At 43.8% G+C, this 288,358-nt stretch overlaps 2 protein-coding genes across 2 annotated transcripts; one reads left to right on the top strand and one right to left on the bottom strand.

Annotated features, from left to right (window-relative positions):
* Positions 1 to 95,716: 95,716 nt before the first annotated feature.
* Positions 95,717 to 265,384, top strand: CIT (citron rho-interacting serine/threonine kinase). Its single transcript, XM_065889532.1, has 49 exons — positions 95,717 to 95,812; positions 100,919 to 101,060; positions 109,682 to 109,857; positions 115,051 to 115,152; positions 128,007 to 128,149; positions 129,049 to 129,142; positions 135,046 to 135,249; positions 136,688 to 136,841; positions 164,228 to 164,411; positions 184,723 to 184,828; positions 185,737 to 185,880; positions 187,110 to 187,229; positions 192,221 to 192,391; positions 192,666 to 192,716; positions 193,253 to 193,306; positions 196,194 to 196,334; positions 198,382 to 198,507; positions 201,839 to 201,934; positions 206,389 to 206,505; positions 207,489 to 207,598; positions 208,593 to 208,767; positions 214,190 to 214,387; positions 224,276 to 224,329; positions 230,667 to 230,864; positions 231,867 to 232,060; positions 234,935 to 235,070; positions 237,165 to 237,269; positions 242,635 to 242,775; positions 243,202 to 243,309; positions 244,960 to 245,122; positions 245,387 to 245,551; positions 248,671 to 248,808; positions 249,356 to 249,536; positions 250,161 to 250,257; positions 250,339 to 250,411; positions 250,751 to 250,855; positions 251,071 to 251,240; positions 252,503 to 252,583; positions 252,680 to 252,815; positions 254,675 to 254,814; positions 255,185 to 255,277; positions 256,795 to 256,903; positions 256,998 to 257,126; positions 257,646 to 257,726; positions 259,326 to 259,404; positions 259,533 to 259,712; positions 260,829 to 260,831; positions 264,199 to 264,499; positions 265,361 to 265,384. Exons 1-49 carry the CDS (start codon positions 95,717 to 95,719, stop codon positions 265,382 to 265,384), a joined length of 6,288 nt encoding a protein of 2,095 aa, XP_065745604.1.
* Positions 265,385 to 274,971: 9,587 nt separating this feature from the next.
* PRKAB1 (protein kinase AMP-activated non-catalytic subunit beta 1) lies at positions 274,972 to 283,581 on the bottom strand. The gene is made up of 7 exons (XM_065889846.1): positions 283,423 to 283,581; positions 280,734 to 280,897; positions 279,467 to 279,560; positions 279,090 to 279,204; positions 276,877 to 277,010; positions 275,298 to 275,366; positions 274,972 to 275,049 (listed from the first exon to the last, which is right to left on the bottom strand). Exons 1-7 carry the CDS (start codon positions 283,579 to 283,581, stop codon positions 274,972 to 274,974), a joined length of 813 nt encoding a protein of 270 aa, XP_065745918.1.
* Between the last annotated feature and the right edge of the window lie 4,777 nt (positions 283,582 to 288,358).

Genomic DNA, 288,358 nt, shown 5'->3' with positions numbered 1-288,358 from the left:
CCTTTTTCAGGAGATGGCAAGTCCATTCTTAGGAATTTTAGGCCCACACAAAGGAATTATCCCAGACTCCTTCTTTTCCCTCTTCTACCCACATCCAATCCATCTACAAATCCCGTGGGCTGTACCTCTGAAGTTTACCTCAGAGGGTTGTTATGAGCAGGAATGAGTTGATGTTTATAAAGTTGTTAGAACAGTGTCTGGCATATATAATGAGCACTATGAGTATTTATTGAGCAAAAGGAACATCCAGCACACTACTGCTACTCTGTGTCCCCACTCTCCCACCCTAGGTCCGGCCAGCATCATCACTCACCTAGACTACTGACTGCAGTAAGTCATCACCTAAGTGGTCTCCCTGCTTCCAGCCTTGTCCTCCTAGAGCCTACTCTCCAAGCAGCAGAGCAATCCTTTAAAAACCCAAGACATATCGTGTCACTGCTCTAAACCATCCAGAAGTTTTCCATCTTACTCAGAATAAAATATAACAAAGTCCTTATCACGGCTTATAGCCTTGATAGCTAATCTACAAGATTCCTGCCCCCACCTGCCCTCACCTCTGATCTGCTCTTTTATCCACTGTGTTCTCTCTGTTCCACTCATCCTGGCCTCCCTGCTGTCCTCACCTCTGATCTGCTCTTTTATCCACTGTGTTCTCTCTGTTCCACTCATCCTGGCCTCCCTGCTGTCCTCAGCCCTGTCGAGCATACTCTTCATCACCATCTGTGCATTTGCTATCCCGCTGTCTGGAACACGCTTCCCTTAGGTATTCACAAGGCCTGTTCCCTCACTCACTCAGGTCTCTTCCCAAATGTCATCTCATCAGAGAGGCCTCCTTTGTTCACCCGACCCCTACACGTGTCAATCTCTAGTACCGCCCTGTTTAATTTTAATCTAGAGCACTTATCACACTTGACACTTAACTCTTTGTTAATTGAGTTATTGCTTCTCTCTCTGCCCCTGATGTCAGTTCTAAAAGGGCAGGGCCTTTGTTTCATTTGTCACTATAACCCCAGTACTCAGAACTATGCCAGGCACACAGGAGACAAATTTGTTGAATACAGGGGAAACATGTATATGTTCACTCATTTTCAACTTACGGTTGTCTGTAACATATTCCTAAAATGTCACAGAGAATGAAACAAATTCTATAAAATCCCCTGTATTACAGAATGAGTTCAGTTTTCAGCAGGAAAATTTTATTTTTAAATATTAAGAATTTTATTTTTAAATCTTTCCTTTCATTTGAGTAAAACTGACGAAAGATGAGTCAAGCCAGTTTTACCTTTGTACCTAATTACTTATCAGTAGTCACAAAACTATCTATAAATGAGGTATAAAGACTTTTCCCCCTCTCAAATTTACCTTACTGGTTACGTCCAAGACTTTTTTTTCTCAAAAAATATCTCCCACTAAATGTTCAAACACAGAAATGTGGAAGAGCAGGGTTTAGATTTTGGTGGCAGCAGCTAAGTGATCGGGTAATCTCCCATGGGACATTCTACCAGTAAATTTGGGCATTTGTTTAAAAAAACAAGAATTGGGGCATTTGTTGATGAAAATACTTCTCACATCTTGCCTCACTAAGATTTTATATCATCTGATGGTTGCCATGGAAATAGCAGTAATGCTAACAAGGGTTAGCCCCATAGGGTTTTACCACTGGGTACAGAATTATTTTCTGTGAAGTCACTGGGGAAGCAATACAGATCCTATGTGGGGATAAAAAGCTGGTGAGACTTAGGTAGTGGACCCCAAACTCTTCCTCCAAATCAGAGGCGATCCATTCTTTACCCTGATAATACCTACAGCTTCATCATCTAAGTTCTGAGCCTCTTTAAACCCTACATCCTCCACAGAGCCTTTCCTAATAAACCCTAGCTCTCAGTTCCTGCTTCTGTCTCTCAATTCATATTTTTTAAATGGCCTTCATATCATACTTTAATTATCTAATGATAGTGTCTTGCATGGCTCTCCAGATGCAAACTGAATGAACAGTCCTTGAGTGCCTACCCTGCACCAGGCACCGGTGCTAAGTGCTGTCACGTGAATTATTCCCTGAAGTCCTCATAATGATACCTGTTAGGCAGGTATTATGAAACCACTATTTAGATGAGGAAATTGAACGTTGGAAAAGTTAAGTTACTTTCCCAGTACAATAAGTTAAATGTTTCCTCAAAGCAATCACAGATGTTTGACTGTAGGCTCCTGGAGGAAAGGGTGGCTCGCCTTCTGCCACTTCTCCAGGATTCAGAAAGGGCTGGCTCACAACAGGCAATCAACTGACAAAAACATGACTTAAAGAAAACCAACAGTGAAAAAAATAAAAAGAACTATACTTGATATAATCAGACAGGGAGGCAGAGCCTGCTGGGTTTTTTGTTTGTTTGTTTTGTTTTTGTTTAAGAAATCAAATGTACTGAAAGACGTAACAATGGCCATTTACTATTTTGGAAAAAATTAATTAAATCTTATGTAAAGCTTTAACTATGAACATACTGTTTGGTCATGATCAGTTGTGAGATATGCTGGCAAGTCATTTGTTATTACTAATAAAGTAATGAAGTATTAATAAATATGTCATTTCTTCAAAAAATTTCAATGTAACAAACTCAGAATGTTCACTCACTATATTTTCTTGACGAGAAGAGAAAAGGTATTGTATTATAGTTAGAGCTAGCCCTCTGGGCAAACTAAACATGTATCTCGATGAAAAAAAATGATTAACTACCAAAAAATATTGGGACAGGGATAACCTGTCACCGGACTCCATTCCTAACTGGGTGAACATAAGCAATTCATGTAAGCAATCTGGCCTCTGTCTCCTCAAGCTTCAAACACATGGGACAAACTAACCCTACCCACGGTGAGACCACCCTTCAGGGGCAATTAGATGTTACTTTGTGTTCTGAGTTGGCAACTGTTCTATTTTCTTGTTTCTCCAAGGATGGCGAGGGAGCAAGAGGCACTTACTGCTTCTGGAAACTGTCTAGTGTGTTGGCTTCATGAAAATAAAACCCGTAAATTTTGAAGCTGACTCAGTTTCCGCCTTCTGAGAAAAATGAAAGGTCAAGGGATAAGTCTCTTAAAAAATTCAGATTAAAAAAATAGAAATTTATTATGTAAGCCTGGCAACAAAAAATGTCTTCATGATTTTAAACAAAGTAAGTTGTTTCCAAGTGAATGTCCACTTCTCAGGAAGAGTTAAGATATTAAAAACATATCTCGCCTTCTCAGCCATTAAATACGTAATAAAAACCCATTTCCTACTTCTCCAGTGTGTTGGAAAATCGATTAATGTCTGCCAAGGATTTCAGGTATACAGTGTTATCTCACTGTTAAGCGCTATTCTATTTAAACTTGTTTCTGCTTCCTTTCTGTCAACCCCCATGTCTATCTGGGATGCAATGATGGAGATTATTAATTAACTGCAGTTTTATAAGCCTGAAAATTCTCGGGAGCAGGGAAGCTTAACAAGATAGAAATGAAAGTTTGGGCACATCCAGACAGAGCCTAATTTAAATCTTAGAATAATTATTCCAAATCAAAAAGAATCCAAATAACCTGTCACCTCAGAGCTCCTAGGTGGAAAAGAAGGTGCTGTGTAAGTCAAAATGATCATTCATTAATACACCTAACATACTAAGGAAGAGCAAAAATGCAAAAAGGCAACAATTCCAAATAATGTGGTAATCCAATACTGTTTCAACACACAGTTACTGAACATCCATCACAGGCAAGGCAAGATTTTAGGCATTGATTAGGATGCAGCCCTGCATTCAAGGAAGGACATGAAACAGGTAAATGAACAAACAGATTTCACATTTGCTAAAGTGAAAACAACAACATAGAAGCACATATTTTAAAACATTCAGTTGACAGAATTTAAGTTCTGGAAAGTGAATCTTCAAATAAAGCATACTGAAACAATGTCTTTATTTATTAATTTGATCATGTTTAATTGATATTTCTATACAAGGAGATTCAACATTTCTAAGCTTTCCAGCCAATTGGCCATAATCACTATATAAACCCACATGAATAGGTATTAGGCAGCATGAAAGAAATACATTTCCAGATGAACTTCAGAAAAAAACAAGGAAATTGCTTACTGATTCTATAGTTTGTTCCCACACTGAACAACGTGTAGCTAGTTTACACTGTAGAAAAGTTAAACTAGAATAAAGGCTATGATGCTGATTATGGAGTAAATTCATAGAAGTCCTGAATCATCTTCCATGCTTAGACCTTCTGATCCATTAATTTTACTGCTAGGAATCTATCTTTAGGAATAATCATCAGAGAAGCTGTCAAAGCTTTATGTACCTAGCAATTCCCTATGTGTATATCCTACAGAAATGTGTGTTCAGGTCTATCAGAATAGATGTCCAAGATTGTTTATAACAGCATGATTTGTTAATAGCTAAAACCTATAAACAACCATTACCAGAAAAATAGGTAAGTTATATATTCACACAATGGAATACAATACACCAAAGCAAATGAATTACCTAAGCTACAAATATCAACATGGATGAACTATAAAAACAAAATGTTAAGCAAAAGAAATGAGACAAAATAATTCACACTGTATGATTCCATTGATGCAAAATTCCAAAACAGGCCAAAAAACAGTATTATTTACAGATACATACTTAGCAAGTAAAACTCACTAGAAAGCAAAAGAAAGGAATGATTACCATAAAAGTCTGGATAGTGGTTCCTCTGGAAGAAGGCGGTGGTACTGTCACTATTTGCAGATGACATGATATTATATATAGAAAAACCCTAAAGACTCCACCAAAAAACCATTAGAATAAACTAGTTCTGTAAAATTGAAGGATATAAAATCAATATATAAAAATGTGTTGCATTTCTATACACTAATAATGAATTATCAGAAAGAGAAATTTAACAAACAATCCCATTTATGATTACATAAAAAAGACTAAAATAGCTAGGAATAAATTTAACCAAGGAGGTGAAAAACCTGTACATTGAAAACTATAAGATATTAATGAAAGAAACTGAAGAAGACACAAATAAACAGAAAGATATTTCATAATTGTGGATTGGAAGAATTATACTGTTTAAATGTCCATACTACTCAAAGCAATCTACAGATTCAATGCAATCCCTATCAAATTACCAATGGCATTTTTTACAGAACTAGAACAAAAAAATCTTAAAATTTGTATGGAAACACAAAAGACCCCGAATAGTAAAGCAGTCTTGAGGAAAAAAAATGGTGCTGGAGGAATCAGACTCCCTGACTTCAGACTATACCACAAAGCTACAGTAATCAAGACAATATGATACTGGCACAAAAACAGAAACATAGATCAATGGAACAAGATAGAAAGCCCAGAGGTAAACCCACGCACCTATGGTCAACTAATCTATGACAAAGGAGGCAAGGATATACAATGGAGAAAAGACAGTCTCTTCAATAAATAGTGCTGGGAAAACTGGACAGCTGCATGTAAAAGAATGAAATTAGAACACTCCCTAACACCATAGACAAAAATAAACTCAAAATGGATTCGAGACCTAAAGGTAAGACTGGACACTATAAAACTCTTAGAGGAAAACATAGGAAGAACACTCTGACATAAATCACAGCAAGATCCTTTTTGATCCACCTCTTAGAGTAATGGAAATAAAAACAAAAATAAACAAATGGGACCTAATGAAACTTAAAAGCTTTTGCACAGCAAAGGAAACCATAAACAAGACAAAAAGACAACCCTCAGAATGGGAGAAAATATTTGCAAACGACTCAACAGACAAAGGATTAATCTCCAAAATATATAAACAGCTCATGCAGCTCGATATTAAAAAAACAAACAACCCAATCCAAAAATGGGCAGAAGACCTAAATAGACATTTCTCCAAAGAAGACGTACAATGGCCAAGAAGCACACGAAAAGCTGCTCAACGTGGCTAGTTATTAGAGAAATGCAAATCAAAACTACAGTGAGGTATCACCTCACACCAGTTAGAATGGGCTTCATCAGAAAATCTACAAACAACAAATGCTGGAGAGGGTCTGGAGAAAAAGGAACCCTCCTGCACTGTTGGTGGCAATGTAAACTGATACAGCCACTATGGAGAACAGTATGGAGGTTCCTTAAAAAACTAAAAATAGAATTACCATATGACCCGGCAATCCCACTACTGGGCATATACCCAGAGAAAACCACAATTCAAAAATACACATGCCCCCCAATATTCATTGCAGCACTATTTACAATAGCCAGGTCATGGAAGCAACCTAAATGCCCATCGACAGATGAATGGATAAAGAAGTTGTGGTACATATATACAATGGAATATTACTCAACCATAAAAAGGAACGAAATTGGGTCATTTGTTGAGACATGGATGGATCTAGAGACTGTCATACAGAGTGAAGCAAGTCAGAAAGAGAAAAACAAATACCGTGTATTAAAGCATATATGTGGAACCTAGAAAAATGGTACAGATGAACCGGTTTGCAGGGCAGAAATTGAGACACAGATGTAGAGAAAAAACGTATGGACACCAAGGGGGGAAAGCCATGGGGGGGCTGGGGGTGGTGGTGTGATGAATTGGGCGATTGGGATTGACATGTATAAACTGATGTGTATAAAATTGATGACTAATAAGAACCTGCTGTATAAAAAAAGAAGAAGAAAGACTTAAGTTTCTCAGATCTGTGGGTTTATACTTTCCAGCAAGTTTGGATAATTTTCAGCCATTACTTATTCAAATATTTTTTTCCATACTCCCCTCTCTTTTGGGAATCCAATTACACATGTATTAGGCCACTTGAAGTTGTCCTACAGCTAACTGATGCTCTTTTCGTGTTTCAATGTAGATAATTTCTACTACTGTTTTCAAATTCCCTAATCTTTTCCCCTGCGATGTCTAATCAGCAATTAATCCTGCCAGTGTATTTTTCATCTCGGACATTGTAGTTTGCATTTCTAGAAGCTCTATTTGGATCTATTTTATATATTCCAAGTCTCTATGTAACTTCTGAACATACAGAATACAAGTTATAATCACTCCCTTAATGTTCTTCTCTGCTAATTCTAGTGTGTGTCAACTTTGGGTCAGTTTCAATGGATTGATTTTTCTGCTTGTGGATCATGTTTTCTTGTCTCTTTGTATCCTGATAATCTTTGATTGGATGTCAGACATTGTAAATTTTACCTTATAAGGTGTTGGATATATTTGAATTCCTAAAACTGCTTTTTCCCCCCTGTAACTCTTTGAGTTTTGTTCTGGGAAACAGTTAAGTTACTTGGACATGGTTTGATCCTTTTGAATCTTGCTTTTAAGACTTGTCAGGCAGGTCCAGAGCAGTGCTCAGTCTAAAGCTAATTATTTCCTACTATGAAACCAAGACCTTCCTGAGCAATCCACCCAGTGCCTAATGAAGTACGAAATTTTCGTGTCTGACTGGTAGTAACAGTGCCTGTTCCTATCACTGTGTGAGCACTGGACATCATTGCTTCTAATTTCTTCAAATATCCAGTCTTGACTAGTTTGTTCACATGCTTGTGCTGGTCAGTCTGCTGAGTATTCAAGGGAGAACTTCTGTAGATCTCTGCAGTTCTCTCCATGTATCTCTTCTTTCTGATGCTCTGTCCCATGAACTGCAGTTGCACTGTTCTCTCTAGACTCACAGCTCCATGTCAACTCAGGGAGTCTACTGGGCTCTGCTTCACTTCCTACTCCTGATGCCAGAGCCTGGAAACTCAAGGCAAAATGGGTCAACTGCAGGGCTCACCTCGTGTTTGCCATCCCTCAGGGATCACTGTCCTTCATTGCTTGATGCCTAGTGTCTTGAAAACTATTGTTTCATAGAGTCTCTCTGTTTTTTTAAGTAGGGAGGTAATCTGGCCTCTGTTACTCTAGCTTGGCTGGAAGCAGAAGTTCCCAATATCGTTTGCAAATATTTTCTCCTGTTCAGTAGACTGTCTTTTCATTTTGTCAATGGTTTCCTTTGCTGTGCAGAAGCTTTTAGGTTTAATTAGGTCCCTTTGTCTATTTTTGCTTTTGTTTCTTTTGCCTTATGAGACAGATCCTAAAATATACTGTCACAATTTATGTCAAAGAATGTTTTGCCTACGTTCTCTTCTAGGAATTTTATGGCTCTAGGTCTTACATTTAGGTCTTTATCTATTTGGGGTTTATTTTTGTATATGGCGTGAGAAAATGTTCTAATCTCTCTGTTTTACACGTAGCTGTCCAGTCTTCCCAGCACCACTTATTTATTTTTAAATTTATTTATTTTATTAATTTATTTTTGGCTGCATTGGGTCTTTGTTGCTGCACATGGGCCTTCTCTAGTTGCGGCGAGTGGGGGCTACTCTTCGTTGTGGTGGGCATGCTTCTCATTGTGTTGGCTTCTCTTGTTGCAGAGCACAGGCTCTAAGCACTCGGGCTTCAGTAGTTGTGGCACGAGGGCTCAGTAGTTGTGGCTTGCAGGTTCTAGAGCACAGGCTCAGTACTTGTGGTGCACGGGCTTAGTTCCTCCGCGGCATGTGGGATCTTCCCAGACCAGGGATTGAACCCGTGTCCCCTGCATTGGCAGACAGATTCTTAACCACTGTGCCACTAGGGAAGTCCCCAGCACCATTTATTGAAGAAACTTTCTCCCATTGTATATTCTTGCCTCCTTTGTTGTAGATTAATTGACATTGGTGCCTGGGTTTATTCCTAGGCTCTCTATTCCGTTCCATTGATCTATGCATCTGTTTTTGTGCCAGTATCATGCTGTTTTGATTACTGTAGCTTTGTAGTATAGTCTGAAGTCTTGGAGGGTGATACCTCCAGCTTTGTTCTTTTTTCTCAAGATTGCTTTGGCAACTCAGGTTTTTTTGTGGTTTTATTTGAATTTCTGGCTTCTAGCACAAGATGATGTTTCGGCTCAGCCTGTTAAGTTTCTACTCTAGACTTAGAATTAGTCATTTCTCCTAGGAGTCCTGGTTCCTTTTAGTTGGGAGTGATATTTAGGAAGTAAAATCTGTGCATTAGGGGTACTTATTACTATTAGTATTTCATTGCTTCTAGGACCTCTGCAGACAAAGCAAGGAAAAAAAATACATGATGAACTGCACTTGTCTTATATGTTCTGATCCTGGCTTGTCTATCTATCCTAACATTTCTGACTCTTGATTTTTCTGATGTTGACTTCTTGCCTGACTATTCTTTACAGCTGTCCCCTCGTGTCCATTCTTTTGTTTTTTATCACACTTGGTATAGCTACTAAAGCATGTCTTGCTAAATACTGAGGTGCTACTATTTTTGTCCCTGGGGTGTATGACACTGCATGACTTTGACCATGAATCTCATTAAACAAAAAGGAAGGGATATTGCCATTAAAATAATATGTAGCAACACTTACTTGCTGAGCACTAATTTTATAATGCCACAGCTCTGTTAATTATTTACCTATGAATAACTGATTTAAAAAAAGAAATCAAATTTTCTGTTTTCTATATCATCAAATTTTATAACCTTCTGAGCATTAGGGCACCGTGACTGGCACTGGAGATACAAACGAGTCAATGACAATCTTTAGCATGAGTAGGAGTAGTATATACAATACACCTGCTACTTACTAAGCCAGGAAGTATGCTAAGAACTATACAGTCCACAATGCTAACAACCCTGTAAGGTGTATAGTATGATTCTGGTTGTGTTTTTTGTTTGTTTTTTTTTTGCAGTACGCAGGCCTCTCACTGTTGTGGCCTCTCCCATTGCGAAGCACAGGCTCCGGACGTGCAGGCTCAGCGGCCATGGCTCACGGGCCCAGCCGCTCCGTGGCATGTGGGATCTTCCCGGACCAGGGCACAAACCCACGTCCCCTGCATTGGCAGGTGGACCCCCAACCACTGCGCCACCAGGGAAGCCCTCTGGTTGTGTTTTTAATAATCTCTATTTTTGTCCACATGAGAAAAACGTGCAGTTGCAAACTCTGAATCTCAAGCAACACAGCTAGTAATCAACAGAACCAAAATAAACCCAGATTCATCTAGGGCCAAAACCTGAATCCATCTCACTATGCCACATTGCCTCCTACAAGGAGTGATGATGGATGAAACATGCCCTGACTTCAACATGGCTTAGTGTTTTCGCTTATCATTCCACAGAACCTCCTTTCAGATACTGACTGTGCCATTCTGGTAGAAGACAGGCTTACCTGAGAGGTTCCTCCAGTGGCTTGGTGTCATTCTGACAGGCTATCCCAGAGACTCTATTTTGCTTAACGCCTTTACTGATGAAGGAATTAAGATATTTGTAACACTGGCTGCTGACACTCAAGTAGGCAAGAACAGCTGTCACAAATCCTGGTTTCATATTAGAATAGTAATTCTCATCCTTGGCCACATATTATAATCACCTGCTTTTTTAAAGAACTATCCTGATGTGCAGATCACATCCCAGAGCAATTAAATGAGAATCTCTGGGGATGGGACCCAGTATTCAGTGCAAAAGCTACCCAGGTGATTCTTATGTGCAATCAGGGATGAGAACTGCAGCTTTAGAATACAGGAACAACTTTTGCTAAGCAGCTTTGGTAATTTGAGGGTGGGGAGGAGAAGCTTCCAAACCCAAGGAAGATGAAACCAAATGAAATGGATAGATACAAACAGCATTTTGAAGTCAGCAAGGAATAAGTGTAGAAAGAGGTGTTTCCAAGAATCCATACAGTCTCTGTTCCAAGGCAGTTTGAGTAAAGAAGAGACTGTTATTATTTAGCCTGGTTCAGGAAAGTTAGAATTTTCACCTGTATGGCTCCAAAGCCTATACTCTATTAAGTCACACTAATCCCTAGTAGTAATAACTGTCACTAATTGAGTACCTAGTATGGGCCAAATGCTTTAGCTTCTAAACAACATTATGAGGTAGGTCTCTATTTTACAGAAGATGGATAAAAAGATAGCTTAAATTTATTTCTAAACAACTCATCTGGACCAGTAGCTCCCAACCATGATCCTTGGGGGACACTGAATTGCTGTAAAAGTGCACAGAAAGAGCTGCGTGTAGACTAAATACATCAAGTCATTAAATGCTGTTGTGATTACAGAATATAAAACCTTCTAGGAGTATTACTAATTCCCTGTCATTTTTATTCTTTTTATTAACCTGCAGATACTAAAATGACACCTATTATATGTGAGAGTATACAGTATTTTTTTAATATTAAAAAAGGGTCCTCTTTTTGTTGAAATTGGAACTCTCAGACATTGCTGGAGGAAATGTAAAATGATACAATGTTCTTTGAAAAGCAGTTTGGCAGTTTCTTAAAAAGTTACACAGAGACATACCAGACAGCAATTCCACTCAAGAGAAATGAAACAAATGTCCACACAAAGACTTGTACGTGAATCAAGTTCATGTGCGCAGCAGCACTATTCATAATAGTGGAAAACTGGAAATAATCCAAATGTCCATCAACCAGTGAACGGATAAACACAATACACTATATCCACACAAGGGAATACTATTCAGCAATAAAAAGGAACTATTCATATGTGCTACGATGTAAGTGAACCTCACAAACATTATGCTAAAGAAGCCAGACACACAAAAAACCACCAGTTGTCTGATTCTATTTATACAAAATATCCAGGAAAGGTAAATCAATACAGATCAAAAGCAGATCAGTGTTGCCCTGGGGCTGAGGGTGGGGGTAGGGGTGGGAGTAAAAACTGACTGCAAAGGTCATCAGGGAACTGTTGGCGGGGGCGGGGTGGGGGGACGGGCTAGGGAAATATTCTAAAGCTGGTTCACAGTGATGGTGGCACAATTCTATAAATCTGCTGAAAATAACTGAATTGTACTACCTTGTAACTATTCAGAGGCACCTCTTGGAGACCTGCGCCTCCTCAGACCATAGTTTGAGAACCACTGATCTAAACTATGGCTTTCCAAGTTATGTCAGGTGGGGTTTTTCCCACCCCATACACTTTTCCATATATAACCTTATAAGAAGCCTCAGTAAACAGATACAGGTTATCTTTTATTAATATTGAATACTTTAAAAGTTTAACTGTATTAAGATTGATAAACTCATTAAAAATAATTAGGCCTTCTAAAAACAATTTGAAATTGGAAGACAACGATAATAGCAGTAGCTTTAATCAGTATTGATGGATTTGTGGATTTAGCTTTGATTTTAAAGTATTGAACACAATTTTTTTAATTCACCCAGTGAAGTAGTTACAAATGCTACCCGTTTATACGCAGCGCATGTTACAACAGCATCATATTATTTAGTTAAGCAGAAAGCAACGTAAGCTGGCAGCACAACCTGAGGCACCAATGGTCTTTCACCTGTTTAATATGGCGTTCATCTCAAGAGAGCACGTGATATGTTTTTTGGTAATGGTTCTTCAAAGTGTGACAAATGTTTTTAAAACACAATCAAATTTGCACAATCTGTGAAAAGCAAACATTTTACCAACATTTTCTAGTCTAGTCCAGCTAGACTAGAAGTTCTTTTTCAGTTCTAAAAACTGTGTGATAGCATTGGATCACTGTCCTGGACGCCAATGAAGAGCAGTGAAGAAGACGCTATCTGAGTCAAACATTACAGGCTTTTCTGCTGACTACGTTTACTCACTGAATACAGATACTTTATTTTTCAAGGCAACAATATTCAGGGGCCAGAACTATAGGTCAGCAAGCTTAGGTAACAAAAGAGTATAGAATTTGCAGCTAATTTTTTTTTTTCTGTGCCGGGAAACTCCAACCTTATTACCACCTGCAATCCATCTGGCAGGTACAAAACTTAGAGGCCTCACCTCACACCATGCAGGGGCAGCTCATTTAACTCTGTTTTCATCACTCCAATGCAATATGTTAAGCTGCCTACAGGGACCAAGGGAATCCAGATGTCAATTAAGAAAAAAAAAGAAAGGCCCACTGCCATTGTATTAGGTCAAATCTAGCAGCATTAAGAAGATCTACTCCCATAGTGATTCATCTGAATCTTGGGCCTTGCAAACCGCCTGCCCCCAACAAATTCAGACCTAATATGCTAGAACCTCAGGCTCTCCTCTTTTGCAAAAGATAATCAGAACATGATACAGTTGTAACTAACAGAACCAACCTGATGAATCAGGCATGGCTCTCTATGCATAAATAATTAAGAACAGGCTCAAATAATCAAGACATGAATCTACCAATAAAAACACCCATATGCTGAACGAACAAGCAATTACCACCCTAATGTGTTTAACCTACTAATTAGCAAGAGTACCCAACTGGAAAAAGCTGGAAATGCTGTCTTCACAGAGGAGAGCTCCTATGTGCCAAAGCCCCTTTTTTCTCCTAGCTGAAGTGAGCCTCTCAACAAATCCTTCTCAATCTTTGCAGCACACCCTTGATATAACAAGCTGCTAAAAATAGACCCCAAACCTTTGGATTCATTTTACTCAGTGACTCTGAAGTTAAGGGGCAACCAAAACAATAACTTCCAGCCAATATCAACTAAAAAACAAGCCAGTGAGATGGAAATACATGTGAGGTTTTTGTTTCTGACTACCTGTCCTTGAAAATATACAAAAACCACTCCTGAAACCAGTGGTTAACCTGTAACCAGTGCAAAGCCTTGGGCAATGTCACTAAACTTCTCATAGATGGACCTAGAGATTATGATACTAAGTCAGACAGAGAAAGACAAATATCACTTATATGTGGAATCTGATTAGAAAAATGATACAAATGAACTTATTTACAGAACAGAATCAGACTCACAGATCTTGAAATCAAACTTATGATTACCAAAGAGGAAACGTGGGGGGAAGTGATAAATTAGGAGATTGGGTTGGGAGTAACATATATACATTACTATATATAAAATAGATAACTAATAAGGACCTACTGTATAGCACAGGGAACTCTACTCAATTTTCTGTAATAACCTATATGGGAGAAGAATCTTGAAAAGAATGGGTAAGTGTATGTGTGTATATATATATGTATAACTGATTCACTTTTCTGTAAACCTGAAACTAATACAACATAGTAAGTCAACTATACTGCAATAAAAATATTTTTACAAAACTATAAAAAACCCCTCTGATGCTCAGTTTCCTCATCTGTCAAATAAAGGATAAATACCACTACTTCCATCACAGAGTGGTAAAGAGATCAGTGCTCTCTCTACGTCACGCTAATATTTGCTTTCTCCTTTTATCTCTCTCGGCCACCTACGTTTCACCAGATCAGAAAGCAGAGTTGAGTTGGCTTCTGCTCACATTCTTTTGTAACATGAACTTAGCTCCCAGGAATAATTTCCTCTTAAATTGTTCTGGTTTGTGGTATTCCTTTCATGTCTCCATAAGAAACACTTGTTCAGAGTAAGTATTAAATAAGTGTTTTTGAACAAATAAATCAATCTGGCCAGGCCTATTTGGTTAATCTTTCATGAATAATGAATGAAGACTCAAAAACCTATAAAATCTTATGAGAATAGAGATTCCCTTCCCAGTTGCTGAAAAAGGTCTTATTCTTTACTTTTTTGGCCAAGCCACACGGCATGCAGGACCTTAGTTCCCCGACCAGGGAGCGAACCCGTGCCCCCTGCAGTGGAAGTGCAGAGTCTTAACCACTGGACCACCAGGGAAGTCCATGAAAGAGGTTTTAGAACTGAGTCGGAAAGGCTATTGAGTTGGCCCTGTAATGACTTCTTGAAGAACTGTCCAGCTCCTCCTTTCCAGCCAATCAAATTGTGATTTGATTCCCTAGCTGAGAAACCTGCAGGCAAGATCTTTAGCTCCACCTACCACCTGAATTCTCACCTTCACATACATTCTGATAGTTCCTGCAACTAGCTGTTTTCCAAATTATTAGGTTCCCCCCTCCCCTACCCCATCTCCTCCAGGACCCCTTGTTCATCCTCTCCTCTGTACCTCTCCTTCTTCCTCTCCCTTTCTCTAGTGGTAGCATTTACTTTGCACTTCCTTGTGAGGCATGAAGGTTTTGACCAGTCTCAGGGTGCCCACGGGAAGAAACTATGACACAAACTAGTGAAATAACTTCATATGCTGCTCTAGCTAAGCCTTTCCCAGAGACCTAAGCACCAAACACTAACCATGCAGACAAGGGCAGTGCTCTCATGAGAACGTTAGTGCTTAGGGATGAGATCAGAGTAGAAGTTCTTTTTTTCCTCTGGTAACTGAACTCATTTTCAACACATGAGAAAGACTGAGGTACAACAATAAATCCAGCTCTTAATTTTCAAAAGTAGGTGGGTTTAGAGACCAGGGCATTATTAACAACCTGCATGCATTTGTTAAAAGGTATGTTCTGTATTTAAATTAGATTTCCACCTACCCACCCCTCAAACACCTTCTTTGCAATGATTTTACAGTCTTGACTTTGGTTAATTAATTATTACTTCCATGACACCACCTTATAAAAGTACCAAAAGGAACTTTTACTTAATGTGGAAATAAAGAGAACAAATTTTAAACACAGATACACATGCCGCCTTTCATATTTAAATAATATGAAATGTACATTCACAAATGTAACGTCAATGAAAATAATTTGCTCTAGAAATTTTCCCCAAGCTTTTCAGTTTAAAGATGGCACTGTTTAACATTTGAACTAAATGCATTAACATAGCTTTACCAGAAACAGATTTTCTCTAGGTAAAAAAATCATAGACTTTTAGCGCTATAAGGAACATCAAATCATTAAGCAAACTCTTACATTTTAAAAATGAGGAAACTCCCAAGTTAAGTGATTGCCAAAGTCTCACAGCTGGCTAATGACAGGCAAGGGTCTTTTCTCCTGATGCCTATTTCACCACAGCTGAAATTCTTATAGGTGAAAAATACTTCATTTGTTGATATCAATACCCAAGGCAAAAAAAATCAGAACTACTCTTACCATATAAATGGTTGACATTACACAAAAGCTGTTTCAACTTTTATTATTTTATTCCATAAACTCTTGTAACTCACCCTGAATTGAGCCAATAACCTTTGGTTCTGTTCTGATAATTCCTGGACAGCCTGTGTTTGTTCTCCATCTACTTCCCATAGATGAACTTGCCTCTCCAACTCATCCTGAAGCTCTTTCACATCATTCTCCATCTCAGCCTCGCATCCTTCCCACTCCCCTTCTTGGTTCTCAAATCGTCTTAGTTCACGTTTCTCTTGTTCCAATTGCTGAGTGATAAGTGAAGAGGATTTAAAAACTGTTAAAAATTCCAGAGCCTTTCATTTTTTTCTTTTCACACTCTCCTAACTTTTCTTTTTCCTAGTCCGTCAGCACAACAAAACACTGTCACGTAGGAAAAGTTGCACACTTCACAGCTGCAAAAATATTCCCTTCTTCCAGAGAAGGGAAGGCTGGTTTCACAGAGAATGCCTTTCCTACAGAAAACACTTAATGTTATTATGTTTATTCTTGTCCTTGGGCATAGGGGTTCTAGACTTAGGAACTCACTTGAAATTTAGTAAGTCATCTCTTAGTTGGTGAAATATACATTTAAACAACTTACAATGAGTCCTTAAGAAAGCTTCTTTTGCTGTCAGCTATTATGCCTGGCATAATACCAGGCACTTAGAATCACAGAATTTTCAGAGATAGAAAGAATTACAGAGATCCTTCAGATTAACCACCTTTTCTTATTCAATACAAATGAAGCAACAGAAGAGTTTTAGTAACAATCTCAAGGTCTATACTACCAAATGGGAGAACTGGGATTGGTGTCTCAGTCACTTGACTCTGTTTAGTGCTCTAACGCACAACTTAATAAATATTTGTTGCTATATATAGCATTGTATTTCAAAATCATTAAGGCAAGTTCAGGTTCAGGCCTACTTTTGTTAAATCATGGCCTATTAGGCTTGCATATTTATTTCTGATCCTTTCTTTTCTTCTTGAGTGCCTGTTATGAGCTAGCCACTGTGCTGGGTCATAGTGATAGCAAAACAGACATGGTCCTTGACTTTATGGAGTTTCCATTCTAGTGGGACTGATAAAAGTAGTAAGTTGTACAGTGTGACAAATGGTATGTAGGAAAAGTACAGATGGTTTGAAGCAGCAGCTCAATAGAAAAGAACTCTTTTGGATTGAAGGAAATGAGAACATCTTTTTGCTTCTGTGAGAGAATACAAATGCCTCTTTACAGAGGCAAGTACGTTCCCCTACTTACAAAGGATAGTATGTACAAAAAAGTCAACTCTGTACCTCAGGGAGTATATGAAATATATATGAAATGTAAAGCAATGGTCCTCAATTTTTGGTGCTGTGAGAAAATCTCTGGTATTTTTAAAAATATATCTACCTGAACACCAGTTCCAAAGATTGTGATACAGTTAAGAATGGTATGAGGTCTAGGGATGCATCTATCTACCTATCTCTCTATCTATCTATCTATCTACTTACCTATCTAGGTTCTACAGGAAATTCGGATGCACTGAAGGTTGATATCAAGTACTGAGATTGTTTCAACAACCTAAGACGAGCATTTTAATCTTCTCCTTCAGAGTATTCAGACATCTTTTCACCCTGGAAAACCATGCTCTTATTCTACCCAAGTTCTCACCTTTCAAATGTCTTTTTGGAATGCCTCTTTTGGAAAGCCTTAGGGGGCAGTATATAGTTATACAAGAAAAACAGTCCCATTACTTCACATCTGAGATGTGTTTAAAAAGAGATTATTCTATTTCATCCTGCCATTTTATTCCCCTAATTTGATCTGAGTGACTTGTGAATGTTTCTTAAAGTGTAATTTACCCCCCAAAGATGAAAATTTACTGTGACAGAGCAGTCAGAATAATGTGCCAAAAGAAAAACAGTGATCCAAAATTAAAATTCTGAGCACATTAGCAAAGGCAGTTTTCACTGAAATAAATGTATGCCCTCCAAAGTTGACCACTTCAAGGGAAAAACTAATTTGGATATAGCCACTCTGTTGAAAAAGTCACATTACAGTTATACTTTTTACGGCCTCAGTTTGGAACACATGGGAAAAGGAATGACAAGAGAGGGACTTGTACTCCTCAGCATGAGAATTTTCTGATCTATGCTTCCCTCATTTTGCTGAACTTCCAAAAATGAGAATGTTTTAGTCACTGTACAAACTTCAGAAAGATGAAATGCAGAAGCAAACGCTAATTGCAATCCTAAAACTGTGACACTTGCTTTTATCGAGTTTTTCCAAAATGGAAAAGATCAAGCAGAAGGCTACAGCAAGAACTCAGTAATCAGTGCTACTGAGAGGCCAGATAAATCAGGCTTCTCTTCTAAAAGAACAGAGACTTAAAAATATTCAGCAAACAGCTGCTGGTGAATAGCCCAACAAAGTAACTAAACCAGTCTAATCTACTTGGGGGGGAGGGTTGAGGACAGGTGGTGCTGATCAGTCTATTCTGTCCTTACATTTCTTTGGACACGTGACAAACTTCCCAATTCAGGTTTCCCCATACTTTGAAAAAAAAAAAATCAAAACTTAATGAACATACAGAATTTAGCCTTTTGTCTATTTTGAGAAAAGAAAGTTTCCTCCTAGAGTTATATTTTCAATTAAGTGCTAAATTAACCAGTAAACTCTAGGCAGAAAATCAACAAGTGTGGAGGTTAGGCTCTGCCCATGCTATTCTTTGTTTCTCAGGGTTATATGGTATTTTAAAGTTAATATCTACACCTGAAACTAATAAAATAATGTATGTCAGTTATACCTCAATAAAAAAAGAAAAAAATACCAAAACTGTCAAGGTCATCAAAAACAATGAAAATCTAAGAACTGTTACAGCAAATAAGAGACTACGAAGATCCAGAAACTAAATGTAAGGTGGTATCCTGGAACAGAAAAAGCCATTAGGCAAAGTTTAAGAAATCTGAATGAACTAAGGACATTAGTTAATAATAACATATAAGTATTGGTTCACTAATTATGGCAAGTATACCATGCTAATGTAAGATGTTAATAATCGAGAAACTGGGGGCAGGGCATATGGAAACTCTACCATTTTTCCAATTTTTCTGTAAATCTAAAACCATTCTAAAAAAAAAGTTTATTTCAAACTCTGAAAAAAACAAGTTAGTATTATTAGCCTACCTAAAATTGGTTGTTACAGAAACAGATTTCTACAAAGAACCAAAAAAGCAATACTACTCTCATAAGTCTAGTATATGGTTCTTGAAAAATACAAAGAAAAAATACTACTTTTTAAGTGGACCAAGCACCAATGCAAATAAGGACCCCTGTGTTTGCTTACCTAAATCTACTACCTCATTATGTAATCATTTTCACCTTACTTGTTTTGCCTCTTTAAAAAAAATAGTGCTAGAATCATGAGAATTGGCCTAGGGAAGGGAGAAGAAAATGTAATTAAGGGAAAAGACTACCTTTGTAGTAAGAGATAATTCACTATCAGCTGGAATGGGAAAAAGGGGGATCCTGGATATTAAACACATATTTTTAAAAACTAAATATATAATCTCTGAAGAAAAAAGTGTATAAATGCAAGTTACTGTTTTAGTTCATATTCTGGGGGGAAAAAACTAAGGACCTGGCTGGATATGTTTTAAAAGCAAAAGGGCTAATTGTGTATGCAGAAGAAATAAATTTTTTTTTTTTTTTTTTTGCTGTACGCGGGCCTCTCACTGTTGTGGCTTCTCCCGTTGCGGAGCACAGGCTCTGGACACGCAGGCTCAGCGGCCATGGCTCACGGGCCTAGCCACTCCGCGGCATGTGGGATCTTCCCAGACCGGGGTATGAACCCATGTACCCTGCATCGGCAGGCGGACTCTCAACCACTGTGCCACCAGGGAAGCCCAGAAGAAATAAATTTTTTAAAATGCCTTTAGCTCTTTAAGCATGTGAAAATTTGATTCAGCGAGTGAATAAAATACAGTATAGTCAGTTTAAGGGTGGAAAAAATGACCAAAACCTTACGGCCCCTCAAATTAATTGAATCTTCATTTTAACCCTAAGAGACACATAACTAAAAAACTTCTATGTTAATCTTTAAGCCAATAAAGACTTTAAAGAGGATGCCTTTAATGAGAGAGCAGTATAAGATCAAGTACCTTATGTTTTAAATGACAAAACAAAAGCTTAGGTTTGGCGTACAGAACTGGAGAGGTATTCAATATTAGCCAATGAATAAGTAGAAAGGATCCTGAAAATGACTTGTTGGTCCTGAACTTAGAAAGGTGCCAATTTTGAAGTCATAACGAAGCAGATGGGACTAAAACCAATCTCATTATGTAACAGTCAAACCAACATTCTCTCAAAGTCCACTCATGTATTTATCTTTCAAACTAACCTATGAGAAAATGTGTTTGACTCCACTAATAGTTTGTAGAAAATTACAAATGCTTTCTAAAGTAAGGGCTGGTTCTCTACTCCTAAATGTTGAATTTAACTGAAAATCTAGCAGAATGGCTGTAATAAATTTTAGAAAGAATTTGTCCAAGCAGACATTCTAAAATCAAGGCTGCTTAAAAAACATACTTGCAGGCATAATTTGCAAGGGAAAATTCACTTGCAGGAATCAAGTGAAATAGTCCCCTGTTAATCAGATCTGTCACTCTCATTAATACTAAAAGAATTAACAAGGAGCTCATGACAATACCTTTAAGATATTTTTAAGTTTACTTTTTAAAAAACTAAAATTTAATAACTTTCAGACATACCTAGCAGAAATAGTATAACTGAACCATCTCATCAATCATTAATATTGATTAATGATCAGTATTTCACTTTTTAAAAATAAACTTTTTAAAACATTACTTTTTAAATTGTGGTAAAGTATACATAACCTAAAATTTACCATTTTAACCATTTTTAAGTGTACTAGTGGTTCAGTACATTCACAGTGTTGTGCAACCAACCTCCAGAAATTAAAATAAACTTTTAACACGAGAGCTCATATACTGACCTGAGAGGAGTGAAGATTTTTTTAATAGTTTTTTTAAAATTAATTAATTTATTTTTGGCTGCATTGGGTCTTTGTTGCTGCATGTGGGCTTTCTCTAGTTGCGGCAAGCGGGGGCTACCCTTCTTTGCGGTGCGGTGCGCGGGCTCCTCATTGCAGTGGCTTCTCTTTGTTGCGGAGCATGGGCTCTAGGCACGCGGGCTTCAGCAGTTGTGGCTCACGGGCTTAGTTGCTCCGTGGCATGTGGGATCTTCCCGGACCAGGGCTTGAACCCCTGTCCCCTGCATTGGCAGGCAGATTCTTAACCACTGTGCCACCAGGCAAGCCCTAAAATAGTTGAATAAGAGTTTTAAACTATTTTATTATTGTCTATCAAGTCAACAGCAAAAAGTCAAATGTAACTTATTCTTTTACAACAGAACCTTTCTTGTTATAGAATTTGAAGATCATTTTCCTTTGTTGAGGACATGTATAAAGTTTCCAAATGGAACCCAGGATGTGTGTTACTGCACGCTCGGGATTACCCTGAAATCTATCACCAATCAAACTGACTGATACGATGTTCCTTTCAAGTTAGCTGCCTCTTTAATCAAGTCCCTCACTGAAGGAATTTGAAATCACAAGCATACATCTATGCAGTAGTACTTCTATATAGAGACTGTAATTGATTCTTTTTTTTTTAAGAAGACACCTTTTATTTCTAGGCCTCTACCTCAAGTGAAAATTCAACAATTCAGTTCACTGAGTTGTTTTTTGGCAGTCTACCTATAGGTTTCACAAACCACTTTTCAGAGAGGTATCTCAGGAGTTCATCAACTGGCAAACCTAGTTAACTACAACTAGGCATTCAAGTGAACTACAGGGTACTCATTGGTTTCCTTTTTTCTCCCTGATTTGATATGTCATTGGACTACAGACACATTTCTTATTACAGAAAAGTTTCTGAACCTACATTCTGACCGTTCGACAAGTAGCAGTGATATGGGAACAGACTAGGGTCAATTTCAGACCTTATTCAGGACTGTACTATTCTCTTGTAACTAATAAGAACTGGTTGCAACCAAACTGAGTAACAACAGTAAATGTACAGGCAGAAAAGGACAGCAGTTGAAGTTATACGGTTCTCATAGGTTGCATTTGGCCATCCAGTTGCATGTGTGAGACCCAGAACAGAAACAGAAAAGTACTGTTTAAATACATATAAAAACTGCGGTCCAAATTAAATCCATAACCATCGGTCACGTGATGAGCCCAGGGTGGCCTGATTTCTGTAATGGAACCAAACCTCCTAATCCGTGACTATTTGAAGGCTATCTAAAGCTCCTTTGGGGGCACTTGTTTCCTTCCTAGCTGCTGCGAAGTTAAAACAAGGGGCTTTAACTCCAAAGCTGGAAAGCTTTAGGCTAACACCCTGATTAGCGATTAACTACTTCTCTGAAAACCTGGAGCATGTTTTAAGCCTGGAGCATATTCCCGGCTTTCTAATTACTCTGTGTGCAGGCATCACCTCAGTGCTGTATAAATTAGCCATACTGTAAGCTCTACTTTAGATGCTGTGTATAGTACCTATATAGAACGGCCCATGGCGGTTGGAGCCCCGCATGGACCCATTTGCTGAGCAGGGTGGGAAAGTTAGGTGGGTTCCATGAATGACCTCTTCTGATAATCCATAACCCCCATTCCACCTCCCTTCCAGGCGGTTTTCTGCGAGGTAGGATGATCAACGAAGGGATGAGGTGGGGTGAGGTAGGTGAGTGGCTTCCGAAGCTACCATGGGCTGGCAGGCGGGTACCTGTCCCTTCCGCCCTCCACCCATCCCCGGAGGGACGTCCTCATCTCCAGCTTATCTGTCAGCGCCTTGTGCATCTGCTCGTACTGCCGGCTCATGTCCTGGTTCCTCTCGAGCAGTGCCTTGCCCACTAGGGCCGCCAACACCAGATCCTTCTGCCGGATCACCGACAGCAGCTCGGGATCCTGGTCGGGCGGCGGCGGCGGCGGCTGCAGTCCGGCCACCTCGGCTAGAGGCCCGGGCCTGTCCTGAGGATGCTCCCCCCGGTCAGACGGCCGTTCCCCGGCCGCCAGCAACGCCAGCTCCTCTAACGCCAGTTCCAGCTCCGCGGGGCCCCGGGGAAGGAGATGAGGGCGGCGGCGGCAGGACTGACGACTGCGACCGCGGCGGTCAGCTAGGTGCAGCAGGCGCTGTTCGGCTCTGAGGGTGCTGAAGCGCGGCCGGCTAGGCCCAGGCACAAGGCAGACGAGGCCCGCGCGCGCCAGGCCACAGTGGAGAGGGGCCCCGCCGCCTCGCCCCGCCCCTCCCGCGCGCCGGCCGCGTGGGTCCCCTCCCCCGCCCACGGGCTCAGCTGCTCACAACGCGCTGGGAAGGAAGAATGGGTGGCAAAGGAAAGGCTGAGGAAGGTAAGACTGACGGGACACGAAGCGGGAGGGATGTTGCAAGAAGGGACCAACGGGTTTTCATCCGCCCTGTTGAGCTCCACGTCTCTCGACTCGGCGGCAGCCCCAGCAGCAGCGGCGGCGGCGGCAACGGCGGCTCCACATCGCGCGCCGCACGGCCCGGCCAGCTCCTTCCCGCCAGCCTCTGCTCCTTCAGTTCACCTGTCCGGCCGCACCCCGCCCCAAGCTTCCTGCCGCGCCCCCTCTCCCCGCCCCTTGCCGGCTCCTGACGCGCGGGGGCACCTGTTCGCTGTGCCCGCGAGGGATTCAGCGGTTCGTGGGTCTCCTCAGCGACGCCCAGGAGGCGCCGACGGCCTCAAGGCCTGCCCTGCGCGCGCCACTTGTGGAGACGCTGGGCTCATCCCTAACGGTCCGGGCAGCTCCCCGGCGCAGCCACGCCCCGGGCCTCGGGTCCACCTCGGGGTGTGGCCCCGCCCCCAGCACGCTCACCTCGGGGTGTGGCCTCACGTGCACCTTGGACAAGGCCCCGCCCCCAGCCTCGTTCTCACCTCAGGCACCGCCTGGACCCTGGCCTCGCTCCCGCTTCTGGGCTGGGGCGTTCCTCTGTGTTCGATGGGTCTCAGTCTTAGGTGGTCTCCAAGGGGACTGAGGACATTCCTCCAGCCACGGATTTTGGGTCTGAGCCCCCTCGAGAGCTAAGCAGTCAGGAGATGGAGCCCTAGAGAGCCATAGGAGAAGAGATGACTTCAGAAACCCAGCATCTTAATGCTGACGACTTAGGGGTATAAGGGACCAGCTGCCTTGGAGATCAGCAGCCCCGAAAGAAAGGGTTTATGTTGACAAATAAAGGAAAAAAACTGCTCACAGGGACTTCCCTCGTGGCGCAGTGGTTAAGAATCCGCCTGCCAATGCAGGGGACACAGATTCAAGCCCTGGTCCTGGAAGATCCCACATGCTGTGGAGCAACTAAGCCCATGCGCCACAAGTACTGTACCGGCGCTCTAGAGTCCGTGAGCCACAACTACTGAGCCCACGTGCCACAATTACTGAAGCCCACGTGCCTAGAGCCTGTGCTCCGCAAAGAGAAGCCACCGCAATGAGAAGCCCGAGCAACGAAGAGTAGCCCCCGCTCACCGCAACCAGAGGAAGCCCACGCGCAGCAAGGAAGACCCAACACAGCCAAAAATAAATAATTAAATTTTAAAAAATCACACTGGAAGATCATGATTTATGTGATCTTCTTGTGGTAAAAGACACAGGTCTGCCATGTTTACACTGCCTGCCCCACCCTGGGGGCTCTAAAAAAAAAAAAGTTTGTTTCAGCTATTTATTCTTCCCTGACACAAACTTGCAGCCTATCTTTCCCCAAAGGTCTTTGTCTTGCCTTCCTTAAACTCAATGGTCCTACTCCATTAGACTTGCCTGTTATTGTAAGAATGAACTATTACAATGCTAACTCTACTTTCTGAAGATCTTTCCTCACAATGTTCCCCTGCCTAACCTGACTAGGAAGTGATCATTTTCTACTACAGGTGTGGCCCTAAGTACTATCTTCCTGTGAATAATCAAAGAAGACCAGCCCAAGTTTGGAGAACTATTAATAATAGTGATTCTTACACGTTTTGGTCCCAGAATCTCTCACTCTTAAAAATCAGAGATCTCAAAAACCTTTAGTTTATAGGGATTTAGATATATACTGTATTAAAAATTAAAACTGAAAAAAATTATTTAAAATACTTATAATAAACCCATTACATGCATAATGTATTTAATGAAAAATAACTATATATTCCCAAATCAAAAAAAAAATGAGCAAGAGGAGTGACATTATTTTTTATTTTTGCAAATCTCTTTAATGTTGGCTTAATTGCAGAAAATGGATTTTTATATCTGCCTCTCCATTCAATGTAGTCATGTTTCATTTTGGTTGAAATATATGAAGAAAATTTGGTCTCCCAAAGATTTGGTTGGGAAGAGGAGGAATATTTTAATAGCGTTTTCTGATTGTTGAGGGTATTTTTCCTTGATAACATACCAAAGCTCAACAAGTGATAGCAATGTGGAATAAAAAACCATATCAAGGAAATCCGTTGATCTTTCTTCCACTTGAAGGGCTCTTTTACCCACGTGTCATTGATTCTTTTTTATTGTATTTTTGTGATTGAGTCTTTCACAGTATGTATCAGTCATTTGGAAAATGCTAGTTCCCTAAGTTATGCAGATCTTCCAAATATTGTTACATGTCATTATACTATATATTTTAAAATCCCATTCATTAAAATCACCACTGATCTCATCAGAAAAGTCTTCACGTGTTGGTGAGCTATCAAGCTCACTGAAGTGGATTTGAGTTTTCCAAAATTCTTATTTCCACTGCAAAGCTCCAACTTTATCATTGGTAACCACAGTGTCTATTGTTTTCCTTGAAGTGACAGTCTTTTGTTTTTTTTAATGAGTTTGGTCCTTTTTTTTTAGATTAATGAATTAAATTATTTATTTATTTATTTTTAGCTGCGTTGGGTCTTCGTTGCTGCACGCAGGCTTTCTCTAGTTGCAGCGAGTGGGGGCTACTCTTGGTTGTGGCTTGCAGGATTCTCATTGCAGTGGCTTCTCTTGTTGCGGAGCATGGGCTCTAGGGGCACAGGCTTCAGCAGTTGTAGCTCACAGGCTCTAGAGCGCAGGCTCAGTAGTTGTGGCACGCGGGCTTAGTTGTTCCGCGGCATGTGGGATCTTCCCGGACCAGGGCTCGAACCCGTGTCCCCTGCATTGGCAGGTGGATTCTTGACCACTGCGCCACCAGGGAAGCCCCAAAGTGACAGTCCTGCTACATACATTTTTGAGAAAATATCTGCCAAATACCCAAACCTGAATACCATAGTCTGTCTGTCATTCATTCAAGCAAAAATGGTGTTCCATGAAAAATGTGGCTAGTTCAGCTCCTAACTCAAACGGTGGTGCAAGGGTTTTCTCTCAATACAGCAACATACTTAGGTATGCAGCAGAAGTGCTTTATGGATACTTCCTGTTTCATCACATGGAGTATTAAAAAGATACGTACTCAAGGATCAGGATTTAATAAGAGTACTGCTTTGTCAGGCACATTCTCAAATCAAACTAGCTTTTTTTCTTCTTGTGAGCACATAGTAGTGAAGAATAACACATCAACCAGTACACTTTGGTACCACTGCCATGATCATGCTAAGGTATCAGTCTGTTATCTACACTGTTCTTTTTGCACCACCAATGCCACTGTCAACACAGTGAAAAACAAAAATAGTATTAGACAATTAGTATTATGTTTACTAATATGAAATAAGATATGAGATTACAAAATTAGTTTTACTGTTATTAATATAGTTAGAATTACTGTCATTGAAATTATAGTGCTTACTTTGCTGACTCTCTGGAAGGGTCTTTGGGACCTCAGGAGTTGATGAACCACACTTTGAGAATTGCTGACTTAGAGCCATTCAAAACAGGTCAACCTTAAGCTAAGAAGAATGAACAAGTACCTCCCCACATGGAAATTAGTTCCAGGATTCAAAACTCATCAAAGCAAAGATGTGAAAACCCTCAGACTTCTAAGAAACTTATTATTTATTTTATTCTGCTTCATACTAGAATAATAGTGGCTAAAATATATTTAGCATTTCATTCCTTAACTCCTTTATATGACATCTCATTTAATCCCCACAATAACCCTATAATACTGGTATGTAACACCAGTATATACTAGGACATGGTACTATGATGCTGTCTAACCCTAAAGTGCTTGCTCTTAGTTAATAAGCTTCATATTTTTATCATTTTTGTATTCTTTTAAAATACATTTGCATCAGTATTCTTTTGGCTACCTGGATACTTTGGTGATCTTAGGTATGACCCGTCTTAACAGACCATGGATGGATTTCCACATAAATGCTGTCACATCACTAAGGACAAAGCATGAAATTTTCTTTCTTAGAAATCCTAGTATTTCCAAACATGACAACACTCATTAAATTTCCTCAAGTTATTTATTTTTATTAGCATCTTGATCTGTGAAAACTGGAAAGTGTAAAAGACAAAATATTTTCCAGAAAACTTGTTTTTGAAAAGTCAAGCGTTGAAGAAACATGAGGAGCTGGCAAAACACGTGATAAAGCAGTTTTACACTTGGTATTTTCATTCAGCAATTACAAGTGTGTGTGCGTTTTTTAAAGTTTTATATTTATTTATGAACTAGTCATGGGAACATAAAAAGTCTCAAAAATTCCTAAAATATTACCCAATAGCTTTTTATGTTTTTTTGGAGATGAACTGACTTAACGTTTGCAGAATGTGGTGTGTGTACCTCCAGTGATTCTCAACTTGGTTTTTAAGGGAAAAACACTAACTTCAGTGGCTGAAGCTCAGTAGCATCAGTCTTTAGCAGAGGCCCTGCCCTGCCTGGTGTCGGAGTGTGATTTCTCTGCTACTCATCGCAGGGCCCCAGCTCGTCCTGCTGGGACTCCTTCCCAGCCCCTCCCATCTCTAGGTTCTCACCTTGGCAGCTCCTCACACCTTTCCCTTCACCCTCCAGGGTCCTCTCCTGGGCCTCACCCCCACCCCACACTCCCTTTTCCCTTTTTCCCTTAGGTTGTTATTAAGATAAAAAGATTTCATGTATGGGGACTTCCCTGGTGGTCCAGTGGTTAAGACTCCATGGTTCCAATGCCGGGGGCACGGGTTTGATCCCTGGTCGGGTAACTAAGATCCCACATGCCCATGGCACGGCCAGAAAAGAAAAAAAAAGAAAAGAAAAGAAAAATGATTTCATGTATGTACAGCACTTAAAATGGTGCCTGGCACATGGTAGGCACAGTGTGGGTGCTTGATAAATAAGTAAAAAATACATAAAATAACTGAGCACAAATTTCTCCCTCTGACACCATGAATCTTCATACCTTTTATGTCTGACTTTTTTCCCTCTATATGCCTGTTTCCCCCAGGGATTGAACCCGTGCCCTCTGCAGTGGAAGCACGGGGTCTTAAGCACTGGACTGCCAGGGAAGTCCCTGCCTGTTTCCTTTTTTTTTTTTTTTTTGCGGTACGCGGGCCTCTCGCTGTTGTGGCCTCTCCCGTTGCGGAGCACAGGCTCCGGACGCGCAGGCTCAATGGCCATGGCTCACGGGCCCAGCCGCTCCGCGGCATGTGGGATCTTCCCGGACCGGGGTACGAACCCGTGTCCCCTGCATCGGCAGGCGGACTCTCAACCAATGCACCACCAGGGAAGCCCTGTTTCCTTTTTAAATAGATTTATTAAGTTAAAAAATCAACTCATATAAAAATAATAAATAATAATATAAATGGCATTGGATATAGCAAAATCATGATGGTGGTATGCAAATGACTAAAGTTGGTCTATAGTGGAGTTACTGACAGTGATGACCTGGGGTTCCTGGATTAGATCCACCATTTACCAGCTGTGTATATTTGAGCAAGGCGTTCAGCGTGTTTGGGCTTTGGTTTCCTCATCTGTATGGTGCAAGGTTGGGCTGGATGATCATCTCTTCATCCCTTAAACCATTGGTTCTCAACTTGGGGTGATTTTGCACCCTGGGGACATTGGGCAATATCTAGGGACATTTTTGATTTTCACAACTGGGAATGGGGGTTGCTACTGGCATCTAATGGGTAGAAGCCAGAGATGCTGCTAAACACTCTACAATGCATAGCACAGCCTCCCACAACAAGAATTATCTGTCCCTAAATGCCAGTATTGCCGAGGTCGGGAAACCCTGATCTAAAACAATAGGCTTGGACTTCCCTGGTGGTGCAGTGGTTAAGAATCCCTCTGCCAATGCAGGGGACACAGGTTCGATCCCTGGTCGGGGAAGATCCTACATGACAAGGAACAACTAAGCCTGTGCGCCACAACTACTGAGCCCGTGTGCCACAACTACTGAAGTCTGTGGGCCTAGAGCCCGTGCTCTGCAACAAGAGAAGCCACCATAATAAGCCCCTGCACTGCAATGAAGTGTAGACCCTGCCTGCCACAACTAGAGAAAGCCTGCACGCAGCAACGAAGACCCAATGCAGCCAAAGATAAATTTTTTGAAAAAAGGCCAAATAACAATATATAGACCGGTCTGCCCTGTAGCAATCAGAAAAAAAGTCTTTGATCAGTGTTGGCTGCAAGCTCTACAAACACTGGTCTATGGTCACAATCAAAAGGCAATTCCCACTCATATATAATGTTTAAAAGATGAGGGCTTCACTGGTGGCGCAGTGGTTGAGAGTCCGCCTGCCAATGCAGGGGACATGGGCTCGTGCCCCGGTCCGGGAAGATCCCACATGCCGCGGAGGAACTAAGCCCGTGGGCCACAACTACTGAGCCTGCGCTCTAGAGCCTGCTGGCCGCAACTACTAAAGCCCGTGCGCCTAACAGCCTGTGCTCCGCAACAAGAGAAGCCACCACAGTGAGAAGCCTTCACACCACAAGGAAGAGTAGCACCCGCTCGCTGCAACTTGAGAAAGCCCGCACCTAGCAATGAAGACCCAACACCGCCAAAAATAAATAAATTTTAAAAATAAATTTATAAAAAAAATAAAACAATAGGCTTCTGGAACTTCCCTGGCAGTCCAGTGGTTAAGACTCTGTGCTTTCCACTGCTGGGGGCAGGGGTTTGATCCCTGGTTTGGGAACTAAGATCTCACATGCTGCAAGGCATGGCCAAGAAAATCAATCAATCAAACAATAGGCTTCTACAATTTGACCATGGGACTTGTTGCCCGAGAAATACATAAGTGGGTTATACACAAGAGAGGCTGCGATGTGAGCCCAAGTGTGCCTTTGGTTGCTCTTAGGAATTCCCATCTGGAAACCAGCCCATAATAGATCTAGACCACTCAGGCAAACAAATAAACAACAAAACCCTTCTGTTTTGGGCTGAATGGCTCCCAACATTGATTAAATTTCTCCCTACTTCCCCCTCCCTCTTCTAGTGATTTGGTGGTCTCCACTGCTCAAACTCATCAGAAAACAACTGCTTTATCCTCAAGAGTTGGCTATTTTTGGTTCTTCCAATGCCCAAATCTAGAAAGATTTGTGATTTAATTTTGTGTTCACACTTTCCTGCTTTTCAATGATCTTGGCCCTAAACACACTACTGATGTGTTTTGTACATATATCAGTCATCTGACGCTATTTTTAGACATTGTCTAGTTTTATTTCATTTCAAGAACATTTGTTATGTCTTGTTCTTCCTGCCTCACACTCTGATTTAATCTGTTGGCAGGCAAGTTATTTATACCTATTGATACTGCTCATAGTATCACTGTTTTTTAAGTGCATTCCCCCCACCCCCATTTTTCTCCTTTATATTTCTCTGTCAATTTCAGAGTAAACTGATTGTAGAAGTAGTGTACCATCCAGTGCCAGAACACCTGAAAACATTTGCTGGTGGATAGGTAAAATGCTTTTAATCTATTTATCATAGTTTGTGTTATCATTGCTATAACTACCCTTCTTGCTCTTGATAAAAGCCTATGTGGGCTTCTTGGTGCCTTTCTGTGATAAGAGGACTAGGGTTAATTGCATGCTCTGCAGACTGTAGTTACGTGTGTGTCTGGGGTGTATGTGTGGGCATGTTAAGTGTTCTGGGAAGACAGGTGGAATAATGCACCAGTTAATATTGGTAATTTAATTTATACTTGACAGTGGCTGGGAGAAATAAGATCTTATTGATGGTTAAATTTTTACAGGTGAATTAATTTTTTTTAATTCCCAAGTTATAAAGAAGTCCAATGGATTGTACAGTTACCAAGGCAGTTGTCCAGTAAGCATTTATTAAGTAACCATCAGAAGTTGGTATGGGTTTAGAATTAACATTATGTGAGCCATTTAGGATTTATGAAAACACAAATCCCTAACCTCAAAAAGAATTCCACCATTGCTTGTGTAAGAGAGTGTGGTCAAACTGGGCAATCACCAGTCTCCTATGGCTTGTTTATAGCTCACAACAGAGGAAATATAATATAGTGGATAAGACCATAGTTTCTAGGGCAATACAGCTCCCCCAGTTACTAGCTGAATAACCCTGGGTAAATTAGTTAATCTCTCTGACTGCCATGCATTATGTAAGTAAATAATCTTTTTCACTAATGTGTTCTTAAGGCCTAGCACAGTGCCTAAGATAGAGTAGGACCTTGATACATTTTAATAACGAATGATGTATGTAAAGCACTTAGTACACTGCCTAGCACATAGTCAATGTTCACTCAAGAGGTTTAAAAAAAAATACCTTGACCTCAGAATGCCAGATGGGTTACATATTAACTTGGTCTGTATGGTTGGTATTAACCTCTTCATTTATCTAGAACATTAATTCTATAGAAACTGTGGTGTTGGATATTATGTAGGGGAAACAAAAATGTATATGTTATGATACTTGCCCTCAAAAAGTTTACAATTTAATAAATAATAATAAACATGGACAGAAAAAACTATAATTATAACCAGTATTGAATTATATTAAACAGTATATCAAATACCTTATAAATTATGCTATGTGATTTTTTGAATTCTGAGAAGGGAGGTATTATTAGATAGAGTGGCACAAAATTAAAAGTCTGTGTGCTTTTTATTATCACTATAAGCTGGCAGTTCTAAACAATGTCAGTGGCAACATGCTCTCACCTCCCCCCTTGGCATGCCTCTGACAATATTTGACAAAATCGATCAAGGAATACTTCATGACTGTAGCCCTTAAAGGACATAGGGGATTTTGTGGGTAAAGATGGAAGGCAAAGCAAGTAGAGAGAACAGCTTCTCCAAAGACACAGGGGCAGGACATTGTGTTTGGAGAACAGCCAAGGAGGGAGAATAAAGTTGTAAAGATAAAGATAGGTTGGCACTGGCTTGCAGAAGAAGGAAAAATGCCATTTATTGAGTGCCTACGATGGATGGCCAAAAGATTGACTTACATTATCTTGCTTAAACCTTACAATAATCTTTCCGGATGAGTATTATTACCCCCATTTTATAGATGTGGAAACCGGTTCTGAGAGGGTCAGGGTCTTGCCCCAAGTCCTGCAACTAGTACAGGGCAGAGTTGGTATTTGAACAGAGATCTGTTTGCTTATAAAACCTGTGGTCTTCCCACCTATGTAGCCTTGAATGCTAAGCCAAAGACAATGGGGAGCCACTGGAGATTTTAAAATCGTGAAGTCATCTGAATAAAGCTGTAGTTCAGGAAGATTCATCTGGCACTGGTGTTGAGGATGAGCTCACCGTGAGAGCTGGGAATCAGGGAGGCCAGTTATGAGGCTGCTGGAAGAGTCTAGATGAAAGGGATGATGGAAATGGAGAAAAGATGTCAGAGAGACTGAAAAGAAAGAATTGCTAGGGGACATTCCTGGTTGCGCAGTGGTTAAGAATCCTCCTACCAATGCAGGGGGACACGGGTTCAAGCCCTGGTCCGGGAAGATCCCACACGCCGCGTAGCAACTAAGCCCATGCTCCACAACTACTGAGCCTGTGCTCTAGAGCCTTTGAGCCACAACTGCTGAAGCCCACATACCCTAGAGCCCGTGCTCTGCAACAAGAGAAGCCACTGCAATGAGAAGCCCGTGCACCGCAACGAAGAGTAGCCCCTGCTCGCCACAACTAAAGAAAGCCTGTGTGCAGCAACGAAGACCCAACGTAGCCAAAAAGAAAAGAAAAGAAAGAAAGAATTGCTAGGACTCGGAGACTGATTAGAGATTAGTGAGTGGGAGTGAGGAAAACGAAGAGGATGCAGACATGCCTCTGAGGTTCTAACCTGGACGACAGAATGATGGTGCTATTGCCAGAAACAAGAAAGCCAGAAAAAGAGAGAGAATCACATAAATAGGCCCTTTGATTTGTCTATGGTTGAGGACATGTGGCCTATACAGAGAAATAAGACAAGCATGTAATCAGTATAAAAATAACAATTCTAAGAGTGAGTTGTTGATGAGATATTGGTCAGGAATCGTATCATTGGGCTTGAAAATGAAAAGAGTTTCCTCATCTGGAAGAAACCTTCTTAAAGGAAGCTACTGAATGGAAAAGAAGGGCTAGGATACTTGACAGGAGGAGAGAGGTTGTTCTTTGTGATTGGAAAAACGTAAGTCAAGGCCTGGGGATAGGAAACGGCTAACCATGGCTCCATGCCTGCGGGAATGGAAGCATTTCCTTTTACTGGGCCAGGGTGACTACAGGTGGAGTGACCATTTCCCCCATCTTCCCCAATTCCCATCTGCAAGCAAAGAGCACTGGACTTCTCTTCCCGACAGCCCACTCCACTCACCCACCCCCCATCTAATAAAGGAAAGGCTTAGGGAGAGAAGCAGTCCCCCCGATGGGTTTAGAAAATAATTGCACAGAAGAAAGCTGTATGCATGTTTTATTATACATTTGCATTTACAAAAATCAAGAGTTTGCAAAGGCTTATATTCAAGAAGGCATATGGAATCGCCCAATTAAAAGAAAAGAAGATGGTAAGGACTCAAAAACTTGTTACAGAATTTAAGAAAAACCAAGCAATACATCAAACGTATAAATCTGCATTTCCCTGGGGTCTCAATTGAGTGATTCAGCTTTTTCAGTAAGTGGGTCAGAAAACTGTTACTCCTACAATGATTTTGTTCAACTGCACTCAGCTGGTACATTTCTTTCTTGCAGATCTTAAAAAACAAGTATGTTAAGATTGTTGAAGTTGATGTTAACCCAATATCAAATTGCTTTGTTTATCAACCACGAATAATATATTTATTTTCTTGATTGAAGTCTGTCCTTTTAATTGGCAAGTAGTGACAATATTGCTTGTTGTTTTACTTTGAAATGTTGTGTTTTGTGTTGCGCAGCTCTATGGTATAACTGATATACTGATACCGTATAATAGGGAGTCTCAACCAGAATGAAATTTAACAGGATAAAACATTCCACTGCAAGGGAACAAATATAGGAGCTGAGATATATTGTTTTTTTTGTTTAAGATGTTAGGGGTAGTAGTCTATTAGTTTATTTATTTATTTTTGCTGTGTTGGGTCTTCGTTTCTGTGCGAGGGCTTTCTCTAGTTGTGGCAAGGGGGGGCCACTCTTCATCAGGGTGCGCGGGCCTCTCACTGTCGCGGCCTCTCCTGTTGCGGAGCACAGGCTCCAGACGCGGAGGCTCAGTAGTGGCTCACGGGCCTAGTTGCTCCGCGGCATGTGGGATCCTCCCAGACCAGGGCTCGAACCTGTGTCCCCTGCATTAGCAGGCAGATTCTCAACCACTGCGCCACCAGGGAAGCCCCAATATATTGGTTTTGTGGAGACAGAATTCAGGTTTAAAAACATAAGCCATGAGTCAGCATGGAAGAGCTACTTTTTTCAGTTGTGGTAAAACTCGTATAACATAAAATTTACCATTTTAACCTTTTGTTTGTTTGTTTGTTTTGTGGTACGCGGGCCTCTCACTGTTGTGGCCTCTCCCGTTGCGGAGCGCAGGCTCCGGACGCGCAGGCTCAGCGGCCACGGCTCACGGGCCCAGCTGCTCCGCGGCATGTGGGATCTTCCCGGACCGAGGCACGAACCCATGTCCCCTGCATCGGCAGGCGGACTCTCAATCACTGCGCCACCAGGGAAGCCCCATTTTAACGCTTTTAATTGTACAGTTCAGAGGCATTAAGTATATCATATTGTTGTGCAACCGTCACCACCATCCAACCATCAACTCTTTTCATCTTGCAAAACTGAAACTCTGTACCAATTAAAAACAAACTCCCCATTCCCTTTTCTCCTCAGCCCCTGACAACCACTGTTGTCCCTTCTGTCTCTATGAATTTGACTATTCTACGTAACTCATATAAGTGGAATCATACAGTATATGTCCTTTTGTGACTGGCTCCTTTCACTTAGCATAATGTCCTCAAGGTTCATCCATGTTGTAGCATGTGTCAGAATTTCCTTCCTTTTTAAGACCAAATAATATTCCACTGCATGTATACACCACATTTTGTTTATCCATTCATCATTTTATAGACGCTTGTGTGGCTTCCACCTTTTGACTATTGTGAATAATGCTGCTATGAACACGAGTGTACAAATATCTCTTTGAGTCCCTGCTTTCAATTCTTTTGAGTATATACCCAGAAGTGGAATTGCCAGATCATATGGTAATCCTATTTTTAATTTTTTGAGGAACTGCCATACTGTTTTCCACAGTGATGGGAGAGCTATTTTAAAGTCATCTGCCATTGAGATGTACTTTCACTGAGATGTACATCCATTCCTTCACTCTCCTTCTTTCAACAAACATTACTGAGGAATTGCCTTGTATAATGACTATGCTAGGCTTTATAATATTTATAGATAAGACTTATTTGGTGGCACAAAAGAGATCTGTAGATACAATGGGGCTTCCCTGGTGGCGCAGTGGTTGAGAGCCCGCCTGCCGATGCAGGGGACAAGGGTTCGTGCCCCGGTCCGGGAAGATCCCACATGCCGTGGAGCGGCTGGGCCTGTGAGCCATGGCCGCTGAGCCTGCGTGTCCGGAGCCTGTGCGTACCACAAAAAAAAAAAAAAAAAAAAAAAATATATATATATATATATATATATATATATATAGTGTATCAGAATAGAGAAATACAGTCACTCCTAAGACAAAGCAAGGCTTGAATTCAGGGGTTCAACACAATTTCAAAAAATTTTGTCTATCAGAAGAGAAGTTGGTCTGTTTGAAAGCATAGGAAAAGGAGCATCACAGAGGTAAATATCAAGAATTCTATTCATATGGCTCAGCCATGGACTTCTAGTATTACAGAATCATTGGCAAGAAGGGCAGAGGGTGTCTAAAAAAGCTAAACTTTTAGCTCATTTATCTAATTCTCTTTATTCTAGTTATATGCTCCTTAAGCTGTGTTCTGATTGCAATTTGGTTTCTCTGCCTACAAAGGGAAAATGCTGTTATGCAAACCGCAGCAACGTGGTCTTTGAGAGTTTACCTTTCTCATCATGAATTAACAAGTTGGCATCCTGGCTTTGAACACTGGACGTAGTGATCTTAATTAATGTGAGTCCTATTCTGAAATACGGACCTGCTGCTGTTGAGCTGCTAAATCAGATTTCTAAGTGTGTTAGACCATAGACCAGGGCCAGGCCATGACCTCTCTGAACCTCAGTTTTCTTATCTGAAAATGGAGTTGAAAAACAGTGCTTACCACAAATAAGATTTAAAAAACAACAGTGCTTACCTTATGGAGTTGTTGTAACGACTAAATAAATAAATTCATGTAAAGTGATGAGAATAGTGCCTCGCACAAAATAAACACTATGTAAGCGTTGAATCTTGTTATCGATGGGAAGTTCTCCAAGGCGTTATTACCTTATGAACATTCTATACAAAGTCTGACCGCACAGAACACATTTGCTTCTTTTCTGTTGGAATCTGCATAACTCATATTCTCAAAGCACAAGCAAAGTTGTGAGGGATTCATCTGAATTGTCTATTCTTACCTCTTCCTTCGGTGCCCCTCCCTCTGCTTCCAGGCACCCCACACCCACAGGATTTTGTACTCTGGCAAGACAAAGTGAGCATCCCACAGGCAATACACCAAGCTCTGGCCTTCTCATAACCCAGCTCGCAAGTTCCTCAGGACTGGCTGGGTCATCAGTGTAGCCAATATGAGAAATGATTGATGCCACTGAAATCATGACTGATGATGACAATGGATTACACATGTGTATGTTTTAACCTTCCTGAAAATTTATTGCCAACATCCAAAGGAACGCTCTCAAATTGTAGAATTTAATTGACTGAGATTGACCAATAGGGAAAAAACCTTTGGGTCATATGAGGCCAATTTGGTGGCACCTCTGAGGTCTGTTGTTTTCTCTACTGTCCCTTTAAAGAATTCTGGGCCATTACAGAAAGATAACTTTTGCTCTTGTGTGAATTCAAGGGGTTTTATGAGATTTGCAGGACTTTGGGTGAGACTAGGGAAATTCTTGGGCTAAATTAGGGGTTTCCAGGTGTGGCTGAGCTGCTGAATAGTAAGTATAAGGTAGTTCTGGGGCAGGTGCGGAAGAGTAAATTGAAAGGGAGCTGGTCTGAGCCTAGGACAGACATTGTTTCTTTTGGAGCAAACTAGGCTTTGTCCAGGGGACCTGAAGCAAAGAGATGGACTAGGCACCTTTCACTCTGCTGCTTTCTACTTATAAGTCAGTACACGATGCCAAAACTAGCGGATGGTTCAGAAAAATCACAGAATACGGTCAAACAATTGGTAAATAGATCTTGGAAAAATGTGAATGAATAGAATTATTTAATCAGAGATATGAAGATTTATTATAGGAATTGGCTCACATGAGTATGGAGACTTGAGAAGTCCCACGATCTGCTGTCTGCAAGCTGGCAAACCAGGAAAGCTGGTGGTGTAATTCAGTCCAAGTCCAAAGGCCCGAGATTTGGGAGGGCTGCCGGTGTTAAGTCTCAGGTCTAAAAGCCTGAGAATGAGGACTTCCGTGGCAGTCCAGTGGTTAAGACTCCACACTTCCACTGCAGGGGGCATGGGTTTGATCCCTGGTCGGGGCGCCGCGTGGTGTGACCAAGAAAAAAAAAAAAGGAGAAGGTCAATGGCCTAGCTGCTCTGCTCAAGTGGAAAAAAGCAAACAGAGACTTGCTCTGCCTTTTTATTCTGTTCAGGCCCTCAGTGGATTGGGTGATGCCTACTTGCATTGGTGAGGACAAACTTCTTTATCAGTCTACTGATTCCAATGCTAATCTCTTCCAGAAACACCCTCAAAGACGCACCCAGAAATAATGTTTCACCAGCTATCTGGGCATCTCTTAGCCCAGTCAAGTTGACTCATAAAATTAACCATCACAGTGGTGATCAATTGTTCGCTAATTGCACTGAGGGTTTTAATTAAACATCAAAGAAAACTTTCAGAAAATGTTGGTTGCCTGACTCTGGGATCATTTACTGAGTTTACAGGGTCTCTGGACACTTTTAAAAAACTGGGGAGGTGGGCTAGGATGGCTTGGATGTGGCCATGGTGAGCATCCAAATATGAATAAATGATACACAAAAGAGCTTTTCATTAGTCTCTTCTGCCTTATCTCTATTATAATTAACCATAGAAAGAGAAGTTAGTGTGTGTTGACCTAAGCTCACCCACTATAATGGTCATATATGTCCACATGTAGTGAAACACTTCCAGAAAGTTCTTGCCCTTAATTTAACACTTAGGTTATTAGGGTAACTGGCCTTCTTTGAGATGTCTGCAGATAGATCAGGATAGTTTGTTTCAGCTGTGGAAAGTTTTTTTTTTTTTTTTTTTTTGCAGTACGCGGGCCTCTCACTGTCGTGGCCTCTCCCGTTGCGGAGCACAGGCTCCGGACGCGCAGGCTCAGCGGCCACGGCTCACGGGCCCAGCTGCTCCGCGGCATGTGGGATCTTCCCAGACCGGAGCACGAACCCGTGTCCCCTGCATCGGCAGGCGGACTCTCAACCACTGCGCCACCAGAGCAGCCCTGTGGAAAGTTTTGACAGTGAAAAGTGAAGGATACAATTTTATATCAAAGACAGCTGTGACTTCCATGATAAAAATTACTTTTTTTTCCCACACAAATGGAATTTGACTTTAAAGCTAAGATTAAGTCTCCAGGATTTAAGTTGGGTTAAGGATACTCATTAGATTCTTGTGTAATAGATATTCCAAATGAAGAATTACCGCAAACTGTTACTCTAGGAAATGAATTCATGACTATTTCTTAGGGGTAGGAAGCCTTTCTATGTCAAAGCCACCTAGAGGAGAGTGGAAAGGTTCACACAGGTTTGGGCCACTAACCTCATTTACCCTCCATTCACTTTTTCTTTGAAGTTTTAAGTGGGACCTTCTTTTGGGTGGGTGCAAATATAGGAGAGAGAGGAAGAGGCCAGAGGAGAAACAGTGGAAAAATTAAGCAAGGAAATTGTTTGATCAGGGGGTCAGATCAGAGCCAGCTGTCTCAGTAAGTTTTTATAGGATCAGAAAATCAGAAACCTATATTGTTCAACTCGGCTTTTTTCTTTTCTTGCTTTTGGTACTTCCTGTGTTTACTAGTGAAGCTTCTTTTGAAAACTATAGATAATCTCATCTTGCTAAAGGGAATAAGAGAAAGGGGGTTTTAGATTTGTCTGTGTTTCAACCAATTAAAGGAAGAACTATGGAGAAAATCAGAGATGTGTTGGATTTTTTGTTGTGTTTTGTCAATTTCTTTTTCTCCTTGAAATGACCGGGGAAGTCATTTAAGGTATAGAATCTTTGTACAAAACCGAGAATATGTACAGTATCACATACAACTGCTCTCATAAAGATGGGGATGTCCCAAGAGGATACAGTTAACAACTTTAAGTTATCCTAAAGCTCACTAAATATTGCACCGTAACAACATAACTTTTAGGGTTGATCGGTCTTTTCAGAGCACATTCTTGGGAGTATCTAGTATAGTCAACTGGCATTGTTTCAAATGATGATTAAAAATTAATCTTTTGCGCTTCCCTGGTGGCACAGTAGTTAAGAATCCGCCTACCAATACAGGGGACATGGGTTCGAGCCCTGGTCGGGGAAGATCCCACATGCCGTGGAGCAACTAAGCCCATGTGCCACAACTACTGAACCTGCGCTCTAGAGCCCGCGAGCCACAACTACTGAGTCTGTGCCATAACTACCGAAGCCCGGGCTCTAGAGCCCGTGCTCCGCAACAAGGGAAGCCACCGCAATGAGAAGCCCACGCACCACAACGAAGAGTAGCCCCTGCTCGCCACAACTAGAGAAAGCCCGCACGCAACAACAAAGACCCAATGCAGCCAAAAATAAATAAATAAATTTAAAAAATGAATCTTTTGCGGTAGGGAGTTCTTACTGTTGTTTATTTTTTAAGCCTCCTCCCCAACCACCATGGTACAGTTCTGTTTATTTTAGGAAACGTGCATACGATTTGCCATTAATGTATTCAGTATCAATTATCCACTTGCACACAGCTCTGTGTGGGTGAGTTGCAGTGTTGAGAATTTCCTTAAGAAAATGAGTTCTGAATTTTAAGTTTACTTTTATCACTTTCTTATTTCAGCTGGCTACCTGGGGTAAAGAAAGCTCAAAAGACATCCGATGCTGCTTTTAACTTTTGGCTTGAGTCATGCAGATAGGATTTAACTTTAATGAAAACAGAGGAAATAGACTTTGAGTGTATGTGTTCGTCCAAATTTATAGGTCTTAGACAAGAAGCCCAAGTTGTTTTTAAAATTCATAGAAAATGTACTTTTCATTCTTGCTGTTTGAAATCTCAGGTATTGCTTAGCCTAAAACAACCAGGCCAACAAAATGATGTACTATTAATTTCTTGGCAAAATTTTTAAAAACTCTACCCAACCTCCCCTCCTAGGGTCTACCTCTCCCTTGTCAGCCTCTGCTTTCCCCTCATCATCACAAAGACACCCTCATCAGCTTCAGCATGGTGATGAGCTGGCCCCCTGCCTACCTCTTAACCTTATTTTCTGTCATTATAGAGACTGTTTCTCAAAGTCCTGTTTGTGATTAAAAAACCTGAGTGGTGTTCTGATTTATAAAATTTGTCTCCCTAAGAAGACAGTGGGTGGTTCTTCCTCACCTCTGTCTGGATCTGGAAGGAGTTAAGCCAATGAAAGATTAAAAACATCTTGGATAAAAACATCTTAGATCTGGCTTTGTGTCCAAAAGAATTTAAAGCAGGATCTTGAAGAAATATCTGTATATCCATATCCATAGCAGTATTATTCACAATAGCCAAAGGTGGAAGCAACACAAGTATGTACTGACGGATGAATGGATAAACCAAATGTGGTATATACACACTGGAGTATTATTCAGCCTTACCAAGGAAGGAAATTTTGATATGTGCTTCAACATGGTTGAATCTTGAGGACATTATGCTAAGTGAAATAGGACAGTCTCAAAAAGACACATATAAGGTACCTAGAATGGTCACATTTCTAAAGACAGAAAGCCAGATGGTGGTTGCCAGGCTCTGGGGAGAAGGAGGAATGAGGAATTATTTAATGGCTGGCTATTGAGTTTGTCTTGCAAGATGAAAAATTCTGGGGATTGGTTGCACAATGCTGTGAATATAATTAATGATACTGAACTGTACGCTTAAAAATGGTTAAGATGGTAAGTTTTCTGTTATGTGTATTTTACTACAGTAACAAATCCTGGAAAGAGGGGTCAGTGAGAAACACTGACTGATGCCAAGTTTGAGACCGCAACAGGGAGAGACAAGTGTTGGGTCCTGGACACAGATGGGGCTGTTGTGGTTGGCACCAGCCATCCCCCTTCGGGACTGAAGGGCACTTGTCACAGCTGACACACCCCCGTTACCAGCCCTCAGCTGTCAGCCTTGTGTGGGAATCACCCTCGCCAGAAGAAAGCCATCCTACCCAGTGTCACAGCCACTTCCCCAGGGCAGCTCGCATCCAATAAGAGGTCAAGGTAAGGGCAGAAAAGGCCCAGTCCTCTTGGCCCCAGGTGGGGACAGCTCTGAAGGGTAAGCCCAGCTTCAGAGCTCCCTGAGGGGTCAGCTGGAATCTCGCTGTGACTATGTCACAACTTCTCTCTCTGTCCCATCTTGCTTCCTTCACTTGCCCTGCAGGTGTCGTGCTGAGAGCCTTCTCTAATAAACTTCCTGCCTGCTAAGCTCAGAGATAAGCTGAGCTTATCTGAGTCTGAGTCACATCACCAGCTAAGACACCAAAGCCAGCAGTGGTGGTAGCTGAGATGGAGGTGAATCCAGACCCGGTAGTGGAGGAGGAAGAGAATGGGGACCAACTGCAGCAGCAGGGACCGCGGCTCAGCCCACTAATTCCCGCTTCCAAGTTCTCCCTCAAGAAGAGAGACTGGGCTTCCCTGGTGGCGCAGAGGATAAGAATCTGCCTGCCAATGCAGGGGACACGTGTTCGTTCCCTTGTCCAGGAAGATCCCACATGCCGCAGAGCAACTAAGCCCGTGCGCCACAACTACTGAGCCTGCGCTCTAGAGCTCGTGTGCCACAACTATTGAAGCCTGCGCACCTAGAGCCCGTGCTCCGCAACAAGAGAAGCCACCACAATGAGAAGCCCGTGCACCTCAACAAAGAGTAGCCCCCGCTCACCGCAACTAGAGAAAGCCTGCGTGCAGCAACGAAGACCCAACACAGCCAAAAATAAAGAAAGAGAAAGAAAGGAAGGAAAGAAAGAAAGAAAGAAAGGAAGGAAGGAAGGAAGGAAGGAAGAAAGAAAGAAAGAAAGAAAGAAAGAAAGAAAGAAAGGACGGAAGGAAGGAAGGAAGGAAGGAAGGAAGGAAGAAGAGAGACCCACGGGGCCATAGAGGAGCCAGTCCATGGAGGAGAGTACATGGAGACGGGCTGCAAGCAGAGCGAGAAGTGGACTCTGGTAGACAAAGAGATGTCCCATTCAGATCCCTCTTCAAGGAGGGACTTGCTGCCCAGCTATGAGGAGTGCGGTCAGCAGATGGCCTCCAGCTGTCAGCTCCTTCAGCGTCAGCCTCTCCTGAGATCATGCCCTTCCCAGGGCAGCCTGCATCGGGACCAAAATGATGAGGGCATATAAAGGGATAGTTGTTTTGTCCTAAGAGCTTCAACACAGGACAGGTACTTCAAACTGACCGTCTTAACCTATCTCATTGTCTACCACGTTGTAGGTCCTCACTAAATGTTTGTTGAATAAATAATTCAAATTCAACAATATTGATTAACTACTATGTGTAAGGCATTGTTATGCTGGTTATACAAAAAGAGAATAAGAAATTCTGTCTTCAGTGGGGCTTACTGGCCAATGCTCATAGCTTGCACGTGGGCCCATGCACAAAGTGACCATGGTGACAGGGATGGAGACTGTGCCTTTCTCAAATTACATCCAATGATCCACTCGCTGATTCTGTGCTTCTCATCCCTGTAACCTTGGGCTCTCTAGGGCAAGCGTTTCTCATTTTTGGAGGAGCACTTAAGCCGGGGACACAGGGAGCGTTCCACTGAATTACACGTTGTGACAGCACTTAGTCACTTTGGGCTCCTATGTCATTGAACCAACAGACAGAGAAGGGAGTTACTACATGGCCTGGGTTAATCAGTTCTGATTGCCAGGGGGAATTACTAGGGCTGCTGCTACACTTGGCCCTTGAACAACATGAGTTTGAACTGCAAGGATCCACTCATACTCGGATATTTTTCAATAGTAAATCCTATAGTACTACTTGATCCAGTCCACAGGAACCACGGATACAGACAACCAACTATAAATTGTATGTGGATTAACCCCCTTGTGGTTCAGGGTTCAACTGTGCTTGACAGGGGCAGGATAGGGAATGTCTGGAACCCAGAGGATTCACTACTGTTATCACTAGATACTTCTATGCTTTGGATGACTGTTAGTGGACAGTTACAGTACTGTGACTTGGCAAGGACACAATCACTCACACCCTTTGGGGATGAATGTCTGGACACCCCACCAGGCAAATCACCCTGACCAACAAAAATACTAGCTGAAGATGAGGGAAATCCAGATGGGTAGTGGAAGAGGGAGATGATAAATGAATTATGGCCCTAAGACTAGCTACAGCAGTAGAGACTATGTATTAGTTTCCTATTGCTGCTGTAATAAATTACCACAAACTTTGTGGCTTGTGGAACAACACAAATTTATTTTCTTACAGTTGTTTAGGTCAGAAGTCTAACATGAGTCTCACTGAGCTAAAATCAAGTGTCATCAGAGCTGTATTTCTTTCTGAGGTTCTAGGAGAAAATCTGTTCCCTTGCCTTTTCCAGCTCTGAGAGGCTGCCCACATTCCTTGGCTAGTGGCCCCCTTTCTCCACTGCAAAGCCAGCAGTAAAAGCCAGCAGTATAGCAGCACTCTGACCCTTCTTCTGTTGTCGTGTTTCTCTTTAACCACGGCAGGAAAAGGTTCTCTGATTTTAGGGATTCATGTGATTAGTTTGGGCCCACCTGGATAATCCAGGCTATGCTTTCCTTCTCCAAGTCCTCAACTTTATCACATGCAAAACCCCTTTTACCGTGTAAGATAACATATTGATAGGTTCCAGGGATTAGGACATGGATATCTTTTGGGGCGTGGGGCATTATTCTTTCTACCATAGACTGTAACTTGTGTCACTGATCCTCTTGTCTCAGCCTTCCTGGAGTTGGTGACTGTCACCTCCCTGAGACAGGCTCTATATCTGACTGACCTTGTTTCGCTCCTCTATGGGAAAGAGTAAGGGTGATGTGTCTCTTACAGATACAGTGGTGGCCTAATGTTATCCTATGGAAGGGCATGAGTGGACCTGAGTCATGCAGGGGAACTGCACCTTATAAACCTTTCCTGATTCCCTCAACTACCAACTTCTTTCTTCTCTCCTGATCAGCTTCCTACCCACATTGAGTTGTCTTTCTACCTCTGGCTTTGATGCAGTGCCATATCATGGAAAATTTCCAGCCTGGGTGGCTTCAAGGTGCCAGATTACACAACCAGGAAGTGTAGGGAAGTAGTTTCCCAAGTGATGAGTCTTGACCCCTGGGAAGTAGGAGACGGGAGAGAGCAGAGCAGATAAAACCCGTCCCCTTCCTACCCTTTGCAGACCCGCTCTTAGCTGTGGTTTTTCCTCTGACCCCTCTGGAAAAGACTGTCTGCCAAGCAAAGAAGCCTCAGCATCCTGCCGTGGATGACTGGGATAAGTGGCCACCATGGAAGTGCATCACATTGCTTTGCATCTTTCCTCACCTCCTTTCTCTCTCTCTCTTTTTTTTTTCACATCCTCACCTCTGTAGGTTTTACCTCCTAAATAAGGTGTTAGCACTTTAATCCTGTCTCAGTCTCTGTTTTCTAGAGGAACCGAGGAAAGGAATCTTTGATTATGTTAAAGAGAAGGTTCCTAATATCAGGCCTCTGGGTGCTTAGGAAGAAAGTTGTAAGATCATAGAAAACACTAAAAAGAAAGGTCCTAAAGGCATATTTCCCTGACTTAACACTTTTGTTGAAGCAAGCCTCTACAACTAGAGATAAAAAAGGGAATGTGGCCTACTTAAATGTCACAGTGACACAGAGAATGTCAAGACAGAGGGAATTCAGAGCTTGAGAGAGAAATTCCATAAAGCCGTCCTTCCTATAAGCTACAATCTAGTTTTTCATCCATCCATCCATCTCTCCATGCAACCACCCATCTTCTTTTGAGCACCCCCTATGTGTCAGGTACCACATTAGGTGCTGATGAAACAGCAGTGGAGAGAGAGATAATAATCCTGGTCCTTATGGAGCCCACATTTAGCAGGGAAGACAGAAAGCACACATATAAATGAGAATTGCAGAATCAAAGGGGAGACTTTTTTTATATTACTATAAGCATATGAATGGAAATAAGGAAGGCAGAGATCACAAAAGGCTGCCAGGTCTCATGGGAATCCAGATAAAAGCTTCCAAGTCAGGCTGTCTGAATGTATGGAAACTTGATCTTGTTGGGTTTCCAAATGACTAGATTGTAGGCAGGAGCTGTAAGGCCTTTCAGACCCAGTACTGTGATCCCAACTCTATTATTTCATGAATAAGCTACTGTATCAAACAGACCCCAAAATACAGGGGCTTAATCAAGTTAGAAATTTCCTTCTTTCTCACATTCTTGTCCATAGGTAGGAGATGGTCCAAGGAAATTAGGTAGCTCTGCTCCAGGAAGCTGAATGGGGACCCAGGTTCCTTCTGTGTTGTTGCTCTGCCATACCAGGGTGGGTACTGTCTGTATCTACACAGTCTAAGCTGGCTCTCCAGCACTGCATCAGCATTTGATCCTGTGGGAATGGGGGAAAGGGAGAAATTGAGCGGGCAAGTCATTGAAGTGGCACACTTCACTTCCACTCATTGACAAGAACTAGTCCCATGATCACTGCTAGTGCAAGGGAGACATGGAAAGAGTCTCGATCTGGACTAAAACTCCTGGGGTGGGGGGTGGGTACTATTACTAAAAGGAAGAAAGGGAGAATAGATACTGGATAAGATTGCCAGAATTAGAACATAATAATCCCAATTAACTTTGAATTTCAGATAAACAACAATTTTTGGTATAACTATGTCCCATTTGGACATATTCATTGTTTATCTGAAAATTAGTTGTCATCTATCTGCAATTCAAAGCTAACCATGTGTCCTGTATTTTGTCTGTCAACCCTCATAATGGGAAACAAAGAGCGTTGCCACTTTTGTCACTGGTATTGTCTTTTTGCGTTGATTACAAGCGAGCCATTAAGGCAACCCAGATTCAAGGAGAGGGATTAGAACAACTCTTGATGAGGGAGTGACAAGGTCACATTGCAGAAGAGTGTGTGTGATGGGAGATATGGTTGTGGCCATCTTCGGAAAACACAATTCGCCTTACATATTTTATCTCATTTGAGCAAATCAAATGTCACCCCTCTTAAACATTAGTTTCATCTTTCTCTTGCATCAAGTCTATTAAAGTTCTCCTGACCCACCCTGGACTCTCTCCCAGGAATCTGAAATTGGAAATAAAAAGGAATGAGGTAAGAGGAGACCTGGAACAAAGTCATGTTGATGGCAGTACTCTGGAGAAAAAGTTCATGAGCTGCTACTGAATTCTCAGAAATCACCCTTGGTTTCTTCCTTTTCTAAATTGTAGTTGTTCAGCTCTTCTTTTGACGCCACAAAATACCCCCAGCATCCTTTCATTAGCTTCCCCTTCTCTCTCGCCCTGTTTTTCTTTTTTGGTTTATGCTAACCATAGGACACTGCCATTAATTGCAGTCAAAATTTTGTGAACAAGACATTGCATACAGCCAAGCTTAACCTTGAAAGAGGTACAAAGGACAGCAGCTCATTGGGGAATATTTGTCATTTCTTCTGAGGGATCCATGAAAGATGTTACTTTTGTCAGCAACTACCCATGGTCTGTGTTATGAATAAATAAGAGGTATAGGGCTTCCCTGGTGGCGCAGTGGTTGAGAGTCCGCCTGCTGATGCAGGGGACACGGGTTCGTGCCCCGGTCTGGGAAGATCCCACACGCCGCAGAGTGGCTGGGCCCGTGAGCCGTGGCCGCTGAGCCTGCGCGTCCGGAGCCTGTGCTCCACAACAGGAGAGGCCACGACAGTAAGAGGCCCACATACAGCAAAAAGAAAAAGAAAAAAAAGGTATAGATATATGGTGATAGCTTTCACTTCAGTATTAGAAAGGTAGAATCTGAATGTATTTCCACTAGTGGACTGGCCAAGAAAATACTGACCAGTGAAAATTTGATTTACTTTTCTCTCCAATCTGATAAAAGAGGGAGGGGAAAAAAAAACAATGGGCAGCAAGAAAGACAGAGAAGAAAAAGTCCAGGCAGTCTACAAACTGAATAATCGTATTAAGGTGTAGAAGCATCAGAAATGAGAAAACGCTAAGGAGATATTTCCAGGTAAAGTGTCCTGATATTCAGGGAACAGCCAACACTGAATGATAATCAGGCTTAGCTGGGCGGTTTAAAAGATAAACTAAGAGGAAAGGTTTTGATAAGAAAGACTTAGAGAAACACTTCTTGATACCGGAGAGGTATGATTCAGTGCAATGAGAAAACAGGAATCATTGTGGATCTTTCTGGGGAGCTGAAAGAAAAGAGCAAGTTGCTCGGATTCATTTGGGATGGGCCAGGTGAGCTCACCAGATCATCCAGATGAATCATCCTCGGGGTTTCTTAAGGTTTTACGCCCGCAATCATTTAAACTGCTCTTTTCATGTGTGTCACGACCAGCACAGTGCCTGCTCTCTGTGACGCAACTCCTCCTCTGCTGCCCTCTGGCTACGTGGAGGCGAAGGCTGCTGGAAACCGTTATCACAGGCCACAAGCTTCTGGATGCCTGGCGCCCTTCAGAAAAACTATTAAAGAATCACAACATGCCCCAAAATGCGACGAACCTAACGATCTGTCACCCCAAACGTGCTAATCACATGGAACAGTAACAATCAGATTCATGGCTAGCTCTTGTGAAATAGAAACGTGACACTTCAGTGGCTGCCAGCTGGTGCTTAAACTGCGACACTTCACCTTGAAAGCTTTCGGTAAGTGCTGGGAAGCTGTGTCCTGTAAACACAGAAATAAATGATTTTAAAAGCCCTGGCCTCGGCATAAGAGTAGTTTGGTCCCGTGCTGTACAATGTCATAGTCTAGTGCTGTTGAGCACCTGGATTGAGGCTAGTGTGATGGAGGAACTGAAGCTGTAACTTTAATTAAATTTTATTAATTTCAATTTTTAAAATCAAGGTGAAATTCACATAATATAAAATTAAACATTTAAAAATGAACAATTCCATGGCATTTGGTACATTCACATTTGGTGCAACCACCACCTCTATCCAGTTCCAGAACATTTTTATCACTCCAAAAGAAGACCCTGTACCCCATTAAGCAATTATTCCTCCCTCTCCCCTCCCCCCAGCCCCTGGCAACCACCAAGCTATGTTCCATCTCTATGGATTTACCTATTCTGGACATTTCATATAAATAGAATCATACAATATGTGACCTTTTGTGCCTTTTTTTTTTTTTTTACTTAGCATAAAGTCATTAATATCCATGTTAAGTTTTTAAAAAAATAAATTTATTTATCTGGCTGCTTTGGGTCTTCGTTGCTGCACGCGGGCTTTCTCTAGTTGCGGTGAGCGGGCACTACTCTTCGTTGTGATGCGTGGGCTTCTCACCGCGGTGGCTTCTCTTGTTGCGGAGCATGGGCTCTAGGTGCGCGGGCTTCAGTAGTTGTGGTGCACGGGCTATAGAGCGCAGGCTCAGTAGTTGTGATGCATGGGCTTAGTTGCTCCGCAGCATGTGGGATCTTCCCGGACTTGTGTCCCGGGCATTGGCAGGAGGAGGATTCTTAACCATGGTGCCACCAGGGAAATCCCCATGTTAAATTTTAAAACTGATACTTGACTCCATTATTGTAAAAACTTTTAAGTATGTTTGTAATTCCTTGGGTATATGAATCTGCTTTTTCAAACCTAAATTTTTGAAATCTAAATACAGAGCAGTAATTTACAATTCAAATTTATCATCCCAACTGAGATATGCTGTAAGTATAAAATTATACTTATACCAGATTTCAAAGACGTAGTATGAAAAAAAAGAATGTAAAGGATCTCCTTTATCTTTTTTAAAAATATTGATTACCTACTGAAATGATACTATTTTGGAAATATTAAGTTTAATAAAATGTATTACTAAAATTAATTTCAACTGTTTCTTTTTATGTTTTTCATTGTGGCTGCAAGAAAATTTAAAATTATACATGTGACTCACATTACGTTTCTATTGGACAGTGGTGGGTTAGTCAAAAGATCTAACTCAAACTAAATACTAATTCCAAAAAATTTCCGAGCACCTACCATGAACTTTTATATATTTATTTTTGCTATCATGTGAAAAAGTTGGTTAGAAATAATGTTTGCCAATTTTGTTCACCTTTCCTTAGACTTTAGCCTGGACCAGGAATTGGTTATGGGTTAAATTATGGGAGTTTGATGAAGCTTTCCTCCTCTCCTGCCACTTACTGATGCTCATACAGAGTCAGAATCACTAGGAAACGTCTTATGATACAATCATTAAAATATTTTAAATGAGGGAAAATAAAGGATGTTGGCTGGCCTCCCTGCTTTTCAAGTCATACTTTCATGATATACCATCAGTTTTGGATGAATCAAACGTATGTGCCTTTCTGCTGTTGAGAAATGAAAAATAAGCCCTTGTTTATGTACATTCACTCATCAACATTTTGGGTGGATATTGTGTACACTGTGGTTGCTGCTGAGCGTTTAGGAGTGAAAAACCAAACAAGGTGCCTGTCCTCATGGAGCCTACATTCCAGTGAAAGGAGACAGAAAAATCGATGAATAAGATAATCATAGATTCTGACAAGTTCTATGAAAAAAATTAATATAATGATTTGGTAAAGAGTAACTTTATCAAATGGTGGGGAGTGTGTGTGTGTGTGTCTCTAATTTAGGTCAGGTAACTGGGCAGTCTCTCTGAGAAGATGACATTTGAGTTGACATTTGAAGAAAAAGGGGTCAGACATAGGAAGAGCCATAGGAAGAGCAGTCCAGGCAGAAGACACAACAGACGCAAAGGCCTTGGGTTGGGGGAGAGTTTGATGTGTTTGTAGAACAGAAAGGAAGTCATAAGACTAGGATGTGGTGAGCAAAAGGGAAAGGGATAGGAGATGGGATTGGCAAGCAGGAGCCAACAGCAGCCAGTAGGTCATGTTAAGAAGTCTAAATTTTATTTTAAGGGTAATGGGGAGCCATTGATGGTTTTGGAGCACAAGAGTAACCAGATGCATTTTTCTCATACAAATGATCTTGTAGTATTTTCAATGGACAGCTATCCTGTTCTACAATTGCCAGAAAGAAGACCTAAGAACTGATTGTTCTGGGTAGATGTCCTCCAATATTCAATAGTATTTTAGTTAATAATCCCATATGCCAAGACACCTTGTACATGTTGCATGTATCATCTTGGCACCAGGGGCCCAAGGACCTCCCAGGAGATAACTCATCAAAAGGAAAGAAACGATCAAACAAGTTAGTCTCAAAACAAGGCTTATGTTTGGCTAGAGTTTGGTTGGGTGATTTTTGAGAAGAGTGGTGTACCTGTCACTCAGATTAGTTCTCATGACCAGTCCTTATGGACTTACCATGTTTGAGTTTTATGTGGCTATGGCTATAAGTAAAAACTAAGGAGGTTTTTTTGTTGTTGTTGTTGTTTTTGTTTTGGGGTACACGGGCCTCTCAGTGTTGTGGCCTCTCCCGTTGCAGAGCACAGGCTCCAGACACGTAGGCTCAGCGGCCATGACTCACGGGCCCAGCCGCTCCGCAGCATGTGAGATCCTCCTGGACCGGGGCACGAACCCATGTCCCCTGCATCGGCAGGCGGACTCTCAACCACTGCACCACCAGGGAAGCCCAAGGAGGTTGTTTAATGAAAACCTTTTTGGCCCCCAAACAGTGTTGTTCTGGCATCTCATCCACATACATGATGGACACAGTGTGGTTGGGAGGCATCCCCTCCTACTGAACATCACGTTGAACATCAAACTGCTTTGGCACCTGGCACCTATTTGGTACCTGATAGGAGGCAGCAGTGCCTGGCAGGAAAGTTGGTACCCAGTAATACAAGGTGGACATGACTCTTGGATAAAATGGAAGTCAACTGAGATAGTTATAATCAGCAGAAATAGCAGCATGCTTGGTGGATGGGAGGGTGTCCAGAACAGGAGAAAAGGAGGAAAAATCCATAAACACTGTAGATGACTAGACTTGTTTTTGAGCATGTGTGACTCCCTCCTGAGCATCCCCAGAGATTCTGACAGGGAGTGAATTTTGCAGGAGCCTGGAGCTCTACAATAAATAGCAGAGGAGGGTATGGTGAACTATTTTTATTGGGTTCCCCAAGAAGCCCATCCTGAGATAAGGACTCAAGGGCAGGTAGTTTATTTGGGAGATGATCCCAGGAAACAGCAGCATGGGGAGAGGGAAAGTGCGACACAGAAAGGAAGACAACCAATAAAGGTCATGTGGCAAGCAAGTGACTGCTACGGGCAAGTGGAGCTCAGCATCCCCGGGGGCACTGGGAGACTGCAGAGAACAGGCCTCACATTATTTCAGTGGAAGGACAGGAAGCTAGGAGATTCCTCCACCAACACCCATCCATCACTGGGTGGGGCTGTTTCTAGGGACACAAACTCTTTGGGACTTCCAGACCATCCTGCTTGCTGGCCAGGTGTGCTTCCACAGCCAGAACAAAGCCCTCATTCAGAGAGTCACAGGTGTAGCAATGAGCATCCTTTGGTGTATAGAGAGGAGTGTTGAGGGACTCTGGGCAGGGCCCCAGCAGCATCTACTACACCAGTGACTACACCAGGCTATAAGCATAGAGGAAGTTATATTTATCTCTGTGCTAGTCTCATTTCTGGCCCCATTTCAGTCCTCACTCTTGTTTTGTTTTTCTTTTTCTCCCTTCTCTCCTACTTATAATTTATGCATCTGGCTGTGTTTCATGTATCCTTGTAAGCAGCCTTAAATCTTTTTCTGGAACACAGCCACACGTAAATAAATAAACACCAGCAAGGTTTAACACTTTCCCTTTATTTATTGACCATTTTTTTCCCCTCTGTGAACTTCTTGGACCAGAGCCTCGTTCACCTGCGTCTAGCACTGTGCTGGGCACGTTGAAGGCATTTGATTATTGTTCTGTAGAATAATGGCACGAAGATATGCATCTGGTTTGTAAACCGAGTCTGTGACTAGAAGCAGGTACTTTCTGGCCCCTTCTTTCTTGAACCCAGTGCTTAGAACAGTGCCTGCACATAGCAGGTACTCAGTAAATATTTGGAAGAATGAAGATTGAAAGAATGAGACTTAGAGGACCTATATCCCTAAGGGTTCCCATAGATCACCAGTTAGAAATCTACCAACATACTGGGATTGTGTGTTTTGTAAGGTCAAAGTTGCCCTTGAAACCTCTGTCATGTGGATGTACTCATTTTCATGAGCATAAGCTGGGAGGCAGAGACTAAAGCTAGATCTAGAGATGGTGTTTTAAAATGTATACCCAGCAGGCTCTGTGCATCTCAGAACACCCAGTGGCAATTCAAATGCAGTCTGTTTATGAACCTAATCTTTGCTTGTAGGTGTCCTGGGAAACTGTTCTCAATACCACCCCTATTGAGAAAAGAATTACAAGCAATGTTGGAAACTGGGGTTCCCCAGGAATCTCAGACGCTAGAAATTGAGTGACTGCTTTACATCCCATAAATCCGAAAGAAATTATTTAATGATGGGTCACAAGCATGTAGGTATCTGGAGTTTTTTTTGTTGTAATATTTTCTCCTTTAGCGGAGAATAAGCACAATAGTTTTATTTAATAAACCACTAACTAGAAATGACAAAGTCTAGCCTTCGAAAGACAAATTCTTGACATTGAATAGATCAGCATTACCCGTAAGTAGGTTACTTCTAGGAAGCTCCATTTTCACGTAGATCTTAGCAAAGGAGGAGCGCGTTTGGCACTTGTGTTATTTATGTACGTTTAAATTAAGATACTATTTGCATAATATAAAATTCATCCTTTTAAAGTGAACAATCCAGTGGTTTTTAGTATATTCACTATGTTAAGCAACCGTCACCGCTATCTAATTCCAGAACTGTTTTCCATCACCCCAAAAGAACCCTGAATCTGTTAGCAGTTACTCCCTATTCCCCCCCTTCCTAGTTCCTGGCAAGCACTAAACTACTTTCTGTCTCTATGGATTTACCTATTCTATACATTTCATATAAATGGAACCATACCATATATGTGACCTATCCTATCTAGCTTCTTTCATTTACCAGGATAATTTTAAGTTTCATCCATGTTGTAGCATGTACTTCCTTTTTTATGGCTGAAGAATATTCCATGGGTGTATGGATACACCACATTTTGGTTATCCATTCATCCATGGACAGACACCTTGGTTGTTTCTACGTTTTGGCTGTTGTGAATAATGTTGCAGTGAACTTTGGAATACAAGTATCTGTTCAAGTCCTCATTTTCAGTCCCCTTGGGTGTATACCGAGGAGCAGGATTGCTAGGTCATATGGGAATCACCTGTTTTCCAAAGTGGTTACACCATTTTACATTCCCACTGGCAATGTAAGAGAGTTCCAGTTTCTCCACTTCCTCACTAACACTTGTTATTCTGTGTGTGTTTAAATTATAACAATCCTAATGGGTGTGAAGTGGTTTCTAGTGGATTACGTCTGTTTTTTTTAGATGTTGGGGGTAGGAGTTTATTAATTAATTAATTTATTTTTGCTGTGTTAGGTCTTCGTTTCTGTGCGAGGGCTTTCTCTAGTTGTGGCAAGCGGGGGCCACTCTTCATCGTGGTACGTGGGCCTCTCACTATCGCGGCCTCTCTTGTTGCGGAGCACAGGCTCCAGACGCGCAGGTTCAGTAGTTGTGGCTCACGGGTCTAGTTGCTCCACGGCATGTGGGATCCTCCCAGACCGGGGCTCGAACCCGTGTCCCCTGCTTTAGCAGGCAGATTCTCAACCACTGCGCCACCAGGGAAGCCCTTTCTTTTTTTTTGAAAGTTTCCATTTCCTGCTTCTTGTCTGAGCCCAGATACAACTGTTCTGGAACATCCATCCATTTTTCCCCCTATCTTTCTTCTTTCACATACTTTTTTGTTTTGTTTTGTTTTGGTTTTAGAACAGTTTTAGGTTTACAAAAAATTCAGCAGATAGTACAGAGTTGCCATATACCCCCTTCTTCTGGTCACAGTTTCTCCTCTTAGAAACACCATATATTAGTATGATATATTTGTTACAATTGGTGAACCAATATTGATACATTACTATTAACTAAAGTCCCTAGTTTACATTAGGGTCTGTTCTTTATGCTGTACAGTTGTATGGGTTTTGACGAATATGTAATGTCCTATATCCATCATTATAGTATCGTACAAAGTAGTTTCATTGCCCTGGAGATCCTCTGTTCTTCACTTATTCATCCCTCCCTCCCTCCTCCAAAGTGCTGCCAACCACTGATCTATTCCTGTCTTTTTTTACTAGAATCCCTTTTACTTTTGACTATCGTTTTGTATTTTCTAGAATGTCGTGCCTTTAGCCTTTTCAGATTGGCTTCTTTTACTTGTTTGTTCACCTTTTGAAGGACATCTTGGTTGCTTTCAGTAATTACACATAAAGGTATCATAGGCATTCAGTGATTGAGTGGTGACAGGGAGAAGCCAATGACATTGAATAACTGTTTATTACTTACATTACACACCATACCATGCAGGGCCACAGGGGAAGCATCAGGTTTTGATCAGTAGGCAGAAGCAGGAATAAGAGGAAAGCCTAAGCGAGAGCCTTTACTGAGCTTCTGCAGGAAGGAAGAGGCAGGACGAACAATTTAGGATCGGCTCCTTTGAATAATTCCAGTGGGCTCTGGAGCATAGGAGCTGTCCTCAGCTGTCCGGGACCTGATTCTGGGGTGATTAGGGCAGAGGAAATATTGGCTTGGTGTGTGTTAGCTAAGCAGGTGGGTGAGGTCATGGCACTGGATCAGGTGGTCTGTGCGTGCCTAGACATGTTCCAGGCAAGCAGTCCACCACCCCTAGGAATTAGCTAGCCCTGTAGGGGCAGTCTCTCCTCAGGTCTGAAAGGTCCCCCAAGATGTCAAAATATCGTACAATACAGAAAATAAAAAAACATGATTAATACACTGAGTTTCCCTATAGGGATGATTTTGGGATAAGTTCTCTGGAAGCAGATGCTTATATGGGGTTTGGGATCCAGCTCCTCTGAAAAGAAAAGTCTGGTTGCAATAGTAGCTTGACAAAGGCTTGGCCAACCCAGAGGGAAGCTCTGGAGCGAGGACTGCCCATCAGACTGTCCCGCATCTGGAGGAAATGGGCAGCTGTTATAGCCTGGCCTTGCTTGGTCAGTAGTGCAGGCTGCTCTGGGAAGGACATGACCTTGAGCTAGGCGTCTCTCTGCCCCTAAAGTAGACCCTGAAGGAGCTGACAGCTGGGGGCCATCTGCTGACCCCACTCCCTGCAGGTGGACAGCAAGTCCTTCCTCGAGGGGGAATGTGGGTGGCACATCTGTGACCGCCTCAGGGATCCCGTTCCAGTTGGCCTCAGCGGTTGCTGGCTTGAGGACACAATCTTACTGGCTGCCTTTCTGTCCCTGCCTCACTTTCCCACTCTCCTTCACTTCCTCAATAAACTGCTTGCACCGAAATCTTTGTCTTAAAGTCTGCTTTTGGGGGAACTGAAACCAAGACACATCCAACTTACCTTTAGAGTGACGTTCCTTGGGGCAGGTCTGGTGGTTTCCAGTTACATAAATGTACTTTTCTTGACTTACATATACTTAGGGTGATTCAAGTCCTGGTTTGTTCAACACAATTCCTGTTTAACCTATTGCCCTGATGTTCCATTCCATTGCCCCTTTTTCTCTTAACACTGTCTTGGTTTGGATGATACATTTTATGATCAATGTACCACTCTTTGAAGTGAGTGATCCTTAATAAGATCCATGGACAAGGGAAAGTGGTTTGTTTTGATCTTGAATGCCATTAACTCATTTATTTTGGGTGAATCATCCAATTTTAGAGCTGGAAGCAACTTCCAGGCCTGGCTAATCCATTGACTCTCAACTTTTTTTTTTTTTTTTCTCTTTTGGGACACACATGGTTGGATATTCACATGCATAACACTCCCATGAGATTCCCAATATGCCAGCTGTAACTCCACTCCTTTTCTCCAACTTAGGAAAGCATATTGAATGCGCGCGAGAATTAGGTTGTTATAGGGATAAGGTATTATTTAAAAAAAGATGAGTCATTCTCCAGCTCCGGTGCTTTAACCACTAGCATCAAATCAGTCATGACACAGTTCATGACCGATTGAATTTGAGAACTGCTTATCTTGTTCCAAACCCCTGCATTACATAAAAAAGTCATTTAGCCACATGGTGGCTCCATTTTCTCACCTGGAAACAGGGATGCTAAAATCCTCCTTCCCTGTCTGATGGAGTTATGGGTGGAAATGAGATAACGAATGTGAAATCTTTGGGAAGTATAAATCCTTTGAACCAATGGAAGCTCTTGTGGTGGCTATCTGTAGATGGGAAGAAGCAGCCATATATGCTGAGAATTTTCTAGAGCCACACCAGAATTTACAAAATAGGTGACTGTGCACCCATCTGGTTTGCCCACGGATTCTTTCCTTAGGACATTTGTGAGTCAACATTTTATCGGTGCTCCTGGTCATTACGTGGATTCTCTTTACATCTTTGCTAAGGTGTCTTAGTCAAAACCCAATGGTTGCAAGAGACAAAAATCCAACATGAATTAGCTTGAATAAATTGGCTCACATAATGAAACCACGGGAATATCCTGGTTGGAGTTGGCCACAGGGATGACCAGATTCCACGATGTTCCAATCGCAGAGATTCTTTGTGCCTCTCACGCATACTGCTCTCTACTTACTGGCTTCGTTTTCTCAGAACAGCATCTTCACTAGGTTGCAGGGATGGCTATCGGATGCTGGGCTCCCATCTTTACCGCTTTGGCTCACCCTTGGACCAATCACTGTAGTGGGGGAAATAATAGGTAGACTAAGCCCGTTAAGCCAGATGCCCACACCTCAGATCAATTACCCAAGGGCTTCTCATGCACACGGTTGTTTCAGGGATTGTTGGGAGCCGGCAGCTACCAGATCTGTGCCTATCATTCAGGGAAAATAAAGTCTTATAGATTGTCAAACCTTTATTCCTAATGACTCTTTTACATTTCCTGGGCTATAAATAATAAATCCTTTCCCTTTCCTTCCCAATGCCAATATTTTGAATATTTTAATAATTGCTTTCCAAAGCCTACTTTCAAAATCACTCTTCAAAAGGTTTATGCCAATATATACCCCCACAAACAGATGGTGGTGGGCATTCTTGAATTGAAAACTCTCATTGATCTGTCCTGTGGTTTTCAGTTGAGGGTGATTGTGACTTCCCAGTGGATAACAGCAACGTCTGGAGACATTTTTGATTGTCACATACTGGCGTGATGCTACTGGCTTCTAGTGAATAGTAGGACAGGATGCTGCTAGACATCCTTCAATGCACAGATAGCAGCTCCCCACAACAAAGAATTATCTGGTCCAAAATCTCAATAATGCTGAGGTTGGGAATCTCTGATCTATACAAACAGATATGGTCTGGGTTTTATTTTTACATATAAAGAAGTCTCAACAAGAAGACTTGCCTCAACAGAAAACTTTGACAGCACACTCTATGGCTGGTCTTGACATAGGGAGGTACACTTGAAGTCCTGTTTTCCCAGGTTGGGAGGAGGGCATTGAACACGGCAGGTAAAAGTTTTCAAATTGCCCAGCTAAACTGCTTGGAAAACTCACTCTTCCAAGCTCTGCCTGATGCTTTGTTTTAAGGGTAGTGTGCATTTAAAGCACTTTAGCAAAAGAGGGGTAGCTTGGATTACAACTGAATGCGAGAATTACCAATGTTTGGTTTATTTCTATTCTGACTCTTGGAAAATAATAGTCATATACCATCATTAAAGAAATTTAATGCATGACAAAATAGAATGTAAGCAAACTCCCACTAACAGGGTCTCAGCAAATTAGACAACAGAAAATAATTTATCTTTAACTTTCAGCTTCCTGATTTTGCATCTTTCTCCATGTCACTCATTTTCCCCCTCCATCCATTGACCCCAACTAATGGTACCAACTGCTTCTTCTCTTCAGAAGTAGTATAATGAGGCAATAAAGAGGAGGGAGTCTGTCACTGGCCTACCTGAATTTGCTGATTACTATTGGTGCAACTCCAGGCAAATTACTTAACTAACCTTAGTTCCCTCATCTGTAAAGTGGAGACAACAATGGTGCCTCCTCATAAGGTTGTTGTGAGGGTTAAATAGTTAATATACACGAAGAACCTAGAACAGTGCCTGGAACATAAACACTATGTAAGTGTTAGTAATATTACTTTCAATTCTCTACCCCTTTCTCGAAACCTGATGTCAGACCGATCCCCAGTATAGTTTAAATGAATGGGAACAGTTTAGTAGGGAGTGGTGGTGACTGTCTTTGGGTTTAAGAACCTGAAATCTCAACTGAATAGTACCCCTCATACAACCCAGCCAACACGTTTTCAATACAGGCGTAAAACTCTTCCAGGAATAGAGATATTTAGAGCAGGGGTGGGCAAACTATAGCCTGCAGGCCAAATCCAGCAAGCCTTTTGTTTTTGTAAATAAAGGTTTTTGAAGTCCAGCCACACCTATTTTTAATGTATTATCTAAGTTTGTTATTGTGTTATAATGGCAGAATCGAGAATTCACAAAGGCAAAGTTGAGTAGTCACAACAGAGGCTGTAGGATTTGCAGTCTCAAATATTTTCATCCTTCACAGAACAAGTCTGCTACTCTCTGCTCTAGACCCTTGTGACTCCAAGTACCAGTTTGTGGACCTGCAGCGTCAGCTTCACCTGGGGACCAGTTAGAAATGCAGAGTCTCAGGCTCCTTCCCAGACCGACTTCATCAGAAGCTGCATTTTAACACAGTCTCCAGGGAGTTTGTGTGCACGGTAAGTTTGGAGGATACTGTGCAGAGGGCACTTGCTTTGCAAGGAAGAGTAATTTATGTGACTTTCAGGGCTCCTTCTAATGCCAAGCTTCAAGTGAAGAACTTAATTGATTCCTTTTTATTCTTTTTTTAAAATTTATTTTTAATTGAGATATAATTGACATGTAAAATTATATTAGTTTTATATGTACAACATAATGATTTGATATATGTATATATTGTAAATGATTACCACAATAGGTTTAGTTAATATCCATCACCTCACATAAGTACAATTTTTTTTTCTTGTGATGAGAACTTTTAAGATCTACCATCTTAGCAACTTTCCATTATACAATACAGTATTGCTGATTCTTACTTGTCTCTCACTGATCTGAAATTCTTTTTTTTTTTTTTTTTTTGGCCACACTGCACAGCTGGTGGGATTTTAGCTCTCCAACCAGGGATTCAACCCAGGCCCTTGGCTTTGAGAGTGCGGAGTCCTAACACTGGACTGCCAGGGAATTCCCTGATCTGAAATCTTAAACTTTGGGAATATTACTTGAAATTAATAAGTTTAGAGCTTGGAAAAAAAGGTTAGAGATGCCGTTTCTTCCTTCTCTCTCTTCTTGGTCCATTTTCCTTTTCTTTGTCACTTTCCAGGGTTTATGTGCCTTCAGAGCTAGAGAACTTAGCTTTTGTTTGCTTGTTTGTTTTGTTTGTTTTGTCTTCTACCCAGAATAAAACTAAAGAAGTGATATCAATTTGGTTGTAGTCGGCAAACTAGGAGTCAGATAACCTGGGTTCCAGCCTCATCTGAACTCTGCTCTTGCCCGGCTGCAAGGGCCTATGCAAGCTGGGTCTCAGTTTCCTCATCTGCAAAATGGGAGTAATTTTACCAGCTCAGGGTCTCCCTCACAGGGTTGCTATGAGGATGAGTTACAATAGTGTATGTGAAAACGCTCTGTCATTGGTAAAGAAGCGTAAAAACATAAGGAATTATTTATAGACTGCCTGGAATAGAGCCTTGAACACAATAGGTGCTGCAGAGCTGTTGGGTAGAATTTTTTCTGTGCGAACTGCTGCAGTAATAGCCACCAGATGGCAGCAAAATGCAAGCTTCCCCTCAAAAGGCTCCTCAGGTCTGCTCCTGGGGTTTTCATAGGGCAGTAACGTACAGCTGATGGTTTTCCCTGATTTCTATCAAGTTGATACCCCTTCACTCACTTTCCGCCTCCCAATCTTTCCTTACTCCCAAACCAACCACGTGTCTTTTTTTTCTTTCTGCCGATTCCTACCATGGGAATGGTAACTCCCCCCCTCCACCCCACTGCCCCCCGAATGCATTGAGGGGCAAATCAGAAGTTACAGCAGTCTCTGAATTCAGAGTCCAAAGTTAATATGAATTGGCAATGGGGATTAAACCTAGGGGAATTATGAAATAAATGTCAGGCAAAATCGGTGAAAATTGATGAGGCAATGGGAAAAAGGAAAATATTTACACATATTATTTGTTCTCCTGTTCCTGGTGGGCCATCCATCCACCCATCATCCAGTTGACAAACATTCATTCTTCATTTGGGAATTCAGATGCAGTCCCAATCTCTCTCACGGAGAGTGTAGAGACAACTATTGGACAGCTAATTTATCACACATGTGATGGGAGCTAAGCCATCTAGGGAACCCTGGAGATGTGTAACGGGGTGACCTAATGTTTGGAAGGGGTCAGCAGAGGTCTCCCTAGGAAAGTGATGCTTAAGCTGAGACCCAAGGAGGAGTAAGAGTTGTCTTGGCAAAGGAGGGCAGGGTGTGGGTAAGAACCCTCTAAGCAGAGAAAACAGCATAGTTGATGGTTCAATGACCTCCATATAATTTTAGAGCACTCCCATGGAGAAAATACATAAAGACCCAAAGAAACCAGGATTCAAGGACAACAGATTTCTATTTTATTTATTGTAACATCATCTATACATAATGGAAAATTTCTCTTACATGTGTGTAGGAGGCAACATTTCTTCAGTCTGTAGCTGATGATGGATTGCATTAATTTCATACAGTCCCTATGATAACTCTATGACCCTCCCACCCCTGAATTACGCAGGATACAATCCCTGTCCTCAAGGGGCTGATAGTTTATTTGGAACAATGTTTGCCTCCCACTCCCCACTCTCTTTGTCTTAACACTTCGGGGCAGCTCTTATTAAACATTCCACATTTTGGTCCTGTTTTTCTTGTCTCTGTTCCTATTCCTCTGACCTCTCCCTGTCGCCTCTTCCCCGACACTTGTTAGACTAGGAGTTCCAAACCGGAATCCATGGACCCCCAAGGAGACTGTGGATAGAATTCAGGCATCTGTGAACTTGGCTGGGGGAAAATCACTTCTTCATTTTCACCAAGGTCTAAATCAAAGTCAGCCTTTCTCCTTCCATTATGGGTGTAAGCAACAAAACACAAGAGTGTCAGCGGTGCCTGTGACTTGGCCACCAGGACAAGTCACAGACATTTGAATCTCACATGTGTAGCTGTTGCTGCTATTTCAAAGTTAACGCTTGTCACTACTTCGAAATGATGGCAGTTTTTAGGTCTGCTGCTGGACGTTACTATTCAGTGCATTGATAAAGACACACACACACATTACTATGTCCCAAATTAGTTTTTTTTAAGGTTTTGATAACTCTCTTTCAACATAATTAGTTCCCTGGTAACCATGCATGTTTTATTTTAAGCATTTTAAACTGTTATTCTGAGGACGGTCCCTCAGCTTCACAGGGTGGCCGAAGGTACTCCACACACAGGGGAGGGGAGAAATCCACGCAAAACCCAAGAGCTCCTTGAGCTTGGCTTCAGCTCTCCCCTCTCTGGGTGGACTCAGGGCAACATGATGACTTCTGTGGGCCCGAGGCACTTTTGCCTCTGGGGGCCCCTCCTCCATAAAGGATATTAAAAATTCTGTTTTACGACTGCATAGGTATAAAGATGCAAATAATCCAGACTGGGTTCATTATTATTATATTTATTTGTTTTCTTCTGCTTTCAAAAGCAATTAAAACATTTTTGTGGGCACTAGGCACTGGGCCTGCTGGGCCCGATGGAGAAGTCGGCCCTGAGTGAACTCATCCATTTCCATTCTTCAACTGTTGCCTTTGGCCCAGTGACACTCAGGTCTTCCATCACCAGTCCTATCATCTTTCTTGATGGCAGAGCTGACCATCTAGCCACTCACCGAATATCCACACTGGCTGTTCCAGAAGCATCTCAAATGCATCAGGTCCCAAACTGAACACATCGCTTTTCTCTCCAAATTTGCTTTGGCTCCTATATCCTTATTTTTACCACCATCCAACCAGTCATGAATGGAGAAGCCCTGGGGTCATCTGTGACTCCTTCCTAACCCTTCATTCTCCACATCCAATCAATCACCAAATCCTGCTAACCCCACCTCCCAAGTCTGTCCCAGGTCCAGCTCCTGCCTTCCATTCCCAATGTCCCTGACCTACTTCAGACCAGAATCACTTGCCTGGAATCTCCCACAGCTCCCTGACGAGTCTTCCTCTATCTGCCCGCTTCAGTCATCGTACTGGGATCCTGATCCGATCTGATCATATCCCATGGCTGCCCAATCCTTGAACCGTTCCCCACTGTCTAAATTAACAGTGAGTCTTGAACTGAGGGGTTTGTTAAAAGTTCAGGTTTATGGGTCCCACTTCAGAGACAAAGCCCACCAAATTAGAATCTCTGCAGATTCTTACCAGGTTCCTACCCAGGACCTGTGTGCTTAATAAATTTCCCCCCAAGGATTCTGACGCAGATTCAAGTTTAGGAACCATTGCACATTACAATTACCTGGAGCGTTTAAAAAATACAGATTTCTAGAGCCCACTCCAAACCACTTAAACCAGAATGCCTGTGGGTGGAGCCAGGCATCTGGAATTTTTAAAACCTCCCTTGGCAAGTCTGGTTTGCAGTCAGGATTAAGAACTACTAGTTTAGGAAATTCTTAAACAGGTTAAACAGTCCCTGAACAACGAAGTTGAACATTTACTGAAGTTAATAGGTTATTTTCTCCCTGGAACCTGATCTTATATGTTGCTTTTTTTTTTTAGCGGCCTCTCACTGCTGTGGCCTCTCCTGTTGCGGAGCACAGGCTCCGGATGCACTGGCTCAGCAGCCATGGTTCACGGACCCAGCCTCTCCACGGCACGTGGGATCCTCCCGGACCGGGACACGAACCCGCGTCCCCTGCATCGGTGGCGGACTCTCAACCACTGCGCCACCAGGGAAGCCCTGTTGCTTCTTTTTTATGTTGGGAAGAAGGAAAACTCATTCTTATTTTGACTGCTGTCACTGGGAAACTGCTTAGCAAGTCAAGTCATGCATTTCCATTTGGTGCTGGGCACGATGATTATTAAGCTCTGAAACTGTCTTGAGTGCACAGAGCTGAAGTTGGCTGATTTGTCATTCTGTGGCTTCGTGTTAATCAGGGGGGCGATGGCCCTGCTGCATCCCTGATGTCTATGGACTGCTTTGCACAGTCCTCTTGGAAATAATATACCTCTTTTCCTCTTCAGTTCATGGAATAAAAATAAGACACAGAAATTTAAGGGAGCTGCTCAAGGCTGGATATCTCGTAAGTGTCAAAGTCAAGGGTAGACTCTCAAGTCAGGTTATACTACACAAAGTGGTAAGCTGATGATATTAAAGCTACTGGGCATTTAGAATAAGTATTTTGGATGACACAGGCCCTTGTCTTCACCTATTATCCTTGTTCTCTCTCAAATTTTTTATCATACAAGCTGAACTCATGGGCCAAACTCATCACTTATTTGCTTGTGCACTTTGCTAACATATACCCAATCTAACGGGAATAGGTTAAGTTCTTACTATTAGATGTGGGACACGGAACTGAATTATACAGTCATTTCAACATTCGTACAAAGCTGTGGTGAGCTGGAGCCAGATCCTGCCAGCCACCAGCAACCAGTTATGTACATCTCTTCCCATCTGTGTAGTCAGTGACATCACACTGATAACTTGAAATGTAAGTGGGTGTATTTACATCACAGAAATTGGCAAACATAACAAATGTCATGGGTTTCTGGTGGGTTTTTTTTTTTTGGTTTGTTTGTTATTTTTAACCTCTAGACAGCCAGTTTTTAAACATTTATGAAGACACCACTGGAGCTAGATCAGCATAGAAACTTATCCAAGCCCTTCAGGCTTTCACAAGTGGTGCAATCAACTAGCCAACATGATGAAAGAGAATTGATTTGAATGTCACCTTTGGTACATTCTTCATTAGGCTTTCTTTTGAATTCAGCCTACAAAATGTCAACTTCAAAATGTGATAACATTTCTTGCCTATCAGATTGGTTGAGAAGGATGTTGATAATATCCAGAACTGGCAAAGGTGACGGGGAGAGAACGCTCTCAGGCACTGGTGATGGAAGAGTCAATACAATCCTTTTGAAGGGCAACTGACCAAATTGTGTCCAAAGCCTGAAGATGTGCTAACTTCCTGAGGTTATCCTAAGGAAATAATGAAAGATGTAGGCAACAGCGTACGCTTAAACATGTTCACTGCAGCATTATTTACAACAATGGTTCTCAACTCTACTTGCATTTTAGATTCATTGGGGAAGTTAAACCCAGTACAGCAGTGGTTCTCAACCAAGTGGGGGGCTGTTAGGGAAGTAAAGGAGCATTTTGCATGCAGGAGACATGTGGCAGAATCTGGAAACATTTTTCGTTGTCACAACTGGGAAGGAGTGTGCTCTTGGCATCTAATGGGTAGAGGACAGGGATGCTGATAAACATACTACAGAGCACAGAAAATGTCCCTGCAACAAAGATTAATCTGGTCCAGGGACTTCCTTGGTGGTCCAATGGTTAAGACTCCACACTTCCAATGCAGGGGGCCCAGGTTCAATCCCTGCTCTGGGAACTAGATCCTGCAAAGAAGATCCTGCATGCTGAAATGAAGACCCTCACAGACAAACAAACAAATAAATAAATAAATATTAAAAAAAAAAAAAAAGATTCATCTGGTCCAAAGTGTCAATAGTGTTGAGATTAAGAAACCCTGTGGTATACCGATGTCTGGGCCTCACCTCAGACTAATTACATCAAGCAAATACTGATGCTGTCTTGGGGGAGAGCATCAGTGTTTAAACAAAAACAACAACCTCTCAGGTGACTCTACTGTGCAAACAGAGCTGAGAACCTCCAAGATTTACTTTCAAAAAATTGGAAATAACATATAATTAATAACAAGACACTAGTTACATGAATTTGGTACCTTCTTAATGACATGTGAGATTAGACATCAATGAGAAAAAGAGAAACAATAGAAAACTGCACAAAGGACATGAAAAGGCAATTTTCAGGGAAAATAAACAAATAAGCAATAAATATCTATATATCTACATGTACCTCTCTCTCGCTCTCTCTGTGTATATGTGTGTATATATACATATTTATATATAGATAGAGCAAGCTCACTAACAGTTAGAGAAATGCAAATTAAAAACAACCATGAAATACAATTTTTCACTTATCAGTTTAACAAATTTTTAAAAAATTGACACTAATGTTGGCAAAAGGGTGGAGAAAGAGTAGAAAAATACTTTCAAAACTTTTGGTGAAAGTGGAAGTTGGTACATCCTTTTGGAGGGCAATTTGGCAGTATTTTACAAAATTTAAAATATATTATTGATCCTAAAAGTGTATAGATTTGCAAAGTATACAGAATTTATAAGTCAAAGGAGATATGCATTTAAAATGTTGTTCTATATTACCAAATTGGCTTCATACACACACACCCCACATATTATATGTGGGCACTGTTCTAAGCAATTATAAGATATCTATCTATCTATTGATCATCTATCTTTCTATCGAGAGAAGAAAGAAAGACAATAGAGAGAGTGAGAATTTCATCATTGTGTATAACATCAAAGAACTAAGAATTGCAAAAGTGGCCAAGTGGAGACTAGTTTAAAAATTATCGTATATTTATGCAACAAACCATGAAGAACACCATGCAACCTTAGAAAGCTATCTAGATTATATTGCTACATATTAAATAATAAGTTGAACAAAAATGTAGTGATTCCATTTATAGGTGTATAACCGTAGAATATTCTGGAAGGAATCACAAGATACCTTTAGCAGTAGGAGTGTCATAAAGCTTTTTTTCTTTCCTACTCTCCTGTACTGTTAGAATTTTTCTTTTTTTACCATGGGTGTATACTTTACATATTCAAATTTATTTAAATATATTATGATTTATACACATTTTTGAAGAAGAATGTTAAGTAAATAATAATATCCATGATATACCACTAATGGAAAAATTTGACTCCCAAACAGTTTATATGATACAGATTTACTTTTAAAACATTCACAGAGAAGACTGGAAAGTATACACATTGAAATGTTTTGCTGTTTAGAAGATCGATGTTTTCTTTGTGCTTTCTGCTTTTCTCTGTTTTTCAAAATTTCTGCACTGAACTTGTGATTCTTCTGAAATTAGAAAAAATTTTAAACCAACAATAAATGTTATTTTTCTCCCAAAAGTACATGTACACCCAACTGCTAGGACATTGCACATAGCTCTAGTGTAGTAATGTGCGAAAACAATTTGGCCGTGAGTACAATATTTTGCCAGGCATCTGTGGTGAGGCTGCAAAGTGGATCAGCTGGCACAGTGACCCTGTAAGCCCTTTGTTAAAAATGGCACTTCCTCCACACATGGCTCCCAGAAGCACTTCATTTTTGTATCCTTTTATTTAATGTGAAAAATATTTCTGCTGCAGAAATTCATTGCCATCTCAAGTTTAAAGAGAAGATATTTTCTTTTCAGGGAATGGAGTGCCGATATCTCCAAAGGGAAGCAGTGCCCCTCCCGAGTCCTTTATTCAACAGACATTTATAGGGCTCAGACTTATGCCCTGGGCATTGTTTTAGGAGTTTGGGTTCCAGGGGTAAAGGAGACATTCAAGGTTCCTGCTCTTAAGAAGATGACATTATATAGTTGGTAGACAGATGAACAGGATGGTTACAGAAAGTAAAAATGCAAGGGTGGTGAGGGAGAAAAACTAAGTGAGTAGGGGTGGCTGATTTTGGATTGTGTGGTCACCCACATAGGAGGGCACATTTGAACCAAGAAATAAACTACAAGATGGAATTACCCACCTGCTGTGCTGCTGATAGAGCCCAGCCAGAGGGAGTGGCAAGTACAAAGGCCCTGGGGCAGGAACAAACTTGGCTTATTTGAGAAAAAAAAAGGCCAATGTGGTTTTTTGTTTTGTTTTGTTTTGTTTTTTAACATCTTTATTGGAGTGTAATTGCTTTGCAGTGGTGTGTTAATTTCTGCTTTATAACAAAGTAAATCAGTTATACATATACATATATCCCCATATCTCCTCCCTCTTGCATCTCCCTCCCTCCCACCCTTCTAGCTGGTCACAAAGCACCAAGCTGATCTCCCTGTGCTATGTGGCTGCTTCCCACTAGCTATCTATTTTACGTTTGGTAGTGTATATATGTCCATGCCACTCTCTCACTTTGTCCCAGTTTACCCTTCCCCTTCTCCATATCCTCAAGTCCATTCTCTAGTAGGTCTGCATCTTTATTCCCATCTTGCCCCTAGGTTCTTCTTGACCTTTTTGTTTTTCTTAGATTCCATATATATGTGTTAGCATACAGTATTTGTTTTTCTCTTTCTGACTTACTTCACTCTGTATGACAGACTCTAGGTCCATCCACCTCACTACAAATAACTCAATTTCGTTTCTTTTTATGGCTGAGTAATATTCTATTGTATATATGTGCCACATCTTCTTTATCCATTCATCCGATGATGGACACTTAGGTTGCTTCCATGTCCTGGCTATTGTAAATAGAGCTGCAATGAACATTGTGGTACATGTATCTTTTTGAATTATGGTTTTCTCAGGGTATATGCCCAGTAGTGGGATTGCTGGGTCACATGGTAGTTCTATTTTTATTTATTTATTTTATTTTTAAATATTTTTTTAACACGTTTATTGGGGTATAATTGCTTTACAATGGTGTGTTAGTTTCTGCTTTATAACAAAGGGAATCAGTTATACATATACATATGTTCCCATATCTCTTCCCTCTTGCGTCTCCCTCCCTCCCACCCTCCCTAACCCACCCCTCTAGGTGGTCACAAAGCACCCAGCTGATATCCCTGTGCTATGCGGCTGCTTCCCACTAGCTATCTACCTTACGTTTGGTAGTGTATAAATGTCCATGCCTGTCTCTCTCTTTGTCACAGCTCACCCTTCCCCCTCCCCATATCCTCAAGTCCATTCTCTAGTAGGTCTGTGTCTTTATTCCTGTCTTACCCCTAGGTTCTTCATGACATTTTTTATTCTTAAATTCCATATATATGTGTTAGCATACAGTATTTGTCTTTCTCTTTCTGACTTATTTCACTCTGTATGACAGACTCTAGGTCTATCCACCTCATTACAAATAGCTCAATTTCATTTCTTTTTATGGCTGAGTAATATTCCATTGTATATATGTGCCACACCTTCTTTATCCATTCATCCGATGATGCACACTTAGGTTGTTTCCATCGCCGGGCTATTGTAAATAGAGCTGCAATGAACATTTTGGTACATGACTCTTTTTGAATTATGGTTTTCTCAGGGTATATGCCTAGTAGTGGGATTGCTGGGTCACATGGTAGTTCTATTTTTAGTTTTTTAAGGAACCTCCATACTGTTCTCCATAGTGGCTGTATCAATTTACATTCCCACCAACAGTGCAAGAGGGTTCCCTTTTCTCCACTGCCTCTCCAGCATTTATTGTTTGTAGATCTTTTTCATGATGGCTATTCTGATCGGTGTGCGGTGATAGCTCATTGTAGTTTTGATTTGCATTTCTCTAATGATTAGTGATGTCGAGCATTCTTTCATGTATTTGTTGGCAAGCTGTATATCTTCTTTGGAGAAATGTCTATTTAGATCTTCTGCCCATTTTTGGATTGGTTGTTTGTTTTTTGGGTATGGAGCTGTATGAGCTGCTTGTAAATTTTGGAGATTAATACTTTGTCAGTTGCTTCATTAGCAAATATTTTCTCCTATTCTGAGAATTGTCTTTTCGTCTTGTTTATGGTTTACTTTGCTGTGCAAAAGCTTTTAAGTTTCGTTAGGTCTCATTTGTTTATTTTTGTTTTTATTTCCATTTCTCTAGGAGGTGGATCAAAAAGGATCTTGCTGTGATTTATGTCATAGAGTGTTCTGCCTATGTTTTCCTCTAAGAGTTTGATAGTGTCTGGCCTTGCATTTAGGTCTTTAATCCATTTTGAGTTTCGTTTTGTGTATGGTGTTAGGGAGTGTTCTAATTTCACTCTTTTACATGTAGCTGTCCAGTTTTCCTAGCACCACTTATTGAAGATGCTGTCTTTTCTCCTTGTATATTCTTGCCTCCTTTATCAAAAATAAGGTGACCATAGGTCTGTGGGTTTATCTCTGGGCTTTCTATCGTGTTCCATTGATCTATATTTCTGTGTTTGTGCCAGTACCGTACTGTCTTGATTACTGTAACTTTGTAGTATAGTCTGATGTCCGGGAGCCTGATTCCTCCAGCTCCATTTTTCTTTCTCAAGATTGCTTTGGCTCTTCGGGGTCTTTGGTGTTTCCATACAAATTGTGAAATTTTTTGTTCTAGTTCTGTGAAAAATGCCAGTGCTAGTTTCATAGGGATTGCATTGAATCTGTAGATTGCTTTGGGTAGTAGAGTCATTTTCACAATGTTGATTCTTCCAATCCAAGAACATGGTATATCTCTCCATCTGTTTGTATCATCTTTAATTTCTTTCATCAGTGTGCTATAGTTTTTCGCATACAGGTCTTTTGTCTCCTTAGGTAGGTTTATTCCTAGGTATTCTATTCTTTTATTTACAATGGTAAATGGGAGTATTTCCTTAATTTCTCTTTCAGATTTTTCATTATTAGTGTATAGGAATACAAGAGATTTCTGTGCATTAATTTTGTATCCTGCTGCTTTACCAAATTCATTGATTAGGTCTAGTAGTTTTCTGGTAGCATCTTTAGGATTCTCTATGTATAGTATCATGTCATCTGCAAACAGTGACAGCTTTACTTCTTCTTTTCTGATTTGGATTCCTTTTATTTCTTTTTCTTCTCTGACTGCTGTAGCTAAAGCTTCCAAAACTATGTTGAATAATAGTGGTGAGAATGGACAACCTTGTCTTTTTCCTTATCTTAGAGGAAATGGTTTCAGTTTTTCACCATTGAGAAGGAAGTTGGCTGTGGGTTTGTCATATATTGCCTTTATTATGTTGAGGTAAGTTCCCTCTATGCCTACTTTCTGAAGGGTTTTTATCATAAATTGGTGTTGAGTTTTGTTGAAAACTTTTTCTGCATCTATTGAGATGATCATATGGTTTTTCCTTCAATTTGTTAATATGGTTTATCACATTGATTGATTTGCATATATTGAAGAATCCTTGCATTCCTGGGATAAATCCCACTTGATCATGGTGTATGATCCTTTTAGTGTGTTGTTGGATTCTGTTTGCTAGTATTTTGTTGAGGATTTTTGCATCTATGTTCATCAGTGATATTAGCCTGTAGTTTTCTTTCTTTGTGACATCTTTGTCTGGTTTCGGTATCAGGGTGATGGTGGCCTCATAGAATGAGTTTGGGAGTGTTCCTACCTCTGCTATATTTTGGAAGAATTTGAGAAGGATAGGTGTTAGCTCTTCTCTAAATGTTTGATAGAATTCGCCTGTGAAGCCATCTGGGTCCTGGGCTTTTGTTGGAAGATTTTTAATCACAGTCTCAATTTCAGTGCTTGTGATTGGTCTGTTTATGCTTTCTACTTCTTCCTGGTTCAGTCTCGGAAGGTTGTGCTTTTCTAAGAATTTGTCCATTTCTTCCAGGTTGTCCATTTTACTGGCATAGAGTTGCTTGTAGTAATCTCTCATGATCCTTTGTATTTCTGCAGTGTCAGTTGTTACTTCTGCATTTTCATTTCTAATCTATGCCAGTGTGGTTTTTGAGAGATAAGTCAGTGAGGAGTAACAGAGCAGATGAGGTGGCGAAGATGGACAGTGTCCAAGCAGGGTCTTTTAATTTATTGATGAAGAGGTTGCATTTTATTCTAAGTTAAAAACCAACAATGGTACAATAGCGGACACATATGTATTTTGTACCTACTATGTGCAGGTACTGTTCTGAGCATTTTACAAGTATTATTTAGTCACTACAACAGCCCTGTGGAGCAGGGATTATGATGATCCTCATTTTTTCCAAGAAGAAAACAGGGTCACAGAGAACTTAAATAATTCACTTCAGGTTACACAGGTAATAAGTGGCTGAACTGGGATTTGAACTCTGGATGGACTCCTACCTCTATGTACTGTCCAAGGAGCCAGCAATATGAACCCTACAACTTATGTGACCAGCAACGAAAAGCTTGTTCCAAACAATCCAATCTTTGCAACTGTGAGAGCATCACAATAATTCCTATAAACAGTCAGAAAAATCACTTGTATAGCAAAAACATTTCAGATACATTTTACATGCCATGTATTGTGTGGATTGTGTTTTTTATATGTTTCTATCATTTTGCCTCCTTAAAGCCAGCATCTTGAAAAAAAATCTGATAAACTTATTTTTAAAATTTATTTATTTTATTTATTTTTGGCTGCCCTGGGTCTTCATTGCTGCCCACGGGTTTTCTCTACTTGTGGTGAGTGAGGGCTACTCTTCGTTGGTGCATGGGCTTCTCATTGCAGTGGCTTCTCTTGTTGCAGAGCATGGGCTCTAGTCATGGGCTCTAGTTGTGGCTCACAGGCTCTAGAGCGCAGGCTCAGTAGTTGTGGTGCATGGGCTCAGTTGCTCTGAGGCATGTGAGATCTTCCCGGACCAGGGCTCGAACCCGTGTCCCCTGCACTGGCAGGCAGATTCTTAACCACTGCGCCACCAGGGAAGTCCCTGATAAACTTACTTTGAACTTAACCTTATAGGGTTGTGACTCCCTGCTTTAGAATTCCACATCTCAGCCCCATTGTCAGCCATAACGGTGATAGGCAAATAACCAGGGAGCCAACCCTTTTATACCAAGAGTAGAAAACAATAGAAATAATCTCTTAAATCAGTACAGCTTTTAACAGTTCTCCGAAGACTTCCCTATCTGCTATTTAACTTGATCCTCTCAACAATCCCACATAGTGAAGGTGATGCTCTTCCCTACTCTTTTCCAGTTGGATGTGCTCATGTGACTTGCTTTGGACAACGAACTGTGAGCAGAAATGACAGCACATCTCGGTGGGGCTTTGAAGAGCCAGTTCATGGTTCACCACACCTTTTCCCTTGGTCATGACCACTGATGGCTTCAAGTAGATGGCTGCTCCATCAGCCTGAATCCCAGGGTGACTATGATGAACAGATCCTCTTGTCAACAGAAGACGGGCATTTAGTGTGAGCAGGAAATAAACCTTTGCTGTGTTAAGCCACTGGGATTTTGAGTTTGTTGCCTTGTTATAACCTAGCCCAGTGGTTCTTGAACTTGAGCATGCATCCTGCTTTAGATTTCCTGGTCCAGCACCTCTGGAGTGGAGCCCGATAATTTTCATTTCTAACAAGTTCCCAGGTGGTACCGCTGCTTCTGCTCATGCAGGGACCACACTTTGGGACTCAATGCCGCACCTCTCCTTACCAATTCCATATTATCCCAGGGAAACCAAAGCCCAGGGAAAGCTTATTCATTCCTTTGTGGACTCAGGGAATATTTACTAAACCTGCTATGAGCAAGGCGCTATGCTAGGTTCTGCATAATCAATGATGAACAAAGCAGACACAATCCTTGCCCTCTTGTCTCATAAACTAGGGATTTGCTCGAGGTTACCCAGCTAGTGGTGGAGCTAGCAGTTGTATCTGTGTCTTCTTACTCAAAATCCAGTACGTATTCCATTATGCAATAAGCAACTTTGACAAACACGTTGGTTGCTCTTTATTACCCCCTTCAATATCTTCAAAGGAGGTAACTCTTAGTTAGGGGTAATTCTCAGACTCTTTCTCTGTGGAAAAAAAATTCCGCTAAATTCCACTGTTTAAACTCCTCAGTTTGAGGTACTTTGTTATGGCAGCCTTAGGAAACTAACACAATATTCTATTTGGAAGAGCTTGATGAGGAAAATCAGGTGACAGCTGATCATCATAGGAATGGAAATGAAATGTTCAGTGCTGGGCATGCAGTAGGCACTCAATAAATGTTTGTTGAACTAAACTGAACCAAACGTTAATAAAGGGGAAGAAAGTTTTTCTCAGCATAGCTTCTTGATTTATTTTCTTTAGACTCTGGGCATGTGGATATCTGCTAATTTGCATACTTACGGTATTTGATTCTACCCATGGAACTGTGGAAGGGTCAGTATTCATTTCTGGACAATTCTAATAACTCCTTAAAAATCAGTCACTAATGTGGTCCCTGCACTGTGTCACTATAAGGCATGTCGTGCTGGGGTTTTTGGGGATTTTGTCCTGCTCATTTAAACTAGATTTATAATTTTAAAATGCCCCTGGTCTTTACTTTTCTTTCTTTCTTTTTTTGGGGGGGCGGGGGGGGCTGCTCCCTCAGAACTCCAGTTCTATTTTTAGGTGTCTAGGCAGGTGGATAACATGAGTTTTACAAAGGTTATTTAAGAGCTCTGCTCAGCATCAAATGTGACCACTGTCGCTAGTGCTTGTCTTGTCAAGCTGTAGCTGAGACAATAACCACCGTATGCCTCAATTTGCCTTATCCTTAAAATGGAGCTCACGGGCTTCCCTGGTGGCGCAGTGGTGGAGAGTCCGCCTGCCGATGCAGGGGACATGGGTTCGTGCCCCGGTCTGGGAGGCTCCCACATGCCGCGGAGTGGCTGGGCCCGTGAGCCATGGCCGCTGAGCCTGCGCGTCCGGAGCCTGTGCTCCGCAACGGGAGAGGCCACAACAGTGAGAGGCCACAACAGTGAGAGGCCTGCGTACCACAAAAAAATAAAAAAATAAAATGGAGCTCACACATTCTTTTCATAAGTCAGCAGCAATAAGAGAATAAAGTGAATTATCTGATCGGCTCTCACAAGCTCAGCTGCTCCTCTGGTCACTTTTGGAAGTCCCAAATCATTTCTGAATCCTGCAGGATGAGCCTTTGGGTCAACATCACACAGAGGAGAGTTGTGTTTATCGATGGCCAGAGATGCAAAATAAATGATCTTCTGAGCTTTATGTGGGTTGTAAGAGCCCAGAATGAGCCCCAAGACACTTGCTCTGTTTCTTCTTGCCTACTTCTTCACACTTAGAGACCCAGAGTATAGGAATGATTTTCAAAGACAAACTAAATCACAGTGAAAATTTCTATTCAATTGCTTTTCTTGCTTACGTAGAACACTCTAAAAAGTTCCATTGGAGGACTCAGACATATGGTTTCTATAACTGAAGGGGCTCAAAGAGGATCTGTGAATACCCCTTAAAGTGCCAAGAGAGCCTGCAGAGCTTGCTTTGGGAGTTGGGTCCTCTTTAATGGCACATGGCCTGAAGTTCCTCCATCTGTTACCGCCTAAAGAAGTAGCAGGTTATTCTTATAAGAGATAGTCATCAGTGAGGATGCTTTTGATAGCAGCCTAACTCCAGATGGCTTCAAAAATACAGGGAATTTATAATCTGTTTGCTCACATAACTGAAAGTCTATATGTAGGTCTCCCTTCAGGTAAGGCTTGATCCAGTGGTTTACAGAATGTCACCAAGAATGTCATGTCTTTCTTTCTAACTCTCCATTCTAACTCCTTTAGTGTTGGCATCATCTCCAGAGTCTTCCCAGTGGTCCTATGGCTGCTCTGGATCCTGCTACTTTTACTACATCTCATATCTTCATGCCACACCATTCAGGGGAGGAAAAAACAGATCTTCTGGTACCTCTTACACGAGTCCTGCTGTAGGGCTAGCCAACTGGAGGATGAGAGGTCACATGGAGGAGAACTGAGGCTCCTCAGATGACAGTCAGCACCGACTACCAAATATTGAGTGAGACCATCTTGGATCTTCTAGCCCAGCCCAGCCAACTTTCTAGCTGAAGGTAGCCACATGAATGAACCCAGGTGAGACCAGCAGATCTGTCCAGATGACTAACCCACAGAATAATTATAAGAAATTATAAATCAGTGCTGTTTTAAACCTCTAAGGTTGGGGCTGTTTGTTGCAGAGCAATAGAAAACTGCAAGGCACGCCCACCCCCTGGAGCTGGAGAGGAGGGATCTGTCAGGGGGGGCCTCCAGGAAGCCCTTTGTCTTCCTCAACGTAAGGGCTGCATCCTGGATTTTCTGCCTCACCAAACGCCTACAGTCAGGGAGAAGTAATTCTTCAAAATGCAAGCAGGGTGCTGTTTGGAAGCGAGAAATATATACCTGGCAGTAAAAAACCAACAAATATCCATTTTATATTTCTTTGTGCTTCTTGTAGGCAGAGCTGTGTAAATACTCAAAATACCTATTACATGTTGTCTCAAACACATACTCTGGAACAAATTCCATCAGGACGGACTGATCTGAATTAAATAGACAGAGACTACAGCCTGTGCCATCTGCAATCCTTTATTTCTTCTCTCGGCCCAATTTGAGAACGAATGCATACACACCGAACCACAAGGGAACTACTGATTTAGAACAAATTAAATAAAGCAACGTGTAGGATGTCAAGGCTGAGAGCTCCAAGACAGGACCCACACACCTTCTCTGAGTAAGGAAGACAGCACTGACCATGTGTTCAAGCACTAAATACCCCCAGGTCAGAAGCAGGGTTGGAACTACTTCCATTTATTAAGTAAACTCTAATACAGTGATTCTCATCCAGGGCGGTTTTGCCTCCCAGGGACTCTTGGCAATGTCTGGAGACAACTTTAACAATCAAAACTGGGGCTCGTGGAGGGCATGCTAGTGGCATCTAGTGGGTGGAGGCCAGGGATGCTGTTCAACATCCCACAATGCACAGGACAACCTCCCTCCAACACAACAAAGAATTCCCTGGCCAAAAATATCAGTAGTGCTGAGGTTTTGTTTTGTTTTGTTATTATTATTATTTGGCCGTGCCACATGGCTTGCAGGATCTTAATTCCCTGACCAGGGATCGAACCTGGGCCTGGCAGTGAAAGCTTTGAGTCCTAACCACTGGACCACCAAGGAATTCCCAATAGTGCTGAGGTTGAGAAACCCTGATTTAAGAATTGCTAGATAGTCCAGGAGTTGAAAGCACATCCCTGGGCCTGAGAATAGTCATAAATATCAACAAAACCCTGTTATTTAACACAGAACAATCTGACGTATTACCACCCTCTAAAGCCGTACTGCTCACCAGCAATCTCACTCCTAGGTATTTACCCAAGGGAAATGAAAACATACCTCCACACAAAGACCTCCTGCCTGACCCTGGGCTGGTGGGGACTCCCCCAGGCCCCCTCCCACTGTGGCCCACAGCCAAGGAGCGTGGGTGGCAGAGGTGGACAGTCCCAAGTGCCTGGGATGGACAGAGAGCCCTGCCCCGCCGCCTACAGCATGAATGTCTCCAACCCCACGATGACACACCGTATGTGATGCCACCTGCATCTTGAGGCTTCCTTCCCCTGGGGATTCTGGGTCTCACACCCGCACTCAGATTCTGCCTGCGGCCAGCAGGCCGATGCTGCCTGAGTGCTAAGACCCCTCCCTGGGGGCTGCAGGAGCGTCTGCCCAGGCGAATGTTCTTGCACATGAATGTTCAGAGCAGCATTACTCACAAGAGCCAAAACATGGAAGCAACCCCAAACTAGTGAATGCGTAAACGAAATGTGGTCTGTTCATACCACTTAGCAATGCAAAGAAATGGGAGCAATGACACCTGCTACAATATGGATGAACCTCCAAATCATCATACCCCCTGAAAGAAGCCAGGCACAAAAGACCGTGTATTGTAGGATTCCATTTATGGGAAATGCCCAGAAACGGCAAATTATAAAACCAGAAAGTAGATTAGTGGTTGCCTGGGATGGGGGTAGAAATGGGGATTAATTGTAAATGGGTATGGGACTTCCCTGGTGGCGCAGTGGTTAAGAATCTGCCTGACAATGCAGGGGACACGGGTTCGAGCCCTGGTCCGGGAAGATCCCACATGCTGTGGAGCAACTAAGTCCACGAGCCACAACTACTGAGTCCACGCGCCGCAACTACGGAAGCCCGTGTGCCTAGAGCCAGTGCTCTGGAAGAAGAGAAGCCACCACAATGAGAAGCCCCCTCACCACAAGGAAGAGTAGCCCCTGCTTGCTGCAACTAGAGAAAGCCTGCCCGCAGCAATGAAGACCCAACGCAGCCAAAGATAAAATAAATAAATAAATTTTAAAAAATTGTAAATGGGCATGAATGACATTGTTGGGGTGACGAAACTTTTCCAAAATTGGGTTAAAATGATGGCTGCACAACTTGATAAACTTACCAAGAAGTATTAAACCTCACACTTAAAACGGGTGAATTTTATGATCTGTAATCACACCTCAATAAAACCTTGCTATTCACAGTGTGTCCATGGACAGCAGTACCAGCATTCCCTGGGAGCTCCTTAGAAAAGCAAAATCTTAGATCTCAGACCAGACCTGCTGATTCAGAATCTACATTTTTAAGACTCCGAGATGATTCATATGCACGTTAAAGTTTGAGAAGCACTGCTTTTACACCGGGACTTGGCCAAAATGTGCAGAACCCAAACCTATCCAAGCATAACTTTTGGCAAAACAAAACAAAACTCCAGTCCATATACTAATAATAGGACCCAGGAATATTGCTGCTGATCCCACCAATATGTAGAAAGACAGCATCTCTGATGCAACTTAAACTTAGATTAAAGAAGGTTGGCCATTGCGTTTATACTTGGAAAATAGCAACTACTAACGCACATAGAACATTTTTAACGTACCGGGCACTATGCTGCATTTACATAGCATTTCACTTTCTCTTTACGACGCTCCTGTGAGGTAGGTGCTATATATTAGCTCCATTTTACAGATGATGAAACTGAGGCACTGAGAGATGAATTGACTCGTTCAGAGCCACACAGCTTGTAAGAGCCCCTTGTTGCAGAACCCTGGGCAAAGGGAGGGGAAATGAATTTTCCTTCAGGGGGCACAATTCACATTGCATTCCATGTGCACATGCTGTCCCAATGTGTGCTTTTTTACTCATTAGTCTGTACTGACTCCAGCTACCCCTTCTGGATGCACTAACTAGGCCAACAGAACATTTGAGAGATGGAGGATACAGAATAATGACTTAGCCCTGAAGTCACCTGACTTAGCAAAATAGTGTGACATTAGCTGTCACTGCCATGCTGGGGATCTGGAGTCTTGACAGGGAGCTTAGGCGGGGCCGGGGGTGGGGGGAGGAAACAAGGCAGCAAGCATCAGATGGAACCCTGCAGCTGCAGCTGGGGACCCAGGAAAGGCTGTGTGCAGGCTGTGTGTCAGTCTAGGCTGGTATGCAGAGACTAGAAAGGCAGAAACTTTAAAAGGCAAAAAAGAAGGGAAGTGGTCAAGATTGGGTGGCTGATTGGAAGTTAGAAAAAACACAGATAGAGGCAGACAGCAAAAGTCCTTGTGCCTTTACAACAAAATTGGGCACCCTCTCTCCCAGACTGGTTTGGTGGGTGCCAACCCCAGTATCCATCACCGGGAGCAACAGAGGGTGAACTTGAGAGGTACCACTGACATAAAGAAAACAAGTGCCCAAAGCCAGGAAATGTATACCTATAGCTAGCTAGATATAAAGATGTATTTTTTTTTTTCTCTCTCTCTCTCCTTGTCTCTGTCTCTCTCTTTCTCTCTGTCAGTTTCTTAGTCCAGGCCTTAGACCTTGGCAATAATAGCAATTCATATTTGCATCTCATTGGAGGAACATGCCAGAGATTTAAATGCCTTCCTTCTGGGTTTCTTGTTCACAGGATGAGCACCATCTCAGGAACTTGAACCACAGGGCAACTTTGCACAGCTGTCTTCTCTGTATACAGCTGTTTGGGAGGCTTATTAGCATGTTTGAGGTTCTGCCAAAGGTTTGTAATAAAAACACAATGGAAGGACACAAGAAGCTTTAGGGAGATTTTTTTTCTATAACAAAATACTCTTCTAAACAGACCCAGTGGTTTACATTCTATTCCAGGACTCGATTTCCTCCTGCAAGGGCAAAGGTCTCTATGCCATGTTCTACTGAGTCAGGCAAGAAAATAACTCTCAACTCCACATTCCTAAGTGCAGGTAACTTAAAAATATATATTTTTGCTGACAACTGGAATAATGCACGCTCATTATTAATAATCAAACCTGACAGGAAAATGTATAACTTAGATGTGGCAAGGCCCCTGATGGTAACCACAGCTCTCACCCTTGGTCTACTCTGAGGCTGCATTCAGCACTTAAATGCAATGCTACGTAACTAGTTCCAGTCGGCTATACATGACGGAGCGATTAAGTTTTACTGACGATTTTTTGGAGAAGGTGTGGAAGAAGGGTGACATCCGTACCATGTGGCAAACGTCCCAGCAATTCCCTTTAAACTCTTCGTTCCGCCAGAATTTCCTCTCTGAATATCAGCCTCCTCTCCCCCATCCCCTTCTCCTTCCCTGTCTCTGCCTTTGTTCCCCATCACAATATAAATTCCCCTCAATGGTCTGGAACAATTCAGTTCTGGCTCCTAACTTTCCTATCCCACTCAAAAAGTGAAAAGCTCAGCAGATGGCTGATCGTACTCTGACCCTTTTGAAAAAGAAAGCAACTCACTATCCAATTATTTATCAAGAATGGCTGGGAATGGGCACTGGAGCTGGCTTTTTTAGGCTTGAAAGACCTAATTGTGTGTTTTTCTCCCCAGTTGCCCATTCAGTGAAATCATGGTGGCAGATTGAAATGGACTGTGGTTGTAGCATTTACACCACAGAAATTGGCAAACACTGTAAATCACCACCTCCCCCCAAGCTAGTTCTTAAGCTAGTGGAAAGCAGTGCCAGGGGTTGGGGTTGGAGTGGAAGATAGATTTTGACATAAGAAAATAAAAGATTTCTCCATATTGTGACGTATATAATATATACTATTAAAGAGAAAAACGACTGGCCCCAAATGGCATCACTTATGCTAAAGCCCACCATATCAAACCTAGATTTAATACTTAATTTAATTGCAGTGTTTTTAAATTATTTATTTATTTATTTATTTGGTGCGCTGGGTCTTAGTTGCAGCATGCGGGATCTTCGTTGCAGCGTGCCGGATCTTTAGTTGCGGCACACATGCAGGATCTGGTTCCCTGACCAGGGATCGGCCTCCTGCATTGGGAACGTGGAGTTTTATCCACTGGATCACCAGGGAAGTCCCTAATTGCAGTTTTGACCTTCACAGAAATGCAATCTTAATTAACCAGTTTGGGATTTTCCGGTCAGCCCCAATGAGATAAGCTGTCGCTTGGGTCCTCTCCATTCCCCCCACCTCCACCCCAGTGGATGAGGAGACAGTCTGCATAATATCTCCCAAAAGATATCCTGGCCTGAAAATAATCCTTTATTTTTTTCTGCTAATCACTCCCTTGCCCCTCCTTCTTCCTATAAAAACCTTCCATTTTGTACAACCCCTAGGAGTGCTCTTCTAGTTGCTAGATGGCACGCTGCCTGATTCGTGAATTATTGAAACCAGCTAATTAGATCTTCAAGTTTATTTGTTGTTTTTAACAATATGGAAAGTATAACTGTCATTTCTTTCCCCATCACAGCATGCATTGTCCCCAAGATAACCACTCAAGTTTTGTGTATACTTTCCTCATTTTTTCCAAGCATCTGAGATATTCCTATTATTTGTATAGGATTATGCTATACATCCAGTTTCTATCTTACTTTTTTTTTAATCTAACAAGGTATCTTGGACATCTTTGTGCACATGGAGTCAGTTTTTAAAAACGGATGCACAGTATTCAATTATGGTTCTACCATAATTAATTTAGCCACATCCCAATTAATGGTCATTTTTTTCCAGTTATTATTGTTATTATTATTTTCTGTTAGGTAAAGTTTTTTTCTGTAAATTCCTAGAGGAAGAATTGTTGGACAAAGACATTTTTCATTTTTGTAGATATTGCCAAACTGCCCTCCAATAAGGTTTGTGCTGATTTAGGCTTCCACCAGCAATGTAGGGTAGAATTTTTTTTTAAATGACTTTCCAGATAAAATGTAATGCTCTGGTTGTTTTGGGCAGCCACAGCTGAGACTCAGCAGTGATGACTTGATTGATTTCTTCGTGAGCATTTTGTTTTCTCTCCCCAGTTCCTTTATTCATGTCATTATCCCCACCAGAAATACTTTTCCCACATAAGTATATACATCCCACCCCTTCTTCCAGATTTATTGCAAATCCCCTCTCTAGTTCATTAGCTTTCAATTGGGACATTTGGCGATATCCAGAGATATTTTCATTTGTCACAAGCCGGGGTGGAGGGTGCTTCTGGCATCTAGTGGGTAGAGGCCAGGGATATGGTGAGCATCCACAATTCACAGGACAGACCCACACAATAAAGAGTTATCCAGCCCCACAGGTCACAATGCCAAGGTTGAGAAACCCTGCTATTGCTGAGTTGCTTTCTAGGGAGAGACCTCTGAAAACATTATACTTATGGTCCATGCTTTAGTGTTGGCACAGAATGGATTGCTTTATTTTATTAATTACCCTCTGTTGAGATTTGTTCCGTGGGAAATGACAGAAATTTCAGCTTGAATTCGTTTCAGCACTAAAGGAAACTTACTGGCTCGCAAAACCGAAATGGTCTGAGGTCATGCTGATTTCAAGTGATGATGCTTTGGTGACTCATATGATGTCACCAAGGTCCCAGTTTATTTCCAATTCTCTTCCCTAGATGTGGTCAGTTTTAGTATAAGCTCCCCCTCCCCCTCACACTTGTGATGTCAAAATAGGTACAGATCTACTTTCATATCCTCATACTGTCCTGTCCAGAGTTACACTGTCCAAGACAGTAGCCAGTAGGCACGTGTGGTTCTTGCCTAGTCTGAATCAAAATGTGCTGTAAGTACAAATACAGTCTTAAAGACCTAGAATGAAAAAAAAGTAAAATATTAATAATTTTTATACTTACTACATATTGAAATGATAACATTTATGATATGTTGGGTTAAATGGAAATGTATTATTAACATTAATTTCACTTTTTTTCTTTTTACTTTTTAAAATACGGCTACTAGGGGAGTTCCCTGGTAGTCTAGTGGTTAGGATTCTGGGCTTTCACTGCCAGGGCCCAGGTTCAATCCCTGGTCTGGGAACTGAGAGATCCCACAAGCTGCACAGCACGGCCAAAAAAAAAAAAAAAAAAAAAAATTTAAAAATTAAGCTAAAAAATATGTCTACTGGAACATGGAAAATTATATATAAAGCTTACATTTTGTTCCTGTTGGCTAGCACTGGTATAAGGGAAGAGACTTTTCAGGAAACACCCTCGAGAGTGGGCATTTTCTTTCCCAGAGACCACAGTAAACCTCTCCTTATGTGTCATTGGCTTTGGTTGGGTTGCCTCTACCATCACTGTAGGGGAAAGGTATGGGATAAACAGATTAGCTGATGCCATATACAGACCCACTTCTGGAGGAAGGCTTAGGTCATTCTTGTCTAAAGCTTCTGGTTAAGAAGACGTGTGTGTGTGTGTGTGTGTGTGTGTGTGTGTGTGTGTGTGTAGGTTCACAAAGGATACCTGGGATTCTGTTTCCAGAGGTAGGATGAGGGATGTTTACTCTCAACTCCTAGCTATGGTCTGAGTTGCAGACAATTTTTAAATTTTTTGTTGTTGTTGATTACACAAATACTGCATGCTTATCTTTCAAAAATTCAAGCACAGTGGACAAGAGCCGTCCACTATGCCCTATAGGTTTATAGTCTCTTACTCTCTCCTGGGAGAGACTGTAGAACAGTTTTCATCCAGACTGTGAATGTCTTGAGGTCACGCCTCCCTCCTCTTTGCATCACGTCTCATGGCTAATGCTGTGCTTTGTGTGGAAGCGGCACTGAACAGCTGTACCGACAACAGTGATGGTGGAGACCTCCACATACACATGGGTATATTCTCAGAGACAGGCATGTCCCCACTGGGGAGTGGGAATCCAAGCAGTGCACTCCAGGAGGGTAGCAGTGTGAGTCTCAGTATTCGGAGGGGAGCTCGACAAGAGAAGGAAAAATAAGGCACAGGTAAGGTGAGAGAATCACCTGAGGTTGCCCTCACTTGTGTGATAGATGCTATTCTTGAATTGAAGGAGTAATGGCAGAGGATGGGCCATCTGTCAGTCATGGGGATGGAGTGATCTCCATTTAAACCAACTCATCGTTACTGGTGATATTGGCAGCCAGTCTGGAAAATATGGAGGGCAGACTCTAAGGCCACTCCCATGACCAAGGCCTCCTGATGTTTTTAATATTTATTTTATTTATTTTTATTATTTTTGGCTGCGTTGGGTCTTCGTTGCTGCGTGCGGGCCTTCTCTAGTTGCAGCGAGCAGGGGCTACTCTTCTTCATTGTGGTGTGCAGGCTTCTCATTGCGGTGGCTTCTCTTGTTGCGGAGCACAGGCTCTAGGTGCACGGGCTTCAGTAGTTGTGGCATGAGGGCTCAGTACTTGTGGCTCGCTGGCTCTAGAGAGCAGGCTCAGTAGTTGTGGCGCACAGGTTTAGTTGCTCCATGGCATGTGGGATCTTCCCGGGCCACGGCTTGAACCCGCGTCTCCTGCATTGGCAGGCGGATTCTTAACCACTGCGCCACCAGGGAAGCCCAGCCCTCCTGATGTTTATGTCCTTGTGTGATCCCTTCTCCTTGACTGTGGATGGGACCTGTGACTTGAATATGGCAAAAGTGATGGGCTGTCACACCTGTGATTAAATTCCCTAAGACCGTAATGTCTTTCTTGCTACAAGACTCTCTCTGTTGCTAGCAGAGAGGGAGCAAGCTTGTGAGCTTCTCTATGAACAGGGCCACATGACAAGAAATGGAGGGTGACCTTCCCTGATGGGCAGCAAGAAATCATAGTTACAGCTTTCAAGGAACTGAATGCTGCTGGCAACCACACATGCTTAAATACAAATCCTTCCCCAGTCAAACCTTGATATGACACCACTACCTGGGCTGAAACCTTGATTGCAGCTTTGCAGAGGATCTGGCTCAGTGTGTCTGGACTCTTGACTTACAAACTGTGAGATAATAAGTCTGTGTTTTTTCGTGCTGCTGAGTTTGTGGCAATATTGTTACATAGCATTAGATAATTAATACAGACAGACCTGAATGATATGCTTCATTTAATTTGCAACAGGTGTAAAAGCACCTTATAGGGTGGTTCTCATTTTATTCACTAGCAGTGAATAGAGAGACACACGAGTGGCTCAGAAAACAAAAAGCTATCTCTATCAGTTAGCATGGAGAGATAGGCCCCAATTTTTGTCATTGATTGGATGCCATGGGTATTTCCAATAAATCTCAGATCTTAATGATTTCTTATTCCTTGCAGAATCTTAGCTACACAGAGTGAAAAACTGGTAGAGGATCTCAGGTGTATTACCTTTTTGTTAGTGTTAGAAAAGGTTTTTAGTCGGCAAAGGAAAGTAAGCTGGGATTCATGCTCCTCAAGGTAGAAAGCCTTTATTTCCAGTCAGCTTGTTAGACACTGCTAATGGGGAGTGGAGGGAAAACTAGCTCAGAAGACTGATCATCGTCAAACCACATTACCCCTTAACGAGAGATTTTGTTTCTAAAAATAAACCACCAAGCACACTGATTGAAAGAGAAATGTCTTAATGGTCGTGGAAAATCATCATGCCCAGAAAAATCGGTCCCATTAAAGCGGTCATACTTTTCTCTGCAGTGAACACAGAGGATGTTGGTGCATCAATCTGTTGCTCTCCCTTCTCAAGTGTTTCATCCTAAATAACAGCCAACCATGGGAGTTTGCAAAACCATTTCATGCCTGTTCTCCCCTCTGCTTCTTAGTGTGTGCTGGAATCTACCATCTGATGTTTGCATATTTCCCCTCTTAAAACCCTAGAATTTATTTCAGTTTACAGGTGGGCCTTGTTCGTATGCCAGGAAATGGTATATTCTTGGGGCCCTCCACGATAAAGGGAGCATCCTGAAGGAATTTGCACGTCTTGTTGGCCTTTTGGTCGTAGGACGATTCTGAAACAGGCATCCAGGACTCAAAGCTGAGAACAAAAATAGCTTCATGGACCCCACATTCCAAAGAGAGAAGAAAACAACTGGGGTCCCCGTCTTCTGTAAAAAGGAACCAAACTCCTATGCTACCTGCAGCCTCACTCTAGGCTGTATGGGGGCGGGGGTGGAGATAAGGCAAGGGCTGAGACTGTTCCTTCTCCTTCCCACGGGGGAAACTTCCTTAGTGATGGAGGGTGATATGGAAGAGCTAGAGGCATCTGGTTCCCAGGGTGACCATGATGGTCAGCGGACTTGCTGATGGGCTCTCTGAGCTCATGATTTTTTTCTTACCTGGCCTCATGCATTTGTGCTTCTCAAAGAATTTTATTTTCAGTGTCTTCAAGTCTCAGCCACACCTTTCCCACAAACCCTAAAGTTGGGTTGTTTTTTGGAATTGTGCTTCATTTTTTCAACTTTATTGAGGTATAATTTATATACAATAAATGTACTACTTTAGAGGTACATTTAGATGAGTTTTGACAAATGTATACACCATGTAACCATCAGTGCACTCAAATACAGAACGTTCTCAACAGCCTTGGAAAGGTCCCTCATGCCCTTTGGCAATTAGTCCTCAGTTCCACTCCCAATTCCATCTGCTATCAATTTTTCTGCTTTCTAGAATTCTACATAAATGCAATCATACAGTATGTACTCTTTTTGTCCGCTTTCCTTCACTCAGCTTATGATTTGGGGATTTATCCATGTTGTTGCATATATCAGTAGTTACATTCTTATTGCTGAGTAGAATTCCATTGTTTGGATAGACAGCAATTTATTTATCCTGCATTTTATGTTTATGTTAATTTGGGAAGTAAAGGAATTCTTAAATGTTGATGCTTCCTATTTAGGAACAAGCTATGCTTCTTCATTTTCTTATTCAAGTCTTGTTTTTTTGTTGTTGCGGTACGCGGGCCTCTCACTGTTGTGGCCTCTCTGGTTGCAGAGCACAGGCTCCGGATGCGCAGGCTCAGCGGCCATGGTTCACGGGCCCAGCCGCTCCGCGGCATGTGGGATCTTCCCGGACCGGGGCACGAACCTGTGTCCCCGGCATCAGCAGGTGGACTCTCAACCACTGCACCACCAGGGAAGCCCCTCAAGTCTTGTTTTTATGTCTGTGGTCAAGCTTTGTAGTTTTCTTTGTGTGACCTCTGCTCTTTTCTTGCTGAGTTTATTTCTAGGAACTTGGTATTTTGTTGTTACTGGAATAGAATCTTTTCTTTTTAACATTAGCTCAATGGTTGCTGCTGGTATAATGGAAAGCTATTGATTTTTCTGAACATTTATCTTATATTGGGCTATCTTTTGGAAGTCTTTTTAGCTCTAATAGTTTCTTAGCTGAGCCTCTTGGATTGTTTTAGGTTTACAGTTCTATCTAATGATAACATTATCTCCTTTTCTAAGAGTGATATTTATTTCTTTTTCTTATTCTTGTGACCTCTAAGGAAAGGGAGGAAAATGGGAGGAAGATGGCTTGGGTGTGAAGGTGGAGAGGCAGAGATAGGGTAAAATGAAGCAGCCTGGGTATTCCCTGGTGGTCCAGTGGTTAGGACTCAGTGCTTTTACTGCTGAGGACCCTGGTTCAAGCCCCAGTTCAGTCCCTGGTCGGGGAACTTAGATTCTGCGAGCCAGGTGGTGTGGCCAAAAGAAATAATAATAATAAAATAAAATAAATAAAGCAGCCTGAACTCTTGCTGTTGGGTGGGGCACAAATGAAGTGAGTAGACACCTTGGAACTTAGCTAAGGGTGTGAGCTGAGGAGAGGGTAGTTGGAAAAGTCCAAGTAGGGTCCCATTTCCTATGTTAGAAAATTGTGTAGGATGGGTCCCTTCCCCCTAATTTCTAGTCTCTGTTCCAAACATCAGCGGAGTTTTAAAGGAAGAAGGAGGCAGGGAATAGCATAAAGAGACCACTCCCCTGCCACACTCCAAAGCCCCACCTATTCTGCGGAGGAGGGAGGTGAAGTATCAGAAACTGTGAAAGCTTGAAGAAAACTGAAAGTTATGGGATTTGCTAGGGATGTCTTTAAAGGGTGGAAAAGGGAGGTTCGATAGAGAATGGTTGAAGGAAGAGATTGGAAAAAAGATAAAATTGTTTCTTTTTTTGGACAGATTGTTCAACAAGCCAGTTGCATTTAAAATGTCAGCTGCATTTCTATTGATCCTATTTTAGGAAGGGGTGTAATTAAGAGGACACTGGAGAAGGCATTGCCATTTGCAGAGAAGCCTATCTATATAATTTTTATAAAAGCATCCTCTTTTGAATCGGATTTGGATTTCGCCTTTCATGGCAATACCAGATGGGTATCACCAGGTATATAAAATATAATCAAGTCTTGTGTTAAGACACGCAGGAATGAAAATGGGAGCTGCCCCTGCAGTTACCTCACTGTACCACTAGATGGCGCTATGGCTTTGGTGTGGCAAACGTAGAGTAAGCAGTTGTGCCTTAGGTGCTTTAAAGATAAGGAAGCCACTAGTGGAATTAGGTAGTCTCCAAGGTGAGAGCCTAAAAGTTATTGGAAGTGAAGTATAGGAGTTCATTAGACAGTGTGGAATGAATGTGATCTGGAGAAATGCCTGAATTTCATATGAAAATCTATTGTTAAACAAAGAAAGTAAATATAAATAGGCACAATGAGATAGCACTTCATGCCCATTAGGGGTGGTTATTATTAAAAAAAAAAAAAGCACAGAAAATAACAAGCATCGGTGAAGATGTGGAGAAATTAGAGCCCTGATGCATTGCTAGTGGGAATGCAAAATGGTGTAATGGCTGTGGAAAACAGTTTGTCACTTTTTCAAAAAGTTCAGTGTAGAATTACTGTATGATCCAGCAATTCCACTCCTAGGTATATACCCAAAGGAATTGAAAGCAGGGACTCAAACAGAGGCATGTATTCCGGTGTTCACAGCAGCATTATTCATAGTAGTCAAAAGGTGGAAATAACCGAAGGGTCCATCAACAGACGAATGGATAAACAAAGTGGTATATCCATACAATGGAATATTATTCAGCCACGAAAAGGAATGAAGTGTTGACACATGCTACAACATAGATGAACCTTGAAGACATTATGCTAAGTGAAATAAACCAGACACAAAAGGATAAATAATGCATGATTTCACTTACATGAGGTACCTAGAGTAGGCAAATTCATGAAGACAGAAAGAACAGAAGTTACCAGGGGCTTAGAGGAGTAGGGAATGGGGAGCTATTGTGTAATGCACACAATGTACAATGCTTCAGTTTTATAAGATGAAAAGAGCTCTGGAGGTGGATGATGGTGATTGTTGCACAACAATATGAATATACTTAATGCCACAGAATCGTACATTTAAAAATGGTTAAGATGGTAAGTTTCATGTGTATTTTACCATGGAAAAAAAAAAGCTATGCAAAGCCGGATAGTGTCTTCCTCAATAGATACAAGCCCCCAAATAGAGATCTTGGGCTTTTCTGAAAACTGATGCTAATGAACAACAGAATACACGGGTAGAAAAGGATCTACCCATCCCATGTTTTGTGTTTCTTTTCTTCCCAAAGTCCTCCCAGCTGGGTTTGCTCTTCAGGGTTGGAAGGCCTCCTTCAGCACCCACACATGGAGAGCTGAAATAATCTATATTGCAGTCTCCCCAGGTGTTTTAACGTTAATAGAAGTTGAGAAATAAAGAGAACATTATAGAGGTGCTTTGAGAGCAGAAGGAGTAGAAAAGTGCAACCCAATATTATTCATTGTGGAAAAAGCCAACCCAGTTAGTTTTAAAGAATGAAGTTGCAAAGAGAGTTCTTTTTAATGAATAGGCTTGTAGTCATTAAAAAGAGCATCTTTGACCTCATCTGCTACTCTCCTTGCCTGCATGAATTCTTCAACCTTACGGGTTGTGGTAGGCCCAGTCGTAGCCTCCAAAGATGTCCACTTCCTAATCCTCACCAATTGTGGATGTTACCTTACTTGGCCAAAGGGACTTTGCAGAAGTCATTAAATTAAGGATTTTGAGTTGGAGAGGATATCCAGGTGGGCCCAATGTAAGTACAAGCATCCCTATGAGGGAAGCAAGAGGGTCAGAGACAGAAGGAAAGGTAACAAATAAAGGGGAGAGGAGAGAGAGAGAGAGTGAGAGAGAGAGCAGAAGATCCCAGAAGGTGCTACATCTGTTGCTACATTGCTGGCTTTAAAGATGGAGAAAAGAGCCATGGATCAAAAAGCTGAAAAAGGCACCAGCAAGGACTCTCCCCTGGAGCCTCCAGAAAGAGCCACCCCTGCCAGCACCTCGATCTTAGTACAGTGAGACCTTTGTGGTTTTCCTGACCTCCAGAACGGTAAGAGGACAAACCTGTGTTGTTTTAAGCCACTACGTTTGTGGTCACTTGTTACAACAGCAACAAGAAACTCATACACTGGCCTCCTTACTGTTTCTCCAATGCTTCAGGCTCCATCCTACTTCAGGGCCTTGTCTTTGCTGACCCTGCTGCATGCAGTGCTCTTACCCCAGTTGTTTGCATGGATTTGTCCCAAATTTGGAGTCTTTATTTGAATGTTACCCTCTCAATGAAGTTCTTTGTGAGCACTTTAAGATTGCAACCCCTCCCCTGCACTCTGTGGGCCTCTCTTCTGGATCATTTTTCCCCATAGCACATCTTGCCGATTTTCTGTCTCTGCCCACTAGAATACGAACTCCCCAAGGTCAAGGACTTTGTAGTTTATCTACTGTTGTCTCCCCAACACCTAAAAGAGTACCACAAACAGTAGGCACTCAGTAAATGTTTGTTTGCAAACTTATTCTTCCTTGTTAGATGCTTTGTCTAAGGTCAAAGAAGGAAAAAAAAAACATAGATGGGAACTCATTCCAACTTGGAGAAAACATTTGGAAAATGATGGTGTCAATGAAAGTTCTAACAGTTAAAAATTTCAAAACATTTAAAATGTATTTTGACTTGTTTGGGAGCTCTGCTGGTTGAAATAAAGTATATTTAATGTATTCGTTGGAAATTTTCACATCGTACAGTTATAACAGGTGGTTCTCAATTCTGGGCAATTTTGCCATCCAGGAGACATTTGGCAATGTCTGGAGATATTTTTGGTTGCCACCACTGGGAGCATATGCTAGTGGGTAGGGCATCTACTGGGTGGAAGCCAAGATACTTCTAAACATCCTACAACACCTGGTTTATACCTGGGAGTATAAATCAGTACAGTCTCTTTGAAAAAGAGTTTGCCACTATTTGCTAGCTATACTTTTTCCTAACACACAGTAACATGTATAATTTTAAAAATAAATGACATTTGTATGTGACCTGAAAGTGTCTCTCATGCCAGTGGTGGGGAAAACAGGTAATACCTGGGATATGGCTTGCTCTTAAAAGGACTCAGCTTAAAAAAAAAAAAAAAAAGGACTCAGCTGACGGTGCTTTCTAGAAGCATTCCCTAGAAGTTACCCACAGCCAAAACATCTTGAGGGACATTCATACATAGCTGGGACCAGAATAGCTTTGTCTCTTTATATCTAGAATGGGGTTAGCTTCTTACTTTTCCTGTCCTTTGGGGGCATGGTTTGTACAATACTTAATGTTCCACTAAGTCTCGTTCGAGTCTTGCAGTCATTCCTCTTACCTCTTTAAGGTGCCTTGGAGCATCTCTGCTTGTGTTACGGCCCAGTTGAATGCTCTGAGGGCAATCACATTTCTGTTTTCTTCGTGTTTTGGGAATGTGCTGTGACATACCACCTGCCACCCCTCCCTTGTTGCCAGGGCCCTCTGGAGTCTCCATTGTTACAGGAGATTATCACAAAGTTTCACCATCTTTTGCCTACAGCTCCATCTCCCCACTATAATGGGCTTTTCAAAGACTGACAAGGAGGGTATCTTTTTCCTTTTGGTACCCCCAGTGCTTGGCACAATAAAAAAACTTTTTTTAATAAAATAAATGAATAATTGAATGTAAGAACATCATGAAGTCCTTCACTATGACTCAGTGGTGATGATGTTCTTCCAGAGTCTCCATCACAATAATCATCATGGATTCCTGTTCTGCATAAAAGTGGTAATTGTTTCATTCTGCGCAAGAACAAAGAGACAGTCTCAGCTTTCCTGTCAGTCTAGTTTTTTTTTTGTTTGTTTGTTTTTTGGGGTCCGCGGGCCTACTCATTGTTGTGGCCTCTTCCGTTGCGGAGCACAGGCTCCGGACGCGCAGGCTCCGCGGCCATGGCTCACGGGCCCAGCTGCTCCCCGGCATGTGGGATCTTCGCGGACCGCGGCACGAACCCGCGTCCCCTGCATTGACAGACGGACTCTCAACCACTGCGCCACCAGGGAAGCCCTGTCGGCCTAGCTTTAACGACGGTTATTCTCTTTGGCAGTGTCTTATCCTTTTAGTATTGGCACACCGCCGTTGGTCCCTCCTAATGCTCTTTCTTCATATGCTTACTGTGCAGTTACTACTTCTGAAAGAAAATTGGGGTTAATGTGGTTTTTGCTTTATGTTTCCTTATTCATTTTATTTATTGTTTTTCCCTTGTTCTGTTTCACAAAGGATTTGCAGAGGCCAGCGATTGTTCTAATAGGAAATTAGTAGGCAGGATTCAGGGAAATGCAAAATGGTGCTGTTAACATTGTATTCTAATTTAGGATGAACAAGTCCCAAGATTCTGGTAAAGACTTCTATTTCTGACACCTGGAAACTAACAGGTTTGGCTGGATTAGAAAAATCAGCAGAGGCATTGACTAGATCCACATTCTCACCTTTCTGAGATTTTTTTATATCAAGTTAACAGCGTCTGTGACCTACTTTACCTCTCTCTTCACCTTGCCATCCCCAAACTTTGGTTAACTCTCTCTTGTCATTAGAAGTATTTGTTATTTTCATATATTTTTCTGGACTGGGTCAGCCCTTGCAACATGACAAAAGCAGAGGCTGGGAGGATTTCTAACATCTGCTGAGAAGCAGGTTTTGTATAGAGGAAAGGATTTGGAGTCAGACAGTCCAGAAGTTCCAAATCCAGCTTCACCACCTAGAGCTGAACAACTGAAGATTAGTCACTCCATATCTCTCAGCCTCAGTTTCCCCATCTGTAAAATGTGGATTATAGTTCCTCCCTCTCAGGGTTATAGTAAAGATTAAATGAGATGTGCTTGATTAAAAAAAGGGGGAAAGGGGTTTGCTAAATAGTAGCTATCATTATTATCCCAGGATTATGTTTGGGGGGGAAAAAAGTGTATTAAGCAAGTCTGTAGCTTTGGTTTTATACTGATGTGTGCATGCGTGTGTGTGCCTGCATGCGATAACACGTTTCCAGTTCTATCTAGTGTAGGGATTGGAAATGTACAGAAAGGACTGCCTCCCTTTCAAATTTTAGAAATATACATAAATAGAACATCTATACACACAATTTACAAATTGTGAAACAAAAATCCATATTATTACTAGCTAGGCTGAGAACTAGATCATAGTAGCAACATGACTCCTGAAAGGTCACCATCCTAACCCTAGGTAACCACTCTCTGGACTTTTGCTTTCTTTATGGTTTTATCACCTGTATATACATCCTTCTCTAAATATTTTATTTTGTTTTTCCGCTTTTGAAATTTATATGAATGAAAACATACCTTAATAACCTAAAAGGGAAAAGAATCTGAAAAAGAATATATATATGTGTGTGTATATATATGTATACACACATATATATGTATCTGAATCACTTTGCTTTACACCTGAAACTAACACAACATTGTAAATCAACTCTACTCCAATAAAAAGACATACTTTATTGTTTTGCTTCCTTCACTCAGCGTTGTTTTGAAAGTCATTATGTCATTGTGTTCAGCTGCAATTTGTTCCTTTTCATTGCTGTATGAAAACACTGCAATATAAAAAATTATCCTTTCTATTGCTGATGGATATTTGGGTTGCTTCCAGTTTTTCTTTGTTTTTTGCCATGATGTTGTACGGTACTATTTGTACATTCTTGTACATATCTTCTGGTGTACACAATTAGGAGTTTCTCTAAAGTATATACCCAGGAGTGAGTCATAGAATGTACATATCATCAACTTTAGCAAATAGTGGCAAACTCTTTTTCAAAGAGACTGTACTGATTTATACTCCCATCAGCTATGTATGAATGCCTGTAGCTCCATATCTTTGCAAACACTGTCAGACCTCCTCCCCCATCCCCCGCCCCAATCTGGGTGCATGTTGTTGTATCTCATTGTGGTTTTAGTTTTCTCATTTCCTGATTAAGAATGACGTGGAGTATACTTTCGTATATTTGTTGGCCTTTTGGATTTCCTCTTCAGTGAATTGACTAAGTTCTTGTCTTTATTTTAAAATGTCCTATCAGACAGTCTCAAAACCTTCACCTATTTGTTGCAGGACAATCAGTCATCGAGGCAGATGGAATTTCAAACTCAAAACATTTGCTGCCTCAGCTGTACCCTATAGCAGAGAACCAGCTGGTTTACCAAAGTAACAAGTACTTCGACCTTAGGCAGGATTGAGGAACAAGACTACCAGGCAGAGCGGCCTAGCTGTCTTCCTCCTCGCAGGTGGCCTGGGAGCGAGCAGGGGACACGGCCCCGGGATCCCAGAGATCCCCAGAGATCCCAGACACAAATAGGCGCGCAGTCAAAATTGCATCCTTGTGCTTAACCGCCAATTTCAAACTTCCAAGACCTGCCCTGCCGGGTTTGCCCTCCCCGTTTCCCATTGGCCATGAGTCAAAGGAAGAAACAATTTGATTGGCTATCTCTTTCACTTCCTCTGTCCCTTTAAGAACTTGGGCAGGGCCTGGTTGAGATACAACTGTCCATCATAGGAGCGGGAACGCTGATTGGTCCAGACGTATCTGGGCCCCGCCCGCGCCGTTCCACGGGTTCAAATGCTGCGGCGGGACGCCCGGGGCGGAGCGGAGCGCTGACTGGCGGGGTCGGCTGCGCGTGAGTGTGGTTCCCCTACGCCCAATTTCCCCTCCACCCCATCCTGCCAGACCTGGGGAAGGGCCTCCTCCACCCACACCAATCCCGGCTTTGCCTCTCGGAGCCGGGAGGGCGGCGGTTCCACCCCTAGGGCTTCCGGGGGTCGGGAGGGTCTTCCTAGGCTGGCGGTGCACTGGCCCACTTCCACCAGGGCCGAGGGGTCGGCCAGGCGATGCTGCGGCCAGAGGAATTGTTCCTTTCTCAAGCTTGGTGGGATCCTGTGTTTATTCTGTCCTGCCTCCTGTCAGCATTACTAGTGGGGGCTGGTAGCGCCTTAGAATCTGTGTGACCTTAATTTGTTTTAGTGTCTTCATACTCTTCGTACCCATCCATCACTCTTACTTCCTGCCTCTTTCACCCTGTTCCAGCCCAGCTATTGTTAGAGAAGCCTACCTAGGTCCTGCCTCAGAACCTTAACTCTGACTGTGCCCTCTGCTTGGGATACTTTTCTTTCCCCAGTTATCAGCAAGGCTTGCTGCTTTAACGCCCTTCAGGTTTTGGTTCAGATGTCACCTTCTCAGTGACGTTACTCTGACGCCACTGTTACACACACACTGCCATGCCCCAATTCCCCCATCTTGCTCTTTTTCTTTCTTTTTTTTTTTTTTTTTGAACCCCATGGCGCTTGAAACCTTTCAACATACCTGTATTATGTAATTTGTTTATTTTCAGCGATTTATTCAGTAGCTATTAGTATTTATGTGCTGGGCTATATGTTTCCCCACTATATGAAGATAAAAGTCCCTGCCCTGGTGGAGCTTACATTCTAAGGAGGGCAGATAAACAGACTTTTAAGAGAGTATGTCAGATAAGTGTTACTCCTGTTACACTGAATAAAAATCTGATTTTTAATCTCCGTCATCAGACTGAGCATCCCAAGACCCAGTGGTGGCTGATTTTCACCTCCCTTTCCTGATATCCTGAGGGAGCTCGGGATCTCAAGCCCTTCCTGCTCAAATCTGCAGAACACAATTAACCCATCTTCCTTCATCACCAGTGAGGAGATGTTGAAGTTCAAGTATGGAGCACGGAATCTGCCGGACGCTGGTGCTGCGGAATCCATTGCCAGCCGGGCCTCCAGGTTGAATCTTTTCTTCCAGGTAAGAGACTGGCTTGCCAACTTTGCTCACCTCTGTGTGTTTCCTTGGAACCTCTTTGTTACCTTTGCTTTTGTTATAGGACTGAGGCTAATCCAGGAGAAAATCCCCTTTGGTGTTTCATATGTGCTGATAGTTTTGGAAAGGAGCCGTTGTTCAGACAGGAGTGGGTGGCTCAACTTGCCCTGGAAGGAAGACCTTTTTTATGACTTCAGTACTAAAGTTTGTCCTTTTATTAAAGAAAAGTAATTGAACAAAGACACTCTTTTGACCGAATTTTCTATACTTGTAATCCTATAGAAATACAGAAATCCTTTTCATTCAAGGGATGTTTATAGTTTAGATTAAAAAAAAAAAAACAGTTTTGATAAATACCACACCTGTGAAACCCCCTTTCCTCTCAAGATACAGAACATTTCCATCACCCCAAAGGATTAAAACTTAATGTCAGATTTTTTTTCCATGTAGATTTCTAATTCTTTTGTTTCTGATGTAGGTGGAACACCGTTGATGTAGAAATCCTTGTTTGACTTACGTATTTGTAAGTCAAAGGGACAATACAGATAGTGGTGAAGATTTAGGTTTGAACCCAGGCCCCAGTACTTGTTAGCTGTGTTACCTTGGGCGAGTCAGTTGCCTTCTCTGAATCCATTTTCCATTCTCTATAATAGAGGTTATAACACCTAATTTACAGAGTTGTGAGGATTAAATGAGATAATCCATGTAAAGTACTTAGTTTCTTGCCCAGCTCTCGGTAAGCCTTTTATAAATGGTAACTATTATTAATAATAAGTGTAGAAATAGTATTAGTGACAGTAATAATAAATTTTTTTTTAGCAGTCTTTCCTGATCTTTTTCTTTCCAATTAATACATGCTCTCATAGGCTTTTTAAAAAAAATTTATTTAATTTTTGGCTGTGTTGGGTCTTCATTGCTGCGCGTGGGCTTTTCTCTAGTTGTGTAGAGCGGGGGCTACTCTTCGTGGCGGTGTGCGGGCTTCTCACTACATTGGCTTCTCTTGTTGCGGAGCACGGGCTCTAGGCGCGCGGACTCAGTAGTTGTGGCTCACGTGCTCTAGAGCTCAGGCTCAGTAGTTGTGGTGCACAGGCTTAACTGCTCCACGGCATGTGGGATCTTCCTGGACCAGGGCTTGAATCCGTGTCCCCTGCATTGGCAGGTGGATTCCTAACCACTGTGCCACCAGGGAAGCCCAGTAATAATAAATTTATGTTCACATAGCAGTAGTTATATTTAAGAAGGCATTTTTGTATGATACCTGTATGATGATAAATAGTAATACTATTTAGTAGTAAGTTAATAGTAATACTATTCAATTTAATAGTATTTAATAGTAACACTAATACGTTTAAACCAACTATACTGGTTTAAATGTAATAGTATTTTACAATGTTATATTAGTTTCAACACTAATACGATCTTGAGGACATTTTCCCCAAGATATTGGTATTGGGGAATGTTCAAACAGGTCAGAATGGGGACAGATTGAAAGTGTAGGTGGGAGCATCCCCATCACCATTTAAGTCATGAGCCATTTTTCACTAATGAATAGTCTATTTTTAACCTCAGCTGACTGAGTGCTACCACTTTTTAACCCCTTTATCGTTTTACTCCCAAACTTTCAACTTATGACAGAATTTATTAAGGGCTTATCATGTGCAGATGTGGAGGGAGACAAAGACTTGCCCAGAATCACACAGCTTGTAAATGGCAAAGCCATGCCCAGTTTTTGGTCTGTGGGTATGTAACTGCTGGGCAATACCGCCAGAGTATGTCAGAGTTTATTAAGTGTGTCTTGTACTTAAATGTCATTTTAACAGCAAGGATTGTGGATAAACCCCTAATTCATCTTTTTTTTTAAACTAATGATTTCCACCCCGCTCCCAGGAAAGCTGTTATCTGCAAGTGTAGCGTAACCCTAACATTCGCCTTAATATAAACAGGTAAGGATACTGTTTTTCCCCCTTCCAGCTGAAACTGCATTCCTTCTTGGATGGGACTTGAACACAGCCAAAACTCAGATTGGACTTGAACCCACGATCCCTGACTTAGGAGGGGACTTGAACCCACTGTCCTTTAATTGAAACCATTCACCTGGTGTCAGGACTTAACTGAAGCTCAGGTTCTCTTGTCTCAGCACAGAAAAGGCAAAGAGTGAGTTTCTTAGCATAGGATGCTTGTGAGAGATACAAACAGCCGACAAGGGAATGCAGCCCCGAGAGCAAAGAGGGGCTACGTTTTTATAGTCAAAGAAAAAGTGGGGAGAGGGGAAGGCCACCTTTTTTCTCATTTTTGGGCAGACATCAAGGCTTATATCATTAGTTCTTCCTTTGACCCTATATGGTCTAACCGGGACTGTCATGGTGTTACTTAAGTCATGTGTATTAGCAGGAGAGTGGTAACATATACTAAAATATGGTAATTCATCTCAGGTTTCAATATAATGTCCCCTTTCACCTAGTTTCTTTCTCCTTTTACCTATATTTCTGTCTTGGATACATGCAGAAATGCTCCTCTTCAAGGACCATTAACTTCCTGACTTCGTGTAAAAAGATTCAGAGCCCATAACTATTGTCTCGTGTTTTAGCTATCAGGACTTGTGGCTTTAGTGTACTTGGTACTTGAATGCACCTGGTCTTCCTTCAAGGTAGTATAGATTGTTGCTAGGTTACTGGATTCTTTTCTTGAGTGGTCATTAGCTATAACAGTCTCCCAGACTCCCTTAAAATTCCCTCTCTGTCCTTAATCCCCTAGTGGGATTTCTAAACTATTTAATTATCCTACTCTAGCCCTATCCCAGCGCCCTTTTAATGAGGTTTGGATAGAGAGTAGTGGTTTTGTTTTCCATTTAGGTAAGTACTTTAGACGGGGTCTCAGTTTCTACTTAACAGAACTTCCCCACAAGCTCTAGGTCAGTGGTTGGCAGACTTTAAAATTTTCGAGCCAGCAAAATTTTACAAATTTGCTGGGTTGACCTAGGTTTGCCAACTTTCTATTTTGCCAAGTAAGGAATGTAAAAAACACAGAGAAAAAAGAAAATCATATTATCTTCTTTATTTCATAAAGAAAAGACATTTTAAGAAATACCATGAGAGGAAGGACATCGTTGCAGAATAAAGGACCATTTTACAATTTGAATACATGTAGCTTTATAAAACAGTCATAATGTGGTGTTCATCTTTTCTTATTTCATGGCAGACTTGAAAACTTTGTTAAGACTCAGTACTGTATTTGGGAACAGCTGCTTAAACTCATTAAGGAACAGAAGAAACAGAGAATCTTAGTTTCCCAGTTAGTGACAGAGCTCTAAAGTGACAGAAGGGTGACCTTTTGTGACCCAGTGCTTCACAAACCTGGCTGAGGTCTGACTCTCTAGGGAGGACTTGTTACTAAACATATTCTAAGCTACAAACTGGGAAATTGGAATTCAGTAGGTTGGGTTGGAACCTGAGAATCTGTTTTTTTTTGTTTTTTAAGTGCTCCAGTTCTCCAAGTGATTCAGATGTAGCCAATCTGTTTCTGTTATCCAGTGCTGTGTAACAAACCACTCACAAAGTTTAAAACAACAGTGATTTATTTTGTCTTATGATTCTGTGGGTTGGCTGCATTCAACTAGGTGGTTCTTCTGCTGGGGTCACTCATGGGGCTGTATTGAGTTGGGAGCTTGGCTGGGACTGGAACATTTGGGTGCCAGCTGCTGGCTGGGGAGCCTCAGGGTTCTACTGACCTCTCTTCTCCAAAGGTCTTTCATTATTCAGTCAGTCTAACCTGGGGCTTGTAATTTTTTTCTGTGGATAATAAGTATTTTAGATGTCATGGGCCTTACGGTCTCTGCTGCAACTAGTCAACTCTGTCATTGTAGCACAGAAGCAGCCATAGACGATGTGTAAATTAATAGGTATGGCTGTGTTCCAATAAAGCTTTATTTATAAAAACACACAGTGGGCCAGATTTGGCTGACCCCTGGTCTAGCCCAAGCTTCTTGACTTGGTGGATGGCTTCCCCAAAAAAGCAAAAGTAGAAGCCAGACTTCTTAAGGGTTCCACCTTGAGCTGGCATATGATCCCTTATGTCATGTTCTGTTGGTTGACGTGAGTCATGGCGATGGCACAGATTCACGGGGAGAGGAAATAGATTCTGACTCTTGGTGGGTGCAGTGGCAAGTGCCTTCAGAGTTAGAGGAACTGTTGGTGGCCGGCTTTGCAGAGAGACCTGCACACAGTCCACAGCTTGGCACATGGGTTTCATTGCTCTAGACCAGGGGTGCAAACTCATGTCTTTGGGGGCCAGGCAGTGTAAAGGAGTCAAGTGAGCCAGATGGAAGAGCTGCGAGTCAGGTCTGCAGTGAAATGCAGACCACATCCGCTACCCAGAGGGGCAGCGCTCCTCAGCTGCAACTCAGCATCCCCAGGCAGGAATGTGGGGCATTGTTGCCAGATCTGCCAGGGTCTCACGAGAAGCTGGAAATCCTCTCCTCCCCTTTTTTTTTTTTGGTGTGAAATCTCCTGATTTTTCAATATTGGCAGATAACTCAAATTATTTTAAATACCACAGGCCAAACAAAACATGTCCGTGGACTAGATGCAGTTTGCCAGTTTGCAGCTGTTGCTCGAGATCGTGAATAAATTCAGCTTTAGCGCAGTCACTCCATTTACACGACCCTAGATTGTTCAAGTGAATTAAACCAAAGTTATGTCAGCAAACCTCTGGGAACACAGGGAGGAAGAGGCAATCATTTGTGTCCTAGTGCAGAGACATGGAGATCTGACAGGACCAGCAGGGTTCAGAGTAGATGTCCCCACGAGCCTCAGACCATTAAGAAAGAAGGACCTTTTCTTACTCTTGGCATGCTGGTGAAGTTTTTCTCCCGAGGTGCTGGAGGAAGAAGCCCACGGTGATGGAATGTCCGAGTGATAACTTAATGACTGTCAATGGATGTTGCTTTAAAGAACGAGGCCACCGAATTACGTTGTTAGTGTGTGTCGTGAGCAGTTAGTCGAGTTGGTGGCTTGCAATTTACTCTGCGTGGATGTTATTGATCAAAGCTTTTCATTATTGACAGTGTCTCCATCTGCTGTTTGCTGTTTTTAGGGGAAACCACCCTTCATGACTCAACAGCAGATGTCTCCTCTTTCCCGGGAAGGGATATTAGATGCCCTCTTTGTTCTCTTTAAAGAATGCAGTCAGCCTGCTCTGATGAAGATTAAGCACGTGAGCAACTTTGTCCAGAAGTGTAAGTGTGGGCAACTTTTTCTTGAAAACTGTCCTGCTTAGAGAGAACTAGAAGGGTGCCAGAGGCGGGATGCGTTTGTGGTCGGTGGGAGTGGGTGGGAAGTCTGCTTTAGACGGACTCACCTTCAAGGTCAGCTTCCACCTTCTGTCTCTGGGAGACCGGATAAGTCTTGGTTGCAGGTGACAGAAACTCAACTCAAACTAGCTTAGGCCAAAAAGTGAACTAAAAAATTTTTAAAATTTTATTGAAGTATAGTTGATGTACAACATTGTGTTGATTTCTGCTGTACAGCAAAGTGATTCAGTTATATATATTGTTTTTCATTATGGTTTATCACAGAATATTGAATATAGTTCCACGTGCTGTGCAGTTGGTCTTTGTTGTTTATCCCAAAAAGTGAATTTTTTTTGGCTCATGAAACTGATAGTCCAGGGATGGGTCAAATTTTCGGCATGGCTGGTTCCAAGGACTTAAATAATGTCCTCTGACTTCATCTTTACACTCACTCAAAGCTGATTATTCATTAAGCATTATAAGCACAGTGCTTAGCGCCCACAGTATTTAATTTTAATAAATTGAATTTATTGTAATTAGTTTAACTTAATTTATTTTAAAATCATAAGAAAATATGGGTATGCTAATAATGTTTAATGATTCTGGATTATATTCATCTTTATACCAATGCAGTCATAAAAAATATATATATTTATATAAAATATATTTCTTATGGAGCAAGGGACTGACAAAGGCAGAAGTGCCTAGGGACTGTGAAAGTCATGAATAGGCCCTGCCCGCACCTTGTTGTTGTGTTTTATTTATTTATTTTAAAGTATTTATTTATTTATTTGGCTGCACTGGGTCTTAGTTGCGGCATGTGGGATATAGTTCCCTGACCAGGGATCGAACTCGGGCCCCCTACATTTGGGAGCGTGGAGTCTTAGCCACTGGACCACCAGGGAAGTCCACGAATGCACCCTGTTCTCGACTCTCCTTGACTTCCACGTGGTGGGGAAGTTGACTGCTGGTTCCCCAGTTTCGTATTTTTTCACCTGACCCCAGTGTTTTTCGACCAGCGGTGATTTTGCCTCCCAGGGACGTTTGGCAGTATCTGGAGACAGTTTTGGTTGTCACAGCTGGCGGGGAGGGGGCTCATGGCAGCTAATGAGTGGAGCCCGGAGATGCTGCTAAATATCCTACAATGCACGGGGAAGCCCCCCACCACCCAGAACTCTGGGACTAGCGGGCCTTTCTGTCTCGCCGTGAAATCTCAGGGCCTCTTCCTCTCCATATGGCTCTTCTGTGTGGTCTCTCCATGAAGGGCTGGCCAACTACAGCCTGAGATGCCTGCTTTGTAAACAGAGTTCTGCTGGAATACAGCCACGCCTGTTCCCTAGGGCTGCTGTCACATCACGAGGCATTTGAGTAGGCGTGACCATATGGCCTACAAAGCCTAAAATATTTACTGTCTGGCCCTTTAAGAAAAAGTTGCTGACCCCTGGTCTACACTCTAGCAGAGATGTCTAGACCTCCTCCATGGCAACTCAGGGTTTCCAAAAGCACAAAAGTGGAAGCTGCTAGGCCATTTTTGGGCTCAGGCCTGGAAGGGACGTAGAATCTCTTTGGCTGCATTCCACTGTTTGCAGTGAGGCATAGGGCTCCACAGATTCCATGTGCCGGGGAACTACGTGTATCTTCCACTGTCTATGTTCATGCAATCCCAGGGAAGATTCTCATTGGCTCTGCTTTGGGTCACTTGCCCACCCCTTGACCAGTCACTGGGCCAGGGTGTGAAGTACTGTGATTGGCCTCATCTAGGTGCCCAGGGGTCCAGGGCACTGTGGTCACCAGGACCTCATGGGAAGGGGGATATACATTGCCCAAAGGACCTGGAAGTTTTGAGTGGATTAAACCAATGTATTGCTAAGTGACCGTCGGTACCCTGTCTGTTCTCAGTGCCCTCATCTGCAAAATAGGGGAAAACACATTATCTCATCAATAGGGATTGAATGAGTTAGTGCACAGTCCAGGCTTATCATGTTGCCTGGCACGTAGAAACAATAAATGTTACCCAATAATGATAACCATAAACCTCAATGTTTAATATATTGTGTACCTTTAACTTGAAAATGTACTTGGCGTATTTGTTCATGATTCTGTGTTTGTTTGAATAAGCTCCCACCTTATTTTGTGGAATATTTAAATTCTCAAATAGGGAGTGGGAGGGGAAGGGGAAGGGGAATTATGTGACAGACTAATTTACTGAGCTATCAACATGCACCTTCTTTAGTCCTGAGATTGCCCTCCGGTTCCTTTAAAGCAGTGGATCTTCTAGACTCATTCAGTAATCAGGGGACTAGACTTAGTGAAACATAGATTTTTCTAGTAGAATCCTCTTCCAGGGAGATGTTTCATATTTTTAAAGAGGCTTCCTGGAGAGTATGGTTGAGAGACTGTGACTGGAAAAGGGTGATTGCATTAGTATGCTTTTTTTTCTCCCCTTTGATTTTCTGTTTTGGAATGTAAGCTTCATTTCTCCATGGGAAGAAGGGTCCAACAGCTCTTACTGCATAAGTTTCTCGAGTCTTGCAATAGAGATGGAGATTTTCTTCAGGGACTGTTGGAGGAAGTGAGACAGAATAATACAGCCTTGAAGCAGTGCCCCTAGCTTGGGCCAAGAGAGGGCAGGGAGCTGGCATCTGGGAACCAGGGAAAGGCTTTTTGTTTCTTAATTGTTATTCTAGCCCCAGTGCCTAAAACAGTGTCTGGCTCACAGAAGGTTTTAATAAATATTGGTTGACTGACTGTTGCTGATGAACAGAATAGTAGCAAAATCTTAAGTAGTATATCACATATTTTGTGTAAAAAATATCAAGCGTGATATTAAAACATGCAGACAAAGTGTTGATAATGGTTAAAGTTGGGCTCTTCTTGGTGATCTGACAGTAGCTGAAATTCTACCCTCTTTTAACTAGGTTCGCTGCAGGCAAGCGTATGTTCACAACCTTAGTACTTTGGGCAAAATGTAACTTTAAGAAGTTTTTTTTTCCCCCTGATTGCAAACATGATACAAAGTAATTATTTGCAGCAATGTGGATGGACCTAGAGATTATCATACTAAGTGAAGTATGACAGAGAAAGACAAATATCATATGATATCACGTATATGTGGAATCTAAAAAAAAGATACAAATGAACTTATTTACAAAGCAGAAATAGACTTACAGACATAGAAAACAAATCTATGGTTACCAAAGGAGAGGGGAGGGATGAATTAGGAGTTTGAGATTAACATATACACACTGCTATATATAAAATAGGTAACTAACAAGGACCTACTGTATAGCACAGGGAACTATATTCAATATTTGTAATAACGTATAATGGAAAAGAATCTAAAAAATATTTATATATGTATAGCTAGTCACTTTGCTGTACACCTGAAACTAACACAACATTGTAAATTAACTATATTTCAATAAAAATATTTTAAAAATACAAAGTTAAATATAAAAGGTCAGAGTGGGAGAAGATCCCTCAAAATCTTTCCTAAGATAACCACTGTTAACGATTTGGTGCGTAGTACTGCAGTTTTTCTTTTTTTTTTATGTGTTACGCGGGCCTCTCACTGTTGTGGCCTCTCCCGTTGCGGAGGACAGGCTCCGGACGCGCAGGCTCAGCGGCCATGGCTCACGGGCCCAGCCGCTCCGCGGCATGTGGGATCTTCCCAGACCGGGGCACGAACCCGTGTCCCCTGCATCGGCAGGCGGACTCTCAACCACTGCGCCACCAGGGAAGCCCTGGAGTTTTTCTTTTGTCCTTATAAAATATTTATTATGAAATGTTCAAACATACCTAAAGGTGAAGAGACGAGTGTCGTGAGCCCGCACATACCAATCCACTAGCTTGAGCAATGAACCCTTTTCCATTGCATGTTCTAACATTACTGTGTTTTAATTTTATGCAAAATGGCTCATATGTTTATAATGCTTTTGCCACTAGGTTTGCTCACCAAGCAAAATATTTACTCGACAGGTATTTACGGAGCACTCGCTATGTGTCAGCTTCTGTTTTGGGTGCTGGGTTTACAGTAGTGATCAAGACAGAAAAAATCCTTGTTCTTGAAGAACATAGACTCTAGTGGAGGTCGAGCTACTGAATTCTTTTAAACATGTGCCTAATATTCTTTTATGTGGGTGGACTCTTAGGCTGTTTCCCCTTTCCTACTAACAGACCTCTAGGTTGTTTCTGATTTTTTTCCTGTAACAAACAGCGCTTATCATAAATATCTTGATATGTATGTCTTTGGAGCATTTCTGTGAAGGATGAATTCCTAGAGATTGAAGTGTCGCAATACTGAGTTTCTAAAAAGGAAGCAGTACACTCATCTGTGGTGGCTTTTGCCTCCTGGGTCCAAATATATATCTGACAAGGTCCTTCTTTGACTGCATTTTCATTCCATGCTTTGGGTCTTTACCTCCCCTCAGTGTTCGGTCTGCACTGGGCTCAGAGTGGACAGGGATGAAGGGTCGCTGTGGTTTTGAAGTCACAGAAGTTGCTGGTAGGGAGAGAAGTTGTGAAGGGTTATTTTTTCCACAGTCATAGACATGAGTTTAGCATCTCACCTGTTCACCTTAATAATCCACAAGCCTGACCCTGTTGGACAGGGGAGGAGTTGGCAGGACACGGCCGAGGCCAGGAAGCCCCAGAGGAAGTTTGGGCAATGGCGCCTACCCTCGGCACCAAAACCAGTAAGCCACTTGGTGTCTTTGGTCAACTTACACATTTGGAGGGCGGACCACAATGAAATCTGTCGTGTGCAAAATGAACCCCATGACGGACACAGCTTCCTGTGGTTCTGAGGTTAAGAAGTGGGGGACCCAGCAGCTGACAGTGGAGAGTGACAAAAGCAGAGATGACCTTCTGGACATTTAGATGGAAACCAATGCAGGTGAAAGTCCACTGGTGAAAACTGACTTCTTTTTTTTTTTTTGATGTTGGAGGTAGGAGTTTATTAATTAATTTATTTATTTTTGCTGTGTTGGATCTTCGTTTCTGTGCGAGGGCTTTCTCTAGTTGCGGCAAGCGGGGACCACTCTTCATTGCGGTGTGCGGGCCTCTCACTATCGCGGCCTCTCTTGTTGCGGAGCACAGGCTCCAGACACGCAGGCTCAGTACTTGTGGCTCACGGGCCTAGTTGTTCCGCGGTATGTGGGATCTTCCCAGACCAGGGCTCGAACCCGTGTCCCCTGCATTAGCAGGCAGATTCTCAACCACTGCGCCACCAGGGAAGCCCGAAAACTGACTTCTGATATGTTCTTTAATTGTCCAGTGAGCAATCGTAATTGATATATAATTTAAGTCCAACTTGTAACAAGATTTTTTAAACTGGAAAAAAAAAAAATCCAAAAGCCTTTGGATAACAGCATTGCGATGTGGAATGGTGTCTCAGAATTCTGAGAGCATCGTGATGGTGTTGCCTGCAAGCAGTTTTGTCTCCCTGGGTGATTGAGGTGCCTGGTGGTTGCCAGTGACAGACCCAGAGTTATTAAGTTGGACAATGCTGTAAGCAACACGGGGGCCCAAGGCCTAACAGAATCAGGAGAGCCTGGCCTTGTATGCGAGCGGTGATGAAATCAGGTTCAAGCCAGCATATTTGGGGAATTAATAATTCAAAACTCAAGTACTAGATCTGAAAGAAACTTGGAAGCGGGCAGGGCAGAAAGGCTGGCCTTGGCACAGTGATGTCAGGGCAAAAGGAAGATATCATGCAGCTTTCAGTTTTGCTTCTGCATGGAATTCTCCCTGAAAGTGCTCTTTCTTTATTTTTTTGTTTTGCAACGGTCACGGTGAATTCATGCGGATCCACCCACCCCTCTTGCCTGATTACTCAAGGGGCCAAAAGAAGGTGTTTTTAGGATGACTGTTGAAGTAACAGATGTGGTTACTGCAGTGATGTTCATCGTATGAGCCTTTGAGCTAAGTTAATTCAACTCCACCCACGCAACAAAGAAAGGGAGTGGGTAACAACAATTAAAATTGCATCGGCTAATGCATTAATATGTTGACAAGTGACTGTGGTTATGAAGTGGCTTTTCCCTTCGTTGGATTCTGTCCCTTTCGCTGTGTGAACAACTCTCTGAGTGATTGTAACTCTAGAGTGTGGCTCCCAGCTTTATCTGGTGCCCACCCACAGAAATGAGGATCACTCCAGGGTACCCGTGAGATTTCAAGAGTCCCTTGGTCTTCACCATGGCACCTTTCTGAGGGATTCTCCAGGGTAATTTTGATTACATGTTTCTCTTGTCTTGCTTAGGAGTGTAACCCTCTATATGAGGCAGTTTCCCTATATCAGGCAGGATTGAAGGATTTGGTCAGTCATAACTGTTCCGCTCTATTCTTTTTTTTTTTTAATATTTTATTGAAGTATAGTTGATTTACAATGTTGTTAATTTCTGCTGTACAGCAAACTGATTCAGTTATACATATATATATATTCTTTTTCATATTCTTTTCTATTATGATTTATCACAGGATATTGAATATAGTTCCCTGGGCTATACAGTAGGACCTTGTTGTTTATCCATCCTGTATATAATAGTTTGCATCTGCTAATCCTAAACTCCCAATCCATCCCTCCCACCCCTCCTCCCCCTTGGCAGCCACAGGTCTGTTCTCTATGTCTTTGAGTCTGTTTCTGTTTTGTAGATATGTTCATTTGTATCGTATTTTAGATTCCACATATAAGTGATATCATATGGTATCTGTCTTTCTCTTTCTGACTTACTTAATATGATAATCTCTAGGTCCATCTATGTTGCTGCAAATGGTATTATTTCATTCTTCTTTTTAAAAAATTTTTTATTGGAGTATAGTTGATTTACAGTGTTGTTTCAGGTACACAGCAAAGTGGATCAGTTATACATACACACACATATATATATATATACTTTTTTTTTTTAGATTCTTTTCCCATATAGGCCATTACACAGTATTGAGTAGAGTTCCCTGTGCTATACCGCAGGTTCTTATTAGTTCATTCTTTCTTATGGCTGAGTAGTATTCCATTGTATATATATAAACCACATCTTCTTTATCCATTCATCTGTTATGGACATTTAGGTTGCTTCCGTGTCTCGGATATTGTAAATAGTGCTGCTATGAACATAAGGGTGCATGTATCCTTTTGAATTATTTTGTCTGGGTATATGCCCAGGAGTGGGATTGCTGGGTCATATGGTAGTTCTATTTTTAGTTTTTCTGAGGAACCTCCATACTGTTCTCCATCGCGGCTGCACCAATTTACATTCCCACCAACAGTGCAAGAGGGTTCCCTTTTGTCCACACCATCTCTAACAGTTATTATTTGTAGACTTTTTAATGATGGCAGTTGTGACTGGTGTGAGGTGATACCTTATTGTAGTTTTGACTTGCATTTCTCTAATAATTAAGTTCCACTCTATTCTTTAGACCATTAGAGTTGTTGCAAATCCAGCGATGCCCCAACTTAGTGCTGTTAAATAAATATATGTTAGATTCCAAATCTGCCACCCGTTTAGTCCACACTTTAAACACTGAGAATCTCTCACTGTTCCGCCCCCTCCTCCAATCCCCCAAATTCATATGTTAAGGCTCTATCCCCCAACATGTGAAGGCTTTGGGAGATAATTAGGTTTAGATGAATTCATAAAGGTGGTCCCCCATGATGGAATTAGTGTCCCTGGAAGAAGAGGGACGAGGGCTCCTTTTCTTTCTGCCACATGAGGACACAGGGAGAAGATGGCCGTCCATCAGTCAGGAAGCGGGTTCTCTCCAGGATCTCAGTCTGCTGGCCTTCCCAGCCACCAGGACTTTGAGAAATACATGCCTGTTGTTTAAGCCGCTTTGCCCATGGGTCTGTGGTGTTTTATTAAAGCAGTCAGGGCAGATGAAGACACCAGCTGAGAGATTGCACTCTGAGAAGGAATAGTCTATATGCCAAGAAAAAAGATAGTTGCAAACCCATCCAGGTGTGTGATACGTCAGCTCTGCAGGACCAAGGTCAGGGCTCTATTTGGTTCCTTGGGGTCAGGCTTTTTTTCCCCTTTGGTAGCGCTGCTGCATATTAAGGCCAGGAAGGTATTTACTGACACGATCCAAGGGAGATAAGACTTGGGCTAGTGGGATAAAACTGAGCAGGACACGTGTAGTCAGAATGGAATGATCTGGAAGTCAACTCCAAAGTCGACTGACATGGGGATCACATTGCTTACATCCCATTATAAACTGATCTAAATGCTGGTAAGAACTTTTGATCACACACTGCCCTGCAGCCTCCAGAGAGGAGGAAGAAAAGCATGCTTTCCGTTCTCCTTCCCCTATTTTCTACGTCTACAGGATTCAAATCATAGCTGCCATGGAAACTGTGCTTTGGAATTTCTGGAGCCCTTAATTTTAACTTAGCATAGGAAAACACTTTTATGCTGATTTTATAATTATTCACGACGACGAGAAAGTGACTAAGTGTCTTCTGACAGCTAGGGAAGACATCGCAACACTTTCTTCTTCCTTTCTTTTCGCTTTCATAAAGATGCGCGTATTTGAAGCACGTTATGGATCAGGAGTCACTCTTCCGTCTTTTGCAGATTCTGACATCGTAGCTGAGTTGCAGGAGCTCCAGCCTTCAGCAAAGGACTTTGAAGGGAGAAGTGTGGTAGGTTGCGGTAACTTTGCCGAAGTGCAGGTGGTCAGAGAGAAAGCGACCGGGGACATCTATGCCATGAAAGTCATGAAGAAGAAGGTTTTGTTGGCCCAGGAGCAGGTAGGAGCGTTTAACATCACAGCATTTTCCCCCTTTCTGTACCAGCATGTTCATTGCAGAGATGAGAATCTGCTGAATTGGCATCTGGGATGGAGCCAGTTTTCCTTTGCCTCTCTAGTTAATTACGGTGGCACAGCCAGGAAGGTCTGAACACTCTTGAACTGACATTGACTAATTTTGAAGACTGACAAGCTCCCCTGAGTTGCTTTTATAGTTGCATATTATTCAGAACCAACTTGGCCTTTTCACTAATGAATTGGAGATGATCTTTCATGACCATCCCTTGGGGATTCAGAGATGTGCATGTTATGGGGTGAGTCAGATAGCCTTTGCTTTCGTACGCATCTTATATATTTGTGTTGTGGGCATGTGTATTTGATTTTAAAACAGGCCTCTGAAGAAATTAAATTGTTCTGTGGCTAGGGAGTTGCTGGGTGGAGAGCAGGTGAGAAGTTATCTTTCCTGTTGTGGTGTTTTTCTCTCTTTTAAACAAGGCTACTGCCTCCAGACAGTATTGATTCATTTGCCTCGTTTCTAGAGAGGTGGCCATCAGCCTTGGTGTTCAGAGAGCAATTTATTAGTTACCCATGTTCAGGTGCACATCATGTGTCTGATAATGGACCCAGCTCCGTGGGAAGCCTGCAAAAGGAATCGAAGCTCCATGGCTGTTAATTTCAGGGTTTTAGAACAACCTTGGAAAGTGGAGGTAAAGCACAGATCCGTAAAGCAGGCACTTAGGAGCTAAAGCATCACAGAAGAGGGAGCAGTTAGCAAATTCATGAACGATAGAATGAGGAGAGGTGTGGGTGAGCCAGAGACAGTTAGGGAAGGTTCACAGTGCTGAGAGGGAGCATGGGCTCCGGACAGAGAGAAGTGACGAGAATGTACCAGGTAGAAGTGTGGTGTGTGTGCCGTTCTGGAGGTGTGAGTATTAGAACGCTACGCAGATGTGTTTGTTTGTTTTTGTTGTTTAAGTGGTTTAGAACGAATAGACTGGGAGATGGGGAGAAATAAGGGTATTGGAGTTGGGAGGGGGTGATTGGTGGGAAACCTCAAGAACCCTTTTTTGGTTACTGTGATAAAATACATGCAACATAAAATTTACCATTTTAGCCATTTTTAAGTGTACAGTTCAGTGGCATTAAGTACATTCACAGTGTGCCACCATCACCGCTGTCCTTCTGCAGAACTTTTTCATCATCCCAGATAGAAACTCTACCCATTAAATAGTAACTCACCCTCCCCAAGAACTGCTTTTCGGAGTCACAGTTTAATTTGTGAGATGTTTGGGAATCACGTAGGTTTTTGGAGGAAGGCGGCTGGGATCTGGGTCTGAGTACCTAAGTGACTTTGTGTGGTCTCCAGTCAGAGACTCAGCAGAGGGCAGGAAGCTGCTTGTCAGCATCCAGGAAAGCTGTGGTGTGCGTTCAGGAATGAAATGTGGGCAACTTCACAGAAAGGACAAATGACAGGACATGGCAAATCATTCGGAAGAGAGGCGTGGAAGATGCCCACTCAGCCACGCAGCACCTAACAACCACCTGTCATCAGGCCACACCTGCTGAGCACCAGTCGTGTCTGGTGTGTTCCTAGGTCCTTGGAAGAGGCCTTAGATGTAGGCTTGTGCTGCTTATATTTCAGGTGGGAAATGGTGCATATCAAAGGAAGCAAATTCAGCGTCTACGATACTGCAGGCAAGTGATAGAGACACTCACATAGGTGTGTGTTCCTCCAGGTGAATGACTTGAGATGACCCCTTGCGAGGCGAGGGCTGGGAGATTTAAAAATCGCACACGCCTGGGAGCTAATTAACCCCACCCACCCATTCCTTACCTGAGCCATGGTGAGGCTTTGGAATTGAAGGGTGTGAGAAGAGAAGTCAGCACAGGGAGTTGGGGGAAGGAAGTGCCAGAGAGGAGGTGAGAAGAGGTAGCATCCTGTGAACAAGACCTGTCACCTAGGAGAAGCCAGCAACCCCGCCCAGAGCTCCGTGAAAACTGGAAGAGGTCCTCAGAGACCATTTGTTTTAATAGAAGCTTCAGGGGTCAGACGAGGCGTCAATGATAAGTAAGTGAAGGTGTAGACCCTTCTGTTCAGCCAGCCTTCACTGAACACTTTTTATGTGCCAGGAAAACAGAAGGATCAGCAAATCCCACACGGTAGATTTCGGGGGTTAGGTTGGTGTTTCCCAGATGTGTTAGAGGTTAAACTGGTGGTGTGCATGATGATTTTGGGCAGTACACACACGGACAGAACTATTTTAAAACATTTAATAGTTTAATATTAACTGGCGTATCCAAACCTGGCACTTTCACAGATGTTACTCTTAGAACGAAATGGAAGAAGGTGTATTTAAAATTAAATTACTTGGAAACAGTCACAAATTTACAGAAAAGTCACAAGTATAGTGTGTCAGTCAAGGTTCTATAGTATATATATATGATACATGCTATCTATACACATTGACTATACATACATGTACACATTGACTATACATACATGTACACATTGACTATACATACATACGCATATGTGTATGACTTACCTGACTGTGGGCGCTAGGAAGGCTGAAATCTGTAGGGCAGGTCAAGAGGCTGGAAGCTCTCGGGCAGAAGCTGGTGATGCAGTCTTGAGGCAGAATTTCTTCTTTCTCAGGGAAGCCTCAGTTTTGTTCTTAAGACCTTTCAACTGATTGGATGAGGCATACCCAAATCATCAAGGATAACCTCCTTTACTAAATTAACCACCGCCTACACAACAGCCTCACGGCAACACCTAGATTAGTGTTGGCTTGAATGACGGTGCTAGAGCCTAGCCAAGTTGACACACAAAACTATCACATATAGTATCAACAACTTCCTTTTCCTGAACCATTTGAAAATCACTCACCAGCCCGATGCCCCATTATCTCCAGGTACTTCAGAGTACATTTCCTATAATAAGGACGTTTTCCCGTGAATGACAACACAACCATCAAAATCAGGAAATCAACCATGATAAAATTACCACCATCTAATCCTCAGGCCCCACTCAGGGTTCACCAGTTTGTTCCATGGTCTTTTAGAACAAAAGGATTCACTTCAGGATCCCACGTGGCATTTAGTTGTCCTGTCCCTCTAGTCTTTTCAGTCTGGAACAGTCCCTTCATTTCTCCCGGACTCTCATGACCTTGGCGACTCTGAAGATTGTAGGCCAGTTATTTTGTAAAATGTAGATTTGTCTGATGTTGCTCATGCTGAGATTCAGGTTCAGGCAGGATTATCACAGACAGAATGCTCTGTTCCTCTCATTGCATCCCAACAGGTGAGTCTCAATTTCAGTTTGTCACATTCCTGAGGATGTCACTTTGGTATCTGCCGCACTTCTCCACTGTGGAGTTAACTCCTTTCCCCTTTGTAATTACATACGTATATTTTGGAAGGAGATACTTTCAAACTATGGAAATACCTATTTCTCATAAAACTTTCAATCCATGAATTTATTTATATCTGTATGGACTTGCATTTTCCTGTCAGTGAGTTACAATCCATTCCTGTCATAATATATTTTTATACTCAAATTGTCCCCAGGTTGGCCAATGAGAGAAAAGGGAACCCTCTTGCACTGTTGGTGGGAATGTAAATTTAGACAGCCACCATGGAGAACAGTATGGAGGTTCCTTAAAAAACTAAAAATAGAATTACCATATGATCCAGCAATCCCACTTCTGGGCGTATACCCAGAGAAAACCGTAATTCAAAAAGACACATGCACCCCAATGTTCATTGCAGCACTATTTACAATAGCCAGGTCATGGAAGCAACCTAAATGCCTATCAACAGACTAATGGATAAAGAATATGTGGTACATATATACAATGGAGTATTACTCAGCCATAAAAAGGAACAAAATTGGGTCATTTGTAGAGACTTGGATGGACCTAGAGACTGTCATACAGAGTGAAGTAAGTCAGAAAGAGAAAAACAAATATCGTATATTAGCACATATATGTGGAATCTAGAAAAATGATACAGATGAACCGGTTAGCAAGGCAGAAATAGAGACACAGATGTAGAGAACAAATGTATGGACACCACAGGGGGAAAGTGGGCGTGGGGTGGGATGCATTGGGAGACTGGGATTGGCATGTGTACACGAATATGTATAAAATAGATAACTAATAAGAACCTGCTGTATAATAAATAAATAAAATTAAATTAAAAAAAAAAGAATCTCTTCAGGTTGGCTTTTGTGTCCTTTTGACATATTCCCCATCTTTGAGTTCTGTGTTGCTTTCTGATACAGCAAGATGTTCAGGCTCTTACACTTTTACTTTACCTGCCCCAGACCTGCAATCAGTCATTTCTCCAAGGACCTCTTTTTGTTTTGTTTGTTTTTGTATTTAAGTGGAAAATGGTATTTAGAGGCCACGATCTGGGCACTAGGTGTTCTGATTGCTATTGGGATGTCATTGCTCCCAGACGCCTTTCAGTGGACAAAGCCAGGGAATACATGTACATGTATGCAGTATACCTACCTTCACACACACAGACACACACACATTTACATCTCTGTTTATTTCTGTATCTATCTCTATATGTTGAAAACCATGTGTTCACATCGACACTTCCAAGTCCAGTCCAGCTTCACAAGGTTCATTGTAATTTTCACACTTTCCATGTTTGTAACTCTCTTCTCTGATATCACCCTTAATATTTTTCACTTATTTTATGCACCTGTGTCCATCCAATCTACTGTGTTTGCTGCTTCCGCCTCCCCTTGGTAGGTTCAGATGCCCTGCTCTAGGCCATCCCTACACGTGATGACCTTCCTCACCTTGCTTGGACCAGTCACCCTGTTCTGGGCCACCATGGCTCTCCTTGCCACCTGTCATGGATGCTTACCTGGTGGTTTTTCTCCATCTCATGGCTTTAGGACTGAATTGCTCAGGAAGGGAAGGTAAAGAGAAAGAGATTTAGATTTTAAAGTAGTGAGTTGACTTTAAAGAAAGACGTTAAGTAAATAATTGGATACATATGCATCTGGCAAAAATGGTGAGCAAAGTAGGCAGAAGGGTGAGATTTGTGGAATGTTGGGCTAAGTGATGGCTTTTTTAAAACAAAACAAAACTAGAATTATCAGTTTAAGCAAAGGGCATTTTCCCCATCACACTTAGTTCTTTATAATTGTCTAAACAGTTTCTTTTCCCCCTAGGTTTCATATTTTGAGGAAGAACAGAACATATTATCTCAGAGCACAAGCCCTTGGATCCCCCGGTTACAGTATGCCTTTCAGGACAAAAAAAATCTTTATCTGGTGAGTCTTTCCATCTCTCTAGAATTAGTCTGGTGTTGCAATAATCAGATAGTACAGCTGTGGAATTCAATGTGGTTCTTGCCCACGTGGCCCACAACACCTCTCATTCTTTCTCATGCTTTCCTGACTTTCAGGTATCTTCCTGTTCTTCTTGTCTTAAATATGAAGAACTAACCCATTTAGAAAGAGCTTCATTTATTGCTGGATATTGTAGCTGTGGCTTACAGAGCAATAAGGGGAAGTCATTTATTTGGAAATAGTCTGCTGTTTCCTTTAACAGAATCTTGCTTTAAATTAAAAAAATTGAGATAATGCATAGTTATTATAAGAAAATGCAAATGCTGCAGAAATGTATGAAATAGAAGGGAACATGCTCTACCTTTCTTTCTAATCCCTTTCCCCAAGGAAACAAACGTTAATGGTTATGTATGTTCTTTCTGACCCTTAACCATGCCTTGCAGAAAAATATTTCTATGTCTATGCGTGTAACACATGTATATAGTTTGTTTTACAAAAATGGTATATTACTGTCTACTTTGCTCTTCAGCTTGCTTTTTGCGTTGAACGATTTGTCCCTGACATCTTTCCATGTCACTACATGCAGATCTGCTTCATTCTTTCGAGCAATGCCATGGTTTTTCCTGATGTGCCTGTAGCATAGCTTACAGAATGCTAAAATTCATTTTGGGGCCTTGTTTAGGTTCTTGGGGGTTTAGATTCCTAAAATTAAAAAGGTATCCTAAAAACAATTTTTGTTCTTGATTCAGCCCTTAAAACAAGACTATCCTATTACATTGAATGGAGATAAACTTTTGTAAAGTTCACGTCAGAGAAAAGGGTAAGAGAGAGATGGATTCCTATTTGTCTTGAACCTCCACTGGGCATTTTGGGGGGACTTTACACCTTTATTTCTGACCTGGAATAAACAGTTTATTTGCCTTGGTCCCTAGCGCTACCCAGCCTTCTGAGCAAGGACATTCTCACACAGATGCACTGGGAGACCGGCCTTGCGCTGACCAAGTGCTCCTTCAGAATCAACAGCACACCTGTGGTCTCTGTGTCCTGAAACTTCCTTTCCTTGAATATTGTCTTGGAAGCTTTTCTTCCTTGACACATGGGGCTTGGAACCCTTTCCTTTGCTAATGACCTTGGTGTGTTTCTAGGCTCACTGGTATTCTAGGACATTTGTTGCATACATGATATTTGTCTTGTGCTCTCTGTGTCTTGCGGAGTGCCCTGTGTTTGGGCATATTAACAGATTTATTCGTTAGCCTTCAGAAAAGCAGTTACCTTGACACAGCAGGCTCTTTGTTTGTTTGTTGTTGTTGTTTTGGACATTTTAACTGGAGCCCTGCAAATGATACAGCACACCAGCGTGTGAGCATAATGTTAGTTTTTGAGGCCACACAGCACACAGGCCATCCTGGAGCTAGGAAGGGCTCTGATTTTTGGCAGAAGTTGAGACTCCACAGATTGCTCTGCTCTGAAATCTTATCGTACTCTTCCTCTGAGTCGAAAAGCTCAACCTTTTTGATGTCCAATCTCATGCAGCTTCTTCTTCATAAAAGTAGCACTGTTGAGATGCTTTGGGACTTTCACACCATCATGGTCAGTTTTGGTAGAGGTGATGGCAGATTCTGAGTGTCCTGCGTAAAGGAACTCAGATGAATGAGGGCTAGTGGTCCAGTCCCAAGCGGCAAGCTCCTGCTCAGTTCCTGCAGGGATACCGCCCTCTGCTTGTCTCTGGGGTGGCCAGTGAGGATGGTCAGTGGGGCCCTAGGAGCAACACTCGTACTTGTTTTCATGTTGATTATAGTTGGTTTTTTTCCCCCACTGCTCAACAGTTTCCAAAGCATATCTCTGGGAGGGTGATATTTGGGCATTTTGAGAAGTTTAAACTCTTCAGTGTCACCCTTTTTATCCATACCAATTGGCCTTGTCACAGTGGTGAGAACTGTCTCTTTCTTTTTCTTAATTGTGGATTTGACTGCTGTGGACTTCTGCTTGGATATAACTTTTCTGGAATACCTTGTAGATTGGGAATACCTGCCGTTCCTCTGCTAGGACAGGCTTCCATCTGCAGGGGGCTTCCTGTTTTGGATCTTTGGGCTGTGGGGCTTCCCTCTGGCTCTTGACACTGGCATTGGCATCCTTAGCTTAGGATGGTCTTCTCAGTTTTTCTACCCACCATCTTGGGAAATGGGACTGTTCTCAAAACGAGTGTTTTCTTGCATTCTGGTTGCCTCAGCACCTTGATACCTGGCTGCAAGGAGGTTTTTATACCCTTCTTAAGTAGCTCAATTGGGTATTACCAGTGGGGTCTTGTAATTATTTCCTTGCCTGCATTCTCTTTTCCAGTACTTTGGAATAAAATGCTTGCTAAGGGTACCGTTTTCATATGAAAAATCCAAACTTAGCATAGGAATTAAGGTATGATGATAGATCCACCGTCTCTTGTCTGCAATTCTGAAATACCCCGTACTCTGGAAAACCTCAAGTTATTTTATTACTTATTTGGCAGCAAGACCTGACTTGAGCTTTGTAGCAAAACCTGACCCGAACTCTTATTCATTCCCTTTAGAGTGACTGTTCATCCATTTTGCTGCAAGTTATGAGTATGTTTGATTACAGGGTGATATCCCAGGCCCTGCCTGAGGGTGTTGCATAATACAAAGCATACGCAACATTGTGCCGTCCTAAAATCTGAACGTTTCTGAATCTGGAGACACATTCTGCCTGTGGCAAGATAAGGGCACTGTACGTCTGTATTTGTGTTATAACGTACTGAAATTCCACTGTGCCTCTAGATCATTAAACCTTTGAGGGTTGGGGAAACATACAAATCGTAGTAAACTCCCCTGGCAGTTAAACATTAATTTGTAATGCAGTTGTTGTTTAATTGAAGATATATTCTTTCGTTCTTTATTTTTAATATGATTGATGTTATTTTTATTTTTGGCTGCGTTGGGTCTTTGTTGCTGCATGTGGGCTTTCTCTAGTTGCGGTGAGCGGGGGCTGCTCTTTGTTGTGGTGCGTGGACTTCTCATTGCAGTGGCTTCTCTTGTTGCAGAGCACAGGCTCTAGGCACGCGGGCTTCAGTAGTTACAGCACGTGGGCTCAGTAGTTGTGGTGCACAGGCTCAGTAGTTGTGGCTCGTGGGCTCTAGGGTGTAGGCTCAGTAGTTGTGGCATATGGGCTTAGTTGCTCCGCGGTATGTGGGATCTTCCTGGACTAGGGATAGAACCTGTGTCCCCTGCATTGGCAGGTGGATTCTTAACCACTGCACCACCAGGGAAGTCCCCAAAGATACATTTAAAATCAATGACATAGCAGCACTATTAACAATAACCAGGACATGGAAGCAACCTAAATGTCCACTGACAGAGGTATGGATAAAGAAGATGCAGTACATATGTACAATGGAATGTTACTCAGCCATAAAAAAGAATGAAATAATTCCACTTGCAGCAACATGGATGGACCTAGAGATTATCACACTAAGTGCAGTAAGTCAGACAGAGAAAGACAAATACCATATGATTTCGCTTATTTGTGGAATCTAAAAAAATGAACTTATTTACAAAACAGAAACAGACTCATGAACTTAGAAAACAAAATTATGGTTACCAAAGGGGAAAGGGGAGGAGGGATAAATTGGGAATTTAGGATTAACAGATACACAATACTATGTATAAAATAGATAAACAACGAGGACCTATTGTATAGCACAGGGGACTATATTCAATATCTTGTAATAACCTATAATGGAAAAGAATCTGAAAAAGAACATATATATATATATATATATATATATATATATATATATATGAACTGAATCACCCCGTTGTACACCTGAATCACTGTAAATCAACTATACTTCAATTAAAAATAAAATTTTAAAAGAATCAATGAAAAAAATAGGATTCCATTTCCTGTGTATTTCTCGGTGCATTCTCTTCTCTCCAGTGCTGTTTTTACTGTGGGAGTCCAGGCCGCCATCTTCCTTTGCCTGCATTCCTGCAACAACCTCCTAAGTGTTCTCCCTGCCATCTGTCTTGCTCTTTCCCCAGGTCTTCTCCACACTGCAGCCAAGCCATCGCGCTGTTAAAACCCTTCAAGACTCCCTGCTGCCCCCTGGATGAAGTCCAGACTCTTCCGTGTGGTTTACGAGGCCTTTTCCTCAGATGCCTCCAGCCTCAGTGCTCACATCTCTTTCCTTTCACTTTATATTCACCCTGAGCTTCCTTTGGTTCTTTGAACTTGCCTCTGACCTTTCTCCTCACTCTCCCGTCTTTCCACGTTTACCTGACTAACTCTCATTTCTCCTTCTGGGCTTGGGACAGATGTGACTTCCTCCAGAAACCCTTCCCGGATCTTCTGCCGTGGGAGGGGCTCCCTTCTGCTGTGCGCTCAGAGCAGCCTGTACTTCCTCTTCGTGAATGGGGGGCGGTTGTCTCCACCAGGAGAGGGATGATTTCTCCCTTGCTTCCAGTAGAGCTTCCCCAGGTTATTGCTTAAGACATATTTATTGGATGAATGAATGATTAATTTCATAGAAATTTGATTTACATACAAATGTACTCAAGGTATTATGGAAATTGTATTACGTTAATAGTGTGAGTTTTGCTCTCCAAGTATGTAATTGAACGCAGACCCAGTGAGATTTTTAAAATTTGGATTGCAGTGCAAGGAAATTGAACTTCGATCCTTTTGAGTTTTGATGGTTAGAAATTGCCCATTCGTAGTTGCATACCAATGAGTGTGGCTTTCCAGTTTTTGCTACAGAAAATCATAGCAAAGTCCGTCAACGTCTGGTTTCATATAACAAGGCGAGTCGTGTATTCTATCACGTGGCCCACGGAAGTAGTACTTTGTTGATCGGTTCATGATGAAATCTGTTCAGTTCTGTTTAACAGATGCCTTCCCCAGGGTCCTTCCATGAAGGAGCTGATCTCCACAAAGAAAACATTGTTCTGCAACTCACCACTTGTAGCATTGTTGTAGCTAAATTCTTTGTGAGATTCATAAAGCTTCCTGGCTTTGTGCTGATACTTTTCATTCTGTGGGTCTTTTCAGTCTGCCCGTGCTCTGCTGTTACTGCCTCACGAGTCTACTTTCCCTTCTGGGACCTTACATCAGCTTCCCTCTGTTCATTCCCAAAGTCTTTTCCCCCAGTTGCACACATGGGTGTATTAGTTAAGGTATAGCCTAAGGTCATGTAACAGAGAGACCCCCAGCAGGGTGGGGCAACCCTGTCATATGTGATGATTCCCTCCTGTGGCTTCCTGTGCTTTAGAATGTTGTCCTTTTTGACATGCTTGAAGTTGGGCCATTTCATGTCTGTGTTGCACGTGGCTGGGAGGAGAAAAGAGCAGAAAGGCAGAGCAAGCAAATTCCTTCTGCACAGGATGATGTGGAAGTGGGACACATCACTTCCTCTCACATCTTGTTGACCAGAACTTCATCGCATGTGTACATGTGTGTACTGTCTCGCTGCATGGCCTGTATCCAGCTAACATTCTTATTACTGTGGGAGAAGGGAAGAATGTATTTGGGGGATAAGTTAGAGTCTGGCACAGAGGTTAAAACAGCTACTTTTGTAGGTAACAGATGGGGTTAGATGCCAGGCCCCCAGCTCAACCTCTGGTGGTCTTCCTCATTACCTTTATACTGACACATCTAAAACCGTTTCTAACGCAACTGTGGTCCTATTTCCTGTCTTGCTTTCAACCACAGTCATGCAATTTCATGGACACTTCCCTTCCTATGTAGGAGTCATTTGGAGGTGGACTTTTTCTAGGCAATGACCCCATGGCCTGTGTGATCACCAGGCTCTGCTGTCGTTGAGGGTGGGAGAGAGTTAACAAACACAACTTCGTTGTTTTTTGTTTTAGTGAAATACAGCAGCTTATGATCATTGTGACAACGAGACGTGCTGTTTTGATCTCTTGGGGAAGATGATGCAGTTTTCAGGCATGTCTCAAAACTCACCAGTGTTGGTTGCTTCACAAGCTAGCTGCCCATCAGAAGGAAGCTGTTACTTAGAATATAGGTTCTTGTTTTATTCCTGTACCTTGCTTGGTCTCTCTGGAGTCATTGGCCTTTCCGGCTTCAATTTTCTCATGGGTGAAATGAAATATTAATATGTCTTATTGACTCCAATTCAGTTGCTGAGTGTGTTATTGCCTCAGGAGGTTCTTTGAATTATCAGTGCCTTTGAAGTAGTTTTTTTTTTTTTTTTTTGTTTTTGTTTTTTTTTGCAGTACGCGGGCCTCTCACTGTTGTGGCCTCTCCCGTTGTGGAGCACAGGCTCCGGACGCGCAGTCTCAGCGGCCATGACTCACGGACCCAGCCGCTCCGCGGCATGTGGGATCTTCCCGGACCAGGGCACGAACCCGTGTCCCCTCCATCGGCAGGCGGACTCTCTGAAGTAGTTGTTTTTTGTGTTGGTCTTTTGAGGCATATTTCAAGTGCCGTGCATTTATTTGTTTAAAAATATTTATTTATTTATTTTGGCTGTGCCGGTCTTAGGTGCGGCATGCGCGTTCTTCGTTGTGACGTGTGGGCTTCTTAGTTGCGGCATGCAGAATCTTAGTTGCGGCATGCATTCAGGATCTATTTCCCTGACCAGGGATCGAACCTGGGCCCGCTGCATTGGGAGCACGGAGTCTTACCCATGGGACCACCAGGAAGTCCCCCTCCAGTGAGGGCATTTAGAGTCCCACCGTTTTCGGGGCTACAGTTTTCCTACGGTGTCCCGGTTTGCCTGGCCCACCTTCAGAGTTGCTGATCCAGTGGGGGTGGAGGTGGGGCCCAGGAATTTGCATTTCTGACCAGTTCCCAGGTGATGCTGCTGTTGCTGGTCTGGAGACCCCACTTGGAGAACCATTGTCCTGTAGCCGTAGCTAGTTTCTGGTTACTGCTTCTTGCTTCTGTTTCTTCAGTAATAGTGTACACACCTGAGACCCCTTTCCTTGCCCTCTCAGGCCAACGAGTGGTACCTACTCCCCTGCTGTTACTAGTCCCGGGGTGCCTCAGCATCCCATGTTCATTTCCTTTAACCTCACCCACACCTTTACAAATAGGCTTTTCCTCAATTAATGTCCTCAGTTACCTAGTTTGAGTGTGCGATTTCTTGCCAAGACTCTGGATGATTTGATGCTCAATGAGGATTTTTTTGAACAGAAGGATGACTCAGGCTGGGATTCGTATTTTCTGAAATAAAGGGCCTTCACTCTTTTTCTCTTGGTCACCTTGCCCTTCAAAAAGAATAATTTAGGGTTTGTGCCAGGGGCCACTCTGCTTGGAGTATCCATTCCCTCCTCCCCCGTGCCAAAGATCACGAACACTGGGCAGGGCGGGTAACGATGCTAGTAGCATCCTTACATTTTCATGGCACTTTCAGTCATGCTGATTGTAGTGCAGGCATTTCAAGGACACGTTTCTAAGATGTGGCCAGCACGGTATGCCTCTGATGACACCAGTATGCAAATTGGGATAGAACGCTAAAGAACTATTACATATCTACCCCGATATGCACACATGTACATGCAAGCATGCGTGTGTATGTGCATGCGTGCGCACACACAACAAATACACACATTTATCCTTTGTTCCAGACACAACACAACTGGTGGGAATTGCCATCCCAGCACTCGGAGTATAGACGCAGACACCAGCAGAGAAGCTGCTGCTTCTTCCAAACCGAACACATGTAAGATTTGCCCTTTAATTAGCATCTGTAACTGCTGCCGTCAGAAGGGTCTGTCTCTGTTGGCCGGACCGTCTTTGCTTTAAGAGAGCAAGTCCATTATAGCTCCAAGCCGGGCTGGTCTGTCAGCTGCTGTGCTTTCTCTGCCATCTGCAGGGTTGTCACATTGTTCAGGGCTGTTTCACTGTAGGGCTGTTTTCCGTCTTCTCGTCTCCCTGGTCTCTGATTACCATGCCTTGGTGATCACTCTTGGGGTGGCCTGCAGGATCGTAGCTTCAGTGCTCATGGACTGGTTATGTTCCAGCCCTTTGTTGCCAGTGATCTTGTCTTGATACGCGGAATGGCTCCAGGAAGTCAGTGGAGAAATGTAAGCAGCAGAAGTGAGGGGTGTATTGAAGCCAGGCTTCATACCGGGGCGCCTCTGCTGTAGAAGCGTGTCATTTAGTTGCAGTTAAGGACCCGTGATGCCTCCGCAGCCTCATCAGCATCGGGTCTCAATAAAATGCTGGCTGGAGACCTCCCTGGCGGTCCAGTGGTTAGGATGTTAGGACTCCGAGCTTCCACTGCAGGGGGCACGGGTTTCATCCCTGGTCAGGGAACTAAGATCCCGCATGCCATGCAGAGTGGGCCCAAAAAACCCAAAAACAAACAAAAAAAAGAAACTAATAAATGAAAACATTAAAAAAAAATAAGTTCTGGGTTGACTGCATCAGCCTCACCCCAGTAGCTCCTTAAAAATGCAGATTCCTGGACCCCACCCCTGGAGCTTGTCCATGAAGTCTGGGGTTGGTCCGTGGACTCCACGTTTTTAGCAAGCTCCCTGAATGGTTGAGATGAGGAAGAGACATACTTCACCCTTTCATACTGCTGAATTCTTTTTTTTTTCCTACTAGAATTACAGTTCCACGAAGGCAGGGATTTTGGTCTATTTGACTCCCTGCTGTTTTCCTGATATCTGGAATAGTGCCTGGCACATAATAGGCACTCACATATTTATGTGGATGAATGTGTTTTATCCATTTAAAAAAAGTGCTTCCCCAGGTGATTCTGGTGTACACACAGGTTTGAGAAGCTCTGCCCTAGAGGACTTGCCAGTTTTCTTGGGTTAGGAGCCACATTTCTGGGGGGAACATTGCCTCCCTGGGCATCTCTGAATAGTAAAAATCAGGCATGGAGTCATTTTGGGGGCAAATCCAAATGCTGTGAATGGACTGGCACAGCCTGGGTGGTGACTTTGGTCTAATTTGTTCATCAGTTCTGCTGACCCCAGTCTTTGGTTTACAGCATGTCATTTGGTATGAAGACTTGAAAACTCTTGCTTTGTGACTTGATGATGCTTTTGGAGCCTCTTTTTTCTTTTCTTTTTTTTTTAAATGAAGTCTAGTTGATTTACAGTGTGCTAATTTCTGCTGTACAGCCAAGTAATTCAGTTATACATATATATATATATTCTTTTTTTCATATTCTTTTTTTTTTTTTTTTTTTTTTTTGCGCTATGCGGGCCTCTCACTGCTGTGGCCTCTCCCGTTGCGGAGCACAGGCTCCGGACGCGCAGGCTCAGTGGCCATGGCTCACGGACCCAGCCACTCCGCGGCACGTGGGATCCTCCTGGACCGGGGCACAAACCGGTGTCCCCTGCATCGGCAGGCGGACTCTCAACCACTGCGCCACCAGGGAAGCCCTATCATAAGATATTGAATGTAGTTCCTTGTGCCACACAGTAGGACCTTGTTGTTTATCCATTCTATATATAAAAGCTTACATCTGCTCACCCCAACCTCCCACTCCATCCTTCCCCCCACCCCCTCGGCAACTACCAGTCTGTTCTCTATGTTTGTGATTCTGTTTCTGTTGCATAGATAGGTTTATTTGTGTCACATTTTAGATTCCACGTATAAGTGATATCATGTGGTATTAGTCTTTTTCTGACTTACTTCACTTGGTATGATAATCTCTAGTTGCATCCATGTTGCTGCAAATGGCATTATTTCATTCCTTTTTATGGCTGAGTCGGATTCCATTGTATTTATATACCACATCTTTGTCCATCTATCTGTTGACAGACATTTAGCTTGTTTCCATATCTTGGCTATTGTGAATAGTGTTGCTATGAACATAGGGGTGCATGTATCTTTTTGAATTAGAGTTTTGTCCAGGTATATGCCAAGGAGTGGGATTGCTGGATCGTATGGCAGCTCTATTTTCAGTTTTCTGAGGAGCCTTCCTACTGTTTTCCATAGTGGCTGCACCAACTTACATTCCCACCAGCAGTGTAGAAGGATTCCCTTTTCTGGAGCCTCTTGATCTGGTACCGTTTTGAAAGTGCAAAAGTGTTTTCTGAAAGTGTCCAAGTCCTGGTTCTTTATTATTTCTTTATCCTCAACAGCAAGGTCGATGAAGCTTGGCTTGACCACACACAAGCTATCTTCCCTTGGGCTCCATTCATCCCAGGATGAGTGACTGTACCCTGGTAAGATAGTTTGGGGATGGGGTAACATCTTGGGGTAGCCAAATTTACCCAGTAAATGCCCAAACTAAATTCTCCTAATGGTGTATGGTTGGAATTTGCAGTATGGTAATCTAGGATCTTGTTGGTGGGTCAAGTCTGATTAGGTTCTTTGATAAGGAGGTTTGTCATTTAGTACATCTTTCTTGACCTCATGTTGCAGAGCATGCTGCCTAGCAGCTGTTGTCATTTTTGTTGCTTATTAATGAGCGCTTTTGAAGAAATGGAAAATTGTTTGACCAGTCAAAATTGTTTGACTAATCTAGTTTGGGCGGGAATTTTCAGCTTAGGAATTTGGATCTTCTGAATAGGAGCAGAGAATATGTATCTTTTTGCCTTTCGAAGAGATGGCTTTGATTTTCTGAACTATTTTTCACGAGTCATTATAAATAGAATCTTCAGGAGTCACCGCTAAGTGTTAAATAGTGGTCCGTTCGTGAGCTCTTAAAAGTGGCCAGCAGTTGCTACATGCTGGACTTTCTCAGCCTTAAACTCGCAAGCCGTTCTATTTTTTTCACATCTTTAATAGAGCCCGATTAGAAAATTTATAACTGCAATGTGTCGTCATAAATATGCATTGTTCTTCTTATATTTTAAGACATTTTGGTTCTAAAAGCATGAGTACTTCCATTATTATGTGTGAATTTTCTTTGTGTGTGTGGATATTTAAGACCTTTATAATGACAATATATATTTAAAACAGACGTAAAAAATTAGCATTCAGCCGTGTACCCAGGGCCTGTGGAGAACCAGGCTGGGACACGTGGGTGAGCTACAGGCAGCCAGGTGCCTCCTGCTGGCTCTTTGAGGACCGGCACGAGCAGCTTACGTCTGCCAAGACTTTGGGGAAAATAAAGTCTGCATGTCAGCTGCTGCCCCTTCTCAGTGCTGCTGTTCTTGTTAGTTCATAAATCAGTTTCTTTTTTTTTCCAGCAGTTGCAGTGCAAATGGAACCTTAGATCAAATTGTCCAGTATCTGCTTGAGTATCTGCTACGTGTAAGATGCCAGCTGACGAGGGGCCCTTGGGGAGGGCATGCAAGTCACTGGCCCCTCCCAGGGTCCCCGGTGTGGGGTTGACCTGGTGCTAGGCAGAGTCTTTACTGGACCAGCCTGGGGCCTCTGGGGACATGTGCAGATGCTCCATATCTTACTTGACTAGAACTTTCTTCTAATTCTGGACTGAAAGCAAACAGAAGTTTGGAGGAGGATGAAGAGAATTCACATCCCAGAGTTGGCTTCTAGAATGCAGTGGTTTGTGAGATTTAGTGTTTTTTTTTTTTTTAAAGACTTTTATTTGAATCTTGCCTCTTTCCAGAAAGGGTTTGAGACAGCTTAAAATAAAAGACATTTAAAGTGTGGCTATGAGCCACGCTTTAAAATGGGAAATCAGAGCAAAGGACAGGAGGGGTTGACGTGGATGCAGAGACGGTCAAAATGGGTCCCATCTTCTCCCAGCCAGAGCGGAGAGGATGGTGCCGTGAATTCAGGGAAAGGAAAGGACTCGAACAGCAGTGGAGGATCTCGTGGCCGCCAGGCACAGCATTGCGAGGGACTCAGTCTTATCCCCATTTTACAGAGGACAAAACTGAGAGGCAGAGAGGTGAAGTCACCGGGCTGAGGTTTGAAGCCTCTTGGGCAGATGAGCCTCCAAGCCTCGTGTCGACTCAAGAATGTCACCCCCGGTTATCATCAGATGGAGGAAGGATTTCAGTTTCTTGGGGTGGAAGACTTTCTTTTGCTAATCAAACATTTTCCCTGAGGCTGTACTTTATATTCTTCCAGGTTTTTTCCCTTAAGTATATACTAACAAATGTAATATATGTTTTTTTAATCACAAAAAAGTTTTACTGTATCCTCTTTAGGGCATCACTGTATATCATCATAGATGGCTTTCCATGGCAGAATGAATAGATCGAGTCCATTCATTTTTAGTATCTGCCTCTTGTCCCATAGTTTAGATAAATCATATTTTAGCAGTCTCTTAGTGATGGCTGTTTGGGTGATTTCCAGGGTTTCTTTTTCCCATGTTACAAACAATGCTTCATTGAATCTCTTTATCTGTCTATCTCCAAACTATTGTAAGTTCCTGTAAAATAAATCATCGGAAGCAGAATTACTGGTTCAGAGGGTATATGTTCATACTTAAAATTTTTAACAGAGATGGTCAGGTTGCCTTCCGCACTGACTGTTTAAGGAATAGATTGTATCATGTTTATTGCCCATCTCCTATATTCTGCTGGGTGCTGAGGGAAATGCAGAAAGGATGCAAGAGGATTTCTTGCCCTCCAGGAATTTCTGTCTATGCTATGTACCTAATCCCAGGGAATGTCTGGGGTGTCTACTTGGGTGGGTGGGTGAGTGGGTAGATTTAATTCCACTTTTCAAGCTTGCCTTGCAAACATTGCACATGGTGTTTAGGATTCATCTTTCATTGTATTGATTCTCTTGGGTAACGGGTGTAATTTCCTTAGGGCAGGGACCTTGTCCTACATGACTTACAGTATGTCTCATACATCTTCATTGCTTTGTGGAGACATTGTAATTATAACATGTCAGGTAGTATTCGAGGATCCAGTTGAGAACATTCCCCCTTTTTTGGGTGTATGAAGAATTAATAACTTTGGCATTCTATACAGGTCATGGAATATCAGCCTGGAGGGGATTTGCTGTCACTTTTGAACAGATATGAGGACCAACTAGATGAAAATATGATTCAGTTTTACCTAGCTGAACTCATTTTGGCTGTTCACAGCGTTCATCAGATGGGATATGTACATCGGTAAGTGAGGCTCTCTGGTGGTTGACTGGGGATTTGTCTGTATCACCTAAGAGTTCCTAAAATAGAGTGAATGATTTCAGCATGAAAATAATGCTTCATCCAATTTCTAGCCCATCTTCACCATAATTTACTGAAAGCAAATTTTCCAAAATGGCAGATGTTTCAGCTTACCCATTCAATGGCGAAATAGATCTAAAATTGTGACATTCTCACGTTTGCTGGTAGGATCTGTCAATGCGCCTAATAAGACCGGGAACTCTTGCATGGGTTCTCTGGGTGCTGTGGTAGGAAAACTGAATTTGAATTGTGCAAGGAGGCAGCTTATCCCGGAGGAACAGAAGTGGGTGTAGTTATACTTCTGACCTTGCCCGTTAGTAATTGACAAAGGTGTGCCCCCGCATCCTCGGTTGAAAAGTGTTTCTTTACATCTTCACTCAGCTAGTGTTTTACGAGCATCTGAGAATGTTGTGGGAATGGAATGATGGTTAGACCAGGAACCGCAAAATCCTGAATAGTGTCTCAGTTTTTCCACTGACTAGCCACATGGCCTTGGGCACATCCCCTAGCTTTTTGTGGCCTTAGCTCTCCTGAGGTAAAATGTGTGTTTCGAGGAGGAATAATCCATCTAATAACATTTATTTTGTTCCCTTTCCTTCACTGCTTCCCTTCTCCTTCCTCCCTCTCTTTCTCCCCTCCCTCCCTTCTATTCTTTCTCTCTCATTCTTTTACTTAAATTTGTTTTGCAAAATGCTTATTATGTATGTCCATCAGTAGGGAGGTCTGTATGGCAAAACCACAGACACGAAGATTCGTGGCTGAAGCAAGATCCTAGGTTAGCAGTTGCTTGATGATTGTCATGGAGAAGATAACACTAATTTGTGGCCTTGATTTTCTTACAGAGACATCAAGCCCGAGAACATCCTCATTGACCGAATGGGACACATCAAGCTGGTGGATTTTGGATCAGCTGCTAAAATGAACTCAAATAAGATGGTAACAAAATAGAATAAGATAACTTAATAGAGCTTATACTACAAAGTGTTCTGAGGTCCTCATAAATTTGGAAAACATGGGATAAAGTTTGAGCGACATTCTGGAGCCCTCATCTGTCAGTGTGTGAAATGATTTCTCTGCAGGGTGGGTGGGGATGGGGACACAGAGCGATTTTCCAGACTTACTTGATCTGGTACCCTTTTACGTAAAATACCTGTTAATACCCTACAAAACATTTTTAGGAACATTCTTATAGTTTGGATTAAAAGATGGGAAAATGCTTATTTTGTTTTTCCCTTCTTTTTCCTTGCTTGTTAATAGATTGTCTTCTGTTACATTTTCTTTTTCACTTTAAATATTTTGATGAAATGTAACCTTATTTATCTCAAATCCTCTATTTCCTATGCAATGAAATTGAAAGTAATCACCAGAGAATTTGAACCAAGCATTAAGCTTTAAGAACCAAGTACTCAAAATGTCGATTCTAAATCCTGGACCTTTGGTAAAAATTAAGCTGTATTCCACATACTAATAATTATTAAGCTGTATTCCATGTGCTAATAGGAAGGCAAGAGGGTAGCTATTGAGGTCAAGAGTGAGAATACTTTAGGAAAAAGATAAAGTAAAAGATAATTAGAATTTAGAAACCTAATAAAGTTGGTACATACTAAAATGTAAATTTTCAGGTCAACTATGCAAAAAAATGGTAAGTCTAAGAAAAAATTGACTTAGATTTTAAGACTAACTTCCCAACTGAATCACTTGGTGATCTGGACAAATCCTTAGAAACTTGGGCTTTTATTCTTCCTCTAGAAAATACTGGCTCTAGTTAAAATGCAGAAATGAAGAGGTGAGGGGTGGCTGCTCTTCAGAATGCCTCCTGGGTCTGAGAGTTTAGTCCTTACGAAGGGCAATATATAAAATTTCCTTTTTTTCCCTCAAGTTCCTTGGAGGAAAGGTGGGTATTATTATGTTGTTGTGAGGAAAAGGATCCGGGTTTTGTTAACTGTTTGCATTCCAGGGTTTGGCCTCCCTGTTCTGCAGATCTGAGGCCCACTTGACATAACTTCTTTCAGATTCAGGCTCTTGGAAAAACAGGCTCCTTACCTTGTCTGAGGTCAGGGTTTTTCCACCTTAGCACTGGCTGTTTTTTATCCCCCCCCCCCCAGATTATGTGCTTATAATCTATTACACTTGATCATTACATTAATAATTAGATTAGAGTATCAAAGAATTTTATGTTTTAAAAATTATGTGCAGGGCTTCCCTGGTGACGCAGTGGTTAAGAATCCGCCTGCCAGTGCAGGGGACATGGGCTCGAGCCCTGGTCCGGGAAGATCCCATATGACATGGAGCAACTAAGCCTGTGCGCCACAACTACTGAGCCTGCGCTTTAGAGCCAGCGAGCCACAACTACTGAGCCTGCTCTCTAGAGCCCGTGAGCCACAACTACTGAAGCCCGTGTGCCTAGAGCCCATGCTCCACAACAAGAGAAGCCACTGCAGTGAGAAATCCGCACACCACAACCAAGAGTAGCCCCTGCTTGCCACAGCTAGCGAAAACCACACGCAGCAACGAGGACCCAATACAGACCAAAAAAAAAGAAGAAACAGGCATGAAAAATTAGGTATTCAATTTAGTGGAATGAAGTACAGAAAAAAAGTTAAATCATGCAAAGTTTTATCATCTGGGATTCAAAAACCTATACCTTGCATTAATGACCTTAATAAAATCAGGCATCTGGAAATAAAATGAAGCCTAGATATGTAGTCAGCACCTCTGACATTTTGGTCTAGCAAATTCTTTGTTGGGGGTCGTGCTGTCCTGTGTATTGTAGGATGTTTAGCTGCATCCCTGGTCTCTACCCACCGGATGCCAGAGGCACCCTCCCCTCCAGTTGTGGCAACCAAAATGTCTCCAGACATTGCCCAGTGTTCCCTGGGGGACAGAATCACCCGTGGTGGAGAACCTCGGCCGTGGACTGAGAAGCATCAGAAGGCTTATCACTTCGAGCTGGCAATGTGTGTTTGCGATAAGAAAACCTACTGAGAAAACTCCGTTATGATCCAGAGTCACTGCTTGGGAAAGAAATGGGAATAAAGAGTAAGGTCCTATCTCTGCATCTGGAATCGCTGTCTTCAGAGCCCTCGGTGGAGAGACAGGACTCCTCTTCATTTTAAATGTCTATTTTTCAGTGCTGCAAACTGCCCTTTCCAATTCTGCGAGCGGTAGCAACACTCCCTTCAGGCGGGGAGCCTCCGGAGGCACTCAGGTTTATTTGCCGCTCGATGGTCAAGGAGATAATGGCCCTCAGTCCTACACACTTGAGAATGTTGTAGCTCCTCTCCTCTTAGAGGATAGCCTCCCCAGCACTTTGTGCTCGTAGGGCCAGAATGTGACAAGCAGATGAGAAGGAATTTTAGCATTGCTTTAAGTGCAAAGGCCCTTTTGTTATAAAAGATCAACAATTTGCAATCTAGATCAAGTATGGATATAGAATTATACTTTTCTTTTTTTTGTATTTTTGATCAGCGATGGTGGGTGAACCGTGTTTCCTTTAAATAGAACGTTTTATAGGTCTAAAGTAGGTTTTAAAAGTTTTTTTTTAGTACTCAAAATATACTATGTAAAATATAGTTCACACTTGCTGAAATTGTTGTATGTTACCTGAAATCCATTCATCCTTTTCCCTACCACCTGCCACATATGGTCATTGTATTTTGGATATTTGTGAATCTTAGATCTGTTGAGTTTCCCATCTTCCATTGTCTTTATATTTAAGCTTTTTAGCCAGAATGTTGCTTGGGAGTATTTTCATTATGTTCCTCCAGGTGGACCATACTGCCTGGGAGTTTGGGTGTTGAGCAGAGATGTCACCCACTTCACCTTATTAGAATCTCAGAGAATGGCAAACAGCTAACAGTTCCAGTCTGTCTCACTCAGCCCTTGTGAAAACAGTTGTAAGGAGATTATAAATAAAGAGCATTATATAGCATGTTAAGAGATAATCACTACCATTTAGCAGTTGGAAACCCATAGGAGATAGCCCTTTTTGAGATTTCTGGAGGAGTGAAAAGATTTTATTACTTTTCCATGAGAGGAACAACATAGCGAGAATATTTTTTCCGGCTGCTTCTGCAGGTGTATGTTTACCCTGGGCAGCCAGAGGAGTAAAGTTAGGTTTGAAACAGTTTTACGTATAAGCATTTTTACAGGAAGGGGATTGGGAGGAGGAAGACTGGTTTTCTTAGCTTCTTCTCCATCTGCTTTCTGCTTGTAAAAGAATCTGCTGGGTTAATCCCCTCCTTCCCTCCTTTCTTTTCTTTTCAACCCTCTGTCTCTCGAAAATGTGACAGACTCTTCTGTCTCCTAGTCATTTTATTGTTGTCTCCTCCTGAACTGGTATATTTTCTTCCCTGTCAATACAGGGAAAATTAAAGTTCAGTAAAACTGGGGCCTTGTCAGATGGTTATACTGCAGTCAGGCTGCGCTCCTAGTACACGGTCCCACTTTTAATATCTCACCCAGAGTAGCTGGCTGTGAACTGCCACCAGAGCATAGTGAAAGGATCTTGCAAAATCCTTATCAAGATGTGTCAGATTACATGTTGAACAGGTTTAATGTACTTGGAGGTCAGTAACTAATGGAAACTTAGGAGCCATTCATTTTCATTAAAAGTCTTTGTTAATTGATATTAATTACTGTGGTAGGAGAAGTACAGAAAGCAAGCTAGGGAATTTTTTTTTTAATTTTGGAAATTTACAAAATTGTTAGACATAAATGTGTATAGTCACATACCTGTTATGGGGCAAAAACAGTTGCAGAGTCATCCAACTCTTTGGTAAGTCTAACCATTAGTTTGAAAATGAGGCATTGACAGTTTATACCTTTTGCTGGGTCGTGCTGATAAACATGACCCAGTCAGCTTCCTTTCAATTCTTTGGTTGTGAGTAAGTGACCAAGCCCTGGGAGCTGCCATCTCCTAAGGATATTCAGGAGAACTGAATATCCCCAAACAATCTAGTGTGATGATAAAATAAAATCTAATACATAGAAATGATGAATATTTGAGGATTGTGTATTAATGGTTTTGCAAAATAATTAGGCATAAATGGTAAGCATTTAATCAACTATACAGTGGCATTACCAATACCTAGTCAAACCAAGATGTTACAGTTTTCCTTCTCTTGTTTTGATATTTTAAAGATATTGTAAAACAACTATACCCCAATTAAAAAAAAAGATATTTATTTCTAGTTGTCAGCATTCAGGATTTTTTTTTTCCTCCAAAATCTTGTAATTTAATCTCAGTTCTGTGCTGAGCTCATTAACACACACACATTAAAAGACAGGAGTCTTGGCTCAAGCTTCCCAAAATCAAGGCCTCCCCTTGACCAAAGCTACACTCAGTTCCTCAAGCTTAAGGTGTCCTGTCTTAGACCAAATATTTGCCCAGGCATGTGTTTGCAGTGGAAGCCCTATTGCTCAAAGTGATGGCTGACTGGTGTCAAGAATAACAGTATCGCACTGCTTTCTGGGTTTAGGGTTTGAAAAAAGCCTGTGATGGGCCTGAGGGAAGGGGTGAAAAGAGAGGGAGTAGGGACAATGATTTTGTTTCCTATAACAATGGGTCTTTGAGGCAGAGGAACAGACCAGATTAAAGTTTCGGGCTGGAAGAGCTTGGGTCTTCATCACTGGGGAAAGGAGACCTCTTAGCATCTTCTCTAAACATTGACTTTCCTCTCAATCTCCATTCAAATCAAATCAAAGCAAAGCAAAGCAAATTGACTTTCTTGATATAAAGCGCAGGCTTAAAGGTATGTGGCCATACCTATAAAATCTCTCAGCTCACTCAGGGGCAATTAACACCCTTTAATGGGGAGAGAGTTCTTTTGCACCATGTAGCTGGTGCTGTGAGAGAAGCCTTTTTAGATGTAGGGTTATTGGACAACTGGTCAACCCAAAACAGGCCCTCTCTGTTTTGATGGGGAATAAGGTTAGAGAGGTGATCCTTAGACTTCAAATTTCATGATTCAATAAAACTTCAAGACAATTTTGAAGACCAAAAGTTTGCCAGCTTACTAGGTTGCCTAGGAAGGAGTGGGGGTGAGGGGCAGAAAACATACCCTTTTCATCTGCATCATTTCAAGAAACAAAGTATGTTTAAACACTAAACCAGTCAGAAGGACAAATTCTCAGAAATAAGGACAGTTCTTTAAATGGAATATATTAGCTTTATAAAAAGACCTCGTACATTGTCATGATATTTCTTTGTCAAGGTCAGGTGCTTCGGTACCATAGGATTGGAGGGCTCTGTGTCTCTGAACAGTGGGGAGGGAACCACAGAAATGGGATTTCGGGGTGAGGAAAATGAACTCATTAACATTTGACCTCTGGTAGAAATTATTTATCATGTCTTGCCCTGCGGGTGGGCCGAATAGGAATGTTGGCTCCAAATATTTAAACTTGAGATATAACACATGCTTGCAGTATTGTGTTGCCAGCTAGCTGCCAGTTTTTCAATAATGAGTAGATCTTTTAGATTCATCTTTACATGTTGTTATCGTTTTACTGTTTTCATACGTAAGAGAAGTTCTGTCATATCAGTAAGATGTATCAGGAACGACATCTTCCTTTGTAGGTATATACCCAATTCTCATTTGTGTAACTAAATGTATGTATCATCAACAACCCTGGGCCCTTTGCCTTTGGATTATATTATGTGTTTTGTTTTTTTTTTTAAAGTTAGTGAATCATTTGCTTTTCCTGGTGCTGTGCCACTTGACAGAAAGTTCAAGTGCCTGGGAGAATAGTAATCAGTGGCAAATCAGCTTATGTCTGTTGGTAATCCATTTGAGGATAATTGAAAATTTGCTGTGTTCATTTTATTTATGGGTTTCCAGGTGAATGCCAAACTCCCAGTTGGGACCCCAGATTACATGGCCCCTGAAGTGTTGACCGTCATGAATGGGGATGGAAAAGGTGCCTATGGCCTAGACTGTGATTGGTGGTCAGTGGGAGTTATTGCTTATGAGATGGTTTATGGAAGGTCCCCATTCACTGAGGGAACCTCAGCCAGAACCTTCAACAACATCATGAATTTCCAGGTAAAGAGCCATTATTAGATTTTGAAGTAATATTGAGAAATGTCGTTTAAAATTGTGCGAATGAAAGTTTATAATGTAAACCAGCAGTTCTGGATAATAACAGCTACTACTTTATATAGCATTTTACGCCAAAAGCGGTTCTAAATGCTTTATTAATTGTATTATATTGACTCTCAGCTGCCAGTAATTATAAGCTTATGCCATCATTTTATGTACCATTAAAAAAGAAAAACTGCCCATTAATCTAGGATATTTCATTGATTTCAGTGTTGTCAAATGTGAATAAAATGGGAGTCTTAAAATTTGTGAAATATAGTTCATTAACTTGGCTAATCCTCAAACAATCCTGTGAGGTAGATGATATTATTATTTTCATTTTACAGATGAGGAAGCCAAAGCACAGAGTGGTTAAGTAACTTGCCCAAAATAGCACAGGCAGTCTGGCTTTGAAATCCATGTTCTTATATGCAATACTGCTTAGTACTGCTGGCTGTCAAACATGGTAGTAAAAGTCAAAGACATGGATTAGAAATACAGTAATAGATACATAAAGTAGAATTAAACCTGTTTTCTAATAACTGTATTTGTCACTATAGTAAGCCCATTTCTTAAGGATATGATGAATATCTATGTTTTAGTTTCAACCAAAAGGAAGAAGAATGTATTTCACAGGTTTTTAAATATCATCCAATTTCTTCCTGGGATGCTTAATGCATATTTTTCTATGTATAGTACACTTTTTGTGTGCTTAATACATACATACATTATTTGTCATTCCTGAGTCTACTCCTGAGTTAAAGTTTCCCCTGAGATGATGCTTGGGGCTCATTTGTTTCCTTCATTTCCATCCATTCATTCAGTAACGAGTGAAGTGCACTAGGCACTGTTAGTTGTTAGGTACCAGGTTTGCAGTTCTGGGCAAGAAGGAGAAAGGCCCTCTCGGCCTTCTTTCTCCATCATCACACAAATCAAAATACACCGTGTATGTGCAAAAGCAGAACATGGGGAGCACGCAGGAGGGAGTGAGTGATAGGGTGGGAGAGGGAGGCCGGGAGGTAGGCAGGGAAGAGGGGCTGAGGTTGGGGAGGGCCTTCTGGGCAGAGAGGACAGAGTGATTTGTTCAGACAGCTTTAAATAGCTCATTATTGTTGGTTGGCAAACAGCGAGGTGGGGAGTGTAGCTAGATGAGATGGGAGAGGGTAGGTACAGAGATCAAGTTATGAAGGGTATTCCTTGCAAGGGAGCTAGGCCTATTGATATGAATAGGCTGTTTATTTTGGGAACATGCCTTTGGTCCCAAGTTAAGAGGGCATAAAACTTCCTTCTTAAAAAAAAAAAAGAAAGAAACTTGCATATACGAGAATTACTTTTTTAACTTGGAGACATGAGAAGCTGAATTTGCTAAGGGAATAATAATTATTATTTTTTTTTGAAATAGCGGTTTTTGAAGTTTCCAGATGATCCCAAAGTTAGCAGTGAATTACTTGATCTGATCCAAAGTTTGTTGTGTGGCCAGAAAGAGAGACTGAAGTTTGAAGGCCTTTGCTGTCATCCTTTCTTCTCTAAAATCGACTGGAGTGACATTCGAAACTGTAAGTAGAGTCGTGTTCCTTCAATTCCAGTGTTAGGATTAAGAAACGCTTAAGAATGATCTGAAATTACTCTGGCCCACAGAAGCTGGTATAAATTATATAAGTAAGGGTTTTAATTACTTATAGGAGTAGAAAAGGGTAATGATGTAGCTGTCTTTAGTAATAAGTTTTCTTTAACATTGTTGACACAGAACTGGGTCACTTAATCAAACTCTGTGTTTATGTGGCCTTTGGATTATTACCCCTCAGTACGTTAGAGGTACAGATTGATAGAGAGTGAAGGTTGTCACTTGGTTTGACAGAATTTCTTCCCAGAAGAAGAGTGGACCTAACTATTTCGTTCACAAGAATAGGAAAAAGACTCAGATTAGGCAAAGTGCCAGGGTTGCTCTGCTAACGGCCAAGCCTGCCCTAAAGCCATGAATGCCTTGCTGTGTTCGTTTGTTTCCCTCTAAAATATTTGTCTTTGCTCACAAGCATGTAAAACCTATAATGTACATGCACAGTGGATTCATTCATACATCGCTTTGTTATCAATTAGTGCAAACTAAATTCATTAAAAACAAAGACCTGATTTATTATCAACAAATGCAAAATGCTTGGTGTTTTACAAATTGGTGGTTTTTTTCCAACCTTTTTATTCTTGGATGTGTTTTTGATTGAATGTGATCTAATGACCTGACCCAGCGATTAGCGTAGATTAGGGTCTGTAGGAAAGCAGTTGGCCTGGTTGAGTGTTTGATTTTTAGTGATTTCCCTCCTGATAGGGAAATGGAATCCATTTCTAGGTGTCAAAACCAGGCTTGTAGTTGGAGCTGCATTGTAATTATAACCTCTTGTACCTTCAGCTGGAATGTATGAGTTGGGTTAACAGGCAGTATTGTCCATTTTGATGGTTTCTCTGACCCCCTGCCAAAATATTTAAGTAGGCTGTATTTCCATAAATTGCTCTTGGCATTTTTTTTTTCTCCCGTGAGCGACATCACTATATTTTTCAAATCTTTAGGCACCAACCCCCAGATCTCCAAGGTTCAGAGCTTTTAACCAGCAATATGTTTTTTGTTTTTTTCTGGCTGCGCCGAGTGGCTTGTGGGATATTCGTTATATCCTGACCAGGGATTGAACCTGCACCCTCAGCAGGGAAAGCACCGAGTCCTACAGGACCACAGACCGTCAGGGAATTCCGAAATTCCCACAGCAATATGTTTTCAGTGTGGTCTTCCTTTTTTGCTTTTGGAAAGATTTGAAACAGTTTCTTTTTGATGCTGCTCAGATACTTAATCTTTTCTGGCCTAACCTTATCTCTGTAATCTTCTTGAATAAGAAAGTTCATTTCTTTATGCCTGCCCTTGCCGATGGTGTCTAATAATGTATCTTCACTCTAGTAAGTCAGTGAACGGTGATTAATTACACAGGTAACTTTATTCTGTATTTTGGTAAACCTTGATGATGTTTTTGGTATCATGTCAGAATTCTCAGATTTCGTTCTAGTCTTTTCCTCTCAGGCTGTGTATTGGTTTTAGGCTTGTTGGGCTTACGAGGGTAAGTACTGTTCTGTAAATTATAATACATAGTGCCCAGGGAGGATATGTGTTGGCACAGAGCGTGGCCCCTGCTGTCCATCATGAGGCCCATCTTGTGGAAGGTCGTGGTTATCACTGGGATGAGATGACTCTGGGATGAGTCACTGCCGTCTTGGTCATCTTCACACTTGTTGCCTCCACACTTGACTCACCATGTCTCCTGTGGTCCTGCTTAATGTTTCCGTATCCTGATAAATATCCACTTAGTTTTTCCTTACCTTTAACACGTGTTTCTCCCCCTCCCACACCCAGTTCATATGAGGGAATTCTCATCCAGATTCTTTTTTTAAACTTATTTTTTAAAATGAAAATTGTATATATTTAAGGTGTACAACATAGTGATTTGATACACATACATAATGGTGGAATGATTGATTGCTACAGTGAAGCTAATTAACAGTTTCCTCCCTCCCTCCCTCCTTTTCTCTCTCTCTTTCCCTCCTTCTCTCTCTCTCTCTTTCCCTCCCTCCCTTTATTTTTTCTTTCTTTCTTTCTTTTATGAGAGAGCACCTGAAATCTGCTCTCTTAACAAATTTTCAGTATTCACTACAGTATTATTAAGTGCAGTCATCACACTGTACATTAGATCTCTAGGACTTGTTCATCCTACATCACTCCAACTTTGTACTCTTTGACCAGAATCTCCCCATTTCCCCCACCTCCCCACCCCTAGTAACCATCTTTCTACTCTGTGCTTCTATGTATTCGACTTTTTTAGATTCCACATATGAGTGAGATCATGTAGTTTTTTTTCTTTCCGTGCCTGTCATATTGCCCTTTGCACCATGACCTCCAGGTTCATCCATATTGTTGCAAATGGCAGGATTTCCCTTTTTTTTTTTTTAAGGCTGAGTAATATTCCATCACACATATGTAAATAATCCATTCGTCCACTGATGGACACTTAGGTTGTTTCCATATCTTGGCTACTGTGAATAATGCTGTCATGAACGTGAGAGCACAGATAGCTCTTTGAAGTACTGATTTCATTTTCTTTGGGTGTATACGCAGAAGACGGGTTCCTGGATCACATGATAGCTCTATTTTTAGTTTTCTGAGCAACATCTATACTGTTTCCATAGTGGCTGCACCAATTTATATTACTACCAACAGTGCACAAGGAGTCCCTTTTCTCTACATCCTTGCCAATAGTGATTATCTCTTATCTTTTTTTTTTTTTTGTGGTACGCGGGCCTCTCACTATTGTGGCCTCTCCCGTTGCGGAGCACAGGCTCCGGACGCGCAGGCTCAGTGGCCATGGCTCACGGGCCTAGCCGCTCTGCGGCATGTGGGATCTTCCTGGACCGGGGCACGAACCCGTGTCCCCTGCATCGGCAGGCGGACTCTCAACCACTGCGCCACCAGGGAAGCCCCTTATCTCTTACTTTTTGACGATAGCTATCCTAACAGGTATGAAGTGATATCTCATTGTGGTTCTGATTTGCATTTCCCTGATGATTAGGGATGTTGACCACCTTTTCATATACCTGTTGGTCATTTGTATGTCTTCTTTAGAAAAATGTCTTTTCATGTCTTTTGCCTTGAATCCTGATTCTAAAACTCTAACAGAAACTCTTGGTGTTTTTTTTTTTATAAATTTATTTTATTTATTTACTTTTGGCTGTGTTGGGTCTTCGTTGCTGCGCACGGGCTTTCTCTAGTTGTGGTGAGCGGGGGCTACTCTTCGTTGCGGTGGGCAGGCTTCTCGTTGTGGTGTCTTCTCTTGTTGCGGAGCACAGGCTCTAGGTGCGTGGGCTTCAGTAGTTGTGGCATGTGGGCTCAGTAGTTGTGGCTCATGGGCTCTAGAGTGCAGGCTCAGTAGTTGTGGCACATGGGCTTAGTTGCTCCGCAGCATGTGGGATCTTCCCGGACCAGGGCTCAAACCCATGTCCCCTGCACTGGCAGGCGGCTTCTTAACCACTGCACCACCAGGGAAGTCCCTCTTGACGGTTTTTAAAATATAAGTCCTAATATAGTGGTTCAGAAGAGTCATGAAATATGTTTGCCTTAAAGAAAATTTCTTGTAATTTATTCTCTTTCTAAGATGAATTAATTGATTATTTTAATTTTTACTTCTTGGCCGCATTGTGCAGCTTGCAGGATCTTAGTTCCCTGACCAGAGGTTGAACCCAGGCCCCCAGTAGTGAAAGCGCTGAGTCCTAACCACTGGACCATCAGGGAACTCCCAATTTCTTGCAGTTTAAGTAAACGTTTTACTTTGGAATAATATCAAATTTATAGAAAAGTTGCAAAGATAGTACAGAGAGTTCCCACATACGCTTCTCCCAGTTTCTCTTAATGTTAGCATCCTACATAACAATACCACATTTGTCAAAATAGGATTAGCATTAGTATATAACTATTAATTAAACTTCGACTTCATTCCAGTTTCCCCACACATGTCCCTTTTCTGTTCCAGGAATCAACCCAGGGTACCATATTGCAATTAGAATGTATGCAGTAGATATGACTTATCATGGCTGAGATGCTTAGTGTGGCTCAGCCAGTGGGTGGGAGCTCCATGCCCACTGAGGATTGGTAGGGCCTTTTCCTGGAGGTTCCATGGCATCCCTGACTGCACAGAGTGCTATGGTATTCATTTTCAGTGTCTCCTAGCAGATTTTACTGCTTTCCACCAACCTCTGATCCTTGTGTATTTGCAATCAACTCAGGGTTTGTGATTGAAAACATTGCTGGACTCCATGCCATTTGAGCTATTTTCTACTAGGTAACTCTTAACAGAAATTATGCCTTTGTTTAGTCCTGTTTCTCTCACACACATTGAGTGACTCTCATCAACCAAAGCACTTGAAGTCATTAGGTTTCCCGAGTTCCTAGTTGCTGCTCAGATGCCTTGTGGTTCCAGGCTGTTGCATATTTCCACACACGAGATTGTCCCTTGATGAAAGCAACATTAGCTTTTCTGCTATTTCACCGCTAATTCTTCTTTTTCTTGTTGTAACCAATGAAAGGAAGTAGTGCTTAACACAACAGGTAATAGTCTTCTAAAACTCATTATCTCAAGAGGTGGGCCTGGCAGGATATATAAATGCAATTTAAGAAGGGTCTGGGCAAGTTCATGAGTGATAGAATTGGGAGTGGCTACTGGGAGAAACTAGGACATGCCTTGGCTTTGACCCCTGAGGTCAGATGGGGCATCTGCACCTTCTTGGGTCCGGCCCCTTGGAGTTGCTGTGGGCAACACCGCCTGAATTAGGAATCTGACCTAGTTCAGGAGTGTTTATTCTCCCAACAAGTCAAGAGCTCTCTGATGAGTTACTGCCACTCTCATGGGTTACCGTGCACCTATTACCCTGATGTTTCATTCCCAGCCTCGTGTGATCAGATGTAAAGTTGAGTTTTTAGCTGCTTATTACTATTATTTCAAGGCTGCTTTCCAAGTTTTAGTAGGGGGCCTCTTAAGTATACTAGCTGCCCCAAGCTGTGCAATTCCAGCGATGTTTCAGATGTTGGGCAGGAGTCTGATTGTACCCCCCGCCTGATTTTCTGGGCTTCTGGAAAGTTGAAGCCAATCAGACCCCCTCTTTCGTGCCTTTGGGGTTATGCCTACCTTTCCTGGCATCATGCACCTGTTCGTGTCAATGGGAGAGTTTTACTGTCAGGTGTGCCCTTCTACTCACATCTTTTTAAATGTCTTCCCCCAAAGGCATAGTGACGTCAACGGAACCAGCACGCTTGCACCTTTCATCCAAACCAGCTAAGTCTTGACAGTGAGAAACGCTTAATGAGAGTGTTGATTGTAGATTGTTTCCTAGAGCATCTATGGCTAATGCTCTAGAGAACTTGTTTTGTCTGTTGCTTATGACTCGGCCTTCTTCTCTTGAATCATCTTCCGTTCACTGTTCTCAGAAAGGCACAGTTCTTGCAAAATCACTCTTGAGTTTCCAGGTCCTTAGCGTTTGTTGCAGAGAGTACGTTTCATTTCCATCCGGTAGTGACTCAGTGGTGGTCGTGTGCTGATCTGCCTTGAGATTTTCCCCTGCTGAAGAGGTTCCTTTGTCGTTGATCATTATTCACTACCTGGCCCCCGAATGGCTGTAGTGAAACCGCAGATGCACAACCCTGTGATCGCTCTATAAACCTGAGGGATGATGGCCTTTGGTTTAAAGGAAAGGGATTCTATGGCTTCCTAGCCTCGGGTGAAATTCTCACTTATTGTTGCGTGTGGAAATCAGCACCGTGAGACTCACTGGGTGTTTTATTTCAGTCCTTCAGTCTGATAGGTTAAGTAGCAACTGTCCGGTGACAACCACCAAGTATTTAAGTATATTATGCTATGTAACTTCAAAACAATTAAGAGGTAAGAATTATTGTACCCATTCTACAGATATGTACACTGTGGTAACTTGTCCCAGGTCATACATCAAGTGAGAGAGAGGGTCTAGATTTGGGTTGAGGTCTGGGTGGTTCTAGATAGAGCCCGTGCTCTTAGAGCAATACCATGCATGCCTTAGCGTAAAAATTATTTTAATCATTTAATTAATTATTTAATTAAATCATAAATCATTAAACCATAAATCATTTAATTAAATCATAAATTAATGATTAAATTATTTTAATCATTTAATTAATTATTTAATTAAATCATAAATCATAAAATCATAAATCATTTAATTAAATCATAAATTAATCATTTAATTAAATGATTAAAAATTATTTTAATCATTTAATCATTATTTTAATCATTTAATCATAATTTATTTAATCATAAATTATTATTAATCATGTTTGTGTTGATGACAAATAATAAACCGCTCTTTAGTCTCTGTGTCTGTTCAAGCACATTTGGAATTTGTAGCAATTTTGAATCTACAAGATTCTTCATGATATCTGAGTGCTACATGCTAAGTGCTAAGTGCTATGTGCTGTGTTAGGTGCTGTAGCTCTATTGATGAATAACTTTGGATACACCCCTGCTTTCAGGGAACTTACAGTCTAAGTTATAGGTCCCTTGCTTAAATAGAGCTGTAGTCCTGTTTAAATTGCCATACCACATAATGGTAGGAATTTTGGGAATTCCCTGGTGGTCCAGTGGTTAGGACTCTGCACTTTCACTGCCGTGGGCCCAGGTTCAATCACTGGTTGGGGAACTAAGATCCTGCAAGCTGTGTGGTGTGGCCAAAAAACCAAAAAAGTAGAAAGTTGAATGCTTAGTAGGTCACCCACTGGCTTACTGAACCACATATGCTTGATCTTAAACAAAATGTAGACTGTGACCCAGTGACCCCTTCCCCATATACAGCATCCCCTTCTTTCTGCTAATCTATTACCCTCCCCATGCCTCAGATCTAGCCTGGGAAAGGACAACGTTGGATCGATGACTCACTTCTAAAATTTTTTTTTTATAAAGCTGTTTTCTTTCTTTCTTTCTTTCTATTTTATTTATTTATTTTTGGCTGCACTGGGTCTTCGTTGCTGTGCACGGGCTTCCTCTAGTTGCTGCGAGTGGGGACTACTCTTTGTTGTGGTGCACGTGCTTCTCATTGCGGTGGCTTCTCGTGGAGCACAGGCTCTAGGCGCGTGGGCTTCAGTAGTTGTGGCATGCAGGCTCAGTAGTTGTTGTGCATGGACTCTAGAGCGTAGGCTCAGTAGATGTGGTGCACGGGCTTTGTTGCTCTGTGGCATGTGGGATCTTCCCGGACCAGGGCTCGAACTCGTGTCCCCTGCATTGGCCGGTGGACACTTAACCACTGCGCCACAGGGAAGTCCTCACTTCTAAAATTGTGATTTATAGTCTCAAGGTGAATTGAGAGGACTTGATTCATGTTTTCTGTTTATTCTAGGTTATGTAGTTTCTCAACCTCGACACTGTTGACATTGAGGACCGGGTAATTATTTGTTCAGGGACTGTTCTGTGAATTGTAGGATGTTTAGCAGCACCCACAGATGCCAGTAGCACTCTGCCCCCTGTGGCAACCCAAAATGTCTCCAGACATTTACCCAGTGTCCCTTGGGTGGTACAGCCGCTCCTAGTTGAAAACCATTGTTTTAGAAGAATTGGTCAGATAGTTACCAGGAGAGAGAATATCACAGTAATCAGACTCACTCAAGACTGCCATTGCTAACCAGCAGTGGAACTATAGTCTGGGGTCAGGGGGACCCTGCTTCACTGAGTGTGGTCCATGGACCAGTGGCATCAGCATCACCGATATCACCTGGGAGCTTGTTAGAGATGCAGAGACTCAGGCTCCCCTCCACCCCAGACCTGCTGAGTCAGAAGCTGTACTTCAGTAAGATCCCTAGGAGTAAAATTTCTGTGTGTAGCATTTGTGAAGCCCTGCAAAAGGAGAAAACGAGATCTGTCAGCCTTAGAGTTTCTTGGCGCATCTTGGCTGGGTTCTCCTTATTTTTTCCACTGGGCTCAGGGTAAGGGGAGACCGCTTTTTGGCTAAGGACTTCCCCGGGTGGGTGGAACTGCTTGGAAATGCTGGATTTTAAGCTCTGCTTTTGATGAATTTAAAGCTTTTCTTTCAGACGGACTGTACATCCTTCATATCTTTCGAGATGGTGGTTTAACTTAATCTCCTCCTGCTGATAGCAAATAGTTGGTTGTATAAAAGGCATTTGTATGCCTTCTACCCCCTGCCCCCACCATTACTCTTGTCCCATATTTACTTTTTTTCTTTTTAATTGAAGTATATTTTGGTTTGCAATGTTGTGTTGGTTTCAGGTGTACAGCATAGTGATTCAGTATTTTTGCAGATTATGTTCTATCATAGGTTATTACAAGGTAATCGGTATAACCATATTTATTTTCAATTAATGATGGATTACATTTCCTTCATTATCACTTTTTAGGTGTGTATTATATTGCTGTGCCCTTTACTGAGTACCTACTATGTGCCTAGGGGCCCTGCAAAGCACACTATGCATATTATTGTCCTATTTACTCCTCCTAAAACCTCTATGAGGCAGACACTATATTTGGGCCCACAGTACAGATGAGGATACTGAGGCCTAAAGAGATGAAGCCACTGGCAAAGGGCCAGTAGTTGAACCAGTAGTTGGCAGTGGTAGGAGTCTAACTCAGGTCTCCCTGACTCCAAATTCACTTTGCTTTTTTTTGGGCCGTGCCGTGCAGCTAGTGGGATCTTAGTTCCCTGACCAGGGATTGAACCCAGGCCCTTGGCAGTGAGAACGTCCTAACAACTGGACCGCTAGGGAATTCCCAAGTTTACTTTGCTTTTTAAAAATTTATTTGAAAAAGCAGTACAGTCCATGATAAAAAAAAAAAAAAATTCAAGCAACACAGAAGGTTAAATAGTGAAAAATTGTCTCCTTCCCACCGCATGCCCAGTGCCTCTCCCTAAAGTGAACCATTATTGTCAATTTCTTGTGTAACTTTCCAAGACATTCTGTGTGCTAATATAAACACCAGTATAGTCTGTACTCAACTGCATTGTTATACTGCCTCCTAAGAATTCAGGAGTTTTTATTGTCAGGCTGTTTTCCTGCGTCATTGAAATAAATGAAGGAGAAGTCTTTGTACAATCCCACCATGTTTATGCTTTGAATTGGTCATCCTGACATTGAGTTCTGATGGGTGGTTCTCTCTTCTCAAATGAAAACCCCTTATGGTTTTGACATGCATATTTCATTTATTTCTTTTGGTGTTCTGCTTTTAGAATAGCATTATCTCAGTGACTTGTACATTGTGTGTGTGTGTGTGTGTGTGTGTGTGTGTGTGTGTGTGTTTTGGTTTCGAGCCTTTTAAAGGTCTGCTTGTTTTGGGGTTTCTAGCAGTTGCACACCTGCCATGTTTTGATTTCTAAGCTAGTTGGATTCTGGCCGTGTTTTGATTTCCAAGCTAGTTGGAGGAGGACAGCAGATGTACTTCTCTGTTAACCTGGGTTGGCCTTTAAATGTATCTCTCTGTGCAACACCCACCCAGTCACTTCAGGGGCTGGAGGAAATGAGGAAGGGGAACTGGGGGGTGTTTGGGGGATCAGCATGAGGGAGAGGAGGGTAGAAGGGTAAAGGGATGGTATAGTGATGGCAGAAACTCAGTTTACTGGACCAGGAGCATGTGGGCACCACCTGCTAAAACATAAAAAAGGAATAATGGGGACGTGGTCAGTAGCTCTTACAGGCTAAGAGATATACAGGGAGATATTTGTATGTCTCTTGGGGATTGTTCTGCTTTTTAATTTTTTTATTTTTATATTTTATAGAGTAAGTTATTGATAAGAGAAAATAGGCTAAAAAGAGCTAAAAGCAGGGAATTTCCTTGTGGTCCAGTGGTTAGGACTTGGCACTTTCATTGCTGGGGCTCCGGGTTCAATCCCTGGTCAGGGAACTAAGATCCTGCAAGCCACACATTGGGGCCAAAAAAAAAAAAAAGCTAAATGCATATGGATTAGGATTCTAGAATCTCCCCCTCTAGTTTGAATTTAGAAGCTACCTCCAGAGAGGTTAAAAATATGTAATATTCCCCTTTATTCCAAGATAACTTGAGATGGCTTACTTTAGAGATAATTGCAATACTAAAATGAGAGAAATAAATAAATGGAGAAATCTGGGTGAAGGGAGTGTCAGGGTAAGGAAATAGAGTCAGGGTTAAAGGTAAAAACAAACAAACTCCTGTTACATTGGTAGACGGGGACGGATTTGGGATCCTCAGCCTCCTAGTGGCCAAAGCAAAAAGGAGAATACGAACAGTTGTAAGACCTTCAGTCCCATGAGAAAAAAATCCAGAATGGTGTGCTCAGAAAAGACTCAATTTTCTGGTACTGAGCCCTGAGGAATTTCAACATGGGGTTCCCCAAAATGAGACCCCTTGTGACGTGGTGGAGTGCACCCCTCTAATACGTGCCCTGGGGATTTCCCTATGACCGCGTCTTATGGCGCCTCTTAGTGTAAGCCAGTGCTGCAGTGCGAAATCCCACTTCAGAAAATCATTTCTAAATGTTGCAAATTCATGCCTTTCCTGGGAGAAGATGGGAAATGGGGAATAGGTTTGTTAGAGAGCCCGTAAATTGGAGTCCTCAACCCTTCAATTCTCACTTGCTTGGAAGGTTTTCCAGGAAACATGGAAATGATTTGGCTAAAGATTCAACATTATATTAAACATCTGGGACTCTATTCGACAGCCAGCTTTCCAGTCAATTCTGTGAAGTGCGGCGATTGCATTTACGCTCCTTTTCCGAGGGCAGAGTTCGGACAGAACTAAAGAGGGAGGCTGGCAGGAGTCAGGAGAGATCAGAGCTGGACGACGACCAGTGGGAGGTCCAGGTGGCTCATGACCACTGAGGGTTTGGGAGCAAATTTCAGTGTCTTCACTTTAGAAAAGAGTGCCCGACTCTGTTGGTCCCTGGGGATGGAAAGAAAAGGATAACATTCAACCACAGCATCAGCAGTTTGGGGACCAAGACCCACTGTTCCTAGCCTTCAAAATTCTGACTAACAAAGGACACACACAAAGAACCGATAGCCACGCAGGGACCAAAATAGCCACTTTACTCTTGGCAAGGGGGGCGCTCAAAAGCCTTTGATGAGGGTCTCCGGTAAATTTACGCCCTACCAGAGGAGCATGGTGGGCCTTCTCTCAGGGACAGGGAGGCCTTGCCCCAGTGCGCCTGGTGGGTAAGGAGGACAAGAGCCGTCCGTTGGCTGAGTGCCCACCGGGCCTGGGTGTAGGCAGTAACCTAGGAAGCGTTGAGCCCGCTTCTTGCTTTTGAGGCACGGTAACCCTGTGTCCGGTACAACAGCCCGATAAATGCCCAGCTCTGCTGAGTCAGATGAGTTCCTCCTTCCCTAGGTGAGGAGTGAGTCAAGGGATGAGACTAGATGTGTTCATTCATGGGGTGAAGGAGCCTGAGTGGCAGCTCCTTAGACCAGGAAACGATTGGGGACAAAATATTCTCCCATCCCAATGGTTGGAAGCAGCTTTATTGAGAAATAATAGGTCGACAATAAGCACATGTATTTCAGGTGCACAGTTTAAGTTTTGACATATGTATATACCTGTGAAAAAATCACCACACTCAGGATAATGAACAACCATCACCGCCTAAAGTTTCTTTGTGCCCCTTTGTAACCCTTCCCTACCACCCTCCCCCCACTGTCACCTCAGGCAATGACTGTGCCTTCTCTCACTGTACTTTATTTTTTTTAATTTTTAAATTTTTTTGGCTGCATTGCATGGCTTGCGGGACCTTAGTTCCCCAACCAGGGATCGAACCTGGTCCCTCATTTGGGGAAAGCATGGAGTGAAAGCACAGAGTCCTAACCACTGGACCACCAGGGAATTCCCTTTCCCTGTAGTTTAGTTTGTATTTTCTAAACGTTATATAAGTTGAGTCATAGAATATGTTCTTATTTAGCCTGGTTTCTTTCGTTCAGCATCATTGTTCTGAGATTCATCCATGTTATAGCATGTGTCATAGTTCATTGTATGGATATACCACATTTTGTTTATCCATTCATCTGCTGATAGACATTTGAGTTGTTTCTTTGAAATGTAGCTTCTATGAGCAAGTCTGTGGACATGTGCATTCATGTCTCTTGGGTAAGTCTCTAGGATTAGAATGGCCAGATCATATGGTAGGTGTATGCTTCACTTTTTAAGAAACTGCCAAACTTTCCTAAGTGGTTGTGTCATTTTACATTCCCGCCGACAGTGTGGGAGAAATCCAGTTGCTCCACATCTTGCCAACCCTCCAGCAGGTGGATTTAAAGGCACTCATAACTTGGAGTATAGTTAGCTGTGGAGATAGGCTTCCATTTTTACATTTTTTTTAATTAAAAAATTCTGTATATATATATATATATATATATAATTTTTTTCCCCACGCCATTGACTTGACAAAGAAGCCAGGTCGTAGTCGTATAGAATATCCTCACATTTGTCTCTTTGCTTCTTCCTTAGGGGCTGATGGTGGTGGGTGGTGTTTTTCCCGTCCCTGTAAACTGGAAAGTAGCCCCCAAAGCTAAAATAGAATCTGAGTTGACTTTTATGAGAAGAGTGTCTAGTAGAGGGGCTTCTCCTGGCCGAAGATGGGACAACATAAGCATCATAAAGACTGCAGTGGCTTGAAAGCCATGACATATATGAAAATTCACTCGTTCATAGTGGCAACTGAAAAAAGAAGTCTCATTGGTCGCTTCTGGCGGTTGCTAAGGCCCCACCCACCTCAGTACTCTGAATGTTGCTAAGTATAGGGAAAGGACCAAGCATTTATCCCACCTTCATATTTGAACTATATTCCAGGGTAACCAAGTTGTTAATGTGCTAATAGACGTAGAAAGAATGACGAAATTAGAAAACCACCATTTTTCAGCCCTCAATAAAATAATGATTCTAGGCAGTGATCATCCATGGTTGCTGAGATATGTAGTGAAAGATGGGAGGGAGCCTCATGGGGGAGCGACCAGGCTGATCTCACTGGACCCCATGGATCATTCTTAACATCACACAAAGAAAGACAAGCAGACATGTGTGCCCTCTAATGTCATGGACTACTAAGTAGGCAACACATCCTGGGGAGTATTCTCATCAAGAGAAGCTGAATATGAGTGTACCGATGGCCCTGGCTTTAACTGCCAGTTTCCAGGAAACATGGGGGACAGAGAAATGTGTTAAATGATGTCACAAGGATACAATCAACCAAGTCCAGAATGTGGGAAATTCTACAGGGACATTGTGATCCAGTTTCTTAAACCAATAAATACTATTAAAAAAAAAGTCAGTGATTATAGATTGAGACATACCAACTAAATCAGTGTATGAACCTTGGTTGGATTCTGAGTCAGACAAATCAAGTGTAAAGAGGTGTTATGGGGACAACTGGAGAAAGTTGAACAAAAACATGGTATTAGATAATGTTAAGGAGTTACTGTTAATTTTTGGGGTGTGATGAAGGTATTATGGTCATGGTTTTTAAAAAGTCCTTATCTGTTAGAGCAGTGGTTCTTAACTGGAGGCAATTTGGCAGTGTCTGGAGGCATTTTTGGTTGCCATGACTTGCAGTGGCATTGGTATATCTAGTGGGTAGAGGTCAGGGACGCTGCTAAACACCCTACCATACACATGGCAGCCCTCTACAACAAAGCATTCTGTAATCTGGATGTCGGTGGTGCCACAGTTGAGAAACCCTAAGTTAGGGATATCTGCTGCAGTAACTGTGGGTGAAATTATGACGTCTGGGGTTTGCTTTTTTGGTGGGGGGGGGGGTTTACGTTTTTATTCATCTGAATATATATTCTAATAATTCTTTAAACTTAGTCTGTGGTTGATAAATCTCTTGAATCTCTGAATGTTAAAAAGATATTTATTTTACCCTGTCACTTGAATGCTCATTTAGCCATTGGCACTTAGGTTCAAAATGATCGATGGTAGAGAACAGGTAGGAACCTTTTTTCTGTTTTCTTCATAGATACATTTCAAGCACCTGGAACCATGACTGAAAAATCATAGTTCCTCCATTATAATTTTTTGATGAATGAGTGACTGTTTCATCATTGCTTTTTATGAGCATTGTGTATGAGTTAGCTATGGATATCTTTATTCTTTTACCTTGTGCTCCATCTAGCATGTACAAATACATGTATTTGCTTTTTTTTTTTTTTTTTTAAATTTATTTATTTATTTATTTTTGGCCACGTTGGGTCTTCATTCCTGTGCATGGGCTTTCTCTAGTTGTGGCGAGCAGGGGCTACTCTTCCTTGCAGTGCGCGGGCTTCTCATTGTGGTGGCTTCTCTTGTTCTGGAGCACGGGCTCTAGGCACCTGGGCTTCAGTAGTTGTGGCATGCGGGCTCTAGAGCGCAGGCTCAGTAGTTGTGGCACGTGGGCTCTAGAGCGTAGGCTCAATAGTTGTGGCGCACGGGCTTAGTGGGATCTTCCCCAACCAGGGCTCGAACCCGTGTCACTTGCATTGGCAGGCAGATTCTTGACCACTGTGCAACCAGGGAAGCCCTGTTTGCTTGTTTTTATTGTAGTTTTTTTTTTTTTTTTTAAATTTTTATTTTTTTTAGGAACTGTTTAGAGCTGTATACCTAGGTCTTTGTATTCTTTCCATTCAGCACTTGGATGGTACTTTTCACATGAAACATATCTTTCTTCCCCTGTGGAAAATAATTTTTTGTTGTTTCTTTGATAACTTGCTATTTTGGGGTTTGCTTTTAATAATCGGCGCACGTGCAAATAAAATAGGGGTGGGGATGATATGAAACGAGAATGTTACAAGCTGTTGAGGCATGCAGGAGTTCATTTTACTCCCGTACCACTTTGGTGCATGCGAAAATTTTCATAATAAAAACTTAAATTTAAAAAATGTTGGAGGAAAAAAACAACCCCCCCACCCCCGCAAATGTTGGAGGAAAGGATACCACAGAGGTCTTGAAGGTAGAAAAGAATGAATCTAATCTGATGTGTCCTTAAGTGTAGGTAATTCAAGGGGGAAGGTGCTGGAAGGGAAAGTTGTTGGGGTCTAGAGTGAGCAGGTCCCGGGAAACGGAAGCCCATGAACTATTGTTCAAGTGTGCTCTGAGGGCCTCCACCTGCGCCCCACACTGGATGTATCCACACCCAGCTTTGCAGAGAAATACGGTCATGACTAGTTGCAGTTTGAAAAGATTCTCTTTGAGTGTTTCCATCCTATGTAGGTGTTTCCCAGGTCGCTGTTTACCTAGACCAAAAGGGAGGGGGGAAAAACAAAGTGACACTATGACATTAGAAGGCTGGTGGAAGTGTTATCCAGAATTGAGAGGAAGCATCCCTAAAAGTATAATTCTGTGGGAAAACATAAGTAGTTTACCAAAAACTCTATATTAAGCAGCCTGTAGAAACATGACTTTTGAGAATGGCGAGATTCAGACAGCACACAACTCCATCGAGATTTTGTATCTGCCCCCAGAGAGGAAACCTGCTTAGTTGTTGGCAGCCAAGCCCTGGCATCCTTGAGATTGATGGATGGAAGCATCCTTTAGTAATGCTAAAACTTCCTTATTCCTTTGGAGACACCATTGTGAAAATTGATCACCAGCCAAATCAACATTACCTTAAAGTCTTTTTATGGCTCTTTTGGGAAGCAAAGACGTGGGATAATTTTTTGTTTACTCAAGTCTATTGGAAACTGGATCCGATTTGTCTTCTTTTTGCATTTCATATACAGTGGGCTGTTTGGACAAGTTATATCTGCCCACTTCCTACGCGGAGGGGAGAAAGTCAAGGGCTTGCATGAGGCTCAGGAGATATAATCTGTTCTCATGGGCTCAATTACTTATATGTATTTAGTAGCTAGCTCTACTTGCCTTTCCCCTAATTTATTCTCTTGGTTCATTCCCATGAGATCTCCGATGTTGTATATCTCGCTTTTTCTATTGCAACCTTTTTCTCGTGCAGTTGTTCCTATTGTAAGAGTCGGTCATTGATATTCCTAAAATCTCTGCTCTTGCATCAGTTGTCACATTTTGTGCCATGCCTCATGTTAATCCACGTCCTCTCCCTTTCTGTTATCACTTCCTTAGTATAGAATTTGTCATGTTAACTATTGTAGACTTGTCCTTTAGCAGTTCCTAGCATCGACCTCTTTCTACCATCACTGTTGAAGTGATCTTATCAGTCTCAGGCACTCACACCAGCCCAGCACTCTTAAACGCTCTCTAATAATCCCTTCTGTCAATCCAATCTAGGATTTCCCCCCTTCAAGGTCCAGCCAGGATTTCACTTGCATTTACTTCCCAGCCTCATTACCCACAGCTTTCTTGGGCTACTGTTCCCTGGCTTTTCTAAAGTAGCACTCATTCCCACTCCAGCCCGTGAAGACATCTTTTAACTAACTCTCGAGATTCAATCACCTCCATGACACAGGAACACACAAAACTCAGTGTATCCCCATCGGCAACACACGATGGCCATCATTCTGTTTACACACTCTCCACTTTTCACAGCCTCATCTTGACCTCTAAACGACACAAACAGCCTCCTCTTCACTTGTTTTGCAGTTCTGTCTTCATCATGTAGATAAGTGCGATCATATTGCTGCCTCAGATTTTAATGAACTAGAAGACAGCTAATATTTAGGTAGTCTTTCTTTTAGATTTGAACGTAGCATCTAATTAATCAGTTGGGTACTTTTTATTTATTTTTTAAGGTGTGGAACACCATGGTAGATAGAATGAACTTGAAAATGTTTTTGATTTAATATCATTGAGTGCCCACTGCGTTCCAGGCACTGTCCTGATTCATGATATCACACGGTATTTATTCACGTGCCTTTGTCTTTTCTGACACTATGTTGTCTGTTATTCATCTTCTAACTCTGCCACACACAACCCAGCACTAGTGTCCATAACCCATAGTGATGATTGAACATCATGGGAGTTTTATGAGCTATGTCTAGGTTCAGGTTTTTGTTTTTGTTTTTAATGTGCCAATTCTTCATGACTAAATTGGGTACTCTGAGTTCCTTGAAGTGGTGTATGGCATGAATTATCCCATTAGGTCTAAGAAATTATCCCACATCTAAGGTTCTTGTTGTTGATTCATTCCTTTCACAATATAGATATGAACCCTTGAATCAGGACAGATGGGTACTGTTCTAGGTGTTAGGTGTATAATGGTGAACACAGCGTCGTCTTTCGCCTCATGGAGATCGTGTTACCGCGGGGAAAGCAGATGATCAACCCTAGACCAAAATTAGAAAAATCTTTTGCGTTTTTAATATTCATGTTTGGTATGTCGAGAAGTTAAAAGTTTGAATGGGAAAAATGGAGCTCAGTGGAGCGTGTTAGAAAGAAGTAGGGCCAAGAGGATGAATCCATTTGTCTCTCCTTTCCTTGTTTTTTTTTTTTTTCCTTCGTGAATAGTTTTGAAGACAATACATTCCGCACCCACCCCCAAGCTTCTAATGAATGTCAGGATTTTAAAAAGGAGAGAATTTATAGGCGGGAGATTAACTACAGTTCTTAAAATAGCTCTTTGTTTCTGAAAACCTTGTTCTGCCATCTATCTTATAAGTGGGGGGCGAGGGGGACCCTCCAGAATGTACTTGTATAGCCCCTGTCACTGAGGAAAATGTGCCCTGATGTGACCTCAAGCATAGGCTGATTTATTTAAAATGTATATAGGGAAAGGTTTTTTCCTTTTTTTTTTTTTCGTGGCTTTTTACTAATGAACAGATCTTAATGTATGACTTCTTATTTGTCATTATTGAATGTAGTGAGCGTGTTGGGGAGGTGAGATGGTGATTTCATTATACTCTATCAGGAAACATTAATATAGGCACTCATTAACATATTTTTCAGACAGAACAATATCTACTTCTAAAGCCTCTTCATTTAACTCAAACATCCAGTAACTTCTTCATGGCCTGTATTATGCCAGGTGCACTCTTTGCAAGAGCCATTTTCTAGTCATTTAATTATATATCTTTTTTTTTTTTAACATCTTTATTGGAGTATAATTGCTTTACAATGGTGTGTTAGTTTCTGCTTTATAACAAAGTGAATCAGTTATACATATACATATATCCCCATATTTCTTCCCTCTTGCGTCTCCCTCCCTCCCACCCTCCCTATCCCACCCTTCTAGCTGGTCACAAAGCACCGAGCCGATCTCCCTGTGCTATGCGGCTGCTTCCCACTAGCTATCTATTTTACGTTTGGTAGTGTATGTATGTCCATGCCACTCTCTCACTTTGTCCCAGTTTACCCTTCCCCCTCCCCATATCCTCAAGTCCATTCTCTAGTAGGTCTACATCTTTATTCCCGTCTTGCCCCTAGGTTCTTCATGACCTTTATTTTTTTAAATTAGATTCCATATATATGTGTTAGCATACAGTATTTGTTTTTCTCTTTCTGACTTACTTCACTCTGTATGACAGACTCTAGGTCATCCAACTCACTACAAATAACTCAATTTCGTTTCTTTTTATGGCTGAGTAATATTCCATTGTATATATGTGCCACATCTTCTTTATCCATTCATCCGACGATGGACACTTAGGTTGCTTCCATGTCCTGGCTATTGTAAATAGAGCTGCAATGAACATATTGGTACATGACTCTTTTTGAATTATGGTTTTCTCAGGGTATATGCCCCGTAGTGGGATTGCTGGGTCACACAGTTGTTCTATTCATAGTTTTTTAAGGAACCTCCATACTGTTCTCAATAGTGGCTGTATCAATTTACATTCCCACTAACAGTGCAAGAGTGTTTCCTTTTCTCCACACCCTCTCCAGCATTTATTGTTTCTAGATTTTTTGATGATGGCCATTCTGACTAGTGTGAGATGATATCTCATTGTAGTTTTTTTTTTTAACATCTTTATTGGAGTATAATTGCTTTACAATGGTGTGTTAGTTTCTGCTTTATAACAAAATGAATCAGTTATACATATACATGTGTTCCCATATCTCTCCCCTCTTAGGTCTCCCTTCCTCCCACCCTCCCTGTCGCACCCCTCTAGGTGGTCACAAACCACCGAGCTGATATCCCTGTGCTATGCGGCTGCTTTCCACTAGCTATCTATTTTACACTTGGTAGTGTATATATGTCCATGCCACTCTCTCACTTTGTCACAGCTTACCCTTCCCCCTCCCCCATATCCTCAGGTCCATTCTCTAGTAGGTCTGTGTCTTTATTCCATCTTGCCCCTAGTTTCTTCATGACCTTTTTATTTTTTTTTCCTTAGATTCCATATATATGTGTTAGCATACGGTATTTGTTTTTCTCTTTCTGACTTATTTCACTCTGTATGACAGACTGTGGGTCCATCCACCTCACTACAAATATCTCAATTTCGTTTCTTTTTATGGCTGAGTAATATTCCATTGTATATATGTGCCACATCTTCTTTATCCATTCATCCGACGATGGACACTTCGGTTGCTTCCATGCCCTGGCTATTGTAAATAGAGCTGCAGTGAACATTTTGGTACATGACTCTTTGAATTACGGTTTTCTCAGAGTATATGCCCAGTAGTGGGATTGCTGGGTCGTATGGTAGTTCTATTTGTAGTTTTTTAAGGAATCTCCATACTGTTCTCAATAGTGGCTGTATCAATTTACATTCCCACTAACAGTGCAAGAGTGTTTCCTTTTCTCCACACCCTCTCCAGCATTTATTGTTTCTAGATTTTTTTTTTTTTTTTTGCAGTACGCGGGCCTCTCACCGCTGCGGCCTCTCCCGTTGCGGAGCACAGTCTCCGGACGCGCAGGCCCAGCGGCCATGGCCCACGGGCCCAGCCGCTCCGCGGCATGCGGGACCCCCCCCGGACCGGGGCACGAACCCGCGCCCCCTGCATCGGCAGGTGGACTCCCAACCACTGCGCCACCAGGGAAGCCCTGTTTCTAGATTTTTTGATGACGGCCATTCTGACTGATGTGAGATGATATCTCATTGTAGTTTTGATTTGCATTTCTCTAATGATTAATAATATTGAGCATTCTTTCATGTGTTTGTTGGCAACCTGTATATCTTCTTTGGAGAAATGTCTATTTAGGTCTTCTGCCCATTTTTGGATTGGGTTGTTTGTTTTTTGTTATTGAGCTGCATGAGCTGCTTGAAAATCTTGGAGATTAATCCTTTGTTGTTTCATTTGCAAATATTTTCTCCCATTCTGAGAGTTGTCTTTTGGTCTTGTTTATGGTTTCCTTTGCTGTGCAAAAGCTTTGAAGTTTCATTAGGTCCCATTTGTTTATTTTTGTTTTTATTTCCATTCCTCTAGGAGGTGGGTCAAAAAGGATCTTGCTGTGATTTATGTCGTAGAGTGTTCTGCCTATGTTTTCCTCTAAGAGTTTGATAGTGTCTGGCCTTACATTTAGGTGTTTAATCCATTTTGAGTTTATTTTTTGTGTATGGTGTTAGGGAGTGTTCTAATTTCATATTTTTACATGTACCTGTCCAATTTTCCCAGCACCACTTATTGAAGAGGCTGTCTTTTCTCCACTGTATATTCTTGCCTCCTTTATCAAAGATAAGGTCACCATATGTACGTGGGTTTATCTCTGGGCTTTCTATCGTGTTCCATTGATCTATATTTCTGTGTTTGTGCCAGTACCGTACTGTCTTGATTACTGTAGCTTTGTAGTATAGTCTGAAGTCAGGGAGCCTGATTCCTCCAGCTCTTTTTTTCGTTCTCAAGATTGCTTTGGCTCTTTGGGGTCTTTTGTGTTTCCATACAAATTGTGAAATTTTTTGTTCCAGTTCTGTGAAAAATGCCATTGGTAGTTTGATAGGGATTGCATTGAATCTGTAGATTGCTTTGGGTAATATAGTCATTTTCACAGTGTTGCTTTTTCCAATCCAAGAACATGGTATATCTCTCCATCTGTTTGCATCATCTTTAATTTCTTTCATCAGTGTCTTATAATTTTCTGCATACAGGTCTTTTGTCTCCTTATGTAGGTTTATTCCTAGATATTTTATTCTTTTTGTTGGCAGTGGTAAATGGGAGTGTTTTCTTAATTTCACTTTCAGGTTTTTCATCATTAGTGTATAGGAATGCCAGAGATTTCTGTGCATTAATTTTGTATCCTGCTACTTTACCAAATTCATTGATTAGCTCTAGTAGTTTTCTGATAGCATCTTTAGGATTCTCTATGTAGAGCATCATGTCATCTGCAAACAGTGACAGCTTTACTTCTTCTTTTCTGATTTGGATTCCTTTTTCTTCTCTGATTGCTGTGGCTAAAACTTCCAAAACTATGTTGAATAATAGTGGTGAGAATGGGCAACCTTGTCTTGTTCCTTATCTTAGTAGAAATAGTTTCAGTTTTTCACCATTGAGAATGATGTTGGCTGTGGGTTTGTCATATATGGCCTTTATTATGTTGAGGAAAGTTCTCTCTATGCCTACTTTCTGCAGGGTTTTTATCATAAGTGGGTGTTGAATTTTGTCGAAAGCTTTCTCTGCATCTGTTGAGACGATCATATGGTTTTTCTCCTTCAGTTTGTTAATATGATGTATCATGTTGATTGATTTGCATATATTGAAGAATCCTTGCATTCCTGGGTTAAACCCCACTTGATCTTGGTGTATGATCCTTTTCATGTGCTGTTGGATTCTGTTTGCTAGTATTTTGTTGAGGATTTTTGCACCTATGTTCATCAGTGATATTGACCTGTAGTTTTCTTTCTTTGTGACATCTTTGTCTGGTTTTGGTATCAGGGTGATGGTGGCCTCGTAGAATGAGTTTGGGAGTGTTCCTCCCTCTGCTATGTTTTGGAAGAGTTTGAGAAGGATTAGGTGTTAGCTCTTCTCTAAATGTTTGATAGAATTCGCCTGTGAAGCCATCTGGTCCTGGGCTTTTGTTTGTTGGAAGATTTTTAACCACAGTTTCAATTTCAGTGCTTGTGATTGGTCTGTTCATATTTTCTATTTCTTCCTGGTTCAGTCTCGGCAGGTTGTGCATTTCTAAGAATTTGTCCATTTCTTCCAGGTTGTCCATTTTACTGGCATAGAGTCGCTTGTAGTAATCTCTCATGATCCTTTGTATTTCTGCAGTGTCAGTTGTTACTTCTCCTTTTTCATTTCTAATTCTATTGATTTGAGTCTTCTCCCTTTTTTTCTTGATGAGTCTGGCTAATGGTTAATCAATTTTGATTATCTTAAAGAACCAGCTTTTAGTTTTATTGATCTTTTTTATCGTTTCCTTCATTTGTTTTTCATTTATTTCTGATCTGATTTTTATGATTTCTTTCCTGCTGCTAACTTTGGGTTTTTTTTTGTTCTTCTTTCTCTAATTGCTTTAGGTGCAAGGTTAGGTTGTTTATTTGAGATGTTTCCTGTTTATTAAGGTAGGAATATATTGCTATAAACTTCCCTCTTAGAACTGCTTTTGCTGCATCCTGTAGGTTTTGGGTCCTCGTGTCTCCATTGTCATTTGTTTCTAGGTATTTTTTGATTTCCTCTTTGATTTCTTCAGTGATCACTTGGTTATTAAGTTGTGTATTGTTTAGCCTCCATATGTTTGTATTTTTTATAGCTCTTTTCCTGTAATTGATATCTAGTCTCATAGCGTTGTGGTCAGAAAAGATACTTGTTACGATTTCAGTTTTCTTAAATTTACCAAGGCTTGATTTGTGACCCAAGATATCTATCCTGGAGAATGTTCCATGAGCACTTGAGAAAAATGTGTGTTCTGTTGTTTTTGAATGGAATGTCCTATAAATATCAATTAAGTCCATCTTGTTTAATGTGTCATTTAAAGCTTGTGTTTCCTTATTTATTTTCAATTTGGATGATCTGTCCATTGGTGAAAGTGGGGTGTTAAAGTCCCTTACTATGATTGTGTTATTGTCGATTTCCCCTTTTATGGCTGTTAGTATTATGTATTGAGGTGCTCCTATGTTGGGTGCATAAATATTTACAGTTGTTACATCTTCTTCTTGGATCGATCCCTTGATCATTATGTAGTGTCCTTCTTTGTCTCTTTCAGTCTGTATGTGTCCTGAGGTCTGAAGTGGGTTTCTTATAGACAGCATATATATGGGTCTTGTTCTTGTATCCATTCAGCCAGTCTGTGTGTTTTGGTGGGAGCATTTAATCCATTTACATTTAAGGTAATTATCGATATGTATGTTCCTATTCCCATTTTCTTAATTGTTTTGGGTTTGTTATCTATTCAGCATGTATTTATTATGCACCTGCTATGTGCCTGACACTATGCTATGTTCTTAGGTGCATTGAATACCTCCATCAACGTAGATGCAAATCCAGTTATTTCAGTGACCTACTAATATCTTTTTTAAAGCAAAAAACAAGAAAAAGTCATGTTTTATGAGGATCAGAAAAGGGACTTTTTCCATAAGGTACAAGAAAGAGGAGAATTAATCCCCCAAGATAGATGTGGTCACATACTTGATAATCTTTAGATTATATAATCCTTTAAAATGTGGCATCCAGATTTTGAGCTAGTTCTCTATTCTCTTTCCAGTGCTCATATTAGAGGTACGTTGAACCTTCTCATTCTCTGTCTCCTGTCTCTTTGTCTCTGTGTATTGCATTCTGTATCAGCACTTCTCCAACTGCAGTGTGCTCACAGATCACCTGGGGATCTTTTTGGAATGTAGGTGCTGATTCAGTGGGCATGGTGTAGGGCCTGCCATTCTGTATTTCTAAGCAACTCCCTGGCGATGCTGTTGATGCTGCAAGTCTACAGATCACACCTTGTGAAGCATGGTTCTATGTGATTTCCTCAGATCTATCTGCTAGTTCATCAGCTTTCTCTTTAGCTGTGTCTAGTCTGTTTAATGCACCCAGTGAGTTTTAAACTTTAAATTCAGCAATCATGTTTTTCATTTTTAAAAGTTCCATTTGGTTCCTTTCAAATGTGCTTTGTCTTTTCTCCAGAGTATCTTGTTCTTTTATTAGAATTTCTACTCATTTACCTTGATCATGAATGAAAATTTATTTTATGGTCCATTTTAGATTGTTCTCTTATCTGCAGTTTTTTGGGGGCTAATTCTCCCACTTTTGTATCTGCTGATGCTCCTTTGTGGTAGTTTGGGTGGTTCCTTTTTTCTTGTTATGTGTAGTTGTTGGTTTTTACTTTTTATTGTGAACTCATTTCTAGTTGGGAGTGTGTGTGTGTTGGGGGGGAGTGAGGGAGGGAGGGAGGGAGGAAGAGAAGGAGTCTTGTGTGCCCTGGGTTGTGAACGTGGTCCTACAGACTTTTCTCCACTTACATCTGCCAGTGCCCTAAGGGATCCTGGACCAATATTGCTGATAATTTCTTGGCTTGTAGTTCCCTCACCATGTAGGATACTGTAACCACAGACACCCTACCTGGGGCTACAGTTTTAATAGCTGCCCTGTTTCTCTTCTAAAGGGCTCTGGACAAGGGTGAGCATCCATCACTTTCTCTTAGGTTGAGGATTTCCACTTCCCCCACTTCTCTTTGGCTTGAGGCTGTGGCTCTTTTCCCTGACCAAATGTGGCCCCTAGAAGCCCCTCTTTTCAGAGTTTCCCATTGTACCCAACTGACTACCTGTCTAGAGGCTCTGACATTCTTAGCTTTTCATCTGTCCTGTGAGTGTCTCGCTTATTACCAGCTGGGGCATTTCATGTTGACTTCTCCCTCTTATTGAAGATTACCTGGCCCTTTATCTTATCTCGACTACATGGGCTAGCTTTGAGTGTGATGGAGTTTTAAAGAGGGATCATATTTATAGTACGGAATTTCTCAGTCATAGTTATTTCACAGAGGGTGGCTCCTGCCCCTATATTAATCATACTCCTCACTCAGAAATGGAATTCTATTTCAGTCTCCCAAAGATAAATTAGTATATAGTGGAAAGGGAATTAAACTTCTGTTAAGAATGAAATGGTACGATTAACAAACATCCACGTGAGTGTCTGTGTCTTGTGCAGGAAAGAATACTCAACACAGACTCTGCTGTATCTCACTAGCCTTCTAACTGCAGGATCTGTCATAAACATCTGTCATGTGGGCAATAACAGCAGCAGGTAGTCTTTTTTTTTTTTTCATCGATCTTTATTGGAGTATAATTGCTTCACAATACTGTGTTAGTTTCTGTTGCACAACAAAGCAGATCCCCTCCCTCTTGGGTCTCCTTCCCATTCTGCCTATCCCACCCCTCTAGGTCATCCGCAAAGCACGGAGTCAGTCTCCCTTTGCTATGCTGCTGCTTCCCACCAGCCAACTGTTTTACATTCCGTAGTGTAAACATGTCTATGCTGCTCTCACTTTGCCCCAGCTTCTCCCTCCCACCCCAAGTCCTCAAGTCCATTCTCTATGTCTGCCTCTTTATTCCTGCTCTAATAGCAAGTAATCTTTATGGAGTGTTTACTGTATGCTAAGAGCTGTACCAGTAAGCACTTTATATAGATTTCTTTCATTTAAACCTCCCAGCAGCCCTTTGAGGAAATTATCTGTATGTTGAAACTGAGGCTCAGAGAGGTTAAGGCACTTTCCCAAGGTCACAGTGCTGGTAAGTGGCGGAGCTGTGGTTTGAACCCACTTAGTCAAAGTATGTGCCACCAGCCATGATGCTTCCATATTAATATCATCTGCAAATCTCTTTCCATACATTTCCTCAGTCTTTACCTGAGTTTCCTTATTTTGGGATGGGAAACTTCTCTTTTTTATCCTCGTGAAGTATAATTTCCATTAAAAGGTGTTTTTTTTGCTTATAAAAAGATAGTGGGTAATTGAAATCTGATTGGATTTGAGCCCATGTTGATGGAAAGTACACATGGGAGGTGGGCTGAAGCATTCAATGTAATTTTTCTTTCCATCAACTAATTTTTAACACGTTAAGCAAGTAGATTCTGACACTAACAGGGAAGATTTAAATTCTCTTGAGAGCTTCGAGGTGTTAAATAATTTTCGGCAAGTGTACATTTTACATTTTTCAGTCTCCTACCACATCTCAACGCACCTGAGTTCTGAGAATGTTCTTTTTTGCATTTCCCGGGAGCTGCCAGACCTCCTCATTCTGGCTTCATCTCCTGCCGCTCCACATCCCTTCACCTTTGTCTCCTTCCTGATGCTGCCTGCTGCTTCCGATGTTGTTGTTGTCATTGGGGAACTTTGGAAACAGCCAGATTCTTTGGAGTCCATAAGCGGAAAATAGACTGCTGCTCCTATCTGGCACACAGCTTTTGTGCAGAAAGCAAGGAGTTAAAAAAGAAGCCTGGGCTGGGAAGCGCTGTGACAACTGTCCTAGGGGGCGCTCTCCAGAGCTCTGGCCGTGACTCATGGTGCTCTGTCACTCAGATCAGCACTGGCCCCTGCCACGCAGGTGGCCAGGCGGGGTTGCCGCCAGACCACACACGCACAGAGTGGCGAGCATGAAGCCTGCACTGCGGGGGATGTGATGCCCGGCTCTCCAGCTTACCCGGCCCACCTACCACAGACGCCTCAGCCCGCAGCCATGGTAACGCTTCTGGCTGGCTATACCCCTGGGAGCCCACCACAGTGGGCGGCTTCCTGGTGACCGATGAATGAGTGTCCAACTCCCTGACCAAGAGAGCTTAGTAGGTCCGCAGGAAGTGGAGAAGATGTAAGACGTCCTTAGCCAGGAGTCATGCCTTAATGAGGTAGGACGCAGCCATCCATCCACACCATCAGTGCACAGGGGTGCCGTACATCATCGGGAAGAACTTTATCTGGCTGGCATTTCGTTATGCTGATTAAACTGCGGCGGATTCAGGGGCATGATCGAGCTGGGGAGGAGGGATGATGAACTAAAAAAAAAAAAAAAAAAAAAAGTGGTACATAAGTGCTCCGAGTATACTCATCCGGATATGAATGGGCTAGACTGCAGAGCTATCCTAACATGAGTTACATGCCTCCCAAACTCTCTCTCCTGTTCATTTCTCTCACTCCAGTTAATCCACGAAATGTAGAAATTCCATCTTATCCCAGTGATTAGCACTAAATATTAATAATTTGGACCTGTCTGGAAGAGGAAATAAAAAGGTTTAGGTCATCTGATACACCAGCACCAGCCATCTGATGCTCTGTAGCATCATTCTGGAAATATCAGGAATGAGTGGCTTGCTCAAACGAGTTCCCCAAGTGCTTTTCGTTCTACCAAGTGACCTGTTTGAGTTTACCCTTCAGTTTACCCCAGCAGGGAAGGCAGCCCGTCTGCGGGTTGGTGGCCATGTTGGCAGGGAAGGGGTTAATCTCTTGTTGCTGTAAGAGCCGAGCAGAGGCTGGGTCTGCCTGTGTGTGAGCTAGATTGAAAGCAGGCGCTGCAGTGCCATCGGGAACGCTGAAGGAGTGAGACGATTTTCTTCTCCGCAACAGTGTTGAATCCGTCTGAATTTTTCTCCCCCCCCACCCCTTCTTGTTTTTCTTTAACCAGCTCCTCCCCCCTTCGTTCCCACCCTCAAGTCTGATGATGACACCTCCAATTTTGATGAACCAGAGAAGAATTCGTGGGTTTCATCCTCTCCGTGCCAGCTGAACCCCTCAGGTTTCTCAGGAGAAGAACTGCCGTTTGTGGGGTTTTCGTATAGCAAGGCACTGGGAATTCTTGGTAGATCTGAGTAAGTGAAATTTTGACTTTTCTAAGGGACCTGCATCGATGCAAGGCATAGAGCCCAAAGGTGGCGGCGGTGGCAGTGGCAGCCCGGGGGGAGTGCAGTGGAGGAAAGCTGTTAACCAGCTTGCGTTTGGAAGGCAGTTGACCTGGTTGGGCTTTGGGAGGGGTAGACTGTTCATATTCTCATTTTGCTGTGTTGAAGGTACCTCTTCCTGTCCATAGCATCATAATTGTCAGTCGGGTACTTTGGGTTAGTTTTTCAGTCTTTGGTCTTCTTTAGAGGGGAGGAGATAGTGGGAGATACCTAGCAGTGCAGAGCCTTGGTGAAGGGAGGAACGTGCAGGGTTAAGATGAGCTGTCTATCTATTTTTCCATCTGTGTAGCCCTCTATCTCTCAGGTGGGTAGATGGAGGTTGCTCTCTTGGCAGTATTGAAAGAATCCTAAAATCCGTTTCTCACGAGCTAAAGGCTTCCCGATGGGGTTACCTGAGCTGCAAGTGGCTGTACCAGAGCTCTAACGGAGAGATGGTACTTGGCTCAGCTCAAAGTCTGCTGCAAGACTGGGGAATCCGGCAGCTGAGCCTCTGAGCCGGCAAAGCACTGGCAGCCAGAGAGAGCCCCGTTACTGTGAGCCACCAGGAGGGAGTATGATGTAGCCGAGTCATTGATTCACAGAAACTGGGCTTCACAAGGGAAAAAACAAACCGGGAGACTAGAAAATGGAAGTATAAATATTACTGTAAACCTCTTGACATGATCAGTCTTTCTCCATTCTTGAAAAAGCTAAAGAAAAACGCATTAGTACGGCACTTGGGACTTGGGGATGGGGTTGGGTGGGGGGAGGTCCCTGGCTTCCAGCCTCCTGGAATTTCTCTAAAATGCAGTAGCCTCTGTGGATGTCAGAGCTCAGTGTCTTGCTTCGTTCTCCTGATCCAATGACATTCTGCGTTCAGAGGTTCAAGTTCCCTGGGAAGGTCTTGGACTGGCTGTGTTATTCCCCCGATGCCACAGCTCCCTCACTTGGAGCCTCTCGGGGTAATGTTGGGTGATCGGTCGCTGCCCACTTAGAAAACAAGCAGAATTTGATCTTCCCTTGGCAGCATTTAGTCCTGGTTTGTTGTGCTCGTAGCTCAGATATTGAATTGAGGGGATGTCATGTAGGTTCTTGGATAGTGTCTCCCCATGGGTGCTATTTTGACAGTAATGTTCCTGGAAAGATTTCAGACAACTGGGGGGAACTGGGCACTTGATGGGAGGTAACGTTGTGGGCTGCGATAGAATTTGAGAGAGCTGTTTGTGTTGCAAGAGACCGAGGGGACCCTTCTTTCCTCTCTCCCTGGGGGCTGGGATTAAAATTGGGGGTTGGATTTTGGTGGTGTTGGCTGTACCTTTCGGGCTAATTTGCTCTGCATCCCCAAAGCAATCTAGATAATGGGAGGAGAGGCAGAAAGCTCACTAGCTGTTGAATGTGCCATCAGATGGATTTGAAATGGCCCAGCAGGGCTGGGAGGTTTTGTACCAGCATCAAAGAGCAGGGCAGAATTGGAGGCCCAATGTTAAAGGATGCATGGTTAGTGGGCAGCTTAACCTTGACACACACAGCACAGTGAAGGTCACCTGTCGGACTGGACAGAGGTGCGTGGAGAGTTCTAGTTCTGATTAGCAGTGGGCGAGCTGGCTCAGAATGAAAGCTTGCTTGGGGTGCTAATCAATGATCTGAAAAACCAGGAAGGACGTGAGGGAATAAGATTTCAGGGGCAAAGGCAGAATGATGTGAGGGCTCTCAGGCATTGCAATTAATCTGAAGCAGTGTGTGATTAATTGCTTATTTTTCAGGAAGACTGTAATTGCATCTTTCTGCTTCTCACAGAAAGCTCAGGGAGCTCTCCGATAGGGGCCTCTCAGTATTAAGGCCCAGGCACTCGATAAATATTTGTTGTTTTAATTTACTCATGATCCTTTCCCCCTAGATTGTGTTTATATTGCTCACTGTATTGGAAGATATGCTGTTTTACCTTTGGTAGTTCAAAATATATCTCTAGAGCATAAAATGAGCTTCTGTTCATGCTCCAACAGAATGCTTAAGATTCTCATAAAAAAGAAAAAAAAGTCCATGCAAACAAAACCATGTATTTTTTATGTGGAAGATGGAATTGAAGTATACCTGTCTTTGGGTGGGAGAGCTTTAATTGCCCTTTCCGTGGCAATTTGGGGTTGGAATCAGAATGATCTCCTTTCATCTTATATCTTACAATGTGATCTTGCTGTTAGATGTGTTTATTCTGCCAGGGACAGCCCTATGGGTGAAACCTCCAACATCATTTTGGAAATTCACCCCACCTGTTGGATGTAGGTGACCCTGGACGTATTGGATCATCATTGTTTAGAAATTCAATAGAAAAGATGCAGTGATGAAATTACTCAGAAGCCCCTGCAGTTTTGTAAACATATAGTTAACAAAATTCATTTGGAGATTGGGGGGAATTTTCTGGGACGCCACCATCGCCACCAGGGACCTGGTATTTCTGAGTTTCTACTTCTCCCCTCCCTGTTTCAGCATCACAGGTTTTTATTTACACACATTGATTACCTGTACTGTTACTCACTCTTTACACCACAAAGGAAATTACAGATGCTGCTCTACTGCGTTGGAAAAAACTGACCCCAGATCTGTTACCAGTGAAAAGAATTAAATGTTCAGAGGTGGAGCTGAATGAAAAGAGTTTTCACAGAGACTGGCAGTGAGAATGATTTTAATTGTTGCATTTGCTCATCACTTTTTAGGATTCTTTTTTGGGACCCCAGACTATTTTTAAGCCAGCCATTGAATGCGTCATTTTAGGTTTCACAGGAATCTTGATCTCAGCATTCTGTGTCTGAGATGTAGTGGGAATTCCTTGCAGCTTGAGTTGGAGGGCATGGGAGAGATCCTACAGAATAGTTTTGGTCATCTTTGGGGTGGGATGATGGCAGAGTTAGTGCAAATCTGGTGCCTCTTTCTTTTTAACCAACAATGACCCAAACTAAAGCCCTAAGCTCTGGATGCCTGGGTGTTGCTCTGAGCCTCTGTTAGCTTGAATTTTACACTGGTGGGATAGTAACAGAAATCAGTGTGTTAAAAGTTTAAAAATATAATGGATCCTAGCCCTCCTCCCTCCTCTTTCAGCGTGGGGTACATTTTTTTTAGGTCCCTCTCCTTCTTCCTAGAAGCAGTGCATCTCTGCAAACCTTCAGTATAAACTCCAGAAGGAAAAAGCCATTTGGTTTTATATTTTGTGTTAGTTTTTACGCATGCTGGTTTTATGCTTTTGGAGACGCTGGCAATCTTAGAGGACCAATGGGATTTCGATGAGACTGGAATCTGTGGGATGACAGTGTCTGAATAGGCTATATTTAGCCCCCCTGTTGGGGGCTTTCTCTTTTGACTCAGGGCTTTTTCCTTTCCTTTTGGGTGGATCTGAAAATTTATTCTTGGAACCAGCCATCCAAACACTGTGACTGTGGAAGAGTGAAAAATGGCTTCCACCAATGCCTTTCCAGACTTTCAGAGAACCAGTTTCGGGTGCCTCTTCCTTGCTCTACTGAAGCCTCTTTGCATATGTCAGTTTCCTCAACTGCAAGGTGAGGTAATAATGATACTTGCCTCTTAGGGCTGTTTTGAGGATTATGTGAAATACGTAAAGCACTTGTTCCAGTCCCTGGCACATGGAAAAGTCACACGGAACGTCCACTGTTACTATTTTTGTTATTACCACTACACTAGTCTCTATATGCATGGTGTCCTTCTATATATGTGAAGAAGATATGGAAAGAACTCAGCAATAATTAAATAGCCCAAAGTCATGCCAGACCAGAAACCCAGCTCCCCAGGCCCTGAGAACTTTCCGCTAGTGATGCTTGAACATCCTGATCCACCACAAGTTCATGTGCAGCCTCCAGATCCCTGTAGCTTAAAGGTGGTTGTTGGGTGGAGTGGACTGGGGGCCAGAATTTGAAGGCCCAGTCCCAGAGTGGGTTCCTTCCCATCCAGTTAAACACGTATATGTGTGAAATACTTCATGGGACACAAAGCAAACACCCTGACTGCAGAATATCGTGTAAACATTGGATGTCTAAGTGCTTTAGGAGAGGTGGGAGGGGAAGGCAAAAAATCTGACATGGGGGCACTTAATGGGTAATGCCAATTCCAAGTTCTTGCCAAAGTACAGTGATCACCTTTGTTGGAATATGTCTGTTTCCCCACGTCGGCTGTGATCTCAAAGGCAGGGCTGGGTCTTATTCACCCTGGTTTTCCTGGAGCACAGGACATTATAGACCCTCAGAAAACACAGGTGTTGGAACTGAGTTTATAAGTGGACTAATGGAAGGTAGAATATTTGCCTCAACTTCTTAGAAGACAGTGGATTTGGATGAGTGGAGAGGCACATAGAATTTCAGGTGGGCAGGGAGATAAGAGCAGCTTATCCTTGCAGGGTACTGACTCTGTACCAGGCTCTGATCCAATCACTTTACACAGGTTAACTCACTTAAACTGCACAACAGCTCCCAAGGAAGGTACCGTTTCCTCACTTGTAAAATTCCCATTTTACAAGTGAGGAAACGGAGGCGCAGAGAGAGCCTAAGCAACTTGCCCAAGGTCACATGGCTCCCGGCGGCTCAGCCAGGACTTGAACCCAGGCAAGTTGGCTCCAGGGTCTCTCAGCCACTGTGCTAGGCTGCCAAATAAATGCCACAGGCAAGAGAAATGGGCACATTTATGTGGGGTCCCCAGGTTCACATGCTTTTCAGAAGCAGAGGCCCATCATGGGCAGTGACTGAGCAGTGGGGTGGGGCAGGGTGGGATGAGAGCTGACGGCGGTGGAAAGGCTGGGCTTGTTTTCAGCCTCTGCAAGTTTATTGAGTAGGTGGACTGTGTAGCTCTTGGATGTTTCTGCCTTCTTCCTCTTTTCATTTAGAGGCTCTCACTTTGTGTGTGTGTGTACATGAACACATGCATACACACTCTCTCCCCAAGAGTTTTCATTTGCTTGAGTGTAAGCTTGGCGAGGACAGGGGACTGCATTGACCTTGCCCTCCACTATCCCTTCAGGCCTATCATAGACAAGCCACTCAGTAAGCACTGGGTGAATCGATTCAAGTCATTTTTATGGCCGCAGCTCTCAATTTGTTGACGAGTCTGAGACCTGTGTCTGTTGATGTCTACATTTTGTACTTCACTGCTTCCCACCGTCCATGCCGGGAGGACTTATTCCAGTGGAAGATGGCCTGAACTCTCCCATCAGTCCTTCTTACTTTTCACTGAAATACTTGGGGTTGGGGGGGTGATCTTCCCTTAAAAACTCTGTTCCTTTCCACCTCCAGCCCAAGGCTGTCTGTCATTGTGCGCACTGCCTACAGATCCCTATGGCAAACAGCCTCACCTGTGTTTTGATTGTTTGAACAGTAGCAGAATCTGCTCTGGTTCCCAAAGGTATGCATCGTCTGTACCTCCCAAATCAGTTACAAAACCTTCCCCAGCTCCTGCCTATGGACACTGCCCTAAAGTGCCCTGTGCTGTTTCCACTCCACAGTCATCCCGACCAGGTGCCTAAGACTCGCCTCTGTATTTTGTGGGGTTTTCTCCTCTTGCTCAATTTCTTCTCTAAGTCAAGCACATCTTGTTCTTCTTGCCTTATTCTGTTCTCTATTTAGACTGTGTGTGCTTGCCTTGCAGGCCTGGCAGGACCATTCTGCCGCCTTCTCATTTGTCTTAAAGGTACCTTTAGGAAATCTGATCCAAGCGCTACCAGCCCAGTCCTGAGGATTAGGCTCCAGAAGATCTGCCTTTTTTTGCTGGTCTACACATGCTGATTCGCATGGTTGCCTCGGATCCCTTAAGAAGACAGTAATTGACTAACTGGTGCTGTATGTTCCCAATCTCGGTGCCAGTTTGGCAAGTGTCCCTTCCCCTAAGTGAAATTCTCTCGGTTCTCTCTGTTTTACTTGTCTTGAGTCTCCTGACCTCTCTCACCTTCCTTTCTCTGACGAACTTCCTGAAAGAATAGCCTACCCTCAATGCCTCTTTTCCAACCTCTCCAACTCTATGAAAATCACTGTCTCAGAAGCCACGGATTCCACCCAGCCACTGTGTTTAGTGGTTGCCACCCCACCACATGATACCATTAGTTGCCATGTGTGTCTTGAAACTTTCTCCTTTCTTCTCTTCCATGTTATGGAAACTTGGTTTTCCCTCCTTCCTCTCTGACTGTTGTTCTCCCTGTTCCGTGTCTGTTTCAGGCCGCCCTTGAGATGTTGCACCATCCCCTAAAGCTCCACCTTAGTTGTTTTTTTAGCCTGTTCGGGGTGATCTCATTGAGTCCATTGACTGTAACTCTCACTTCCCCATGGCCTTCCTCCCCGCATGGCCTTCCTCCCATTATGCCCTGCTCATCATCACCAGAATGTCCTGCTAGCGTCTCTCCATCCCTGTTCCCAGCACAGACTCACTTGCTCACTCAGTAAGCCACTCGGTGCCAGTTTAGTTTTCCTCATTTCATTTAAGAAACTACCACTTTCTCTACCTTTCTAGGCAAGAAAACAGAGTCATCTTAAACTATTTTTCATCTCCCCCACCATCTCATCAGTTGCCGAGTTTTCGAAGTTGTGCCTCTTGCGTGTATGCCCGGTTTTCTGTCCTCACTGCCACCCCTCATTGAGTTTTGGACTGCTGCAGTAGCCTCCTGACTGATTCATCTGCCTCCCGTTTTCCCCGGTCTAATCCATTCTCTACAGAGGGTGGAATTCTCCCAAAGCACATGTTGGATGATGTCATTTTCCTGCTCAGCCCTTCAGTAGCATCACGATGTGCACAGAATTAATGACCACTCCTGAGCTGGGTGTTCAACCCTGATGTGCCAAGACCCCAGCCTGCCTTCTTACTCACCCCTCCTCCTTGTGCCCTGTGTCTGGCCCAGCTGCTCAGCGCTCATCGAGGTTGGGGATGGTGTCTTCCACCCTTTGCATGCAGCGGGGCCTTGCCTCTGGCAGGCCTTCAGTGAACATTTGTCAGATTGAACTAGAAGTGGCCAGGGATTATTCCAATTCTTCTGCACAGTTTATACAGCTGCTCATGGACGCTGTCGTCTCTTGAGTACTTCCTGTGCGCCCAGCACTGTGCCGAAAGCCCCTTCACGTGCGTTGTCTCATTAAGTCGTCACAATCTCACCATAACTGTATGAGGTAGCTGGTATTATCCTCATTTTACAGAGGAGGACTCTGAGGCTCAGCAAGGTTAGGTTACTTGCCTGAGGTTTTGCAGATAGTAACAGATCTGAGACTTAGACCCATAGCCTGGACCACTACACTGCCCTGCCTCTAACAATCCTGACTCTGCTAGACTGTGCAGGATCGACGGACTAGCCTAATAATAAAGGCGAAAGAGATGACTTTACTGAGAGCTCACTGTACCAGACGCTATTCTAAGGGCTTGATGAACAGTCTTATTTAATCCCAGTGGTAACCCGTTGTTTTACAGATAAGGAAACCGATCAAGAAGCTTGGGTTACTTCTTTTGTTTTTTTTTTAAGGAACATTTATTTATTTATTGGCTGCGTTGGGTCTTCGTTGCTGCACGCGGGCTTTCTCAAGTTGCGGCTAGTGGGGGCTACTCTTCGTTGCAGTGCGCAGGTGGTGGCTTCTCTTGTTGTGGAGCACGGGCTCTAGGAATGCAGGCTTCAGTAGTTGTGGCACATGGGCTCAGTAGTTGTGGCTCGCGGGTTCTAGATTGCAGGCCCAGTAGTTGTGGCGCACGGGCTTAGTTGCTCCACGGCACGTGGGATCTTCCTGGACCCCAGGGCTCAAACTCGTGTCCCCTGAATTGGCAGGCAGATTCTTAACCACTGCGTCACCAGGGAAGCCCGCTTGGGTTACTTCTTAAGTTCACTCACCATGCATGTGGCAGTCGATGGCCAACTTTTCCAGCTTTTAACTTTAGAGCTGATACAAGCATTCTTTGTTTTGGGGGACGGAATGTTGCAAGTCTAGGCTTTGGGACCAGGCAGATGTAGGTTCAAGTCAAGGCTCCCTGCCTCACTAGCTGTGCGAACAAGGCACTTGACCTCTCAGCATCACTTCCCTTACGTATAAAGTGGGGGTTATTCGTGCCGACCTGCTGGGTTTATCGTGGGGTCACGCAGAGCATGTAGTGTTAGTGCCGGGAGCAGAGTGAGTGTTCATTTCATATTTGTTGTTGTTATTTAGGGGTGAAGATGGGCCCAGGGGTGCTTTTGAGTCTCTTTTCTTCCCCGCTCCTCTTTATAAAGACATCTTGCTGGTTTCTGCCCATTGAGAGAATCAGGCTCCGTGGGGGTGCCTGACAGATTTCCTAATGTCTCTGTCCAATTTTTTACTCAGAATGGAGTCTGTGATGTGTTGGTTGGCTATACCTTCTATAAAACACACTGCAGGCTCCTGATAGGACCTAGTTCCAGCGGGATCTGGAACTCGGTGCTGGGGGAGGTGGACGTGCGCTGTGGCCAGCATGGAGGTCACGCACTCCCACCCACCCTCCAGTGCTTGAGCGTCCCCTGGGTGGGACAGCATGTGTGTCGTCGTGACAGTGCCATCCAGAACCAATACTGAGCATTTCCCGTGTGAGGGCCAGAGCGCTTTCTCAAGTCAGCATTGATTCAGCTCACTTCTTATTTTGGATCTCTTTGTCCCACTGTGACCTTTAAACTGAGACTGCCTGGGGCACAGAAGTGCTTGGCACATTCATTCATTCATTCGTTCATTGTAAAACATGTAGTTCTAAGCCTTGTGGCATGACTGAGCAAGATAGATAAGGTCCCTGCCCTTGGGAAGCTAACATTCCGTGCAGGGAGACAGAGGATAAGTAAGTTCATGGGTAAGACATTTTTCAGATGGTGGGAAGTGCTCTGAAGAAATCTGAACCTGGGTGGGCAATGGCTGGGAACCAGCACTTTAGTCCCTGAGGCCGGCACTAGCCCATGGGTGTCCAGTGGGTGTCCAGAAAGCACGTTGGAGTAGCCAGAGCTTCCGGATGCACGGGGGAAGTGGTCCGAGAAGAGGTAGGCAGGGCCTTTGGTTTTGGATTTTGCTCTGTTTGCAATGAGCAGGAAGCCTTTGCAGGATTTTGAGTAGGGACGTGGAGGGTCTGGTTCTCATGGTACAGAGAGGCCCTCTGATCACGGTGTGGTGGACAGCAGGATGACAAGAGTCGGCTTCAGGGAGATGGGTTAAGTTACTGCAGCCATCCAGGCAAGAGGTGGTGGTATACCAGTGAAATTTACCTGCGAAGCTAGGCACTGGCTTAGAGGTGGGGACTGTATTAGAAATCACGTAACTATACTTTTATTAATAGCGTGAGTTTTAATACATGATTCTTGAGTCATTCCAAAGCATATGTTCTAATTCAGCTGGAGACCACTGCTCTGTGTGTGTGTATGTGGTGTGTGTGTGGGTTGGCAAGGAGGTGCCCCAAAGCTAGCTAGATTCAGAAGCTTTTTAGAAGAGCGGTATATTTGGGGTAGTAGTCCCCCCTTACCTTCTGGGAACACGTCCCAAGACCCCCAATGGATGCTTGAAACAACGTGTAGTGCCGAACCCTCTCTATATACTTTTTTCCCTATACATACCTATGATTAAGTTTAATTTATAAATTAGACACAGTAAGAGGGTATCAGAATTGCCACATCACTACTCTTGGGCTTTGGGGCCATTATTAAGTATAATAAGGTTTACTTGAACACAGGCGCTGCGATGTTTCGACAGTCAATCCGATAACTGTATCTTGGCTCGCCGGTAGCGTATACAGCGTGGATAGGCTATATAAAGGGATGAATAACGTCCCAGGTGGGACAGAGCAGGGCAGCGCAAGATTTCATCATGCTGCTCAGATCGGTGGCTCAATTGAAAGCTTATAAATTGTTTATTTCTAGAATTTTCCATGTAATATTTTTGGGCCACAGTTGACCATGAGTATATGAAACCATGGAAAGTGCAACTGTGGATCAGCGGGGACTACTGTATCTCCAAGTGTTCATGATGGACACCAGTGTGTATTTTTAAACGGGCTTATAAAGTTAGTTCATAAATTTCAGAATGCTCAATCTTAAAAGCCAATATATTTTTGGAACAGAATGCTGATGAGTGTTTTATTTTTTGCACCATATTACATCTTGCGCTTGCATGTATTTTTAGTGCCGTTGGCCACAATTAAGGTAGAGCTCTCAACTGAGCTAATTTCGATTCCCTCATTTTAGCCTCCAGTATCCATTCTTGGTTATCTCAAGAATATCTGTGATTTGTGATCGATGTGATCTGTGATGTGGAGGCATGTCTTGCAGGCTTGGGATTCTCTTCCTAAGGAAATAAATGGATGGCTTGATGCTTAAGCATGATCTTAGTTATTACCGCAGTGATAGAGAGAACTCAGCACATATACCTTCTTTTAGGTTGGAAAAACAGATTGTATTCTCTTTTGATATGACGTATTCTGTTGATAGCTTTATTAAGGAAATTGTTTTTGAGTTATGGGAGTTATTTATGGACATTGAAAAAACTGCATCTCGTCATTTTTCCTTAAACGTTGAGGTTACATGTAAAAGCAATTTTTAGGTCACATCGAACACATTTTAAGAAAACGTTCTTTCTGCTGCAGCAGTAACAACCAAGCCCCACATTCCCTCTGTGTCATATACCATTACCTCTATTAATACTCTTTGGACCTCTATAATTATAAAGCACATGTGTATATCAGGAAGAGATGTTGATTTCAGAGTAAATTTTTCTAGAAAATAGAAGCTGGAAAAAAAAGGAAAACCCAAACTTGGCTTTGTGCTTGAAGAGACAGCACTGCTGTGTGTGGGTGGGTGGCTGCATGCACCCGCTGCTCAGAAGTGCCTTTTCTCTCCATGGGGACAACGGGTTGTGTATCAGAGATGCAGCCAGGAGGAGTAGGCAAGCAATGTGTGGGCAGGCTGCATATTCTTTTGTTAGCATCCTCATTGTACTGCATCTCATCTAGCCCAGAGCATGAACCAGCCTGGACCTGTAAAATCTGTATTGTCCTATTTAATTACCCCCCGAGCCACTAAGTGATGGAGGAAGAGTTGCTCTCGTGCGTGAGTTGAGCCGTTTCTGGGGGGTGGCTGTGGACTGACCTGGCATATGGATGTTCTTGGGTACCCAGGCTGTCCCGGCCTTGGAGTCGCCCTCCCAGCATTGCACGCAGCTAGTCACGGGTAGAAGCTACCTTCCCTTGTACGATCCATTTCCCCATCTTTGACTTCGCTCCTCCGAGTCTCTGGGGCAGTTTTCTTGGGTTTCTTTTCTTGGGTTTGTCCGAGGCCGTCCAGCCAAAAAGTAGCAGGGTTGGGATTCCCATGACTTGATGGGTTGCAGAGCCCAACTTTGAACCAAAGCCCAGCTCTGCTGCCCATCACCTGTACCCTAGTCATCCTAATGTGGTTGATAGGAGAATGTAGGGGCCATAGGGTAAGCTGCTCCTTAGCCTCAGTGCCACAGGATAATAATGCCCTCCTTAGAGGACTGTTGGAGGATTCAGTGAGGTTACCCCTAAAGTACCAAGCACAGTGCCTGACGTTGTGCTCAATAAATGGGCGCTATTCTTGATAATAAAGATGGTGGCATTAATTCTCTCTCCTACATTGCTACTTCTTTGAGGACAGGAGTTGTGGCTTCCTTAACTTAATAGCCTCCACAGCAGAGTTTTGCAACTTGATGCCATTGACGTGTTGGGCTGGATAATTCTTTTTGTGGGGGGTTGTCCTGTGGGTTGTAGAATTGTTGAGCAGCATCTCTAGCCTCTACCCACTAGATGTTAATAGCACTCCCACCCCCAGTCGTGAAAATCAGCAAAGTCTCCGGACATTGCCACCTGTCATATGGGAGGCAAAATTGCCCCAGTTGAGAACCACTGGTCCACACGTACCTCTCATGGGATCACAGGGCTTTTATATTCTCCCTGATGTATAAGGGATATATATATATATATTTTTTTTCTTTTCTTTCTATCTATCTATCTTACACTCACTCATAGAAAGTGGTCAAAAAATACAGGTGTACCTTGGAGTATCACAGTATTCACTGCAGTAGGGTAAATATTGCAATAAAGCGAGTCACACAATTTTTTCTGATTTCCCAGTGCATATAAAAGTTATGTTTATGGTATACCATAGTCTATTAAGTGTGCAATAGCATTATGTCTAAACAATGTACATTCCTTAATTTAAAAATACTTGATTGCTAAAAAATGCAAACCATCACCTGAAACTTCAGTGAGTCGTACTCTTCTTGCTGGTGCAGGGTCTCGCCTCCATGCTGATGGCTGTTGCCTGATAAGGGTCATGTTTGCTGAGGGCTGGGATGGCTGTGGCAATTTCTTAAAATAAGACAACAATGAAGTCTGCTACACTGATTGACTCTTCCTTTCACGAATGATTTCTCTGTAGTGTGCAATGTTATTTGATAGCATTTTACCCATAATAGAACATCTTGCAAAACTGGAGTTAATCCTCTGAAACCCTGCTGCTGCTTTATCAGCTAAGTTTATGTAATATTCTCAATCCTGTGGTGTCATTTCAGCGGTCTTCACAGCATCTTCACCAGGAGTAGATTCCACCTCAAGAAATCACTTTCTTTGCTCATCCATAAGAATCAACTGCTAATCTATTAAAGCTCTGTCATGAGATTCCAGCAATTCAGTTACCTCTTCAGGCTCCACTTCTAAATCTAGTCCTCTTGCTGTTTCCATCACATCTGCAGTTCCTTCCTCCACTGAAGTCTTGAACCCCTCAATGTCATCCATGAGGGTTGGAATCAACTTCTTCCAAACTCCTGTTCATGTTGATATTTTGACATCTTCCCATGAATCACAAATGTCCTTAATGGCATCTAGAATGGTGAATCCTTTCCAGAAGCTTTTCAATTCACTTTGCCCAGACCCATCAGAGGAATCACTATCTTGCTCTGGTTTAGGCTTGGGCTTAAGGGAATGCTGTGACTGGTGTAATCATCTATCCAGACCATTAAAACTTCCCTCATGTCAGCAATAAGGCTGTTTTGCTTTCTTATCATTCACGTGTTCACTGGAGGAGCACTTTTAATTTCCTTCAAGAACTTTTCCTTTGCATTCACAACTTGGCTAACTGGCCGAAGAAGCCCAGCTTTCAGCCTGTCTCGGCTTTTGACATTCCTTCCTCACTGAGCTTAATCATTTCTAGCTTTTGATTTAAAGTGAGTGACCTGTGACAGTTCCTTTCACTTGACCACTTAGAGGCTATTGTAGGGTTATTAATTGGCCTATTTTCAGTATCGTGACTCAGGGAATAGGGAGGCCCGAGGAGAGGGAGAGAGATGGGGAATGGCCGGAAGGGGAGGCAGTCAGAACACCCACAACATTTATTAAGTTCACTGTCTTATGTGGGTGCAGTTTGTGGTGCCTCAAAACAATTACAGTACTAACATCAAAGATCACAGATCACCATAACAAGTGCAGTAAGTCCCCTACCTACGAACCTTCAAGTCGCGAACTTTCAAAGATGCGAACGTATGTTCGAATGTCCAATCACATAAATTAGTTCACCTGTCTGGTGTACATTGTCACATACGTGCATCCTCTACTAGTGGTTGTGCTTTTGTGTACTTTACAGTACTGTATAGAGTACAGTAGTACAGTATCTTTATTTCAAGCCCCCGATGTCCAGAAGCAAGTGTAAAAGCAGCAGTGATGTAGCTGGTACTACTGTACTTTTCAAGGCACTGTGCTGTAAGATTAAAAATCTTTTCTTTATTTTTTGTGTTTGTTTTTTATGTATTATTTGTGTGAAAAGTATAAACCTGTTACAGTACAGTACTATACAGCCGATTGTGTTAGTTGGGTAGCTAGGCTAACTTTGCTGGACTTACGAACAAATTGGACTTCTGAACGTGCTCTCAGAATGGAACTTGTTCGTATGTAGGGGAATTACTGTATAATAATAATGAAAAAGTTTGAAGTATTGTGAGAGTTACTAAAATGTGACACAGACAGGAAGTGAGCAAATGCTGTTGGAAAAATGGCGCCAATAGACTTGCTTGACATAGGGTTGCACAAACTTCCATTTGTAAAAATCCCAATATCTGTTAAGTTTAATAAAGCAAAACACAGTAAAACAAGGTATGCCCGTATCTGTTGAAGTTTGAGAATTTTGAGAACAAAGGAGAATTCTGGCAATTCTTTCTTTTTAAATTTATTTATTTTTGGCTGCGTTGGGTCTTTGTTGCTGTGCGTGGGCTTTCTCCAGTTGTAGCGAGCGGGGGCTACTCTTCGTTGTGGTGCACAGGCTTCTCATTGCGGTGGCTTCTCTTGTTGCAGAGCACGGGCTCTAGGTGCGCAGGCTTCAGTAGTTGTGGCATGTGGGCTCAGTAGTTGTGGCTCGCAGGCTCTAGAGCGCAGGCTCACTAGTTGTGGCGCACGGGTTTAGTTTGCTCCACGGCATGTAGGATCTTCCTGGACCAGGGCTCAAACCCATGTCCCCTGCATTGGCAGGCAGATTCTCAACCACTGTGCCATCAGGGAAGCCCTGGCAACTCTTTCTTAAGTTAGCAGGTAGACTCTGTCCCATTTCAGGGTCAACAGAAATAGTTTCTTTACAGCAATTCCATGCCCATCTCCGATAGCTTTAGAGTTACAACCAATTACAGGATTTTTTGTACTTTCCTTCTCTTAAAGAAACAATAGCACCGGCTCTTTAAATATTTCCACGCTTGATGAAACGGTACTTTTCAGGATGATTTTAGACCAGCAGAGTTGCTACTTGAAGAGGACAGTGCTGAATTTGGTAATAGTCTGGTGGCTCTGAGGCCAGCTTTGGATCAGACCTCTCAAGCTATGATTTACATCGCAGTCAATTCTAGAATAGTACAGATGTCAGCAATAATTTGCTCTTGCTTTCAAAGTCAGAAGGACGGATAATGAAAATCCTAGAAAAACTAAGTAAGTTGTGATAATATTTCATAATATCTACTGGGGGGGAATCTGTTCATTCAAGAAGTACATATTGAGAGCTTACTTATCATTGACACTCGTGATTGAATTGGCCTAAGTGTCTACATGAAAAATAAATAGAATACAAATACGTCAAGTTGAGCCATACCTGTCTCTAGTATATTTCTTTTATAGAAATTCATGGAAATGGTATATTTTAGTTGACTTATTAAAATGGAGGGGGTAGGAATAGTCTTTAATCAGTGTCTGAAATCTGTACATTTTCTTGAAATTCATAGCTTACCATGATTAACTTCAAAATTGTGTTTCCACTGAAAGAGTGACCAAAAGGCACCAGTTAAATGGCCTGACCAAAGTGCCACCTGGAAGCAAATGCTGGGGGCGGTCATACTGTGAGTTTTAAATGCCTGGACCTTAAATCACCGTACTTTGTTCTCATTAGCACCATGGTTCTCAAGCCTGTTTGTACGTTAGAATCACCTGGGAGCTTAATAAAAATGGTGTTACCCAGGCCCCACTCCCACCCTTTCTGTCTCTGATTTAATTGGTCTGGTTGGGCCCTGGATATCAGTTTCTTTTTTTTAACTTCAGCTTTTTTTAGAACAGTTTTAGGCTCACAGCAATGCTAGCAAGAGGTACAGAGATTTACCATATGCCCCCTGCCCCCCACTCATGCACAGCCTCCCGCGTTATCAACATCCCCCCCAGAGGGGTGCCTTTGTTACAATCACTGAACCTCCCTATTTAGGGTTCACTCTTGGTGGTGTACATTCTGTGAGTAAGGACAATGGTATGATAACGTGTATCCACCATTATACTGTCACACGAGTGTTTTCACTGGCTGACATCGGTAATTTTTAAAAAGCTCTTCACGTGATTCTAATGTGTAGCCGATCTGAAGACCAGAGTCATCCTAGAAAGCTGCAGTGACCTTTCCCCCTTCTGTCCTCATCCCCCAGCCTCATCCTCCAATCCCATTACTGTTTACGGGATTGTTGCTACAACCTGGGTTTAGTCACAGCAAACTTACCATAGCTTTTTAAAAATAAATAAATTTATTTATTTATTTATGGCTGCGTTGGGTCTTTGTTGCTGCGTGGGCTTTCTCTAGTTGCGGCAAGCGGGGGCTACTCTTTGTTGCGGTATGCAGGCTTCTCATTGCAGTGGCTTCTCTTGTTGCAGAGCATGGGCTCTAGGTGCGCGGGCTTCAGTAGTTGTGGCTCGTGGGCTCTAGAGCGCAGGCTCAGTAGTTGTGGTGCACGGGCTTAGTTGCTCTGCGGCATGTGGGATCTTCCCAGACCAGGGATCGAACCCGTGACCCCTGCCTTGGCAGGTGGATTCTTAACCACTGCGCCACCAGAGAAGCCCCCAGCTTTTTTTTTTTAGATGTAATTTTTATTCTAAAAAAAAAAAAAAGATTTCTTTAGCACCTTTATTCTGAAGAGACTTAATTGCCATACTTAGAACTTCTAAACAGTGAACATTTGTCAAGCATCAAAATAGCAGAATGAGGGAGTTGGACTCTGGTGACGGGGAGGGGCTGGTGCATCGTCTCCTGTGCGTGTCAGCGGATGGGGGCTGCGCATCTCCCTGATTCTGGGCCCTGTTAACAGGTGACCTAGAAAGGCTCTTTTTGGGTGAATAAGCAGTGGGCTTTGTACCCACAGGAGCACACTTTACACCCCTCTGGAGCCTGCCCTCCACGTGTCATCAAGTTTTCAGAGCCACCTCCTGTCCCATCATCATGCACCCATGTAATCGTTCTTCTCCAGGGGTGCTGGTTTTGTGCTCAGGTCCAGAGAGCCATGGCCCCTCTTGTCATCCCTGACTTGTGTCAGTGTGGGTGACTTCTGATGACTGAAGGACCGGGACCCGGTCTGTGGATCATCCCTCCCTCCTTGGGTGGTCGGGTTTTCTCTAGCCCACCCACCAGAATAACATCAGGAATAAAGGAAATAGCGAAGGCAACTCAAGGCCGTGCCAAGCAACCCATTTCATCTCACGTTAAAAAAAAAAATGTGTTTGTATGTGTTTTGACTAGATTTAGGTAGAAAATAGGCCAGTGAGGGGAGCAGAACTTGGTTAAAATTTTTAGCCCAAAGTGAGATTTAAAAAAAAGATTTATTTCTGGATTTCAGTCCCCGGTGCCCATTTCTGTGAATAATCAACATTTGTTCTAATGTGAATAATAGCATGGAGCAAATTCAGCCCTCTGAGTTTCACTATTTCTTTCTTTCTCTCTTCTTTTTAGTATTTATTTATTTACTTGGCTGTGTCGGGTCTTAGTTGTGGCACATGGGCTTAGTCGCCCCGTGGCATGTGGGATCTTAGTTCCCTGACCAGGGATCGAACCTGTGTCCCCTGCATTGGAAGGCGGGTTCTTAACCACTGGATCACCAGGGAAGTCCCAAGTTTCACTGTTTCAAGCAAGGGTTTTAGGCCTGCGAGGCATGTGCTGCTCACACCGTTGCAAAGGTAATGATGATAGAAACCACAGTGATAGTAGTGACGGTTGACATTTATTGAACCCTCATGATGTGCCAGGCACTGTGATAAGGACTTCCCATGGGTTATCTCACTTAATCCTCATAAGCACTCTTGGAAGTAGGTTGAGAATTATCCCCATTTTACAGATGAGGAAATCAAGGCTCACAGAGTGAATGGCAAGGTCAGATTTTGAACAGAGCTGCATGACTCTGGGTGTTGACTCACTTGGCTGCCCTACAGTATGTGTGTTGGGAGCTGTCACTGGGGTACAGCGAGCCAGCACCATCACGCCATCCCCTGTCACTGGGCTGGGAGCTGTGAGGAGAGAGACCTGAGCTGCTGCGGGGAACTGACCTCTTTTAGGCAGGGAGGTAGTCTGGGGCAGTGGAAAGCAGAACTTTCACCTGCTGGTAGGACGCAAGTGCTCTCTGACAACCAGCTCCTGCAACCCCGTTACTAAGGCAACAAAAATCGGACAATGGGGCAGCAGTGGGCTCTGCCACATGCCCCTCCGTGCAGAAGAACCTTTGTCGGCTATTTCTGTAGCTCTGCCCTTCACCAGTCCCAGTGTTCATGCCCAGGGTGCCAACCACTGAGAGAAGCTGCCCTGTATGAGAACTGTTATCTCCACCCATAATTTTTTTTTAAACAGATTAAAACAAACAAAACTATTTATTTATTTATTTTGGCTGCGCTGGGTCTTAGTTGTGGCACACGGGATCTTTGTTGCAGCATGCGGGATCTTTAGTTGTGGCACGCGGAGTTCTTAGTTGTAGCATGTGTGCGGGATCTAGTTCCCCGACCAGGGATCAAACCTGGGCCCCCTGCATTGGGAGCATGGAGTCTTACCCACTGGACCACCAGGGAAGTCCCTCCACCCATAATTAACTGCTTTTAGGAATGAGGCAGGGTGTGTGAGTTATGTGTATGTGTGTGGGTAAGTACGTCCTTGTGGAGAGAGCATCCTTCTAGCCCATTCTTAGGAGGTCACGCTACATTATTTTTGTGATACTATCCTGAGTGTTATATCAGGTTCATCGTCAGTCTCTCTATCCCAGTTCTCTATTGGGACCAACAGAAGCCATTTATTAACTGGCAGGTTACTTAAGCTCTCTGGGCCTCAGTTTCCTCATCTATAAAATGAGAATAATGTCTCATAGAGTCATTGTGGGGACTAAAGAGTTAAAACATGCCTCGCTTTAGGACAGAACCGTGCATACAGAATCGGTGGTCAGTAAGTGTATGAGTTTCCTCTGGCTGCTGTAACAAGTGACCACAAATTTAGTGGCTTACAACAACACAGGTTTATTACTTTATATTTCTGGAGGTCAGAAGTCCAAGATGAATTTTACTGGGCTGGAAGTAAGGTGTACAAGGCTGCACCCTCTGGAGCCTCTAGGAAAGAATCAGTTTCCTTGCCTTTTTCAACTTCTAGAGGCTGCCCAGTTTCCTTGGCTTGTGGCCCCTTCCCCCGTTTCCACAGCCAACAGTGTAGCATCTTCCAGCCTCCCTCTGACTGTGACCCTACTTCTGTCGTCACCTCTCTCTCTTCCTCTGCTTCCATCTTAAGAGGACCCTTGTGGTTTTGTTGGACCCCCACCCCCGCACCCTATGTAATCCAGGATAGCCTCTCCATCTCAAAATTCTAACGTAATCACATCTGCGAAGTCCCCTTTGCCACATGGGGTGACAGATCCACAGTTTCCAGAGATTAGGATGTGGACATCTTGGTGGAGGGACATTATTTAGCCAACATAATTAGTGTTAGCTGTTTCTGTAAAATGAAACAGAACCAAACTGGCTAGCTTGGGGATGGAATAAACAACAATTTGGTCAGTATAGTTAACTGATACCATTGGGCACTTGATGTGTTAGCTCAGTCCTGCGTCAAGACCTTGGCGTTATCCACCCCCTCCCTGGAGCTTGTTTCCTTCCAGAGCTTTGGAGGGTCAGCGCCTTCTCATCCTTCAGGTGTCAGCTCAGATGTCACCGCACAGAGAAGCAGGCCCCTGATCCATTTCCTCTGCCATAGCACATCACCCCATTTCCTTCTTTGGCAACATCTATAACCTTTTAGTTTGTGTGTCTGTCTGATGCATTCTGTGTGCCCTCTGAGAATGTCAGCTCCAGGAGGGCAGGGACCGTGTCTGTCTTGTCCACTGCTCTTCCAGTGCCTGGAGCAGTGTAGGTGCACAGCACACATCCGTTTAGTGAGTAAGTGAATAAAGCCGTATCAGCACAAATGCCGTGTACTTAATGCCCACGCTCTCCTGTTGTGGTAGGTCCTTTTATTATCGTTCTACCGCCTAGAAATGGAAACAGAGGCTCAGGGAGGCTGAATCATTGCCTCAGGTCAACGGTGACTAAATTTACACTCAGGCTCTCCTGCTTCCAGAGTTCTTGGTCCTGTCCACCTCTCTGCCTCATGGCCTTGGTGTTATTAGAAGCTGCTTGAGCCAGCTGTGTTGATGGCCAAGGATGCTGGCAGGTCTTGTGGTCTCTGCCGCAGTTTTTCTTCTTTCTTTTTTTAATTTATTTTATGGAAGTATAGTTGATTTACAATGTTGTGTTAATTTCTGCTGTATGGCAAAGTGACTCAGTTACCCATATATATACATTCCTTTTCATATTCTTTTCCATTATGGTTTATCACAGGGTATTGAATATATTCCCCTGCTCTATACAGCAGGACCTTGTTGTTTATCCATTCTGTACGGAATAGTTTGCATCTGCTAATCACAAACTCTGCTGCAGTTTCTGAATGCAGCTTTTCAGGCCCACCCACCCGCCTCCTTGACGTTGGTTTTCTTCCATCCAGGTCTGTTGTGTCAAGTCTGGACTCCCCTGCCAAGACTAGCTCCATGGAAAAGAAACTTCTCATCAAAAGCAAAGAGCTGCAGGACTCCCAGGACAAGTGTCACAAGGTATTTATTTCCGCAGCCGGCCTCCCTCCTTGCTGCAGGAGCCTCCCGTCAATATATGCCAAGGGATCCGCCCGGGGCCGCCGCTGGCGCCGAGCCACCTGATCCTTCCCGCGCTGAAGTCGCGCCTCCAGCAGCTCAGAGGGAGATGAATTCGGGCCTTGACGCTGCCGTAAATCCTTTAAATCTTAACCAGAGGAGGCCCTGGATATAAAGCGGCCAGTTCCTCAGCATGACCCAGCTAGATGTCTGCGTCTTCTGGCAGGTGGCGTGGGTCCTCACCTGTGGCCGAGATGCATCCCATCTGCTTTGAGTGATGCGAAGTCTCTCTTCCTAGTCTTTAAAAACTCCTGCTTATGTAACTGCGGCCACTGTGTTGATTTTGCTCAACGTCTCTTAACGCTCACTGTTTCTGCCCAGGGGCAGCTCTCTGGAAGCTCGTAAGAGTCACTTCTTGCCTGGGACTCCTAAGAGTGCAGACGAATCCATATCTCCTTGCCCTGTCCTGGATTTGTCCTCTAGATCTTTGCAAGGAGATGGGGGGGATCAAGATGGATTTGGGATAAAATTAAACTGACGTCTGCAAAAAAACCAACCCAAACCCAAAAAAAGCAAACAGGTGAAAAAAATGGTGATTGTGGCTTCCTCGCTCACTGGGTTAGAGAAGTGATCGAGTGTGAACCCAGCCTTGCATGAGAGGAGTGACTTAGCATTGGTGACTGCCCTTACGAAGACCTGTGCGCTCCCAGGCGAAGAAACCATGGTATTTCCATCCCAGCCTTTTGGCGAGTTAGCGCCAGCCGGGACCACCAGGTGGTCTCGGAGGCAGCTTGAGATGCGATTGCTCCTGATGAACACCCCCCCACCCCGCCCCCCCGGGCCTTTTTAACGTGTCGCTGTGTTTATTTCAGATGGAGCAGGAAATGACCCGGTTACATCGGAGAGTGTCAGAGGTGGAGGCTGTGCTTAGTCAGAAGGAGGTGGAGCTGAAGGCCTCTGAGACTCAGAGATCCCTCCTGGAGCAGGACCTTGCTACCTACATCACAGAGTGCAGTGTGAGCCTTCCCCCCAAAGCCCCCTTCCCTCGGAGCGGGCGCTTCCCGTCGTGTGTGTCTCATCCTTTTTCGTGACAGCATCACGAGGCACATCACAGCCAGGGGCAGAGAGGAGAGAGAGGGAGGACGCACGAGCAAGACCTGTGATGTGCAGAGTAGCGGGAGCCGGGCGTGAGGGCCCAGAGGCCTGAGATCAGGCTCAGAAAGTCCAGGTAGGAGCCTGGAGACGGGCACAGATGGCGTTGCAGAGGGTCTCAGTATCTCGCATCCCAACCTCTCTGCTCCACCTCGTGTCCAGCACAGTCAGCCTCAGGAACCAAGCTCCCAAATAAGTGCAAGAAAATGTATTTTGAATCTGTCCCAAATCAATGTTCCATTGCCTAGAACCAGCGCAGCAACAAGCAAAACTCAGCCTTTAAAACCCAGACCCTCTGTCATCTTTTATCATGCGACTTTTTTTTTTCTTTCCTTCACAAGAGTGGACTGTCTCCTCCATTGTCTCGTTAAAACTTTTCATTCAGGTGTTTTTTAATGTACAGTCTTAACAAGTTGAATCACACATTTTTCAAGTGTTCTGTTTTTTTTTTCACAAGGGAGAGGAAATCTATAGAGCGTGGCTGATTAAGAATAACTGCTATGTTTCCATTTCAGATTTGGCCTCCTTTCAGTGGTGGGTAAAGTTATTCAGCTTTGTATTTCAGATCTATATTTCAGTGTCACTGAAGCATTGAGGGAACCTTTTGGATGGAAGGTGTCCAGGAAACGTAAGCCAGGAGGTGGAAATAGTTTGCTTGGAGTCTTAAATGGCACCTGGGCAGAGAATGAAGTCATTGCTACTTTGAAAGAGGGATATATACTTGACAGTCCTCGAATAACTGCTATTCCAGAAACGACTTTGTAGCCACCCCAATGATGGTTTCATGGCTAAGGGATCTTATTAGTTTTTAGTCCTGAACGTACAAGTAAGTATCTGCTAGCGCAGGTAGGAAACAGGTGGATGCAGTTTCAGGCTGGATCCATAAGGTCATAAGGTTTGAGATGATGTTTCTTGAACCAAGGGGTTTTACAGGATGAAACCTGGAATCAGCGACTCACCGGAAGTTGTCGACTTTGGCCCGTCACCTGAAACCATCTTGGTGTCTGCGAAGCAGCCTGCAGCTCCCTTAATGAATCTTTTCAAACAGAGCAGGATCCACAGGACAACCCTATTAAAATTTTGCTTTCCGCAGAGCTTAAAGCGAAGTTTGGAGCAAGCACGGATGGAGGTGTCCCAGGAGGACGACAAAGCACTGCAGCTTCTCCACGATATCAGAGAGCAGAGCCGGAAGCTCCAAGAAATCAAAGAGCAGGTATGGCTCCCTGCCTGGGAGCAGGGCACCAACCGGACCTCTCATTTCAGGAGAGGTGTTTGAGGGACAGAGAGAGGGAAGCGGGGGGCGGTGAGGAGAGAAAGTTATGTAGGTCATTTGGAACTTTTAGATTCCCCATGATTTATATAAATGGCAGAGTCCTTGTTCTATCTAGCTCCTTGTGAAGTCTGGACCCCATGATGGCTACTCTTTTCAATCGAAGGTGTAGGTTTAGAGCAGGGGTGGGCAAGCTGCAGCCTGTGGGTGAGAATCTGGCCAACCACCTGTTTTTCATGACCACAAGCTAAGAATGGTTTTTGCATTTTTAAACGGGGGAAAAAACTCAAAAGAAGAAGAATATTTCATATGGAATTCAAATTTCAGTGTTTATAAAGTTTTATTGGAACACAGTGCAGCCATTCATTTAGGTACTGCCCATAGCTGCTGATCATGCTACAGTGGCAGAGGTGAGTGCTTGTGACAGAGACCACATGGACTGCAAAACTGAAATTGCTTCCTATCTAGCATTTTACCAAAAGAGTTTGCCAACCTCTGCTTTAGACCATTAAAAAAAAATTAATGTTTTCATAGCTTTTCAGATGCACTTTAAGTTTTTGAGAAAAGCCAGGGTACTTCATAGTCTTACTTATCTAAAGACTTATCCTGGAAGAAGAGTTTGAGCAGTTAAGGCCGAGTCAGAATTGACACGGCAAATCTGACTACAGAAAGCCCTCCCTTGTGTGTTCAGAAAAGAGAATCCAGACCTTTAAAAAGCCTACTCTCTTTTTTTACCCCCTCTATTTCTAAAAGGAGTTTCTTTCTAGATGGTTCATTTTTATTTCACTTCACTGTTTCCTTTTTAGCATGGATTTTTTTTTTTTTTTTTTTTTTGGTCCTTTGAAGAAACTGTGAATAGAAACTTTAATGAAGAGAATGCACTGAGCAATCGGAGAGCTGAATTATCAGCTGCCAGGCAACTCTCATTCACTTCAGAAAATCTAGTGGAAACAGTGATGGAAATGAACATTTTCGTCTCTGGGTAACGCACACTTAGCCATCTGGGTGGTGCTAATGCAAGGAACTCCGGCAAATAATTTGATTCATTAGCTGTTCTTTACAGAAAGAATTCCTGTTTTGGATGTTTTGTTGGCATCATCTCATTATCACCTTAATACTTTTTAAATCATTGGTTAATATCCTCTTGCTTGATAAAAGTGTTCTGAATAAACGTCCGTAGGAAATGGTGCAAATTGGTTGTCAGGTTTCTGAACTGCAACACTAACTTAGAGATTTTGAAGGTCACATCTACAGTTTGAAAAAATCTGCTTTGACAGTTGACTCATTGCCCCTTTTATCAACACAGTTTTTCATCCTAAAAGTTTCAAGAGGTAGGATTCTTTTTCTCCCATTAGTTCAGTGTGGTTGGAAATTTGCTTTTGGTGACATCCTGGGGAAATGAAAGCTGTGCTTGGCCACCAGAGGGAGCAGCTGGTGTCTGTGAAATTCCATAGAAACAGAATTATCAGGACACTTTGAAAAGGTGTATGCTGGTGGTTGAGTTCAAAGAAATGTCCTTTGTGATTCATACCACAGTTGGCATCCATGTGGAATTTTAGATTTAATGACTGCTAAGCGTTCCATTTTGAGGGGGAGAAAACTTCTTCGTTTCAGATTTTATTTCTCATCGAAAGAAGGATTTATTAAAATGACTCTCGGTAAGTTTGGTGAGAGCAGGATGTTTGCAATCCAGGAAAAAGCATTTAATACTTTCCGCAAACTCCTAGTATTTGGTTTGCAGCCTGTCAATTCCTCCCAGGTTTGCCATTTATTCCGCACTCTTCCTCTCAAAGCCAATTTCTGTACCGCTGTTTATTTAAATATGTTGCTTCTGCTTAGCTACCCCCAATGGAGCACTTGAATTTGGTTTAAAATAAAAACACCTAGGGAATTCCCTGGTGGTTCAGTGGTTAGGACTCTGCGTTCCCACTGCAGGGGGCATGGGTTCTATTCCCGGTTGGGAAACTGAGATCCCACGTGGAGTGGCCAAAAATTAAATAAACAAATAAAAACACTTAAGCGTCTCACATGATGGTTAGATTCATGCTCCATCAGTAGCAATTGCTGATTTTGTACCCCCCTCCCCTCCCCCCCTCCCCTCCCCCCTCCCCCTCCCCTCCCCCCTCCCCCTCCCCTCCCCACCCCCCATCCCTGGAAGGGAGACAGAAGTTCAGGTAACACACAAGGCGTTTGGGTTTCAGGATTTCTGATTGACTAGGACCATGTCTTCCTTCCCACAAAATTCTGAAGCTCCATTCCAAAGAATGACTCGAGGCAGGACCCAAAAGTTGTCCACGGTTCCCCATTCTGATCCTGTTCAACTCTGACCCACAGTTCAGCCCATGCTGAGATACATACAGCTGCCTCTCAGCTGTCCTTGGGAACTGACCTGATTATCTTCTCCCAGAGTTTTCCTGAAGCAGGGATTTGGTCAGCTGTTGGATGTATAGGATTTCCTTGAAGTATCCAGCAGAGTAACAGTGGCTTGAGAAATGAGGTGGAATTTTGTTTGATGCTTGTAGCAGGCTGGGTGCCCCCAGAGCTCAGATTGCTGACAGAGATGTTGCCTGATTCTTGCCTTCCTCCCCCTGGGCGCTGACGGCTCAGGAAAGAGAGATGTTGGGGGAATAGCGCTCTGTCCTCACTCTTGACAAAACACAGAAATTACATTCCCTTCTTGCCGACATAAGTTTAAGTCAGACAAGGGAGCTCAAGGATAAAAGATGGCCAAGAGTGCTTCCTACCTCTTTGCTTCCTCCACAGCTTGGTATTTGTGCCTGTGGGTACTTCGGATTTTTTAAAACTCTAAAATCAGAAGAAAAAAAATGAGTTTTAGGTAGAAGAAACGGTTTTCATAGGTAATGTTTTTGTCTTTATATGAATGCTATTGTAAAATAGAATTTTATATATATATGATATATATAATATATATTATATAATATATTATATATATATATATATATATATATATTTTTTTTTTTTTTAATGGAGGAAGGGATCCAGGAAGGCACAATACCCAGAGCTATGAAAGTCATAATAAGTCATGACACAGCCCTGGCCGAGGGGTCTAGAAAAACCCCAAGTAGAGGGTGTACTGTTTCACATCACCGGCTCACGTTCCATTCTGTGAGTTGACATAATTGTTCAGTAGGTTATAAAGACCTTTGCTTATATAACGCAGCACCACCCACTTAGTGGGCATCGTCCAGAAAACCTGGCGCCCTATGACTTGTAGGATTGACGTTCAATAACAATACAGTCGGCCCTCCGTATCCACGGGTTCCATGTCTGCGATTTCAACCACCTGTGGACCGGATTTGGTTCTGGAGCCATTCCCCTGTGGATACCGAGGGACGACTGTACGCTTTTGGGTGGGAAGGAGTGAAATGAGACCAGGCTCCATCCTGTGCTCAGTTTTTCTGCTTTCCGCTGTACCAGTAATACAGAGAGATGTGCTTACGTGAAAACTATCCATTTTCATAAGGACGTCACCTCCCCTTTAGTGTGCACTGGGGGGACTGCCTGTTACAAAGGATGAAAGGTTTACTTTATATTCTGTTACTAAAAAAAGAAAGAAGAAAAAAGACATTTTATTGGTTAAAAGCATAACCTTGCTCAGTTGATCCCTCTTCAGTTATTTCTTGGGGGAACGGATCTTAGAGATGATCACTGTACATTGTGAAGGTCAGAGACAGTCTTAATTCTTTATTCTTTTCATTTTATATCTGCCACCTTGGATTGGATAAACTGCTCATTCATAATCCTTATATATATAAGCTTTGCTTTTGCTAACAGAATATTTTCATACTTTGCCCCAAAGTTTTCGAAACCATTGCCCATTTCTTCTGGTAAATCAGTTTTGGAAAACTTTGATGCAGATGTCCTGTTTTTTTTTTTTTTTTTAATTTTTTTAATTTTTAAATTTTTTACCAAGCCTTTTTTTTGTGTGTGGTACACGGGCCTCTTACTGCTGTGTCCTCCCCCGCCGCGGAGCACAGGCCCCGGACGCGCAGGCCCAGCGGCTACGGCTCACGGGCCCAGCCGCTCTGCGGCACGCGGGATCCTCCCGGACCGGGGCACGAACCCGCGTGCCTCGCATCGGCAGGCAGACTCTCAACCACTGCGCCACCAGGGAAGCCCCAGATGTCCTGTTTTGATTTTAGAAATTCAATTTGGAAAAGGTTGGGCTGTTGGGATTACTTTAAAGGCTTTTGCTCAAGGGAACAAGGTAATTCTCTTTTCAGAGTCTTTCTCACAAGTTACTTTGATCAGAGCCAGTGTTTCCTGACTCTTCCAAATTTCAGGGTGACTTGCCTCTCAAGAGCAGCATTAAGTTCATCATGCAGTTTGGGGCCCAGAAAAATTAATGGTGAGAAACTGACATGATGAGTTTCACCTTCCAAGATTCTCTCCACTGAGATTTCCAATTACCCCCTTGTGCCATCTGAAAGGTTAATTTTAAAACTAGTACCATATCTAATTGTGTTAGGTGCACATAACTTCTAAAGGACAAATCTGTATAAATGATTACCCTTGGAGGAAAGCTACGCATAAGCAGATTATCCTGGTTGTTTAAAGTACATCCCTTCCAGCTCTCCTGTGTTACAAAGGTCTTAAGGTTCTGCACTTCTTGTACGATATTATTTGCTCAAAGGATCTTATTGTGTATAGGCACATTTGTTCCAAATGGTGTTACTAGTGATTCATGATCTAGATGAAAACAGTTTAAAGATTTAATATTCTTTTCTCCCTCCTCGTCCTCCACACACCTTGCCCTTATCCCCATCTTTCTACTCACCTTTTCTCTAGGTCCATTCTCTCCGATCTCTCTTCACTGTGTCTTCCCTCTGTGGTCTGCGTTTTTCCATCTTCACCTCCCATCTTTCCTTTCAGGAGTTCCAAAATTCACCTTCCTTCCATTGCCTACTCTTTAGGAGTACCAAGCTCAAGTGGAAGAAATGAGGTTAATGATGAATCAGTTGGAAGAGGACCTGGTTTCGGCCAGAAGACGGAGTGATCTCTATGAATCGGAGCTCAGAGAGTCTCGGCTGGCTGCCGAAGAGTTCAAGCGGAAAGCAACAGAATGTCAGCATAAATTGATGAAGGTAGCCAGCTCCCTGCCGGGGAGGGTGTTTTGGGAGTAGAATCATGGATGATCTTAGCAATAATAAAGGGAATCCTAGCTTCACGAGTGTACGTTTGGGAAATAATGGGGTGCCCTGCAAAGCCTCCTGGTCTTGGTTAGAGAAGATACTTAATTTTTTTTTTATCATCATCCTCATTATTTTGGCCACAGAGACCAAGAAAGCCTGTAGTGTTGTCTTATAAGACTTTTAGGTTCTTGAGATTTTCCAATATGTTGTATCTTTTAAATTACAGGCTAAAGATCAAGGGAAGCCTGAAGTGGGAGAATATGCCAAACTGGAGAAGGTATTTTCAATTATTGGTATCGTGATTTCGGGTAGACAGCCTCTTAAATGTTGCTCTCCGTGGCCTGTCACTGGTTAAGAATACACTTGCGATGAATAGAGAACTGTCTTCTGGGTTTATTTTGATCGTCAGTCTCTGGATGACCATGTTTAGCTTCAGCTATGTTTCTAAAAGGGATAGAAGACACCTCATATTTTTTGGTCAGGCCCGCTCACAGTAACACACAAACCCAGACACTCAGTAAGACACATGGGAAAATTCTTACTGTTTTAGGGTACCGGCGACTTTGTTTCTCTTTTTTTGCCATCTGTATGTGTGTTGCTGGTTCTAGAGAAATAGTCCACGTGGAGGTTTGCACTGAGACATTCAAAGGTTTCTCTGATAGGCTACTGTTCTTCCTCTCCATCAGTAGGTACTGGAAAACAAAACAAAGAGACCCCAACAGAAACCTCAAGAAAATAGGACTGCAGTAAATGTAGCAAGACCTTAATGCCAATTTGCCTTTTTTGCTTTATTTCCTGGGATTTTAATCACAGATCAATGCTGAGCAGCAGCTCAAAATTCAGGAGCTCCAAGAGAAGCTGGAAAAGGTAAGCCTGAGGTGATGTTTTGGGGAACTTACTCCCATTTCCACATACTTCTTGCTTTGTCCTGGAGCACAGGAGATCAAAGAAGGAGAATTAGTCACCCAGCACCAAGGAAAATGAAGGGAGAGTGAGTTATTACCTGAAAATACAAGAGTTCTGAATATACTTTCTCCTTTTGAGACATGTCAAGCAGTGTTTGTTTAAAAAACAAACAAAAAAACCCATGAAGCTCTGTGAGACTCTCAAGTCAAAGCTCTAATTGTACTACAGCAGAACCCAAGAGGCTGTCTCGTCTCCCTTCAGGGGACCGGGTCCCCATCTTGCATGGGAGAAGCCTATGTTGTTCACGACCCAGACAGCTTTCAATCAGAGACTGTCGGCAGTCTTCCTGTGCATTGGGAACCTGGAGGGACCAGTAGTCCTCAGGTGATTGGGGATGGGATGTGGGTTTGGTTTATGGCATTGGGCACAAATGTGTGTGCACAGGGCCCTTCCTTTAGGTGAACACGGGAAATGCTAAAGAAAGGGCCAGGAGGAATGTGGCCTTTCATGTCAAGAACGTTTGTGAATGTGTTTAAGAGTTCCTTTTTTTTTTTTTTTAAGATGTTGGGGGTAGGAGTTTAGTAAATTATTTATTTATTTGTGCTGTGTTGGGTCTTCGTTTCCTTGCGAGGGCTTTCTCTAGTTGTGGCAAGTGGGGGCCACTCTTCATCGCGGTGCGCGGGCCTCTCACTATCGCGGCCTCTCTTGTTGCGGAGCACAGGCTCCAGACGCTCAGGCTCAGTAGTTGTGGCTCACGGGCCTAGTTGCTCCGCGGCATGTGGGATCGTCCCAGACCAGGGCTCGAACCCGTGTCCCCTGCATTAGCAGGCAGATTCCCAAGCACTGCGCCACCAGGGAAGCCCCAAGAGTTCCTTCTTTTTGTGTTATTAAAAACATATAACATTAAATTGTGTTATTAAAAACATACTACATTTACTGTCTTGTTTTGTGTCCAGTTCCTTAGTGTCAGATATATTCACATTGTGAGATAGATCTTGAGAACTTTGTTATCTCACAAAACTTAAGCTCTCTACCTGCCAAATGCTAATCTCCCCACCCCCACCCTTCATAACCACCTTTCTTCTTCCTCCCTCCCTCCTTCCTTCCTTCCTTCCTTCCCTCCTCTCTCTCTCTCTCTCTCTCTCTCCCTCCACCCCCCTCCTTCCTTTTCATTCTATTTATTTTATTGAAGTGTAGTTGACTTACAGTGTCGTGTTACTTTCTGCTGTACAGCAAAGTGACTCAGTTATACATATATATATATTCTTTTCCATTATGTTTTCTCACAGGATATTGAATATAGTTCCCTGTGCTATACAGTAGGCCCTTGTTTATCCATCCTATATATCATAGTTTGCATCTGCTAATCTACTTTGCGTGTGTGATTTTGACTGCTTTAGGTACTTCCTGTGGATGGAATCATGCAGTATTTGTCCTTTTGTGACTGGCTCATTTTGCTCAGCACAATGTCTTTGAGGTTCATCCACGTGACAGCATGTGACAGGATCACCTTTTCAGAGGCTGAATAGTATTCCATGGCCTGGATATTCCACATTTTCTGCATCCATTCATCTGTCCCCTTCCTACTTATTCTTGAGCTCACTACTGAAAGCCTTTCAGCTAGAAATTTGTGTGAGGATTCATATCTCCTAGAACTCTGCTCTCCAGTAGAAGTGGGAAGCAACCCACACATGTCAGCCTTAGATGTAATTTTAAGTTTTCTAGTAGCCACATTAAAAAAGGGAAAATCCTCTGAATGATATAGTTTCCTTAATCCATTATATACAAAATATTGCAGCATGTAGTGATATTAAAACATGTACACTGGGCTTCCCTGGTGGTGCAGTGGTTGAGAGTCCGCCTGCCAACGCAGGGGACATGGGTTCGTGCCCCGGTCCGGGAAAATTCCACATGCTGCGAAGCGGCTGGGCCCGTGAGCCATGGCCGCTGAGCCTGCGCGTCCGGAGCCTGTGCTCTGCAACGGGAGAGGCCACAACAGTGAGAGGCCCGCATACCGCAAAAAAAAAAAAAAAAGTACACTGCTTCAGTTTTTAAATGAATTAAACTTAAGTAAAATTTAGAATTAATTTCCCAGTCACAGCAACCATGTTTCAAGTGCTCACCGGGCACATGTGGGGAGCAGCTCCCACGTTGGACAGTGCTGGTCTCGAAGTGGGAGTTCCCTTGCCGTTTTCACGTTTTAAAACTGTAAAGCAAATGAGTGAAGTTGTTGGTTTCTTACACTCAGATCTTTACTGTGATGCTGGAAGAGCTGCAGTACAGTTAAGACCCAAATAAAAATTAACTTCAAAAGGGTTCGCTGTTTTTTCTTTAAACATGAATTTGCGAGTCACCATGAACAGTGTGGTGGTTATGCCCTTTGATAGGTATTTATTTGAGAAAAAAAAGTTTATAGTTTTTATCTTGTTTTCTTGTAAAAGTAGTACAGATTCCCCTTAGGAAAATCAGCAAATGAGATGATTAAATAGGGAGATGATTAACCTGGGCAGATGAACCCGAGACCTTTTTGTTTGCATTTATTATGTTATATTGAATCTAAGATGCTAATGATTGTCCGATACCCCATTATCTTCTGTACCCCAAGAAAGAAAAAAACCATCAATTTTAATCGTAGATGCATTCCAAATTCAGTGATGTTAAAAAGAAAAATATAAGTGCACCTTAGGACAGACGAAACACAGAATAAAATGAAACGTTTATATGTTTTGAAAAATGGATAAAAATATCCATTCAGTGTGACCCGATTTTTTTTCCTGTTTAGGAGATGGTCCCCATCTTTTTCCATGGATAAATTGGGCCATCTCTCCCCCGTTCCTTCTCCTTTCAGGCCGTGAAAGCCAGCACAGAGGCCACCGAGCTGCTGCAGAACATTCGCCAGGCGAAGGAGCGGGCCGAGCGCGAGCTGGAGAAGCTGCACAACCGCGAGGACTCTTCCGAAGGCATCAAGAAGAAGCTGGTGGAAGCCGAGGTGAGCAGGGGACCTCCAGCTCCCGGCTCCCGAGGTGTCCGGCCTCCGGCTGTGCAGGGGAAGAAACCTCGGGACCACCCTCTCTCTGCTCCTGTTCATCCAAACCGCTGTCCCATCCGCCAATCCCTTTGAAACCCGAGAGGTTTGGGACCATTTTCCCCAAAGGGGAGAAGGATTTGTCACAGCAGCTCTGAGTAGAAAGATGTTTTGGTGAAACCTTTCCTTCCTATTGGTTTTCCTCTGACCCGTTCGCCCGTGTGGGAGGATTCACGTTTATGTAGATGAACTGTGATGCCATCCCTGAGGGTTCCCTTTTCTTCCCTCGGTACCCTTGCTTTTCCTCACCTTCTCCCCAACGGTGTTAATTATATATTAATTTTCGGGGCTTCAGCTGTGACCTGTGTGTGTTGATAACTCCCAGATCTACATTTTTGGGCCTCTTCTCTCTGTCCAATTCTTTGTTGTTGTTGTTGTTGAAACCAATTATATAATTATACAGGAAACACACGAGTGTTTTCTCATTGTGAAAAACATAGAACTGAAGAATATAGAATAAAAAGGGACGTTTCCCCTTTGCCGCCCTCCACCTCCCCTGACGCCTGGGTGGTGGGTCCATGGAACGGATGTGTCATAGTTGATTTAACCACCCTCCTGTCCTGGGCCTTCTGCTTCTTCATCGCAGTGCTGGCGTTGAAGCTACTTGCCTACGTCTCTTTGGGGCCAGCCTCACCCACGATCCAGGAAGTATTTCCCACTGCTCCCCTGACATCTTGACTGGGTGTCTGAACAGTGCCTCCGATCTAGAATGAACTCAGTATCTTCCCCGACAAGCTGGGTTGCCTTCTCAGTCTTCCTCACACCGGTCAGGGCCCCCATTCATCCATCTGGTCACCCCAGGCTTGACACCTTGACATCATCTGCTGCTTCTCCCTGGGCCCTGGAAATAAACCCACACTGTCTCCACCATCCACCCTCTGCTGGCCATTTCTGCAGACGTCCCCACAGTGTAGGCCCTCTTCCTCTTAGCTGGTGAATGTAGTAATTTCTCGGCTTTCTGCTTCCAGGCTCACCTTCCTCCCATCTAGCTCAAACGGGGTCAGACTCGTGGACCTCAGACTCCAGGCTCATCAGCACCCCGTGCCCCATGCCAGACCTTTCAGGGCTTCCCTACATCTTAGGTGCATGAGACTCTCAGCCCTTTGCCCCACACATGCCCCCCTTTCCCGTTTTCTCCAGCTCCTCCGCTATTACACCTCTTGCAGTAGCCCCTCTACGCTCCACCTGGGGCCTACGCTGGCTCTCGGCCACCTCCGCACTGCTGCTGCTGCACCTTTTTTTTCGGTACGCGGGCCTCTCACCGCTGTGGCCTTTCCCGTCGCGGAGCACAGGCTCCGGACGTGCAGGCTCAGTGGCCATGGCTCACGGGCCCAGCTGCCCCGCGGCACGTGGGATCCTCCTGGACCGGGGCACGAACCCGCGCCCCCTGCATCGGCAGGCGGACTCTCAACCACTGCGCCACCGGGGAAGCCCTGCTGTGCCTTTTTTTGAAAGGCCTTCCCCACTCCCCTCCGGCCCTCTCCCCTCCAGCCTCCCACATCCCGACCCTCTCCACAGCATCCACATCCCCTCACCTGCTCAGTTCAAAGCCCTCCCTCCGGCCTGCACCCTCCCACAGCCCTCTGTACCTGTTTGCTTCACGGCCCTGGCCCTCTTAACCCATATCGTGTTTATTTGTGTTTATCTTACCTCTTCCAAGGGCAGGCATTCTGTCAACTTCCTCTCGGTATTTTCCACGATGCCTAGTGTGATACTTTGCAGATAGTAGGTGCTTGGTAAATATTTGAATGAATGAATGCACTCTTGTAACCTGCACAAGCAAGTACTCCTCGGATCACAGAACTGTGTTTTCCTCGCCGTGGCTTCGGGTGCCTGAGACTTCTCTTCCCGCATCGAGCGTACGCTTCCCGAGGGCCCCCTCCCTCGGCGCAGGCGTCGTGCCCGTAGCGGTTACCCCATTAAAACTCTCTGATTGATTCACGATCTACAGGAACGCCGCCACTCTCTGGAGAACAAGGTAAAGAGGCTAGAGACCATGGAGCGTAGAGAAAACAGACTGAAGGATGACATCCAGACAAAGTCCCAACAGATCCAGCAGATGGCTGATAAAATTCTGGTGAGCAGGAACCAAAGTTGACAAGTTCAAAGATAACAGGTTAGAGGTTGTAGAGGGAAGGGGGTCAACAGAAGAACCAACCACCGTCGCAGGGGAGGTTATCGCCAGGCAGGTGAATTAAGAGGAAGTGGTTTTAGCGGACGCCACGTCAGAGACTAGCCGAATAACCACAGGCTGGACATTTCAGCAATGGTAACAGATCCATCAGTATGATTTTTTTTGCTCTGTTTGCTACTGCCTGACTTTTAAAAACGCGAACGTGCACACGCTGTCATTTCCGATACATTTTTACAGGAGCATTTACGTACTCCTATCAGTAGAGTTTTGTATGGCCATTAAAGTTGCAAATGCCCGTTTGAAAAAGGTGTAGGGATTCAGGGCTTTAAGACCGACACCCAGATTCTTGGTTTTGCAGAGGAAAGAAATTAGTCACGCAGATTTTTTCGGAGTAGCATTTGTCGTAGATCCGTGTTCACCCACTCACTTTCTCTGCTCCAGTTGGTGCTTAATATTATTATTATTTTCACTTTCCTTAGAGGTAGCAGATCGTTTTTTAGGTTTGTAACCACGTTGATTTTGTTTTCGGCTCTGACGACCAAATTAACTTAATCAAGGAAGGCTTGGGTGGTGCTTGCCAACGTGTCAAAGTTTTGCTCTTGCCAGGGTGAAAGGCAGGTGAACCTTTAAAGGACTCTTCTTGGATTTCAGTCCCCAAACCAAGAATTTGATGCCACTTTGGGGAGCCTGTTTGTAGCCCTTTCCTCCCTGCCCCGAGGACTGACTCTGGAGTAGTCGGGCATTCTTCTGCACCAGAAAGAGACAAGGTGGTGAGCGGGGTGCTTTCCACCTCCCTCTCTCTGTCTTCTCCCTCTGCGTCACTTCTGGGAAACGAGTCACCAGCAACTATATGAACTCAAGAATGACCGACTTATAGGCCTATATACTTAATACCAAAAAAAAAGAAAGAAAACCCAACCCTTCAAAACGTTACATTTCTGTTTGTCTATATTCATGAGTCGTGTGGGCACTCTTGAACACACAGGTGAAAAGAGAAACCGGTTAAATTGTTTTGCTCTGACACACAGTCTTTATAGATAATGTCTACACACAAAGGCAAATGTGATTGTCAGTCTATCCTTTCTGTTCTCTTGTTCCGTCATCCAAGTATCTCTTGGCAATTGTCAAATGTGTGAATTTTACCGTGAGTCAAATGAATTCCCACTGAGATTCCACCACTGCTACCCCCTTGCTTGGTGCAAACGACGTGGTTAAGTCTTGTGGTTGCAAAGTGTTTCTCTGTTTAATGGTGATGTGTTCATTCATTCATTCAACAAATATTTAATGAGCTTCTACTATGTGCCAGGCACTGTTCTAGGAGCTGGGAATAGAGCAGCAAACAGTACTGTTTGCATAACAGGACTGAAGAATCTGATCCAACACATGTAGAGAAGATAACGTTTTAAAAAATGACAACAACAACAAAAAATGCCAAACTGTCAAGAAGTCAGGTTTTAGAATGTCTGCTTTTCCAAGGTTCACTTGCCAATTAAAATGTGGGAGTGTAGAGTTCTGCATTCCTGGATTATATGTTGTAAACTCCCATGCATAAGTAGACCGGAAATTTGGTCTTAAGGTTGTCAGTCTCAGGTATCTGAGTTTTTGACCTGTTTTCAGATTGATTTCCATTCCTGTGCTATCTTAGGAGGACTGAAACTAAGACAAGACGATTATCAAGTGATTTCTAAAATAAAGAAAAAGTAGGCAGATTTCTTTTTCCAAGTGTATCTTGCCACCTGTCCGAGTACCTTTGTGGTTGTGACTTCATTTATCGGAAGGTGCCTTTTGCTCAAGAACCTGGTGCTTAGGTTGTGAAGTATCTGGGATATGGGCAAAGAGGGGTCCTTAGTACTGTTACATAGCGATGATGCTTGGAAACACATCCCAACTATCATTTGCATTAAAATATTTGCTATTCTGATAAGAACTTTCAAAACAGCTAATTGGGGTTCTCATTATAGCAGAGTCTTTTGCTTTAATAAAAGACCTCATTGTCAGGGACCCTTTAATATACATAAAGCCCTTAAAGTATGTTTTTATTACTAAAAATCCTGTTTACATTCAACTTTTCAAGATAACATCTGTTAGCTTGCAGTAGATCTTGTGCACCTGGTCTTAACATTGAATACTTTACTGGCCCCCAAAGCAAAGTCAAATGCTTGCAGACTTTAGAATTTCAAAAGCTTAATCAGTAACATTTCATGTGTGTGTGAATCTAAAATTATTCTTTTCTCCATTTTATGGGCATATCCTGTATAATTTCCTCGTTCTTCAAAATTCTCATAATTATTTCCATTTCAAAGGAAAATTTCAAGATAGTGTGAAGAGATGAAAACTTGGAGTAATGACTTTTGATATTAGTAATTAACTAATGGGTCCAGATTCATAAGAATTAATGTAAACGCAGATAGCTTCATTTAGAGAATGTTTTGGTGAGTTGAATGCTGCCTTTTATACGATCAGTTTATAATACGTTGGCAAATGAATTGGTATAATTTCCAAATGAATTACAATTTTGTTTGAAAGCAGAAATCTTGATAAGAGAATGAAGAGGACATTACATTTGAGCTATTTATATTACTCCACGTTCTCTTCCTATCTTCAATGTATGTGTACACGTTTATGTCATTTTTAGTGAATTTTATGTTCTGCCTTGTTCCCATTAGCAGTATATCATGTAAACTTCATATAAACATGATATCATGAACACCTCCAGATATTCACATGCTCCATATTACCAGTCAGTTAAAATAATCATTCAAAACTGAAAGTGTTTGAATTGTTATATTAGTTTTCCTTCTTAGCTAGGGTTCCTGAGCAATCATTTTGTTAATGAGGAAAATACAAAAATTTATTTTATCGTCATAATAAATTAACTTAAAACTTAAATTGACATTACTTTCCTCATTTAAGGCCGTCACGACAGTGGTCAGGGGCTTTGTGCTGTACTGAATTTTCAAGTTGTTTTGCCTCGTCACTCTCACTTCTCTAGGCAGAGATGAAGAGCTGCCTTTGTTTGACCTGTCGCACTGACAGATTTCTGGTCCCAGCCCACCAGCCGTGTGTTTATGTGTGTGAATACTCGGAGCTGGAAAACCCAGGGCCAGGGCTTGGTGGTGGTTTCCTCTCCCAAGAGCCTTAAGGGCTAGTCACGAAGAAACAGATGCCTGTTGCCTTTGGTGCCGGTGCCAAAGTGGTGTCTCCTGTGAACGTCTAACATGCATCGGCTCCGTCCTTCCCTCACACACCTGACCGTCTGTTCTTTTGTGTCCAGGAACTGGAGGAGAAGCACCGAGAAGCCCAGGTCTCAGCCCAGCACCTGGAGGTGCACCTGAAACAGAAAGAACAGCACTACGAGGAAAAAATTAAAGTAAAGACACTTTACAGTCTTCCCTGCCCTTCCTCCTATAGCACCATGTAGCTCCTTTCTCTTCCCAGGCACGTCGGGCCACTTCTTGCTAGAACAGAGGACTCTCCGTGGTAAATGCTGTCCTCAGGCCCTGGTGGGAGGTCTTGGGGTGTTATCCTTGGGGCAGATTGGATATCAGAAGTTCAAAAATAGTTTATTGTTTAAGAAAATTTGATCATCATGTGTCTCAATTCCATCTTTAAAATGTTTTTTGATCCACTGTCACTGAGTCCATGATAATTTAGATTTAGAGAGATTCACCATCTCCTTGCTTTTAATTTCCTTCTTGCATCTTAGACCTGGAATTCTTTTCCTTTTTTTATAAAGTATATCCTTGAGGACTTTCTTTAGTGAAGGTCTGCTGGTGCCAGGCTCTGTTTTGTGTGTCTGAAAATGTCTCTATTTCATCCTTGTTCTCGAAAGATGTTTTGACTGGGGATAGAATTCTAGGTTGGCAGTTATTTCTTTTAATACTTTTTGAAGACATTATTCCATTGACGTTTGGTTTTTATTATTGCAGTTGACGGTCAGCTGTCAGTCTAACAGTTGCTTTCTTTAAAAGCAGTCTTTCTTTTTTCTTTTAAAACTTTGTTTTATCTTTAATTTTCTGAAGTTTTACTGTGATGTGTCTAGATGTGGAGTTATTTTTATTTATCCTCCTTGAGATATACTGGACTTTGAAATATATGTATATATTTTAAAAAATTAATTCTGTAAAATTATTGGTTGTTATATCTCAAGTATTGTCTCTTCCCCTTCTCTCTTTAATTCCCTTATGAGAATTTGATTAGACATGTGTTAGATTACCACCAATCTATCTTTTTTTTTGTATTTTCCATTTCCTTGTCTTTTGGTGCTACATTCTGGTTAAGCTCTAACTGATTTTCCAGTGTACTAATCCTTACCTGTCTAATTTGCTGTTAAACCCATCCATTGAGGTATTTTAAAATTAATTAATTAATTAATTTTTGGCTGTGTTGGGTCTTTGTTGCTGCGCATGGGCTTCTCTCAAGTTGTGGCGAGGGGGCTTCTCATTGCAGTGGCTTCTGTTGTTGTGGAGCACAGGCTCAGTAGTTGTGGCGCACGGGCTTAGTTGCTCCGTGACATGTGAGATCTTGCCAGACCAGGGCCCGAACCCGTGTCTCCTGCATTGGCAGGTGGATTCTTAACCATTGTGCCACCAGGGAAGTCCCCATCCATTGAGTTTTAAATTTCAGTTATTGTATCTATTTGTTTCTTGACATTCTGTTTGGTTCTTCCCCAAGTTTACTAGATTATTTAAGTCAATAACTTTCTATTTGCTGCATTGATTTGAAGCTTATCTTCTGCTTCTTTAAACGCATCAGCATAGTTGTTTTATGATCTGTATCTGATGATTCCGGTATCTGAAGGTCTGTTTCTACTCTGTTGTTTCTCTTGGCTCTTTTCCATGATGTCTCTCTTTTTCGTGTGCCTGGTCAGCTGCTCGTTTTCCTTGGAAAATTAATAATGAGAATTCTTTGAGGCCTTGAATGAAAATGTGTGCCCACCTTGTGGGTGGCTCTGGGCTTTGACTTCTTTGTCTTCTTACCCTTTGAGGCAATTAAAAATGAAGCTCAAGTTTATCTGGTTCAGCAAATGCCTCAAGTTCAAAATAACTGGGTTTTTGCTTTCACTTAGATTTTAGTCTGTAATTACTTACTCTCTTGCCAACGTTCAGGTGCTTTTGGGAAAATGTTTTCCATATTCTATCTAGCATTTTAAATCATTGTTCATAGAAGAACTGGCCTAAATAGTCCAGCCTATCATATAAAATAATAAATTCAATTATTTGCTTACTGAAATTATTTCAATTCAGTTATTATTAATAAGTTCAGTGATCAGAAATGACTGCCAGCCTATCTATTTCCTTTTGAAATCACATCACATTTTCATTATGATTTTGACTGAGCCTTTAACTAATTCTTACATTCTTGAGAATCAGACATTGTTCATTACCATCTCAAATATTGTCTCTTTCCCTTCCAAGTCAGACAGTGAAGGAGGCTTTTAATTTTTGTGACGATCATGTTATTGATTTGGTTGGTATTCTCAAAGAGTTGGCTGTTCCTTTTCTGGAGAACCACACATGTACGTGCTCAGATGGCATCTTCACCGTCACTACCCTGACACTTTCTTTCTTTTACCCCTCGTGCTACTTTTGGTTATTTTTCATTGAAAGAAATACCAGGAAAATAACCCAGAAGGGACCACATTGTGTTTTAGTGTGACCCTCTACTCTAGTGCATTTACCTACCAATCCTTTTTGGTGTCCAGACTTTTTTTTTTTTTTTTTTAAATATTTATTTATTTATTTATTTTGGCTGCCCTGGGTGTTAGTTGCGGCACGCAGGATCTTCCTTGCAGTATGTGGGCTTCTTAGTTGCGGCATGCATGTGGGATCTAGTTCCCCAACCAGGGATTGAACCCGGGCCCCCTGCATTGGGAGTCTTACCCACTGGACCACCAGGGAAGTCCTGGTGTCCAGACTTTTATCCTTGAGATAAACTGACTTTCAGAAAATTATGAGAATGTATACAGTAGTCCACTGGTATCTTTGCATGATGAAAGTAACCTTTGCAAGTTCATTCTGTAATTTGGGTCAGTATATTGACTTTTCTGTCAAAATGCCATGTTCTATTGATACCTTCAATTGATATAAATGTCTACAGTGGAATCTCTCATTTCAAACAAATTCCTTGCTTCCCTCCCATTCATCTTCTTGTTCATCCTCCTGTCAGTTTAACCCACTGAAAGCCGGGATGTGTACATCCTTGAGAAAGGCTTGTTCCTTGTGGCTCACACTTACCTATGTTGGTATCCACCACTGCCAAAGTGGAGGTCTTAGTTTGAGCAGAGTCATCCTGAAAATGTGCTTCATTGCTTTAGCACTGCATAAAAAAAGGGCATTCCTGGTCTAGACATTAAGTGGTCTCTGCTACCTTCTAGATGGCAAGCACTTGGCTTTATAGATCCTAGAGAATGTTAGGGAGAGATCTGTTTTCTTCTGTCTTCCCTCCTGGCATCTTTATGAAACCATTTCTTTTTAGTCTGCCCTGCTTTGTGTTCCTGTTCTGTCCCCTGTGAGGCCATTTTGGTAATAATTGTGATCATACCCCAGATTCTGTCCTTTTCTTGTTCATAATTTTAGAATCGTGCCCTGACGTCCAGGAGAGCAGGCCACTTACCCTCTTGAGGTTCGTCCCTTCTCCCATGACCCCGTCCTCCACCTCTTATTCTTCTCTGCCAACTCTCACTCTCTTTTTTTCATCAGTCAGTTCTAGTTTAAAGTCCTCTTTGAAATCTGTTCTTTCCTTTCTTTATCATGTGGACCCCCTCCCTGTTCATTGGCTCTTTTCAGGGACTGTGTCCCCATGAGCTACGAAGGACCCACCACAATAGATAATGTGGGAAAGGCAGATTTCAGTTCCCATCTGTGACCCCAATTCTTTGGGCTTTCTTCCCAGTATCAGATGCAGTCGCCATCATTCAGAGAACCACAGTGATGAGAAACACAGGGTCGTGGTCAAAGGCTTGGCAAGTTATGATGTTGCCTTCCTTTTCTCCTCTCTTTTTCGCCAGTTGTTCTGGCAGCTGGTGGGGCTGTGTGTGTCCCTCACAGAACATTAGATCAAGCTGGTGGATGGTGACACCATTACTGTTTTATTTTTTCCTCTTGGGAACAGTAGGTGCTTACAGTGGCATTCTCAGCACTGAGAACACATGACTTCTCTTCCCCTGGGAAAGATTTCTCTTTCCAGTGACTTTTTATTTTCACCCCCAGCTGGATCAGAGGAAAGAACGGAGGAAAGAGGCTTTTTTTTTTTTTCCCCTTTCCTTTATGCTGTCTCTTCAGTCTGTTGACTCCCCACCTACTTTATCGGTGGGCAGAATCCACTCGTCCCTGGCTGTTTCTGAACGTCAGCCTTGGTCACAAAGACTTCCTCGGTCTTCAGCTTTCCATCCCTCCACACACAGCCTGGAGATAACGAGATTAATTTTGTACAAATTAAGAGCAAGCAGTGTTCTGAAAACTACTGGCGCATTGACTGCGATAACAGTGCCCCTAGGTAATAGCTGCAAATCGTAAGATCTCTAGAGAGATCTTTTTTTTTCCCTCTCATTCTGGAGTCTACCTCCCCTTTGGCTGTACCTCTCAGGTCATTTTGGCTGCTGATTTAAAAATAAGTTCTTAGTTCACGTCCTCTGGTTACTTGCCATTTGATGGTCATACTTCTGAACCTCATCCTGGCTGATAGACAGACCCCCGCTCCCTCGCGCTGCCCCGGAGTTGGGGCAGCGTGGCTTCTTCACTGCTTTTCCCCTCCTTCCCTGTGTTTCTCCAGTGCCTCTGGTTAGTCTGCCAGACACTAACTTCTCCTTTTGTTTTTCCTCAGGTGTTGGACAATCAGATAAAGAAAGACCTAGCCGACAAGGAGACTTTGGAGAATCTGATGCAGAGACACGAAGAGGAGGCCCACGAGAAGGGCAAGATTCTCAGCGAGCAGAAAGCGGTAGGTAGACAGAATCACAAAGCCGGTTTCCAAGGGAGGGTGTGTGAACCACGCCAGGAGTCCCCCACCAGAGAAGAGTCCATTTGGTCTGTTTTATCCCGTGGAGTCTGCTGCTAACAGAAAGTTCTCTCTGCAACCCCTTCTCGTAAAAGCAGCAGCAGTGGTGGCTCGGGGTGGCCAGTTTTGCCCTTCACACCCTTCTTTAAGAACTCACGCTGACCTGCGTCAACTAGAACCCTGTCTTTCAACACACCAACCCCCCGCCACCTCCCCGACGAAGTGCCCGGTGGCCTGTGGCCTCCCTTAGGCATCTCGTTTCCTTTCAAATCTGTGTAGGCAGATGTTTCAGAAACTTGCAGCTTAAGAGTTTCCCCTGTTGTGCTTGTTAATCTACTTATTATCTCAGACCCTACCGAGACTTTTCACAACAGAATCTCTAAAGGAAGGTCCTGGGAAGTAATATTTTTAACCAGCACCCCGCGCCCCGCCCCTGCCCCTTTCCTGCCCTGGCCAATTCTTATGCTTCATTAAGTTGGGTAAGCTTTGATGCAGAGAATCTAGGACAGTAGGGGCTGGGTGAGAAGGAATCACCCAGAGAATGACAAACTCGTGGGTGATGAGAAATAGGAACTTGCAGATGCAAGTTTAGAGGCTGTGGCAGGCTCAGGGTGCATGTGGACAACACAGGGATTTCACGAGGCCTGTCAACTCACGGAATGCCAGGTTCCTCAAGAGGTCCTCCCGCGTGTGCTTACTGCAGGCCCCTTAGCTAGTGAGGGGACATGCAATCTCCGTTTGATAAAACAAATGAGTGCCATCGTTGGAGCAGTGAGATCTACGCTCCTCAGGGTACAGGCTAGTTGGGTCTCTGGTCCGATGGCCTGCCTTTCAGATGACACTTTTCCTCACTTACGTGGCCCACTTCCCTCTCATTCCGGTGTTACCGTCTGTGTGTGAGGTTCCAAAGATACCCCGTGTTTCAGATGATCAACGCCATGGATTCCAAGATCAGATCCCTGGAACAGAGGATAGTGGAATTGTCGGAAGCCAATAAACTTGCGGCAAACAGCAGTCTCTTTACCCAGAGGAACATGTAAGTGTTCCGATTCTAACTGTGTGCTTGATTCCGCTTTGGTCTTCTCTCCTGGGCACAAACTCTGTTCTTCTGTCGGCGGAGCAGGAGTGGATTTAACGACTCCTTTGGTGGGGCCCAGCCTCCGTGTACTTACGTCATTTTGCCCTCTCTGAAGTGGTCTCACTCTACCGGCCCTCTCTTTTGAGCTGCGTTTTCTTACATGCTTCAAGTTACCATCCCATCACAGAGTGTTTTGCTCTCTCTAATGAGGTAATTTACAGTTTGCTTCTGGAGACCTCGTTCCCCAGACTTTCCTCTTGCAATCAGCCAGAGGTGATCTCGGGTGTGCCCAACTGGGCCATCCCTTTTGCTGTTGTGAAGTTGGGCCCTTGGGGGTGAGTTTTGGGGTTTGGCAAGGACTCTCCTGTGTTCCGGGAGCACTTTGATCTTAATCTTTTCCCCCAAAGAATTACAATCTCCTTAAGAGATCTTAAACGTTCCCATCTTAGTTTAAACCAGCTTGGTAGACCGCTGTCCGATCTTTGAATCATTCCAGCTTCTGAGCAGCCTGGTGAAGAGGTGAGCAAGGTCAACAGAGAAGTAGAAGGAGTAGCATTCTTTCTCCTCACCACCCTCTCTTCCCCAGGGCCTGTCTTAGTGAGTTGTCAGGGTGCTCCTGTACTCTCAGGAGGCCCTTTCGGCTCTCCTCTACAAACTGGAAAAACAAAAAGGTCTACCAAAGGAGTGAAATGATAGTATCTCTTGCATCCCCCTTGAACATACTGAATCCCATTGACGAGGGACTCTGAGCGATGGGGACTAAACGGGCCCCAGGTCCCCATGCTGGGGCCATGCACATGAGGCCGGGTCAGGGCGGCGCTAACCTGGGAATGAGTGTGGTCCACTTGCTCAGATGCACCTCTCGCTCCGCTTCTGCCCGTCCTTCTGCGGGGACATGCTCACCTCTAACGAGACTGTGATTTTGCTTGGCTCCTCCCACCACCCCCACCAGGAAGGCCCAGGAAGAAATGATTTCAGAACTCAGGCAGCAGAAGTTTTACCTGGAGACACAGGCTGGGAAACTGGAGGCCCAGAACCGGAAGCTGGAGGAGCAGCTGGAAAAAATCAGCCACCAAGACCACAGCGACAAGAATCGTCTGCTGGAGCTGGAGACCAGGCTGAGGGAGGTGAGAATGAGGGGTGATCTCCTGAGGCTATTTGTTGGAGGACCCAGGGGCCCCCAATCATCCAAGTGTCAAGCACAAATCAGTACTTACATGAGAGCCATTGTGTGTGGTGGTGAAGAGTGCAGACAGGGCCATGGGGGTCTGCATTAGAATTCCACTTCCCCTTTTTAGGAGTTTGGTAACCTCGGGTCGGGCAGGCTACCCTACCGCCTCTGTGCTTGAGTTTCCTCATCTGTAAAACGGCCATGAAAACGTATCTCCGTCATGGGGTCACGTGAGGATGACGTAAATTGGTGCATCTTCAAATGGGGGCAAAGTGATTCCTCCTGTATCCTGATTCATTGAGGGTCGCATGATTGTGTCCATGCACGGAGTTCAGCACATAGTATGGCTTAATGACAGTGACAGAGCGCCCCCCCACCCCACCCCGCCGCCCCATGACAGTGGGAGACTAAAAGAGAAATCTAAACTCTAGGTTTGTCTGATGGAAGGTGATTTGCTTCAGAGGTATTGGGTTGGCCAAAAAGTTCGTCTGGGTTTTTACATAAGATGGAAAAACCCGAATGAACTTTTTGGCCAACCCAATATAAGGACACTGGGAAGAACAGCCAGGTTTGGGGAGGGAAATACCACACATTTGGTTGTGGACCTTTTGAGGTTGACTGAAGCTGTGACTTGACATGGCTCACTGTGTATTTATCAAATGCCTGCTGTGTGCTAATTAGTAGCCAGATAGACCGTGGTGACAAGACAGACCCATCCCTGATCTCGGGGGCTGTCAGCCTAGCAGGTGGGTTTAGCTGGCACTGGCAGAGGCAAGACCGGAGTTCAGGAGGGTGGTCCTTGGAAGTGGGACATCCCGGCTGGGCGTAGAGACACTGGGCTCAAATATTTGTGATGGAATTCTTCAAAGCGGAGATGATCTCTCTTAAGGCAAAGACCATTAAGCAGACAGTCTTTAGTTAAGGACCAAACCTTGAATTCTGACGCTTAGGAATGTCTTCATTTGTACTGGAGTATTAAAATGAGGCCACTTCTCCCAAGGGCAGGAGTTGTCAAGGTGTGGACCCCTCTCTGTTAGGACCACATGGCCTGTGTGTTGAAATGCAGATTCCTGGGCGGCTGCCTCCCTCAGCTTTTTGAATGGAATCGGGGTGGGGTGGGGGTGAGGAACAGGGATTTGCATTTTTAACCAGTGCCCTGGGTGATGCTTATGCTTCCGGAGTTTGAGGGCCATTGTTCTAGGTTATCCAGAAGCCTTAGGTGGCGGTTTTACTTTTCTAATCCAGGCGATAGTTTTACTCTTCAGTAAGTTTAACCACACTTCCCCGTAGTGTCAGCCTTAGGAGTGTGAGTGTAAATAACTCGGATGGATTTCTCTGAGCGTGGGAACGCTGGCTGGCTGTCTTTTGCTTTCCCTTCCCACAGATGTCTCTCTTGTGTGTCTGCCCTGCAGCTGTAGCTCCTCTGGGCATTAACCTGCTCCAGGGAAGGCGTGGTGCTTTGTTCTCCAGTCAGTATAGCCAGCCCCACAGGGGCGGTGGGAGAAATTTAGGATGCTTCCTGAGGGGCTCAGGGCTGTATATGCTCCAGGGGAGTCTGGAGTTTAGCTTTATTTATTTTAAAATTTTTGCTGGGGTATTGTTGATTTACAACATTATGTTAGTTTCAGGCGTACAGCAAAGTGAATCAGTTACACGTATACATATATCCACTCTTTTTTAGATTCTTTTCCCATATAGGCCATTACAGAGTATTGAGTAGAGTTCCCTGTGCTCTATAGTAGGTCCTTATTAGTTATCTATTTTATGTGTAGTAGTGTGTATATGTCAGTCCCAAATCTCCCAATTTATCTCTCTCCTCCTTTCCCCCTCCCCGGTAACCATAAGTTTGTTTTCTACATCTGTGAGTCTATTTCTGTTTTGTAAATAAGTTCATTTGTACCATTCTTTTTAGATTCCACATATAAGTGATATCATATGATATTTGTCTTTCTCTGACTTACTTCACTAGTATGACGATCTCTAGGTCTATCCATGTTGCTGAAAATGACATTATTTTGTTCTTTTTTGTGGCTGAGTAATATTCCGTTGTATATATGTACCACATCTTCTTTATCCAGTCCTTTGTCGATGGGCATTTAGGTTGCTTCCATGTCCTGGCTATTGTAAATAGTGCCGCAATGAATATTGGGGTGCATGTGTCTTTCTGAATTATGGTTTTCTCCAGGTATATGCCCAGGAGTGGGATTGCTGGATCACATGGTAGCTCTATTTTTAGTTTTTTGTGTGTGTGGTACACAGGCCTCTCACTGTTGTGGCCTCTCCCATTGCGGAGCACAGGCTCCGGATGCGCAGGCTCAGCGGCCATGGCTCACGGGCCCAGCTGCTCCATGGCATGTGGGATCCTCCCGGACCGGGGCACGAACCCGTGTCCCCTGCATTAGCAGGCGGACTCTCAACCACTGCGCCACCCGGGAAGCCCTATTTTTAGTTTTTTAAGGAACCTCCATACTGTTCTCCATAGTGGCTGCACCAATTTACATTCCCACCAGCAGTGCAGGAGGGTTCCCTTTTCTCCACACCCTCCCCAGCAGTTATTGTTTGTAGATTTTTTGATGGTGGCCATTCTCACCCGTATGAGGTGATACCTCACTGCAGTTTTTTTTTTTTTTTTTTTTTTTGCGCAGTACGTGGGCCTCTCACTGCTGTGGCCTTTCTCGTTGCAGAGCACAGGCTCCAGATGCGCAGGCCCAGCGGCCATGGCTCATGGGCCTAGCCGCTCCGCGGCACGTGGGATCCTCCCGGACCAGGGCACGAACCCGTGTCCCCTGCGTCGGCAGGCGGACTCCCAACCACTGCGCCACCAGGGAAGCCCCTCACTGTAGTTTTGATTTGCATTTCTCTAATAATTAGCCATGTTGAGCATCTTTTCATGTGCTTTTTGGCCATCTTTGGAGAAATGTCTCTTTAGATCTTCTGCCCATTGTTTGATTGGGTTGATTGTTTTTTTGATGTTGAGCTGCATGAGCTGTTTGTATATTTTGGAGATTAGTCCCTTGTCAGTCACTTTGTTTGCACATATTTTCTCCTGGAGTTTAGCTTTAAATCTAGCCAGGCGGTCCACCTTCTCTTTGCCACCTGCTGCCATTGAGATTGAGGGTAGAGGCCTCAGCCTCGGGTTTGACCCACCTGCAAGGGTCCTGGGCGCCCTTCCCCCCAGCCTGTGGGTGCAGTGTTAGCAGTTTTCCAGCAGCGTGTGTGGCGCAGGGCCCCTGGGTTCTCCCTGCATCGGACAGCATTCTGCTCCCCAACTTCCTCCTGAAGTGTGACAGTGATGTCACCGGCCTCTCATGGTTTTGCCAAGTGGCCTTAGGAGATTTCAGGCATGCTAGCAGAGTCGCAGCCTCCTCCGACTGCTGGCCTTTTAATAAGACCAACAGTAAGTAGTTAACCCTGCCACTTTTTAGCTGTGTGCCGTCTTCTCAGTTCCTGAATCTCTCAGGGCCGCAGTTTGCTTGTCTGTAAAATAGAGGTCATAGTCATACCATCCTTGTTGGGTTGTTAGGAAGATGAAATGGGTGAAGACAGTGCCTGGCACGCTGTACATGGGTACTGCACCTGCTGCTGTCACATCATCGTTGTCGCCACCACCGCAGCCATTGTCCTCCTCGTCATCCTCACTAGAGAGAGATCATAGCCTTGGCTTTGGCTGCCGTGGACTTGTTAAGGGCTCCCAGATCCAGCCGACCCGCCCAGACCTGTCTCTTGAGTTTCTGACCTGTTGTCCCAGTAGACACTGGACACCTCCACTCAGATGTCTCCCTTGCAGCTCACGTTCAACGTGTCAAGAGTGAATTTCTTACCCTTCTCCTCAGATTGGCCCTTCCTCTCCTGTCCCCTGTCGTGGCCAGTGGTCTCACTGTCTGTGTAATTCAGATGCCCAGCAACGTAGGTGTCACATTTGCCTCCTCTCTGTCCTTTGTTCTCTGTCCCACTCTGAGTTAACCACTACATCCTGTCAGTTCTCTAGGCTGAATCTTTTAAAGTCTTTCTCCTCTTCATGCCTATGGCCTTTGGGACTTGGGTGTCACCTTTTCCAGGGAGCCTTCTCCATCCCCTTGGAGCTGGATGGGATGTCTCCTTTGGGTCCCCATGGCCTTTCATGTTTAGCTTGTACACTTTCGCTTTCAGTGGGCTCTCCAAGGGCAGCAAGCATCTCTTATTTGCTTGGCATCCCCATGTCTGACACAGGGTCTGGTCCCTAGGACAGCTTGTCAGTGTTGGTGATGTCAGCAGATGTGCCAGGGTCTCCCACATCTCCGTGCCTTGGACGTCTTGCTTCCTCTGCTTGGTATTTTCTTTCCCTTCTTAGCTGCTTGTTTGGCTCCTGGATTCTTCAACACGGAGATCCCCAGTCACCTCCCCTACCCCTCTGCTGTGTTCCCATCACATCCCTGCATCTCCTGACCATTGCACTCGACCACAATGTATGGCAATGGTTGGTTTTTATTTTTCTCCCCAACTTGAAGGCAGAGAGTGTTTTTCATCTCCGTATTTCCTTTTACACAGAATTTACCAAGTAAATTTTATTTTTTCTATTTTTTATGTTAATAGTGAGTACCTTTAATACTTATTTATTTATTCATTATTTATTTATTTATTTTGGCTGCGCCGGGTCTTAGTTGCAGCATGCGGGATCTTCACTTGCAGCATTCGGACTTCTTAGTTGTGGCATATGGATTCTTAGTTGCGGCATGCATGTGAGATCTAGTTCCCCGACCAGGGATTCAAACCCAGGCTCCCTGTATTGGGAGCGTGGAGTCTTACCCACTGGACCACCAGGGAAGTCCTAAGTAAATTTTTCTTGAATGGACGAAAGGTTGAGTAGATAGATGGATAGATGGGCAGATGGAGGGAAGAATGATTAGTACACAATATGACCTTCATTTGGGTTACCTAATCAAAACAAATCAGAGCAGAAATATTTAAAATAAGTAGAATTCAGTCTGTTGTTCCACTTGTACTCCCATTCTAAAGGTGTCCTTGTTACTAATACAATGTTATTTATATCTGTTTACTTTTAAACGTTTTTCTAATAAGAACAACCATCATCATTTTCATAGGGCATTCTTGCTGTGTGGTTTTTTTTTTTAGAAGCTTTCCCAAGCATTCGAATATATGAAAGGAAGGGATGGTTTGTATTGATAATATACATTGTATATACTCTTATGTGTTCTCACTCCTGTTGATTTTTGAGACTTATCGAAGTCAGAGCTGTTTTATTGCATTTTTTTTCCTTCTCGGTTGAGTGCTGAGAATTTGATTCCATGACCAAATTTAAGATGCAGATTGCACGGCAGGTTGCGTCTTGGCTTTCTCTTCAGTTAAGGTCAACAAGCATCTCTCTCTCTCTGTCTCAGGTCAGTCTAGAGCATGAAGAGCAGAAACTGGAGCTCAAGCGTCAGCTCACGGAGCTGCAGCTCTCTCTGCAGGAGCGCGAGTCTCAGCTGACAGCCCTGCAGGCAGCCCGGGCAGCTCTGGAGAGCCAGCTCCGCCAGGCAAAGACAGAGCTGGAAGAGACAACAGCGGAAGCAGAAGAAGAGATCCAGGCACTCACGGTAGGATGAGTGTAGAGCTGAGAATATTTGCTCACCCTCAGAAATGCCAAGAGAGAAAAAATAAACCAGAGAGATGCTTAATGGGAAGAAAATTGGCTTATGTAGGCTGCTTCCTGTTTGGAATTCGTAAACTAGATCAACTGGGCAATATCTGAGCTTTCCTAAGGATCTTGAAAAGTCCCTCCTTTATTTATGCATTTCCCTCTTTTTAAAATAATCATCACTATATTTTAAACTTTAGCTTAACCAAAGTCTGTTTACTTGGGTCTCCTACTTTAGTTTTCAATAAACATTAAAAAAATAATAATCTTATATCTTACAGTAGTCTTTCTACCATATTTTTGTTTTTGTTTTGGTTAACCTCATTTGTGTTCCTTTTTTTTTTTTTCAAGCTGTAGATCCTGTTTTGAGTCTTTATAGTATGCATTTGGTAGGTTCTGGATGGAAATGATTCTAATGAATGAGAGATTGTTTCTCTAAAAGGGACCTGGCTTCCCTGCTTTTTCTGAGAGACTGGTTTGCTCACATGAAGAGTGTTCTCAGGAGGTATATTGTTGGTGGGCGGCCCCTGGATTTAGACCTTAGTTCTTTGTGCAAGTCTCAAAATGTGACTTTGTTGGCCAATCTCCCACAGTTGATCCTTCTCACATGGACTGACCCAGGCTAACAAAACTGACAGAATTTTACATGTAAAAATGCCAATTTACCAGCTTTACAGAGGGAAATACAACCGCCAAGTTGACCAGGATAATGTTCACATTCTTCCCCTTCAGAGAAATCTACTTATAAATCCCATTTCTCTTGGAAGGCTGCTTGGTGGACCCGGATTCTGGGCATAGAGAGCTGAATGAGTTTAATGGCTGGTATCAACCAAGTGCATACATTTCTAATGGTAACATACTGTACTTGCCAAGCGGACGGGCACACTCATGCCTGCTGGTCAGGGTGCCCGCTTCTGTGGGCAGGGCACAATGCAGCTGATGTTCAGAGTCTTTTTCAATAAGGTACCAAATGGGTATCTTATTCATTCTGATTCATTTTGGATCCTGTCCCCATCTCCATCAGCAAACACCTCTAAACATCTCTTAGGTTAGGGTTACTTCTGCAGATGATCACACACTTCTGTTGCTTATGATTTACCCTGTTTAAAACTAATACGTGTGTGTATGTATATATACATACACACACACACACATATATATATATATATATATATATTTTTTTTTTTTTTTAAACTAATTTCCTTCTTAGAAGTTATCTACCACTGTTGGGTGTTTGGGGACCAAATTGAGAACGTGATCTGAGAGTGCCAGGGTCTTTGTGGACCAGCCCAGGATACAGGGCCTTCCAGGATTCTGGGGACACAGAGTAGCTCCTTTGTAGAAGGTGCTTGTGCATCGTCGATTTTCCAGGACTTATGCCAAGTTCAGATATTGGTTGCAACCTTAGTTTCCAGTGTTTTCTCTATGAAAACACTCATTAAAGGATGCCATGTGCCCCCAGTATTTGGTTTGGAGAAAATAGTGTCTCTTTGTTTATATTCTGCCCTGTTTCAAAAATGGATTGGAAACAGTTTGGAAAGATACGAAACAGTATAACACATAGAATAAGAAAGAAAAGTCTAAGAGAAAAGAAGTCATAGAAGAAAAAAATGGAGGTAAGAATGAAATGAATATATACGCCAAGAAGGCGTATACACTTTCTGGAGTGGGGTGGATGTGGAGAGAGACAGCCAGATGGCATTTCTTAGCTGCTACAAGAGACACCTAAAATCCAACCACTATTATATTTAATGCTTTGTATATTAACACTTCCCCCCCGACATGAACCACCCCAGCTCTGAAAGAAGGAGACGTCAATCGTTTAATCTGTACTTAATGAGTCCTCACTGTGCGCCTAGTGCTGTGTCTTTAGCTTTTGCTCCCCAGGGGACTGGCCTGTAATTCCTCAAATCCTTTTACCTTGGAGTGGAGGAGAAGGAAACATTTACCTCTCTACTCTGTTGGAATTGGGAGGGAGGCGGTGGTCACGCGTCTTACCCTGCCCGTTTGGAAGGAGGAGGGTATACAGTAGAGCTTGTGTCGCTGCTGTTTATCTGTGGGGAAATTAGTCTTTCAGTCCTGTCTTGCTGCTGGTTGGAATGTGCTGTGTCTAATGGCTGCTGGACGCCTGCACGGCAGCAAGTCACGACTTAATTTAGTCAGATGAGATCACTGCCTCAGAGCATCTTAAAAAAAAAAAAAAAGAAAGAAAGAAAGAAACAAACCTCCCTAGGTCTGGAAACTAGGGCTCTACGACTCTCACAGATGAGGATCCCTTGGAAAATAGGGCTTGTTCACAATGATGACAGGAAAGTGCCTTTGGTCAAACATCTGTTCGTAAGCCCATCATGCAGGAATCCAAACCTCGCATCAGTTTGCCTCAGTTCAGTTTGAAGGCTGTGGGTTTTTCCTCTTCCCTCCTCTTGATTATGTCCCATAAATCTGGTCATGGGCCACAGGTGGCTGTTGCCTGAATGGCTTTGTTGAATTTGTTCTGAAGAATGTATTTTCTGAGAGAGAGAGAGAAAATGGTCACAGATGCAGTACCCTGACTCTCCCTCTCTCATTGTTCTGGTCCAAGTTCAGACCCCACGTAAGCATCAATCAAATTCAACCAGCTGGATCTAAAATCATCTCCTAGGAGGCTTGTTTGCTTCATAGCAGGCTGTTTTATCAAGAAAAGGAAATAGTCAAATGGGCTGTTATTGCTTTAATTCTAAGAGGTGGCCACCTCCTCACCTGGGAGGGGAGCAGTTACCCTGTTTGGCTTCTGCCTCTGGGCCAAAAATTGATGGAGCACAGTTAAATGGAAGCTCTCCATTGAAGAAGTGTGGCAGAGGCCACCAGTTGCCATTGTTGGTCTTCCTCAGGCTTTCTTTTTTCCCACTCTCCCTTTACCCACCCTGTCAATTGCATTTGCATTGAAATTCACTGGCCATTAAAAGCTGAGATTGAGTCAAGGTGGACAGCAACAAGAGAGTCAGATTTAAACAAAAAGTCATGCTTTTAAGATGCTTCAGTGCTTATTGGTGGAAGAGAGAATTTTCCGCCTGGAATTGAAATTTATAACTCCATGTAGAGACTTCCCTGGCGGTCCAGTGGTTAAGACTTCGCCTTCCAGCGCAGGGGGTGTGGGTTCAATCTCTGGTCGGGGAGCTAAGATCCCGCATGCCTTGGGGCCAAAAAACCAAAACATGAAACAGAAGCAATATTGTAACAAATCCAATAAAGACTTTAAAAATGGTCATCAAAAAACCTTAAAAAAAAAAAAAAAGACTCCGTGTAGTGCCTTCTTCTGTGGAAGAGAATTTGAGCTTGCACACTTCATTGCATGCAGACGTGCGATGTGATGGGAGCGTTGCTCTGAATGGGGCCGCGGGGTAGAGGAACCGTGTGGGCTTGGTGCCCACCAGCATGGCCCCACGAACACGTTTCATGTCCCTGTCCTCACGTTCTGTTACTCATTTTGTTAAATGACTAATGCTGAATAATCAAGTCAAAAGCTAGAGACACTCCAGAAAGGGCTTCTCCCAGCAGAGCGTGATGGTGGGACCCCAGAGTCATCCTCTTTGATTTGTTAAAATCATTAGTGCACGCTCTCTTTTTCTCTTTTACATAACTATCAATTGTTGTATTGAATTAGTAACCCATCGGCATGATAGGCGAGATGTGAAATTGGGTCACTTAAGGTGACAGTGTTGCTTGGTGCCTGCCTTCCCAGGGAAAGGGGTGGATGTGTGGAAGCCTGTGTTCTAGGATCTTGACTGTGGATCCCAGAAGGCGGTCAGACACCTAAACACATGTTTCCTTTTCACAGTTCTACAGGTATTTTCTCTCATCAAGGTTGCATAATAGTTCTCTTTTCTTCATTCCTCTTGTAACTTTCCTTAAAATTAAAGAAGACATAAGTACTCCCCAAAGTGAGTGCCTCTCTGGTTTCCAGGATGCAGCCTGTCCCTTCTGCCTCTTGGCACCCAACCCCTAGGTCAGTGGTTCTCAAGTTGTGGGGGGTGTCTGTGGCTCCGTGGGGGGTCCCCAAGTTCAGGTTATTTTCCTAATAATACTAAGCTGTCATGTGGCGTTATTCATTGTGTTAACATTTGCACCGATGGTGCAAAAGCAATACTTTAAAAAGAAATAATAAATATTTGAAAAAATCTGCTTTAACTTCTAATGTGGTTAATAGAGATAGATATAACTCACATAAACAAAAGCCCTTTGGGGTCCTCAGTAATTTTTAAGAGGGTAAATATTCATTCCCTGTAGCTTCTAACACCTAATTAACACTCAGATATTTCATTGAGAGAATCCAAAGCTTGTCTTACATATTTGATTACCTTTATATATAATGTGACCTTTTGCTTTTTGTGCATTTGTTTTACAGCTTATTTCAAAGGAACATAAAACATGTTTCTTGCCATTTTAAAGCTCAGATCAGTTCAATGGTTGTTACAGTACTTCCAGCAGTCACAACAGTCACAGCTGCATTTTGTGTTTATGTTTCAGTCAATAATAAATCAAAAGCCATAATGATGGTAGTTCCTTAAATTATACCCTCAAAGAGGAGTGTTGTCAGAGTGACCCAAAGGCCTCATGATGGTAAATTATAATAGAAATATTAGTGATTGAAATTTCAGGCTACTGTGGGGCAGTTAGGCAAGTTTCTACTGGTGTGGTATTATTTGGAAACTTTTCTATTAGTCAGAAAGTGCAACAGGTCTTCTATCCCTCAGTCTAGGCCAGAAAGCTTTTTTATAATCATTGCTTAGGCTTTGAAGAAGTTAACTCCACCTTCAGCTTCCTGTTTCTGTCTGAGTAATTTCACACCAAATAGTCATTTAGAGTAGAGGTTGGCAAGCTATAGCCAGTGGGCCAAATTTAGTCTGCTTCCTCTAAATAAAGTTTTATTGACACACAACCACACCCATTTGTGTACATATTGTCTGTGGGTGGTTTTGTGCTGTGAGGGCAGAGTTGAGTAGTTGTGACAGAGACTGAGTGGCCTTCAAAGCCAAAAATATTTACTATCCGATCCTTACAAGAAAAAAGTTGTTCATTCCTGCTCTAGAGTTTACTAACCTAAGGATTCTTCCTTTAGGATACTCACAGATGAGATTTATCAGTGATACAAATAGCCACGTTCCTAATTTGGATAAAGTGTATTCTTGCCCCATTAAATTAATAAATCTCTCATATCATTATTAGGCAAAAAACAGAGTTTTGGGGAAAAATCATAATCTATTAAATTAGTTCATGAAAATAGGGGCTAATTATTTGACTTGATACTAAGTGATAACTCTTAATTTATGAATCTGTAAGTCTGTCTGTGCAATTACTGATTTTTGTTTTGTTTTACATTTTTCCAGTCCTCTTCATTCTTTTGTGTAGATTTAAATCTCTGGTTGTCATCTTCTGCCTGAAAGACTTCCTTTAACATTTCTTATAGTACAGATGTGTGGGTGGCAAATTCTTTCAGCTTTTGTGTGTCTGGAAAGGTCTTTATTTCGCCTTCATTTTTGAAAGACATTTTTGCTGGGTATGGAACTCTAGGTTGACAGATTTTTGTTTTTGTTTTCCTTTCAGTACTTTAAAGATGTTGCTCCACTGTCTTCTAGCTTACTCCCCTCCAAAACCCCTCCAACCTCACTGGGAGAAATCGTTCTTCTCTTTGTTTCTCTATAAGTAACTTGTCTTTTTTCTCTGGCTGGTTTTAAACTTTTTCTTTCTTTCTTTCTTTTTTTTTTTTTTTTTTGTGGTACGCGGGCCTCTCACTGTTGTGGCCTCTCCCGTTGCGGAGCACAGGCTCTGGACGCGCAGGCCCAGCAGCCATGGCTCACAGGCCCAGCCGCTCCGCGGCACGTGGGATCTTCCCGGACCGGGGCACGAACCCGTGTCCCCTGCATTGGCAGGCGGACTCTCAACCACTGCGCAGCCAGGGAAGCCCAAGCTTTTTCTCTTTATTACTGGTTTTAAGCAGTTTGATTATGATGTGATTTAGCTTAATTTCCTTCATGTTTCCTGTGCTTAGGGCTCGTTTAACTTTTTGCATCTATGGATTTATTTTTTCGTTGACTTTGGAAAATTTGTGGCCATTATTTCTTCAAATATTTTTTTCTGTCTCACTCCTGCGCTCCTTCAGGGACTTTGATTACATGTGTATCAGGCTCCTTGGAGTTGTCTCACAGCTCATTGATGCTCTGTTCATTTTTTACGTCTTTCTTTTTTTTCTTTGTGTATTTCATCTTGGATAGTTTCTGTTGCTATGTCTTCAAGTTCACTAATCTCTTCTTCTGCAGTGGCTAATCTGCTGTTATAAACTTAAAATATAAATCTATGGCAAAATAGACATATATAGAGAATACATCACAGCTAAATTAGGTGCTGAATTTTTCTTTTAAATTTATTTATTTATGTATGTATGTATTTATTTTTGACTGCGTTGGGTCTTCATTGCTGCACATGGACTTCCTCTAGTTGTGGCGAGTGGGGGCTACTCCTCATTGCGGTGCACGGGCTTCTCACTGCAGTAGCTTCTTGTTGCAGAGCATGGGCTCTAGGCATGCAGCTTCAGCAGTTGTGGCACTCGGGCTCAGTAGTTGTGGCTTGTGGGCTCTAGAGCACAGGCTCAGTAGTTGTGGCACACAGGCTTAGCTGCTCTGCGGCATGTGGGATCTTCCCGGACCAGGGCTTAAACCTGTGTCCCCTGCATTGACAGGCTAGGTGCTGAATTTTTGACTTACTTCTCTTATAGACCTTTTTCTTTTTTTAAAAAAATGGAAGTATAGTTGATTTACAGTATTGTGTTTCTGGTGTACAGCAAATTGATTCAGCTACATTTTTTAAAATATTCTTTTCCATTTTGGTTTATTCGAAGATATTGAATATAGTCCCCTGTGCTATACAGTAGGACCTTGTTGTTTATCTATTTTGTATATAGTAGTTTATATCTGCTAATCCCAAACTCCTAATTTATCCCTGCCCTTTCCCCTTTGGTAACCATAAGTTTGTTTTCTATGTCTGTGAGTCTGTTTCTGTTTTCTAAATAAGTTCATTTGTATCATACTTTAGATTCCACATATAAGTGATATCACATGATATTTGTCTTTCCCTGTCTGACTTACTTCACTTAGTATGATAATCTCTAGGTCCATCCATGTGGCTGCAAAAGGCATTATTTCATTCTTCTTTTATGCCTGAGTAGTATCCATTGTGTATATACCACATCTTCTTTATCCATTCATCTGTTGATGGACATTTAGGCTGCTTCCATGTCTTGGCTATTGTAAATAGTGCTGCTATGAACACTGGGGTGCATGTATCTTTTTGAATTAAGAGTTTTCTCTGGATATATGCCCAGGAGTGGGATTGCTAGATCATATGGTAGCTCTATTTTTATTGTTTTAAGGAACCTCCATACCGTTCTCCATAGTGGCTGCATCAATTTACATTCCCACCAACAGTGTAGGAGGGTTCCCTTTTTTCCACACCCTCTCCAGCATTTATTACTTATTAATCTCTAATAGAGATGATTTTTAATTTTTTTTAAAGCGAAGGACCACTTTTTCCTCTGCCTCAAACTGGATTCTTCTTTGGGCTTTCATAGCTAAGCAAATGGTGCCGTAATCTACCTTGTCTTCCAAATCAAAAGTCCATTAAGGAACCCTTGGCCCCCATGTCCATCAACAAGTCTTATTACCTGTGCTTCCAAAAGAGATCTCACCTCCATCCACTTCTCTGCATCTTTTGTCACGTCCAGCTCCAAGCCACCATCCTCTCTTCCTTTAATGACAGCAGCAACCTCCTCAGTAGTTTTTGAACTTCCTTCTACATTTGTCCTGTTTTGATCTGTTCTTCCTGCAGCATCCACAAAACGATAACCAGGCCATGTCACTCCGCATTTTAAAACCTCTGTTGGCCTCCAATTAATTGCATTTTGAATGAAATCCAAACTCTTTTCTTGGCCTTCAAGATTCTTAGTCTGGGCTTCCCTGGTGGCGCAGTGGTTGAGAGTCCGCCTGCCTATGCAGGGGACACGGGTTCGTGCACCGGTCCGGGAAGATCCCACATGCCGCAGAATGTCTGGGCCCGTGAGCCATGGCCGCTGAGCCTGAGTGTCCAGAGCCTGTGCTCCGCAACGGGAGAGGCCACAACAGTGAGAGGCCCGCGTACCACAAAAAAAAAAAAAAAAAAAAAAAGATTCTTGGTCTGGGCCTGCCTCTCTACCATCAGCTTGGGCCACATTTTCCCTCTTTTGTTCTTTGGCCACAATCCACAGAAGAATACATTTTACCTTGCAGTTTCATACAAGGGATCCTATATACTGAGTTTCAATGAGTTTTAAGGTAGGTAATCAGGATGCATCTTATAGCCTGTATATGATTCTGTAGTCATAAGGACATAAACATGTCATAGTTTCCTTGGCAGTACTTCTTTTTCTTAATGTTACGTAAAATTGTGGTAAATCTTACGATTGATAGCAACTTAAACTTGATGACTTATGGTATCTGAAACAAGTTTCCAACAATGGTGCTTACCTTTACTCTCCAAGGTACATTCTGATGTTTTCTAATGTATCCTGTTTATTCCATTTCATTGGATAAAACAAACCAAAAAAATTTGACTTGACATCTTCACTCTTGAGTCACAGCTTGAAGTGTAAAAAACTGCTCTAGCCACTCAGGTCCTTTTTTGTTCCCCAAATGCACCAAACCCTTTCTTGCCTCAGGGTTTTTGAAGATGCTGTTCCCTCTGCTCTTTTCTGTTCTTTGCATGGCTGGCTCCTCATCATCCTGCAGATTTCAGTTTGAATGTCAGCTCTTCAGAGAAGCCCTCCTTGACTGCCCCATCTAAGTGAGTTCTTTTTCTCCCCCCTTATTCTTTTTCCCTAGGCCCTTCATAACACTTGTCACTTTTCCTTCATAACACTTGTCACTGTTTGTAATCCTGCCCTTGTTTATTTTCTACCTGTCCACACCAGAATGAAGGTGAGGCCAGATATGCTGTATCTTGCCATAGTGTCTGCCATGTAGTATGTATTCAAAATATCCTTGTCAGCTGAATGAATGCTACTGGTTTAGAGCGCCTCTGCCTTGGTGAAAATCTTTATATCTACTTCAAGGTCTACGTAGTGTTTCTGAATCTCAGCAGCTTTGGATTTAATTTTTCAAAAGTCCCTACTTTGTCCTGGCTATTGTCCTGTATATGCGTGTTTGTGTCTTTCTTGGGAGAAGCCGCGGGAGCGGGGGTGGGCCAGTGGTGGGCAGCCAATTGGAGGGAAGAGGAAAAGATTAAGAATGGGGAGGAAGGGCTTCCCTGGTGGCGCAGTGGTTGAGAGTCTGCCTGCCGATGCAGGGGACACGGGTTTGTGCCCCGGTCCGGAAAGATCCCACATGCTGCCGAGCGGCTAGGCCCGTGAGCCATGGCCGCTGAGCCTGCGCATCTGGAGCCTGTGCTCCGCAGCTGGAGAGGCCACAACAGTGAGAGGCCCGCGTACCGCAAAAAAAAAAAAGAATGGGGAGGAAGACAAAGGAGAGTAAAACTTCATCCTATGTTTTTTTCCTTTCTTCCACTAGTGCCTAGTTTTCATCTGAATGTTAAATATATATTTGTACAGGGTGTGATGTGTGGTCTAAATAGTTAATGTTATTAATAGGCATTGTGTATTCCTGTAACTTTGCTTCTCCTGTTGGGTATGACTTGATTAATTCTTTGAAAAAAAGGTGCTGGGGCAGCTGCAACAGCGTTCTTGGCTTTTTTAGACCAATTGTGATTTTCTTTATTTGACCCATAGCATGTAGAATTGTATTCCACCCTATGAAAAATTTATAATCAACTTCTTACCTTTTAGGCACATAGAGATGAAATCCAGCGCAAATTTGATGCCCTTCGTAACAGCTGTACTGTGAGTATTAACCAAAGATGATGAAAATAACATGAAACTAAAACTGAGAAGGAAAGGGGGACATCTCATTCTAATATCAGTGACTGATTTTTGATACAAACTTTCAAATTGAAGCAGTTAATGCGGTCAAACTGATTTGGAAGTTTCTGAGCCTCAGATAACTTCAGTGTCTTGTGTTCCTGCCAGTTTAAAAAAAATTAAACCATTCTTCATGTTTGGGGAAGGCTTGTTGGAATGGTCAAAATAATTCTCACTGCAGAACCACTAATAGATCTCAGTAGCTGCAACAAAAGTCCCATTGGCGCTCCCCTTCCTTCTCCAATCTAGAAGGTTCTGTCTGAGACTGGCCCCAGATGGTAAGGGGCAGTTAGACATGTCAGGCTTCTCCACCCTACTGCCTCTACAGAGAGGGAAGACCAACAAGTTCTTCTCCTGAGCAATCTACAAGTGTTAACTTCCTAACAGGCAAAATCTGGCTTCCTAACATGCAAATTCAGAATCTAGGACTCTTTGGGAGTCGTTATTTCTATTGAGAGAAGTCAATTCCAGGAGCAGATAAGCATCATTCATAGGTTATGTAATAGGGTAGGATCAGTGGAAACTCAGAGTCTATTTTTGATCAGAGAGAGGGATTAAAATAGGCCCCTTTCAGAAGCTAGGGATGTTGTCCTTATTCATGGTTGTACCTCCTTTCTTTGGTCCTTTCATTGCTCTGTTACCTCTTTAGGCAGTTCTCAGTCAGCTTGTCTCCATTTGTATTGTTTGCATCTGTAAATTTCCAGAAACACCCCTCCACCTCCTATAGGCATATTTTCTTTTCTTGTAATGAACTTCTTTCCTCCTTACCTACTATAAATGGGGCATTAAGTCCTGGTATATGCTCCCCCCCTCTTGCCCCCTGCTTCATTTAGATATAAAATGCACACAACAAAGTACATGAAGTGCAACTAATATTAAGCATATAGCTGGATGGATTTGTATGTGTATAGACAACTTGTGTAACCACAACAAAGATCAAGATACATAACTTTTCAGCTCCCAGAATGTTCCCTCCTCTCCTCTTCCCATCAGCATCCTTTGCCCTAAGGATAACCAGTATTCTGACCTCTGATACCACACCTTAGTTTTTCCTGTTCTTGAACTTCATATAAATGGAATCATAGAAGATGTGGTCTTTTGGGTTTAGCTTTTTTTGTTACTTAAATTGTCTCTGAGGTTCATCCATGTTGTTGCATCCATCAAGATTTTGTTATATTTTAATTACGGTGTTGTGTTTCCAGTGTGCGTATAGAACTGAAGTTTGTTTATCCATTCTCCTGTTGATGGATGTTTGGGTTGTTTCTGGTAGGAATAAAGCTATTAGGAACTTTCTTGTACAGGTCCTTTGACGGCTATAAGGCCTTGTTTCTGATGAGCATATACCCAAGAGTGGAATAGCTAGGTCATGGAACGTGCCTCTGTTTCACTCTAGTAGGTACCTGGCAGATGGAATTTAGGTCTATTTCCTGTTGCCAGTGGCTGGATCTAGGGTGAGCTTGCCTTAACATTATCTGTTGATTTCTTCCCTTCCTTGAGGAATTGATGCATTCTGTTCCTCTACTCTTTTGCCTTACTTTTTTAGTTTCTTATTATCTTGGTTTCTTATTTTACACAAGAGTTATTTGCTTATATTACATACATGTTCATAAATGATCACTGAATAAAATATAGATCATTTTAGGACTGTGACTTTTTTTTTTTTTTTTTTTTCTTTTTTGCAGTATGCGGGCCTCTCACTGTTGTGGCCTCTCCCGTTGCGGAGCACAGGCTCCAGATGCGAGGGCTCAGCGGCCATGGCTCACGGGCCCAGCCGCTCCGTGGCATGTGGGATCTTCCCGGACCGGGGCACGAACCCGTGTCCCCTGCATCGGCAGGCGGACTCTCAACCACTGCGCCACCAGGGAAGCCCTGTGACTTTTTTTTTAACATTACTATTTTTTCCTAAAATAAACTTGGATGCATTTTAAATGTGTACATCAGTAATCCTGTTCCATTCATCTGGAGTTTTCTTTTCTCCTTTTTTCATCTTTTTTTTTAAACATCTTTTTTTTTTTTTTTTTTTTTACAGCTTAAGGAATAATCAGAGTATAATAACCTGATGAGTTTTAAAATGTGTGTATATTTGTGAAATCAGCAAAACAATCAAAATAACAAACATAGTCATCACCCTCAAGAGTTTCCTTGTGTGCCTTTGTAATCCTCCCTCCCCCCCCATTTTTAAAATTGCAAGTGTAGTTTTAATGGAATATACCAATATGTAGAACAAATTTGGTTACTTTCTTATGTAACTTTTGTACTCTCTTTATCCCTCCAATTTGCTTTTTCTGGCACAGTGACTTCTAATCCTTCCTTTACTTACCCCTGGTATTCTGTGAAGAAGCCTTTGGGGGCCTCTCCCAGTGGGAGGGGGAACCCAAGAAAGTGATCCCCACCCACATTTCAGCTAGGGCAGCTGGGTAGCTTGGGGGTCCAAAACACACGCTCTGGAGTCAGATAGACTGGTTCAGATTCTAAATTGGTCTCTTGGTAACCTATGTGATGTTATACTCCTGAGGCTCCATTTCTTTGTCCATGAAATGAGATGACATTGTATGTCCTCAATCCAATACACCATTGATTGTAAGATGCATAATTCATTTAATTACTGCTCTTTGCGGGGCTGGGTGAGGGAAGAGAGACAGCTGCTTAGCTGCAATATACATTCAGATTTCGGAAACAGTAAAACCTAGGACACACTGAGTCAGTCATAGAATCCGAAACTTGGTAATAATACCTGGGGTTCCTGCAAGAATTAGACGGTGCCTTGGTGTTTGTACAGGGCCTGGCCCACAGAATGCACTAATCAGTGTTGGTTGCTATTATCATTTTATTATATTGGATTTACCACAGAATCTTGTGTAGAAAACGGTCCTGCTCCTTAAAAAAGTTTGAAAACCACCACTTTAGAACAACACTTGGCAGCAATGGTAGATCTCAGTTATACTTTCGCAAGTTCAAAGGCTGCTTTATAGACACTTTAGGAGAGCGCGATAGATGTTCCTTGCTCGTTGGTGCTGTCCAGGATTGTAGCCGCTGGCAAATGTCATCTTTGTTACCGGTGGGAACTCCTATAATAGCTCAATCAATTGGAGCTCCCAGTTAGCAGCTTTTAATAAGCTCATGAGCAGTAAGATTTTCGAGCTCAGGCCATTTCTATATTTTGAAGAGATTTAAAAAAAGGACTTGATTCAATCTGGCACCTAAAGCCCTACCTAAGTCTGTTTTGGAGAGGAGTTGGTGGGCCAACATATGACACGGTTTTAATTATGAATCAATCTGTCAGCTATAAGATTAAAAATAAATAATATGCAAATAGCTGCCTTCAAGAAGGAATGAGGCATTAAAATAGGATGTCAGCCCTGTGTCTTTTCAGCCTGATACTCATTGTCTGACTGGTGTCTTCACCCCCGACATGCTCTTGGACATTTACCAGGTAACATTCCCTCTGCTGGTTGCCCAGTCAGGTGTGAGAGGTAACATGTATCTCGGAACCACGAGGTGTGCTTAAAAAGCAACTGATAGAGATCTTTAAAAAAAATTTTTTTTGGACACTGAGAGTAGATAATTTTTTTATATCCCTGTTTTCTGTTAGAATTGTACCAAGATCTCTTATCTGTAAAGACAGCATAGAAGAAAGCTCTGCTGGCTCTTGCATTATGAAGCTATCTCCCTCATCTTTTTTTTTTTACCACTAAGATGGAATCAGCCTTGCAGTTTATCTTTCCTGCCTTCTATCCTTGGGGTTGAAAGCTTAAGAGACTCATAATACAGGAAACAGATCATTTGCCCTTGGTGTGGAGAGAATATACCCACAAAGTAGACCTAAGAATTCTCTTTGCTTATAACCTGGTTCAAAATCACAGACAGCCCATTATTCTTTTTTTTTTTTTTTTTTTTTTAAACCATGGAGATCATTAATTTACTGGCTGTGTCTCAGGTCCGCCCAATATCTGTGTGTGTCTAACACTCTGGCAACTCCAACAGAGCCACAAGCTCAACGTGTTACGGCTTTTGGGCAGGAAGGACATACGAAACGTCCGAATGCGCTAACATGCTTTCACGAGGCCTCGGCTGCTTTCGTGCAAGCACCTAATCCTCCTCTTGTCAAACAGGCAACATAGAGATGATGACAGAATACAGAGCCAATCATCACAAAGTGTGAACAGAAGTCAGAGACCCCTTGAAAACAGGGTGACGACAGGAAATAGAAGGACTCTTCCTACTCCAGTGGCCAGTCGAAATGAGAGTAGTAATCTTGGCACCTCCATGACTTTCTTCGAGTGTTTCTTCTTTAGCACTTTATAATCTAATTTGGGGAGGAGGAGAAGAAGTGACAGAAATGGGCTTATTATAAATTGCATTTTTTTTTCATGAGTCAAAGAAAGGGAGTAGGTACCCAAAGGCTTAAATATGTCTTTGAATGACAAGTAAATTATTTTGGCAGCATATATATTCTTATGTGGGTAGATTTTCTGTAGTCTGTTTGCTCCCCATGGGGCACCATTGGTGCCTCAACATCTTGGTCACTAATTTTTATCCCATGTATTTCACATGATGTGTTAAAGTAGAATAGCACGCAAGAAAAAGCCAAAACATTAAAACCAGAGCAACAGAGGAGGTAGTCAATATAGTATTTACCTCCGTGTCAGGTGGAGAAACCAACCCAGCCAAGTTCAAGGTGGCTTATTTGGGGCTTCCAGAATCCATTTTATAGCGCAGCTTCCAGGCCAGTTTGCCGCATCAGTCTTGTTGTTTTCCTTTGGGGGCAGAGGTAGAAGGAAGCACAGTGGAGACATTTGCAGTCTAGGAGGAAAACCATCTTAAGGAATGGGTTTACTGCATTGTTTACTCATTGTTTCTGCTTTTGGGAGATTTAACCATGTCACACAAAGGGTGATACAGGGTTCCCTGTGAGGCAGAAGTGCCTGCTAGGAGTGACAGACTTGCAGTTCTTTTCATTTTTTTTAAACCCTGATGAAGGAGGTTTAGCCAAGCACCTGACCAGATAACCTTTATTCCCCCTCTTGTAGCTGATAGCGTTACACAAACCGTAGGAATTAACATGGCTTTTGATATTAAAATACAAATTACTAGACCACTTACTGCATTAAAAGCTCATCAGCACAGTTAACAAAATGAAAGGCTGTGGCCACATTGAACAGATCTACTTAATTGACGTTCTTTAATTCTTTGTGCCTAGGAAGATTTTTTTTTTTAATTGATAGTCAAAATAGGTTAAAATAGGGAGTTAGTCATGGAAACAGTGGCAACATTTCAGAAACTAAGTCTACTCTGGGTTTGAAAATGGGAAACAATTAACCATAGGCTCAGAGGCATTTCCTTTTAATTTACTCCTTTTAGTTATGTAAAATTTAATTTACCGCCAGTGCGCCTCATTCCAACTATTATTAGAAAATTGCCCTTAAACTTCTAAAGTATTATATATAAAAGCCCTTTGCAAGTGCTGGTACTAAACCTCAGCAAAGAGAACAGGAAAGCTAAATGCGCTGATATTGAAATCATTCTGCCATTGAGCAGGGAAATCATTTAGTAAAACCAGATTAAATCTCTCTCAGTAAAATGACAATTTCATATACATGCCTTCCCACTTTCTGATAGCCAGCTGCATAATAAGAACCATTTAAAGTGATGCTGTCATACAGTATTATTTTTCAGGATTATTCTGAGAGTCCCTTAAATTTTTTTTTCTTTTGTTGCATGAACTTAAATTTATTACCTAAAATATTATTAAAATAACTCTTAGTGTCCTTCACTCAGTCTTCCGTGATAAGAACTTTCTTTTGCTTTCTAAGACTGTTTCCCAGGATAATGTCCTGTAGATGGTGTCCTGGGCGTTTTAGCTTAATTAGCAGATTGTGATACCAGTCTCTCTACTATTCCTCTTTCCTCAGTTTGCATTTTCCACATTCTATTATCGTCCATGAACTTGATCTCATTTAAAGTTGCCCCTTCCATATGGCAGGCACTTTTGATTGATTTGTTTTTACCATATTTTCCCGATGAATCCTGAGTCAGAAAAGAATCCGAGACATTTCTTGTTCTTCCACAGCATATGTGTGTTTGGGCGCCAAGGGGGCGGGTGTGGGAGATTGAGTTTGGCTCACAGGGGTTGGATGGGCAAACGTGAGCTGCATACTGATTGTCATTATCATGTAGGTTCAAGTGCTGATGGCTCTAGAAGCAATTTCTCATTTCAAATCAACTTGCTTGCTGCGTAACCGGATTCCTTTCCTCTTAGGTAATCACAGACCTGGAGGAGCAGCTAAACCAGCTGACGGAGGACAATGCTGAGCTCAACAACCAAAATTTCTACTTGTCCAAACAACTTGATGAGGCCTCTGGCGCCAGTGATGAGATTGTACAGCTGCGAAGCGAAGTAGACCATCTCCGCCGCGAGATCACGGAGAGGGAGATGCAGCTCACCAGCCAGAAGCAAGTAAGGATTGTAAACAATGTCAGAGACTTCCCCAGGAAACTTGGAACCCCTTTAGATTTTAGAGGAGGTGCCAGTTGCATCTCCCCCAAGGGTTTTCAGACTGAGCCTGTCCAGTAAAAGGGCTCTTTTTTATAATCATGTCTGTGTTTGTTTGTTTGTTTTTTTGCTGTACGGGGGCCTCTCACTGCTGTGGCCTCTCCCGTTGCGGGGCGCAGGCTCCAGACGCGCAGGCTCAGCAGCCATGGCTCACAGGCCCAGCCGCTCCGCGGCATGTGGGATCCTCACAGACCAGGGCACGAACCCGTGCCCCCTGCATCGGCAGGCGGATTCTCAACCACTGTGCCACCAGGGAAGCCCATGTCTGTGTTTTGAAGGCTTGTGGGTTTTAAAAATGGCTTTTAGAAGTGTCTAGTTGGTTTGGGGTTTTTTTTTTGTTTTTTGGCGGCTCCGCACAGCATGCAAGATCTTAGTTCCCCACCATCCCTATGGAACCCGTGCCCCCTGCAGTGGAAGTGCAGAATCTTAACCACTGGACTGCCAGGGAAGTCCTTTGTGTGGTTGTTTTTGATTTTGATTTAAAACCATTAAAAATAGAATGCTTCTGTGAGCCACTTTATTTTTATGTATTTATTAAAAAAAATTCTTTTTTGGCTGTGTCGCATGGCCTATGAGATCTTATTTCCCCTACCAGGGATTGAACCCTGGCCCTTAGCAGTGAGAGCTCAGAGTCCTAACCACTGGACCGCCGGGGAATTCCCGAGCCACTTTATTGTTAAGTGTGGTCTCTTTTCCCTGGTCTTCCTCCTGGTTCTTTCTATAAGATGACGGCAGAAATGGCCCTTCATCCATTCTTGTCTGGTCCCCTCATTCTGTAGGAGAAAAAGATAGTGTCTTTCAGACCATAGTTAGAAATTCCTGCTTTTCTGAAACTGATCTGACAAAAGTAACATCTGGGAAATCCTCATTTGATACAAAGCACAACTCAGTGATACTGATTTGCAGACGATGGAGGCTCTGAAGACTACCTGCACAATGCTGGAGGAGCAGGTCATGGACCTGGAAGCCCTGAACGACGAGCTGCTGGAAAAAGAGCGGCAGTGGGAGGCCTGGAGGAGCGTCCTTGGTGACGAGAAGTCCCAGTTTGAGTGTCGGGTTCGAGAGTTACAGAGGATGCTGGACACTGAGAAGCAGAGCAGGTGGGCCTTCCTGTTGGTAGAAAGCCAATGGCAGGTGACAGCAGCAGGATCCAGCTCAGAGCTACCAGCAGGGTAACCGATTGTCCCAGCTTGGCCAGCACTGAGCAGTGTCCTGGGACATAAGACTTTCAGTGTTAAAACTGGGAGACTCTTGTGCAAACCAGAATGGGTCTGTCATCCTCATTGTAAATACAGACAGTGCCATTTGGCAGTAGATGGTGACCACTTACCCCATGCAGGGCCCTGGGAGTCAGCAGGGAGAATATCTCAGTGCTTTCTTTGTAGAAACTCTTTTCTCGGGTTTCTAATCATTGTGACCATGAAGCAAGACCATCACTGTTTCTATCCTGGTCATTTGTGATGCAGGTTTGCCTTCTACACCAACCTTGGCATTATTGACAGTTTGGGCCGGATGATCCTTTGTTGCGGGCACTCTTCTGTGCGCTGTAGGATGCCGAGCTGCACCCCTGGGCTTGCCCCACTAAACCCGAGTAGTGGCTCCTTCCTCCTGTTGTGACAATCCAGAACATCTCCACACATTGCCCAGTGTCCCCGGGGGGGCAAAATCACCCCCAGTTTGAGAACAACTGCTCTATAAGAACAGTTTTTTTTTTTTTTCCATTTCTTGGTAGGAAATAATTTCCGGTAGTATCTTTTCTCTGTGTTCCCACAGTCCTCCCAGCATAGAATTCCCTTCCTGCCGGGGTCACAGGTGTGAGGGTTGTGTACTGCATGCTGCTGGGGATGCTGTTTGCATTGAAGACGTCATAGATATGAAGATTTATTATGACAGTTTAACATCTCACAGCAGCAGTTTTTGCACTAACAAAATCAGTATATTATGACAGTTTACCAACAGATGGAAGTAAACAGTCTTAAAGAACATGTGCCTTTCTTAGTTTGTGCAGAGACACCTACGGGCTGGTATTCGCCCCGTGGCTTCATGTCTGCCCAGCTGAATCCTATCCCTCCCCCCATAACCTCGCTAATATCACCTTCCTCTGAAACTTGCCTTCCTGCGGTACTCTCAACTCCTTTCTTTTGGCTGCGTTGCGTCTTCATTGCTGCGCGCGGGCTTTCTCTAGTTGCGGCGAGTGGGGGCTACTCTTAGTTGCGGTGCACGGGCTTCTCATTGTGGTGGCTTCTCTTGTTGCGGAGCACGGGCTCTAGGTGCGTGGGCTTCAGTAGTTGCAGCATGCGGGCTTCAGTAGTTGCAGTGCATGGGCTCAGTAGTTGTGGCGCACAGTCTCTAGGGTGCGCGGGCTTCAGTAGTCGTGGCTCTTGGGCTCTAGAGCGCAGGCTCAGTAGTTGTGGCGCACGGGCTTAGTTGCTCCGTGACATGTGGGATCTCGGACCAGGGCTTCAACCTGTGTCCCCTGCATTGGCAAGCAGATTCCCAACCACTGCATCACCAGGGAAGTCCACTCTGAACTCTGTAAACAAGATAAACTATACCTGGAAATATTTATCATTTATTAGGACTCTATCAGATTCATTTTAGTATTTCCCACATTTGCTTGATCATAAAGTAGACTCATCACTGTCTTGGATGTATAATCTGTGCTAAATCAAACTAGAAAAGACTGGAAGCAAAGAGGACCTATAAGTTTCAAGAGAAACTGGTAAAAATCTTCCCCTTTTAGACATCTTCCCATTTAGGGTACTTGCTGATGTAAGGGGGCTGCTGGTTTAAGACCTTCTGTTGCTGTTTCCCTCCAAACTCTTGGGCTCCCCCGTCCTCACCATACGTTCTGGCTGCCCTCACACAGACCCCCTCCCTCCCACCTGCAAGTCCAGCCTTTATGCCAGCTGTTTCTAGAATCCTTCAGAGACAGTTTTGGGGACGGAATCTGACCATAGCATCAAGAAATTCACAATCACACGTGGAAGGTGTAATCATGGGCTGTGCTTGGGAAGACATTTCATGTATACTTTCAGGGGCAATTGTGAAAGATCTTGGCTACCCACCCCCGTTTCTTTCCTCCCTCTATTTTGGTATTATGTGGGACCTGAGATGAGTAAAATATAATTCTTAATTGTCTTCAAGAGGCTAAGAGTCTACTGGAGGAGGTAAACTACACCTAAAATAGAGAGTGGGCTGTGCCAGGCGAGAAATACCTTTATGCTCAGGGGACAACAAGGAGAGGTTGCTTCTGAGAGGGAAACTGGGAAAGGTTCTATGGTGGACGTGGTCTTTGAGTTTACCCTTGAAGTCTGAGTAAGATTTGGATTTGTTGGGTGGGGAAGGAGAGCTGCCAGTGGAGGAGCCTGTACAAGCCCAGGTGTGGAAGCAGCAAAGCATAAGACCTAAAGGGGGGAGGGGCAGTGATTTTTCTAGTTTGCTTCCAGTTTTTCTATTCTTTCACCTTATTTACAGATATTGATACATCTGTCAGGTTCAAGTTTCAGTTTCTTGAGGAGCACCCAGAACACTTCACCTCTTGCATGTACTTTAAGGAGAGGAAGTGTTTGCTCACATGGGGCTTTGCGTGGCCCTCCGCACCCTGTGTTCCTTCAGCAGGCCCTCATTCCCTTCCTGCTCCCGTAGGAGGGTGTGACAGTCTTGTGACGTCTTCTCCAACCCAGTTGCATTTGGAAAGATGCCTTATCGCCTTCAGCCTTTCCAAGTGCATATATATTCACAGGAACTTTACCTGTGAAGAGTATTTTTACCCAGGGCCTAAAGTGGGTCACATCTTCACTCTGAACGTGGTCAGAAAACAAGACATAATTCAGAACAAGGGGTTGGGTTGGGTTGGGCATCTCGCCAGCCCACAGTCTGTTTGGTTGTTTAGCAGGGCCCGAGCTGGACCAGCTCCCTTCCTGCAGGGCGGCGATGGTGGGGCTTCTGAACGTGCCCATATTTCCCCGCAGGGCGAGGGCCGATCAGCGGATCACCGAGTCGCGCCAGGTGGTCGAGCTGGCAGTGAAGGAGCACAAGGCTGAGATTCTGGCCCTGCAGCAGGCTCTCAAGGAACAGAAGCTGAAGGCCGAGAGTCTCTCCGACAAGGTCAGCCCCTGTCCCTCCTGCCCTTTAGATACACGTGTGCACCTCCTTTTAGCAGGTGTGCCTGACACACAGTCACATGCGATCAATGGTCAGCATGTTTCATAAACAGAGTCGTGCGATTATGCTTCCCTGTGGGCCGCCCTCTGTTGCCAGTAGCGTGGGTGAGGGGGGCAGGTATTAGGGTGTCAGAGTCGGTCAGTGACTTCCTCACATCTGCCTGTCAGGGCCCCTGAGGTCGGGATTTTGATCTGGGTGCACGACACTCTTGCTTTCTGGCATTTGATTTCTAGACGCCTTCATGGGTCTAATGTCGAACATCCTTGGGGAGCGGGGAGTGTTGAGGACTCATGCTCATCCCATTGCTGCAATGACAGGAAGCCTCAGCCTCTCTGGGTTCTAAGTCCAGGGACACGGTAGGATCTGAGGATGGTGCAGGTTCTCAGTATTTCACGTTGGAAATACACGTGTTCTGTCCACCTAGCACTCTGTATTCTGTATTTACAAAGTGACATACCAGTGTTTGGAGATTTTTATCTAATCTTAAAAGAGATTTCGAATAGGTGCTTCAATATTTTAGATAGCAAAAGGTCTGAGGAATTTCATGTATACGCATAGCCTCATACATACACACCCTTTTGCACACACACACATGCACACACACACATAATATAAAGTAGAAATCTAACCTCTGAATTTTGTGTAACTTTGTAATTTCATGATTATAAAAGTGATTATTTGGGGTCATTGTGGAAGATATAGAAACCACAGAAAAGTCAAGAAAAAAATGACTGGTAAGCTGTCATCACTGTTATCTTGGTGAATTTGTATATACATATAAATATTTATTTATAAATTTAGGTTCTTACTATATAAACAGCTTTACATATTTTTGTAAACATCACATAACTAGGGTCTTTTCCTGAATTAGTGAATCTTTTCTGAACATGTAGTTCTAGAAACATCAATTACACAGAGCCACCTAGTTTTTATTTTTTATTTTTTTGGCAGTACGCAGGCCTCTCACTGTTGTGGCCTCTCCCGCTGCGGAGCGCAGGCTCCGGACGCGCAGGCTCAGCGGCCATGGCTCACGGGCCCAGCCGCTCCGCGGCATGTGGGATCTTCCCGGACCGGGGCACGAACCCGTGTCCCCTGCATCAGCAGGCGGACTCTCAACCACTGCGCCACCAGGGAAGCCTGAGGCACCTATTTTAATGATTCCACTTGTGTTGAAAATTTGAGTTTCTTCCATTTTTTTGTTTTTGCCATCATAAATAACACTATGATGAACATAAATCTTTATGGACATCTGTGATTATTTTCTTACCAGAATTTCATAGAAATAATATGATCAGATTCAAGGCTAGAGCTTGTTACTCAGGAACCCTCCTGGTATTGGCTTACTATTTTTTTTAACCATAAGGAAAGTAAATATATTATTTGACCGTGAGGAAAGTAAATATATTATTTAGAAATAAATGAACCCTTTTGTGTTTAGCTTGAAGGATATTTTTTTTTACCTGACTGTTCTTAAAGTATTCTATAGCAAAGTCCTACCCATCCTTTAAGACTCTAGACATTCTGACCCCATCTTCTCTTGACGACTAGTCTTTCAGGATGAATTTCTCTTCTCCGTACCTCTTATCAAAATCTTCACCTGACAAAGCAGTCACTATTTGTATACGTGTCTAGTTATGGCGCCACCCTCTGCCTTTGTGACCTGATGTAAGATCCTTGAGAGAGCTTGTCTGTCCTTTCATCCAAAGCTCCTGATATTATCCTATGCGAGTAGTAAGCATTCAGAATGTGATTATTTAATTCAGCCAAAGCATGTCAGATAAATAAATTCTTGAGAAGTCATCCTCCTACATATGACCCATCCCTTAGAAATAATATTCTCTCCTCATAGAATAACGCACATAAGGCTTATCTATGACATGGACATTTGTCATATACTTTTAAAAAACCAGTATTTATGTTCTGACCTTTAGAACTTGATTATTCTTTACCTGAGAAGGTTTGTGGATATTTGCAGAAGTTGTTAGCGTCTGACATTACTAAATGTGGTGTCACGGCCAATTTTTTCCAAATGTCCAGCTCAATGACCTGGAGAAGAAACACGCCATGCTTGAAATGAATGCCCGAAGTTTACAACAGAAGCTGGAGACGGAACGAGAGCTCAAACAAAGGCTTCTGGAAGAGGTGAGTGTAAAACGCCGGGCAAATAGAGCCGGGTGGACTCTCAAGTGAATATCTGTTGTCTTCAGGTGGGCAGATCCAAATTAAGGTGTTCAGATTTCAAAGTGGAATTTTCCAGGAAGAGTAAGGTGGTCACCGGATACTTCCTTTTTTTAAAAAATTTTATTTCATTATATCTTTTTGTTGTATTATTTATTTATTCATTCATTTATGGCTGCGTTGGGTCTTTGTCGCTGCGTGGGCTTTCTCTAGTTGCGGCGAGCGGGGGCTACTCTTCGTTGTGGTGTGCAGGCTTCTCGTTGCGGTGGCTTCTCTTGTAGCGGAGCATGGGTTCTAGGTGCGCTGGCTTCAGTAGTTGTGGCTCGTGGGCTCTAGAGCACAGGCTCAGTAGTTGTGGTGCATTGGCTTAGTTGCTCCGCGGCATGTGGGATCTTGCCAGACCAGGGCTGGAACCCGTGTCCCCTGCCTTGGCAGGCAGATTCTTAACCACTGCGCCACCAGGGAAGTCCCGGATACTTTCTTAAAGGTGTTTAACACGTTAAAAGAATGTGTTACGAAGGCCGGGGTCCTCTTTGTCATTGTGTCCTCCCAAATGGTGCTTAATGGCGTGTCTAGTACACAGCGAGTCTGTACCAGGTGGAAGTTTATTAAATATGCAGGCACATGGATATTGAGTTAATTCTTCTTTAGAGTTTATGTCCAAAGTACATGACGTTTGCAGGCTGATAGGACAACCATGTAATTAGCTTTGTGTACGGGGCAGAGACCTGATCAGATTACACTGAGTGCCAAATCTCATGAAGGCTTTTGAACACCCAGTTAATTCAGTTTAAAAAAATGATGCCGTGCTTTCGAGACACAAAACAAAAAGCTCAAATTGGTCTCCTAAACCAATCCATTCCTTATATTATTTCCTGTACCTTTTAACAGAATTCTGAAAATCTCTGTTTAAACTGATGACAACTTCCCACTCCCAACCAAAGCCCTGGTTTAGTTGAATCACTGATAATTCGGCTTTGTTCATTAGAATTGACCTATCAGGACAAATGCACTTTATAAAGATATTTCACAAGAAGTTGGACTCCAAGAGTGTTCTGTTTAAGCCACAGTGAGCCTGACGGTTGAATTAGCCAGATTATCTATTCTGGTGAATTGAGGTTTTATTGTGTGCTACCTGTAGCCCCTGCTGGTAGAAATAATATGACTATACTATTAAGTTCGAAAAGTGTGGTGAAAATTTTGCAGGTGAATGTAAAATGTTTTATAGAATGAGGCTTTAAAAAATATGGGTGGGAGTTTTGGAAAGTCCTGGAGATGGATGATGGTGATGTACAGCCATGTGAATGTACTTACTGCCACAGAACTGTGCAATGAAAAGTGATTAAAGTGGTAACTTTTATGTACATTTTACCACAACAAAAAGTTTTTAAATAAAATCAATTACACACACACACACACACACACACACACACACACACACGTGGGTGGGAAATTCACCAAAGGTGACTAAGAACATTATAATAGAAATTGACAAATCACCCCGGTGGTCAGATAGAGAATGATGGTCTTTTATCTGGAATGAATAGGCAACACCCCCACTTGAGGCACCTGTTGGAAACAGGAGGAACAGAAATAATCAGTGTTCTCGCCTGTCCTCTTTTCCTTTCAAGGAAGGAGGCCCCAACAGCTCAGTGCTTTGGTCCGAGGTTACATGGTGAGTCAATGGCAGGGCTAGGAAGAGCAGGCTGGAATCCTGATTCAGTTCCCTTGTTCTCACTTCTAAAACTACCTGGGAACGTTTCCAGTTCTCCATTCTGCACCTCACAGAGGGCTTTTTGAGCAGATGTCTGTCTGGCTGCCATTGAATGGGAGGCAGATCTCACTGACAGCCGAAACCATTAGGGAACTAAGAACAATCTTTATTGTCCGGAACGCAGCTGGCATGCTGGCTTGTGGTGGGCCCTCTGTAAGCAGGAGACCGGGGGCTCAGCCTGGCTCTCCCCTCCATCAGGTGCAGGTTCTTGTAAATGGGGTCAGAATCAGTGCCTCAGAGTTGGAAAGAATTTTTGTGTGTCATTTAGTGCCAATTCCCAGCACTTGCACCGCTGTTTCCTTTATTATTCCTGTCTTGGGCACTAATGGATCTTTCTCCCAGATCTTTTCTCTCGGGCCAGAAATGGCCTCAGAAGCTTTTCTGACACTGCCCTTTACAGGCATGATTAGTCTCTTGGACGTGATGCCAGAGCTCAGAGTCCACTTGCTAATCCTGTCGAGTTAATCCCCTTCCAAGGTAGAGAGTCCCTTTCCCAACCCTCCTCATAGGTGGGCCTCGGTGAACCTTGGCCTCAGTATCAAAATTTAGAGTGACTTTAGACATCCCAGCTCATTTTTCTGGCACCTGTAACTCTTGAAAAGTCCTTTCTTATTGTAAACTAAAGCCTGTAACTTCCAACCATTGGTTCTATTACATCGAAGCATTTGAAAACAGGGTGTAGTCTCATATTTCCAACCAAAGTAGGAGGTTAATACTGATTAATGATCAAATCACTTGACTAGTAATCAAAATAACTAATGTTTAATTAGCACGTACTATGTGCCAGGTGCTTTTCTGAGTACTTTCCATGAATTAACTCCTATAGTCCTTGTGACACTTCTGTGAGAGAACTACTACTTTTTATTTTATCATCTCTGTGACAGCTGATTCGATATCTCTGTAGCTTTCCCACTCCATATTCCCTTCTCTTTTCTAAATGGAACACTTGAAATCCTTCCATGTTTGGGATGTTCTTTTCTGATAGATTTATCTTTCCGAAGAGAGTTTCTAGAAGGCCCTGTGGTTTGAACAGCACAGAATAGTGGGTTATCTCCACTTCCATTCTGGGCTCTGAATATCTCTGCCAGTGACGCAAGCTCTTTGTGTGGCTTTAGCACACTGCTGACACCCATCGATCTGTTAAATCACCACCAGCCCTTCTACAAGTTTTTTTTTTTTTTAAACATCTTTCTTTATTCAGTTGATATTAAACCTTCTCTTGTTGGTTTTGACCCATCTTCCCAGCCACCAGAGTTGTTTCATGCTCTGGTTCTGTCATCTAGTTCCTTTGTGCTTCCACCCAGTTTCCTGTCACCCTCGTAAAATTGGGGGACAGATCTAAGCACGTGGCTAGAGCCCTCTTTTCATTCTAACACTGACTGGGAACAGCCTCCATTTACCTCTCTCTGGGAAGCAGGTTAATGGTTTTGTAAAACATTTCATTGAGCACAGATGTCACTCTTGTTTTCTATTGTAGTAAATAAGTAGCCTATTTCCTGGAAAGCTAATGGACAGTTGATGTGTTGATTCTAGAGAAATATTTTGGGCCTGGCTGTCACCAAACAGAGTCTTGTCCCTAGCACTTGTTTCTCTGCTTCCTGCCTAGTAATTAGTGTTGTCCTAAAATAGTGGAGAGAAACTAAAGTGGATAATTTGCAAGAAGTAATCATTTGTGCTACAGGGGACAGATAGCTCCCTGGAGGAGATTATCTTAGCTGTTTTCTCTCTTTCTTTCCCTGTATTTTAGGGGGTTCTGTGGTTTGATTCAGAAATTCCAGGTCACGCACACAGGGCAGGTGATCATAAGTTAGTATCCTGCTTTATGGAGGACTGATGGGGAGAGGCTGTCGGAGTAGGTTCGGGCAGGAAAGGAAGATGGAAAGGTGAGGGGGGGCGCACCTGAACGGGATGGAGGGAAGAAAGACAGACGAAGGAGGCAGTGCTAAGATTCATTGAGCATGTGCTGTATGCTGGGCACTGTGCTTGGTGTGTCAACCAGTGAAGGGAGTTATTACCCCCACTTACAGATGAAGAGACTGAGGGTCTGAGAGGCAGTGAGCTGCCCCTGGTCACAGGACTGATAAGAGTTAAAGTCAGGATTTGAACCAGGGTCTGGAACGTTCTAAAGCCCAGGTTCTTTTCCATGACACCATGATGCCTCAGGGAATCAGCTGCCTCTCAAGAGGAAGGGCAGGTGAGGAGTAGAAATGGAAAGACAAGCATCGGTGGAGGGAAGAGAAATAAGGTAGCAAGGTTTCAGCAGATTCCGAGGTCATCAGTAGCCTTTGGCCGGCTGGGGCGTGGGCCACCGAGGTTTGCCCTCGCCTGCTGGGAAACTCCCGTGCTGATGGTTATAGCTCTTTACCAGCCCTTTGTCCTTAAGGCCGCAGAGGCTCTAGGCCACCAGGGAAGGGATTATTTGGGCCACTGGTGGTGTGGTTAGATTGGACCCAAGGGGTTGGGTGAAATCAAGCAGCATCTTGTCAGGATAGCTGCTCTTTCTTGCTTTTTAGAAACAGAAGCATTTTAGGAAAGAGAGTCATAAACCCAGTATCTTTATAGCCTGCTCTGTTTTCTGGTTGACTTCCATTGTAAAAAAAATTGGAGAGAGATTTCCAGCACAAAGCGATTTCCAATGTCCTAAACAAATAAACGTTTTCCTTGGGTTTTACCGACACTTGTACTGAACCTGGGATCTTCCTTCCTCCCCACATGGTAGAAATATCTCCTGCGACTGTGGCTGTTGGTGTGCTTGTTGGTCCCACACCCTGACGAGGTGCTGTTTGAGTTAGAGGTGCTATGACCCTTTGTTTTTTTTTTTAATCAATTTATTTATTTGTTTGTTTTTATTTTTGGCTGCGTTGGGTCTTCATTGCTGTGCGTGGGCTTTCTCTAGTTGTGGCGGGCGGGGGCTACTGTGTTGCCATGCGCGGGCTTCTCATTGTGGTGGCTTCTCTTGTTGCGGAGCACGGGCTCTAGGCACATGGGCTCAGTAGTTGTGGCGCACGGCCTTTGTTGCTCCGTGGCATGTGGGATGTTCCCAGACCAGGGATCGAACCCATGTCCCCCGCATTGGCAGGCAGATTCTTATCCATCGTGCCACCAGGGAAGCCCTGACTCTCCTTTGTATATTCCACACGGAGAATCACAAAGTGAGTTCTCTTAACAGCAATTGAGATCTTAAAGAAAAAAAAATAAGGACAAATCAGAACGTGGCTGTCATGGCATTAAGTCATACTGCCTTAGATGTCAACTCAGATGGCCCGTACTATGAAGTACCAAAATACCCTTAACTGCAACTCTGATTGGGAAGGCAGACCCACCAGTCTGGACTTCCTGTTGCAGTGGGCACCTTGTGAGTGGCTGGCCATCAGAGAGTTCTGTGCCAGCTCTTTTTAACTGCACGTGTGTCATTTTGGAATAGCAGACAGTTGGTCATTCCGGAATGAGCCGAGCTTTTGGTGCCATGTCTGAAATTAGTTTGTAATAGGGACAGTGAGGGAGCACGTTGCTTTGTGTGTGGTATGAAGCCTCTCCTGCCTCTCTTCCCACCAGCAAGCCAAGTTACAGCAGCAGATGGACATGCAAAAGAGTCATATTTTCCGTCTGACTCAAGGGCTACAAGAAGCTCTAGATCGGGCTGATCTGCTGAAGACAGAAAGGAGTGATCTGGAATATCAGCTAGAGAACATTCAGGTGAGAACTGGCAAAGGGAACTTAAAGGGTCTGCAGGAGCAAAGCATGATGGCCAAAAGCCATCTGTCTGGTCAAATGGGCAGTATCTTCATGTTGTGTGTTTTTCCCAGTATTTTATTATGAAAATTTTCTAACGTTCAGAGAAGCTGGGAAATTTCTATCATGACCACCCTCTAGATTCTCCTACTTGCCATTTGCTATTTTTTGCTTTTCACATTTCTGTGCGTACTTCAGTCCATCTTTTTTGGGGGGATGGTGGGCAGTAAGATCAGAACTAAGTAAATAAAAATTGGCCCAGTGTGGCTTGGGTTGAATTTTTCGTATGTTAATATTGTAACAACTTTATTTTTTATTTTCTTAAAGTACCGAGGTTAAAAGTATACTTCTTTCGGTGTCTGAGGTGCTTTTCGTTTTCACAAATTTTAGGTTCTCTATTCTCATGAAAAGGTGAAAATGGAAGGCACTATTTCTCAACAAACCAAACTCATCGATTTTCTGCAAGCCAAAATGGACCAACCTGCTAAAAAGAAAAAGGTGGGTCAGAGGGTTTGAAAAGCGGGGAGCTGACAGTTTTGCTCAATCGTGGTGATTCTATAAAGACCACTGGGATAGATAATCCTAGGAACATCAGAGAAAACAAAATGCATCTTGTTTTGTTTGGGGTTGAAAAAGAGGCTTTGGGATCATCAGAATAGCTCTTCAAGAGAAGCTATCACTCTCGAGTCTGTAATACACCATTTTGTGTTCATGGCCTTTAAAGTTGTCATGCCTTCCTCTGTGAAGGCAGTGATAGTTTTTTCCCAGGCAGCTGGCGTGGGGAAGGTAGCAGAGAGGAAGGTTTATACTCAGGTCAGCGTCCTGGACTCCAGAGGGGTTCCCTGCTCACATGTACAGGACTCTGGAGAGATTACAGGTCACTTGTATGGGATTCTAGACAGAGAGGGGTTCTTAGGTCATGGGAATAGGATTCCAGAGGTTTTAATATGTCATCTGTATGGGGCCGTAGAAGGATTCTCAGGTCACGTGTACGGGACTCCAGAAAAACTAGCCATCATCTGCTCAGTCCTTCTGATTGGCTCAAGAAGAGACTGGGACCCAGAGAGCTGACGTGACCTGCCCAAAGTGTCTGACTGGATAGCTGTCCCTTCCACGGGGTGCGGCTCCATCCCTTTAAAATTGTAACATATAAATTGAAAACAATGACCAAAAGAAACAGATGGACAGGGTGATATATAGGCACACATGGGAAGATTTTTAATAAGCCCAAAGCATGCTTCCCTGAACCACTGAAGGTTTGGTCATGTGTTCTCAGTTCCAGAAGGTCTCTAAGGAGCTTGAAGCTTCTTCCCAAGGCACCCAGATGCCAGAGTAGCACTGGCGGTGGTACAGGGAAGGCCTCCGATGACAGGATACCGGGGAGTGGGCTGAAGGAGGCGGCCGGTCTCTTGGTCCCTTTGTTCTCTTTACGGGAAGGCACCAGAGCAGCAGTGGTGGTTGTGGAGGAGGGTTTCCTTGTGTGCTGTGTGGCCGTGCCTGTTGGTGCTGATGATACAGAATCTATTTCATTTCATCAGTGGACTGTTATCTGAGTTTGTCACTTGATGTAGTCAGGGTGCTTCCGTGTATTTTTTTGGTTAGTTTTCACTCCCATTACCCTACGTTATACTTTTCTTTCCCATGTACAATACATGTTCCATTTGCATGTTTTTTGCATAAGCCCCTTGTGGTGACATTATTTTAGTATTCCATTTTTTAATTTTTTTTGCTGCCTTTAAAAAAAAAATACTCATCTCTGTATCTTGTAACTAAGCATCACGAGACAAATTCAAGGCGAGAGTGATTTCTGAACCATGTCTCCTTTCCATCCTCCACTTCCACTTTTTGAGGGTAAAGGCTCAGGAAATGGCTCTCCTTCTTGGGAATGCTAAAGGAAGAGGTGGTGGCAATTCAAGCATCTCTGACCCTCTCGGTGAAAACTTCCACGCCCCTATTTTTTTTCCAGCCGGCTGGGAGGGGCTGTGGCTCGGTCCCCCCCTCCCCCTTCACATGCCATTTTTACTAAGCCCGCTTGCAGTGAGTATGTGCCCGGCTCCCGTGGTCTGCTCCTCCCGAGGCAGAGTTCCTTTCACTAGTTCCCAGTGCCAATTTCCAGGAGTTAGGAGATATCTCTGTTTCCATTGCTAGGGTTTATTTAGTCGACGGAAAGAGGACCCTGCTTTGCCCACACAGGTTCCTCTGCAGTACAATGAGCTGAAGGTGGCTCTGGAGAAGGAGAAAGCTCGCTGCGCGGAGCTCGAGGAAGCCCTGCAGAAGACCCGCATCGAGCTCCGCTCCGCCCGGGAGGAAGGTACGGGTGCCCTCGAAGCCAAGTGCGGTGGACGAGGCAGAGGACCGATCTCAAGGAGATTGGCCGAGACTAGTTCAGCCTCGTGGTGACAGCCCAGACATCCCGCGTCTGAACGATTCACGGCATCCTTGGCATTGCCGATCGGGCACCCTGTGTGTCCTTTTGGTCTCGGGCCTTTGATAGCCAGCCCCCGGGGCGGTCCACCTGGTTGGGGCCTCTCGGGGACCCTGCTAACCGAAAGGCGTTGGACCCATCTCTCCCCAGCAGCCCACCGGAAAGCCGCAGACCACCCGCACCCGTCCACGCCGGCCACCGCCAGGCAGCAGATCGCCATGTCCGCCATCGTGCGGTCGCCCGAGCACCAGCCCAGTGCCCTGAGCCTGCTCGCCCCGCCGTCCAGCCGCAGGAAGGAGTCTTCGACTCCAGAGGGTATGTCCTCAAAAGGGGCCACTGGACATGCATCGACATTTTTTAAAATGGACTGAGAAATGCAGACCTAAGGTGAAAATGACAAGTAATAACACTAAAGGATAAAGAGTAAGAAGTCAGCCTTCTCCCCACCCCGGTTCCCTTACCCAGAGTCAACCATTGTGCTCTTCTAGCCATCGTTCATGCACATAACTGCATGTCTGTATTATGCAGGTGTCTTATATAATCATCTTTAAGAGGCAGGAGAAAATAACATATTTTTCTCAGTCCTTTTGTCTTTCATAAATATCATAGCCCACTGTCTCCAACCCCCGGGCTGTGGACCGGTACCGGTCCGTGGCCTGTTAGGAACCGGGCGCACAGCAGGAGGTGAGCAGCGGGCGAGCGAGCGAAGCGTCATCCCCGCTCCCCATTGCTCGCGTTACCACCCGAACCATCCCCTACCCCCCGCCCCCCGCACCGGTCCCTGTAAAAATCGTCTTCAACGAAACCGGTCCCTGGTGCCAAAAAGGTTGGGGGCCGCTGCTATACACTGCAGAACATCTTTCTTCTTTTAGTTAAAATGCTGTCTTAGCCAGTTTCGTGGATCGACCCCGTCCTTCTAGAGGGCTGTGTGGTCTTCCATGGTGGGAGGTATATGATTCACCTATTAATCCAGACCCCTGTTGATGGGCATTTAGGTTATTTCCAGTTCCTTGTTTCCATACGTATCCTGCAGTGAATACCCTGCAGCTCTGTGGGTGCTACAACTGTAGGGTAAGTCCTTGGGAAATGAATCAGGTTAAAGGTTATGTTCATTTTGAAAGTTGATAATTTGTGCCAATTTATACCAGTGGTGTGAGGAGTTTTACTTTGTGGGCTTAAAAGTACTCTGTTCACCTAGAGACGGAAAGGACTTAAAAAAAAAAAAAAAGCCAAGGAAGGTGGTTTGGAAAGTCATACAGAGAGTGGAGTAGAGCTATGGTTTAATATCATGGTATCACCAGCTACGCACTTTATCTTATTTACTTATATTTGGCCCTGCTGTGCGGCATGAGGGATTTTAGTTCCCCTACCAGGGATTGAACCCTTGCCCCCTGCAGTGGAAGCGTGGAGTCTTAACCACTGGACCTCCAGGGAAGTCCCACTATCAACCCACTTAAGCTGCCAATCTCGATGGGATTTTGTTGTTGTTGTTTTCTTCAGCGATGATGTCATCTCATTTCCTATGTTTACATAACACTTTGAATCAAAGAGCTTCACTCTTACAGTCATCAAAGTGGAGCTGGTAACACAGAAGAAAATCATTTCTGGCCCCCGTGTCCTTCAATGAGGCTGCATAGAGCAGCTCCCTGAGTGGTTTGGAATACTCGAAGCATCTCCTTTATGTGCGTGGCTTGTTCACAGTGTCAAAGTGCATTTATGTTATTTATTCCTCGTGACTTTCTGATAAAGGAACAGGAATAGCATTATATGGAGAAATCAATTTGGATTCAGAAATATGGATCCTGAATTCTTCTATTTAAAGCTGCCTTTAGCTAGTTAGGTCACTATTGAGAAGGGGGCCTTCTAAATGAAAAAAAGTCAATCTTGTTAATTTTAACTGACTGGACTATAAATGTAAGAATCAGTTGTTTGAGGCTTAAAAGTTGGGTTTTTTAAAAAAGGAGGTTATTCATGAAAGAACTGGGCATGAAGTGAGAATTCTTCAGTCAGTTTATGTATTGAATAATCAGAAATTCTGTAATTCAGAATAGTGATCTTTAAACGATTCTGAAAAGCTCCAGATCCATGACTTCATGTGGAAAACAAACCGTGTATGACTAAAATATTTATAAACAACTGACTTAGAAGCATATGTTTCTCTATGCTCACAAATACCTATGCCATTGTATTAAGAACCTGCTGCCAGTGATGTGTTCTTAAATAAAACCTAATTCCTAGTAACCAGATAATGGTGATTTTAATTTGGTTCATATAAATCTAGACACATCTGTTAGTGTTAAAGTAATTTTACAATCCGTCACTAACGTGCTCTAATGTTTTTTAACAGCTTTATTGAGATATAATTCACATACTATACAATTTGTTTGTTTGAAATGTATAATTCATTGTTTTTTAGTAAGTTCACAAGGCTATGCAACCATCACATTCTAATTTTTAAACATTTTTGGTCCAACCCCCCCCACAAAAGAAAAAAAACAAAAAACAAAACAACCCTATACCCATTGGCAGTTGCTTCCCATTTCCCCCTTCATGGAGCCTCTGACAACCACCAGTCTGCTTTCTGTCTCCATGGATTTGCTATCCTGGACGTTTCCTATAAATGAATCATACCACGTATGACTTTTTGTGTCTAGCTTCTTTCATAGAGCATAATGTTTTTGAGATTCGTTCATCTTGTATTTATCAGTACTTCATTTTTTTAATTGCTGAATAATATTCTATTGTGTGGTTATCACATCTTGTTTCTGTATTAATCCATCAATGGACATTTAGGTTGTTTCCATTTTTTGGCTATCATAAATAATGCTGCTGTGAACATCTGTGCACAAATTTTTGTGGCTACATAATGTTTTCAGTTCTCTTGGGTGTGTAGACCTAGGAGTGGAATTGCTGGGTCATCTGGTAACTCTGTGTTTAACTTTATGGGGAACGACCAAACTGGATTCCAAAATGGCTGCACCATTTGCTTTCCCACCAGCAGCGTATGAGGACCTTCATTTCTCCACATCTTTACCAACATGCATTTTCCATATTTTTGAGTCTGGATAACCCAGCGAGCGTCAGCTAGTATCTCACTGTGGTGTTTATTTGCATTTCCCTAATGATGAATGACGTTGAGCATGTTTTCCTGTGCTTCTCGGCCATTTATTTATCTTCTTTGGAGAGATGTCTTTTCAGATCTTTTGCCCGTTTTTTAATTGGGTTGTCTTTTTCCTCTTGCTTCATAAGAGTTCTTCCTATATTCTTGTTCTTTCTATATTCCGTTCTTCCTATAGTTCTTCCTATATTCTCTAAACTCCTTGTCAGAGGGGTGATTTGTGAACACTTTTCCTGTTCTGTGGGGTGTCTTTTCACCTTCTTGGTGGTATAATTTACAGCACTTTAATGATTTTTTTGAAAAAATTTTCCTCCAGAATTCAGCCGACGTCTTAAGGAGCGCATGCACCACAACATTCCTCACCGGTTCAATGTAGGACTGAACATGCGAGCCACGCAGTGCGCTGTGTGTCTGGATACCGTGCACTTCGGGCGCCAGGCATCCAAGTGTCTTGGTAAGAGCAGCTGCTGTGCGTGGGGGGAGGGTGCCTGTGCATCTCCACCTAAGATTCTGTCCGATGGGGGCGGGGATTTTTTTTCCTTTTTAAATTCCTCATCATGTAGTGCATTCATTTTCAAGCTTTTAGTCTTAGTGGGAGGACACTATTTTTCCCCTGTTCAAGAGGGAGTTTATACGTGTTGTCAGCTCACGTCTCCCAATTCCCTGTGCAAAATGCCTTGGGCTTTGTGAACTTCCAGCCCCCTTTCCGTCAGGCTGGTCTCTCCCTGCCTTTAGACTGTGTGCTGGCTCCAAGGGAAACATGCAGATGTGTTTTACACACCTGTCTGTGGCAGCCTGGGAGAAGCCAGGAAAACTGGGTCGAGAGTGCCTGGCTGTCTCGTTTCCTCTTCTCCGTAGGGGCCTGGCTCCTGGGAAAGGTTAGGGATGCCCTGGATGGTGGGGCCAGATGGACGGGCCAGGCGGGGGGTTGGCTGGCAGAGGCAGGGAATGGTCCAGCATCAGCCGAGTGTGTGTTCAGGTTGTTCACTGCTTTTCCCTAGAATGTCAGGTCATGTGTCATCCCAAGTGCTCCACGTGCTTGCCGGCCACCTGTGGCCTGCCAGCCGAATATGCCACGCACTTCACTGAGGCCTTCTGCCGTGACAAAATGAACTCCCCGGGTCTCCAGACCAAGGAGCCCAGCAGCGGCTTGCACCTGGAAGGGTGGATGAAGGTGCCCAGGTATTGCTGCAAGGCCGTTCGGGCTGGGGTGGGGTCTGGTGAAGGGCGGCAGGATGTGCCGGCCCAGAATGGGCCGCTTTGGGGTAAGGATACTTCTGAGCTAAAGGCATTTGGAAAACAGCAGATGCAAGAGCGACACTCTGACCTCCCCTTTCTCTCCTGGAAAGTAGGAGATAAAACTCCCATGTAAAAGCTGCTCTTCCTGTACCAGGAGGAAAGAAGCATTCTCCTCCCCGGAGCAGGGGGGGCAAGGCCAGCTGAGAGAAGTCTGTGCACACAGCCCCTGTTACCTTTCCTCAGTTGCTGCTCTTTGTTCAACTTAGTATATAAGCACTTGGGCCCATCTGCTTTTGGGGCTTTATTTTCTTGTGGAGACTCCCATGTACACATAAAATAAAATGTGTATGCTTTTCTCCTGTTCATGTGTCTTGCATCAGTTGAATTCCGAGGCCAGCCTACGTCCCAGAAGGGTAGAAGGAAGCTTTTTTTTCCCCTGCCCCTGCACTTCATTCCCGATGTTTTCGAGGGAAGCATCTTCACCGGGATTCCCTCGCCTCCCCACCCCTTCCCCCTGCCTGACTCTTCTGAGTTCAAACAGTTCTTTCCCCATCTCTGTTTTCCCAGGAATAACAAACGAGGACAGCAAGGCTTGGGGGACAGGAAGTACATCGTCCTGGAGGGCTCGGAAAGTCCTCATTTACGACAGGTGAAGCCAGAGAAGGTAAATTAATAGCTCAGGGAATCTCATTGCACGCGGTTGGCCCAGGTGTCCTAGTCTTGGCGTGAAGGCTCTGTTTTCCAGACTGCGTTGCAAGCCTTCTACAAGTTTCCATTTTTGAAAATTAAAACCCAAATGACTGCGCTGAAGGTTATTGGTACGATACTCACGTCTGTAGGTCTCCCCACTGAAGACCCTGCAGGGTGCTGCCCTGAAGATTCCACCTGCTAATACACCTTCCAAGAACTTCCGCCTCAGCCAACTAACCCATAAATCCGCATCGTCATCCGAAATTTGACTGTGACACTCATCTGACGCACTTTACTTTTGTTTTTATCTTCCCTCTCCGCCTTCTCCGCACATCTCTTCCCTCCTCTGTTCTCGTGCGCCTGTCTGTCCACCGCATACTCCGTCTCTCTCTCTTTCCTCTTGTCTCCTCTTGTTCTTGTTCCTGTTCTTTTGTTTTTTCTTTCTGCCCTTCCTCTTTTGCACCAAGCTGGACAGAGGCCGGCGGAAGAATTTGAGCTGTGCCTTCCCGACGGGGACGTGTCTATTCATGGCGCCGTTGGTGCTTCTGAACTCGCAAACACAGCCAAAGCAGGTGGGGAGCAGCGGGGCCCCCCGGAGGTGGGCTGGGCTGGGCTTGGCTGGGCTGGATCCGTCAGCAAGGGCAGGAGGGGCACGTGGCGGATCAGCCTGCGAAGGAGGCTCCCCGGCCCCGCCTTCTGCTAAGTAACTGGGACTCAGGTGTGGCTTGGCCCATTGTTCCCAGCGGGGGTGGGCGAACCCCACCCTGTGCTCTGTCGAATTTCCTAGATGTCCCCTACGTGCTGAAGATGGAATCTCACCCGCACACCACCTGCTGGCCCGGGAGAACCCTCTACTTGCTGGCTCCCAGCTTTCCCGACAAGCAGCGCTGGGTCACCGCCTTAGAGTCAGTTGTCGCAGGTGGGAGAGTGTCTAGGGAAAAGGCAGAAGCCGATGCTGTGAGTATGCACACGGGCGCCGGAGCTTGTCTCTGTAAAGCGGGCAGACTTGGTGGGAGTCCCGTCGGCTGCCGTGTTTCCCCTTGGCCTCCCTCTCTGAGGGGTGATGGCTTCAGACTGTCACGACCGGGATTCTGTGCCGACAGAGATCCAGGCTTCGAGGCGGCTTGGCCGGCATCGTGGGTCCCCCTCCAACCCCCAGAGCCTTCTAGAATGGGGGAGTCGACCCCCTTAGCCAGCTCTCAGGGCGCACTACATCTCGGTTCTGGCTGCACAGGGCAAATGTACTTACAAGGAAATCCTCTCTCTCGTTTACCCGGAAGTGTTTATGTGGTTTGAAGGCCTGCGTTACGAGCACGCTGGCCGTGAAGCGGCACAAAAGGCTGCCGACAGCCGTGTCTCCTTCAGGAAGGCTTTTCATAACCTGCTCAATTGCTTTTATGTGATTTGCTCTTCCGAAGGCAGGTCTGAAATCCTACTTCTCCTGAAGACGTTAGAGACGTGGGTGGGCCTTGATTGGCATCACTCCTCCTGGAACATTCCAGGATACAAACAGCACTCATCACTCACTGGTGATTGCTCCACCAAAGACCCAACAGCTCTTTTCAAACACTTAGCTCCTAATAAACACTTTAAGTGTTAGCAATCGGAAAATCCTCAATCACGAGTCTCCTGCTCGTGGGGTGAACCTGTTGCAATGACCCATCTCCTTGTCCCACGTGTGAGCCTTTTACCTAATGCCTCATCCATGTGTGTACAATAGGGCCCTGACTGTACCTCCTACAAGCTTCTGCCCACGTGGGTTCAGGTAAAGAGGCTCAGAAGTGGGTTGGCTTGCTGCTGACACTGGGCTTTGCCCTTGTGCCACCACCTGGGGGGGCAGGAGCGTCCATGTGGCTTATTAAGCCTTGGCAGGGACATCCTTCAGCTTCGGTTTGTTTCGTATCACAGACTCTCTCTCTGCGTCTCCTGCACTCATTTAGTTCTGCATCCGGACTGAGTTACACTCTGACACTAATTAACAGCCACCCCAGAGATACAGATAACATTCGCGTCCTGCCTTTTGAGGTCAGATCAAAATACGGGGCAAGCCACGAGTAGATGTGTGCTTCTGAGCGTCTTCAGGAGGAACTTGCCCTTCTTCCCGGCATTAAACTTTTCTCCGTTCTTGCTTTTGTCTGTCTGGATGGTCCGGTCATGAACAGTTCAGCTCACCGTGGCCTCTTTTCTCTCTCTCTTTTTTTTCTTTCTCATGTGAAAAGAAATTGCTTGGAAACTCCCTGCTGAAACTGGAAGGCGATGACCGGCTCGACATGAACTGCACGCTGCCCTTCAGCGACCAGGTGACCATGTTTTTTTGGGCACCGTCGGCTGTGTCGGGGCTGGTTATGGGGACGTGACCCCCCTCACGCTCTGCCTGGGGACTTGCACCCCGGCAGGTGGTGCTGGTGGGCACCGAGGAAGGGCTGTACGCGCTGAATGTCTTGAAGAACTCCCTCACCCACGTCCCAGGGATCGGAGCGGTCTTCCAGATTTACATCATCAAGGACCTGGAGAAGCTCCTCATGATTGCAGGTGGGAGGCCAAGGACATGGCGCTTTGCCTTCACTTGTGAGGGAGATGATTCGCCGTATGCTTGTCGAACGCAGAGACAGGCCCTCCTGGGGGCAGGCTGGCGCGGAAGCGGCTCTTCCCTCTGCGTCCTGTAGGTGCCCGCGCCCCCGGCGCTCTGCTCGCACGCGGCCCCTCTCTGAGCGCCTGCCCGCCCTGCTGCCCGCCTCCCATTTCTCCCTGCTCTCACACACCCTTCATCTGCGTGCACGACTCATTAGCAGTTTGCCACATTTCCCCCGCCCTTCTCTCTTTCTCTCTCTCTCTCTCTCACACACACACACACTCTCTCTCTCTCTCTCTCTCTCACACACACACACACACACACACACACACACACACTCTCTCTCTCTCTCTCTCTCTCTCTCCTCTCTGTCTCACTTATTTTGAACCACCTGAGAGTCAGTGGCAGCTGTGACTGGATCCTTCAGCCAGTCACCTAAGAACAAGGAGCATTCTCTCACATACCCATGGCAGGAAGGTTCTTTTTCCCTCTCTTTATCGGTGGTACTATATATATGTGTGTGGTGTGTGTGTGTGTGTGTGTATTTTTTTTTTTTAAGGGGAAAACAATAATGCATTTGTTCCATGTTCAAAACATCCACAGTCAGGTCTCATTCAGGCCTGGCCGGCTGGATCCAGGGGCCGGATCCTGATATAATATGGTCAGGAACTGGCTTTCTTTGGTCTCTCAGCTCTTTTCCGCTGCTGGCTTGTTTTGTTGGTTTCTTTTTTTTTTTTTTTTTTTTTTTTTGCGGTATGGTACAGCCCAAGTCCCTGTCTCAAGGCCTTATTATTTCGTTTTGTTTTTTGCGGTACGCGGGCCTCTCACTGTTGTGGCCTCTCCCGTTGCGGAGCACAGGCTGTGGACGCGCGGGCTCAGCGGCCATGGCTCACGGGCCCAGCCACTCTGCGGCATGTGGGATCCTCCCAGACCGGGGCACGAAGCCGTGTCCCCTGCACCGGCAGGCGGACTCTCAACCACTGCGCCACCAGGGAAGCCCCTGGTTTCTTTTTTCTTGCTTTCTTTCCTTTCTTTCCTCCCTTCCTTCTTGACATCATTCTTGGGAACAGTTTTAGGTTCACAGCAAAACTGAGCAGAAGGTAGGGAGAATTCCCCTATATCTCTGCCCCGCGTGCACACGCGCAGGCCGCCCCCTCCATCAGCGTCCCCCACCAGAGTGCACCTACATGGACTCATCATTATCACCCCAGGTCCACAGTTTACATTCAGGCTCACTCTTATACATTCTGCGGGTTTGGACAAATGGGTAACAATGTATCCGCCATTATAGCATCCTATAGAATAGTTTCACTTTTTAATTCAGGGAATTTAATCGTTGCTTCTCCCATTTTCTCATGTACTGCCCATAGCTGGCTTTTACCTGTGGCTCCAGTAATGTCCTTTATTTTTTTCCCGGCTTGTGATCCAGTCCAGGACCACGCACTGCACTCACACGGGTCTCCCTCGTCTCCTTGAACATGGAACCATCCTCAGCCTTTCTGTGGTCCCTCGTGACACCGTGACACATACTGGATTAGTCCGCGTTTACTGTTTTGTCCCCTACCCATTTCTTGACTTTGGTGGGGAGCACGTTTGAATATTCACTTCACGTTCTCCAATTTTGTGTCTGCAGAATTTTTTGTTTTCCTCCCAAAATCTTGACCAAGAGGCCAGATATTTTCCTTATAGATCTAAAACTTGGACCTAAACTGTGTTTATGGGAATTTGTGGAAAGCAGTGCCCCCGCATGGCCTCGTGTGGCTTTTACTCGGGGGAGGACGAGAACCGCCATTGTGGCTCTGCTGTCCCGTCCCCTCAGGAGAAGAGCGGGCCCTGTGTCTCGTGGACGTGAAGAAAGTGAAACAGTCCCTCGCACAGTCTCACCTTCCCGCCCAGCCGGACATCTCACCCAACATCTTCGAAGCCGTCAAGGGCTGCCACTTGTTTGCTGCTGGCAAGGTAAGCACCCCTGCGGGCCTCAGCCGGCAAGGGCTCTTGAAATTGTGGGCTGATTGATTTGACCTTGAAAATTGTGTGTCCTCAAACGGGGTTAAGTTTCTCTTGCTTTTCGACACAACTGGTGGTTGCACTGTTGGCATCCAGTGGGCAGGGCCTGGGGTTTCTCCTAAACACCCTACAGTGCCCAGAATGGCCCCTCAACACAGAGAATGACCTGGTCCAAAGTGTCCATAGTGCCGAGCTTGAGAGACCCTGCTCTCAACTGATGTTCCTTTCCTAGTTTTGCCACGGAGCCAGTGTACACACTGGTGACGCGCTTTTTCCTTCTTTCTCCGCCCCCCCTCCCCCTCCCCCCTCAACTGCTTTTCAGATTGAGAGCGGGCTCTGCATCTGTGCGGCCACGCCCAACAAAGTTGTCATTCTCCGCTACAACGAAAACCTCAGCAAGTACTGCATTCGGAAAGTAAGTCCCGGGCCTGGCCGGGCCTGCTCTCCCAGCGAGCCGGTGGGGAAGGTGCTGTCTCGGGGCGTAGTGTGTGCCTGGGCCCTTCGGCCTGGGTGACTTAGAGCGGGAGGGTATCTTGCTCCCTGGAGAAAGCTCCAGAGCGGCCCATCCTTACACTTTTCCCTCTCGCTCTCCTCCCCTGCATGTGTGAGCTGCCTCTCTGGCCAGCCCAGTGAATTCAGCCTTTTGTGAAGGGAGAAAGGAAGGTGGCTGATGGAGGAGACACCTCTTTTGAACCAGTAGAAGAAAGGAAGATCTCTCTGAGGAGCTAGAAGCCCTGGTGGCACCTACCAGAATCCTTCTCAGATTGTAAAAGTTTCTATTAATGACCTTCAAAAAAACCACTGCTGGCTGTGTTTTGATACACAGTGCGGGAGCTGGCTCTCCTCGGAGCACAGTGGGTTGTGATGTTGCCTGCGGTGTGGACAGCTATCCGTGAGATCACTGCACTTGCCTCGCTTCTGGAGAAGGCTGTCTCTTGTCCCTAGACTAGGCATGTTCCACCCATCCTAAGCCTGATGTATTTCAGGTGCTTTCGTGATTAGTCTCAAAAGTAAAAGGAGGGATGAATATATAAGGGTTGTTACCTGTTAGAGAAACTGTTTCATCTGGGGCGGGCTCTTGTTTAGTTTGCATCTTTATTGAGCACCTATTAGTACCAGAGACTGAGCTGGCTGTTTCACACACTTTTCACAACAGTTGTGAGAAACAGGGGTGATCATCCCTAATTTTCAGGTAAGATGACTGAGGCTGGCCAAGATCCTAGGTTACAAAGTTGAGACCCAAACTGAAGTTTGACTTTCCCTAACGTTTCACTGTGTTATACTAGTTTCCGCGTACTTAGTAGGTGATCAATAAATATTTAGTGGTGAGGATAATGTTGATTAGAGTTTGAACTGTTAACTTCAGGAAAATTCCCAGAAATCACTTCTTCTTTATAATTCCTGGCCATCATTTGGAATAAGCATGCCTAGGTTTTTGAAGCCATTAGGATTGACCTGAAAACAAGTGTAAGTAATTAGGAAGCAGATAATTCAGATAGATGAGATAACTCAGTAGTGATAACAATGATATAGGTAATATAGGTTCAGAATAGAAACCTAGAAGCTTGGAAAAGGAAACTAAAACCACTCCCTCTAACCACCACTGTTTGTGTATTCCTCCAGGCTTTTTCTTCTGATTAGAATGTCGTAGTTTTAAAGCTCTCTTTTTGAATGCTACCTTTTCATTGAAATGGTGTTTCTGACCCTTTTTTGGGGTGCAACTTGACCTTCTTAGTCTCAGGTTGCATAGAACCCAGAGGCAGCAGAAGGATGGGGCGTCCTTGTGAGGGACGTGAAGAGACTGAATGTGCTTGGCGTGAAGACAGAAGGAAGAAGTCGCGCGGCAACGCCTGCACGGCTCGGTTAGATGCCCGAGGAGAGCAGGGGCCACCCCAAGTCTACGCTCACATCCTCCTTTCTGCCCCGTCTCAGGAGATCGAGACCTCGGAGCCCTGCAGCTGTGTCCACTTCACCAACTACAGCATCCTCATCGGAACCAATAAATTCTACGAGATTGACATGAAGCAGTACACACTGGAGGGTAGGCCCGGGCGCGCCCCCGCCCACGCTCCGCTCCACTGCCACCTCAGGCTCCTCCTGGGTCCTGAGGCTCCGCCTCTTGCCTGCCTTTACAGAATTCCTGGATAAGAACGACCATTCCTTGGCGCCTGCCGTGTTTGCCTCCTCTTCCCACAGTTTCCCCGTGTCCATCGTGCAGGTGAACGGCGCGGGGCAGCGGGAGGAGTTCCTGCTCTGCTTCCATGGTGAGTGCGGCAGCTGCCCGCTGCTGACGGGGGCTTACGGCACCACAGCCCCGGGGCAGGGTCCTCGGACGGGGCCGGTCCTGCTGTGGGGAGTACCCGGTCCTGCACCGCCAAGGCCCCCGGGGTGCCCCCGCCCCACCCCCAGGCTCCAGCCAGGTCCGGCGCTGTCGGTCTTTCCAAAAGCGGCCTGCTCTGTCCTCCTCTGCCCCTCACTCCCTTCTCTCCCTCTCCTCTCTCCCTTTCCTTCTTTTCCCTCCTCAGATCTCTGGGCCTGTTTCTCCCCTTTCCTCACTCCCTGACTCTTCCTCCTTCCGTCTCCCCCTTCTTTTCCCATCTCCCCCCTTTCACTCGAACCCTCTTTCTTTAATAAATCCCCGAGAGACATGGCTCAGCAGAGCTCCTGAGGTTTTTCACAATCCAAGCCCACTGGGCTGGATTCCTTACTCTGCCATCAAAGTGTGTGTCATTGATACCCCTGCCTCCGGCCATGCTCATGCCCCGGGCTCTACCTCCTTGCAGAGTTTGGGGTGTTCGTGGATTCTTACGGAAGACGCAGCCGCACAGATGATCTCAGGTGGAGTCGCTTACCTTTGGCCTTCGGTAGGTGAGGCGAGGTGTGGGGCTCTTTTCTGCCAGTAGTTGGTGTCCCGGGAAAAAACCTCAGGTGGATTTCCTTTAGGCTTAAGCACTTTGCTTGGGGCCCCCTTAGGCGCCAGGCGCCACGTGGAGCATCACCCGCGTTAAGCGTCTAGGGCAGAGACCCCGAGGCCTGACGCCGAACCACGTAAGGCAAACCCACCGGCCTCTCATGCCAGAAAGGGAGACCATTCCCTGTGAGTTCATTTAAATCATGTCAAAGACTGCACAGCATCCCATAGCACCGCTGAACACCTGTCAATTTAGCCAATTCTAATTAGGCCCATTCTTTTTCTAAGTGTGAACAATGCTGTGATGAAAAACTTACCCTAAAATTTGCACACTTGTTAAATATCCCCAGCTCAGAAATTCTAAAAGTGGAGCTACTGGGTCAAAGGGTGAACACACACACACACACAACGTACATATGTGACTGTGTGAATGTTCTGAAATACCCTTCAAGGCTATTTCGTTTATCTGTTGCTTCATGACAAGTTCCAAAACCTAGTGACTTAAAACAACTACTTATCATTGCCTGAGCCTCTGTGGCCTGACTGGACAGTTTTGCTTCTTGCGGTGTCAGCAGGGGCACCGGGACACCTAGAAAGTCGGAAATGGCTTCACAAAGTGGCTGGCAGTTGGAGCTGGCCGTCAGGTGGGAGCTTAGCAGGGGCCGGTGGCTGGAGGCCTCATTTCTCTCCACGTGGGCTTCTCCTAAGAGTGCAAAAGTGGGGGCTGGCAGGCCTTCTCACTTCCACCACATTCTGCTGGTTCAGCCTGATGCCAGGCAAGGAGAGGCCAGAAAGGCCTGAGTACTAGGAGGCACGACTGATGCCGAAGTAACAGTTCACTGCGAGGAGTAATAGTGATAATCTTCTTTTTCCCTTTAAGACCAAAAACAGCTCTCATTATATCCTAGAGTTTGAGTGACACTGTGATATAGAAATATAGTACTAAGACCAGAGATATTTAATCTATGAACCTAGCCATTTTTAATTAAATTTTTTAGAAAAATGTATTCAATTAAACAGTTTAAAAAGGTCTACAATGAAGTCTCACCCGTATCACTTGTCTCCCAAATCCTCCCTCCCCACTCCCCGAATGGAAAACATTTTTCTGAGTTTCTTATCCTTCCAGTGCTTTATGCAAATAACGGGCACATTAAAAAATATATTCTCATCCCCCTCCCTTTTTAAAAAGTCAGTGTGGTAGCACACTTTACACAGTATTCTGAACCCTGCTTTACAAACTAAGTAAAACTACACCTTGGGTTTTTTCCCCGTCAGTGCATAGAGAGCTGCCTTACGCATTTTTACGCCTGTGCGGAATTCCAGGGATGCGCCATGATTTACGTAACTGACCCTGACCATGTAGCCTTAAGTCGGTTCCCATCTTCCACTCTAACAGCGTGGCAGGGTGCACACTTGAACATGTCTCATTATGCAGGCATGTGGGTGCACGTGTAGGGTAAATTGCTTCAGGGACGGCATGGCAGCCAGGTTTTGATTTTCTGTCTCTTGACCCTCCCTTGCCCCACGCTCTTGCTCGGTGGTGGCCACGCAGCCTACAGAGAACCGTATCTGTTTGTGACCCACTTCAACTCACTCGAAGTAATTGAGATCCAGGCCCGCTCCTCTCTAGGGTAAGCACTGCCCCCCGGGCTTTGAAAAGCTCACGGTTGGGTGTGGGTGTCGGGCGGGGCCGTGCTCTCTCTCATCCCGCCTAGCAGTGGAGGTGGCAGGCCATGCAGACTCTCCTGGAACTCCACAGGACCCCTGCCCGAGCGTACTTGGAAATCCCGAACCCACGCTACCTGGGCCCTGCAATTTCCTCGGGAGCGATTTACCTGGCGTCCTCGTATCAGGATAAATTAAGGGTCATCTGCTGCAAAGGAAACCTCGTGAAGGAGACCGGCACTGACCAGCACCGAGGCCCGTCCACCTCCCGCAGGTAACGCCCCTCTTTTCCTCATCACAGGGGGCAAAGTGCTTTCCTGCAAAGCAGAAGGTATCTTGCCACACTGGCTGAAAGTTTCCCAATCTTCAAAGCTCAAGCCACTCATTTCTTTGGGATCTGCGGCACTGAAATGAGTCCTTTATAAGCATCAGGAAAATTTTTACTGCCCCCCTTGGTGAAAGAAGAAATGAGGCCTTGAGTATGGGCTATATACTTTATTTATTTACTCTTGCTTGGAATGTCTTGTAAGTTTTTTCTTGTTGAAAACTGAACATTTCAAATAATACAACGTGGCAAATCAGCTCCCCCTTCCCCTCCCTGGGCGTGTTGTTGTCGCTATTGGTTTAGTGTCTCTTGTACTAAATCTGTAGTCTGTGTCCTTTGTTATGTGCAGCCATTGAAGTTTCTGCTTGGTTAGGGTAGTGGTCAGCTGAATGACTAGAAAGAGATTTCCTTAATGCACTGAACCCACCCTTTGCTGAGTGTGCGTATTTGTGCTGGGGTACACCTGCAGCACTCAGAGTCAGCTGTGGCTGACGGACGAGGCCTTGGAAGGTTTTTCCTGGGTACGTGACAGGCTTACCTGTGTGTGTCTGGCCTTACAGATCCCCAGGAATATGCAGGACTTCCTTTTGAGTGTTGTAGCTGGCCTCTTGTTTTTCCCAACTGGTCTTACTGCCTCAGGCATTTGCCATGTGAAACAGTAGCCTTTTTTTTTTTTTTTTTTTTTTGGTAAACGTCTAGAGATAGGGCATTTCTAGAGAGGAAGACCTGAATCAGCTCAATTAAAAACAAGCCCTAAGGATGGTCTTTTTCCAGGGAGGAGCCAGATAGGTCAGATAGTGACAGTTTTCCAAGGCTGGGGCTCTTGGGAAGCTCCAGTCCTAATGTACTCCCTCCAGTGGTTACCAGGGTGCTGGTTTTCACAGCTGGTTACAAGGCTGTTGCTTTCAAAACTACTGCAGATCTGGGGAGACAGAGGTGGTGAATATTGCACATTTTCTTGCGTAAACACTCTCTGAATTGTTGCAAGACTTTGGTTAATTTCCAGAGTTCCAAAAAGTTGATTTTGACAATTTTGCCAGTGTTCTTGTTGTTTCTATGGAGAAGCAGGTTTTCGGGAGTCCTTGCTCGGCCATTCTGGAAGTGCTCTTCCCGTGCTTCTCAATACAGGCGATAGCGTACTGTGCACACTCTTCTGTGTCTTAGAGATTTGCTCCACGTCAGTATCCGAAGTATTTCTTCATTCTTTTTTTTTACGCCTGCATAGCATTCGTTCACCTGCCTGTACCTTATTTAACTGCTCCTTTATCACTGGGAGTTTGGGTTGTTTCCAGTCTGTTGCTGTAGTAAATGACTTTGTACCTTCATTTTGCATGCTTAGGAATCTATCTGGAGGATGAATTCCTACAAAAGAAATTGATGGGCATTGGTAGTTTTGATAGCTGTTGGTGAGTTTTCCTCCTTAGGGGCTGTACCCTTTAGTTATCCCACCGGCAGTGTGTGGAAGTGGAACTGGCTTTGTCTTGACACCCAGGGCTCGGAGCCAGATTCGGTTCGATGTGTAGGTTTGAGATGTGTAATTTTAAGATCCTGGTCCACAAAGGAGATAAGCTTATTTAACCCAGGGGAATATTTAATTGACCTAGGGTTTTAATTTTGTGGACTGGTTTACAAACCCCACATGTCTACCCTATTATAGAGAGTTATGTGGACCCCCTACCATGTGCCAGACACAATGTCTGGGGCTACACAGCTGAAGACAAGATGGTTTTTATTCTCAAGGGACTCAGTTTGGTGGAGGAACCACCTTTAATGTTATGAAATGCTGCTTAGATCTTAGAAAAGAGAGTCGTCAATATAATGTTCTGAGACTATGTCCTGACGACTAGTGTCCGTTTCTTTTGTTGAAATGTAAGCGTTGGTCAGAAATGTTTGGTCAGTGTGATTTTAGTCCCAGGAACTTGCTGGAAAACCAGAAGTGGTGAATAACCAGCTGCTTCTCACTCTTCTTGGCCTGATCGCGCCTCAGGAGAGACTGCTCAAAGGGCTGTAGTCCTCTCCTGACAACGTCCAGATTTTATTTAGTTTCCAAGTCAGTCATGCCAAGAGCCAACCCAAGTACTGTAATTAGGTTTTTCTTCTTTTCTCCACTGCCTCACTAGCTAGTTGGATGGCCAGGCACCTTCCTTTTGAGATGATATGGTGTCTCTGTAAGGAGTTAACTTCCTCTGTCGTGGAAAATGGTTCTAGTTCCTGTGAACAAGGGGCAGAAATAATGCTGCTGCTGTTCCTGCTGCCGCCGGGCATGTCTGGAGAACCAGCAGTTTCCTTTAGTTGCCTCTTGGCTTATAAAACCATCTTTTTGCTGCTGCTTTGGGCAGGTCCAGAATGGAGAAGGCCAGCTTGGGAGAATGTGATTCACTGCAGGCTGCACTGCCCCCAGGTCTGTTTAGCAGAGCAGGAAATGTAACTCTTTGCAAGTAGAGCATTGGTTAAGGGATTTGGAGATGGAAAATGGCCCGCTCCGCCCAGAATGACGAGTGTTTTCCTTTATCCCATCAACCTAGGCTGACTTCTCGAATGGCCTTCCTTGAGCCACTTGTCTTCCTCTGGGCAGTGAGCTTGCTTTACGATGGGCCCCTGACACGCTTTATAATTTCTCTTCCATTACAAATCAGATACTCTTACTGGAAATTTCTTTTTTTGTCTTCTGTATCACAAAGCCACAGGACAAGAGATGAAGATAGCTCAGATTTCGGCATCTTGAAACCGAGGTTTAGCTCAAGTTTTACTGCTACACACAAGAAAGTTCTGGCTTTCTGAGCGTGGGTTGTTGGAATTTCCACATTTTGAGCTGCATAGGGAAGCAAGAGAATGAAATTATTTATAATGGACTGACCATTTAAGAGTTATTCTGCTCTGTCCACCAATCTATTTTACCCAAGAGAAGGAACTGGCACACTTCTCCTGTAAAGGTCCAGAGAGTAAATGCTTTCACATTTGCTGGCCACATGGCCCCTGTCTCATTTGCTCAACTTTGTTGTTGGACCACAGAAACCGGATGGGCGTGGCCATGCTCCAGTAAAACTTAAATAAAGCAGGCATCTGTCTGGATCTGGCCCTCAAACTTGCTCTAGAGAGTCTCCCCTCCCCCACTGGGTCAGTGTCTTCGCTGCTCAGTTGCTTTCCATTATGGGCATTGACAAAAGATTCCTTACAGTTAGACCAATAATTAAAAAAACAACTTTGGTCCCTTCCAAAGGGGAAGGATTTAATATCAAGGATTAAGAGAGGCCTCTGGGAAAACCAGTGGCACTGTCTAATATTTAACGACTTTACGATTTTGCTGCAAAAATTACAACACTGCTGGTGAACGATGTCACCCAGCATGTTAGCATAGAATTTTGTTGAGAAAATTAGAGCAGAATAAATCAGTGTGGGATTCATCCTTGGTTCATTCTTAGCATGTAACTGCAGTTGTAATCTAGATTTTAAAATATCTAGGTTAAAATATATTTCCCTGATTTCTACTTTTCCAAGATAAAGCCCCAATCAATCAGATGTCTTCAAGCAACCTTCTCTGTGAAATAGTCTGCCTTTTCCCCGCACTAATTATGCTCAGATAACAAGGGCCTGAGTACCTTGGCTGTTCGTCAGGGGTGGGAAGGAACTGATGCCGAAGGCTGTGTCAGTCCTGTCTGTCTGTGTTTCTGGATCTTGCTTCTTCAGAGAGGTGGTTAGGGCCGTGTCTGGTCAGATCTTCATCTGACATACCCAGGGCTGGGTGGAGGGTTAGATTGGTCATACAAATTGTTCAGACATTTTCTGAGCCAGCTCTACTGTTTTCGTCTGCCCTCCTCAGTCTCCTAATTATATCAGGCCCAATCCCTACACCTCTGGCGTCAGATGCCCCAAAGACTCTTGGAAAGCCACTTGGAAGGAGAGGTGACCCAACAAAGGCCCAGGAGTGGGGCTGCTTTGGCAGCTTGCCAGCGATGAGTACAGGCTTAACCCCTCAAGGGACTTCCTTCTGTGCCCTCTAGGCTCTGGAAAATACTAGGGTCAGCGGGGTAGAATATGGGGAGTATGACGTCGCACTGACCTGCACTGGAGTCGCAGCCTGTGTCTCCAGCTACTTGTCTGTACGACGAGGGTCACGGCCGTTCCTAGCTTGCAGAGCTGCTGTTAGGGTGATCTGGCGAGTTAAGGTACCTGAAGAGCTTAGCACAGGGCCCGACCCGCTGTGGGCGCTCAGCCGAAAGCCTGTGTCGAGACCGGGAAGCCTGATTCCCCTCTGCTGTCACCGCTGCCTTCTTTCCCTGGCCTCACTGTCGATATAAGCGTCTCGAATTCCCGGTGGGGTCTTTTTCTAATAACGCGTGGTGAGATGGGGGCACAGGGTGGCTCAGAGGAGGAGGAAGCTGCCCCGTTGGGTTGTGATGGCTCAGCTCCCCACCTTCCTCTCCCGTTATCGCAGCCCCAACAAGCGAGGCCCGCCGACGTACAACGAGCACATCACCAAGCGCGTGGCCTCCAGCCCGGCGCCCCCCGAAGGCCCCAGCCACCCGCGAGAGCCCGGTACGCCCCACCGCTACCGCGAGGGGCGGACGGAGCTGCGCAGGGACAAGTCTCCGGGCCGCCCCCTGGAGCGGGAGAAGTCCCCCGGCCGGATGCTCAGCACGCGCAGGGAGCGCTCCCCCGGGAGGCTGTTTGAGGACGGCAGCAGGGGCCGGCTGCCCGTGGGAGCCGTGAGGACCCCGCTGTCCCAGGTCAACAAGGTAAGGCGCCCTCCTCATCCCCGAGGGGCCGCTGTTGTAGGGAAGGGGCGCCGCTACCGTACTTCGGAGTCTGCGGGACTTAACAAGCTTAGGAAGAGAACGTCTTAAGAAGGGGCTTCCTGCTGCACACATGGATAATGTGTGCACCTCAAACCGTAAAAGCCGCAAGGGCTATGGCATTCCCTTTCCGGAGGCAGCCAGCGTGCCGTTTCTAGAGATCCTCTCTGCATACAAACAAATGCGGATGTGTAGTCACCCTTCTTAAACACAGGTGATAACATGCTATTCAAAAGGTTTGATGCCTTACATTTTCAAACACATATACATCAACAGTTTCTCTGGAAGGCTACACCGAACTGGTAACAGTGGTTGCCTTCTAGAAGAACTCCGAACCTTTCAAAATTTTTAAATCACGTGCATGTATTATTACCTGTGTAATGTTTAGGTTAGCAACTGAGAAGATGGAGGGATGTGCCGAAGACTAGGGGCCCCCCAAGTGCACGGGGAGGCTCCAGAGCATGGTGTCTCCTCAGCAGGCCAGCCGGTTCCAGGGGCCAGTTTCTGGATTGCATCCTCCTGCTGCCATCCGCAGTTCACTGTTGGCACCCCTGCCGCTACAGGGAGGGGGGAGAAGCCGTTTAAATGCTTTTCCTTATCTCCTCTGATTTATGGATAAAATGGGGTGCGTAACAGTAGAAGTACTTACGTAGTGTTGGGGACTCTGCGGTGAGTTCCGCAAGCTCGGCTCACAGCAGGAAGGCGAGGCCTCGTGCTCCCGCACACCCCAGTCTGGGCTTCCTGTTTGCAAAGTGAGCACAGCGATTTCTGACCTCTGATGGCAAAACCCCCTCCTCCTCCTAGGTCTGGGACCAGTCTTCAGTATAAATCTCAGCCAGAAAACCCAACTCCTCTTGAACTGCAGGAAAACACCAACCGCACTATGGAACGCTGCTGAAGGGGACCCCAGTGCCCACGGCGCAGCTGGACCCAGACCCACCTCAGCACGGACACCCTGCAGCCAGGAGGGGCGTGGGGCTCCTGGGAGCTGCCGGCACCCTCCTGCAGTCTACCCTCTTTGCACTTTGTTACTCTTTCAAAGCATTCATAAACTTTTGTACCTAGCTCTAGCCTGTACCAGTTCATCACAGGAAACCAACCGGGGGCTAACTACGACGTGGTTAGAATCCTAATTAATAGCTACTTTAAGATCCTAGGGTTGGTTGGGTTTTTGTTCTCCTGTTTTATTTTTATTTATTTATTTTTTAAAGACAACAGACTTCTTAATAGATTTGAATAGCACCGTATTTCCTGTTGTAGTCATTTGTAGCAGGTCACACAATCAGGTCTTTACTACTGACATGTATCGTAGAAGAGCCCCTGCCACTGGCTAACCTCCCACGCTCACCTAGGTCCACTCTCCTTCCAGTCCATCCTCACAGATGGCCCTGTCTTACCCAGGGCGACATCTTAGCCAAATGTTTACCGTTCTCATTGCCTTTGATGGCCTTGACGACTTCCCCTCCCACCAGCTGCGAATGTACGGAGGCCATCGGGCCCGGCTCAGAGGCAGTGACTTGGGGCCGAGTGGCCACGAGGAGCTTTTCCCTCCCTGCCCCTCAGCGTCACCCACCGGCCTGCTGTCTCCGCTTTCCATGTAGCTCTGGCCAGGAAAGCATGCAACAGACTTGCTCTGAGCCCGGCACCGATGGGGGTCCAGGAGGGGGCCGGGGGCACTCACCTCCTGTCCTGATGGCGCACTCTCCCTGGCTCCCCGGGCTGGGAAGAGTGCCCCAGGAGTTCTGCATGGCGGTTCACTGCATGCGCTGCCCCCCGACCTGGCTGCCCCCTTGGGTTGCTCTGCCAATGCACTAGTTCCATCCCACAGCTCCCGCCGAACCGACACCCTCTGGGACTTGCCAACTCACCGGCCACAAGCTGCAGTCTGTAGCACTGAACAAACAAAAACCAAACGCTCAAGCCTTACGACCAGAGAAGGATTTCAGCAAACCACACCTCACACTTCCACACCTCCCTGCCGACGCCCGCGCGGACAACTCTGCTCACACACAATCCACCAGGTTCTACCCCATGAAAACTGTGACTTCCCAAACGAGCCTCTCCCTAGGGCTAGACTAAGACCAGGAAGTTCGAGAAGGAAGCCGCAGCTCAACTCTCCCATCCCAGCCGGGCGGGGAAGCCCTCCTTAGGTGCCGTGCGGCTCACCCAGTTTCTCTCTCCCCTCCGGCGGTGTGAGGTTCCTGGCAACCGGTAAAGAACCAACTAGAGGCTTCGCAGTTGGCAAGCTAACTAGCGGCCTTATTTCTGCCTTTAATCTCCCACCAGGCCTCTCTTGCTTCTCCACACCTCAAACCACCAGGGCACATCCTAGGTAAGCTGACAGGTAGACCTGTTCCCACCGCAGCTGGCAAACGTGACCGCGTTTTAACCCCCATGTCCACGGTTCAGCTCACTTTCCAGATTGCAACCTGGCCTGAGTCCCGGCTCCTTCCTGCTCGTCTCTTAACCGAAGTGCTTTCTTGTTTGAAACGCCCACGGCCCTTCCTCCACGTTGTCGCATCCTTGGCCAGTGTCATGCTGTCATGTTCTATGTGTTGCTTCGTCTTTGGGGTCACGCTGCATCCCCTCCCTCCTCCAGGGCAGATCTGACTGAATGTTTGCTGAAGTTTCTGTCTCTTGGTCCACAAGTATTTGGAGAGGTCACTGGAAATTGGTGTTTTTAGTCTTGGCATCTCATTTAGGATCTCCATGAGAAATGGGCTTCTTAGTCCTCAAAGTGTATATCGTGTGTCTCATTTGTGAAATGCTTCCTGCTATAGAACTAGCTCAAAGACTGTACATATTTACAAGAAACTTTATATTCGTAAAAAAAAAAAAAAGGAAATTGAATTGGTTTCTACTTTTTTATTGTAAAAGGTGCATTTTTCAACTCTTACTTTTGGTTTCAACGGTGGTAGTTGTGGACAGCCATCTTCACTGGAGTGCGGGGAGCTCCGTGTGACTACGGAGATGCCAGCAGGAAATACCGTAACACGAAACTGCAAAGCTTACTAGCATAAATAAGATTCTAGGTCCAAAAGTACAGGCTTTTTCTTCATTACCTTTTTTATTCAGAATGAGGAAAAGATCACAAGGAACGGTTCAAGATCCACCTTGAGCGGAATGAACTCTGTTGAACAAATAGTCAAATAAAGCAATGATCTAAAATGTTTGCCTTAGTGCAAGACCTCTTCTTTTCTTAAGAGAGCCCATAAAAACCCAAAGTATCGCCACTGTCAGCCTAAGCTTGGGAGCGTGGCATTGGGACTGTCCTTCCTTTCAGGGGAGGCTTCTTCTGGGGGTGAGGGGTGGAGAGCCACACAGGGCTCAGAGCAAGCTGCTCTCCTGGAATCAAGAGACCAGCGACGTTCTCTTCCAGAAGTGCGATGTTGTCGAAGTTTGGTCATTCCTTCCCATGAACCATGAACTGGCTGTTAAGGTCACTTTACAGGACTGCAGAACTGCAAAGCTCCTCACGGCAGTCAGGCCACTCTGAAAGGATTACTGGAGAATGGACTACCCAGCTCTCCTATAATGCAGTTCATAACAAACAAACCAAAAAAACAGGTCACCTTTCAATTCCTCTCATCCATTAGGATAACGCCACCGCTTTTAATGATGTAGATTTCTGGAGGGAGGAATTCGGATCAAGGTAATTTAAAATGTAGATACTTGTCTTTTTAACTAAATGAATTTTTGTAGTCTGCAAGGTAAATTTTTCTAAGATGCTTTAGTTTTGTCAGTATAAACTTTGTTGAGCTGGACAGACATTGGTTTTGGCAAATGGTAATTTTCTTATGGTTCCTGTTGCTTTCAATTTTTATTTTCCAGTGAAGTAATCTGACCACAGTCAAATTCTGACTTGCAGGGTCGCGGCCGACTCGCCCTGTGACAGGAGTCGTACTTGCGATTCTATTCTGTTCCTCCTTTCTCTTTTACCGCTGGGGATAAAAATCTGCCAATTCTAAGAAAGAAAATAATATGGAAGATGAACAAGTCAAATGTTGGAACCTTTCTTTCCTTATAAAATTAGAGAAAGTCCACTGAATACCGCTTCAGTTATTGTCCTGAGGAATCTTGGCAGCCACGTAACACTTCAAAAGCATAAGTAAATGTGGTTTGGTTCCGAGAGGAATGTGCCAGAAAGTTCTCTGGACCCTAAGCAAGGACCTCAAAGAAACAACAAAATTACTCAGCCACACCATAAACCGAGGCCCGGCCGTCCATGCTGCTATCCCTACCTCTTAAGCACAAAATTAGCCATCACATTTTCTGCTCTTACAACTTAATTTTCACGAGACTGAGGAAGCAGCCTGCAAAGCAAATTTCGTAACTGAAATTAGGATTTGGAGACTTAGGCCAAAAAGGGATGACGTGCTTAACAGGACTGACCGGCTAGTTTGTCTTCAGAATTGGGCCTCTTGAACGTGATTTGCTTTAGAAAATATTCATGCAGGTTTAAGTCTAAAGCAATAATGCTAGGCCCACAGGGGTGGGACCAGCTAAGCTTTTGGTCTCACAATACAACAGACTGGCCTGCTCCAGTGGTTCTAAACTAGGGGTGACTTGGCTCCCCTTCCCTTGAGGACACTTGACAGTATCTGGAGACATTTTTGGTTGTCACAACTGATGGTACTACTGGCACCTCATGGGTAGAGGCCAGGGGATGCTGCTAAATACCCTACAAGGCACAGGGTGGCCCGCATGCCCACCTTCCACAAAAAGTTAGGCCCAAAATGTCAACAGTGCTGAGGCTGAGGAAGCTCGGCCTGTTCCAGTCAGATTTCTTTCTTGGCAGTTTAAATATTGCACATGATGCCAAAAGCATGGAGACTGTGGCTCTAGGCACAGTGTTTATATGAGAAAATGTTTCATCAGTTGCCTAGTCAAACGTTGAGGCTTTTATCTTCCGAAGCTGGGAGGGCAGGGCAGTGGACATCTGGAACTGCACAGATGGCTTGGCTTTCTCTCGAGTCTGTCAATGATTAACGGAACTCCTGTTTGCCCTGGAGGGGTTGTTAGAGGTAAAGAATTCTGGAAATGACTTTACTGCTATACACAAGTCAGCCCGTCCTTTCAGAGAACCACAAAAAGGGAAAATAAAGTCGATCCAGGGTACACACAACTGGAGCTGTCTCTTGTTCTCACTTGCTGTTGAGTCTTGCAGATGAAATGGGTGAGTGCACTCCTGGCAGGCAGAGAAGGCTGGCATCCTCACCCAGGCTCAGGCCCTCTGGCTGTCTTTAGGACAAAAAAAGACGAGGCGGTTGTGGGAGCTGAGCTCGGTGGCTGATCCCAGAGGCAGGGCACTGGTTCTCCAAGGGTCTGACTCACAGCAGCGGTCACTCTTAGGAAGGCCCTTGTCGATGTTTTTACAATTAGCTGGAATGACTTGTAACGTTTGTAGCTTACTGTTTTCTCCTGAGGACGATTATAATTGGCATCCCAGGGTAGAAGGCTCTAGCTTCTTTTCTGCACTAATTTGCTGATCAGGTGAGGTGCTAAAAAGCTGGATGGAGGGTGGAGTGGCCCAGAGACTAGGGTCTTCATCAGTGCACTCAAACTGTGTAAACACTGGTGGAGGGTCATGGACCAGGAGAATCCCTGGTCCTGGAGGCCTGAGTTCACGCTCAGAAATGAAATCATGCTCATCTAGAAGTAACTGAGTTAAGCAAAATGAAACGTTGCTTCTCCCTAAAATGGCTGAGTCTCCGACCTTAGCCATGCATGGCATCACTTCGGTGTTCTGTTTTCCCACCTTGGCCCTTGGCACCTTGGACGTTTCCTCACTGAGCTTACGGTGCCGGCACTTCTTCCTTTTCCGGCCCTTGACTTCCTGTCTGTGGCCATATCCCATTCATGGTGTAAAAGCTTTGTGGCTCCCAATGTGAAATGAAAGGAGCCCTAGGAATCATTTAGTGCTAATCCAACCCCTTCCATTTTTCAGGAGAGGAAACTGGGCTAAGAGAGGTCATGTGATTTGCCCAAGGTCACACAGCTAGTCAGGCACTGAACTGGATGACATCCCTAATCTCAGTCCAGTGTCCACACTCCGGGACAGCGGACGGTGGGGGGGAACGGCCGACTCTAACATGAAGCCAGGCTTTGACCAGAGGGAAGGAAAAGACCTTGCCTGGGTCCTTTGATCTTTGGTTTCAATATGCTGACATATGGTTGTTTACCTTGCAATACTACTTTACCCACTAGTAATTTAAAGACCTTACTTTTGGCTCCATAAATTCATTTGTATATACATTTCTGGAGGAAAAAAATATCTTCATGCAAAAGCAACTTCAGTTACACTTTAACCAACCATGTAACCAGTCCTCACCCATAATAGAGAAAGCATTACCTGGGTCATAGGACACCTCAGTGTGGCTTTGCTCCTGTGATTTGGACCAAACAGGGTCTCCTGTTCCATATCCATGAAATAATCTCCATTACTTTTAGCTTCTTGGGTATAGAGACTTTCACCTAGGTCTGTTAGCAGTCTTCTGGACCACGGGGGACTTCCTTTTGTGTTGCTTTTTAAAGAAAATGAAGTCTTTTAGACACACGAACAGCTGTGCAGAATGCTGACACCCACGTCCCAGGGTTCTGTGGTTTTGGCTACATTTCCCCACCGTAGCAGTTACTGCCCTGGGAGTCCCCCGTGGCCCCAGGGCTGCAGAGGACTCTTACTGGGTTTACTGGCTCCAAATTAGTTTTTACACTAGACTTTTTGCTTGGCTTTATCTGAACTTTGTGAGTAGAGCTGATCTGCAGGTGAGATTTTCCAACATGATGTTTCCCCCTGCAGCCTGGGGCTGATGACTCCCTCTGAGCCCTGACTCAGGCCAGCAGCTAGATTCTCTAACTCCTCTTACAGAAAAGGCAGTGCTTTTCTGGGCCAACTCATGAAGCGGGCTTCCTATCCAGGTGAGGGTGTCAAACCCTGGTCCTGGAGGCCTATGACTGGGTCCTACCCCCCCCACCCCACCCTCTGAGTCTCCACCATGGGGCCAGGGGCCACGCTCACAGCTCACCAACACAGCAACGGTTTCTTCAATTCTGGTACTTCAGTATATCCCTTTTATACTTTTGAGCTTAGCTATGTATTTTCAATTATACTTCAAAAATATTTGATCCACAAAAATAAATTCAAAATGGTTTAAAGACCCATGTAAGACATGACACCGTAAAACTCCTAGAAGAGAACACAGGCGAGACACTCTGACATAAATCACAGCAGTATTTTCAGTCTCCCAAGGCAAAAGAAATAAAAGCAAAAATAAACAAATGGGACCTCATTAAACTTAAACTTTTTGCCCAGCAAAGGAAACCATCAACAAAATGAAGACAACCTACAAAATGGGAGAAAATATTTGCAAATGATGCAACCAACAAGGAGTTAATTTCCAAAATATACAAACAACTCATACAACCCAATACCAAAAAAACAAGCAACCCAATCAAAAACTAGGCAGAGGACTTGAACAGACATTTTTTTCAAAGATGACACAAGCAAAGATGCTCAACATCGCTAATTATCAGAGAAATGCAAATCCAAACCACAATGAGGTAATACCTCACACAGGTCAGACTGGCTATCATCAAAAAGTCTACAAATAACAAATGCTAGAGAGGGTGTGGAACAAAGGGAACCCTCCTACACGGTTGGTGGGAAGGTAAATTGGTGCAGCCACTGTGGAAAACAATATGGAAGCTCCTCAAAAAAAACCTTAGAACTACCACATGATCTAGCAAATTTCACTCCTGGGTATATATCCAGAAAAAAATGAAAACACTAATTTGAAAAGATACACGTACCCCATGTTCACAGCAGCCCTACTTACAATAGCCAAGACATGAAAGCAACCCAGGTGTCCATCAACAGACGACTGACTTAAGATGTGGTGTGTATACACATACACACACACACACACACACACACACACACACACACACACACACACAGAGGAATATTACTCAGCCATAAAAATAAATGTCATTTGCAGCACTGTGGATGGACCTAGAAAATATTATGCTTAGTGAAATTAAGTCAGAGAACATAAATACTATATGCTATCACTCATCTGTGGAATCTAAAAATAATACAAATGTATACACAAAACAGAAACAGACAGATACAGAAAATAAAATTATGGTTACCAAAGGGGAAAGGGAGGGGAGGGACAAATTAGGGGCACAGGATTAACAGATATAAACTACTATACATAAAATAGATAAGCAACAGGGATTTACTGCATAGTACAGGGAATCATACCCAGTATCTCATAGTAACCTACAGTGACACACAAGCTACAAAAAATAGTGGCTCGCTATGCTGTAGACCTGAACCTAACACAATACTGTAAAATCAACTATACTTCAGTAATTTTTAAAAAATAGAAAAAAGTTTTGGATAGAGGATTTTTATGTATTTCCTTAGTCTACTTAAATAATCCCTCCAATCCCTAATTTGGGTTCCCACATCACTTGGGTTTTCAGAGTGAGACAGCTAATTACCCAGCTAGGAATGCTTTCTAAGCTATTCTCCACCTCAAGTGGACCAGATGACCTGAGGGGTTCCCTTTTCTCTTAAATTTATTTACGTTTCCTGATGCCTGAGAAGAAAAGGCTTATTACTAAAGGGACACTGTAACCTTCCATCTTTTTGGTAGAAGGGACAGAGGCCCTTTTAGCTGGTGAGAACAGCTGACTCCAGAACATCCTGGTGTCTTCCAAGAGGGTGTCATGATCCCAGGCTCCCCTGTGGTGCTTGTCAATGAGCAAGCAGCAGCAGGACCTCGGACCGGGGATGCTGCCAACTTGCACAAGCCAGGGGCCTTCACTGCTGCTTTTCCTCAGCTTCCCCTGTGGTCGAGCGGTTCCATGGGGCTCAATTTTACAGCCTCTTAACGGCCTTCTAATCTGCGTGCAGAATAGGTGGGTCAGAGAAAGGCCCTCAGCCCGGGAGGAAGCCGAGCTGCCCTGTCCACTCACCCCAGAGTGCCACAAGGATGGTACCATTTTCAATGTGTGCCAAGGCGGAAAAAAGACTGAAAAGCACTGCACTGAATGAAACTTGGGGAGAGCTCCAGTCTCTTCTCCAAATGACTGCACGAAATCAAACCTTCCTCCAAGTGCACGTCTGTTATCTTTACAAAGCTTTATTGAAACCTGTACATCAAGGTGACAGTAATTCAGTGTTTTGGAAACAGTAACAAAAAAGGGTATCCCAGACCCAGGTTCGCCAAATAAATATGAGACACCAGGGATATGGTTCCTCCGTCTCCCAGCAGGAACAAAGCGCAGGACGACAGCTTCCACCGACCTGGGGACAGGAACCTTGCTAACGGGCATGTCTCCGGCATCTCCAAGCCGCGTGGAGAGGTTCGCTTTGGTCCAAAGGATGATTTCCTCACACAAATTCAGAAGGCTGCCGCAAGTTCTAATTTCCTTCCAGAATAAGCAACGGCAATTGCTACAGCCTTCTTTGCTAAGGAGGGACCAGAGGTCCCAAGCAAGGTGGCACAGGCTAGGGTAGGGTGCCTCTCCAAAATCTGCGTGCTAACACTGTCACCTCATTACGAATCGAACAAAAAGCTGGACAACCTTCCAGCTAGCAGTGGTCAGTCCGCAGGATCCTCCAGCTTAACGGAGATATCTGGCCATGGTTTTCCAAGTCTGTTCTGAGAACAGATTATTGCTGAGCACAGGTTACATGATCTATAGTGTAGTTGGGGTGATTTAAAAATTGCCCTAAGGCTGTACAGTCAGCCACCTCTGGTTAAAAAAAAATACTTAGTGCACATAAGTGTAAGAAACAATTGTAAAACTTCATCTGGAAATTAGACAGGTTCTAATTTCTACAGAAATTATACCTCCCTGTAGCAGGGAATGGAAGATGATCTATTGCTCTGAATTCAGAGGACAGGCAGGACCAATACCATACTCGCCGTTAGGTCCACAGCCAGGCCTCAGCAGGGACAAGTCAAGACACACACACAAGATGAGGAATTCTGTGCGGCCTCGGTACCTACTTCCCAGATTTCCACCAGCAAAGTGGCTGGGGTTCCTTTTTGGCTTAAGAAAAGTCTCCGTGACCAGTTCAGAGGATGTAAATTTAGACCTGCACCGCCCTCTGCACTGCGGAGTGGGGTGCAGACCGTCTTGCTCCCCCTCCCCGCTCAGCCTTGATGAGCCCCAGGGCTCACAGCCACCGCGTGCTAAGAGGACTGTTACAGACTGAGGCGCTCCAGGAGCTGCTGTGTCTGGAACAAACCTTCAAGTAGGAGTAGAGCGGGTACGAAATGTCTTCTAAAGAGCGTGAAATGGGAAATTTACAGTCCATCCTGTCTAGCGAAAAGCATGCACGCGTGGAGCCCGGTGGTGCACACTGCCCCCTGGGGCCCACGGCTGGCCCCAGCTCTTCATATGGGCTTGTATAACAAGGTGGTGACGTATTTTTTCTTGTACCGGTGGGTCGCGCTGAGCACCATCACTCCGTCCTGAGGAAGAGGCGGAAATCACCAAAGGCAGGACTAAGTCAGGAGGCTCAAAGTTTAGGGAGCGTGAGAATCATCAGGAGGCCTGAGTAAAAGCAGGTTCCTGGGCCTCCCTTCGGAAGAGAAGCCTACGGGTCTGGGCCAGGTCCCGGAAGCCGCCCTTCAGGTAAGTATCGATACTGCAGGTGGTGCCGTTGCTAGGGGGCCTCAGAGCACACTTGGAGAAACAACAGTAACAAACACGCCCTTACCTTAATGGAAAGTGCATAGAGGTGGTTCAGCATGACGTGGTTGGGCTCAGGGAGCAAAGCTGGATCACACTGCGGGGAGGCAAAAGCAGATGTGTGCACTTGAGATTTGGAAATCAGGATTCTCCCGTGTTTCACGGCACTGGATTTCAGAGGGAAGGAGGCAGGCTCTCAGGCCCCTTTCCTCCTTGTCAGGCAGTGAAAGGGCTTGTGCACGATGACTGGGTGGGCGAGGGGTCATGCCTGGTGCTCCAACTAAGGGGTGCTCTCGGGGTCTGCTGGGCGCACTGGTGTGCATCTCTGGCCAGGCTTGATCTAGATTGTGGGCCGTGGCTCTGTCCTCTCTTTGGAGGAGGGGCAGGAAGAAAGCCGTGCAGTGAAAGGGCTTTTAGAAAAAGCGGGAAGAAATGATCAATACTCAACGCTCCTGAGCAGTGTGTTGCAAACTCATGTCTCTGAGACTCAGACGGGGAGCCTGAAGAATGCACTGGATGACTGGGGGAGGGGAGAGGCGCTCTTACTCCGTAAGAGCTCACATACGAGGCAATGTTGCCACACCTTCATATTTTTTCAGAGAAGCCAGAAATCCAGGTTTTTATTTTTTTTTCCCCCAACGTACACTCCCCAATTTTATAAATGCTAATTCAAAACAGAAAAAGCATCCAGTAAAAGCCGGCTCAGCTGTCAGATGTGTGCTTGGGGCAGGGTGGCCCCAAGAACAGCGAGTCCCCGGGCGACACACCGTGACTGCTGCGGGGATGCCTGCACGTGTACACCTGCAGCCCCCTGCTCAGCACATGCGCACCCACTTCTGTGTGGCGTCCAGAGCAGCAGCAGTTACCTGATCACCCTGGAGCGTCTGCCTGTTAGGTGGTGGCCTGGACAAGGCTGAAGAACACCTGGACTCCCAAGAATTATGGCTACGCTGCAGTCCAGAGCCGGGGAACCAGGCAGCTCAGGTCAAACGGGATGGAAAATCAAACGCGGGGAATAATGGGGTGCTCTTCAGGATTCAGCAGGAAGCACACTTCTTTTTATAAGTAATATCAATTTCCCAGAGGCAATGTGTGTTACCCACATACCCCAAATTTTGATCCATGAGCCCTGGGGTTTCTGAAAGCAATTTGGTGCTTAAAACTAGATTCTGGAACTTCCCTGGCAGTTCAGTGGTTAAGACTTCGCGCTTCCACTGCAGTGGGTGTGGGTTCGATCCCTGGTTGGGGAACTAAGATCCCATATTCCGAGCGCGGCAAAACAAACAAACAAGATTCTAAAATCTGGGGGCCAGAGGAGGAATTCCACCATGCAGCTTACTGAGAAGAGGCGGTTATGTATTTTGTCATGAAATTTGAGGTGGGAGTGGAACACAAGAGGAAGGGCTCAGAAAGGCTTTGTGGGATGGGGAGGCCCACCCTGGGAACATCTTGTGAGTAGCCCGTTCCCACGTCAGAGGGGGACCCCGGCAGTTAACACTGATGGGTGACACTGAACATTTTCACGAGCGGCCTTGCAAGATGTGCACAGAGGGGAGCAGCTGAACGTGACCACGGAGGACGGTCTGGGCAGATGTCTGGCTACTCACAGAAATCCCCGTGTCCTTGTTCAGGATGACCTGGAGAAGATGTGGCGGGAGGATGGGTGGTGCTTTAAACCGCTCCTCTGGTTTCCAGACGTAGGGCTCCTGATGGTAGGGTCCTGGTGGGGAACTGGACAGCTCTGTTGGGAGATGGTGACAGGACATTTACTTGGAAAATTAGGAGTCCTGGGAACAGTCTCAATTTGTGGTGACATTTAGTTTTCCACGTCTCCTGTTCCCTCAGTACAGATTTATATTCTCTTGAAGGATATACGGGCCCCAAGGGGGAAGAGCAGAGGCAATGAGAAAACACTTCTGGAATTTGAGTGACAGGCATAAAACTCAAGTAGTGAATTCAGACGCTCTGGTGGCAGACAGCAGTCGTGGCAAAGCAGTGAGTCTGGGACCGAGTCGTGGGAAGCTGCTCACAGTGACCTGAGCCAACAGCCACCGCAGGCCGACGCGTCCTCCTCGCTGCAGGCCGGGCCGGCAAGTGCGGCCCAGAAGCTCAAGGCTTCTAGGGAGGCTTATGTGGCTGGGCCCAAGTGAGGCGCGCTAGCAGCCAGAATAAAACCGAAGACAGAGCAGCCTGTTCACACAGAGGTGCCGGCGCATTTCAAAACTAAAACAACGAAAAGTTGAAGACCTGACCTCTAAAGGCTCTCTGCCTCCAGCGCTCTCCAGTTCCTCTTAAACTCATGCTGGAGTATCCCCATTATACAGATATATTAAGAAGCTTCTAGAAGTGCAGTGCTCTGTAAGCTTCGAAGCTGCTCACTCAGCGACATTTGGCCAGCTGGCGGGGACTGAGCTGTGATCCAAAGGACACCTGGGATGTGTCTGGCCGCCGAGACTCGTGCTGTCCCCGTAAAGCTGAGACGGCTTGGCTCCGCCAATTCCTTCCACGTCATTCTCTAGGGGACAGACTCCCTTCACACAACCCAGCCCTATCACAGCAGGAAACTGAGAAAGGCATTCAGTGCAGAAAACTGAGCCTTTAGGAGTCAATATGTATTTTGAGAAAGGGAGTGTCTAAGTATGAGAAGAGTATGGAGAGCCTGAAGTTGGTTTCCCGGCAGTGAGGGGTCAGCTTCCTTTCCCCAGGTAACCTCTGCTGTACAACCTTGACTAAAAGCTTTGGACTGTGGCCTAAAATCTCACTTATCAGCCGGTAAGGGGTATCTGGGCATTTCCCCCACCCCCCAATTCCCACCTGTCGGAATAAAACAGAAAGGACTTCTCTAAAAGACCAGTTAGCTATCCAGAGCAGAGAATGCTATTTTTGGATTTCCAACTCCTGCTCAATAACATGACTTGTCAGCCACGTGGTCCACCTGCCAGTGTGAGTTCTGAGCTGATAAAGAGTTAAGAGATCCTGGGGGCAGGACCTCCAGGCCCAGGCAGGTGACAATGAAGAATCATCCTGTGAACTGAACCCGTTTTCCTAGACGGTTAGGCACAGTCCCGGGGAACCTTCACTGCTTCCCATAGGGGTCCTGGGACGGTTTGAGGCCCTGCAAGAAGGGGCAGTGCAGCTGGTGTGAACACTGTCGATGCCAACGCATCCTTCTCCCTGCGTAGCACATACTGTTTCCAAGCAGCTTCTTCCTGTGGGTTTGGATGCAAAGCAATCTACTGAAAGTTCGATGATCGGATGACTCTTGGAAGATGGGAGAGTTTTACTAGGACCATACTGAGCAGGTTGCGCTGTGTAGCCTGTTCTGTGGTGAGCCTTACCTCCCCCACACCCCCGCCAAGAAGGGATTCTGACAAGGTGCTCATGGACCACGCAAATGATGCCAAGGTCACTGAGGGGTCAGTTTATCACCTGTCGGGCTGAAACTCTCCAGGTGCCCCGAGCAGGCTGGCTTCCCCAGTGCTGGCCCCTCACCGACCCGATGCAACTCTCTAGGGCCTCTTGGGCCTGCCTTGGCACAAGACCAAGCTCTGGTTCCGTCTCCAGTGTCTGCTCTCTGTGGCCAAGCAGACCTATGGAATCCTGGAGATGACCCAAAAAATGACCTACGGGTCCCTCAGAGCTAGATTTTAGAAACCTGACCTGACACAGAGTTAGGAATTAGTTTTGTGGCTCTTTGGGGAGCTACGGACACCCACCGATTGGGCGGCTCCCACTCAAGAGCGAGAGGCAAGAGAAACAAGCTATTTCTAATCTATACAGCCCCCGCCGGCACACACGTGGTAAAAATAACTGCTCATACCAGACACGTCGGAGCACTTTTGGGAATCCACCATCAAAGCATCGAATACTTCAAAGTCGGTTTTCTTCACTTGAATGACGTTGTTTACTGTGCCAAGCTGGCTGGTCACTATCGGCTGGGGAAAGACAGACAGGCAGAAATCACAACGTGGAAGGTCTCTAGAGGTGTCTTTAGTGGATCCAGCAGGCCTGGCTGGAAGGTCTCATCTCCTGGCTGGCCCACCTGCTCATCTCAGTCAAGGATGCCAGTAGGCTGACAAGGAGCGCTGCTATCTAGCTCGGCCATGCACGGGGACTTCGACCAGCAGGACAAAGGGACCTGACAACTTGTCTGGATTGTGGGGGCAGCCAGAGGACCAAGGGCGGGAGGAAGGGTACCTCAGAAGGGTCGTGTGTCCACTGACCATCCACGAAGAACTTGTACTGATGCTCTCCTTCTGGCAGGTCCAGGATGGCTACAAAGTTATTGTGGCTGCAAGAAAAAGGGAAGCAGATGATGTTAGCGGGGTGGGCTGCCCTCTTAGCTGACTTGCAAAACCAGCCACGGAACAAAACAAAACTTCCACGTAAAATCAAGGGTTCAGCTGCACGAGAAATAAACATTTTTCACCAATGCAGACAATTCAGTATAATGATCTCAATCTAGAAAAGCTACCAGGAAGCGGCATCGTGAGAGGTTTCCTGGAAAACTCGCTTTGCTCAAACACCAGGAGTCCACATTCCTACCATCAAAAGGTCAACGAACAGTCATTCGTCCTCAACTTGTGAGCAAAATAACACCTGGCAGCCTGGATGCCAAGGAGGATGGTGGCACAAGATAAACAGCAAGCTGCCCGCCAAGTTCTACCCTTTGCTAGCTTGCCCAGCTCAGGACAGGGGATCAATTTCACAGGATGTACAAACAGTTCCCTAAGGCAACTCGTATAACTACTAAAAAAAGGGTTCCACAAGACCTCTCTCATTTGATTGTTTTGTTCTTCCGACTAGCATGCCTTGTAACTGGGCTGAGTGGCTCCCTCCTACACCAACTGGACCCCTGGAAAAGCAGGCGGCTCCTTATCAAGAACCAGGCCTGGCCCAGCAGGGCACAATTTCGTCCTTTGTTTCATCAAGAGGACTTCCTAGTGAAGATGCTTTTCCACTGACAATCTGAGACAGCCGTCCATGCTAGGGTGTCGAGCAAGTGTTTGGCTACAGTCGCACTAATGGCGCCCACATAATGTGTACAGAGTCCAAGTTAGAAGGAAGCTCGGGGATCATCTGGTCCAACGTTCCCTTCTCAGAGAGGAACACTGAGGCTCAGCTCAGCCAACAAGGACTCAAATCCCGCTCTGTCCACTGCGCTAGGAATAGAGCGCTCTTTCTGAAAAAAGTCCTGCCTCAACAGACACAAAGCTAGAATATCTGAAGTGAAAGGTGTCTGTGAAACGGAAATGCTCGTAACTGTGTGTTTTCTTCTAAGTGTGCTCTAAACCTAGCACGACTCCTTGGTGAGATTTGAACCCTGTGAATGATTAAGCACAGCTATTTTTCCATTCAGCATCAACTTTATAAAAACATCCTCTTCTATTCACCCACAGGAGTCCTTCAGAAACCAGAGTAGCCCTGGGTTAAGACAAGTAGATGAACACACCCAGGCGATTACCTTCTTGTGAGGGGAAGTTTACTCCAATTGTTGAAGGACCCAGATAAGTAAACTTCCTTTCCGCCCCCCGTCCATCGAAACACAGTTGGCCGAGCCTGGGCAGGAGCTTTGTCGTTCACTTCCAGATCGTGCTGCCAGGCCAGGAACTCCTCCTTCTCCGGAGCCTGGAAGCAGAGCGCTTGACTCAGGAACAGGAAGCCATTAGTGAGCTCCCTGCAAGAGACAATTACCCTCATACTGACAATTCATTCTAAAGAGGCAGCTGTCACTACCCAGGTTCATATTCCGGCTCATTAACTCACTTGCAAAACGGAGATAATAAAAGCGCCTATTTCTTAAGGTTACTGTGAAGGCTGAGTGAGACAAGACAGCCCATGTAAAAAGCTCTGCACAGTGTCGGACCCAGAGTAGGCGCTTTGTAATTATTAGCTACTGTTACTGCTGTTATTCAGGAGGTCGTCATCAAAATTCTAGAAGTTATAAAGCTCACTTGCAAGAAGGCAGTGAATGAACTTGAGATTAGCTTAATAAATGTCATTTTCCTCCCTTAATTAAGCAAGATTTGAAGTACATGAAAATTTATTAGGGACAATTCCAGAGCTGTCAACTTGAAAACTGGCAAGCCCAGGTGCTGAGGAAGGCAAAAGCTAATCACTGAGTGCTGTCCAGGCACCAGGGAGAAAAAGGTAAGACAAAGACTGACGTTCATTACGGTAAAGAGTAACTTCTTATATGGGCAGCGCTGTATAAAGGAGGTGTTCCGGGATGAGAGACAGAAAACACGTCTGACTCTGGGTGTGGTTTTGGATCTCTTACATTTTTCCTAGTCAGAAGCCAAAGAGCAGGAGTTCTAGGCTGTGATAGACTCTTAAAAGGTCTGGAGCAGGTTTCTAGCACCTTCAATTCAAATACTGACCTGAGCTCATTTAAAAGATACCTGCATTTCTGTGACCTTTAACAAAATTTACAGATTAAAGAATAACAGACTGCAATCACTTTCCACTGAGGGTGTGATAACTAGCCACAGCCAAAATGGTGAGCAAGTATAGTTAAAAGAATTCACGACTTTTTTTTTGTATCCGAGCATTCAATCCAGTGTGTCTGCTACATCATTTCAGTAACTTCTGTGGAAATGATAATGGAAATTATTTAAATCGTTCTCTACAGATCATCTGTATGCTAAACATTTCTTATAAGAGTTCTAAAACAACAAAAGAACAAGTATTTCTTAAAGCAGTTTGATTCTTACGGTATCTTAAATGGCTGCCCTTGGGCCAAAATTATTTCTAGGGGAAGAGATGTCAAATCATTGGATAAACAGGATTCCAAAGTTCACTTTACACACAGCTTCAGGAATGCAACAAATTCAGAAAGCAAGTTGAAATCACAGGCTGGAGGGCCGAGTAAAAGCAGACTCTTTAGGGGTTTCCCTGGTGGCGCAGTGGTTGAGGGTCCGCCTGCCGATGCAGGGGACGCGGGTTCATGCCCCGATCCGGGAAAATCCCACATGCCGCAGGGCGGCTGGGCCCGTGAGCGATGGCCGCTGAGCCCGCGCGTCTGGAGCCTGTGCTCCGCAAGGGGAGAGGCCACAGCAGTGAGAGGCCCGCGCACCGCCCAAAAAAAAAAAAAAAAGACTCTTTATAGGTTAGCCTCAAAGCCAAGATTCAGGTGAGGATATAAGATAATAATGCGATCACCCAAGCCAGCATCTGAGGGAAAATGAGTACAGCTGGGATGAGTTGCCAATTAGCCTAATGGGCAATGATGATTAATAGGCAACTAGATACTAACAGAATGTGTGTGTGGGAGGGGGAAGAGGTGCTTGTCATCTTTCCTAAACCTACTTGTTGCAGTGCCCTTTAAGTATTTAGTTGTTCATTTCTTTAGGATATACCACATACATATCAGCTGCCAGAATCACTAAGTATTCTTGGACTGGGCTCTGCCCCTAGAAACTGACCACATCAGGTGGTTAGCAGGAAAAGGGCTGAAGCAGGAATGGAGAACCTGTCTTTAGAGTTTTTAATGAGTTAAAGCAGACCGCAGCAGGACGCCCAAATCTGGCCTGCAAAAATGTTTGCTTTGGCCTGTTTAAAATATTAAGTCATATATAAACAATAGGAGAGAGAAGCCGAGCAGCTGGCTGCCTCCTTCAGACTGATGTTTCACTTACTCACTGACCTCCGGAAGTCAAATTACTTTTCTATGCCTGCTCTAAAGGGTGAACCACAACTTTTCAGCAGAACTAAAGACCTCTGGCAGCTGCAGTCAGCTGTTGGACTCTACGTTCACCTTACACATGTTCTGGTTTATCTCCAAAACTGAAAGTTAACTGCAAAACTATTACAAAACGCGCCAGTCTGCGTAAAGGTGGTGGAAGATTTCTCAGAGCTGTGAAATTAATCATACCTAAGAGAAAAGCAGAGACTGGGACTCAATTACTGCTAGAGCCACGATCTTAATTAATTAAGAATTTGAACCTGTCTCAGAGCTGCCTCTTCCTTAATGATGTTAAACGAAGTGAATTCCTCCTCCCTCAGGGTGACTTTCTCATATCGGTAATTAGACACAGGTTCCGGAGCTGCTAAGAGGATTCTCTCACTTCTGATGATTAGAGGCAATACGAGGGGAAGGCTCTAGGAGATTTCAACATTAGTCAAGGGGAATCAGATTCCCACACCCCCATTACCTTGATTTCCTCGGAGTGGAAGAGGTCAGCGTCCTCGGGGCTGTCCATCAGGATCTTGGGCCTGTCCCCATCCTTGGAACCCCCCGAGCTGTCCCCTCGGGGCGTCTTGTGGCCGCCCTGCCGGTCCAGCGCAGCGCGCTCGCTGCTCGTGTTGCCCATGGCGGAGGTAGCCGGACAGGGGGCCTCACTCCAAGGGAGGCACAAGTGACTCCCGGCACCTCCACCAGGACCCTAGGAAGGAGTCGGAGCACCGGGTACCACACCCCTCAGGCTAGGATACGGGGTCGGGATCCGGCTTGGGCCGGGTAGCAGGGCTGCCGAGGTCTCACAAATGCGCTTTACCTGCTGCTCAGGCCGCCGCAGATCGAACACACCACCGAGCGCTAGGAAAACTCGACTCTCCCAAGAACTCCCCCACGTCTTAACAACTTCCGCTTCCGACACTTGCGCAAAGCGACCCAACCCACAGGGTTGGGAGTGGCTGCGGTGGGAAAAGCGCGCGAGGCGAACTTGACCTCACTTCCGCTTCCGGTCCAGGTCAGCGCGTTAGCAAGCACCCAGATGGTCCTGGCGGGCTCCGGAGGGCGCAGTCGCAGTTGGCCGCTCCGGCCGGTCCAGGACGTGGCTGCCGAGGGCCAGCAGGGGGCGCAGAAGCGCGCAGGCCATCTGGGCCGCCCTCCCCGCGCTGGGATGAGCTATGGTGTTAGTTATCTCGGTTACTTTTGCCCACTTCCAGTTGATTCTACACTTTACAGCCAAAGGGGTCGTTCTAAAGGGCAAATCTAATTAAGACTCCTTAAAGCCCTTTAATGCGCTAGCTTTCACGCCTTTGAGTGCCTTAGAATCACGTGGAGTGCCTGTTTAAAATGCAGATTCACCTGCCCCTAATCCCCAGAAATTATGATTCCAAAGCTCTGGCGTGGGGTCTGCATTTTAATAAGCACTCCAGGTGATTCTTATGCAGACAGTCTTGCAGGTGTTTGAGAAAATGACAGACCATTAAACTCTCTGGAAACTTCTCACGTCTAGTAGCTTGGGGGTTGTAAAACGCTGGAATTATTCGTGTATTTTCAAAAAATTGAGTGCACAGCCTTTTGACAGGTAATTTTGCAAGCTATTTTAAAATCACTTCGAACACATAATTCTGCATAAAATGCATTTATTAGCGTTTGTCATTTACTGTGGCCAGTGCTTCAGCAAGAAGTGTGTACACATGTGGTGCTAAAATATTCTAATCTCCTTGTTGGTCATTGTTAGGATTTTTTTTGTTGGTGGTGTGTGTGGTGGTGGTGTGTGTGGTAGTGGTGTGTGTGTTTGCATGCGAGTATGCCAAAATGCTTTGCATTTGCTGGGCCTGGTCATGCATTTTGTCCACTGAACAAACATTTATTTAGTACCTACATAATTCCAGACATTGTGTGACGTAAAAGGGAGACACAGATGATTAAGATACGGGGAATTTGGCAGTATCTATAAAATGTTTTAAAATGCACCTTCATTTTGGTGCACAAATTTACTTCTAGAAAATGTCTACAGAAATACACATGTGAAAATTATATGCAATATGTTCATTTGCAGCATTGTTTCTAATGCCATAATACATTAATTGTAAGATGCACATTTCACATTTTAATCTCTGAAACAGGGTGCATCTTACAATCAGTGGAATCTTAGATTTGATGAAATAAGGAAATGGAAAACTGCAGAATCCTAAAAAGTTTGTCAGTAGGAGAATGGCTAAATGAATTAAATACATTCATTTTATAGAAATAATGAGCAACTTTTAAAAAGGAGGAAATAGAATTATGTGGGCAACTATAGAGAAATGTCTATGACGTTCCAAATCCCCAAAGCAAGTGGCAGAACAATAGAGGTTTTAACAGCATGAGCTCTCAAGTCAGCCTGCCTCGGTTCAAATTCTGGCTTTACCACTTAGTAATATCACCTGGTTTCCTCTTTTGTGAAACGCGGAATAAAAAAACACCGACCTCATAGGCTTGTTTTGTGAATTAATTGAGAACACACAGGAAAAGTGCTTAGCATAGCACCTGACACTTTAGCACCCAATAAACACTAGCACTTTTATGAGCATCATTATGCTTACAAATGGAAAGTTCTGGGAAGATGTACAACATGCTGTTAATAGTGGTCCCCTCTTGGGAGAGGACTCAAATTGGAAACAGGAACAGATAGGGGATTTTCACTTTTTAGTTTACTGTTTTAAAATATTTCTACTGCAAGGATGTACTACTTTTGTAATTTAAAAACATTGTTTTAAAAGACAAAAGTAAATAAGACGTGGTTCCAGCCCTAAAGGAATCTATAGAATAGAGGTGGAAACACACTCACAGAAAGGCAGCAATACAGGGAGGCAAGGGGTTCTAGAGAAGCCCTGAAAGCACTAAAGCCAGGCCAACGGATAACCCAGAACACATTCCTTGACCTGTTTTTATTGCTCACAATAGGCAATGAAGAAGCCATGGATATAAAGATGTTGATCTTTGGTTCTTCCCCAAACAACTTGAGAGATAAGGAAAAACACATGAGTTATGGACCCCTAATCCAGATACTTCTATGCATGAAGAAAGTTTCAAGACTTCTGCTCTGGCTCGGATAAGATAAGTGATATCCTGAAGTTTTCAACTGCTGAGACAGCCCGGTAACTGGGATTGTACAGGTGCACTCTGCACAGGGGTGCCTACCCGAGGACACAAGTAGGTCCCAAGGTTCCACCTGCCTGGAGGAACAGGTGCCTTTTTCTAATTTGTACAAATACAGCCATATGGACTAGCCGTGGTCCTGGCCTCTCTCCAACAGAAACATTTGACCATGAGAACCAGAAGTAGTTGTGTAAAGTCTTTTCTTACTTACAGAGTGTCTGCCACACAACACAATAGGGATGTACAATTAAATTCTAGGACACACTGACATTTCAGAAAGGACCATTTTTGCCTTCATTGAGCTCATTTTCTTTTTTAAGTTTGTGTCTATTTGTAATTTTATCAGGTGAAAGCAGATAGATTTACACCAAATGTGGAGGATATGTTTGGGACAGTCTGACTTACAATGCTACGTTGTATTCTCAAAACTGGGAATTCCCTGGTGGTCCACTGGTTAGGACACCACACTTCCACTGCAGGGGGCATGGGTTTGATCGCTGGTTGGGGTTCCGGTGTGGCCAAATAAAAAATTTTTAAAAACTGACTTTGGGACACATTCAGGGAGATCTCAAAGAGATAAAGATGAGTACAACAAGGGGTCTGTGTAACTGCTGTTGGGGGAGTCTTGCCATATTGTGTTAAGACTTCATGGACAGAGAAACTAACATTGGTATCAGCTTTTGGCCCCATATGGGACATCACAGATAGGGTAGACTCTCCAATTACAAGTGTCAACTTGGATTTCAGCTGCATCTCTCACGGGTTACTCTGTGTTATTTATCTTTACTCAACAATAGTTCATGATTCTCCCAAGCATCAGAAATGCCTCTTCTTTCCCTGACCCTCTGCTGGCATGGGTGTCAGACTACTCTGTTGCAGGGGCAGGGGGCGGGGAGGGGGGAAGGCAGGGGTGTCCCAGGAGGTATAAATGGTAGGGCATCATGTGTCAGAGGCATCATCTGCTCACTGGTCTCAGTCTGGAGCCAGGGTAAAGATGGATGATTTCATAAATTACCCCCAAACAAACCAGGGCCATTGCCAGGAGCCCAGCTCAACCAGATTTAAGCCCAGAGAGAAACAGGTGTTCCAGTCCTTAGAAGTCTCATCTAGAGGCAGAGAAAAATCTCATTTATCCTTTTACCCATGACTAAAAAGGCTGAGGTTAATATTTTGGGGCCTCCTTCCTGAGAACAGATTGGAATCAGCAAGGCACTTATGGACCCACCAACCTGTTGGTTTTATATAAGGGAGGGTGGTCTGAGGCCCAGAGGTCAAACCATTTGCAGAGGCCACTCAGGTGATTGCAGGTTGTGCTGGGATAGCTGGATGCTGGATAGCCTGGCTCATGGTCCCCCAATCACTCATGCTCCTTTCACATGATGCCACGTCTCAGGCTGAATCAGAATGCTACAATGACTCTCATCCAGGGCTGCTGGGAGTGTATTTGGTCAAAAGATAATGAAGGAAAGTTTGACAATTTCTAGCAAAATTTAAAAGGTCCATGACATTTAATTCAAACACTTCTAGGAATTTATCCTATAGATATACTCATGCACATGCGAAACGATGGACAAAGTCATCCATTGCAATATTTGCATGTTTGCAAGAGGAAAACTACACATCCATCAGTAGAGGACTGGTTAAATAAATCATGACATAGGAAACAAGAGAAGCCACTGCACTGAGAAGCCCGTGCACTGCAATGAAGAGCAGTCCCTGCTCGCCGCAACTAGAGAAAGCCCACATGCAGCAACGAAGATCCAACACAGCCATAAATAAATAAATAGATAGATAGATAGACAGATAGATGGATAGATAGCCCTGAACCAAGATGGCAGAGTAGAAGGACGCGCGCTCACTCCTCCTGCGAGAACACCAGAATCACAACTAGCTGCTGGACAATCATCGACAGGAAGACACTGAACTTACCAAAAAAGATACCCCACATCCAAAGACAAAGGAGAAGCCACAATGAGACGGCAGGAGGGGCGCAATCACAGCAAAATCAAATCCCATAACCCCTGGGTGGGTGACTCACAAACTGGAGAACAATTATACCACAGAAGCCGACCCACTGGAGTGAAGGTTCTGAGCCCCACGTCAGGCTTCCCAACCTGGGGGTCCAGCAATGGGAAGAGGAATTCCTAGAGAATCAGACTTTGAAGGTTAGTGGGATTTGATTGCAGGACTTGGACAGGACTGGGGGAAACAGAGACTCCGCTCTTGGAGGGCACATACAAAGTAGTGTGTGCATCAGGACCCAGGGGAAGGAGCAG

Source organism: Phocoena phocoena, chromosome 13 (assembly GCF_963924675.1).
Source record: "Phocoena phocoena chromosome 13, mPhoPho1.1, whole genome shotgun sequence".
In the NCBI taxonomy this organism is placed as follows: domain Eukaryota; kingdom Metazoa; phylum Chordata; class Mammalia; order Artiodactyla; family Phocoenidae; genus Phocoena; species Phocoena phocoena.
This window is presented reverse-complemented; position numbering and strand designations above follow the sequence as displayed.

Excerpts from the sequence above, each read along its gene's own strand:
- CIT (XM_065889532.1), top strand. The coding sequence starts at position 95,717 with ATGTTGAAGTTCAAGTATGGAGCACGGAATCTGCCGGACGCTGGTGCT. Across the intron at positions 230,865-231,866 it reads AGCTCACCAGCCAGAAGCAA|ACGATGGAGGCTCTGAAGAC; the intron begins GTAAGGATTGTA and ends ACTGATTTGCAG. Across the intron at positions 237,270-242,634 it reads AACAAAGGCTTCTGGAAGAG|CAAGCCAAGTTACAGCAGCA; the intron begins GTGAGTGTAAAA and ends TCTTCCCACCAG.
- PRKAB1 (XM_065889846.1), bottom strand. The coding sequence starts at position 283,581 with ATGGGCAACACGAGCAGCGAGCGCGCTGCGCTGGACCGGCAGGGCGGC. Across the intron at positions 279,561-280,733 it reads AAACTTCCCCTCACAAGAAG|CCACAATAACTTTGTAGCCA; the intron begins GTAATCGCCTGG and ends TTTTTCTTGCAG. Across the intron at positions 277,011-279,089 it reads AAAGTGCTCCGACGTGTCTG|AGCTGTCCAGTTCCCCACCA; the intron begins GTATGAGCAGTT and ends ATCTCCCAACAG.